Genomic DNA, 238,371 nt, shown 5'->3' with positions numbered 1-238,371 from the left:
ACCCTACAGTCATGAAAGTTTGTACCAAGGCCATGATAAGTCACCCTTTTTATCCTTCCCAACCACTGCTGTGAGCATTGTGTATTTGTGAGTTTCACTGGTAGTAGCGGTCATGGAACACAAAGCTGAGCTCTGAGGAGTCATGAATGTTGAATGGCACAGGTAGGTGGCCAACTGGATCAAGCCACAAATACACATCAGGAAATGGAGCCTTATTTCCTTGGCAAATTAAATTCCACAAACCTGTATGTTTCTAGCATCTGTTCCTACTGGTGGCAATCACAATTCAAGCTTTCGGCTGGTTAAAAAAAAAACAACTGGAACATTAATTCTCTCTATTAACAGTAAGTTTGGAAAAGATGACATTTTGCAACTGACTATCAAATGTATTCTTTTATTTAAACATTAAGATAAAATTACAAAAGCTACTGAAGCAATGGATCTATGCAGGGAAGAGAAAGTAAAAATAACTCAAATTACGCATGCAATCCTGAGCCTAGGCGTGGTAATGCAGGAGTAGGTTCTGTTTAAATTCCATGGCACCTACTCCCAAGGAAGTGTGCAAAGGGCTGCAGCCTGATGGTGTAAATCCTAGACATGTCTACTCGGAAGGAAGCCCCATGGACTTCTGTGGGACTTTCTCCCAGATCAGTGTGTACAGGATTGCAGCCTTGATCATTCACCAATGAAGCAAAACATACTGGAAGCAATAGAAGTTTCCGAAAGGCATGATCCCCAACAAAATACTGATATAGCGATCGGAAACAGCTGGCTTTTAAAAAAAACAAACATATTTTTTCTCTCTCTCTCCCTGTCTTTTATTTATCAGAACATGACATCATTATACAATGCATTCTTTTTTCTCTCGAGAAGACATTCTAAATATGTTCGTATCACCCTAATGGAAATGAATACTAAGTGAATGAACAGTACATTATATCTGGCGTAGTTGGTTCTATTCTACTTTAAAAAATAAAAAAGTAATCTCATGCAATACATGTTCTGATTCTTCAACAATGATAATTAAGTGGTGGGGGTGGGGGGAATGTAGCTTGAATTTGAACAAAAGTATTTATTTCCCTGAAAGGCAAAATTCCTGTCACTTCTAATGAGCACGTAGGTAGTGGCTTTATTGTTCAAGTAATCAGTGAACCAGGCTCTCAGCAAGCGCATATTAAAACTGGTCCGTGGGTTTCAAAATTCCTATGAGAATCTGGGTCAGTGGTATCATCTGTGCAATGAGAGATCTTCCACCAGGATCTTGCTCCTGCATAGGTACCACTGGAATGGGATAATGGAAATGGCTCTTGCACAACTCCTGTTTGTCAAGTTGCAGGTCCATGTGAAAAAGTCCCTGGAGTGACCAGTGTGAGTATATATGGCAAAATCATTGCTCAACGCCTGATTTGTTGTCAACATGCTACTAGACTGGGAAACGGGTGGAATTTTGGGGGCTCAGCATTTCTGTCTACCTATAGGGAGTATGTTTTTGTGTGTGCACATAATAAAAGTCAGAGTTCATCTTTAATTTTAAATAGCCTTTAGGAAGCTGGAATATTGGTAAACCATACTTTTTTTCTGCCCCAAAGCCTTAAGACTAAGTATAAACGTGGGCTGGATCTACACTGACCAGTATAACGTTATTAGAACGATATTAGATATATTGTTCTAAAATGTCACAGGGCATATTTGTAAAATGAAGCACTTCTTACCTTTGTTTTTTGTTTTGCCAAAATGCTGTCCCTCCACTGCTGGTTGCTCTCTTGTCACATTGTAATAACGCATTATGAATGTTAAAAGTTGGACACCATATGGTTATCGAAACCATTCCTTACCCCTTTCTTAACGTTAAAACCCATGAGTGTAAATCCGCCCAGGGTCTTGAGTTTCATTCAGCTGCTGACTACAGTTACATCTGTTCTTATGTTCTGTGCTACTATCATGTTCTTTAAATAGAATACCAGTTTCAAAGTTGCCGAACTGGTTATGGATTGTGGGTTGTTGTGGGGTTTGGGGGAGGCATTTCAGTTTGAGCATTTGCAAGGAAGGGGAGGAGAAAACAAATTTATAAATAAATAGCACAATAAATACGTTGTGGTCCCCAATAGTGCTGGGATCAAAAGTCGAACGAGATATACATTAAGGTAGCTAGCTAATTGAATTAGATTAGGGCTTACTTCCCTGATAAGGGCACTGCTTGATCTTGTTGTAGAATCTGGAATTTCTTGGAATGGTGGCAGGACAGTTCTGGACACACTGTAGGAGTGAAAAAAGGTGAATCTTGCAAGTGGGGGAACCACATTAGAAACTAGAAACCTATGTTTCTCCAGGGCTTGTTGGATTTCAACTCTCATAATCCCCAGCCAACATGGCCTGTGGTCATGGACTAGACATTTGGAAAAGGTAATAACCATAACTCAAAGTTCTTTCTGCCAGGTAGTGATAGGTGAATCTGTCAGTTTCAGTTTTTCTGTTTCTTGCTCCCCCCCAGCCTTAAGTTCCATTCTCCCCCATTTTCACATCAGTTTGAATTAAAATCACCAGCGTTTTAGTGCTTATTTTTCTTAATATACACGTTTTTGAATGCAATTTTGCCTAACATATACATCCTTTGCAAAGCAATTTCCCTAATACAATAATAATAGTAGTAATACTTTTATTTTTTATACCCCACCTGGGTATAAACATGATTAATTTAGGTCCCTTAATTTCACTACGCCTACTCTGAGCAGAACAACCTTCATTTTCACTAATATGTGCAGTTATATGCACATTTTAACTGTTTTATATGCATTTTGGTACACTTTACTTGATTGGAGAATTTAGAGAAGTGTGGGTTTGAAAGCTGGCTGTGTTCTTATTGTGTTTCTGAAAGTGTGAATTGGGTAAATTTGCCTTTAAACATGAACTGAATCAAATTCTTCCCCATCCCCCCTGCAGGCGCCTGTTTACCATGAAAGCGATGGGAAGCCATCTGCTTTAGGTGACACATTCCTGATGGGCACAACTTTCCTCCTTTCAATGAAGAATTAGGTGGTGGCCTTATTTTCACTGAAAAAGTGTATTAAGGCTGCCAAGTCTTCTAAGTCCCAGCCTTTGAAGCTGCCTAAGTCTTCTGAAGCTAGGAGGCAGCCACTAGATCATGGGTAGGCAAGCTAAGGCCCGAGGGCCGCATCTGGCTCAATCGCCTTCTAAATCCAGCACACGGACGGTCCAGGAATCAGCATGTTTTTACATGAGTAGAATGTGTCCTTTTATTTAAAATGCATCTCTGGGTTATTTGTGGGGCCTGCCTGGTGTTTTTACATGAGCAGAATGTGTGCTTTTATTTAAAATGCACCTCTGGGTTATTTGTGGGGCATAGGAATTTGTTCACCCACCCCCCTCAAAATACAGTCCAGCCCCCCACAAGGTCTGAGGGACAGTGGACCGGCCCCCTGCTGAAAAAGTTTGCTGACCCCTGTACTAGATATTTAGTGTGGCCTCATTCTTCCAGATTAGTTTGAAGTCATGGTCATAGGCTATAATCAAGAGGCTAGTACCTATGTATGAAAAGAATCTAGACCTGGGTCTCTAAAACCTCCACTATGTGAGAAAAATGAAGGCCAACTCAAGATGCATTCACTCTTCTCAATAACTAATCATTTCATACAGTGTTTCTCAAACTTGAGTCTCCAGCTGTTGCTGGAGTACAATTCCCATCATCCCTGACCGCTTTTTCTGCTAGCTAGTCATGATGGGAGTTGTAGTCCAATGACAACTGGAGTATGAGAAACACTGATTTAATTACATAATCTAGAACTGGGCTATGGATTGTGCTCACTGCAGGGATCAATATTCCCATAGTTTTCCAGAAGCACCAATAATATTTGGCACTGCTAACCATGAGGTCCAGGCATGGGGAACCTGCGATTCCTCAGATGTTATTGGTGGACACCAACTCCCATCATCTTGACCACTGGTCATGCTGGCTGGGGCTGATGGGAGTTGGAGGATGACAACATCTGCTCTGCTGTTGTTCCCCATCCCTGAGGTAGGCAGAGCAATCACGTCGGGAGCTTCGCTCAAAAAGTACTGTGCTGCATGTCAGGAGTGTTACCTATTATGGCTGGGGTGAGGAGAAGCTTGCCACTGGGATGCCAGTCGCCGAAGCACTCATAATTGAATGTGTGGCCCGTTTCTCAGATTTGCAGCTGAACGTGTGAACTGCTTTTGCTGAAAACGTCTGCCTTACCATGAAGCGATGTGAGGCAAGATGAAGCCTGTGGTCTCTGATCTGTGATAGGTGTCCCACTCAACCATGCACACGCAACCCAAGTGTACATATGTGGATTGCCACTAATCCAAAAACCTGCCAGGAGCACAACACAAGAGATGGTGAACATCCGCTTACATGTGCACAGCCAAGCTATGGGCCTGCAGGGTTCTGGATCCTAGTCAGAATACTCCAGAACTGACAAACTCTGAAATAACTTGTATGAACTTTTCTGCAATGGCAGAATCCACAGTTGCCACCGATATTTACATTCAAAGTATAAAAAACTGCAGATATGCAATATGCCCAAACAATTTTAAAAATATACCCTATTTCATTTGTAAACTATCAATGCAAGTTACTCAGCAGCATAGAAGCCATGTCTCATGTCTTCTGTTGTCCTAGAAAGATTTGTGTCTGCTGCCGTTAATGTAATTGCCAGAAATATCTGAGGTTACATGTAGAAACAATCGAGGCAATAATATTTTTTTCTTTTTTTGTACATATTGTTAAACATGCAAAAACTTCCTGAAGAATATTGCCCAAAGGTAGAAAGTCTTTTGGAACATCGAATTCTCCTTGGTAGAGTTTGTTTTTGCAAGTATGGCTAACACTTGATTCGAAAAGGTCCTTCCATTTATTTTGAAGAAGCATCTTTGATCACGGGCTCCCTGTTCAAATACGTAGCCCAATAGACTAAGTTAAAAGTTCCAAACAGGACCGGAAATACTATCCGGGACATCTTGTCAATCTTACTGATGCTGTTGTAGGTCTTTTTGTTTTCGGCTGGTTTTTCGGCGGGCTTGACTGGAATGGGAGCGGCGTTGGAGATTACTGCAGGGGCGGAGTCCTTTGGTAAGTTTAAGGTGGGGGTCATCCGTCCGGCAGGGTAAGTGTTCATGCCTCTGCTTGCCAACAATTCACGCTCTTTTTTCTGCAAAATGACAGAAAACCAGAAGACTGGTGAAAAAAACAGAAATGTACACTTAGGACATGAAGAAAGATGAGGGCTGTATGCAGAGATTATTTATGTCTTAACGCTGATAAAAGCAATTGAAGTGATTTAAAGAGGACTAAACAGGTTTCTGTTTTGCATTCTTCTAGTGGATTCTTATCCTCGCTAAAACTGCAAGGGCACTTCAGATTCATAAACCAAGCAAAATAAACCCAGATTCTAAGAATGCTTTCACAAATACACATTTGAAAACATGGGGGGGGTAGTGTTTCACCACATCAATCTGATTGTATGGCAAACACAACCGATTAATCTTAATTCAGTTTGAGAATGCATCCTCTGGTTGGGTATGTACAGAATTTATCTTAGCAAGAGGATGCAGAGAAAATAAAAAAGGGTTTTCTCCTTTACCACTCCTTAGGCTTGGAACTAGTGATCTTTCTTTTGCTTTTTTTCAAAAAAAGGAGAAAGAAACCCCACCCAGATATTTTTGGTCCAGGCCAAAAAAGTATAGCAAAAAGCAGTCTTGATCTCAGATATTTAGGGCCTGAGGTAGAGTAGCAAATCTCTCCCCCACCCCCAATCCACTTGGCCATCTCATGCCTGTATAAGCATGCAAGGAAGGTCATGTTATTTTGATAGAAATTCCTATAAGTGCCTTCCCCTCTATAGCTGTAACATACAATAACAGTAAATTACACCAGTAACTGTTTGCTGCCCTTTACTGATGCTCAGAATCAGCTGGTTGAGGCAGTTAGCTTACTCTATCAAACGGTAGAACTGGCCCCATGACATCCATTGTCTCACTAAAGACAAAGGGATAGTTCCTTTGCTTAAGACAAGTAGCATTGTGAAATGTTAGGAGGGCGATCTAGTGGAATGGCACCGTGGAAGATCACAGCAACAAGGACACTTCCTGTAGATTATGTTCACTCGATTTTTAACCAAGTCAGAGAGCTCCCACCTTCCTATTCAGGGTAACTATTCTATCTCTTCAAAGAGATGCATATCATAGAATCGATATTGTTGGAAGGACCCTGAGGATCATATAGTCCAATGCCATCCAATACAGGAATATGCAACTGTCCCATACAGGGATCAAAACTGCAACTTTGGCGTTATCAGCACCATGCTCTAACCAACTGAGCAATCCAGGCTACCTTCTTTTTTGCAGCCTCTAATGCCTTCTTGCCATCCCAGGCCCAGCTTCTTTTTGTGAAATAGTTGACTGTGGCGAATTCAATCAGTGCAGAAAACACAAAGGCGTAGCACACGGCTATGAACCAGTCCATCGCGGTAGCGTAGGCCACTTTTGGTAGGGAGTTGCGGGCGCTGATGCTTAAAGTTGTCATGGTAAGGACCGTAGTGACCCCTTGAAAAGAAAAGAAGGAGCAATTTTTAGAATTACCTGCATGTCTTAGGTCAGCCTTCTCCAGCTGGGTGCCTTCCATATGTTTCAGACTGCCATCAACCCCAGCCAGCATGGTCAACAATCAGAAACAATGGGAGCTGCAATCAGGGGTGGACCTTGGTAATATGGCGCCCTGTGCAAGGCTAAAATTTGATGCCCTCTCCAGCCCTCACCCCACTTTCCCAAAGCTGGGTAAAAGGCGCTGAGTTTTGGGAAGGAGGCAGGAGGGCTCTGGCAGGGTCCTAGAGCCCTCCTTCCTCCTCCTCAAAGCCCAGAAAGTGCTTGCCCCGCTTTGGGAAGGTGGCAGGAGGACTCTGGGACTTGGCCCCTCATCCCCTCCCCTGGTGCTCCTACTCAAGGGAGTCAGGTTGAGGAAGGTTCAATTAGTTGAACAGTGCTGATTTTGACCTATAGGGCCTGGGACGCTGATAGCAAGGAGGAACGGCTTTTCCCAAACATGCCCTCAGATCATCTTGGCAGGTCCTTCTCCAAGTGTCCTCTCAGCATGAAGTAGGGAGAATGGCTCCAAGGGAAAGGACCTTCTCATCAGTAGCTTCCCATTTGCAGAATGCTCTCTGTAAAGAGGTTTGCCTGGTACCTACAGTTTAGACTTTCCATCTTCTCCCAAACCTTTCAACATCTTAAATACTGAACATCTTTTAGCATCTACCAACCTCACCGGCATTTCATATAAACACACCATTGGTTTTAGTTGCTATGGGTTAATGGCAATTGATGAGTTTTTGCCTTGGAGGGGTGTTCTGCTGAAAAGCAAATTGTTGAATTGCAGGAATTGCAGTTTGATTTTGTTTTATCTTCCTTTGTATGCCCAATCCAATAAATATTTATTGCTTGTAGCCGCAGGCAATGGCAAATGCAGTAAAATGCCTATTAGCACAGGCCTAAAAACATGGATAAATGTACACCCTGACTTTGTATGTCACCTAGAGCCACATTTGCAATTAGGGGACGAAGAAATAAAATGAATAATTAATACTCCTAAAGATGGCGCTTGCTATTAAGCATTGATCGGCTCCTTGGAAATTGCAAAGCCTGATGCAGTGCGAGCGCCCCAATATATAAAATCTAGAGACGTGCAATACTGAGGGAGGAAAATAGAAGTCATAACGTGGAATGAAGACCTAAAACTGGATACTAACAGCATGTGGATCAGGGGCAGACATATGCCTGCAGATACCTTCCAGGGTATCCCCAGGGTGACCTCCCCATGCTGAAAGCAGGATTGAAGGAAGCATTCAATTGCAGCCTGTAGAACAGGTTGTGATGTGTGCTTGGCAGCAGGGTGTGTGTGTGTGTGTGGTGTTAACAAGAGTTTCTCCATTTTGCATATATGCCTACAAGTCCAAAGCGGTTGATGATCTACGTCTACATGATCTGGGTAGTTCTGGCAGTGAGGTTCCCCTGGCATGGTCAAAATCCATACAAAGTGAGTGGCCACTACTTCAATCAGGCAGGCTGCTATGATAAATGGGACACATGGTGTTTGGCTTCAGGAATAACTGTGCCCTCTGCCCAAATCAGGCTGCACGCTGGCTGAGATGTAGGAATGCAGCTTCCTGTCCAATGGCAGACTCTAATATTACATTTCCTTGCTTCTGTGATTGAAGCTGCATTTGGGGCTGTGGCCCCCGCTTCCTTCAGACCCTGCTGGTGGGGCTGAGGGGGTGGAGAGAAAAGGCAAGGAACTGCCTGAGACAGAGGCATGCACAGGGGGAAACTGGTTGGCAGGGGAAAACTTAAGCATTGCCCCCTACCCAATGATGGTTAGGTCACCAGGACACCTGATTAGGGTTCTCCTTCCCCTGCCTTAGAGTAAAGGTCACTTAAAAAGAAACACCAGAGAGAAGTGAAATACTTGCCAAAGACTGTTCTAGCAGGGACAGATTCTCTGTTTAACCAAAATGATACTTGGGATAAGATCACCGTCATAATACAAGGAAGGTATGTCTGGATGACGAAATAGCCAATCTTTCTTTTCAGGTGAAAGTGTGCTCTCATTATAGTATATTCACCTAAGGTGGCCGAAGAGGAGAAAACAACACACATAAGTTATCAACAAAAGCCAGAGCACCAGTTCGCAAACAGCTGTCTTCTGTCTAGCACTTCTTCCATATGACAATATTGGATGGTTCAAACAAAAGAAATGAACTGAGGACTTCTTTTTGTACTCATAAGCCACTGGCTGGGAACAAAAGCATACACACCATACATTTAAAAGGCTCCACTCCACAAAGAGTCCTCAGAAATGTTTACCCCTAGGAGAGTTACAATCCCCAGCACCCTTAACTACAGTTCCCAGGTTGTTGGTTTTTTTGTGCTATAAAGTAAGGTGAGGACAGAGTTAGAGCCAAGCAAGACCCATCTGCTTGAAGCTTATTTCTAAGCTGAGATGCTCTCTGGTACTCAAGCTTCGTAGACTTCGTTCATGATGTTTCAACTTGTGCTAGTACCCTGCCTATCTACCCAGTTGTTGGTGAAGAAGAGTGACCTTCCACGGTCCCGCTCAATCCATGTTGTGGCCCCACATGGATGCTGCTGGAAAATGCTTCCCCATAAGAGTTTATTTATGGAGCAGCTATTATGTGGAACATTTATTCTGGAGCACTGCACAACTTATGGGGGAATCCTCATGCCTCTGCCACTCATTTTCAGTGACAATTAGCACTGACAAGGATTCTCTCCCATTGTTGTGGAGAATCAATTAGTCTTTACCCATCTAGTGCCCTCAAGAAGTTTTAATTACAATGCCCATTGGAGGTGCCAATCACAAGATGGCAAATTGTGGGGTAGGGTGGGCTCGACCCCCTCAAATATTTTATTGGGGCTGCTGAAGGGACCTAGGAGTTGGCTCCTATGATTGTGATCCGAAACATCTGGAGGGCACCAGGTTGGCAAAGGCTGCAGTATAGTTATTGTCACATGAAATCATTTCTGTGGCTTCCACTGGAGGACCTGGTCTCAAGGTCTGTATCATTTCCACGGAGAGTTCCTACCCCTTACAATTGTATAGCATGGTGAGCTACAGACTGCAGGCAATTACTGTTTCCCAAATTACTGTCTCCTTGTAGCTTTTGTGATGACATCACCAGGGCTGTACTCTATGCAAATTTACTCTATGCAATCCACTACACACCTTAACACATAATTTTTCTTTGATTTTAATAATCCATAAATATGTGGATCTATGTGCACCAGTAGAAAGGAGATGAGTTTGCATAAAGGACTAATATGCTACCAATTTTTGCACCTGCTGAATACATGAAGAGTTGTTCAACTCTTAAAGAACATAGTAATTCCTACCAAGCACACTTAAGGAGCTCCAGACTGTAGAGAGATTGTATGTGGTACGGATCTTGCAACAGGATTCATTTGAGGCGAGATGTACAGTATATTTTTGCTGTTAGGAGAAACCTAGGCTAAAAGCTGAATATGCTGGATCTATAACATAGTCTGGTTTAAAATAAATAAATCAAGTCACCCACTAAAACTTAGTTAGGGTCTCATTTAGGGGTAAGCAGGCACCAAATCGTTCCAAGTGAGAGCAAGAAATATATATGAAAGTGTCGTCCCTTTTCTCAAAAAACTACGTCTGGCTTCCCAAAACTGGCAAGGCCTTGAAGTTCTGCATCATTTGAGTCCAGGACTTTCCATCTGAGATCCACTGCAGAACCTCTTCTTGAGATTGGTGCTTCCCAAAAGACCTGCAGTGGCTGTCCCAAAGGCTGGTTCCATGGAGCCTGGCACCCTATCGCAAGTAAGGTGACCCACATGCAGAAGCTGCCCTCTGCATCATGCTCACCCCACTGAAAGCAACACATTATTTCTTTATTGCCTCTCCTCCAAGGTGGCATGCATAGTTCTCCCCACCCCCATTTTATCCTCACAACCACCCTGCAATGTAGGTTAAACTGAGAGTGAGCAATCGGCTTAAGATCACCCAACGAACTTCACGGCTATGTGGGGATTCGAATCCCCGTCTCCCGGGTCTTAATCCAACACTCTGACCACCACACCACACTGGCTCCTTTGATTTCCAACAAGCATATTGCAGGCAGTATCCATGCATGATGTGGTCTTGGATTTTGGACCAATTTGATTCCAGTCCCCAGTGAAGAGCAGAAGCAGCCCTCGCTGTGAGCACATCTGCTTCACATCATCCCGAACCTTCCACCTGCTCACCAATTGTTGCATGGTTTAAAATAAAAATGGCATATTATTTATAGGCGGTGTGGTGCTGTGTGTGGGGGGGGAGTGTTGTTGTTTTTTTCTTTTTAAGAAGCAATTGCAAAGGGGGGAAACGAGGCAGGAGCAAAATACGCAAACTGCGAAATTCTTTCACGGGTCTATGCTTGTTATTTTCAGATCCCACAGCTCTGTGGAAGGACAGAACATCTTGGAAATCCGTTCACAAGTAACCCCGATTACAGGCCTCCTGCGAGCTTGATGAAGCCCAGAAAATCCATAGCTGACTGATGCTTCCCCTGTGTAAAATCGGATTTTTGTATTTTGCTAATCCCTGGTTACAATCTGTGTCCTGCTCTTTGTGATCCACCCTGCAATCACAACCCAGCCCGCACAGATGTAACCTGGGACGTTAGCAAGGGGGGAAAGAAAGCGGAAGACGGGGAGGGGGAGAAAGAAAGGGAAAAAAGCAAACCTATTGATGTTGAAAACCAACATTTTATTTGCTTAAACCTTTGCAAACCTTAAGGGAGACGGTGCCCCCGGGCACTAACATTTTGATTTCTGCTACGAATCTTGCTGCTTCCTCGAGGCTGCAGCTGTTCGCCCCCCTTCGCAAGTGCCCTGCAGAGTAGTGGCCGAGTTGAGTCCCCTGGCACCCTGGAGCGCCTACTGCTCGCTTGGGATTGTGGTTTTGCTCCGAGGAGCCGCGCACGACCCTAGGAGATGCCTCGGCACGCGCTCTGGATCTTCCTCCTGGCGATTCTGAAGGCGAGAGGGGAGCTGCCTTTCATCGCAGAGAACAATGCCGCGATGATGGTGAACTGGTAAGAAACTCAGCCGCCTGCTGCTGCTGCTACCTGCCCGCCCTGGTTTCATCGTACAGGTGCTCCTCTAACTTCCACCATCCCTCCTCCCTGCCTCAAACAAAACGAAAGCTTTTTGACTTGTGGATCGGTGCGCGATTCTTTTGTGGAGCCCTGGATGTGAGGTTTGGGGGGAATCGGTGCGATCTTAGCTTTGATCAGACAATTGCCAGGTTTGTGGCGCTCCGTGCAAAGTTCCGTTCCGCCGCCGCCCCTTCCTCCTCGCCCACCCCCCTCCCTTATAGTCGCCCTTTGGGTTTCAAAAGCAGCCCGCTGGGCTCTCGACGGGTCGCCGCTTGCGAAGAGCTGCGGGCGCCTCGGCTGATGCGAACGAGGCAGCTTGGAGCTGTGCTATCTCTTCTCCTTCCCATTAGCCCCGTGTCTGCCTTTGTCTCCATGAAGGGATCCCTTAAAAATAGCCCTTCTCCTGATCGAAGAGGCAGCATCTCCGCCCCACCCCGGATCAGCCCCGGGGGACCCTGCTGGTTTCCCTCCGGAGGTCTGCGCCACCACCCCGGGGACAAGGGACAAAGGAGCTCCGCGTTTCCCTTGGCGGCGTCTCCCCCGATGGGCGCAGCGTGAGGCCCCCTTGCTCCCTCCGCCCCGGGCGAGGTGCTTAGTTTCTAATTACCGCACAACGCCGACCCCGCCTGGTTCCCGAAGGCGAGGCCGTTATGTAACCTGTTGCAGCCCCTCTGTCTGCCGCCCCCATGTGACTCCCGGGCCTCGGTCCGGGGCCGCAGCCCTCCCTCCTCCGCCCCCTCCGAACGCGCTGCAGCCAATCGCCGGCCAGGATTGCCCTGACATAGAACCCCGAGCCAGGCCGGGAGCGGGGGAGGGGGGGGGTCTCACGTGGGTGGCTGGGCGCGGGATTAAAGCTTCTTTAGTTCCCTAATGCTGCCACATCTGGCGCCTCCACTTCCAGTTAGGGAGGAAATGGGAGAATCCTTCGGGTTAGCGCCTCCTTTGCAGCCACGTGGTCCTTCGGACACGCTGCAAAGCCAGGCAACAGCTGCCACTTCCTCCCCCCTTCTCTCTCCCCCGCCCGCCTCCAAATGCGTTTCATCAAACAAATCATTTTAAAGCTCGAGAGAGAGAGAGAGGGAGAGATCAAAACGCGTAGGCGGTTGTTCGCCTCCTGCAGGAGGGGAATAAGCCGGCACGAGCGAAAGCAGCCTCTGCAAAACGCGGGGGAAGCTGCGGGCGCCTCGTCCCCGGTTCCCCTCAAGGGCCTTCCTTTCCTTAGCGACAAAGTGTCGGACTATGCTGCTGCCGCAGAAGATTTGGGCTTTGGTGGAGCAGCTGCACGAAGACAGCCATCCAACAGGCGCAGCTTTCCCCGGGTTGTAGAGATGTGCCTCTTGGATTTGTGCTCATGCAGCTGTTAAAGAGACAGGGTGGAAAATATGGCAAATTCAAGAGGTATTCAAGGATTGATTTATGCTGCTTGCTAGGTGTGTCCTATATTCAGGACATGGACAAAGAATAGCATTTCCTTTGGATTGCTAGGTTGCTGTCACTTTTAGAGCAGGAGTGGGGAACTGTGGGGCCCTTCGGATGTTGCTGAACCCCAGCTCTCATCAGCTTCAGCTGATAGGGCCCATGGGAACTGTAGTTCAACAGGTTCCCCATTGTGTTCCCCCCCTGAACATAGTCCCATAGACTAAGCTCCTTTATCACCACAATACCTATAGCTGCCTTTGGGTACATACCCAAGTTTCTACCTTTTCACTCTGTATTAATTAAATGGGAATCACTACGGTCTCATGCACATGTGTAGCCAGGCATGGACAGTAGATTGGAATCCTCCTCATGCACCTAAAAGAGTGTGATGTAGGCCAAGCGGCACGTGCATCAGCCTAGATGTGTGACAGCCCAAATCAAACACAAGAAAAAGCATGCAAAATCAGGGAGTCTTTGCATGACACACTTGTGTCACACATATATGGTAGAGAAAGACTGAAAATGCATGTGGTATTTTGGATCCTGGACGCTGTCCGAGCATGAATCGGGCATACCACAACCTGACTGCATGTTCACAGCCATTAAAGCCACTGAACTGGTGGCGCACACATGCAGTATTCTCACTTGAGCACTGTAGTATCCAGTGGTGACTTGCATGGGGAACGAGGCATCACAGGTCAAGCATTTCTGTATCAGCTTCTCCTCCTGCAGGGATGGGGAACATGTAGTCCTCTCTAGAGGTTGTTGAACTCTTGACTCTCAGCAGCCCCAGACAACATGGGGCTGGGAGTCTGGGATGATGGAAGCGTCCACCAAAATGGGAAGAGCTGCAGTTCCCCATTCCTGTCACTAGGCTTTTCAGTGGGTTCTGCTCAAGCAAGCAGTATATATGTATTGCCCAAGCAGTATATATGTATTGCTCAAGCAAGCAGTATATAGTATTGCCTCCTTTTCCAACCCACACCCAAACAAGGCAGCAGTGTGCAGTGGTTAGAATGCTGGGTTCTAATGCCCAGTTAGCCATGAAGCTTGCTGAGTGACCTTGGGTGCCCGTCACATCCTCTCAGCCTAACCCACCTCACAGGGTTGTTGTGAGAAATTAATGGAGAGGCGGAGAATGCTTGAGCTCCTTGGAGAAACGCTGGAATACGAATGCAATGATACATAAATATCATGGGAAAGGGAGCACCAATTATTTAATCCACACTCACTGTGAGAACAAAAGAGGGAAGTGAAAATATAATCAACCGGTGGTAAATGACCTTAAAAATGTGCCTGAAATTTCCAGAAGTGAATCTCTCATTTTCCACATTGACGAAAACATCGGAGGTCCAGGTGGCTTCAGTGCTAGGAGTGCTTTCTACCAGCTTTGGCTGAGGTGCCACCCACAACCATTCATATAATTTAGGTACAGTGGTTCATGCCTTGGTATCCTCAATACAGTACTTGATTATTTCAATGCACTTCAGTCTGCCCTTGAGGTTGATCCTGAAGCTGCAGCTGGTGCTGACTGCAGCTGCTAGATTGCTATGTGGAAAAGACTACTATTATCATGTAACACCTTTGTTCGGGGAATTGCAGTGGCTGCCAATATGCTACCAGGCCAAGCTCAATGTTTTGTTGTTGGTACATACAGTAACATCCTCTGCATCTCAAGACCAGGTAACCTGAGAGATCAGCTCTCACTCCACACCACTGCTAGACCACAACAGTCCACAACTGCTGACAGTATCCCATGGCTAAGTGGGTCAGTTGGCTTTCAGTGTTGTTGCGCCGTGTGTTTTTTTAATGGTGCAATACCAAGCTAAGGGAAAAAACTGATTTTTTTCTAGCTTGGTATTGTTTTTGAACTTGTCCACAACCAGCATTTTGAATCTGCCTGACTCTTGTTTCATTCTGATATTCTAATGCTTCTGTGATGTGTTACTTAGATGTTTTGATGTCAGGAATCTAAACCATTTGCAAAATAAACACATGAGTTGCCAAAAACAGCATCCCTTCTCCCTCCTCACCTGTACTGGTACTGATGTTCTCAGAACCGACAGTTTGCCCCATCAAGTGATACTGGTTAAGCCTTGAACCGTCTTCTGCTACTACCACGGATGCTGCCGGGCTGTGAGTCCACACATAGATCACTTCGGAATTGGGATAAGCATCTGAAAAAAATAGCATGTGAGAAACTGAGTCTGGAGATTAATATTCATAGACTTGAAATCTTACACGATAAGCAGGGCTTAATTCCAAAGCTCAGCTCTGGAATCTCTTGCTAGTGTCAGGATTCAGTCCTGCACACATTTTATTCTAACATCAATGGAGACTGAGAGCTTGGTATTTTTTCCCCCCTACCTAGTCCGCACACATTCTAGATCCGTTGCATATTTTTGCTCTGATAAACACTTTTTGAGCAGCTGGTTTCTTTCTGAAAATAAAAGCTCATTGTAGGTTTATTCTAGACAGCCCCTTAGTGTGTCCATTCGAAAACAGGTGAAAACAGATGTAGACAGTCCCAGCAATGGGGGCAGTATCCGCACCTGCCCAGTGACATTGTGAGTGGATGTATACCCAGATAGCAATCACCACTTCATTCACCTGGAACATGTGCAGGGAGGAAAATGTGTGGCTATCGGGGAGGGTTTCTAAATGCATACCAAGTAACTGCCCCCACCTTTGTGGACAGCAGAATTTAGAATCAATCAAATGAAAGCAGCTTATTAAGGACAAACATGAAAGATTCCAGGATGAGGAAAACTACCGTACATATTTGTGCTACAAATGGGTTAGTGTGCATGCATCCAAAGCCTGAGGATATGCATGGTGACCAAAAACGGATCTTGTATATTGGGAGATAGAGGGAGAAGGTTTTCGGGCAGAGTGTTTAGACACAAATCTCTTCTGTTATGAAAATTCAGCACCAGTTTTCAACTGTAATGGAAAATGCTCTTGTAAATGTGTACCCTTTCTTATTCCTAGGCCTCGGGAACTATCATAATGTTTCCATATTTCATTACTCATTTAGCCTGCAAGGTAGTGACTACTATATCTTATAGATGGGAAGCAGGAGACTGGGAAACAGTCAATTTCACAGAGCCATTCATCAGCGAGTGGCTGTGATGCGCCTCCAAGCATTTCAAAATTCCTGCGCAGAAGGCAATTCCATTAACATTCAAATGGTGAGCAGATCAGCACATGTCTTCTCCAAATTGCACAACAGGCTGCAACTTCTGAGCTTGTGTGCACCCTATTTATATGACAAAACAGCGGTGCTTGCAGTTGTCATGTGAGGTTGCCTAAATGAGACTTGAACGCCTGTTACAAAACAGCAGAAGGTCTCAGGCATCTCCAGGTAGGACTAGGAGAGACTCCTGTCTACAATCTTGGGAAGCTGCTGAGATGGAGTAGGCACTGTTATCCCTGACCATTGGCCATGATGGCTGGTTCTCATGAGGGTTGGAGTCCAACAACATCTGCAGGGCCACAAGTCTGGATTCTACTGTACACAATACTGACCTTGATGGACCAATGGTTTGACTCAGTATCAGGTAGCTCAATGAGTTCTATCTCCTGTAGGTTCCTACTCTGCCATATAATAACACAAGCAAATGAGCAGGGTGGCCTCTGAAGAAAGGGACCAGGTGCCTGGGATATCATGTCCCCCCTGCCTGCTGTATGCTATTGACATGCCAACTTGAGATCAGCAGCTGATGAGCTGCAACTAGCTTTCTGTGGGGGGAGAGCAGCTGTGGAGGGCAGGACTTGGAGCCTGGTGCTGATGGGTGACTACTGCTGCTTCAGAACCAGTCAGGTTGGTTGGCCTGGGGATTCTTCTTCTTCTTCTTCTCCTTCTTCTTCTCCTTCTCCTTCTCCTTCTCCTCCTTCTCCTTCTCCTTCTCCTCTTCCTTCCATCACTCTGGTCATGGCACCACTGCTGTGCCCACCTGAGAGTGACTGCATGACTTTCATAGCTTTATCGGAGCTTGTGCACAAGAAAGACCGAAGATGGCAAGCTGGTCCCTACAAACAATGGTGGCCTTATTGAGCCAACCTCACTGTTGATAAGATGCCAGGCTAGCTGCTGCTACCCACCAGTCATATTCAGTAGTCCACCCACAGCCGGTATGCCTCTTGGGTTTTCTGTCTGCCTGGGGTTGCGAAGGCATAGGCATTGTTGGAATATATGGCTGGGGGCTATATTTGGCTTAGGACAGGGTGGAAGCAAACATTGTACAGGCCTGATTTAAATGCTGGAAGGAGGATATATATCAAGAAGAGCCTTATGGAGCAAATTAGGAGAATTAATTGCTACAAGAGCTGTATAAAACTTCAAGCTGTAGGAAGGTAATTGCATCACTCCTAAATAAGCAGCGCAGAATCACTAAGGGGGGGGGGGAAATAGTGCTGCTTTCAGCCTAAGAGTTACTGTTTCATTCTGTGATTTTGAAGTATTTTAACAATGCAGCCTGTTATCTTGCACAATGTAAGGAAAAGAGAGAGGATGTTCAAACTTCACCATAGTCTCTTAGCTGCCTTATGATTTTACGTCCATATAACTAATAATAGTACAACTGTAATTCAGGAAAAGAAGTTTTTGATACTAATTTGATGTTTCTCGAAAGAGTTATTCGTACCAGCTGCCATTTTTATTTTATTTTAAAGGATATTCAAGGGACATAAAGAGGGGGTGCAATGTGTAATAGCCACAATATATAACAGCCAGATCCCTTGGTTTTTGCATTCATGGTATTCTTCCCCTCCCCCCACCCCACAATAATAAACAAGTGAAGTGAAAGCCTTAAGGTGACAGGATTATGTGCTCTGAGGGCTACATGCTAATTCCTACATGGAAGTGTCTTACATGTAGGAATTTTGCAATACTGAAAACAGTCTCAGGATCTCAGCCCAGGTCTTTTAGCCCAACTTCCTAGCTGCTGGTCTACAGTGGGTATGAAGCAAAACGAGGCTATAACAATGTCCCCAAATGTCTAACTTATTCACAAATTAACAATTCCTCTTTTAAACCATCACAGTATAGGGAAACAAACATTGAGGAAGAAGAATACATTATTCCTACTCTTGTAACATGGAACACTTATTGGATGGATATGAAGTTGCCTGCAGGGAGTGGGGGAATAAGCATTTCAAATGGTAATAACACTGCCAAATTGGAACAGTATTCCAATTTGACATATTTTGGCCTGAGTACCACTACTGGTGCGATTCGCACATCCAATGTGACTTTTACAATGCAGACTTGGCTTGCAAGAGTAGCCCCCTCCTCAGTTTTCCTGGATCTCCAGTACTTTCTGTCCCCCTTCCTTCCTTCCTCTTGCTCATTGATGTTAATATTTATAGTGGAATATTTATTTTTGGATGCAACATTTGATCTGGAATGAATCTGAAAATTGATTCTGAACTGCGCGTTGACAGTGGCTGCATAATTATCTCTCTAGGGGAAGCAGCCAGAATCGGTTATTTCGGCTGCTATTGTTTTTTCCTTTGTGCGCTCTCCTGCTATGCTTGCCGACTTATTGTCACTATAAATCTCGCTTTTTAAAAGGGCCCTAATGGCTGAGCATTGAAAGAGGATGATTTTGAAGCCACATCTTTAGAAACTGAAACTATACAGGGCAGTTTTAAATAGACTGGAGCTCTTGTAAGCATGACAACAGAGCAGTGACTTCCAAAGAACAATAAAGTATGGGAGCTCAACTGGGTGGAGTCCAGCATCCAAAATCATGTTACTTTGTTGCAGGTTTAACCACAAGTGTTGGTTCTAAATAAGGTTGCTGTTAAGTTGTGGGTGAACATATCAGACGACACAGCGATTCTTCAGACAGCTCTTGTTTATTCACAGGCTAGAACAGAACTGAACTGAAGGGTTCAGCCAACCTGCTTATATAGAGCTCAACTACAAAACAACAGTAACAACTTTCTGTTACTATCCAATCACTGAACGTCACTTTCAATTCCTTATTTGCATATGTGGACCTGAGTGAAAACTATCTACAGTATCTATCTACAGGGTAAGAACTTCAGTACACAACAGTTGCCACCTTTGGTCAGGCAAAATATGGGACAGGTCAGGGGTAGGAATTGGGGGGCCCACCAAATCCTGCCCCCTTTGTAGAGACGAGTTTCCCAAATTTGGCCTCCCAACTCCCTCACCACCCTGGCCCCACTCTTCCCCTTAACTCACATAGACAGGCAGGGGCCAAGTCCCAGGGAGACTTGAGCTACACCTCTAGCCTCTTGCCCATGCTGGTGTCAGAGGCTCGAGTATGGAGGAGGGAAGAGGAGAGGTCAGATCAGAGTGGCAGAGGGAGTCAAGTGAGAGCGGACTTGCACAGTGTTAAATCAGTAGCTGGCAGCTGAGGAGGTCTCTCCTTTTCCCTTTTTTCTATTGTCGCCAGGCTGGGTTCCTTGTCAGCTGCACCAACAGTGATGCAACCACCATTTTTGGCTGGCCGAACTCAAATACAGGGGGGGGGGGGAGGCGTCCTGTCTGAAGTCCAAAGGGGACAGGAGACATTTTTGTCTCAAAACAGGGCAATCCCGTTTTTTAGGGGCTGGTGTCAACCCTCATTCTTAAAAAAGCTGTAAATCAGAGCTGGGGAGGGAGGGAACTAAAGTTTGCATTCACTTTCTACAAAATATATAAATCTAAGTATCAAATTAAAATATAAGAGATTTATAAAAATAAATGTTATCAGGTTATTTTGTATAGTACTATGATAATGGCTGCCCCTGTTTTTGTGGAACAGCATCCATGTTGAAATATGACAGGCACGCACTATTAATCCTATTCAAAGCTGGAGTTTCCAGCGGTGATAGTAAACCCCGTAAACCAGTATGGCACAGTCAGTGACTGGTGATGAACAAGATAAAGCATAGCATAGCAGACAGCTTCTGATAGTTCAGCTGCATGACCAAGCTCCAGCTTCTAGAAGAAGGCAAAATAAGCAAATCAATCTTATGATCTCCAGCCAAATGCGGGCTGAAGGAAAATGGTGTCGTTACCCAATTATTGTATGCAGTTGGAGCCGTGAAATCAAAGCCATCTCCAAACATTGCCAGTAGAGCATTTCATTTGTGTTATGTAGGGGATAGCCACCCCACCAGCCATTCTGATGTAGATCAATGTTTTTCACTCCCCCCCCCCATTGTGTGCCTTAGGAGGTTTTACATTCAAAGGCACAATATAATTCTCAAATAAATAAATAAGAAACGAAGATTGCTCTCACATGTGCTTACGATGGTGGCATAAGGCCTCATATGTTCAAGGATCGTATGGTAAAAGAATGTCTATAGTCCTTGACTGTTTTCTTTGTTTACAAATTATTGGTTTGCTAGTCACCTACGAAGGGGTTCAGTTTCCCTTTCTAGAAGACAATATCTTCTGCTAGGGACAAAGTGGTGTTTGGAAAACAAATGATTGATTAGTGGAGGCTGATTCATTTGAGTTTAGTGGGGCAGCAATCTACTTGCCCTTTCTGCCCTCAGCTAACTCTCTCTTGGCTGCCTTCTTTCTTACAGCTACAGTGGTACCTCGGGCTACATACGCTTCAGGTTACAGACTCCACTAAGCCAGAAATAGTGCTTCAGGTTAAGAACTTTGCTTCAGGATGAGAACAGAAATTGTGCTCCGGCGGCACGGCAGCAGCAGGAGGCCCCATTAGCTAAAGTGGTGCTTCAGGTTAAGAACAGTTTCAGGTTAATGAACGAATTCAGGTTAACTCCGGAATGAATTAAGTACTTAACCCGAGGTACCACTGTACTCGGGAGATGCTTCTGACTCTGGCTCCAGTTACTTGTTTGTTTGTTTGTTTGTTTGTTTGTTATCCTAGCAGTCCCAATGGGCACATCGCCCCCTGTTTCTTTCAAGGGCAGCACAGTTTATGCTACTGCGGCTTTCACACTGCTAGCGCAACAGTGTTCCTCATATCAAATACATCAAGTGTGAAGAATGTACCTGCATCTTTGAACACCCATGTATGTGTACCCAGTTCAGGTCAAGTTCCCACTACACAGGTGTCTATGCAGTGCATACTTTATGTTTTTGTTGTTGTGGGAAACACTGGTTTACCTGCAGCGGTTGTACCTAAAAGCTGAGCTGAAACTGGGAGGGGAGAGACACATCATTAGTTTTTTCATCCAATGGAAAAAGTGCCTCCCCCTTTACCCAATCATTCAGGTCCCTCAACAGTGACCGAAAACATCTGCAAAGTGCATTTCTGTTGTCAAGGCCCATGCTCTCTGTCTTGCCAATGCAGCATAGTTCCCTTGGCATATGTGCGTTTCCTCCCCACACTAATTCATACCAGGGGCAAAGTGCCAGCTTCAATTGTCCATAGTGTTGTTAACACATAGCCAGATCTGAATGCTGTTATGATGCCATCACATTCCCTGTGTGACCCCTGATTGTCTAGGATCACTCAGGGAAGAAGAGACCCCAGAGGAAAGGGGAAAGCACTAAGCAGAACCAGAAATGGAAACCAATGAATGCGCACCTCAGAAAAGCAGAGGGAAAAGGTACTGCTTGAGGGAAGCATTCTACAGACCCAATTGCCTCACATTCCCCATTGTATGTTTGTGGGGAAAATATGGCACATCTCTTATCAACCATGCTAAAGATGTTCTGGGTAGAGTTGACAGCAGTTCTGTTGTTCTTGCAAGAGTGTTTGACTTCTGCCCCCACTCCTGAAATTCCACAGCAGGATGCTCAACGTTGTGGGCTTTGGAAGTGGCAGATGCTGTGCCATGTCACGCTAACACATCTTGAGAGCTTACTTAATTTGATTTAAAAGCTTTATCTCTGCCCCAAGGCTGAGGGTCAGTAGCTTTCTCCTCTCTGACTATGGTCCTGCACAATACCAAAGAGGCACTAAGGCATTCAAGAAGACAAGGTTTTTAATGGCCTAAATTCTTGTCTGGGTGGAAGTAAAAGCTACTCATTATAGAATGTGGATGACTGCTAAGTAACCAGTAATGCAGCAGCAACAGCTTCTTAGCATATACTGCAGTAGTAGAAGGAAATCGTTTCGAGTCTGCAGGCAAAATGCTGGGGTCACTGTTATCTCAGCATGGAGTACTTGGAATGCATGATACTATAAAATGCTTTTCAGACAGAGGGCTAATGTAATGTTTGGAGTTTGCAAATTCCAAACACTTTGTCGTTAATAATGGAAATATTTTCAATGTAACAAAATGATACTTTTTTAAGAGGAATGAAAGATGGGAATTGGTATAAAACAATACATGTACTGTACTTTAAACTGAGAACAATGCACATACACAAAGTCAAATATTCAAGTTTTGATTTTCAGTTTTTCCCACTGTTAGTTACGTAATAATCACTGTCATTTTACTTCCTGCATCCCTCTGACCTCACTGTTAGCTGTCATTCCAAAGCCACACCTATCTCTTTAACTCAGAATTAACACTTCATGCATCTGATGATCACAAACTTTTATGCCTTAATAACACAGATAGTTTTTAAGCTGACACAAGACACGTTTTTGTCTTCGCTGCAACAGATCAGCTAGGGCTGCCATACACCTGGAATTTTCCAGACATTGCCAGGATTCATCCTTCAAAAATGGCATCTGGGCGGAATTTTCAGAATTCAGTTTAAATGTCTGGTGGCCCATTTTGGAAGTGTTGAATTTTTTGGCAAATTTCCTATAAAAAGTTCAACAACTTTGGCAAAAGGGGGAAAAAAGCTCGATGACTTTTTGTCCAGATTTTCTCTTGTGAAATATGACAGCCCTAGTTCAACATTACTATCCTTACAGAAGCATCAACAATAAAGACTTGTATTTCAAATTCTAATTTCAGTGCATTTTTTATTTCACCCATGGAGATATTCATGTGGAATGAAATATCCATGAGGGTTTTGCGAGAAAGATTCATAAGCAGGAGACAAAACTCCTGTCCAAGGACGTTTTCCTCAAGGCCCATCATGTATTCTCGTGGAAACAAAGCTTTACAAGAGAGCTTTGTGACAGTTTCTTGCTTCGGTGGGCAAGACTTTTATGTGTTCCACAGTTTGGGAGTGGATCATTATAGCGTGCTTTGTGTAGGCCTGTCTTCCAGATGGAAGCTTTAGACCTGTCTCAGCACTTGTTTTCAGAAGCCCGACAACAGCTTACAAGCTTTCTGTGCCCTTTATTGCTTCTTTTCTTCAGTAAGTGTAATTGCAAGTTTATACTAACAGCACACAAAGCCATGTCTTCTATTGTGTCTCCTACTAAAGCAAAGGCATACAGGTCTGTTTCTCGGAAATTTCTGTCATTCCTGTAACTCTAATAGTCATCTCTCAACTAAGATGATGGGCTTTTGATTAAAGGGAAAGTCTTCCATCAATGTGAGCGCATTCAAACTGGAACCCAATACAAACATTTCTGTTGGCTTTTCATTGGCATGAGATTAAATAAGTATATTTTTTGAATCTGAGGCTATTCAGGCAAGCAAACAAGCAGACGAGAGGAGCCACAGAGACAGGATGTGAGATAATACGATAAAACAGATTCATTGTTTAGAATTTCAGAAGATACAGGTACAAGAACAAGCAGGTACCTGATATCTGTTAACAACACAAACAGAAAAATCATCTTCAGGAGTTCAGTCTAAAGATGCAGAGGCAAAAATTGTAGAAGAAGGTCCTTGGACAAAGGCAAGCCTTGCCCCCAACAGCTATGCCAACTTCACATGATGATTTGAAGGGAACTTCTAAGCACATTTGGCTGGATACACTCAGAAGTTTCCTCATGACTGGGAAGCCAGCCACTATCAGGCTCCCTGATTCCAAGAAAGCTGTTACATATGTTCAGCTAAATATGCTCACAAGCCCTCTTCAGACCTTCCCTCTCAATTCTGGAAGACTAAAGCAGGAGGATGTATGCTCAGTACATGTGGGGAGGCGGGGGGGCTGCACAAGTGCCCCTGCCCCAGTTTTTGTCCTCCACATATTCATGCCAAAAGAGGGCTCTTGTCATTTTGTTCTGAATCTAACTTATGATATCATAGGGGAACCTTGGGCCAGTCACCATTTCTCAGCCTAATTTACCTCACAGAGTTGTTGCGAGGATCCAATAGGGAAGGGGAGAACCATAGAAGCAACCCTGAGCTTTTTGGATAAAAGACAGGAAATAAATATAACAACAAGAAAAACAGTAATTGTTCCTTATGCCCTTTGAAAGTCCTTCTCGCTTCTTCCTTGCTGCATTTTCTTTGTGGCTTTCAGCCCAGAAATATAACATTCCCTCTGACTAGTCTTAGGTCGAATCTACACATATATAAAAAACATGAAAATGCTTAAGAAAAAACTTTTTGAAAAATATATTGAATTTGCAGTTTAGTCTGGAAAAGGGTTTCAAGTAAATTATAATGACCATTATTAGTTCTTCCTGTCAAGGTTCATATTTCCATTTAAAAAATTACTTTCTTTTCTGTTTGTTTTTTAGCTTTATATAGTAACTATAGGAAAGAATGGGAGAAATTCAATGTTGCACTAGGTTCTTCAGCAGTTTACCAGTTGTGTTGGTGGAGTGACTTGTGCCAGAAGCCAGCATGGTGCTCGTAGCTGGTTGCACAACAAATTGCTGTAGCACCGACACTTCCAGTTGCACAACCAGCTTCTTCTAGCACAACTTTTGCACTGGATTTTGTACTGCACAACCTTTATCTCACCCTTATGCCAGCACAACAGCCCCTTGCATTGTTGGACAAGGAATGCAGAATCCAGGCCAACAATCCTGTTTTCTTCTGGCTAGATAGTTGAACTCTACACACACACAATTCTTGAAGCATTTTCAAAAAGTTATCAGGAAAAGTTCAAGCTTATTCCAAAAGTTCTCTAAGAATAAAGGTAAAGGTAAAAAGGTAAAGGACCCCTGGATGGTTAAGTTCAGTCAAAGGCGACTATGGGGTTGCGGCGCTCATCTCACTTTCAGGCCGAGGGAGTCAGCATTTGTCCACAGCTTTCCAGGTCATGTGGTCAGCATGACTAAACCGCTTCTGGTGCAACGGGACACCGTGACGGAAACCAGAGCGCACGAAAACACCATTTAGCTTCCCACCGCAGTGGTACCTATTTATCTACTTGCACTGGCGTGCTTTTGAACTGCTAGGTGGGCAGAAGCGGGGATAGAGCAACAGGAGCTCACCCTGTCATGGGGATTCGAACCACCAACCTTCTGATTGGCAAGCCTAAGAGGCTCAGTGCTTTAGACCACAGCACTACCTGCGCCCCTCTTCTAAGAATAAACATCTGCCTCCTTCCAAACACTTCCCTGCCAACACTTTTGTTCCCACTCTTCTTTACAGCTGGTTTCCCTCCATGTGAGGCTCAAATGATAATTGGAGAAGGATACAAAATGGCAGCTGTCCCTTCTAAAATAGCAGAAAATGCAGCTTTAAAAGGGAGGAAAGAATGGATGCCATACCCAGGAGGAGTTTGAAGCACAACACATCTTATAAGCCATGATCATGGAAACTTGGAAGGAAGGAATGGCAGCTCTGGAAGCAAAGGCAAGTGTAACAGCAGAAAAGCTGGATGAAGCCACTGAAACTGCTTCTGTAACCATGGATTTAAGTTTGCAGCCACAACAAAAAATAAATAAAAGGCTGCTTCAGGAAAATAAAGGCATTAAGTCTAAGCCTGAGAAAGCTGAAAACATTTAACAAAATGTTAATTTACATGTGTGCAGGTTTAAAGAAGGGGCAGAATGAGATAATATTACAGAATTTCCTGGGAATTATCCCCAGAAGATATGAAGAGAGTACACAGAGCACTGTCAGCATACTTATGTGATGCAGGCCACCCACAAACAATAAAGTTATGTGCTTCCACAGTTTTAAAAAGAAAGACAAGATCTGTACAGTTTTGAGAAATGTTGAAGGAATAATACACGGCAACAGTCCAGTCATGATCTTGCAGGATTTATTCTCAGATACTTTGAAAAAACGAAGCACAGAGTTGCGTTCCACAACACTCGATAACTGCAAGATGCAGGAATAAGATACTATTGGGCTTTTCACTTTTGTTTACTTAGTCCCTAAAGGAAACGCCAAACTCTCAACCACCAACCACAAGGAAGCCACAGGGCTACTAACAACGCTAGAACTGGACTCTCCCACTTGAGGTTATTGATTTGTTGCAGCAGCAGGATAGTGAACCCATTGGTAAAAATGATCCCATTCAAGAGCCCAGGTGGGAGGGCTGCAGCAAAGCCAAAAAACCATGGAAGAGAAGACCGGGACAAGGAAGAGGTGGCATTGCACATATTTCAGAAAGGTTACAAATGTCTCTAGAAAATAAGCAGGAACTAAGGCAGAACTATTGCAAGGCGAGATTGCGGTTTCAAAGGGGGGGAAATGTTTTTATAGAAGCTGAAGCAATCAGACTGGAATGATCTGAAAACATAAACATCTTAAAAGTACCAGGGTGTTGGGACATGAGATTTAAAAGAAAATGCCCACTTTAAAACATCCTATCATTTACCTGATTAAAATGTTTGATTTTTATGCTTGTGGTTTATTCTATACCCTTAGCAGTACTTGAGAACATTGGGAATTTTATGCAGCTGATGCTGCTAGTGTGATTCGTATAAATCACATGAGATGTCTGAGAAGAGTGTGGGAACGGAAGACTGTCTTATCTCTTCCATCTGAGAGTGTTATTGTACTGTACTTTTACTTTTGCAGGACGCAACAGTTGTTCTGCCAGAGCTTGGAGAACACAGACGTGATTATGGATTGTCTGTATAGAATGTAAAAAAATGTAGTTTAGATCTACGGATGTTTCTTTCTTCTTGCTGTATGCTGCTAGAAGACTTGTGTGCACTTTTCATATGAAAAGTGTCACAGAAAGGCACTCTGGAGATGAAGGAACATGCCATTCCAGAGACATGCCCACCGGGAGACGCTCAGAGGTCCTGAGGCGTCGCCGTTTCCCCAAGAGTGTTTTTCCAACAGAACCCTTTAATATTGCAAGAGGACACATACCATGCTCTATGTTTTAAAGGTTTTTAAGGTAATAATTCAAATGTTTTTTTTGAATATTTCTCAGGGCAACCATGTTGAACAGTTTAAAGATGAAAAGGAATAAAAACTATGTTAGAAATAAAGAGAGAAAGATATAAGGGTGAATTTCATTCTTGAGCTGAACACCAACCCAAAGTTGGTGCACTAACTTAATTAAGACCTACTTAAACTTTCAAGCTCTGATCTATTAGAGGACTTAGTACACACACCCTTGTCCTAAGCTTCCTGCCTGTACGTAGGTCAATATCAACTGAAAAGGTAGGTTAATCACCTAGGATCACTACACTTAAGGCTAATTAGTGTCACTAAGAAAGCAACAGATTTTTTAATTGATTCACAAAATACTGTTGTCAGATTTAGAAGGCCTTTATAAGCAATGGCAGATCTAACATTTATTTATTTGAAAGATTTCCATATAGGAAAATGTCCTCTGGATGGCTTACAAACTTTTTTAAAGATTTCAACACTACTTATTCCTTCTGGCTGACGTAGCAACATGCGTTTCTGCTTCAAAATTGTTTCTTTATCCAGAAAATTTGTCCAGATTATATACACTTTTGAATGAGAATTTTATAGCACAATTATTATTATTATTTAAAAAATGCCCTACTAGAGATTTTCGGTACTCAATCAAGAGTATAGACAACTGAAAAACTTTACAGTAACAACTTTACCACAGCAAGTGTGGAATTATCACACTGTCAAAAGAGCGGCACACATTAGCAAATTCATCTTTGAGTGAGGTGAATGCAATATCATTAACACTATGTGCAAAATGTGATTTAGGAGCTAAGTCAATTGTCTGGGCAGGGGGCTCCTTTGTCTGGATTAGACATTTGCTCAGTAGACCAAAGAACTGTGGTGAAATTCTCATTCTGACATTGCTTTGCTGGCATGACCTTGAAGGAAAGTCAATTAACCTCTTTCTGCTCCAAATATCTTGTTTGTACAAAATCATAATCATATTTACCTGCTTCTATTGAGCTGCTAGGAAGCCTCACTCAATAACTGCAGAATACCTATTGGGCCAGCGAAGGAGCTGAAGATTGCTACAGCAGACTGAAAGATAATTTTGTTGGAATTTCACCAGACTGGCAAAAAAGTATGGCCAAATATTATACGTGGAGGAGACCAGCCCAACTTCTGTTGGTGTAAGGCAGGGATGGAAAACTAGATCCTTATTAGAGCTGGGGAATATATTGCTAGATCACCCAAAACCAGTTTGAAGTCCATATTGTGAATCAGTTTCATAATTTTTGACTTGGCAATCCATGCAAAAATCACAATTTGGAGGAAAATGTGAAGCCAGCCTCTATGTAGCTCCATCTTTCTTTCAGACATCCTGATACATCGGTATATTGCAATGTTTAGCTGATGATTTATTGCAATGTTGAAAACCAGATATTGCCCAGCCCTAAATCTACCCCAATTCCTGTGGACAAAGTTTGACAGGTGTGCATGGCTGACCACTTGTCAGTCACTTGATATCACAATGACATCAGACCACCAGTTTATGCCCACGCCGCAATGTCTTTACCGTTCCACATTTGATGTCATATGTGATAGGATGTGTAGGGCAGGTGGGCATGGCTGGGCCAAAAGGGTCTTGCAGGCAAAATGGGGATGACTTATGAGCATAATTTGGCCCATGGTGCGGAGGTTCCCCACTTATGCTGTAGTCAGTATACAAACTTGCAAGTTGCATATAATTCCTCATGGGGATGGATAGGAAGACAGCTAAATCTGGAATGAGTCTTCTAAATCTTTGGTAGGCAATGTGCAAAGATTATGAAGATGAACCAAGAAAAGATACCATCTTCTTTCTTTTTGCATTGCTTGCTTGCTAACATCAACTTAGTAAAAAAGAAAAGAAAAAGAAAAGAAAAGGTAAAGGACCCCTGGATGGTTAAGTCCAGTCAAAGGTGACTATGGGGTTGCAGCGCTCATTTCACTTCAGGCCTAGGGAGCCGGCCTTTGTCCACGGACAGCTTTCCGGGTCATGTGGGCAGCATGACTAAACCACTTCTGGCACAATGGAACATTGTGATGGAAACCAGAGCATATGGAAATGCTGTTTACCTTCCCGCCACAGCAGTACCTATTTATCTACTTGCACTGGTGTGCTTTCGAACTGCTAGGTTTGCAGAAGCTGGGACAGAGCAACAGGAGCTCACTCCACTGTGGGGATTCAAACCGCCAAACTTCTGATCGGCAAGCCCAAGAGGCTCAGTGGTTTAGACCACAGTGCCACCCGCATCCTGTTCTATCAACTTAGTAGTATCTGCTTGTCCTTCTACTGCTTGTCTGCTATCTAGGACATATGTGTAACTTCAGGGAAAGGTATCCTCAAAAGAGGCGGGTGTTAGTGTTTGTTTCCCTATCCCTGCCCCAGATATTCTAATATGAAAGGCAACATTTGTGGCTATCAAGAGTACACTTTCTAAAGAATACTATGTTCATGGTGACCCACTGGTCTGATGCTGTACACCATGTTTCCATCTAGTCTTCCTTACATATTTTGGGTTATATGCAGTGTTGTTCCTCTTCAGAGCAGACCCATTGAAACTGATGAATATAAATAATTTAGGGTTCTTAATTTCAATAGGTCTACTCTGAGTAAAATTGAGATAGATACAACCCATTACCTTGCATTGTCCTCCTGCTATTTGCCTGCCAATGGACTTTCTAGACTCCATCTCCCCACAAACTACTCTGCTGTTTAACTGTAAACTTGACTTCTACAACATGTCCCTCTGGCACACACACACACAAATACACACACACATGGTAAAAAGACTTTCACTAGGAAAGTCATTGTAAATAAAATGAAGGTGGGGGAGAAAAGGGGCCAAAGAGCAAAGCCTCTGTTTTAGCAAGCTCAGATAAAATATTTTATATGAGAGCATGATACTCTTGAATTGGCTAATTAAATCCAAGTGTATCATGCTGTGGTTGTTTTTGTTTTCAAGCTGCCTGATTAACAAAGCAAAGGTTAAACATTTGCCGGTCCCTTCACGTTAGCATGCAGAGATCCCACTTCTGCTGTTGCACTTTATATTTGATCAACCCAGAAATCTGCAAGGCAGTTGGAGTTTCTGTCATCTGCATTTTTAAGAGCCAAGGTCGCCCAAAGGAAAACAGTCCTACATACAAAGTTGCTCAGTCAGAGCCTAGACGTGTTGAATTTTTTGAATTTATTTTTTTGTGTGAAAGATGGCCTGCACTGGTTGAAAAGGAAACAAATTATACAGCTAAGGCTGAATTCATCAGCAGTTCAGAGTTGGAGGATCACTGAGCACATGAGTAATTTTATTGTCACCTTTGATTTTGTTTGACAAACTGAAAGCTCCTTATGAGCTCTAACCCACACCATTTGATGCTTTCAAAACACCATCCTGCATCCGAATAGGTTCTAAGAAACAGCACTTAGAGTTTATATTGGCTTTCTAAAACTCTTTACTGCAGGGCTATCCAAGGGCACCTCCAGACTGTTAGTGTTTTGTGGAAGGGATTCAAGTGCATGCTGGGAAATTTAGGTTTATGCAATTAAGGTGGCTCCAAGTGCTGTGTCTCCCTAGTGCAACAAACCCACTATGTATTTAAAAAAAGGACTTGTGGGGGTTAAAGAAAGAGATGGTGAAACCCACTGGAAAGTGTGGTATGAATGAATGACTAACGAAAGCTGTAAAAACACGACACAAGCCAATCAGAATAGATGTCTGATGTAGGTCCACTGCTGTATAAGCTCTCTGAATACAAGTCAAAACAGATGCTCAATAAATGCTGGATATAATCAAACCTTCCTGTCTGCTATGTCCAAATACATTAGGATGAAAGTTCAGTAAATAGTACATCTGGAGGACCCCCAAGTATGAGATAGTCTACCAAAAGAATAAGGCTGCTGCACTGGAGTTGAGCCTCTGGCTTTCAAAAGCATAGCCATACCCTGCAAGTGTCCCCATATTCCAGAGACATCCCCAGAATTATGAAAGCCATCCCAGCTTTTGTGTTGATCCCGGAATGTCCCTATTTCCCCACTAGGGCCACTGCCACCGAGTTTGGGGAGGAGGATGAGTTGGCCTGCTTGCTGTGCTGTGTCCCACTGGTGAAGTGGGGAGAGGAGATGGGGGTTTCAGTTGGTGGAAAGTGATAAATGTTCCTATTTTCCTCTGAGGAGTGTTGGAGTGTATGCACAGCTCCTCCACTGTTGTAAAAGTACACGTTGAACTGTTCCTCTGATTTCTTTCTGTGGCAGCCAAGCTAGGAGCCGAGGTCCCTTCACCCCCAAAAAATATATTTTTGAGGGGGCATCCCTCCAAGTTGATGGGGATTGCCATTCAAATGATGTGCGTATGGCACATCTTGTGATTGATTATGTGGGGGAGGGCTTACCTGCCCCCCCACAATATTTTATTCAAGTTTTCACCCCTGCAACCAAGACAGAGGGTTGCTGAAGAAGGGAGGCAATAGATCCCAAGTCTTGCTTTTTGAGCCCCTGTCCCCTCCAGAAGTATTTAGTGGCCTGCTGAAATCTAAACGTAAACAGGTGATATTTGTGCAGTGGACTTTTCTGTAGTTAGCTTTTAAAGGAAGGAGCCCTTGCCGCAGTTGCTACCTTGGATCAAATCTATGCTACCAGGTGCCATGAGAAAGCTGCAGAGATAGCACAGGATAGTACGCACCCCGGAAATGATCTCTTTCAGCTTCTGCCTTCTGGAAGAAGGTACAGGGTTATAAAGACTAGGACTAGTAGTCTGAGAAACAGTTTCTATCCAAATGCAATTTTGGTTTTAAACGCAGTGTAAGGAGTCTCTATGGGAGTATATTGTATTTAAAAATGGGGTATCAGAGTTTTTAAGGGGCTAACCAGGTTGGGATAGCTGGGATAGCAGGCTTGTTGGGTTTAGAATGTTTTATGTAGATTTTTCAATTTCGTTGTTCTGTATGGGACAATGACAATAAAGATCGTATCGTATCGTATCGTAAAAGGGCTGCGATTGTGTTCACACTGCCACCTTTCTGCGTAAAGTACGCCAAGCAGACAGTGGCCGCTGTTGCCTCAAAGTACTTTGCCAAGTTGGCTGCCAATCTGAATGTGGGGCTGCCATTTGCAACTGATGAGAAGGACTTGCCTTTATACTGCAATGTGGAAAGCATAATCAAAAGCAGCCCTTTGTGATGGCCAAAAATCAGTATGTGCTTGGGTAGTTTGCCAAATAATGATCAGTTAAAAGCAGCCTTGTATTTTACCTGGTGGCAGTGAAGTTCTAAAGGGGAAGACCTGGGAAGCATCATGGCACAGGACCCAGGGAATATGGGGTGCTATGACATTAGTTTTTCCTGCTCTTATTCTTATCTGGTCATTTTGCTCTCTCTCTGTTCTTTCTCCCTGCTTTAGCAAGCAAACCTCTTGTTTTACTGTACAACTGGCAGGAAGTGAGGGTGGGTGTAAAGTCTAGGGGAGGAGCAGGTCAGGATAATCTTCAGATATGTCATCTTCTATTGCTGCTATGGAATTGTTCAAGGGCCATGCATTTTCTTCCCATTGTCTCTCCTCTGTCTCTCTCTCTCTCTCGTTTTATTTGTCTGTGGTATCATTCTGGATGCTGTCAAATGAGAACGTATAGACCATATGCCCAAAATATTGTGCTCTGGAACATAATGCAGCATAGATTCTCCTTAACCCCAGTCCTCTCTTTCTGGACCTGTGCATACCATATTGGATGGAAAAGGCGCATTATGGTTCTCCGCAGAGATAATTCTTTGAATGTTTTGTGTGTCTGCTGGAAAAACTATACAGAGCATTCCATAATAGTGCACATGTAAATACTAACACAATTTGAGACTTAATGGAATGATCATTTCCACATAAATATAAAATCCCCAGGCACCTGCCGCACAGTGACTAGCTGCTCTGCTTGCAGCTCCTAATGAATAACTGTGCTACATGGCTGTTCTCTCATTTATGAAATAAAATGCATCCCAGGTCCCCTTTCTCACAGTCGTAACATGCAGTGAGTCGCAAGCCGAAGCACAGATATCATGGCAATGTGTGGCACACTTACCAAAGGCAGTCTATTAACCTATTTTTATAGCACCTACAAAAATTTCCAAATGATGGTGGCTATTTTTTAAATAATTATTTTTATTCACTTTTAGTGGCTATCACCCTCAGCCGACTTTGCTTGTGGCTCATAGCACAACTACTGTTGACTGTGATCACTTTCTGTAAGATAAATTCGCCCCCCCCCCCGACTGCAAATGCCAAAGTTATCACAGTACAGTGGTACCTTGGGTTACATACGCTTCAGGTTACAGACTCCGCTAACCCAGAAATAGTGCTTCAGGTTAAGAACTTTGCTTCAGGGTGAGAACAGAAATTGGGCTCCGGTGGCGCAGCGGCAGCAGGAGGCCACATTAGCTAAAGAGGTGCTTCAGGTTAAGAACAGTTTCAGGTTAAGAACGGACTTCCAGAATGAATTAAGTACTTAACCCGAGGTACCACTGTATATAAAGCGAATGTGGTTTGCCATTGGAATGATTGACTCGGGATTATCGGGAGTTAACTATGGAAGCTGGTCTGAGCCAGAAAAAAGTCCTTGCTAGTTCCAGTGCTTTTTTCCCCCCTGGGGTTACTCAAGAGTACCATCACCCTTTAAAAAAAAATGTTTAAAATGTGGAATAACTTCATGGTGAGTACTAGCCCCCTTTTTTCTTAACCCCCCCCAGCACTGACTAGATCAAATGTACAATGGTAAAGAACAGATGTAGGAAACCAAAGACAATGTCAGATCCTTCACATTTAGCTAAGTTACCCTCATGGTGCACAAAAACCCCATTAAAATAGGCTCCCTTGATCTCACTCAAGGGACACTGAGGTCCACCTCCAGGGGCCTTCTGGCAGTTCCCTCACTGCATGAAGTTAGAGGGAACCAGGAAGAGGGCCTCCTTGGCAGTGGCGCCCCCCTTGTGGAACAACCTCCTATCAGATGTCAAGGAGATAAAGAACTACCCAACTTTTAGAAGACATCTAAAGACAGCCCTGTAACAGGAAGTTTTCAACCTTTGACATTTTATCCTGTTTATATATTTTTCTGGAAGCAGCCCCAAGATGGGTGGGGTATAAATTATTATTATTATTATTAAACACTTACAACTTCCAAATTTTAATGGGCAAGCATGTGCATCCATGGGGAAATCTTCCAGCTGCATGGGGCATTCAGCAGAGATGGTCAATCTGACACAGAGAGAGAGAGAATGAGAATTAAGAGTTTGTTGGTTTGATTCACAGAGAAATATAGTTATGCCAGATAAACATGGGTCCACATGGACCATTACACATTTAATAGATCATGCAGGAGGATTGCCAGGGCCATGTCACCCAACCTCACTCACTGCCATGTGGGCTGTCCCACCCATCACTGCCGTGCTCCTCCGATGTCCATTCATTCATTTGTATGTGGGGAGACCTCCATCTGGTGACCGTTCCATGTGCAGAAGTCAGGGGAGCATGATGTGCTGACATGGGGCAGCACTAGACCGCATGGCCCCTTGACTGCCTCCAATCATTCTTTCGACACATGGGTTGTATGAACCCCTTACAAATGTTGTGTGTGAGAGGTGGTGAAAGCACAGCCATATTTTCCACACCTTCTCATGGGAATCAAATGATTTCTAAGTCACATACAGAAGCTTTAATAATGTATTGATGATGCAATAATTGTTTCCTTACCACCTTAAATTTTAACCAGTTTCTTAAAAACTTGGGGAAATAAAGTGTGGATAGCTCATTCTGTCCCCCCACGCTTTTGCTAAAGGCTTTTCTTTTGGCAAAGCAGCTGTTCTGCTAATCCGTAAGACTCCCTCCATATTTATAGTGGCTGCACCGTTTCCAAGTACAGTAGAGGTAATGTTGATAATGACAACGACAAATGAACACTTGAAGGTATGGAATCGTGAATGCCATTCAAATGCTGCTAAGAGACTTTCAAAATCATAGCTGGGAAGCTATCAGGTAATGGGACTCTGAGAGACAGCCATGCTAGTGGAAGTCCGTGATAACTAGAGAAATATACCCTAAGGAGGATTTCCTAGTGCCGCGTGGGGTGTTGCAATAAAATTTCAAGCTGAATCAGTGTTGGTTGATCAGAAACTCTGGTGGTACTTTAACTAATGGGGAGGGAGAGAAGATATTTTTCATATCATAACAACAGGATGGCTTGTTACTTTTAGACTGATTTATGTGTGTTCAGTTGATATGTGGCCATGTACACATGCATTGTGGTGACCCAGAAGTAGGCAGAAAAGGGGGCGGAATGGGGGAGAACAGGAGCAGGCAGAGGTGGAACAAGCTTATGTGCATGATGATCCAGAATGCAACTCCCATGCAAATCTGGGGTTGCCTGTACATCCAGGTACAAGTGTGAGCAAACCAAAAAAGCCAACAAGTTTAATGTTTCACTGTAACACTAAAACTATTCTCTCTGTTGTTCCCTGTGCTGGTCTAAACCGCACCATAATGACAGCATCTGAACTATAGTCTCGGGTTATTTCCCCCCAAATCTATTATTTGAAGAATTGACTTTCTGACCCAGGCCTGGTTAACAGCTATCCACTACAATCAAAAGAACACCTTCTTGTGGGGCCTATATTAATTAGGTCCCATCATCTCATGGTAGTTCCAAAACAATCAATCAGTTTTCAAGTTGACTGTGAGTCTGTAAAGCAGGCATAGGCAAACTCTGGCCGTCCAGATGTTTGGGACTACAATTCCCATCATCCCTAGCTAACATGACCAGTGGCCAGGGATGATGGGAAACATCTGGAGGGCCGGAGTTTGCCTATGCCTGCTGTAAAGGGTGGAAATAACATTTCTGAAGCCCACTTGCCATTCTACAACCATTTCCTTGCACCCTCTCCCCTCCCTCTTATTCAGTAGCCCATCCATCTATACAGTTGTCCTCATCTCTGTTCCCTCCATCCATCTATTCGGAGACAGCCCAAGACATGTTGCTTCCTGAGGCATAGCAGCAAATCACCCAGCCCTCAAGTCAACATACATAGCACCCAAGGCCACACCCAAGCCCCTCTCCTCCTCCCTGGCAGTAAAAAACGTACTGGTAATAGATTAGATAACTAGCCATTTGCTGCTCTTTCATGGAGCCCAAAATCAGCTTCCTAATGCATCCCCCTCACTCTGCATACTGGTAGATAATCTATCTATTCTAGGTGAACTGGTAGCTTTATCTCACAACTAATCAATATACCATTGGCAGAAACGCCTGTTTCTGAAAAGTGATAAAAGCATAGCCTTGTAAAACAGCATTAATCTGCAGAAAGGAACAGTCGTCCCCTGAGCTTTCACACAAAACATTGTATGCAGCATGAAAACTGTTTTTTTTTTAAAGAATAAAAAATAAATCCATGGAAGAATTCTATATTCCCTAATCCAATCACTTTTCTCCAAATGTGTATAGTACTCTTAAAAAGATGTACAGCTGTAAAATATCTCTGTTAAAAGGAAACATAACCTAGAGAGTAACCAAGAATGTGTTAAAAAGGAGTTCAATGATCAGATTCCCAAAGCACTCAACTAACAAACCTGCATTCTTCTTTCCTCATCAACCCTAAATAGGAATTTAAAGAATACACAGGAGAGTAAAGGTTAGAGGACATAGGAGCCAACTTCTACAGGCCAGGGTCCCTTCGCCCCCCAATCAAATATTTGAGGGGGCCACCAGCCCCAAGTTGATGGACCTTGCCATTCAAATAGTTTGTATGTGCCGTGTCTTGTGATCAATTATGTTGGGTGGGGCTTACCTGCCCCCCAATATTTTATTCAAGTTGGCATCCCTGGTAGAGGAGCTGTATCTGGTGCCTTCACCTCTGACCTTCCTGTGGTGAGCTGTCAGATCTGAAGAAACCTCAATTGTGTGGTGATCTTGTAGAGTATTCTCAGCGTGTTCAGATGACCATGCAAAGAATCCATTGTTGGATCTTTGACCTCATTGCACAAAGCTCAAGTAGGGGATAGGGGCAGCAGAAACAGGGACTTTGGGGACATGGACTAGTGAATGTACTCCCTGCACACTTTATTCCCTCACCTGTTCTGTGAACACCTAAATAGGACTTCTGTCACCTTAACTTCATGTCACTCGGTCATTATCATGACTTAGTATCAAGGTGCAACCACTATACAAGGGAGCTTTCATCTGTGTATATGGTGATGGATGATACTTGTTTCTGCTTGATGTTTTCTAAATTGCTTGAGATGCATATGAACCAGCCATGGAGAAGTGCCAGTCACATCCTTTTCACAGAGTCTCAGCTGATGTTACACACCCACAGCATGCGAGTGAATGAGGTGTTTCTAGCCTTTGGGAAAATTTCATGACAGAGTTTAGTGGTACCTTTTTTTTGTAAGGGTATGTAGTAGGTTATACATTAAAGCCTTGTTCATTTATTTCCTATTCATTTATGCACAATCTAGAGAAACTGTACAGTGGTACCTCTAGTTGTGGACACGATCTGTTCAGGGTGCCTTTTGCACCCTGAAAAGTCTGCAACTATAGTGGTGCTTCTGCACAAGCATGGAGTGTGATAGAGCACTTCTGCACATATGCAAAGCACGCAGAATGCTTCTGTGCATGCACGAAGTGTGCAGAACACTTCTGTGTGTGCGCGCACGGCGAAACCCGGAAGTGTAATTTTGCCGTGTTCGCAAGCTGAAAAGACGTAACATGAACCTAATGCAACACGACGTATGACGTAACATGAACCTAACGCAACACGAGGTATAACACAACACGAGGTATGACATAGAAAAGAAATGCAACAGAATAAACTATGCTCTGTGGCTGTATTATGAGAAACCACGGTTTACTGAAACATGTAAGTTACAACAAGCCTCTCATCTCCTCCTTCTGCACAGCATAAAGAAATTGGGAAGCGTTCCTTTCTGTTTTTAGTCTACCATGGCTTCCCATGTCATCAAAACTGTGAACCATGGTTAACACAAACAACAGTTGATTTCAACCCAGCTTCAGAAACCATGGTTTGATGTTATCTAAAGTTTGTTGGGCCAGGCAACATGTCTGTTGCTAAAGAGAAAGCAGAAGTTTCTGAACTCTTCCCAACCAGGCAAGAAGTTTAGAGGGAGGAAGCAAGCGAGCCCAGGACTTAACACAGCTTGTGAAAGTTATGCAAACCATAGTGCCCCCTACTGCAAGGAAGGGAGTGTTGCATAATTTTTGCTGCCTTTCTGTAGGTCAGGGATTTTCATCACACCTTATCTATCCACGCAAAGGACAGCAAATGATTTAGTACAACAAAGAAGTCTTAAGATGTGACTAAAGATTTGGCTGCCGTACAACTATGTCAAAGAGAAGAAAACCCAAAAGTTGGCAATTGGCCAACAAAGTTGTAGACAATGAAGTTCAGAAACAAATGAGGCTGGGATATTTTAAAAACAACAACAGCAACATTTAACTTTTAAAAAATAAATAAAAATAAAGAGAAAACCATGCACCTTTTTTTAAAGGCAAACGAAAGATTGAACTATTAGTATGTAGCCCAATTGATTTTCATGTATTTTTCTTTTTGTTCACTGTTCAGTTATTTTGGGTGTACCTGAAGTGATTCACTTTCCTCTAATCTTGTTTTTTTAAAAATCCCCCTGGCTTGATCTCTCTCAATGTTAAGTCCTTCTTAAACCTTAGGGGACTTCAGCTGTGCAAACCTTGCAGAGGCCATCTATAAGGAAATGCCTGCCACCCACTGGACTATATTTATCCACCCACACTGTCTGTCTTCTAGTTTTCTGTTTCTCATACTCTGCAGCTCCTTTCTATGCCTTCTGTTGGTGGGCAGGCACAATCGCCGCCCACCAGTGAATTTGTGATTCAGGAAATCTGGAGCCCCTGTTCATTTCCTACTCACGGTCACAGTCTGTGCCAATTTCCATGCTTGGGGGGGGGGGGGAACCCGATCGTTACTATTTTGCTGTTGCAGAGCGGTGATGAAGCTTAATTACTATTTGTATGTTTTTTGTGTGAAGTGCTTTCAAAACTTCAAATGGCAAGGGCTGCGGAAGGGCACAAGTCTTGTCCTTATTATTGCTGGCAGGTGCCTTCTTCAGCACAGTGGGTAATTTAAGCCTTGGCGTTACAGAGAAATTTTATTACTGGCTTTACCTAATCAATGCAGAAGGGGAGCAGAGGCCCCTCTAGGCCTTATCTAAACAACAACAACAACAACAACAACAATTGAATGAAAGAAAAGAAATGTAGAGATCATACTGGATCGCTCACTGTAGATGTTGACCCAGTGTGTGGCAGCTGTGGAAAAGGTGAATCCCATGTTAGGGATCATTAGGAAAGGGGTTACAAATAAAATGGCCAATATCCAAATGCTGTTACAGTGGTACCTCGGGTTACAGATGCTTCAGGTTACAGACACTTCAGGTTACAGACTCCACTAACCCAGAAATAGTACCTTTGGTTAAGAACTTTGCTTCAGGATGAGAACAGAAATCGCATGGCGGCAGCGGCAGGCCCCATTAGCTAAAGTGGTACCTCAGGTTAAGAACAGTTTCAGGTTAAGAACGGACCTCCAGAACGAATTAAGTTCTTAACCAGAGGTACCACTGTATACAAATTCATGGTGAGACCACACTGGGAGACTATACTTCTGGTCTGTTGAAAACAATATTGTTGATCTGGAAAAGGTTCAGAAAAGGATAACCAAAATTATTGGGCTTTGAGTGACTTTCTTATGAGGAAATATGGAGCTTTTTAGTTTGGGGAAAAGGCAAGTAAGAAGGAACGTGATCAAAGTGTTTAAAATTATGCAGAGTTTGGAGAAAATGGATAGGGAGAAGCTTTTCTCCATTTCTCATAACAAGGCCAGGAATTGGTGCTGATAAACGCGGGTGGCGCTGTGGGTAAAAGCCTCAGCGCCTAGGGCTTGCCGATCGAAAGGTCGGCGGTTCGAATCCCCACGGCGGGGTGCGCTCCCGCTGCTCGGTCCCAGCGCCTGCCAACCTAGCAGTTCGAAAGCACCCCTGGGTGCAAGTAGATAAATAGGTACCGCTTACCAGCGGGAAGGTAAACAGCGTTCCGTGTGCTGCGCTGGCTCGCCAGATGCAGCTTTGTCACGCTGGCCACGTGACCCGGAAGTGTCTCCGGACAGCACTGGCCCACGGCCTATAGAGTGAGATGGGCGCACAAACCCCAGAGTCTGTCAAGACTGGCCCGTAACGGGCAGGGGTACCTTTACCTTTTCTCCATTTCTCATAACAAAGCCAGGAATTGGTGCTGATAAACTGAAGATCAATCCAGATAAGACTGAGGAACTGTTAGTGGGTGGTTTCCTAGACTGGATGGATGGAAGGGAGGTTGCCTGCTCTTGATGGGGTTACATGCCCTCTGAAGGAGTATGTACACAGCTTGGACGTAACCTGGAGGTAACTTGGAGGTAACAGCTTGGACCCATTGCTGTCTTGAGGCTCAGGTGGCCCAGGTGGCATGGAGTGCCTTCCATCAGCTTCGGCTGGGGGCCCAGCTGCACCCCATCTGGACAGGCGTAGCCTAACTTCTGGTGTCTATGCTCTGGTAACCTCTAGGGTAGATTACCGCAACACATTATATGTGGGGCTGCCTCTGAAGATGGTTTGGAAACTTCAGCTACAGAATTCAGTGGCCAGGTTGCTCACCGGGGCAAGACGGTTTGAGAATATGACATCGATCCTAGTCCAACTGCACTGGCTACCAGTTATTTTCCAGGCCCAATTCAAAGTGCTGGTTTTGACCTATAAAGCCTTAAATGGTTCATATATCTTTAGGCACCGGACAATAACTTTCCTCTATACCCAGGCCTTTGGCCATCAACTGTCTATGGCCTTTTAGAAGTGGTTGGGATGTTTTTAATGTGCGTATTTCCTCCTTCTCACCCCCTTGGTTTTAATGTATCTATGTGGGGTGTTGCTGTTGTTTGCTTTTTTGTGTTTGGTTGCAAGTTGCTTTGGGTTGCTTGGGCAAGATAAAGGGATTGATTTTTCCCTTTACCACCTAATCAAATATAATTTAAAATCTGTTTTTCCCACCCCATCTTTTAGCTACTGTAAAAACCTTAAAAGCATCTATTATGTTGTGCATTTTGAGCTTTGTTTGTTTTTACTACCTAGAAGTCAATCATACATTTGACATATATTCAATCAAACAATTTAGGACCTTGGAAATTTAATGGAAAAGGCTGAGTGGGAAACATAATGTACCTCATTCCATACAGAAACAATTGGCACTGGATCATTAGCCTGCATGCAAAATACCCTTCCTTCCTTCCCTCCTTTCTCTCTCTCTCTCTCCCCCCCCCTCCACACACACTCATGATCTTAAATTCATGCTACCAGTTTTTAAATCCTTATAAGAAATCAAGCTGATACACAAAACAAGTCACATTGGCTTCTTGTTTTGTTTATGTTTGTGTGTGTGTGACAGCAGAATAAAAAATGGCCGATTTTTACATAATCTCTTAATCCTTTGCTGCAACACAAAATATTAAGCAACATGAGTCAAAAGTCATATTTTGGGGTGAGGGAGATTGGCAGATTCTATCTAGCCCAGCTTTTAGTTCCTGATAGGCTCAAGACCATCTCCCTTACCTCATGAGCCCTGAATATTGTCTCAGAGAGTGAGAGTTCAGTAGCTAACACGTTAATGGGACACCTCTTTATCTCACGCTAGGTTTTTACTGCCTCGCAGGCCTTCTCATGCTTGTGTTTATGCGATTACATCAGGTGTACCAAAACACTAATAACAAAGACGAGAAAAAGAAAAGGCTAACTCACTCCCCATGCATTAAAATGAAAAAGCTTCTCTAGAAGCAGCTATTGATGGGAATAATGTCCGTACTTATTGAAGGGCAGCTGGGGTAGCCGCTGTTATACCCTACAAGGGATTACACAGCCGGGCTGGGAAAACATCTGGCATGCTAGTTTGTCTCTGCAGAGAACCAACCGATTTAAAAATTAAGGTAAGTTTTGTTTTTGTTTTTTTAAAGGAAGGGGGAAAAATCAGTCATGCTGCAGCAGCAGCACTAAAAATAGCTCCTTAATTCCACACTAATTCGTTCTAATACCCAGTAAACATTACGGTGCCTATAAAGTTTCTGTTAAATGTATTTATGGGAGCCTAGAACCGAAGTGCACCTGATTCTGAACATCATACGCACATACATGAATGATGCACATGACGCAAGCCTTGAAAATGTTCTTCTCCATTAATAAGCACAGCTACTGGGCCAGGACTTTGTGAGCAAAGATATGCCTGTGGTGCCATCAAGTGGCCATTATACATATTGCACTCAGTTTCAGCTGCCCGCATTTTATTTTATTTTGGAATGTACAATTAAGGCAGGTCGAATATTCCCATGTGCAAATGGCACGGACTGCTTGGTTATGGTTCATAAATTCAGCTTCCCTACAACCAAATTCAATGGCAAATAAATAACCAGGTAGTTTTGTAAAATGAACATTTAAAGCTCAGCAGAGTATAGGTTTGCATCTTTGTTCTGCAATTCAACAAGCATAGTGGTTTTCTCTGAAAGAAAAGAATCCTGGTTATTTTTTCCCCACTTACATATCAATAGAAAGTCATGTTTGTATTGATATTCCCATGCCCCCCTCACTTTCCTGTTTCATTTCTGATATGCTATGCAAATTAGCAATATCAGACAGAAATATTAATAAAAGCTCATTCCTGGTACTCTTCCTTTCTCTATGTGAAACCTTTAGGATGCCACAAAAACCAGAGCTGTTCCTGTTAGCATTTTGTATAGATTTTCCTCTTTGTGAAAGCCGCTTTTTCCAAATTTAGAAACGGACAATGCTCCCCTCTAGGGGCTGAAAAGAAAGATGCAATCTTAAATTCATGTTGCCAGTTTCCAAACACTTATTAGAAATCAAATTACTCCGCAAGTGACCCTGCTGGTCACATTGTTTTACAATCAGCTTAGTATTTTTACTGTCCATTTGTCCAGCTAAATCAGATGTGTGGCTCAATTCTAAATATATTTACTTATTTCCCAGTAATTAAACTAATACTTAGTAAAATAAATTTTAAAAATGCAATCTATCTCTTGGTTCATAAATGCTGAAGTAATCAAATAATGGGCATCTTAAGCCCATTAAGAACATATCTTAAGCAGTTGCTTGGGTGGATGAACCAGGCATCATCGCTCAAACACAGGCAGGAAGAAAACCTCCAATGTACTAAAAGATGCTTGGGTTAATAACATCTGGAGCATTGCTCTATCAGAACGCCCCACATACCATCAGCAAATAATCAAAGGCATGTAAAAAAATACATTTAACACAATTTGGTCTCCTTTTTTCTCTCTTTTATTGAAGAACAGGATATTTTAATACCATAATCATCACAGAGGTATCTGTGGAGGGGATATATTGATTGTAAATGTCTAGTAAACCAGATCGGTAGTTGGGTTCCTACTGAGAGTATTTGGCAAACCAACATGACAGGGATGAGGGATTGAGGATAGGAGTGATCATTCTGTGGTATTGGGCAAAGCTGAAGTGTAACTTTTTAATAAGTCAAAATAAAAAAATTCCTTCTAGTAGCACCTTAAAGACCAACTAAGTTAGTTCTTGGTATGAACTTTCGTGTGCATGCACACTTCTTCAGATATCTGAAGAAGTGTGCATGCACACGAAAGCTCATACCAAGAACTAACTTAGTTGGTCTTTAAGGTGCTACTAGAAGGAATTTTTTTATTTTGACTATGGCAGACCAACACGGCTACCTATCTGTTTTTAATAACTGTATTTTTAATAATAATAATAATAGGCAGAACTGTCATAACCTCTCACCCAACATTTTCCCATGGAGACAGCTATCATGGGCAACTGTGTGTCTCTAAAGGCAGTGCAGCCCAGTCTGATGCTGAACTCAGAACGGGAAGGATTAGGAAACTTGATATCGATTCGGAGTTGGCACATGTCTTTTCCTGCCCTTTTGTCTGCTCAACACAGCAGATCATCCCAAAGCAACCAAGATGTGTGCCTTTAGCTCTTGTGTGCATGTGTTTTGTTTTGTTTAAAAAAGTGGGGGCACCAGATTGGCACACGAACAGGGAGGAATCCTGTCCTGTCTCAGCTCGATGGAAGCCTGCTGTACAGTCTTTGGGTACAGTCATGTTACATAAAGCAGAGTGGGGTCACAACAGGTGAGGCTGTTGTTGTCAGCACCTTGGACAGCGCCCTGCTAGCTAGAGGATTCTCCCAGAGAGAAAATTCCTTGTCTCAGCAAGGCACAGAAGCCTTCTGAGGTGGCCAGAAGGCTGGCCAACCTGGTCCTGCTGCCAGCCCCCCAGCCCAGTCTGAGCCTTATTATGCAGCCACTAGCAACTAGGCTGTGGTGTTTGTATAGAAACATATGAAGCTGCCTTGTATCCAATCAGGCAGACCATTGGTCCATGTTCCTCAGTGCTGTCTTCACTGCCTGGTAGTGGATCGTTTCAAGACTAGGGACACTTCCAGTGATACCTGAAGATGCCAGGACTGAACCTGGGACCTTCTGCATGGAAAGCAGATGTTCTATCACTGAGCTACAGCCATTCTTTTATTAGTTGTTATTATTATTATTATTCATTCGATTTATATACAGTCCTTCATTGAAAGATCTCAGGGCAGTTCACAGGATAAAAACACAAAAGAACAAATATATAGCTAAACCAGGAGCAACAAAACAATAACATCCCCTCCCACAAGATACATCTAAAAGGCTGCATAATATTAATCAGCTCAAGGCCTGGTTAAAGAGGAACAATATTGCGAGTAATGTAGTACCTTGGTTCTCGAACCTAATCTGTTCCAGAGTCTGTTCGACTCCTGAAAGTGTTCAAAAAGCAAGGCACAGCTTCCGATTGGCTGCAGGAGCTACCTGCACTCAAGCAAAAGCCACGTTGGATGTTTGACTTCTGAAAAATGTTCAAAAACCAGAACACTTACTTCTGGGTTTACAGTATTTGGGAGCCGATTTGTTCGTCAACTAAACCATTCAAGACTGAAGGTACCACTTCTGAGGTACCACTTTTCTGAGTCCAAGGACTACAGCAGGCAATGTCTTCTGACCTGGAAGATCCCACAGCAGTGGAGAGTGACTCCTTGAGCAGCAGTTCCACCTCACCTGAATCGTCCTCTGAGCTTGGGGATGGTTGAAGCCAGCCCAGGAGGGAGACCACGGGCAGATCCACCACACACATTTAAAGCACATGACTTCAAAGGATCCTAGGAAGTATAGTTTCCTCCTATAATTCCCAGTACACTTAGCAAACCACAGTTCCCAGGATTCTTTTGGGAAAACCATTGCTCTAAATGTGCACTGGATGTGCTTAAAATGTATTCTGTAGCAATACCCTTTAAGCCTTTACCTCCACTATGGTCCTAATCGAGATACCCGTACAGTGGTACCTTGGCTGTCAAATGTAATCCATTCCGGGAATCCGTTCAACTTCTGGAACCATTAGAAAACCAAGGTGCGGTTTCCGATTGGCTGCAGGAGCTTCCTGCACTCAAGCAGAAGCTGTGGAAACCACATCGGGCGTTCAGCTTCTGAAAAACATTCGCAAACCGGAACACTCACTTCCGGGTTTGCAGCGTTTGGAAGCCGGATTTGTTCAGGAGCCAAGCCGTTTGACAGCCTGTATTGATCTAGTCCCCCCTGCATTATTTTTTTAAGAGATCAGACACACAAGGGTTAAATATGTGAATAATGTTGTATCTAATTTAGTGCTCACATCCTCCAGCTCAAATTCAATCAAGAAAGGTACTACACAAAGGTACTACACAAACAGTCTATGAAAACTCCAACTTTGTGGATGTGGCTTTCTTTTCTTTTCTCTCTCTCTCTCTCTTTCTAAAAGTGACCATAATGGTTATGCAGAAAATTACAGCAATTGTGCATTATGGAATGGAAAATTTAAGTGCTGACCTTGTTACAAGTCTGCAATACTTGTATATGCTACTGAAATAGATGTTAGAAGAGGAGTGCTGAATTTAATTGAATGAACTCAGTTCAGTTCACTTACATTAAATCTAAATTTTCAGTATCCTTACTGACTGGTGTCCAACATTATCTAGGCTTTAAAATTTATTGAATGATTTTAATACCCCCACTCATATATTTCTATATGCATTTTATTTTTTATGCACATTTTAAAATGAAATGTGTTTGTACTTGCATCCACAGAAGCTAGGATTTCAATTCTGAATTGTAATGATCTCATAGAAATAACCTCCAGGGCTGCTAAACCATGTGGTTGTTCAAGCCCAAAACAGGTTTTGGTGGGTCACACTGAGCTTTATTATTGAACAAAGTCAGCCTGAATTTTAAAACAATGGAACAATTCTCAAGCATAACAAGGGCTTTCTCAATTTGCACCATGGTTACTAAATGTGAGGGAAAGCAACTTGCTAATATACACACAGAGAGAGACATCACACTTTGAAACCTGACATTTTCCAGCTAGCAGCTATTTCTCTAAGGACAAACCGGTGCATGTTATCATTACTTTTTCTGCCAGTGAAAAATATCACAGGAACACTCATGATGAAAGAAGTGATGTTCTAAATGCAGCCCAGCTCTGCAGAGGCATTTTGATATGATTATGTATTACTCAGGGATTTCCCAACCCAAAATGAAAGCAATAACACAAACGGCAGCCTGATACAACTATTTAATTCTCATCTAGCACATAGTGTGTAAACACATTGGGTTGTCCTCAAAACCCAAATCTGCCACATTCATTTCAGCACCCAAGATACCTACTCCCAACATTTCTGCTTTCTCAGGCTATCCTACCTCACAGGGTTGTTGTGAAAATAAGTTAGAAGCGGGGGGAGAGCTCTTTGGATCCCCATCGTCTGGGGATACAAATAAGATAAAGTAAGACTGAAATGAATAGGCTAGACTCTCACTCTCACAGAAGTTCTGTGAATGGCAGAGCCCTTTGTATTCGGGCAATTTTCTGCACTACAAAACTGAATATTTACAACAAATCTATCATTACGTTGAAGGATTTTCAGAAGTTTTCAACAAGCTTTGGGCAATGGTTTAGGTAATGGATGGGAAACCATGTCTTCCCAATTCCCTTGCTGCATCTTCCCTCTGTGGTCTGCTACCACCACTGATGCCTCTTCCTCTACAGAGCTTCAATCACCATGTCCCACAAAGCTACCCAGGAGGACTCACAACAAACCCAGCAACTACAGGTGCCACAGCAGCAGGATGCTGCAAAGGAGCCTCTGCCTACAGCCACTGTCGAAGAGTATCTATGGGAATGGCCAGCAGCATGGACCAGACACAGAGTGCAATGGCTAGAGTGGCCCTCTAGAACTCCTCTCTGGGCCTGCACTCCGTGGCTTAGCGGCACACGCACAGAAATGACTGCCTTCTAATCATGCATGTTTCTTCTTCCAGCGGCATTGTATCTTGCTGCTAAGTGGCGGCCCTTTTTCATCTGACTGCTGCTGTTGCTGCTGCTTACTCTGTGCTCTGTACTGAGTCCTCGCAACTATGACACTTTGTCATAGAACCAGAGTTTAACAAAGCACTTGGAAGTTTCATGGCTGCAGAGCTTCAGCTTTGAGGAGGGATGCCTTTCAAGGCTACATTATGGCAGCAGACAATATCAAAAGAATTTAAACAGAGACGCCAAGTTCTGCCTGACATGGGGTGTGGGGGAAATGCTCATCGCTTGCGCATGACATCACACATGCGACACACACGTGTGAAGTCATGTGTGTTGGGAGGAAGCCATGGGGCCCAGCGAGGCCCTCCACTAATGTGGCGAGGCCCTGCGAGGATTGACACCACTGTGAGCAGGACTGACAGACCCGACACCCACCTTTCAAAGTTGGCCCATGAGGGGAGGGGAGTTAAAGATTTGGCTTGCCAGGTCAAAAAGGTGCCCCACTCCTCGGCTGCTGCTTGATCTGGCAAGGGGCTGTATTTGAGAAAAGACTTTGTCTTCAGCTGCATGCCAAGGAAGAACTCCAGAGTGGGATTTTAATGGCAGAGTGGACATGTAATCTGTGAGTTATTTATAGCCGCAACCTGCATGCAAATGGTGAACAGCGGGAGTTGGAATGTGACTTTGTAAACATTGCAAAGACTGAACAAAGGAACAAAGGAAAATAAGAACTAACTCTCCCAGCACACCGGGTCTGAGACAAAAGCGATTATGAAGGACTATACATTATGCATCTATCCGATTTGGATGTACATTTCCAAAATATAAGATTAAAAACAAATAAAATAAAACCTACATACAACAACAGCAAAATCATTTTACGTTAGAGCTTAATAATTATTTCACTATTAATAGATTTCTTAATTGTATTTGACTATTAATATACTTCTTAATTGTATTTCAGTTCAACAATTACTTTGATAAAATACATATTTTGTTATGTGCAAATGGCTTTAGATACCTATTAGGTCCATAAATTACCATATAGCATATATTCAACACAAAAAGCAGCGACAATTTGTTGTTGACAAAGGACAGCTGGACATATAAAGGGCCCTATTACCTTCAGTAGCTTAGGGCCTCATCAAACCTAAATCCAGCCCTGACTACACACATGAAACACATTTTATATTTTTAAGAAATAACCGAGGTGCTGTCTGTAAGGAGACAATGATGGTCGGCTATAAGAATGGACAACAAGTGAAGGATAAAATGGATATTAATGAAGAGATGATGTGGCTACAGGAGGAAAAGATGGACATATGTTTACAACAGGAGCGGGAAACCTGATTTTTTAAAAAAGAAATTGTATTAAATTAAAGTAATTTGGTTGGATTTGTAAGAATCTGGAAAACCAATAAAAATAATTTGAAAGAAAAGGTGTCCCACCCCTGGCCTAGAGGCTAAGAACAGATTCAAACACAGGGAAAAGAACCTGACAGGAATGCTTCTGATTAAATATGTTCCCTCTGCTTCTGGAGCCAAGTGGAGTCAATCCTCTACTACAGCCTTTCTCAACCTGTGGGTCCCCAGATGTTGTTGGCCTACAACTCCCATCACCCCTAGCTAGCAAGGCCAGAGCTCAGGGATGATGGGAGTTGTAGTCCAACAACATCTGGGGACTCACTAGTTGAGAACCGCTGCTCTACTAGGAAGCAACACCTTTTGGCTTCCTCACTAGGAACCAGGGTTCTGGTGAAGTAGCAATCAGGCTCATAAAGAGTGGGGAAAGTCCTTCCCTGCTGCAAACCATGATAGGAATTGATGAGGTGCTCTTAAACTATAATGGACTCAAAGGGTTCTAGGGCTCTGCTCTCTGAGGCAAGCATTCTCAGGTCACTGCACGATGATACTCTCTAGGATGCAGTGCCACAGCTAGAGTTGCATCAGGTGATCTAAGTGCTCTTACAGATCTATACAGACAGAGATAGACTTTCAGGTAACTTGGTCCAGAGTTGTGAGTTGTCAGATGAGGGAACTGAGAGAGCGGCTTGGTTAAGGCCACCTAGGAGGTTCACTGCAGAAGCTAGATGTGAACTGGGGACTTCCTGAATCATAGCTCAGTCTCTTAGCCACTATTACACCATGCTGTTACTAGCAATGAGAAAACTCTGATAGGTACAGAAACCTCACAGGAAGGTTATTTTTTGTTGCTGCAGCCACTTCCAGATAAGTTTTGCAAAAGGATGTCTGCATCAGTAGAAATGTGATGGTGCTAGCAAAGTCACAATGAGCCGGGATGAAACTTTACTTGAGTTCCCAATGAGTTCAGGAGATGGGAGAAGAACTCATAATAAGTTCACTATTACAAGTCCAGCCAATTCCAGAGTTTGCCACTATCATTTGTCATTAATCATATTTTACAGGCAGCTGTACATGATATGCAATGCATTAATTTTCCTATAGATTTTTGTCTGTGTGACCACACTTCTGATGCAATTGTTGCTCCTAAGTAACTATTACAGAACACTTATTTGCAATTAGAACAACAATAACAACAACAGTCAGGCAACAGAGGGGCTTACATTCCATCCTATTTATTAGCAATGAGAATAAAAAATAATAATAATCAGGCCACAGAGAGGCTTATAATCCATTCCACCACCTTTACAAATTGCAGTGCAAAAGTATGTCTTTCCAATATCACTAGATCAGAAAGGACCAGAGCTATGAAAGATATGGATATTGATCTAACTCACAAAGACTTTTGAAAAGCACTCGCTTGATCTGAAAAAGGGCACCTGCTAAAATGAAGCCTCTCTCATGCGCTCGCCAAAGCTTTAACATCATGGTCTGTTAATTAGGATTAGTAAAAGTCAAGGAAGAAAAGAAAAACCTAGTCTTTGATTGTTCAATAAGTACCAAACCAGTGACAGATTCAACTTTCTGGCTTAGATCAAAATCACAGCTACAAATACAATGGGAAAGGACCAGTCTTTTGGAAAGAAAGAAAGAAAGAAAGAAAGAAAGAAAGAAAGAAAGAAAGAAAGAAAGAAAGAAAGAAAAGTCTGCATCATCTACTTTTCAGATAATTTTTTTAAAAAGATCGGCATTGTTCAGAAGCTGTATGTTAATTGCTAGTTATAAGGCATGATTATGCCTTCTGCTTTCTTTTGATGTTCTCATGCAAGAGACTTTCCCCCCTTGACTCTCCTGTGAAGAACACAGGGCAGCACAAATGGGGACCTATCACAGAACAAGCGTCAAAAGAAACCCACAATCTTCCTCCTCACCTCATTGTGTAGAGGAGGGTCCCGTCATCCTCAAGGCGCAAAAGCTTGTTAGGAGTGGTCATGTTGTGGGCGATAGATTTTTTACCATTGTGGAAAAAGGTGTCTGGAGTCCAGATCTTACTGGCAAGGAGGTTGTTCAGAGGCAGGCGTTGCATGGGACCTTTAAATTGAAGCCTTTCGTCTTTCCAACTTTGCCGGAAGAAAACATCAATAGTATATTCCTGGCGTAAAACAGAGACCATTGTATAAGTGCCATAGCTCATAAGAATGAACCAATCCTCCAGATTATTCTAGCAAATAGCAGCAGGGGACATTTAGACAATCATAGCATGGCAACCTACCATTTCGGTGTCTGACACAGGGCCAAAACTGGTGACAAAGATGTCTGTTTTCACCTCTGTTATTCTCTCTACAACAAAGAAATGTAAACAATTAAGACTGCTCCATCAGCTGGCAATTTGCATTGAGGAGCACCTAATCTTATAGCAATAGCAAAGCAAAGAAAGGTTTTGCCCTTCAGTGGCATCCTGACTCTTCCACTTAATACTACGCGGCTTCTGGGCAATTACCATATTGTTTCTGTGTTGAGGACAGCACTTAGCACTTTGTTGAAGCTAAAGATACATTGCAGGAGTAAGTACAGTGGTACCTCGGGTTAAGAACTTAATTTATTCTTGAGGTCCGTTCTTAACCTGAAACTGTTCTTAACTTGAAGCACCACTTTAGCTAATGAGGCCTCCTGCTGCCGCTGCACCACCAGTGTGCAATTTCTGTTCTCATCCTGAAGCAAAGTTCTTAACCCGAGGTAATATTTCTGGGTTAGTGGAGTCTGTAACCTGAAGCGTATGTAACCTGAGGTACCACTGTAGCAGCAGTAGATCACCTCCGCCTACAAGACAAATGCAAGCAAGGAAGTCTGGCAATTCAGCAGGCCTAAGTACATGTAGGGGGACATGGGTGGCGCTGTGGGTTAAACCACAGAGCCTAGGACTTGCCGATCAGAAGGTCGGCAGTTCGAATCCCTGCGACAGGGTGAACTCCCGTTGCTTGGTCCCAGCTCCTGCCAACCTAGCAGTTTGAAAGCACGTCAAAGTACAAGTAGATATATAGGTACCGCTCTGGTGGGTAGGTAAACGGCATTTCCATGCGCTGCTCTGGTTCACCAGAAGCGGCTTAGTCATGCTGGCCACATGACCCGGAAGCTGTACGCCGGCTCCCTTGGCCAATAAAGTGAGATGAGCGCCGCAACCCCAGAGTTGGCAATGACTGGACCTAATGGTCAGGGGTCCCTTTACCTTTAAGTACATGTAACTAGGCACACAATGTGGAGCTCCTGAATGTGTGGGCTGCTTCAATAGATGTGCAAAGAGGGGTGCGGACACAGAGGTGCCCTTCCATTGAAAGAAAATGGGTCACTGTACATGCCAAGTTTCTACATGCCTGCATTAGCAGCCCAGTCCCCACAACCATCAGAAGAGTGAATGAAAGGAATGGTGTTTAGCTCTGGTACAAAGAGGACATTAATTATGTCTGCCCAGCTTCAAAAACAGCTGGACTGGTAAAATTAAATGATAACATTTAACAATGTCAAATTTCACAAGTGGCTGCATTTGTTAGTATTCACGTGGTTGTACTAAAAACTGATGCTCTGATCTTTTTCAGCACTGCTTAAAGTTCATTTGGGGATTTTTTCCCTCTCCCCTTAAGGGTTCTATTCTATCCTTCCTTGCTTTGTGGAATGATAACGTCATAACAAAGCCTAGGTCATTAAGGCAAACGTGAGTTTTGCCAACTATTCAGATTAGTAATTTAGATATGGTATATTGATTTTACATGACAAATCTTTTCAGAAAATCCCAGAACTCTTGGTGATGTTTTCTTGGTAATGTGATATACATCACAACCTGGGGCTATAGTAACACTATCAGATATTTAGGTTATTGATTTACAAGATAGAGCATTCTGAGATTTGAGAGGCAAATGATTAGCAATTAACCAAAAACAGATATAGTGGTACCTCGGGTTACAGACGCTTCAGGTTACAGACTCCACTAACCCAGAAATAGTACCTCAGGTTAAGAACTTTGCTTCAGGATGAGAACAGAAATTGTGTGGTGGCAGCGTGGCAGCAGTGGGAGGCCCCATTAGCTAAAGTGGTACCTCAGGTTAAGAACAGTTTCAGGTTAAGAACGGCCCTCCAGAACGAATTAAGTTCTTAACCCGAGGTACCACTGTATAGGGAATATTCTATATGACTTCTATCCAGATATTGAAAGGAAGAACCTACTCTATAGGTAAGTGTGATGACCCTGGGGTCAAACTCCACTTTTTCAGTGGATGAGGATCCTCTTCAAATAAAAAGTTATCTCTCACCAAAGGCAGAGCTAGATATTGGGATAGATCAGTGCTTCCTATTTAAGGTTTATTCTGATTATGGTTGCTGCTAAAGAAACATCTGAGCTTTTATGGAGTATCCAGCCTGAGTCTGTATGGAGCTGTCCAGAGTATCTGAGTACTCAAACTATTGAAGGGGTTGTGGGTGGTTGTGAGGGGCATGGCCTTGACAGTGGTGGCACCTTGACAGCTGAACTCACTTCCTGTTCCTGTTCCAATAATGCCTAACGGCCTTTAGGAAGTGACTGAAAGCATTCATCTACTGGGTCATTTTGCAACCTTTGACAAGACATTCTATTACTTGGTCTCCACTACATTGCGGCTGGTGTTGTTTAATTGTTCAGTTTTCATTTTTTTGTTGTTGTATTGCTTTAAATCTATATTGAAGCATCTCTGAAAATGTGGGATTTAAATAATAAACAGTATAGCAAGTGGCATTCATACAGTCTTGCAGCAAAGCCACTATAACTTAAAATCAGTGTTCTCCTCCCACCCTCCCCAAATTACTTGTCTGGTTGCAAGGCTGACGTACACACTGAGGAGGTGATCTGACTTCTCTGGATCTGCTCTGAGAACGATGCAACGGATTACAGACACTATGGGCCAGGGATGCTTTTTCTAACTTGAAAATGGGAAAATCTTTAACATACAACCAGTGAGAAAACAAAAGCACTAGGGGATTTTTGTGGCACTCTTCTGCTGCTTTCAGCACACCTTCTGGAGATCTCTTAACCATCTCCCACTGCTCCCTAAACACATCCTTGGTCATCTCTTACTAGGACACGACTGCATGCTGTTTTAAGCATTTTTCCCTACAATGGCATGCTTGTAGGAACATCTGTTGTACCTCCCAGGCCTGGACGAAGCCTGTTATCATATCCATCCAGCAGGCCGTCCAGAATCCTAGTGAAGATGGTGATGTTATCATTGGTATCATATTTCCCTGAAGCTGTTGGCATCTGTGAGAAGCTGCGAAAAGTGGGGGGGGGGGTGGAGAAGACACATCAATAAAAACTGGGAGAGACAGCTAAAGAGTTAAAGGTTGTGTCATCGATCTCATAAGCATCTGACAATGGATAGCTTAAACAAGGACTGCAGGAAAATCCAATGGCTTGGTTGCTCTTGGACTTTGCTTGCCATGCACACAGGTGCCCCATATCATGCACAACACATGTGCATGCTGCACTGCAAAAAGCGTGATTCACCCTATTGTCAGGGCTTCTAGGTACAATTTGTTTCCTCTTTTCCAGGAGTAAATCAGAATCTTCTGGCAGGTCCGGTGGTGCCTGGTGTCCATTGGAACTGATAGGGTGGAAGGCAGGGAGGCCAACAGTAGGTGGAGCCAGAGCCAATTACAGACAGAGCCATGCCCTGATTGGTTGTAAGTTCAAAGGAAGGCAGGTGGGGGCCAGCTGAGGATGCACTGAGATTGCTGGGGCAGTGTCAGCCTATGATCAAATGGACCAGCCTCTGCTGGATAGATCAAGCAGTAATTTGCAGCAGATAAGCAAGGTTTCTGACACCCAACTGTTTAACAACAGTGACAACAAAGCGTCTTCCCCTTCCTCCTTTTCTAAATTAAGCTGGTGATATCAGGGGTGGAAGTATGGGGGGGGGGAACTGGAGAGGGATTTTGTGTGAAAGGGCTGTGCATTCAGTTTTGGTATTGAAAACAAATTCAGTTTGCTCAGAGGCTCCTTAATTCCAAAAGTGTGTTGCCCCACTCAGCCATTCTTTTCCACCTGGTTAGTAGATCTTGGGGTTCTAGCAAAAAAACAACTAAACACCACGGACCTGAGATTTGTTCACCCTTCTTTATCCCTTTCCTTTTTTGTCACCTTTCTTTGTTTCTCTAGTAGTTCCATAAATGCAGTGCTTTTTTTCTTAAAATATGTTTAGGGGTACTCTCATTTTGACTCAGGAAAATCTCCATTTTATAGTTCAAATCGGGGGAAATAAATACAGTAAATGGACAAAAGTACACAGACTCACAAAATGTTTAGGGGTATGTGTAACCCCATAAAAAAGCACTGCATAAGTGCATATGGTGTGGGAAACTGGCTTCTGGACTGTTCCACTTCTGACTGCTGGTGGGCTCACAGGATTGAATGTTCCATTCACACATAGAGAGAGAACATAGGAAGCTGTGTCAGACCATTAACCTATCTAGCTCAATACTCTGCACTGACTGGTAATGACTTTCCAGGATATAAGGAAAAGAGTCTTTTCCAGCCCTTTCTTGGGATACTAGGGATTGAACCTGGGACCTTCAGCATTCAGAGGCTGGGTTAACAACTTGTTCCTCAACCTGATGAGGCTCATTTGACAAAATGGAGCCTTTGGGGTCATCAGCCCAGTCCTGTGGGATTGCTATGCCAAAGCAATTCAGCAGGTTCTTTCTGTTTAGACCAGTCATGGCCAAACTTGTCCCTCCAGGTGTTTTGGGACTACAATTCCCATCATCACTGACCACTGGTCCTGTTAGCTAGGGATGATGGGAGTTGTAGTCCCAAAACAGTTGGAGGGCCAAGTTTGGCCATGCCTGGTTTAGACCATTAAATTCCACCTGAAAGTGTTTCTATTCCTCCCGGCTTCTGCGGGCAACTAAGAATACATCTTTCCATTAAGGCTGGTTTCTGATTTTATTATATATACAGTCATACCTCTGATTGCAAATGTGATCGTGTGGGAGGCACATTCGCAACCCCCAGCGTTCATAGCCTGAAGCACCGTGTCTGCGCATGACGCAATTTGGCGCTTCTGCGCATGCACATGATATCATTTTGTGCTTCTGCACTTGTGTGAGCGCCAAAACCCGGAAGTAACCCGTTCCAGTACTTCCGGGTTCAGTGAAGTCCGCAACCCAAAAACTCGCAACCCGCAGAGTTTGTAACCCGTGGTATGACTGTACATATATTTACATGGTTTTTATTGTATGGTTTTATGTGTGACTGCTGGAAACTGCTCTGAGTTTTTTTTAATGAATAGTGGTATGTAAATATTTTTTTATAAATAAATAAAATAAACCGCTGGTCTTCAGCTGGTGGGTTGGAACCCACAAGTGGGACACGGCTTGATCTGAGGTGGGTCTCAACCAGAACACTACCACCCTGCAAATGTATGGTAAAAGATTAAGAAATGGATCCCCAAATGCTGGTTAGGATTAGAAGTATGTCCTGGGCCTGAAAATGTGAGGACTACTGGAATAAACCAACACTTCTCCCTGATAAGGAGGTTTTCTGTGTGCTGGGAATATTAGAGATACATTCAATCACATGAGTCCACACACATAGTCTGAAATAGTACAGTCCACAGACAGGTTTATCCCCCACAAATGATATTTGTAAGCACCAGGCCTCAAATTCTAAGCCAGAGGGCAGGAACAGTCTTTCTATAATCTCTGTAAGGTGATGACAAGTCTCTTTCTCACCCCTACTCAGAACAACTTTAAAAACCATCATTTTTTTCTGCTTTAGCGTTACATTTCCCACCAAATTCCTAGACATTCTGTGGCACCCATTGCCTTCCTCTTCTGCTACTGCTGGACAGACTCCAGAATCTGAGATGAGTAAATGGAAAACATTTGCAGACATTTGCAGATAAGTAGCCAATGGGTCAAAGGCCTTCTTCCCGAAGTTGATCATGGTCACCGTCAACGCGCCACTTTAATTAAGTTGCAGCCAGAGGATCAAATTCCGCCATCTGCTACACAGAGTCTTTAGCAACATTTTAATCCTATGAAATTGTTATTGCGAGCAGTGATGGCCACAATGTTGTGTAATGCCGAGCAAAACCATAATGGAAGCTGGATCTTCAGGGATCCAGTCCCATGGCCATTCTCACTTAACATGGACAATAAATGCCACTGGGATTGAGAACGGAACAGGGACTGCCCATAGCTACTGTAGGCTTGGAACTGCCACCCTGTCATAATTAGTGTTCTTAATTACAAATGTTTCGGAATAACAGGATATGAAGCTTATCAGTCACACTCTAGTGTCACACATAATATAATACTGCAGCAATCCTTAGAGGAACCTTAGAGGTGAGCAATCTTAAGCCCAGGGCCAAATACCACCCTCCAGGCCTGTCTGACCCTTGGACTCTCCCAAGGCCACATGCCCCTCCAGCCACACCTCCTACTCTCCCCCAGGCCACACCCCTCACACATAACACCCTCCTGGAGTATTTTTGCCAGGCTGGAATGTGTCCTTGAACTCTGATCATTACTCTTGCTTGTCTACCTGGAGGAGAAAGAGATTTTGAGAAACTGGTCTCTCGGACGCTGCCAGAGCATTGCACCCCCCTCCCTAAGCTGAATGGAAGCTTCACGGGCTTTGGGATGGAGTTGTGGTGGGAATAATAGTAATAATAATAATAATAATAATAATAATAATAATAATAATAATAATAATAATTTATTATTTGTACCCCACCCATCTGGCTGGGTTTCCCCAGCCACTCTGGGCGGCTTCCAACAAAGATTAAAAATACATTAGAATGTCACACATTAAAAACTTCCCTGAACAGAGCTGCCTTCAGATGTCTTCTAAATGTCTGGTCATTTATCTCTTTGACATCTGGTGGGAGGGCGTTCCACAGAGCAGGCGCCATTACCAAGAAGGCCCTCTGCCTGGTTCCCTGTAGTTTTGCTTCTCGCAATGAGGGAACCTCCCAAAGGCCCTTGGATCTAGACCTCAGTGTCTGGGCAGAATGATGGGGGTGGATACGCTCCTGGGCCGAAGCCGTTTAGGGCTTTAAAGGTCAACACCAACACTTTGAATTGCACTCAGAAACGTACTGGGAGCCAGTGTAGGTCTTTCAAGACTGGTGTTATGTGGTCTTGGCGGCCACCCCCAGTCACCAGTTTCGCTGCCGCATTCTGGATTAAGAGATCCTGCAGCCCTCCTCCCTCGTTCCCAAAGCTAGGTAGAGGTGCAAGAAAGAAAGCTACCTGCTGGCACTGCAAGTAGACAACACAAATCCTGCTTGCATACAGGTTCTGCTTGCGGGTTTCACAAAGCCATATGTGTGGTCAGTGTGAGAATATGCTGGTTTGATCCAGCAGAGCTTTTCTTATGTTCTCTCTGGCTCTGGCAATCTTACACCTGTGTATAAGCATTTTTCTCTGCTCCGTTAAAGAACTTTATACATGCCTGGAAATTCACATTCACAGTCTCATTGAATACCAAGAACGATGGATCGTATGGTCATCTTAAATTCTAACTGTTGTCAAAAGTGTCTGCAAGATTTCTTTTGGCCATCATGGTAAAAGCTAGGGGTTTGCTTAGAAATTTAGAAACAGTGAATGCAGACCAGTGACAAAAGCAGCTAATGTACTTACTGTTCTACTGGCCAGGCTGAAACATGGGGAAAGCTGAAACCCTTTGTGTAATTTCTCTTCTCTAAGGGCAGTAAAAGGACGCCATAAAGCATTTCCCCAATGGATTTTTAAAAAACTGAAATTGTGTTTGTCTTCAAGGAGACGTTAAGACTAGCAAAAGCCTATGATTCTTGTCTAATCCAACACTCTCCTGCTCTCGGTATTTCCTGGAAGCAATTACATCCTATGTTATGTAATATAATATAGCACTACATTGAAAAACTATCTAAAAAGAAGGAATCCAATGAGCTTTTTAGAAAGGGAAGTCTGCATTGTTTGGTACCTGGCCGGCTGACACTTCTTGGGAAGTGTGCCGGTGAATTCTCTTTCATTACACAAACTATTTGTGGTTTGTAAAGCTTTGGTGCAATTTTAATTCTGCCTAAAGCTGCTTATAAGGAAACAACTTGGAGAGAGAAACAGAATAGGGAGAAGAACTGGAAGCCTAAAATGGTTTCTAGTGATTTCCAGTGCCCAACTGGACATCATATGCAAGCCTTGACAACAAGTAACCGCAGTCTGTCATTGTCTTCTCTCCCCCTCCCTCCCTCCCTGTCTCTCTCACACCTGTTTGTGTAATCTCATAGTAATAGGGATGGTGATGCTGAAAAATTGTGAATGATTTAGCCTTCCATGTGAGTGATGTGAGCCTCCCTCCCACCCTGACATCAGATTTTATTTTGCTGGGCATCTCACCTGCCATTTTTGATGGTCTCAGTGAAGCTGAACTGATTGGACTATTAAATTGTTTTGGCAAGAGATGCAATTTGCTTGATTCAGCATATGTTTACCTGCATGAAATATGTGCTGTTTGCATTTTTTTTATTTATTTAAAATTCCAAGCTCTAAAGAAGAAAAGAGCTTGGCTCCGTCTAGAATCTGATTGCAATGTTTCATAACTATTATGGGTTTTCTCTGGGGGAAAGCATAGCTCCATTTGTGAGTGAGTCCCTGGAATGTGTTGATTGGTAGTCTGAAATCTCATCTCTTTGTTATGTTGGTTGGCAATAAAATGAAAGAGTACATTTTTTCTTATTGTGCCACTTGAAAAATCCACTCTGGGCCACTTTAACTGTTATCTAATTCTTTTACAGAAAGCCTTATTGCGTAAGACACAAGCTGCAACTCACATGTAGAGCATTACATAAAATGGTGTCTTTTACACAGATGCCCTCCCCCAACTGGCTATGCTTCCCCAAGAATGACGCCCCCTTTTGCACAGGGAGTGAAATGCATGCATGCATGTTATTGAAAAGCAACAACATGAATTTGGGAAACCACTTGCGATGGTGACTGTTGTAGTGAAGCCATCACAGGCTGTGTTTTGACATGTTATTAATCAGGAGGTTACTGTGGTGTGTCAAAAGCTGGCAATTATCTTCAAAGGTCACACTATGGTAGCTTCACCACATTGGTCACCATCCCAATTGGGTGTCTATATCCACACTAAAACATCAACCAAAGTAGAGGTGAATCATTTCATCCAGAGTAGATTACTCGTGGATTAGTGATGGATGTTTGATCTCTAGCAAAATGGGCATACAACTGTTCCCCAAAAAAGTATTAGGCACATATGGTAAAGCAGATTCCAAAACTGTCAAAGCAATCAGATGTCTCCATAATTTGGGAGCACTATGACAACACTGTGTGCCAGAGCTCTCTCCCTGAGCAGGGAAGGCTCATCCAGAGTTGAGAACTCAAGGATCTGGTTAAGGACTTTCTAAGAAGCTTCAGGATTCAGTGCTTAGCACTTCCTCAATACTTCACCATCCTTGGTCCCACTGCCAATAGTTCCAAACAAGAAGAGTGAACCTACCATGGCTCCCAGTCTTGATGGCTATATAATGCCTCTGTGATCAAAGGCACTATGATTCTGAACATGGTGAGCAACAACTGCAGGAGAGGGCTATTGGGCTTGCACCCTGCTTTTGAGCACCCCATCTGACCGACCGATATGGGAGAGTATTCAGTCAAGCAAGAATTTGTGTTTGCCTTTGTCTAACTCATGCTGGCAGCATATTGGCATGCTGAATTTGTGAAACTACAGAAAAGGATATGTATTTTATCTGTATCCTCCAAGAAGCTCAGAGGGGCATTCTGCTGCACTATGACCCTAAAAGGTAGGTTGGGTTGAGACCTCTGGGGCTGATTGGGTATTAAAACCTAGCTTCCCCACATCCAAATCAAACACTCTAGGTACTGCACCAGACTAGTATGTGCCCTAGTTCCTTCTTTCCTTTAATACTTCTCTGTTCCACAACTTCAGAAGTACTGAAATAGAAAGTGATCACCAAAGTTATTGGCGGGCATGATTTATGTGGCTTGATCAGGAACAAAATATTGGGAGTTATTAGCTACTGGGAGAGTGTAGAGCTTTTCATCTGAAATATTAAAAAACAACAACACACTGGTGAATGTTCTGTGGGAAAGAATCTTACGTCAACGAGGGTTGCCCTTAATGAGCTCCTTCCATTTCTGTAATTAAAACCGATGGATTAGTTTTGACATCGAGTGAAATGTAGCTCCTGATACAAATTCTCCTTATCACTGATGGCTCTGGGGTGCATGGATCTCACCCGTGGAAATGGAGATCTCTGAGAGTGTCTCTTCACAACAGGGAGACTGAGTTTTTTATGATTCAGTCCCTTTGTAAATTTATTTCCTGGTCTTGGAAAAGAAGCAAATCTAATGAAGAAGGAGGCAGAGAGAATACTTTACAATATCTTCATAAAGAAAGGGTATGGCATGAGGCAGAGAACCATTTTAAAGAAAGCTGAAAGTGCTTTCAGAGAGAACCATTAGCTGTCATGGTGTACAGACATCTCTTCCATTTGCCCCCGTTGCCTCAGGTCAAATAGTGTTTGCAGGTTTTTAAACAATACAAAACCCTTAATCGGGGCCAAAGAGGAGTGTGCAGTACACACCAAGCACAGCATCACTAACTCTGAAGAAAATGACTGTGGGAAGTCAGTGGGAAGTAGTGGTGCAAGGAGACTCACGATAAAATCCTTCCCTGACCCATGAAGCCAGTCACTGCCTCTCAGTTTAAGCTACCTCACAGGGTTGTTGTAAATATAAAATGGCAGGGGAGAACTGTGTATATTTTCTTCAAACCCTTGAAAGAAAAACACAATAGCATGTAATATATATCCCTATTAACATCAGCAACTGTTCTCTGTCTTCAGCTTGCAAAAGTGACAAAAAAAAGTACGAGTACAGTAAGGAGGGAGGGAGGGACACTTATATGTGAAGTACTTTGAATGACTCACTCAGCTAGTGCCTTCCAGTTAGTTTGGATTACAGTTCCCATAACGCTCGACCACTGGTCATACGCCTGGGGCTTATGGGAGTTGTAGTCCAAAACAGCTGGAAGGCACCAGATTAGGGAAGGCTGTTCACTGATGGAGGAAAATGGCAGAGTATTGGCCTGTTGCAGCATATTGTCTTTGCTAAAGACTGGCAGATGCCTCTCCCATGTTGAAGGCTTTGATCTATCCATCGCAATCGATCTCTTCAGAATGCCAGAAAAATATTTGTTGCGTATCAGTGCAGAAAACACACTTCAGAGCGTCCCCATCTATACAATGTCCAACTCATGTCAGGGTGGAAAGTCCGTGATCTGAGTTGACACATTATAATACATTCACAAAACTGTCTCCTATATTTGAAGTGAGTGAGGGAATATGCAAAGTATCTTACTGGAGCATATCTGGAGCTCTCTGACTTTGGAAAACAGATATTGGGTTTCCTCGAACTTTTCTAGCAGAGATGAATGGTGGGAGGGGGGAGTTCCCCCCCTCTTCCCAATTCTCAAACAATGTAGGTGCAGTTGCCACCACAATTTCATGTGTGTATGGATATTCCCCACTTAAAACATTTATTGAAATGTATCAGTTTAGGTTCATGGGTTTGAGGGGAGAGCAGCTTTGGGTGTACAGAAAAGGGGAGGGGGAATAACCACCACACCTGCTTAAATTTGGATAGTTAGGTGTGGGTTTCAAGTATAGCCAGTGCGTCACCTAGTAAATTTTTCTTCTTCAAAATTAAGAATTTTCAAGATATATATTTAGTAGCATTTTGAGGCTTCTGTCCCGATAACAAGATACATTGCGTATCTTTTGCTACAGTATTAAAACCAAAGCTGAAACTAATTTGGGAGGAACTTTCTCCATTGTTACAGCTTTGGATGGATGTTGCTAATTTTTTTTAAGCTTTTGAAGCATCACTATGCTGCAAATTAACGACGAACTTTGTTTTGGCTATACTTCCTAAACGTTTATTTCCCCCCAGGATTCATATTGTACTTCTTGGCCAAAAATTGCTATCCAAGTGGCTGGCAAATACTTTAGCTGCATAGTATCCTATGAATAAAAGAGGCCTCTCTGAATTCTACAGTGACTAGGAAGGCCATATATTGAATCTCTTATAGTACATTGGATTTTAGTTTACTGCTTTTACAAAATGCACCGTAAAACAAAAAGTAATTACAGAAGTGCCTGGTTGTGACAAACAACAACTCTAGGTGTCAAATGGCTTTGCTGAAAATGCTGCTTTAAATTATGGGACCCAGCCTTATGAAGATCTATAGGGCCTTTCTGAGGAATCCCCAAACATTTCACAAGCTAGTTACAAAACCGCAGCTAAACGAGGACAGAATTTCTGTGCTTTATTATGCACGTTTTCCACACATCCCTGCATTGCTGAGAGAATTGAGCATCAGGACAGTCTACAGCCAACATTGCAGTGAATTAGGAACTTTACCCCTGCAGTTGGTTACAGGGATTTGTTCGGTGAGTTTTACCAGTTTTAAGAACTGCTTTGCTGCAAGGATAAATGGCAGAATGCAGAAAGGCTGCCTATCCCTGCCGGGTTGGTCTTGTACTAAAATGTCTGCTTTTGTTACCGTTCATTGGGAAAGCTTTATCCTGAATCATACAAGATGGCTAATTTTCCTGGTTCTGGCGTCTGCATCTGATTGTGTGTGGGGTTTTGTTTTGTTTTTAATAGAATCAGAGAATGAAAGAAGATACAAGGCCAAATTTCATCTAGAAAATGTTGGCTTGCATTTAAGACTCATAATAGCTGAAAGGATGCAGATAGATAATTTAGTCCACTCTCCTGCTTTAAAATAGGATGAGCTATTCTGAAGGAGGAGGCTCCAAGTGGGAACTTTGCAGATGAGCCACCGAGAGCTTTGCAAATGGGACAGCCTTTCTGGGATCACCTGGGGATTCTGGGTAGTGGTGTTCTCGCTGCCAGCCAGAATCAGGAACCACAGGCAATTCAAGGCGGACAGTCTAGCACCCTTACTGAGCATGCTCCTGGTCTCAGGTGACCTCAGAAAGCCAATAATTTGCCACTGTGTGCTCTAAAACTCCAGATCTGCTGCATTCCTTCTCTTTGGGAAACCTGCTGCTGAGGGCAGCACTCCAGTCCACCCCAGTTCCTTGCCAGATCTTAAGAACTTGAGTGCCTAATGATGCTCATTCTTCAAAAGCACATGGAGAGGTGCAAGCTCCCTATCTCAAGAAAGCTGATTCTATTCCTGAAGTGCCTTTAAAGGGGATTTGAATCAACGGAGCTTGGTCCATTGGGGCAAATGGGGCACTGCACTTCCAGCCTCTGTCTTCCATCAGCTAGTCTCCACCTTCATGGCTTTGCCTGTCATTGACTTAGCTCTACCTGCTCTTGGTCTCTCTGCCTTCTGCCCTGCCAGTCCAAATGGGCACCAGTGACCACTGATTTGCACATGGCCATGATATAAGCAGAGCAGGGTGTGGGAGAGTATTTCACATTTCCCTTTTCTGCACTTTCCCTGCCTTGCAGCAGCAACCTTTTCTCGTGTTCTCCAGTGCAGAGATGCACAGCAGCCTGCATTTCTCTTATATGGGCAAGACGTGGACCTTCTATTCTAAGTGGGATGGAGAAACAAATAAGCAGAGATGTTAACTTTTTCTCATCCCTCTTATTCATCCTTTCCACTTCTTCTTCTTCTTCTTCTTCTTCTTCTTCTTCTTCTTCTTCTTCTTCTTCTTCTTCGTCACCCTCCCCAAAGCTGCTATTTGGCTTAGTGAGATCAGATTTACTTCTCTTTTAAAATATTTTTTTTATCATGAATCTTCCCTTCAGCAACATACTATGGTGGCACCCATTAAAACCACCTCCTAAATCATAAAATAGCAGTTAACAGATACTAAAATGCAACATCCAATGAAGGAAGAATCTTAAACACACACACACAGAGAGAGAGAGAGAGAGAGAGAGAGAGAGAGAACAGATGAAATACTCATCAATTTGCAAAACCTCAAATACCTGGGCAAATAAACCTTAACTTGGCACAGAAATGCTAACAGGGTCAGTGCTTGTTATACGTGTAAGGGCACTTCCACAGACAGGGCACTACCAACTTTATTTCTTAATATCTAATTATATTTGCAGTCCAGCACTTTAACACTAAATGTGTCTGGTCCAAAGTCCAATGGCCAAGGTAAACAACTATTATTCCCTCTACTTTTTGCTGTTCTTTTTTAAGAATTGGAAACTTCCTCCCCCCCCCAGCCCTCTTGGCTAAATAAGCCCCTAGCAATCATTTGTTCAGTACTCTGTTCAATATAATAATGAAGCTAAACAACACAAATACTGACAGACGCATGAACTGCAAAGCAGCAGAACCTGTGTCCTCATGTCTCTGGAACCTTATATAAAAGCAAAGAAAGAGGGCCGATTTACAACTCATGTGACACACACAAATCAGTTTTAGGCTTGTTTTGTTTGGCCTGACTTCCTACCAGGAGTCCTGGGAATTGCACTGCTATGTTCTACCTCCCCAGCTGGAGGCAGTATGACTGACTGCCAATTGCTGGGCATCACCAGTGGAGAAGGGGTTGTTGCTCTTAGGTCCTGCTTGCAAGACTGTAATGGAGGTGCTAAGATGGAAGCCCCTGCTGGAGATCCCTAACCTTCCGCACAGAACTACAACTCCATGAGTGTCCTGGGCAGATAAGCTTACTTGGCCTAGCCTTAGGGTGTTCATGCACCATACTTTACAGAGGATAGTCTCCTTTTAAAGAGCGGTCAGAAGACAAACCTCTATTTGAAGGCATCAAGTTTTTAAAAGCCCTGTCTGGGTCCAAGAACCATAAGCTGGGAGAAGAAGGACCTTGAAATTGCCTGTCCACAATCAGCACCTGGACAGCACCCGGGTCACCTTGTCAGTCACCCTCACAATAGCAATGTGCATTTCTCTTTAAACTATAGGAATCAAATGCTTTTAAACTTTATGCACAAATTTCTGTCCTTTTTATTGATGGCGTATCAATACAAACAACCCCAAGCAAGAGTGCTAGAGGTTGGCTTTAACCTCACCCATTTTTCCTTTTACTCTTGTCTGCTGTGATCTTGGGAGCTATTGGAGAGGGCTTCCTTGGACAGCTCCTATCTTCCTTTCACATTTCTGCTCTGACAACCCTTATTCTTCACCACCCTGCTTCTTAAACTACCAAGTAAGCAGAGATCAGTGTCCCAACTGCCCAGGCAACCAGAACAATATGTCACTTTCCAGTGAAGCCAGTGATTTAGCATAGCTCATCCCAACCCCTCCCAACTGAGATATACCCTACTATGAGTTTCTACTGTGTTCTGGGCAATTGGCTTGTTTTGTCTACTTTTGTTTTCAGTCTCTTTTGTGACTTCATCAAACAAAAATCTGAGGAGACAATCAAATACAAGGAAAACTTTTTTTTGTTCTGGTTCAAGACAAGGTCCTGAGGTCCAAGTATTTGCAACATCTGGCTTGGTTGTTATATAAAACATGAAACTTGACTAACCTATATTACGTTGTTTTTGTAAAATAAGATTTCTACAAAGCTCTGAGGAAAGGACAAGGGTGCATTAAAAAAACAAAAAACACCCCCCCAAAAAAATATCTCAGTACATTTCTGGTTAAGATTGATGTTCCACTGAAATCCACCGGGGTCGCATTGTTAATTGCAAGAACATGAGTTTTCTCCTTTCCCTACAATAATCAAGTAAGAATGTAGCAACTCTGGATTTAACCTCAATGCTTGCCTGTATAGCACATTACTAAAGCATTCCCCCAATGGGCTCACCAAAAGTGTTGATTTGATCCCCCCACCCCCCACCCCAATTTCTCAAATGCAACTTGCAGATTCATTCAGTAGTAATTGTTCAGCATTTATATTGCACTTTTGAGTGGTTTTTCTTTCTTTCTGATCTTTGCAACCATTTTATAGGGTGGGCCAGTGTATTTCAATATTTCAAACAGAGAAGGGGGGGTCAAAACAGATGTGCATTCAGTATGTAGCAGGCAGCTGTGTACCTTGCTTTTCCTTAACTAATCATTGAGGGAGAGGAGTCTGATTCCAGTGATGAAGACAGCGTTCACTCTCCCACCAAGAACTGAACGGAGATCAGGTCTCTTCACTGCCTAAGAAAACAACCCCCCATTGCTTTGCACACCTAGTTTGGCCCTGAGTCTGGAAGAGTGGCTTGCCTAAGGTCACCCTAGCGAATTCATATTTCCAGAAGTACACAGGAAAGAGTTAAGCAAAATATAGATAGGTAGCAAGCCATTGCCCTAACAGTATTCCCACTTCCTTCAGCTAACCAGGAGCTTGCAACCTATGGGCACACTCCCTTTCTGTTGATTTACAGCGATGCTGACTTTTGTGATCCCAGAGCGCTGAAGTGCTGGAACACAAGCCTGGCTCTTCTTATGGAGGAGAGGGCAAGACCCCGGCTGCTCAGCTCATAAATCAGATCGGCTGCTTGGCTATATGAATCAAACAATCCTGAAGCTTGGGTTTCTCTCTTTTTTTACCCTGAACAGGGCCAGCCCTCAGCGTTAGGCAGAAGAAAGTGTCCACTGCAGGCAGCAATTGCTGGGGGGGGGGAGAGGGGGCAGTAGCAGCAGTCCCCACCACCACCTACACAAATAATTAATCTTCATTATCTCTCTCCCCCACCAACCCCACCAAAAATAATAAAAGAATGAAGAGGATAAGGCTACACTAGTAATCCTCTATGGATAAAGGCAACAAAATTATGGGGGAGGGGTGGAATTGTTCATAAACATAGGATATATTGCAACTTATGAAAAAAATACTTATCTCTGCCCCCAGAGGAGGCAGACCTCTGTACCTGCGGGAAGGACAGGCAGCACTAGCTGTTTGCTGCATTTACTGATCTGAAATAAAAAATTCCTTTAAAGCTAATTCTGCATATGTCCAGGACAGGAGCGTGCTATTTTTCTACGAAAAGAGATGCTGGAGCTCACCATGAACTTTGTTCTCTTATAATGGCAATGGCACCCATCTGAGAGGTGCTGGAATTGAGTTGTGGCTGGAAAAAAGCCCTGACCAGGAGTACTGTGGACCTTGACTTGGAAAAGTGCCATTTGCTGCTGCTTTGGGGGGGGGGGATGTCTGGGGCTGCCCTTGATGGTTGTTCAACCTTCTTCTCCCAAGCATCTTACTCTTTCCATCAGCCACCAACCCCAAGGGGAAGTGGAGAAGGTGTTCTCTGGCAGAGGTCAGGAAACCAGGGACCAATGGGTCTTGCAGACAAGGCCCATAACCCAATGAGAAGTGATGCACTGAGAGTGTCATTTGCCAGTGACGAGGGGACTTCCTCTCTGATTCACCATCTTTTGTAGGAAGGGAAGGGAACAGAGGAAGGAGGAAGGCCCAGGGCATTTGAGTCTTGCCCTGCGTGTAGGAGGATTAGACCAAAGTCCAGAAAGGGTGATCCATTCGAGTAGAAGGCTGACATTTTTGCGCTTCCGCCTCCCATACTGTCTACTTGCCACATCCCTGTTCCTAATGCGATCACTGTAGCAGTAAACTCAGGCCACGAAACATGCTCAGAAGAGTTTAAACAATGTGCTTAGGCATGACATAATGGGTCAATAGCTTGGGGAACTGAAGGTTGCTTTGCCCATTTCCAGAAGGGACAGAAAGCAGGTGTGTAAGTGACGCCCCCTTCAAGCCAATGCACGAGGAAGGGACTTGTGCATCTGCCTTGCTGCCTTTCGGTGTGATGCACAAGTTTTGAATACACATGGAGCATGTGCATTTCACTAATGCTTTAATTCCCCTTTCTGGAGGGTACAAGCAGTAACAGGGAAAGCTAATGAGCAAGTTACTCATGCAATTATTTTGCTTGCTTTATCGTGTTTTCAGGCACACAGTGAACTGACTGGCTCACATCCCTGTCCTTTACAACTACATATATTGAAGAAGAAATAACGACGATAGCGGCAGTAAAACACTCTGCATGTTGTGTGTCTGGTATTTTACATGAGCTCAGAAATATCCTTATATATTAGGTCCATATTGTTGCTATTTTACAGATGGGGGAATTGAGGCTGGCAAAACCACAATCCTGATCACTCCAAATCCAGCATTTTGTCATTGTACCACATCCATTTCTTGGTATCAAGTATGCATTAGGATGCTTTCTCTTAACTCCTTGGAACTAATGGTTTCCATTCATTTTAATAATAATAATAATAATAATAATAATAATAATAATAATAATAATAATAATAATGTTACATATGGTAACTTACCCAAAATGACTGGCTAAACTCATAGAAATGCTGAGCAGAAAGCAGTTTTTGATCATGATAAAACCAGAGAACATCCCATTGTCCATTCCCAGTGAAATTATTAATAGAAGCAGCTGATTTTGCAGGGGTATACCTTTCGCCACCTTTGTTCTGAAACTGCAGAGGACAAGAGAGGCAGAAATGCACATAAGTGTTAACTTAAAGACAGTAACTAGGTCAGATATCAAGCAATACACCGCACATCATTTGTCTAACCCATTGGGGAGATATTCGAAACATTCCTCAAAGACCCCAAATTCGTTGAGAAGTGGAATTTACATAAGGTTGTGAGAGCATCTCTCTCTACATGAAGGATGTCCAAGTGTATTCGGTTACCCTGAGCTGGTTGGATAATGAGGACCCCAGCGTATTCGGGATCTTTTGAGGTTGCAACCAGTTCCTATAATTAAGTGCCTTTCCATAGATGTATTGATATAGCGATAGATCTGATCCACGAGTCGCAAATCAGGCAAGGAAGTACTTGTTCCTGACAATGGAACATCCATGGCAAAACAAATGTGTGAAAACTACAAAATAGGCACTTAACCTTTCCTCTTTTTAATTATTATGATATGGTAGCGTGTGTGTGTGCATGTCTACACACAGACACAATTCCCTCAGATGCCCTTTGTCTCACCTGGCTATTTCTTAACCGCAAGAAGCTGGCTGATACACCCTGGAAGTCAGAGTACACACATAAAGAACGGTATATAGAAAGCAAAGGCCTCATTTGCTTTGAAAGCCCCTTAACGACACACTAAGGAGTTGGGGAAATGGGGAGGGGGGCTGGCATGGCAACAAAATACCTGCTTGCAGGATTGACTGGTATTCCTTTATTTGCCTGCCTGCCTGTCTCCCCGTCCTCCCAAATATTAAAAAATCTCCTTATGACTGTATGCGAGGGCAGTATCTCTCCCTTCTCTTCCTGATCTGTCTGATCGGGATGCAGAGGTGACAAAACAAAGCAGCCTTTCAACTCTGGGCTCCTTTCCTCTCCCCCCCCCACCCCCCGCACCTGAGACTAAAATAACCCTGCACTCACTCCACCGAGCCATGCAATGGAAGCAGCGAAGGGAGGTTCTCCTCCGTTTTTCAAAGTGCTGTGGCGACCACCGAGCCCTAAGCAGAATTCAGGTGGCCAGCGAAAGACGCCAGGAGTGGAGATACGACCTGGCCCTAAGTGCAGATTATTTTTTTAAAAAAAAAATATTTTTTGGGATCCTCCTGTGGAAAAGAGGGTTCCTTGCCTCCTCCTTCGAACTGGTCCAGATCTGGACCAGCGGTTGTCTCTCCCGCTTCACCTCCCTCGCTTGGCCAGAGAAAGAGGGCACTGCAGAGCCGCAGCAGTCCCCCTTACCTCTCAGCAAAGCCTCTCTGCCACTGATCTCTTGCCCGGGGATTCACACGCAGACCGGCGCAAACAGCCTCACCCCACTTTCCCCCCCAACACCATCACGGCCACCCCAGATCTCTGGATCCCTCTCTGCCTAGATCTCCCTGCCAAGTGTGCATGCACCCCCCCCCTCCATCTTCTGACCCAAGGAAATGGCTGTGTACCCGTGGCCGGATCCACGCAGGACGGGGTGCCTTGCAGCCCTTGTTGCTGCTGCCGCTGCTGCCGCTGCTGCTACTGCCTCTGCCGCTGCTGCTGCAATGAAGCCGGTGGAGCGCCCGGTTCTCCTCTCGCGCCTCGCCGCGCTCTCCAACTCCCGCAAACTCCGGCGAAAGAGCACAAGTGCGGCTCTCTCTCCGGCTCCATCGCTCTGGCCAGCCGGGACAGAGGCGGGGGAAACCCTCCCCGTCCCGACCCCCCACCTTCAACCGGCGTCCGCTGAGCGATCCAAGCGGACGGGTGGAGCGCAGCTGCGCCAGAAGAGCCAGGCCAGCTAGCAAAGTTTGCCTCCCTTCCCGACCTGCTGGCGGGCTTGAGGAACTGGGGGGTCGCCTCCCCCGAGGAGATCCACCCTCCCTTGCTCCCTTCCCTCGGTTCTCCTCGCCCACCACCCCCGCTCTCCTGCGGATCTCGCCTGCTCCGTGGAGATGCGCTCACCCAACCGCGAGTTCGCCGCGCAGCCAAGAAAAGCTTACCAGCGCTGGTCCACCGCGTGGATTTCGCCTCCCTTGCCGATCTGCTTTTGAGCTGGGGTTGCCGCGGTGATCCAGGCTTCTCTCTTAACAGAGCATCTTCCACCTCGGCGCCAAAAAAGCGTGGTGGTGGTGGTGGTGGTGGTAGCGGCGGGGGGAGTCTTAGAGGGGGAGTCAAAGGTAAAGATCCAAGTAACAACCCCCGTTTCCAAGATTGCGTGGCCGGCTGGGGGGTGTCTCTTTGCTCCCCCTCGATCTCCCCTGGTCCTCTCCGTCACCCCTAGTCTTCCCCTCGTAAAATCCACATGGCTTCTCGCTCGGCTTGTAGTCGAACGGCTGCCAAGCAGACGCGCGCCAGCAGAGGCCGCTGCACGCATGGCAGAAATAGCCCAGATTAATCACCGAGCCCCTTTCCTTACACAGGAGAACTCGAGACTGCTAAGGCAAGCGCTTCCTAAATTGTGCTGTTTCGAAGGAAGGGGATTCCGAAGGCAAGGGATGGCTTCTTGCGTGCTGAACTGGGGCTTTTCGGTTTGGGGAAACTTGAAAGCAGCGTAGAGAGGGAGAGATCTTTCATTTTGTCCATGTGCACAAACACACGCACACACACACACACAAAAGAGAGAGAGAAAGAGGGCATTTTCAGTGCGCAAAATGATCTGCAGCCCTTATTTGTTCTAAAAAGAGTTTGCTTAAGACTAATGACATATTTGTTCTATTTCGTAGTGGTGGATATGTGTTGCCCCTGCTAGGATGGCAACCCTGCTCAATTTACTTCTGAGTAAACATGATTAGGATGAGGCTCCAAATGCATATGCAATTCCACCATAGTTAATCGAGGTTTCTTGGCAACGGGCCTATATAATACATATGTTTACATGTGAACATAAATGTTGTATACATGCGAGCAGTGCAATGGGTGGAAAAACCTTGAGATACAAACACAAGACGATAAAGGTGATTTAAACAGATACTAGTTTAGATCCATACTTAGTCAGGCTTAGAGTGGGCCCACTGAAATCAATGGGTTTTGTGTTAGTCATGGCTAACGTAAGAACCATTTATTTCAGTGAGCCTACTCTAAGCATGATTAAGTTGGGAGCGAAGTAATATTTACTAACAGCAAAAGGATGGTGTTTTCAGAAACCCTGTAAAAGGGGAGAATGTCCTTCACTTCAGTGGATTGAGCTGTAGGTCAGACAGCTGATTCTCACCACCTCACCCCACCTAATAATAATAATAATAATAATAATAATAATAATAATAATAATTTATTTGTACTCCACCCTTCTGGTTGGGTTTCCCAAGCCACTCTGGGTGGCTTCCAACAAAGATTAAAAATACATTAAAGTTGTTGCTACTGTCAAGTTGGGTGAATTCCTGCATTTTACACACCTTTCTTCTTACAACTTCTTTATGCAATTCCTCCCCTGCAAGCATTTTACAGAAGCAGATATCTGGACACCATCATGAGGAAGGGACATGATGAAGGCTGAAAGAAGGAGACAATGGCACACAATGCAGGAAGGAATTGCACCAAGGGAACTCAAACTTTGTATGTCCAGTAACACAAGTAGAAACCACATCAATGGCAGATGCTTCGTTACACGGGGTCTTAACCCTAAAGATGTAAGCCCAACCACATTTAACCAAGTCTCATTCAACCTAGGGAGCATGTTCATGGGTAAACATTGATAGGCTTAGGCTATAAATTACACCTGCACTTTCTGAAAAAGAAATCAGAATTATCTCTCACAAACGTCTGGATTTGTGCACATCTGTTGTTTAGTCATTTAGTTGTGTCCGACTCTTCATGACCCCATGGACCAGAACATGCCAGTGCACATCTAGATCTAAGCAAATTTGCACTTGTTTTTTCCTTAGGTTGCAATGTTTTCACTGCTTCTGCCAACTGTGAGAAGGAGCAGAAAGAGATGGTAGAGACGGAGCTCTGTTCCCTGAATGCATGCACACAAGTAAACACACACACACATTGTGTTTCTGAGATTCCACCTTACATTAGGTTCATGTTTCCCAGTTTGGAATTATGTTGTTGTTGTTGTTTTGCGGTTAATTGAGCCAGATGGTTGCTTTTGACAAGAATACAGTTGAGATTCTCAGAATGCAAAAGTCTGTGCCCAGTATTGAGCATCACATTTTGCAGTTCAGCTGCATGATACACAAAGCAATATCTTTGTCGAGGTTGCCCTTGCCCTCCTATGGACTTCATTCTTGCAGCTGTATGGCTTGGTTTCAGCACAGTGGAGAGAAATGCCTGGCCCTGTTGCTGAGGCCCTTGGACTTTGTAAAAAACAACAACAGCAAGAGTTCCTCTGTACGTGTACAGAGCATATTCCCTTGCTTCAACCACAACCTGCCTTCAACCATCACACATGTGGAATTAGAATACAAGCTAGCCTGGTTTTGCATTTCCCAGTGTCCCCACAGCCCTGGCCTCTGTTTCCTCTCTCAGCAGTCCTAACACAACACCTTCTATCTGCTTCTCCTCCCCATCACTGCTGCTTTGGGCTCTTGTCAACTCTTCCACCCCTTGTTGCTTCTTCCCTTCTGGTCCTCTGCTGGTACCTGATTCCTTCACTGCATCCCTAGACCTGACCTACAGTATCCAGAGGTCCTTCAAATGGGCTTCTGCAGATGAAGCTCATGCTACAGCAAATACTGAATGCTCCCCAGATTTGGCTACCTTGTTGGCATCTCTGGGGCTTCTTCATATGTTCTTCAGCACTTTCCATGTTGCACTCTCTCTCCAGATATGTAAACTATGAACTGGCCTCATTGTGTAGAAGGCCTCTGTGCTAGTGGCCAGGACCATAGCGCCATGTCACAGCATCTTCTTTGCATGGAGAAGGTCCCAGGTTCAATCCCTGACATCTCCAGGTTGGACTTAGACTGTTTCCTGCTGCTTGAGACTATGGAGAGCTGCTGCACTGGCAGACAGTACTGAGTGAAATGCCCTAATGGTATAATTTGGTATGAGGCAGCCTCCATTGTTCCTAGTGATGGAAGAAAGCAGGAAAAGCTCATCCATGCTGGGGAAGTGCTGTAGCTCAGTGGTTGAGTAGATGCTTAAAGAATAATAATAATAATCAGGGCTTTTGTTTAGCTGGAACTCACCAGAATTCAGTTCCAGCATCTCTCAGGTGGGCACCATTGCCATACTAAGAGAACAAGGGAGACATTTATGGTGAGGTCTAGGAAAATATCACTGATGATGATGATAATGGTCTATCCCATCTTTCTTCTAAGGAGCTCAAGGTGGCATATATGGTTCTCCCTTCCCATTTTAACTCAGAACTAACCTGTGAGGTAGGTTGGGCAGAGAGATGGTGACTGGCCCAGTCACCCGGTGAGCTTCATGGCTGAATGGGGACTTGAACCCTAGTCTTCCAGATCCAACACTCTAACCACTACACCACACTGACTCTACTGGTAGAAGTTCTCCACTTCAATTACTGGCCTCACCTCCTAGCGATAGGAAATTGCCCTGTCGGAAACTCTGAAGAGCCACAGCCAATCCGTGGGACAATAGTCAGCTTGATGAACCAATGGTCTGACTCGATATAAGGTTGCTTCTTGGGAAGACCTTCCACGTGGAGAGCTGTTAACGGAACATAGGAAATGGGCCAAATATTCTGAGGCTGAGATAGCAAAGGCCTTTCAGAAATCTGTTCTTGTTTTTGGGGAGAGAACTGCTTGTTCGACAAAAGTCTCCATGCACTGGGAATCATGCCCTATGTCAAAAGTAGCCTCTTGTCTGAAGGTGTATATTTCAAACTCTTAGCAACCTCACAGCAGCAGGAGAAAATGTGTCTTCCTGAAAACCCCAACTTAGGTTGACAGTGTGGGCTGCACGCAAAGCTTTCTGATAGTCTCGTTTTGATATTTATTATGCATTTTGTGTTTTTATATTGTGATTTTACGTTGTGAACCGCCCTGAGACCTGCAGGTACAGGGCAGTACACAAATTTAATTAATTAATTAATTAATTGATGATGATGATGATGATGATGACGAGGCAAGCCTCATAGGGGTGTAAATGTTTCATTCCCAAGAGCGCTTACTAAGGAGCAAGCCCCACTGAGCACAGGGGGAATTACCTTTAAGTAAACATGCATAGGATTACGTTGTACAGTGGTACCTCGGGTTAAAAACGCTTCAGGTTACCTGACGCTTCAAGTTACAGACTCCGCTAACCCAGAAATAGTACCTCGGATTAAGAACTTTGCTTCAGGATGAGAACAGAAATCGCGTAGCAGTGGCGCAGTGGCACCGGGAGGCCCCATTAGCTAAAGTCGTACCTCAGGTTAAGAACAGTTTCAGGTTAAGACAGACCCCCAGAACGAATTAAGTTCTTAACCTGAGGTCCCACTGTATTGTGGAAGGGTGCCTGGAAGCTCTCACACACAAAAAGCCAGACCTCCTATTTGGCAGTCTTATGCACAGTTACTTGAAAGCAAGGTCTGTCGAACTCAGTGGGGCATCTGCAGAAACATGTAGCGTTTCACTGCAGGAGTGGGGAAGGGGAATTTCTGCAGCTGATTTCTTTGTCAGCTCCTACACGACAAATTCCACCTCCTAAAAGAAAACCCCAATTCTATACAATTGTTTAAAAGTACAGGAGGCCTCCACTGTACATTTGCCAATAATGGCTCTATAATCTATGTATATGAAAACGGAAACAACAATAATATGAATTATTACTACTAGCAGGAGTATTAAAAACACCCTGTAATTTGTTGCTCTTTAAAGTGTCACAGGACTAACATGGCTAGTCCTCTGGAAATTGTTACTTTTTCCACAGTAGACACACTACGGCCACTTCTTCATAATGATAAGACAGCCAAGGTCATTTCTATCTGACAGCCTGTCCGTTCGCTCCAAGGAGAGTTGACTGATGAATATTATCCTTTCTGCACTAGCCACAGGATTCAGGCCATGCCAATTTTCTCTTGGGAGTAAATGGGCTTTGCTTTGGTGCCTTCTGCGGCTCACAGATTCAGAAGGAAAACCAATGAATTTTGCCAGGTTAATGCCATGAGAGAGCATGCCTACCTATAACCTGCTAAAATCTCTTTGAGCTCCTAAAAAAATAATACAATAAAACTCTGCATAGTCTTCTATATGGATGAGGATATTATGCAGCAGCCCATATAAGAAAGCGAACCACTTTCTAAACAGCAAGTTTGTGTTACACATGCAGGGAAGATATTACGAAGCACCTCACTAATATACACAGTTCACATTCTTAATATAAAGTGGAACTACGCAAACTGGAACTAAAACGAGGGAAAGAGGCAGATTTATATATTGACATTTCTTTTAAGGTGCTGAGTTGATTTCAGATGCCAAACTCTAAAGACAACTGCAAGATACCTTACCCGGAGAATAGGACAATGAAGAAAGAATGCATTTATAAAGAAAGTGATGCGTTAAAGGTAACGTCAAAAACTTTATAGGATCCAGGAACTAGGTCAGGTATAACTGTGAATGAAAAACCACAAATCAAGCACAGTTTGTGGCCCAATTCCATAGCATTCAGGTAAAGCTCACCCAGGTAGGATGACAGCTAGAGTTAAAATGATGAGTAACAGTCAGTTTAAGTATCCCAGCTATCCTTCCTTCTCCATTCCATTGTGACACAATCTCTTGATGTGGCCCAAGGTGATAGGGCAGTTTCACTTGCACATGGATGCAAGCAAGTGATAGCTGCAATTTCATAGAATCATAGAATTGTAAAGTTGGAAGGGGACACAGGGGGTCATCTAGTCTAACCACCTGCAATGCAGGAATTTTTCACCCAACGTAAGGCTCAAACCTGCAACCCTGAGATTAAGTCCCATGCTCTAATGACTGATTAGATTATCCAGCTAATCCTTATAGTCTAAGCCCAGAGTTAGGCAGGCTTGAACCCCTTAATATCCATTGATTAAGCTCATCTAACTGAGCTGGATTCTAGCTGATATGTGAATGTACCATGCCTGTATCAGATTTCAGGCTATGCAAGCATAGGCTATGCGTGCATGTTTTAGAATTCAGTGGTACCTCGGGTTAAGTACTTAATTCGTTCCGGAGGGCTGTTCTTTACCTGAAACTGTTCTTAACCTGAAGCACCACTTTAACTAATGGGGCCTCCCACTGCTGCCGCGCCGCTGCCATGTGATTTCTGTTCTCACCCTGAAGCAAAGTTCTTAACCCGAGGTACTATTTCTGGGTTAGCGGAGTCTGTAACCTGAAGTGTATGTAACCGGAGGTACCACTGTAATAGAATTGTAGAGTTGGAAGGGGAGACTCATATAGTCCAGCCCCCTGCAACGCAGGAATCTTTAGCCTAACATGGGACTCAAACCCACAACCCTGAAATTGAGAATTTCATGCTCTACCAACTGAACTATAATCTTGACAGGATTGTGGCTTTGGCATCCATACTTTTATTGGGCAAGCTATGTCGATAAGGTGGCAGATATCTGGAGTTACTGGGAACAACTCTTCAGGCATGGCACAGGAAGAAAAGGAAGGCATCACCATCATAGCTGTCAACGTTTCCCATTTTTTAAGGGAAATCCCCTTATTCCGAATAGGATTCCTCGCAAGAAAAGGGAAAAGTTGACAGCTATGATCACCATGGATTCAATCCTCTTTGGAAAACACTTGTTTTATGTTCTACACAGCACCTGCCCAAAACAAACTGAGATAAGAATCTAGTTCTGGCTTTTGAAATTTCTTTCTTTTCAGAGATTTAAATCAGAGCATTTATTTTACCCTAGATTTTTAATGTAGGTTAACTAAGCATAGAGATGAGATAGCAAAAAAAAGGGGGGGGGAGAAAAACCCTCATCATTAAATAAAAATTGCAAATAAGGATGCTGGCCTAGAATTTTTGTTTTTCAACTCTAACGGAGGGCCATTGTATAGTTCCCTGCTCCACTTTCAACTTTGATCTAATCTCACATTCACTTCTTTGAATGTGTCAGATCTTTCCCTCAGAGCGGCGTGGCTTAGAGATGAATATTCATTCAACAAAATCAAGAGAGAAGTCCTAATGAGAAAGGTTCTGGAAATTGGATAGCAGTCTAACGGCAAGGCGGCTGTCGATTTTTTTTCTTTCTTTGTAAACTTCTCAGAAGAAAATGGAAAAGTGCATCCCGCTGCAAAAGGGAACATTTGATAAATATCAATTTAATTTTAGGAGATTGTGCTTGACACGAGAAATACCAGCTTACAGGCGCACGTTGCTAAACCCCATCTGTTCAGTCAGCATTTTCCTCCTGTTCTTTAAGAGGAAGCATGATGCATAAATAGGTGCAGTTGGCCACTGGGCCATTAGAGGGCACCATCGTTCCATAGAATCCTGTGCTAAGCAGTTCTGATCAGCAGGCCTGAGGCGGGCTACCTGTAAGGCCATTTGAACTGATGGTGGAGCAATTGCTCTGCCTGTAGCGATGGCAGACTCTCTATGCAGAGGCTGGCAATTTGAGCCTTTGCATGCATCTCTCTCCCTCTCTCTCTCTCTCTCTCTCTCTCTCTCTCTAATTGTGACAATAAACCAGCAAAAGACAAAAAGCAATTTATCAATGACAAAAACATGACATACATTTCATTGGATTTCATCCAATTATTGTTCCCAACACTGGAGATAAAATAAATATTCTGGTGTGTGTGTGTTTTTATTTGGGCATTTATGGCTTGTTAGTTATTGCTCAGGAGTATATATGCACACACACACACACACACACACCAACAAACAACAAAACGCACACATAAATATATGGCTTAAATCAGAAACACTCCTGCATTAAAAACATGCATTGAAATGAGAGATTACCATACCTTAATGGCTTTGGCCATGGCTTTTTTTTTTCCAACAGGAACTCACTGGAACTCAGGTCCAGCACCTCCCAGGGGGGCACCATTGCCATTCTAAGAGAACAATGGAGGTGTTCAGTTGTGAGTTCCGGCACCTCTTTTTCTAGAAAAATAGCGCTGATTAATAGCATCTTAAATCCTCATCAAGAATTTTATAACCTGGAATTGGTAGTTAGCATCTGTCTGTCTCGAGAGACAATGGAGTGCAGCTGGGGGGGGGGGCGAAGTTAAACCCTTAACCAGTTACAATTCCCAGGATTTTTGGAAAGTGAGAATGTGCTTTAAACACGTAGTGCGTATGCAGCCTAATAACATGTTAACTCAAAGACTGGTCCACCACCATCTTTCCCTAACCTGGTGCAACTCTGCCAGTTGCTGGAAACCACAGAAAAGCTCTGATGCTCGAATCCTGCTTGCTGGTTTCCCACAGACACCTGATCAGCCACTGTGAGAACAGAATGCTAGATGAGATGGGTCATTGGTCTGATCCAGAAGGCCCTTCCCATGTTATTATATTCTCTACCTAAGAAGAGCTGATGCAGGTGGCGCTGTGGGTTAAACCACAGAGCCTAGGACTTGCCGATCAGAAGGTCAGCGGTTTGAATCCCCGCGACAGGGTGAGATCCCATTGCTCGGTCTCTGCTCCTGCCACCCTAGCAGTTTGAAAGCACACCAGTGCAAGTAGATAAATAGGTACCACTCTGGTGGGAAGGTAAATGGCGTTTCCTTGCACTGCTCTGGTTCGCCAGAAGCGGCTTAGTCATGCTGGCCACATGACCTGGAAGCTGTACGCTGGCCAGTAAAGCGAAATGAGCGCTGCAACCCCAGAGTCGGCCACGACTGGACCTAATGGTCAGGGGTCCCTTTACCTTTACCTAAGAAGAGCTAGTAAGTGAGCTGAATAGACCCCACCGCTTGGGAATGGAGACAAACCGCTGTCTGGCTGGAGCCAATTAATCTTTAAGCAACCAGGTACAGTACCTAACATGTCAAAAGCTCCAACCTGGAGGTGCTGACATCTTCTGATTGCTTTACTTGTGCTCTTTTCTAATTGAGACACAAATAGCGACACATTTTCTGCCTTGCAAGGCAGGCACGCCGTACTAGGTTGGTACAAATGCCTACTTTTATCTGTCTCCTCAGACCCCGTAATTTCAGCGGTGGAGAAGATCTAGCAGCCTTCCCAAGCCAAATCATTAAGGGAGATTAGAGTTTGCTTTCAAAGGAAATAGCAGAAGAACTCAGTGGTTGCATCCAGAAATTCTGTTGCCTAAACTTGTCAGCTAGAGGGGACATTTCTGCCTCGCCTTTCTCCCTGCTAAATACAGGCTGTCAGTATTCACAAAGGTTTGGGGGGGGGGAGGGCTAGGATGGCAGGAAGCAAGGTTCACACCTCCAAATCCTAGTCCACCTCAGCAACCACTTGCTTGTGGGGGGAAATGTGTTCCTTGTGCTTTGGGAGGTGCGATGCTGCCAGCTTAGCTAGAAAAAAACACACCTGGCCTCCTCGTGTATCTTTAAATGCTAGCTTGATCTGTAGAAATCAGTAGGGGAACCTTTCATACAATAGACAGAAGCTAACTGAGAGAGCTGCTTTTATATCTTCAGGAGCAATGCTGGTAATGGGGGGGGGGCAGAGGGAGAGAGCGAGCTATACAATATACAGAAAACCAGATCAGAATAATGATCACGATGGATGGGGGAGAAATGCAGCTGAGTTCACATTTACCGTAAATGTCGAGCTCACTTAATTTGCATTTTCCAACACGAAAACACAGCTGTCCTTCAAAGTTTGCGCCTCTACAAATTTCGCAATGAAGTTCTCCAGCCATGTAAAAAACACATATGCTTAAGTAAACAGTTGCATAAAAATGCATATATTCGTGTAAATAACACACAAAACTGCATTGGATTAGGGGAAATTGCTGCGCAAAAATGTGCATATTAGGGTAAATTCATCCTGAAGTGTTGATGAATTTTCTGAATGACTTGTTTTAATTCAAACTGATGTGGACTGAATTTAAGATTGGATAAATCTGAAAGTGAGAAAAATGAAAATTGGCAATTGGGATACCAGAGATGTTTCCTTAAAAGGGAGGGGGATCTGCTATATCAAAAATGTATTCAGCAGGTGGGAATTCAGGCATTTCCTTTTGTAAAAGGTTGCTTCATCACAAGAAATAATTGTTGCTATTGAATTTTACCTATCACAAAATTTGTGCTGGATTTGGAGAGTTCTGCTTCACCCAAACCATGGATTCTGAGGGAAGCAAACAGACTTCTTGATAATATTAGCCCACTTTTCATCGCATTTCTGTTTCTGCACATCTGTAATAGCAAAGTCCACTAAACATACTTTTTGATTCCTGGAGCCTTCAGTTTGATAAGTTCTGTTGCCTCAATGTTTCGACAGCCAAGGGGCCTCCATTAATCTTGGTTGTGTTGTTTTTGATGCTATACGTTTGTTTATTGCATTGCTCTGTGCTGCTCGCTAAAACTTCACGCAGGCTACAATGTAAGGGTTGCTTATTTTCTGCTTCTGATCAGCGCTGCGAGCTAATAATGATTGGTGACCAAAATTATTTGTACAGATGAGATGTTCGGCATAAGCTTTAGTGCTGACCTGCCATACTGTCTTTGGCTTCAACTGGGAAAAATAAGCCTTCAGAAAACTGCAGAGATGTTTATTCTAAAGTCTCTGAGACAGAGCTTCCCTTCTGCATTTATTGGCACGTGTTATGTGTTGAGATGAAATAAAGGCACTCTGCAATTCCAAATTCCACCAAGGCTTCGCAAATCGGACTGCTACAATTAAGGTGATTTTAAGGGGGAAAGAGTTTTCCGACAGATCAATCTATAATTACTTGTATTGAAACTGGCTATCTTCCCACTCACCAGCCCTCCAGAAAAGAAAAGAAAAAACGTGACTAGCTAGGTTGTAGCTTAAGGCAGTGTGACATTTTGGGCTAGTTATTTCTTCAGCAGAAGAAACTGCTGTGGACTAAATATCAACAGAATGGAAATATGTATGTGTTAATCCATACACAAACACACACACACACAAAATGATTAATAATGGAACCTTGCTCTGATACCTCTGTAGATGAAGGAAATCAGACTCTGCTAGCCTAGCCAGCATCAGATGTGGTCTACTTTTATTTTTAATAAAGTGGTTTTGGATTTTAAATCCTGTGAAAGCTTCAAACCCTGGTCAGTTGTTCTACTCGCCAGAGGAGCAGCTCATTCTTGAAGTCAGGATTGGGAAGCTAAAGTAGAGTATCCCATCTCTAGCAGGGCCCCTACTTTTTCATGCTTGGCAACTGGGAGGTCAACAGGAGGTCACAGTGAGCCAGATTTTGACTCTTCCAATTTTGCCAGATATGTAAAATGCACACTCCTCAAAATATAGGCTGAAATATGAGTACAGGCATGCTTCTTCTGCATGACAATGCTATTGTTAACAATACAAAATGCATTTGATATGTGGATGCAAAAATATAACTGGGGGTAGTACTGATGGACTATACACTGTTAAGACTCCTCTAAAGTATTTAGAGTCTGCAGTCAAAGACTTCCCTACTTATTTTTAAGGCATCCCTTCCTTATTTTCAACCCACTGCCTCTCATCTCTGTGGATCTTGGTTCTCCCTATGACCACAACAACATCTATAAATCTTGCGTGCAATTTCACCAGATATCCTGACCCCTTAGCCCCTTCACTTCTTCTGTTTGTTTCTCACAATCAAGTCCTTCTATCTGTAAGCCCCATGTGAAATCTTGCCTCCAATCTAACTTCCCGCCTCCCTCAGAGCACCTGTGTCAATTCCATGTTCCATTTCCTCACCATCAAATGGAACATGGAACATTCCATGACATCACAGCGCCCCAGCCAATAGCTTTGGATGGGGTGAGCTTGTAGGCGATAGGCAGGCAGGCTGCTTTAACTTACTTAACTATTAATAAAATGTATTGTCTTGCAATTGACCGGTAATAAACAGGGATGGACTCTTGCCAAGGTCAAAGGATTCTGCACTGCTACTTATTCTTGTGTGATATAAGGAGGCCTTCAGGCCCTTGCTCTTTTCTACAGAACAAAGTCTCTGTAATTTCATCCTTGCCACAAATCCTCGGATTGTCCAGAATGGCACTTCTAAGCATGTGTATGTGTCATATTTTATCTGTCTCAAACTGAGAAAAGAAATAAAAAACCCTGCTATTTTTGTTTGTGTTGGCAACGCCATCATTCCCTGTCCTCATTTCACACTCCTGTTTGTACCCAGGGCAGCTGACTTGTATGCTCTCATCACCACATAGCAGCCTTATCAGGGTGCACAAATATCCTTATCTTCCTCTCCCCGTTCCCCATAACATCTTTTTGGAACACAGTGGCTTTAACATTAATGCTTGCTTCAAAGCTGCACTTCATTTGGAAGCTATATTAATAGATCAGTTTAGCTGTCAAAGAGATATAAGTAACCTGAGGCACTCAGAACAACAAAAGTGGAGAAGACCACAGCACTGCCCTGACGCTCCAATCAGACATTATCAGTAATAGATGGGCATATTGTTGCATTCTAGAGTTATTTTGCCTCCTTAGGAATAATTTTATTTCAGGAAGCTCACACCACCAAGACTGAAACCCTTGCAATATTCTCATCCTAAATTTTCTTGCAAATTCAAAGTGACAGAATAGAACCTATTGTTATTATTATTATTTGACTGTTGTTGTTGTCATAGATTATTTTAACAGCAATGGCTTCCCCCTCAAAAAATTCTGGGAGTTGTGGTTTGTTAAGGGTGTTGAAACCCACAAGGAGACTCCTATTCCTGTCATAGAGCTGCAATTTCCAGAGAGAAATCAATCAGATGTGTGGAAAAGCAGAAGTGAGATTTTGCTTAACTGAATGTCTAATTCAGAACGTAAGATCGGATTTTCACAAGGCCCAGCCACAGAACAAGGAGAAAACCTCTCAGACCTGACAGAATTAATTGGTGCACAATACAATCAAGATATGGGTCAAGCAAAAATGTGGATGAGCCCCTAGTCTGAAGTCACACAGGCTGTCGGTGAAAAGCAACAGATAAAATTTTGCTCACCAGCTTCACTGCATTTGGGTTACTGAGTTAAAGTTAACCTCTTGTTACTCTTACACCACATTGTAAGTCTGATGTGGATGAGTGCTTTGGAGGAAAACAGAACTGGCGGCCTTTTTTCTCGTTCAAAATGGCATGGGTAAGAATGCTTTATAAGAAAGTGACATTTCCAAGGCCACCAGCATGCTGAGGACCAAAAGAGTGATAACAAACAGTGGCTGCATCATTGCTGCTGTTTCTGTTTAATTTTACATGACTTTAACAGGATTTAAAAGTCAGGTATGAGATGCCTTCTACTGGCCTGTAGCTTCTGAACTATCCCCATTGTGTTGGCTTCCATTCTTTCACGTGCTCCTCCATTCCAGGAAATCATGTTGTGATCATGGCAGCGGTGGTTTTATGGACAGGAGAGTTAGAGCTGTAAAAGAGGGCTGTTGCTGTGTTTGTATTAGGGAGTCAGGTACTGCTCTGATGAGTGACCTTATAAAATTCTATACAAGCGAAAATATCAGCTCTCATATTGCTGAGGGCACCTTCATGAGTGAAGCACTTTGTCCTTTGCTTTAACACACACCAGTCCACCCTTTTCCTGCTTCTGTCCTGTTTCTTAACGTACAAAAAGGTCACAGGCTCACTGAAGAGAAAGAAAGGGCATTTATATAAAAACATAGAGGAGGCCTGCTAGATCAGAGCAAAGGCATATCTGGTCCAGCATTCGGTTCCCATACTGGTCAACCCGATGTCTCTGTGAAGCTCCAAGTAGGACATGAAGGCAATATTGTTGTCATGCTTTTGGCCTCCAGCAAGTGCCATTCATAAGAAGGCTGCTTCTAATAATGAAGCGAAAGAGAGCCATTATGATCACCAGCCATTGAGAGACTTGTCCTCCATTAAGTTGTCTCATGAAGATGCCTGCTTCGTAGTGGCCCAAGCAGGAGAGGCTGCATATCTCTCCCCAATGTGGTGGTGAAAAATGGGCAGGGGGGCATTCACAGGTATGGAGCATTAAAGGAACATCATCAGTCAAACCTCTGATTCATAGCCTGATCATCAACCCCAAAATTCCAAGGGCAGAAATACATAAAATTAAAATTGAAGTCAAACGATAATATCAAACCAGGTCAACATAAATCCCATACAAATGAAACGGCAACAGTGATTTTAAAAATCCAAACAAAACATCTTATAGCCATGTTTAGAGTGCTTGGATAGCATTATGGGCGTGAGACACTGTCCTTGGTGCTGAAATAATACAGCAAGGCATGGCAATGTCACCCTTCTGAATGCACCCTAGTCAACTAAATCCAGCAGCCCATTTTGCACACAGGAGTTCTGGAATTCACATGCATCTCATGCATGCAAGGCTTTCCCCATTCATTTCAATGGAGGGAAAGAATTTCCTCTGAAGTTTGTAAGGAGATGTTTTCTATGTGCCCCAACACAAAGCCAGTAGCTGCATGATTCACTGAAGGTTCATATCAGGCTCTTTTGGTTTTGAGTTGGGATTCCATGTGTAGTTTGTTGGTTTGTTTGATTGCATTTACAGTGGTACCTCGGGTTAAGAACTTAATTCATTCTGGAGGTCTGTTCTTAACCTGAAACTGTTCTTAACCTGAAGCACCACTTTAGCTAATGGGGCCTCCTGCTGCCACTGCGCCGCTGCTGCACAATTTCTGTTCTCATCCTGAAGAAAAGTTCTTAACCCAAGGCAATATTTCTGGGTTAGTGGAGTCTGTAACCTGAAGCATATGTAACCTGAAGCATATGTAACCCGAGGTACCACTGTATATGCAATCCTTTTCTGTAAGGAGCTCAAGACAGCATACATTTAATCCCCTCTTCCCCATCTTATCTCCACAGTAAGCCTTTGAGGTAGGCTAGACTGAGAGAGTGTCCCAAGATCACCCAGTGAACTTCATGGTTGAGTGGGAATTTGAACCCTGGTCTCATAGGTCCCTGTGTGACACTCTAACTATCTAGCCTGCCCTCTTCTGAGGTGGTTGCAAAGTCCATCTGGAGTGCCAGTCCTTTTACTGTAAAGTGGATTAAAGCATTGTGCCATCGCCGCACAGCAAACAAAGGAGGGGGGGGAGCACTTGAAACAGACTTTTTGCAGATTGTAAAGTGATGGAGAAATGTATTGGAAAGTGTGAAGTGCTTGAAAGACTTATGGGAAGACTTGTAAACGCTCCATAAACAAATCAGGATGTATGCCTGATGGATGTCCATTGTCATATAACCTGTAAACAAAGCAGAATGAATGCTCAGTGGAGACTGGATATAGTCTAAAGGTTTGTGAAAGTAAATCAGAATGAATGCTGAAAAAGCATCTCATATGGCAGAGCGCTGGAGCGGCTCCATTAAATGGTGAAAGCACACAGGAGAGGGAGGCAAAACCTACCTAATTTGGGTCCCCCCCACTACTTTTGCTGATCAATATACTGATGTTACCAGCTGTGAAAACTCTCACATATTCAGGATGTCTCTTCCTGATTCTTGAGCTCCTTTGGGAGGGATTAGAATAATAATAAATAATATTTAATAATAAATACGACTGCTCTTGCAGCCCATTTGAAAATTTCCCAGAAGCCTCTGTTTAGAGGAAACAAAATGGAGGATGACATAATTCTTTGGTTCAATCGGGAAGAGCAGTCAGCACAACTGGCCACAGTGATCCATGCGACGGTCATCTCCAGGCTTGACTACTGTAATTTGCTCTACACGGGGCTGCCCTTGAAGCTGACCCAGAAACTCCAGAGGGTGCAGAATGCTGCAGCAAGGCTCCTCACGGGGTCTCTGCCATGGGAGCATATTCACCCAGTGCTTTTCAAACTGCACTGGCTCCCGGTAGAGTACAGGGTCAGATTTAAGGTGCTGCTTTTGACCCTTAAAGTCCTTCATGGTCTAGGACCCTCGTACCTACGGGACCGCCTCTCCTGGTATGCCCCACGGAGAGCCTCAAGGTCCATAAATAGCAACACCCTAGTGGTCCCGGTCCCTAAGGAAGTTAGATTGGCTTCAACCAAAGCCAGGGCCTTTTCAACTCTGGCTCCAGCCTGGTGGAACGCTCTGCCTCATGAAACCAGGGCCCTGCAGGATCTGATTATTTTCCGCAGGGCCTGTAAGACAGAGTTGTTCCGCCTGGCCTTTGGCCTGGAGCCAATTTGATTCCCTCCCTCTCTTTCTTTTTTCCTTTCCTTCTCCTCCTGCGATGAGGCTACATTTTAATATTTTAATATTTTAATGTTGTATTTTAATTTTGTTTTTAAGTTGTAATCATTCAACTTGTTTTTATTATTACTTGTAAGCCGCTCTGAGCCTGGCCTTGGCTGGGGAGGGCGGGGTATAAATAAAAATTAATAATAATAATAATAATAATAATAATAATAATAATAATAATAATAATAATTTGCATCCAGCTCCAAGTCCATTAGACACCTTGGGAATCCCTTGTGGTGTGGATAGGATCCTTCCTGGGGCTGATTTTTGTTTACCTAAAGCATCAGACCCTCTGTTCATTGTTCAGCATCTTTCATCCATCCTTCTGAAGCAGCAAGGGTATGTGCATCAGTGCAGTGATTGGAAGACAAAGTTTGCCCAGGAAACAGGAAATAGCATCCAGGAAAGAAGATTTTATTTATGAGCCCACTTCTCGGCAGTAGCCCAGCTGAACACATCACAACTACGAATGAGTTCACCTCACGCCATGGGCTACAAAGCACCACAAGCTCATTTCACAGCTAGAGAAAGTGAGTCATAGTCTGAAGCTTCGATGAGAAGGTTGAAGGAAGTGAACCAAACTTTCCTAAGCGCTGAGCTGCTGATACGTTAGCCAACAGACAATGTCTCTTTGGGGGCTTGTACATGATAGGATGAAATAAAAGAAGTAGGTTATGCCAGAGCTGAGGTCAGCATTACCACAAAAAGGCCTTGTGCATGCCAGTCTTCTTAGCAGAATATGGAAATTGCACCAGGTTTCTGGGAGTGGGGTGGAATGGCTGCAGCATCAGAATGTCACACTTTTCTCTAGAAAGAGACAAAAAGTTGCTAGCCAGTCTAGCATACTCCAGCCACAGGTTTTCTCTCAGCATTGGGAGAACAGTAACAGCAGCAGCCTGGATGTGACTTCGTGGAGTACTATGGTTGCTGAATCTGAGTTTTCATCTAGGAGAATTATGAATGCAAGAGGTGGTGATGGATGTAGAACTGTGCTGGACTTAATACTGAAATATGACTTGCTTTTTGCTTACCCTTGAATCTGAGTTTCTAGTATACTGGCTGGGGTCCCAAACAAATTTCCACACAGCGGTAATTTAGTGAAGTCTCAAATTAATTTAGAAGTCCCAAATTAAAAGTTTTCACATTGAAAGGTACACTCCTAGTTTGCACTAGTTCTAACACAACGTGTACAGGGAAGCTGTGGCATTCTAGATGTTGCCGGGCTAAAACTCACATCTTCCCTGACCACTGGCCATGCCGAGTCCAACAACATTGTGGCACCAAATCCCCAATCCATGCCCAGAATATTGTGGTTTCCCAAGCCATATAGTGAACATGAGCACTGCCACCAGAGTTACACAGGAACACATTGCAATATTATTTTTTGAAGTAGAAAAATGCATCTCCTTTTTTTCAATACTGGCAAAAAAGCTCTGCTACAGGTAGAAAATCTTTTTGCCCTGTTTTCCATCTTTGAAGGTAAAGCAGATTCTCATTTGGTTCATTTCTCCGAAGGACTCGGGTACTATTTGAAAAGGTGCTAAATGCATCTCTGTGCAGCTAAGAAGTTGTTTTGGGTCTAGGAGAAGTAAATTGAACCTCTTTTTTGGTTTTGTCAAAAAGTTATATCTAAAAGCAACATAATGGTATGCTGAAGAAGAGGAGGAGGAGGAGGAGGAGGAGGAGGAGGAGGAGGAGGAGGAAAGGGGAATGGCCTAACATGCCCCTAATTAAAATAGTACACTGTCAGATTTTCAGAGTCTCAAGGGCTCTGACTAAGTAATCTATCTTAAGAACACTTTTCACTTTTAGCTGGGATGTTTCATGACTGTCAACATACTAACGTATTAAACATATTAAATCACTATCATTAAGGGAAAAAATCCAACTCCATAGGTAATGTGGATGTCATTGCTAATCACTATTGCATGTTTTGCAAATTTCCAAGATTCAAGGCAATCTCAATGACTTTTCTTGCTCTCCTTACAGTAACAGCTTTTTAAAATTTTTGCCTTCTGTTGAAAAATGCAATATGGTTTGCTTGCTCGAAGACATCTAAATGTTAATGATGTTACTGTTCCACAGCCACCTCTTCAACCAGACTTCCCCAACCAGGTATCCTCAAGATGAGGGAAAGTCCTCTGAAACTCTTGTGGTAGGGAGTTCCACAAGCTGGGAGCTGCAAATGAGAAGGCCCTGTCCACATTAAAAAAAAAATCCCCCCTTATTTATAGACTGCATAAATACTTTAAAAACTCCTTTTATGGGTCAGGGAAAGTCCAGGCAAAAAGATAAGTCTTTATAAAACTTCTGAAGCAACTGATGGTTGGCACTTCACATTTTGGAGAGAAGAGGGGCCACAGAACAGGAATGACAGCAGAAAATGCCTGTTCAGTTTCCTTGCTCTGTTACTATACATTTGCAGGCTGGACTAGGAGATAGCTGCTTGTGCAGCAGGAGGGAATCTGAGGACAAACCTTACTGTAGGTAAGGTAAAGGTAAAGGACCCCTGGATGGTTAAGTCCAAGTCCAGTCAAAGGTGACTATGGGGTTGCGGTGCTCATCTCACTTTCAGGCCAAGGGAGCCGGTGTTTGTCCACAGACAGCTTTCTGGGTCATGTGGCCAGCATGACTAAACTGCTTCTGGCACAACAGAACACCGTTTTGGAAACCAGAGCGCACAGAAACACCATTTACCTTCCCACCGCAGCGGTACCTATTTATCTACTTGCACTGGGGTATTTTCAAACTGCTAGGATGGCAGGAGCTGGGACAGAGCAACGGGAGCTCACCCATTTCCAGGGATTCGAACCACCGACCTTCTGATTGGCAAGCCCAAGTGGCTCAATGGTTTAGACCACAGTGCCACCCGCACTGTATACAGTGCCAAATGAACAACATTGCGGTTTAGTGATTTGGTTGTATTCATGGCAATGACAGTGTGCATGGAAACAATGCAGAACCAGGGATTTGACCTATGTGCTAAAACTGGAAGAAACTATAGTTTGCCAAATTAGATATGCAGTGTGATTTTATGACAGACCACTATCTATTTCTGCTGTCAGTCAAAGGATCTCTCTAAGACTAAATGGAAGTGGGTTTCCTCATCAATTTATATTCATGACCCACCAGCATCTCTTTGTGCATCTGCCATTCAAAATCAAGATTCGCCCCCCCCCCAAGTGTTAGAAGTGCTATATAAATGTTTCATGTTAATAAATGGATTATACACACAGGGCTTCTTGGAAGCTGAGGAAGAGAAGCAGAGCATGTAGTTGGAAGTTGTATTTATTATTTACAAGATTGATTAGACAGCTTTCCCGAAAGATCAAGGCAATATATGACAATTCAATAAAACAATCAGATTAGAAACAACCTTTAAAAATTAAAACATGAAAGGTTATGTGCAGCAAATGTCAAAAACATAAGCTTTCAAAGGAAGGACTTGAAAGACTCGAGTATCGTTCGCAGCAAAACAGACACACTGTCAAGTCTTGTTTATTCCTTGCATGCAGGATTAATTATACTGGACGGATAGCAAGTCATTTATGAAGGACTGCCTCTTATCCCAAAATGGTGTGTTAGATTTCTATTTTTTCCCCTCTACAAAACTGTTTGTACTTAAAGAGATACTTACACTGGAAGACGTACTGCAACATTCAGTTCAGCAATTAGATGTGGAACAGACTCCTACGAGACTTTGTGGACTCTCCTTCCTCTGAGGTTTTTAAGCAGAGGTTGGGTGGCCATCTGTCATGGATGCTTTAGCTGAGATCCCAGCATTGCAGAGGGTTGGACTGGATTACCCTTGGGGTCCCTCCCAACTATCCAATTCTATGATTCTAGGTGAGGAAACGACATGTTCAAAGTATGATAGGGAAGGTTTTTAATGTTATATTGTGTTTTTATATATGTTGGAAGCTGGCCAGAGTGGTTGGGAAAACCCAGTCAGATGGATGTGGTACAAATAATAAATTATGGTGATGATAAAATCTCCCACATTAGCATGACTTGAAGAGGCTCTGTCATAACAGAGCTCTACTGTGTGGTTATTCTGAAGGTCCATAGCTCATTGGTAGAACTCATACTTTGCATGCAGAAGGTACCTCTACGCAGGACTGGTAGAAAATCCAAATAGTGTAAGCAATACTAAGCCAGATAGCACAACGGTTTCACTTGACACAAGGCAAGTTCTTGAGAATGTGTAGATCAGATCTAAGATGCCACAAGCATGAGATTGCCCAGAAGCATTTAATGTGCATTGCTAGCTTGCTAGACTTGGAGTCCTGGAAACCAGCAGGAAAGTCCATTTTGTGACCAACACTGCACAATGTTGGTTGCTGTTTCCATGACATGTAAATAGTCAGGCGATAGATTTCCACAAAGACACGCTTAAGGACTCGGCTACATTAGTAAAAATAAAATGTTATAAATATGTTATAACACTGTGACACCTGACGGTGCTGTAGAGCTGACATTGGAACTCGATGTAATTTTTCCATTGTGAGCTTTAAAACCGTTTTTTTTCCAGAGCATTTTTTATAGCTGTGTAGATGCAGCCTAAATCCTCAGTCGGTGTTCTCTTCTCCTAAGCAAGCAGACCCCACAAAGGCTGATAGAATTCCATTCTACTTGAGAAAGGAGAGAAGTGATATTGGGCTGGATTACAAGTCTGTTAGTTGGAATTAGTTCCTATTGAAATCAATCAGAAGAACATGTGATCCAACAACTAACTTACACTGGATGCAGCCCATCAGGGGTGCCAACTTGAATAAAATATGGGGGGGGCAGGTAAGCACTAACTCACATAATTAATCACATGACACAACACACACGATTTGAATGGCATTGCCCGTCAACTTGGGGGAGCCCTCGAATTTTTTTGGGGGGGGGTGAGGACACCTTGGCCCCTAGGAGTTGAATCTTATGCAGACCAATGTTTCCTTACATATATCTTTATAATGATTCAGATCAAAAAAAGTCATCATCCATCTACCTGAACACATGTTTTTCAGCATTTTTTTAAAAAAGATAAAAGTGGAACATCTCCACTCTGCCCATGGAGTTAAATATATTCCATTATATTCAGGCCCATTTAAATGCTCTTCACTCAATTATATATGCATGTGTATTTATATATATGTAAAATATAAATGGTGTTAGTTCTTCTGCATCACTTATCCAACGAAGTGTTTCCTCACTTGTCCACACATTGCCAAAGGTTCACTCTGCAATTTCTCTGTACTCCAACACTTGATGTTAAGTAGAGGGGAGGAGGAGATAAATAATGCTGTTATTGACACAGTGCTGAGCTAGAGGATCTTTAGATCTGAACTTTTCTGATGTTTAAATAAGTGTTACAGACACAGAAGCACACCCCCTGCGGCTGAGATCTGAAGCTTTTAAGAGTTCCCAGAGGAAACAAATTCTAAATAGCTGAACTGCACTTAACTATGAAAAAGAGCATGTCGCTATGGTCATGTAAATGATGCTCTTTGAGTGTAGAGTTTGCTAATGTGGATGCAAACTAATTGTGAGAGGGGACCAATCCACATGCCAAGTTCCCTTGCTCCATTGGACACATGAATACTAAACCCAAGCTATGGTGAAACATGTTGAGAAAAGGCACATCTAACTACACGTCTGTTATCCCTTGTACAACCCAGTAATGACCTTCAAAGGCAGTTGATGCCACAGGTGCATGATGTCCACGGCTGCTGCAGGGAGGACCGACAGAATGGACACAGGATGCTGGTATTGGGTTGAATTAGACCACAACTTTATCAATTACAGGATAGAGTAGTCAAAATAAAAAAATTCCTTGCAGTAGCACCTTAAAGACCAACTAAGTTAGTTCTTGGTATGAGCTTTCGTGTGCATGCACACTTCTTCAGATACACTGAAACAGAAGTTGCCAGATCCTTCTATATAGTGAGAAGGTGGGGAGGGGTGTTACTCAGAAGGGTGGTGGGAATGGGAGATAGGCAGATAGCTGAGAGAGCCTCTTGACGACTCTTAACGACTGTAATAGGTCTTACAGGAAAAGGCAAGGGGTGGGAAGGTGAGAAATGGTTTAGTTATGTATAATGAGATAAGGATAGAGTAGGTTTGGCTAAGACATCGGGCATGTATCCTGCATCAAGCTGCCTAATAGCAGGCATAGGCAAACTCCGGGCCTCCAGATGTTTGGGACTACAATTCCCATCACCCCTGACCACTGGTCCTGTTAGCTAGGGATGGTGGGAATTGTAGTCCCAAACATCTATAGAGCCAGAGTTTGCCTGTGCCTGCTAATAGGAACCAAGTGAGGTAGACCCTGTACTGGGGAGTCATCCCTGACATGGATTGGGTGCCATTGGGAGAGGTGTATTGGCCCATCAGTCCCCATGGAGACTCCCAGACAGTGTTGCCCCTCCTGGCCCCTCTAACATGGTATCCCTGTGACTAAGGATCCAGCCAAATGCCTGCCAAAGTTGTAGTTGCTATGAGGTAGGTGAAAACCTGCAAGACGGCCAATTTGCTTTCTCCCTGGCCACCCCCCACCCCCCCAGTATCGCAGGAAGATGGAATATATCCTAACACTTTGTTTTGTTTTGTTTTGTTTTGTTTTGCAGTTAAATTTTTATTCAGTTTTTCTTTTACTTATATTGGTTACAACCATAATTACAAATTTACAGTTTTTGAACCTCCACCAGCACCTCCCACAATCATCCATTTTTCTTATTTTCCCGCATTTTCTATATAATATTGCTGATTTACCATTAACTTTCACCTCTCTAATTCTGTCTTGCAATATACCTTAAAATATTACAAAGTCTCTTTAAACCCCACTAGCGTTGTTTGTTGATCACATATAGTTTCCAGATATTCCGCAAACTTTCCCCAGTCCTCGATGAATTTTTGATCTTTCTGATATCTTATTCTTCCAGTCATTTTATCCAATTCTGCGTAATCTATGAGTTTCATCCTCCATTCATTCAAAGTCAGCAGTTCCTCCTGTCTCCACCTCTGGGCCATCAGTGTTCTTGCCGCTGTAACAGCGTACTGAAACAGTTTATAATCCCGTCTTTTTATCTCTCTTCCTGTTATTCCTAACAGAAAGGATTCTGGTTTCTTAACAAACGAGTATTTAAACATCTTTTTCAATTCACAATAGATCATTTCCCAGAATCCCCTCACCTTCCTACAATCCCACCACATGTGAAAGAGAGATCCTTCTTTTTCTTTGCATTTCCAGCACCTATTACATGTCTTGTACATTTTTGCCAGTTTTACCAGTGTAATATACCACCTGTATCCTAACACTTTGATGCAATTCTCTGATCAAAGACATGGACAGAAATATGTGCACTAAGCATGCATATATATTTGTGGAAATAACATACAAAAGTATTACGGAGAATTGTGGCTGAACTGTTTGTTAGGAGAAACTGTGTACAAAAGAATGTGTACATTAGGAGAAATGTGCAGTGAAATGCTGACAAATTTTCCACAAGGACTGTTTGGGTTTTTCTAAACTACAAACTGGAAATGTGCTGAACTGAATATTGTTTCATTTATCCCTTGTTGGGAGTCAACTGGCTGTTGAGTTAGCAGATGAACTGAATTTAAAAGTGAAGTGTTTACTAGTTATAATCACATACAAGTTGGAATGGATGCATATAAATCTGTTATATATATCCCACAGCTGCATAAACCAAAAGCAAAAGGCCAACCTTTAGAAGCAGTAAAGAAAGACACGACTATCTGGCTTCTTTTTTCTTTTTTCTTTTTTTGCTGCAGAACAGGCTTTAAATAATATACCAAGCTGTTGGTAACTGCTGTGGAAGTTAACAAGCCCTATTCCGTCTCCAAATACATTGGAGGGCTTTTCTAAATTCATGCAAATGTGAGAGTATATGCTTGAGAGAACATGCACAAATAAATCCACATGCTTAAGTTGAATATGGTGGATGAACTTTTATCCTATCTGGTTGAACCCTGAGGAACCAGATGGCTGGTCGGAATCTTCCAACAGGGCCAGCTGCTTTTAGATGCAGCTGGGCTTCAGCTAATGCCCTGCTGTCCCTGGACGAGGTTTTCCAGGGAGAGTAAAATAATGGTCTCTCAGGAGGGCATCAGCTGAAAAAAGAACAGTTGGCATGAGAGAGGAGGATGAGAGTAGAAGCAGCAGAGGGAGCGACTCATTCACATTATGCCAGTGAGCCAGAACTATCCTTACAAGGCATTTTCAATGTCAACGCAGCAGTGGGAAGTGTCACAAATTGAGAATAGACTTCAGACAGGATGGGGAATAAAGAACTAGCTTTATTTTCATGGCTGTGACTGTGAGCAATGCTAGATCACCCCAGAAAGGAATTATATTGAAAAATAGAATGAACAGGAGCCTCCATAGGCATATTTTTGGCTCTTTCTGCATCACACATTGACCAGATATATTAAAAAGTGACATTATGGTCTATATTTCTGTGGTGGTTGCAGTTGCATGCCCTGCGAAGGCTGAAATAACCAACCAACCAATCTTAAAAGGACTTTTTGTAAAGAATTTATCTGTCTTCTATTTCCGAAGGACAGGGATCAGCAGGTTGAAGAGGGTCTTGCCTATCCAGCAGCCGGAATGGAATAGAATCGTCAAACTGAATTGTATAATTGTAGAGTTGGAAGGGACCCCTGAGGGACATCTAGTCCAACCCCCTGCAATGCATAGCTATCATCACATTAGAACTAGCTTGCAGCAAAACAGCACACACATACACACAAACTAGAATCTCTGTTTCTCGTGACATAAATTATCAATTGTCTAATTGGAAATGTCCAGTTGTTCTGATACAAACCTTCACCGCTTCTTCCCTGAAGCAAGAGGTGTTGAGCGCCTTTATTCAATATGAACTGGCAACCTTTTTAAAATTAAAATAAAAATTGTAATGTTTCTCCCAAATATGTCATACTGATGGTTTTGTGATAGAATGTCAGATTATGTTTACCACTGTATTTATGGGGCTAGAGAATGTGAGTGGGAGAGGCTCTTTAGAAGTGCAATAAAGGACCCATGAACATTATTATATTATAATCCCATATAAGTTAAGCATCAAAATTACTTAAAAGCATACTGAATGCTTTTTGTGTACCCAATAGGGTTTTGTTTTTGTTTTAAAAAATGTTTAGTCAGAACCATAAGCTCCTCATACATAAACATTTCAGGAAACCTGATACACACATATATCCTTTATGCCTTAGAGAAAGAGAACTGTAAATTTGTATTAAATTTAAAACCACTTCAATGTGATTTCAGCAACTTCCAGTGATAATTTAATCAGTGCCAGAGTGTTTTTAATATCCCCAAAGTCTTAAATGTAACTTGAATATTTTGCTTTGGGTATTGCAAAAGCTGATTCTCTGTAATGGGCCTGTGGGCTTCAAGGCTAATCTGCTTCTGTCTGTTTGTAAAAGAAAGGAAATGTTTGTGGTTCGAGGATCCGACCCCCGCAAAGTAAAATGAAGACACAGGGACACGTGATATAAGGTTAATGGGCTAGAAAGGCCACAACTTTATTGATTACAGCAATGAAAAGGTATTGGCTTAGGCATTGGATCGCAAAACAAGTGGGTTTATTCACCAGGGGTTCATCACCTGTTGATGCTAATCCAACTATAGGCTCACCCCTGATGTCACCGCCGGTCGTGCCATGGCCTCCCACCAAGCAGGCTTCGGACGGAATACACGACCGCCAGATTCCTTTACCGGAATACCCCTATAAATTGAAGGGATAGGCGATGGCCACACCTAGCACTTCGACACACCACAACACATTATTCCAATGCCTAACCTACCCACCAATACCACCAGAAAGTTGTGACGATTGCTACGAGGTAGGCGAAAAAACCAAAAAGCCTAATGCCAAATGGAAAAACTCCTACCAGGCCCCCCAGACAACCAGGGCGACCAACCTAAGGTCCATAGCAAGGCCAATGACCTAAGCCCTAACTCTAAGGGAGTGGAGGGTGGGTGACTCGCACAGGACGAGAAGAGAAATGAGGCCGGGGAGAGGCTGGCACTGCAGCATAAAGGCTGCTGGACACGCCCTCCCATGGCACCTGGTTGGGCGGCCACCGGGGGGGCGTGAGTGCCAGCCAGGTGAGCTGGAGGCAGGGGGCAACGCCCCCTGCTAGGAGCGGTGTTCGGGCTCCCGCCCACAACCACTCCCCTCTCTTTCAGGGAGGAGAGTCTTTGTGGTTCGAGGATCCGACCCCCGCAAAGTAAAATGAAGACACAGGGACACGTGATATAAGGTTAATGGGCTAGAAAGGCCACAACTTTATTGATTACAGCAATGAAAAGGTATTGGCTTAGGCATTGGATCGCAAAACAAGTGGGTTTATTCACCAGGGGTTCATCACCTGTTGATGCTAATCCAACTATAGGCTCACCCCTGATGTCACCGCCGGTCGTGCCATGGCCTCCCACCAAGCAGGCTTCGGACGGAATACACGACCGCCAGATTCCTTTACCGGAATACCCCTATAAATTGAAGGGATAGGCGATGGCCACACCTAGCACTTCGACACACCACAACACATTATTCCAATGCCTAACCGCCACCCGAGCTAAAGGCTCGCCGCCAATACCTTCCAAGCTGCAACCAATTCCAGATGCTTTTGCTGACACTAGCTAACCAAATGTCATTCCCCAGATCCGATAAGTGGACGCCGTCATTCCGGTATAAAGCTTGGTCGCCAATCCGGATACGGTCATGATAAATGACTCGGCCATACATAGAGCGCACCCAACGGGCTACCGCCCGAATTACGGGTTTCCTGGTTCTTTCAATGGCCATACAGCTTTGCGCACCTCGCCAAACAGTTCGTTTCGAGAAGGAGGACCTTTGCGCACTGCGCCAAACAGTTCGTATCAGGAAGGAGGACCAGAGTTTCCTGGTTCTTTCAATGGCCATACAGCTTTGCGCACCGCACCAAACAGTTCGTTTCAAGGACCAGAGTTTCCTGGTTCTTTCAATGGCCATACAGCTTTGCGCACCGCGCCAAACAGTTCGTTTCAAGAAGGAGGACCTTTGCGCACCGCGCCAAACAGTTCGTTTCAGGAAGGAGGACCAGAACACCGTTGTTCTGGGACACAAGGCTGCAAATGCATTCAAGTCTCTTTTTATGCTCCACAACAAGTCCACACTCCCTCTGTTAGCGAGGTCATTCTCCCCCAAATGAATTACAAGGATGTCGGGAGAGCCAAACTTGGCTACTTTCTCCCACAGCAATGGCATAAGCTCCTCCCAACGCATGCCTCTTCTCGAAAGCCAGGAAACTCGAACACCATGTGGAAGACCAGGATTGTATGCAAGGCCGCAGCTCACCGCTCATACGCGGGCCCCATGAACTATACTGTGGCCGCAAATCCACACGCTTCTCCTGAGCGTAGCTGGGGGTAAAAGACAGAAAAGAAAAGGCAGATAAGTAGGGTAAAGCTGCAGGTCACGTATTAGACTTATAAGCATTGGATTTCCACCGGCCCATTTCTTTGATTCTGTCCGCCGGTAGCCCCAGGTGCGCGGCCGTGGTTGCGGCACCAATCCCAAATGAGTGCCCGGTGTACTCCTGGTGACCCATCTTCATGGACCAGGAACGGACCCGGGCCGGGCGGTCTGAGGTAGAGGTACCGCCTAGTGTCCTCTACCGGGCATGGGCCCTGCTGTGCTGACGCCGCGAGCTTAACTAGGACACCCTTACCAGCCTGATCAGTCTTGGACTGACGTATATCCACTGTCACATTAGAATCGGACAACTGCACGTCCTTGCACCAGAGGCCGCGTGTTGAACCTCGTGCACTAACTTCAAACACCACCTCACCAACTCTAAGCGCGCAAAAGAGGCGATAGCGTATGCTGCGGAAAAGAGACGTGCTTTGAACCTGGACCAGCAAATTGACCTGAGTTTTATGCGTATCTGTGATAACCCGTAAGAAATCGGCTTACGGCCCTCGGCCCTGTGAGGTTGTAACCTGCCCCAACCCTCAATGGCTCTATGGATCAAGAAGTCGCTAGCCAGGTCATGAGCAAATGTAGCTTTTGAAAAGAAGCTGATGGCGGCCACGTGAATCTTTAAGGTTTTAGGTGCACGTCCCAGATCATCGAGATCGGAAAGGTACTGCAAGACAAGTCAGTGGTAGGAGGTACGTCTTGAGAGCCCAGATAACCCAGACCTGAAACCAAGGAAATCACACCAGGCCTCCTTGTAGGACCTGAGAGTGGAGGGTGCCACGGATGCCAATACTCCCTGTATCACTTTGCGTCTCCCACATTCCACAGGTGCTCCGGAAAGTGTTCGGGCAACAGTTGTGCTCTAGGTGCAAGCAACCGGAAGCGAGGTATCTGAAATCGAGACAAGGCATCGGCAATGTCATTATTGGCTCTGGGTACGAATTTGGCTGAAAATCTTATGTTGTACTCAAGGCACCGGAGGACAAACGCCCGCAGAAGGGAGGAGATCCTCTCAGACCGAGATGACTGCCTGGCTAGAATGTTCATGACCGCCAGGTTATCGGTCCTGAAGCACACGCGGAGATCTCGAAAATCTTCCGTCCAGATGTGAGCGGCCACCACTATTGGAAAGAACTCAAGAGAGGTGAGATCCCACGTGATGGCCTGACCTTGCCATGCCGTCGGCCATCATAGTGCACACCAGCGCCCCTTGAAGTACAAGCCAAAGCCTAAGGACCCAGCCGCGTCCAATTGGACCTGGAAGTCTGATGACAGATTCAAGACATCCTGCCTTGACCTGGGGAGGCGGACCCTGTTGTGCGGGTGTCTAAGACCACTGACAGCCTGGCTAGGCGGGCACGCGCATTGGAGTGGACCTGGAAATCAGAGGCCAAATTAAGGATTTCCAGCCATAGGGGGACTCCGTTGTAGTGTTCCAGAAATCTGATCCCCATCTCAAAACCGCCTTGACCAACTTGATAAGTCTTACTCTATGGCGCAGGTGCTTGAGGCCCGCTTACAACCTGGCTAAGCAGGAGCAAAATGGGCGGCCTGGTGAAACTACTCTACATGCGAAGTTGAAATGATCTAGCAAGGACTGGACCTGTCTAAAAGCGACTTTATTATTATTATTATTATTATTATTATTATTATTATTATTATTATTTCGGGAAGGGTTTGACGAATAGTTTCGTTAAGGGCAACTATTTTCCCCACTGGCAGGCGGGCAGATTGAGCTGCTGCGTCAAGCTCTATACCCAGGCAAGTAAGATGCGTTGAGGGTCCGCCTTATCTGCTGTGAGGGGAACTCCCAGCTCCTGGGCCAAAGCTGAGAAGGCCTCCAGAAGGGAGGCACATTTGCCAGTATTGGGTTTCCCAATGAGTAGAAAGTCACTGAGGTAACGTGTCGCCCCAGGTGAGTTGGTTCTGTAGCGCAAGGCCCAGTCCCAACAAGTGCTAAATGTCTCAAAGGCCGAGCCAGCTGCAGAACAACCAATCGGCATAGCCTTGACAATGTAATATTTCCCTTGAAATTTGAATCCCAGCAAATGAGAGTCATTGGGATGAACTGGCAATAGACAGAAGGCTGACTATGTCACATTTTGTCAAGAGTGCCTCGTAACCAAGATTCCGGATAAGTCTTAGTGTCCGATCAAAGAATTCAATCGAAGAATGCGGAGAGGAGGGAGCTGGTGGGGGGGGCACCCGGATATGAACCAGGGACCTCTTGATGTGCAGTCAAATGCTCTACCACTGAGCTATACCCCCTTATTGTTGTTGTTATCATTCTATTATTATTTATCTGTTATTTATTTATCTATTTATTGTTATTATTATTTATTATTGTTGTTATTTATTAAAATCTAGTCCAGTATTATTTGTTCAATCAATTACCACTGTAAGTAGAATTAATTACTGATACTATCAATTGTCTACCGTAACTGACGATGATATGAAATAATTATTCATTATAGGGGATTGATCGGAAAAACGCTGCTCATAATCATCAATGAACGATCTAAATGCATTTAGGCAGTGTGAAATATGTTTGGGGTTATTATCCCATCCATGTGGCACCCCCGATGAATTATGGCTATTGGCACCCATGCAGCCTGAGGTGTGAGTTGATTCCGTTGCAGAGCGCTTCCTCTTAGGCGCCAAGGATAACATGCTAAAGCTACTGCCACAAACACGTGCCACCGCTTACAAGTGGTTGTACAGGGACGTGTTATTGATTCTGAAACAAATATACTAACTAATGATTGCTTTACTTGAAATAAACAATGATTCTCAAGCATTCAGTTAAATGTTTAATTGTTTATCCCATTAGTATGTGCTTGCGTGTGTTATTTATTACCCTCTCTCTCTATATATTAATATTTATTATTATTATTATTATTTATTCTTTTTTAATTTTTTTTTTAAAAATAAGATGCTTCCTACTTCATATTATAATATCTCATTCAATCCCCTGCAATGCAGAATATACCGGGCTCCCATACGGGGATCAAACCAGCAACCTTAGCATTATCGGCCCCATGCTCTAACCAGTTGAGCTATCCAGGCTCTCTAGAATTGTGTGGGACCCCGAGGGTCATTTAGTCCAACCCCTTGCAAAGCAGGAATATATAATTGTTCCATACAGGGATCAAACCTGCAACCTTGGCGTTATTGTCACCACGCTCTAACCAACTGAGGGTTCCGAAATATATGTAAATTATTTATTATTAATGAATTTTATTTTATTTATTTACCAGGAGGCTGTTATGTTATTTGTTTATTTATATATTTATCTATGGATTTGTTTAATTAATTAATCAATTTAATCTTGGTATGTGACGTCATTCCACTTATTCTCTTTTATTATTATTAATGTATATTTATCATTATTTATTTATTATAATGATTTTTCAAAAAATTAAATAAATAAATTGCATCCACTTATTTTATTTATTATTAGTAGTATTTTATTCTATTATTTATCTATTCATTTTTATTTATTTATTTATTTGTTGTTGTTGTTGTTATTCTATTATTTATTGTTATTGTTATTTATTACAATCTATTCCAGTATTATTTGTTCAAATAATTACCACTGTAAGTAGAATTAATTGATGATGCTATTAATTGTCCACCATAACTAATGATGATATGAAATAATTATTCTTCACTTGACTGTTTGGTTTGTATTTGCCTATAAATTTATTTATTTGCCACCAAGCAAAGGGCCTGGCAGATAGACACAGCTAAATAACACACAAGCATATAGGGATGGAACAATGGGCAGCCCCCACACTGCAATCAAATGGAAATGTCCCTTTAACTAACAATTTGAAAAAGATAAGGTTATGCTGGAGGCCCCAGCAGAAGGAAAATGCTGCCAAAGACAATGTATCCTTGATTGGCCATCCGCCAGGTACCTGAATCAACAATGTACCACGAACTGCCTGTCTTTAAGCGACAATGTATCCTGCCTGGTAGTTATTATTATTAATTTTATTTATTTATTTTGTTAATTATTATTATTATTATTATTATTATTATTTATTATTTTAAATCATTATTATTTTATTTATTTATTTATTTATTTATTTATTTATTTAATCAGTAAATATATTGCTAATCATTGATTCACTAATTCTCAATAAACTATTACAATGTAATTAAAGTTACTATAAAGCCGCTATCAATTTACACTAGCTATTGCTACTGGTTAATTAGCACCCTATTGTGTCCAATAAACTGGTCAAATTCAGACTTTATTCAAGCATCTCAAATCAGTTAAAATAATATAAAAGTAATGTAATCCCCAGTTAGTAAAATCTCAAGCCTCTTAAATTAGTCTCTAATCAATTACTGAATATGTTGGTGCAAAACGAATGGATTGATGAAGTTACCTGATTGATATTTTAAATTAGATGTAAATAATATTTTGCAGATATTAATTAGCAAATTGAGACCACCGCTGACCACTAGATATTAGATAGTAAGGAACCTGCCTCCACCAGGGGGGCCTGCTTCAATTAACCTGCAATATATCTGGCAAACTGAATTTCAAGAGCAATGGGCGGAGACGACTGCAGGTAAAGCAGCCCGCAAGGGAGTGGCAGTAAAGGTGTTACTAGAACAACAAACGAGAACTGGTTCTGCAGCTAAAGCATAAGCTGCCTTCTGTAATACCAGGAGGCTGTTAATTGCCCAGCTATTCGGTGCTTAAGGGAAAACAAAGCAACCCTGGCCGGTGATCAAGGTGATCAAAGGACAATGCGAGGGGAAGGGGAGTGGGGGTGTGACTGCGTCTCCCAAGTAAAACAAATGCCCAAAGCAGCTAGGATAACTGCCAGGCAAATAAAATCGCGTTCAACTAAGTAGTTCTTTGGATAGCATGTTCAACTAACAAAGACTTTGGAGTAAGCTGAACAGAATTACCCTGGGGATGCAGCTGCAGTATAGCTGCACACTCTTAAAACAAGTAGGGGGGGGATTGCAAGTCCGGTGCACAGGAAAAGTTTTAAAACTAAAGGGGATAAAGAAACACCCAGCGATAGCTTTTATTACTATGAGGCAACAGCGGGAAAGAAACACCAGGCCTACCCAGAAATACTATCTGCTTTTAAACCAAGGGGGGTGTGGAGTGAGGGAGCTTGGAGCACCAGGAAGGGTTTATGGTAAAGCAATAAGCAGCAAAATGGGACAATAGCAAAATTGGGGCAATGCAGTCGTCTGAAAGAAGTTTTTAAATGGAGCTGCCTCCCCCTGAAATCGTTAAAAGTGTTCATCCCGCAGTAACAGACTACTGGTCCATCTAGATCAGTATTGTCAGCACTGACTGGCAGCACCACCTGGAGATGGTGAGGATTGAACCTGGGACCTTCCACATGCAAGGCAGAAGCTCTGCCACTGAGCTACGCCCCTAAAGCCAGCTAGCGAAGGGGGAGGGAGGACAATGTCAGCTCAGGAGGGACAATATTCCAGAGTAGGGAGGGGGGTAACGAAGGGGAAAGGGGGGGAGTTGAAATAATAATAAACTGCTGGAAAAGCCCTCACAGGAATTCACAGCAATACGGCAGTTTTAAAATGCACCAGCAAATCTATGCAGTTTTAAAATGCACCAGCAAATCAAACAGAAATAGTAAGCACTCATAGATTTAAAGTCGGAGAAGCACAGCACACACATACACAGTGTAAAGGCTTCGGGATCAGAGTTGAAATTAGGAACAATTAGGAGGTATTTGGAGAAAAGGAAAGAGGGAATTAAAGGTGGAATTAAAGTAAAGGTAAGGTGAAAGCAAAGGAGGGATTACAGGCTTCCCTTTCTCAGAAGTCCTCTTCCAAGTTAGCTCCACGTGGCCGCTTCTCGCTGCAGGAACACTGAAGAGAGAGTATCCTTCTGACTCGCACAGGACGAGAAGAGAAATGAGGCCGGGGAGAGGCTGGCACTGCAGCATAAAGGCTGCTGGACACGCCCTCCCATGGCACCTGGTTGGGCGGCCACCGGGGGGGGGCGTGAGTGCCAGCCAGGTGAGCTGGAGGCAGGGGGCAACGCCCCCTGCTAGGAGCGGTGTTCGGGCTCCCGCCCACAACCACTCCCCTCTCTTTCAGGGAGGAGAGTCTTTGCCTGAAATGCTGTAATCATATAGCTGGCATTGAACCTGTAGACACGAACAGCATTTAGCACATACTTGACTCTCAGTCCAAAGAATTACCAGTCTCTTCCATTTTGAAAGCATTTAAGCCTCCACTGGATTTCAGCCATACTCTACAGACTTTAGGATACTGTGCAGCAATATCGAGCCATTGAAAGTGCCAAGATGGTTTCAGCTTAATTTATTGACTGTGTTCATTTCACCAATTGGAATATTAGGGCCACGTTTATTTATTTCATAAAACCTACACAGCACTTGATTGAAAAGAAACCTCAAAGCAGTTTATAAAAAAGAAAAAAAATTAAAAATCAAGAAAAAAGTACAACAGTACTTTAAAACATACAGAAGTTGAAATATTAATTAAAAGATTAAAATGACCTCAACTTGCTAAGCACCTGGGTAGGTTTGTCTAAATAAGAATGTTTTTAGCAGGCACTTGATCTCAATAGGCAGGGCGTTCCAAAGTGTAGTAGCTGCCACACTAACAATTGAGGTCTTACAAATGCAGATTAATTGGGGTGAATACTATACTGGGCTTGATTAAGGAAAAGACAAGGGCAGACAGCTTTCCTGTGTTCTGATGAAATACCTCTTAGAAATGTCTAAGGGAATAAATGACAAATAGGTTAATCTACAATTTTATTTATTAATTTGGGAAATAAATGTTCAAGTTGTTCTGCAGCACAAGGCTGCTAGGGCAGAGCACACTTAAAAACTGTTAATTTACAGGCCATAACCCAATGAGAAAATCAGAAGGCAGCAGGCTGGCATGCTAGAATGCATGGGCAGCTAAAGCATTGCTCAGTTGGCACCAATATGAATCAGGGTTGGAGCCAAGTGAGCTTCTCTGGGTAGGGCATTCCAGATGCAAGTTACCACAAGTGAGAAATCCCTGCCAACTGACTTCTTGTGCCAGGAGAACTCAGTAAAACCTCTGCTGATGACCATGAGGTTTGGGCAGGAATGTGTGGTAGGAGACAGTGCTTCTGTGTCCCAGACATGAGCAGTAGCGGCCAACCCCCAAAATGACATCACTCTGTGTGCTTGTAAAGCTGACTGCAGAGCAGAGTTGGAAGGGAATGGGAAAGAGTGACCGTAGAAAAGAAAATAATAACCCATTTAGTGCTGGCCCCCTCCTCTACAAGGATACCATGGAAATTGATTGGCAGATAAAGAGGTACCTTGGAAAGCTACCCCTCCTGAGTGATTAGAATAGCTGGGAAATGGTTATCAATGCCCTTTCTAACAAGACCAAATTGCAGATATTTGTCTCTTCATAATGGGGAGATACTACACTAACATGAGGCCACTGTTATCCTTTAATTCAGCTCTATCGTGGACTTTTCTGCAGCTGAAAAAGCTGCACTGTAATTAATGGTTTGCCTGAGGATCAGCCCTGATATAGCCAAAATAATAATAATCACATCTTGTATTTTCTGGAAGGCAACCTGAAAGCATGTTTTGATACCGGTCCCAGACTCCTGGGTGCTCAGTACAGGTTAAACACAGCAGAGTTCTCTGTTTCACATTAGTAGTGTTTCATTTTATTCTCTAAAGTTGAATCTGTATCCTGAGTCATAAGCACAAATATAACCCATTAGCTTTCTCAGCAACACTGATGGCAGCAACAGCAAAACCATATGTTCTCCATTTGATTTACCATCAGCAGCAACTGCCTGGCTGCCCACAGTTATTCTCTGCTTAATAATATTGGCTCATAATAAGTGAATATCTGCTATTAACTAGCATGTGAAGAATTTTTAATAGGAATCATGATGCCTCCGGTTTTGCGCTTCTATAAATCTCTTCCTCCAGTGCTGCACTGTTGGAAAACTAAAAGAATTTCCCCCAGTGTGTCAAAACAGAATGGCTTTGACTTCAAGTGATGTCAATTACCGAGCAAGCTTGAGGGGGGGGGGGGATGAAACAGAGCATCTAACTGCATACACACACTCTTTGATTTTTGTGCAGTGATCAGTGATAGACTTTGCTAAGCTGCTTCTCTGGATTATTATTTTTTTGATGCTGCTACATCAATAAAAACTCCAGCTGTAATTTATCCACTTCATCTGTGTTGTACTGTGGTCAAAATGAATGTGTCATCTATGCCTTAGATTTTACCATCAGTTACTTTATGCTTGTCTTACTGCTATTACAGGCCAGTCTTCTGACTACTTTTCAATCTTTTTGCGTACTCTTCTCCTATCTAGTTCATCTTGTCTCAATACAAGCCTGCATTACCTAAATGTATTGACTGTCCGGGCAAGCAGGGAACTGTGTAGTTCAACAGCATGCCTATGTACCCACAGGAAAGCTAGGCCATATTTTAACTATATATGCATGCGCTTTCTCGTGTTCTCCCCTCTCCCCTCTTTTGGCACAGCTGTGAGATAAAAGGCATTTGCTTCCCGTTTCAACTAACCAAGGTTTGTTGTTGCATCCAAACCTAGACAAACTGTGGTTAGTGTTAAAAATGGTTTCTTGAACAAAGCCAACTTTGAATCATGGCCAGTGAAATACTACTGAATAAACTGACTTGTTAGCGAATGTTTGTTTTGCGGTTCTAGAAAAGGCTTTGGCGATGAAAGGCAGAAACCTTTGCTCAGTGAGTGGCTCCAGGTCTTGAAATGAGATCTGTGTGGGATGTTAGTAGGAAAATGGGGCAAAGAAAAGGCAACAGGAAAAAAAAATGGAAACATAGACTTAATGGATCATTTCTTTCTTATTTTTTAGGAATGCTGTGGAAGAAAACAAAAAACTCTATGCAATTTATGACACAAGGTAAGTCATAAAACTGTGCAAAAACAAAAAAGTGCAAAAAACAAAGCTCAGATATAAAAGTTTGAGATTATTTAATCACTTAAAAAAAATCAATTCACTCATTTAATAATGCCAATGGTTCCAACTATTATCAAATTTTTGGGCTTCTTTTTTTTCAAAATATACCGTAATAAACAGATATTCTGAGGTCTAGAAGAACTGCGTGCATCTTTTCATCAAATATATATAGATATAAAGCTAAATATTGCCTTGAAAATCTGCATGTCTGACTAAATAAAGCATGGAAGAAGGAACTGATTTACCCTACCAAGGAACTTAAAGTATTTTATTCTGAGCTACTCTCCCCCACCCCACACACAGGTGAAATTATGGGTGGAAAAGTTGATGAAGGAAAAAATTTTGAGCAGAAAACTCAGAGAATAGGATTAAATAAATCCTGCCCACTTTGATTTTATTTGATTTACTGTATTTCTCAGTTACTTTTCATTCAAATGAATCTCAAAGTGGCTTACAAACAATGAATAACAATAACAGAATGAACATAATAGAACAAATACAGATAAATCATATAAAATAACTAACAAATCATCAATAAAACAATCACAATCTATTAAACACTATTAACAGCACCGCAATTAAAAATAATCTGAACATCACAATTACAGCAACTCTGATTAAAAAATCAATACAGCATTTATAATCTATCAAACAATATTAACACTAACAAAATAGCAGCTAAAAAAAAAACTATCTAAGCACTGTTTAGTTCATACAGACTGTATTTTGAATTACTCAAGTTATTCTCTCTTCCTCTTCTCCAGCTTACAAACTTTGAAACTTCTTTCTAAGTTTGAACTGGTTTATTGTTTTGTAGTGCCAAATAACAATAAAACCCACCCACTTTCTCCCGCCGCTTTTCCTCTGCCCAAACTTTCAGACTCCCAAGGCAGCTTTTGATTAAAACATAACTGGGGGAAAGAAACACACAACTGTATATCATGTCTAGTTTGGCCCCAGAGAGAGAGGGGGGGAAATCTTGAAAATGATGTATGGTTTTTGTTTTTTAATCAGAGCACATGGCTATTCATAGAAGCTGACATTTGCTTTCCTGAGAACTTGTATCTGTGACTGATAGGTTTTGGGCAACTTACCAAAATGGGGTTTATAACATACTGGCTTATCAGACATAGCAATGTCTTAAGTCTAAAAGAAGGAGAGGCTGGGTATTGTTGCAGGAGTACCACACATGTTCTGATGAAATACGTTCTTTATTTGACCATAAAGTGCACACCTAGGCATAGTTCAGTTCTACAGGCACAGTAATATTCTACGTAATAAAGTTATGACACTGACACCTGTCATACCATATGCTCTAGAGAATATTAAGACTGCAGTGGAAAATTCCATTTATGATCTCAGTGTACAACTGCACTGATTAATTTCCCAGGCCTGAAAAGCAAATGCAGTCTTCATCAACAGCCATGAAATTACCATAATGTAACAGAGCGCAGGGTTGGTGGGTGGGGGGAATCAAACCCAGCAAACTTAATACAAACAAAAAACCTGGTCAGCAACTGTTTTTCTTGGGGGGGGGGGCGAGTTTGAGGTAGGAGTAACTGGGGAGGCAACATCTCTGCTAGCATCTTTTAAAGTAGAGGTGGCAAAATTGACAAAATGTGGCCCTCCAAGTCTTTCCATCTGGCCCTCAGAACTCTCACGATGCCAGGCATAGGCAAACTCTGGCCCTCCAGATGTTTGGGACTACAATTCCCATCATACCTGACCACTGGCCCTGTTAGCTGGGGATGATGATAATTGTAGTCCCAAACATTTGGAGGGCCAGAGTTTGCCTATTCCTGCACTAGGCCATTTCCTCTTCCCAGGCCACACCCTTCACTGGCCCCATTCTGCACTATCCTTGGCCCATGCATTAGCACAGCTCAGTTCATTAGAGCATGGTGCTGATAACGCCGAAGGTTGCAGGTTCAATCCTTGTATGGGACACCTGAATATTCCTGCATTGCAGGGGGTTGGATTAGATGATCCTAAGGATACCTTCCAACTCTGAATGTTTCTAGCTGGTTGGACTATGTCCTTGAATTGTGATACCTTAAGGAACAGACGCCAAAGAAGTCACAATTCCTTTTTTCAATACTTTCTTCACAGCAGTTGCATTTATTCACTACAGTAATATTGCAATGCAGCATTTTTATTTTATTTTATTTTTTAATCCCAATGCAGCTAAAGTAGTACCAGATTTTGCAATTATGCACATAACTGGAAGAAGCCCTAGAGCAGATTAAACAAGTGTTGTCCACTCTCTTCACTATATTAGTCCAGCTTTGATGAGCACAGGTGGTCTTAAAACGATTAACAGAATTCCCTTATTAATAACCTGTATGTATCTTACAAGATAGTATTGCTGTTAAGTTTGGAGCACATCAGAGGAGCAATCCAGCCAAAGTTAAGCTCTTTAACTCACCCTTTGAAACACGTGCTTAGCTCCCACACATTGAAATCATATTTAACCGTGCTTGCTTTGGTTGAATTATGCCCTACATAAAGAAAGTGTGAACACAGATATTACATTTTAAGCAATGAGGCTAGTCCATTTGGGGAAATTGGGCAAGGTCCCATCAATGTTATCCCATTTCCACCTGCCTGCCTTTTTACTGACAAGCAGCCCAGGGGTGGGGGGTGGGGGGCACAGCCTGTCAGTTTGCTTCTCCTTAGATTCAGTGTTGCCCTTATAAAACTCACCTAGGAGCAGAATGGGAACAAAACTATAATTAGTTGATTGTGCCTGTTATTGGCTGTGGCTCTACCTACTGTTCGGCTCCCTCCTTTCCATCCTACCAATACCAATAGTCACCAGTCTCCACTGATTTTAAGTGGAGCAGAAGCAGTCTGGTGGTGACATTGCTCACCTTGAAACCCTTGTCTTGAGATCATGCTCTGGGGGATGGAAAGATTTTGCATGCTTCAGGCCACACTGGAGGAAAACATGCAGTTATGTTATCTAGTATGGCTAGTAGCATGCTAGGACTATACTGACCATTTCTTCTGAATAGAACCAAGGTACGATTGCACTCTTACTGATCCAGTGTGTTTGATTTGCCAATGTCTTTGTAACTCTGATTGCAAAGCCAAAAGTTCATTCCTTGCCCAAGAGTATTCATCTATCGTGACTGCTCTTATTGAGAGTAACATATGCCTTTTTCAAATCCTGATGAACCAGCATACATTGGTTTATGGTATGGCAAGCTCACAATTTTTGTCAAGTTTCATTTTTGTCCTAGAACATCCCCTCCCCACAACACACGGGTGCCAGCAGTGCCATTTAGGAAGGGCACACACCCCTGTACATTTTGAATTTAATGGGAATATTCCACAGAAGCATCTATTCCCCCCCCCCGGCAAACTCACTGTTTTCGTGCACTCAGTTACTATTGTTATGATGCATGAAAACCATGTGGTCCTAGGCACATTTACTCAGAAGCAAATTTCACTGATGTCAGTGGGACTTACTCTCAAATCCTTATAGGACCGCAACCTGAATACAGTCGTACCTTGGTTGCCGAACGACTTGGGACTTGTACGTTTCGGCTCCAGAACAATCAAAAACTGGAAGTGAGTGTTCTAGTTCTCAAATGATTTTGAGAAGCCGAACGTCCGGTGTGGCTTCCACGGCTTCCGATCAGCTGCAGAAGCTTCCTGCAGCCGATCAGAAGCCACGCTTTGGCTTCAAAACATTTTGGAAGTCGAATGTACTTCCGTAACGGATTCCATTTGACTTCCAAGATACAGCTGTATGTGTTTATAAAGCACATTGTTTTCTCCCCTGCAATTTAATGCTTAGTAAGCTTTTTGTTGTTTCTGATAATCCTGTCTTCTCCCACCCACCAATCAGAACCTGATACCTCTTTTCTCTTCACTAGTGAAATCTGTAATGGCACACACAATGTGTACCTCCTCTTTCTCAAATTGTTTTCCATTGTTTCCTTGAAGAGAAAAACACACATGCATGCCAGTTTGCCAAAAGAGGATAGGCAAAGACCTGGAAATGAGAATTAGCCAGCTGAATTGATAAGAGTAACAAGATTCAGTTTCCACCAGAGGAAAACTCCCAAGTCACTGGGTGGCTTCTGGTATTATTCCACATTTTTTAAAATTGCAGTCTAAAAAAACACATGCCATCTTATGTTTAAATAATATCAAATAACACATTATGATCGTTTCAAATTTGTAAAGGATCACACGGAAGTAAGAACCCAGAGAAGCAAACAAATGCTCCATATCCATAATAAATTAAACCTCTCCCCCCCCCCCCCAATAGACTATCAGCAAGCAAACAGAAATTTCACAGCAAAGCTAAATGGGAGAAATAACCTTATAATTATAACAGATTTTACACATCTTACACAAGTGTTGATTTGTTCACACCTCACATTTCCTTCCAATTTGCCTATATAGGGCATTACTCAGAAACACAATGTCCGATGATGATGTATATTCCCTTAATAAGAAACCTCGTTCTTTTTTTAAACAAGAAAAAATATATCTTCCAATGCGTTATAGATTTTAAAGAGAAAGCTGAATATGTATGAGTTGGAAACTATGTAGAAGGCTGGGTAAGTGGAGCCAAGATAGTCACGTCTCAGTTTAGCCTCATTCCAGGTCGGCAAGATAGGGCAGAACAGCTGCATTAGTAGGCATAAGATCCCTGAAGTCAGGCAAATGCATGATTATTTAATGTTATTGTTATATCTCAGAGAGCTGAGGCCCCAGGTCCCTTTTGGGTTGACAGAGGATCTATGGCACAAAACTTGAAGTACCGCAGATTATAGCGACCACAAGGAGAACTATCCAGCCTGTTAAGTATTCTATGGCTCTTTGTGGGCAAATTCATGCAGGCTTATGGCCAAAGCTCAGTGGTGCCAATGGAAGCTTCTCTGCCTTGCCCAAATAGCAACTTGGTGAAGGGCTTTGGGGGGTGGAGGGGGAGGGGACTATGGTGCAGGAGAAAAGAATTAAACCCACCTCCCCATGTGGTACAACCCTAATCCTGCCTGGGGCCACAAGAGTTGCTATTGACACTTCCGGGGGGGGGGAGGCAACTTCAAAGCTGTCTTCACATGTTAAACATGTGAAGGGGTTCCATGTAAGTCAGAGCAGAGCAGAGCAGAGATTCAGGCTTGAGCAGGACCTTGGACAGCTCCAAATAGCATCAAAGCCAAGCCCAGGCCTGGAGAGGAGCATAAAAGCAGGAACCATTGGTTGCTAGAGATGTCTTGTAAAGACAGGTCTTTGGCCCAGCCTTTCCCTGACTGTACCCTGTTATATATGTCTGAATCCCCTGAATCCCTGTTTTATTTGGTTTTATATACTTTTCTATGTTTTTATGCTATCGTTTCATTGGCTTTACGTTGCAGTTTCGTTTTAATGATATTGTTTGTTTTGCATTGTATACAAATAGAGATTTCAAAAAATATTAAGCACCTTATAAATGCTTTAAAATAAATTAAACTGGCTACAGCAAAAAAAAAAAAAAAAAACACACCACACACACACCCAAAGAGGGCTACCGTGACACATTGCTTTGCTCTCAAGGCTGGGAACTAGGGAGTTGTGCCAAGGGCTCCTTGAGGCGGAGAGGGTTTTGAGAGGTGGCACCATCCATAGAAGGAAGTGCCAAGCCTATGGGGCAAGAATGCAGAAAGGACAGAGCAGACAGCCTTTGGAATGCCCTGGTTGGTGGAGCTAGAGAAGCAAAAATATCATTAAAAGGGATGTAGCAGGCTACAAGATCAGAAAGCCCTGCAGGGCAAAGTCATGGGAGGGGGTTGAAGGTAAAGTGAAGGCAGGAGTGCCAACTTGGCCCGGTGACCGTGGGTGCATGGCCCTGGCACTGAAATTTGTGGGTGCCCAGCCCCTTCATGGGGAATTTTGTGAGAGCTCAGGCACCCAGGGAGTTGGCACCTATGAGTGAAGAAGCTTGCACTGCGTACAGGAAGAGGGCTGCTGCAAGGAGGGTTGCTGCTGGACTCACCTTTGGGTTGCCCTCCCATGGCTGCAATCACCTAGTGTTCTGTGGGGCATGTGAACCGACCTTTCATGTGGGGAAACCTGCGCCAAGAAAGGACACCTCTGCAGTCTTCCTGGCCTCAGGAAGGAAGGAAATGAAGGGCACCAGGACTGATGGATGGCGCATGAAGTCTTTGCTCTTTCACCTTGCGGGTTTATTTATTGTGAGCCTGTGGGGAAAGCAGGGTATAAAAGAAAGAAATCTCAGCACACAATCACAGAATGGCAAAGTTGGTCATCTGGTCGTACCCCCTGCAATGCTGGACCCTTTACTGTAGCATCCATTCCCTGGTGGTCTAGTGGTTAGGATTTGTTGCGGCCCGAGTTTGATTCCCAGTCAGGGGAAAGAAAGAAAAACTATAGCATCCATGACAGACAGATGGCCATCCAACCATAGCTGTCAACCTTTCCTTTTTTTTTGGCGGGAAATTCCCTTATTTCAGCGCCGTTTCCCACTGCTATCCCTGATTGTTAGGTATCCCGTAGACTGTCTCCGGGACAGGTGAGGCTGCTGATCCCTTATTTTCAAATCCGAAAGCTGACAGCTATGCATCCAACCTCTGCCCGAAAACCTCCAAGCAAGGAAAGTCCCCAACCTCCCAGCAGATGCATGGGAGGAGCAGTTTATGAGGGGAAACTTCGTAGCCCAGCCCCTGAGGAAGCGGCCTAAACTTGGGCTGCTTTCCTAGGCCCTTCGAGGCCCACTAGCCACTGGCAGCCAGCAAGGCCAAGAGGGGGCGAGTCCTCGGCGCTGAGGGCGGCTCTCCTCGGAGGGCCTAGCCCCTCGGCTCCCGGCCATGCCCTCGCTCCGTCCGCACACGCCCCTCTAGGTGGCCCCGCGCTGCGCCTCGCGCCTCGGAGGAGAAGCTGCACCTGTGGCTGCCGCCGCCTGTCCCACGCCTGCTTTGGCGCGCGAGGCTCCACCCGGCTCGCGCCTGAATGCGCGCCCGGCATTGGCGCTGTCGCCAGCCGCCGCCTGACTGGAGGCAGCACTAAGCGGAGGAGGGCGGGAAGGCGGCTGCTGCTGCTGGTTCCTACTGAGGCCTCAGCTTGGCCCCAGGCGCCCGGCCACAAGGGCTCTCCGGGGGTGCCTGCGTGGCATGGACGGCGCCCAGAGGAGCCGAGCAGAGTCTCCTCGCGGGAGAAGGCGGCGGCGGCGCCCGTCCGAGCTCGGCGCCCGCAGCTCGCCGGTGCCCTGAGCGCCAAGTCTGAGCCGCGGCGCTCCCTCCCTGGGCGAGGCGTGTGGGGAGGTGGGGGGGGAGGACCGGGCGGCGCGGGGTGGGGGTGTTGGGGGGGCAGTTCTCCTCAGCTGCCTCTCTCTCGCTCTCCTCAAGAGCTTCGCCTCAGCCTCCTGCGCTGGGCGGGAGGGGTGGGCGGGGGGAGCGTCGGAGGAGAGAGAGAGGCAGGCGAGGGGACTGTCGCCTCCGCCTCTTCCTCGGCGGCTCTCGGGCAGCCGGAACCGCACGCGGCCGCGGCGGCAGCTGCTGCTGCTGCGGCGGGAAGGGAGCCCGGAGCGGAGGGATGTGGGGCTTGGGACGAGGCAGGATCTTCGGCGTCTTCTCCGCTCCGGTCCTGGTGGCCGTGGTCTGCTGCGCCCAGAGGTAGGAGCGGCGCCTGGCGGGGAGGGGAGGGAGGGGACGCCGCGAGGGGGGGGGAGGGCTGCGGCTCGACCAGCCACCCGAACTGACCAGAGCTTCCTTTTCTGCCCCCCTTGCCGACCTCTCTCTCCTCCTCTGTCCCTGCCTCGCTCCTTCGCCTTTCTTTCTCTCGCCCCTCCTTGTCGCCGATTTGCATCTCTTCCCATTTATCGCTTCACTTTTCCTCACCCCCCCTTTATTTATTTTTTTAAACCCTCCCCATCTTTTCGGACTTTTCTTATCCCTCTCACCCTTTTCAATCTCAACCCCCCCCCCTTTTCAAATTTCTCCTCAAACTCCTCCTTTCCCCCACAGTGTGAGCGATCATGGGAACATGTCCTTCGTGAAAGAAACGGTGGATAAATTGCTGAAAGGCTACGACATTCGCCTCAGACCGGATTTTGGAGGTGAGTCTCTGGTTTGGTGTCTCTTGTTCTTGTCTGTCTCCGATTCTGTGCGGGGTTTTTTTTTCCTTGGGGAGGGGGGAGGAGGAATATTCTTGAGAGAGAGGAGGGGGGACACACATGTTTCTACCAAGTGTGGGGCCAAGTGACGCCGTCTCCTGTTCTCCATTAGGCCCCCCAGTGAACGTCGGGATGAACATAGACATTGCCAGCATCGACATGGTGTCAGAAGTCAACATGGTGAGTAGGTCTCTGGTGACTTCGGCATGGACATGGCTGGCAACTTACTGTGTTGGATGTCAGGCTTTTTCAATGGTCCTGAACCTCGGTTTTGGTGATCACGCTCAGAGGCAGAGGAATCATGGAATTGTAGAGTTGGATGGGACCCCAGGGCCACCTATTCTAGTCTGCGTCTAGTCTCCAGGAAGCTGGAGTGTGTTTAGGAGGGGCAGTAGGTGGAAGGGTGTTGAATAAGAGGCCCTTTCAGCCAGAGAGCACCTGGGCTGAAAGTTTTGACAAGTGCCGGAAACAAGCAGTTGCTAATCTTTGGCATTTTCTGTCGGAGGTGACCCTGGCCCCTGTTATATATACATTGAGCCTCCCCATAATGGTTTGTGATGCTACTCTCTGCTGCTTGGCGAGGACCGCTTGTTGATTTGAGAAGTTGTAATGCAGCAAAAGCCGGTCTAATGGCTGGCTTGGGTGTGTCAGACGCAGTTAGTACTTGCATGTGGGGGTGTTCAGTTGATGGCAGCAGAGTAGACTGCATGCTGAAGGGGATAAAGCAGGATTTCAGAGTGCTGTCTCAGGTGCTGAAAGGGAACTTCTGTTGCCCAGATGCATCTGTTGTTCCTGCTGCTTGCTGGGATTGCAGATGTCACCCTAATCAGAGTTTTAAAACTGCACTGCTTGTATTGTGTGTGAAGGAGGCATTGCACTGTCTAAATCATGACCTGGTTCCACTTAAAAAACCCATGCTGCTTGTCACCGCTGTAGAGCATGGAACATTTCAAATAATAAGTGCAAATAACTTCAAACCAAGTAACAAATGTGTGGCTTTGCCATGCGGCAAATGTTTTTGGCACATGAGAACTTACGCTGCATCCTATTCTCACTTTCCTGGGAGTAAACCACAATGATGTTAATGAGACTTACTTCTCTGTGTACGTTTGCACTGTTAAAAGTAAAAGATATATCACAATAGAGCTGGGATCTCACTAATGACCTGGGTAGGGAAACTTTCCCCCCAATATTAAATGGAATATATGTGCAAGCACTTTATCGTATTTTGCAGTCCTAAATATGCCTTGTTGAAATGCTTCATTTACAAAAAAAAATCTCTAGAAGACTTCTTGTAAGAACTATGGCATTAATATCAAACATATCTAAAAGTCTCAAGTTAGTATTAATATATTATGCTAATGGGTTTTTTTTTACTTCTATTTATATGTTCTTTAGTAATAAACATGTTGGGTGCTATGCTGTTTGAAAATAAATAAAAGAGAATGTATCAAAAGTGTTTTAAAGAATAAACAGAATAGAGGAAATATTAGAGAGAAACTATTTTAAGATGCTTTCTAATCCTCTACAAAACTGGATAAAGTAGTTTTTTTAAATCCCTTTTGTTGTGCTTCATTGTATGTTTAGAATGTGTTGTATAGATTGAATTTATTTGACCCAATAGATTACTGTATTCTTAATACAATTATGAGCAGAATAAATTACTTTTTTGTGTTTGGTTGTTTGGAAAATCTTAAAAGGTGTGCCTTCTGCAGAAGAAACAGATTGATTAAAATATGTTGACATATTACTTGTTACTTAGAAGTTAAAAACATGACGGTTATTTACTATTGAACCCAATACCTTTACAATCGCTAAATGATTTTGATTGTCAGATTTATTAAGCTCAGAAGTTATTTGTGTTTCTATAGTTATTTGGTGATTCATGATGGTCTCAAATAATACAAGAGGCAGGTTTCCTGTTCTCAGATGGCACACTGGTTCTTAACACAATATTGAACACATTACTTATCTGCCCTGGAAAATATCAATTGTGGCTTCTCATTGTTTCCTCTTATGCTGTTTTATATTTAGTACTCCAATCCTAACCAAATTTTCTAGGGAATAAGGTTCCTTTTGGATGTGGTAGAGAAGTGCAGTGAACAGGAAACACAAATTAAGTGTACTTCCTGTCTTTCTGTATATCATCAAATTAGAAACAGCTTCCCATTCCAATGGGTGCTTTCCAGTATTAATCATGCTTAGATAAGACCTAGTGAAATCTCTATCTACTGTGAGTATAACATATTTGGTTATCACCCATTGATTTTAATGGGCCTTGTTTCTAAGTACTTCTGTGTAGGACTGTATCCTAATGCCTTGACAGCTTAACCTATTATCTACACTTCTTTTTGAGTAGGTGTTTACTGTTTTTCAACTTCAGGAAATGCTGGTGGATATTTTCAGAGTATTTTCTTCAAAGGGTGTTGGCCCAAAATAGCTGAGGAAGCCTCAAATGAAATTAGAAGGAAACAGAACACACAAGTCATTGTTTTGTGATATAATGCAAACTTAAAACACGTGTTCTGTACCCTCGGTTACTGTCAACTCAGGGCAGAGATGTGGTCCCAGCTCTGTGTTTTGAGGTAATGAGGATTCTGGAGGAAGACCATCCAGAAGGTTAGCCAGGTTTGTCTTACAGCACCTTGAAGACTAACAATTTGATGATAGCATAAGCTTTTGTGGACTACAGTACATTATCCAGAGTTACAGTATGTTATTCAGAGTTGCAGATACAGGTATACATAGTGGCTAGGAAGAGGATTGTAAACAGTGAGGTCAGAAGGAAATTAAATTCAGGGAAGTTCATTTCCTTGATTCTTAAGGTTTTTTGGTGCTGCAAGTCTCTTTGTTGTTTCTGGAACAAGAAGCCACTTGGAGCAACACCTTCCTAAGTACACCAATTCATAGCTGCAGATGCCTTGTCCATTGTCCTCCCCTTGCCCTCACAACTGGGGAAATAATGGAAAGCTGTTAGGGCCAGGGTAGGATTTTCAGGGAAGACACTAGCTGCTCCTGCTAAATTTGTAAGCAGGATGTGATGAAAACATATATTGTATATCCTCAGCATCTGCTCAATTAGATCTCCAATAAAAATAGTCAGGACTGGAGATTTTTTTCAGGTTGGCAAATTGGTATAGCCATAAGTTGAATTGGCTTTAAGTTGCCTGAACTTTGCTGCTGCAACTAGTTATAATAAAATGTCTATACTGCCTTCCCTGCCTCCAGTATTTGCAGAGAGTGCATGGAAGAAAAGACCTCATTGCTCAATTATGGCCCTTCCCCATAGTAATTGGTAAACAACTCTGGAATCTATTGCTGTTTTATATAGTCTGCCGCAAAGTGCCTATAATTGGAAGAATATATTTAGTTTTAAATCTGTACCTCCGTATGCCCAGTACTTAATCACATTTATTCATCAGTGGGTCCTGAAACATTGCAGGGTTCTGATTTATTAGGCCATGTCACATGATGAATGGGATGTTTAAAATAAACAGCTTAAGTAATGAATACAAGCATGACAGGGACAGAACATATATTCCATCTAGTCTGGTACCCAGTTAATTGATTATCCTAAGAATCCCTTGACAGCTACAGATGTAGGTTGAAACGTCTCGCGCAAATGGCTATCTACTTCATGTTATATGTCCTGATTCTTGAGACACAGATTTGAGCAGGGCTTATGTCCCCCAAGAAGCAATTGGTGACATTTAATTTCTGCAGTTGTGCACTCTGTTCTACATACAAGTGAGGTTAGTAATTTGTTTAGAAAATAGGAAAATGCCAGTCATGGTTGGGAGGTGGTTTATTGTGTAGTCTAAGCTGCTGTTGCTGGGTGAGAAGTGAATCTGAGCAATGCGATACAGGGTGTTCGGGTCTTCAAACCCATTCTGCTGTGAAAACCACCATATTAGGTTGTGGAAAGGGGGTACAGTGAGAGTTCCCCAGCCTATCTCCTGTTAAAGGTGTTTGGGGCCATGGCTTCATAGAGAGAGAATTAAACCATGTGGAAATCTTAACTTACAGCTAGAGGGTGCAAAGAAGGGAGCCAGAAACTGACTTTTATGATAGATAGGATGAATGTGAAAGGGGGGGGCATAACACAAGGACCCCTAGCAATGAGATGTACAGTACTGTACATCCTTGGGGGATTCCTGTTACCCTTTTCATTCCAACCACAATTGTGCTCCCTTCGCAAGTGTAGTACTTCTCTACACTGGAGAAAATGGTAACTAGGGGTGAAATCCAACAGTGCAATAAGTTTCAGCTGTGCAATGGAACTTCCTTGCACTCTCCTCTCCCTGTGTGCCCCCTATGCCCCCTATAAATATGTTCCAGTGGGTTGGGGAAACTTCCAGAATAGATTCAGGGGAAGCACAGGGAGGGGAGAGGGCAGGGAAGTTCTACTGCACAGCTGAAACTCCGTGTGCTAGCTGAACTACTTCCCCATTTGCTTATATGGGAGAAAATAAACAGTACAGATAGTAGCCCATTTCCTTTGTGGCATGGAACTTGATGGAAACTACTGGGAAACAGATCTGCTCCTTTCTTCATGCCCTCTGCCTCTCTGTATAATGCATAAGCCACTTTCATTTACTTACCGGTAAGTAAATGAAACTCCGGGAGCTGCCCTTTTCTATGGCAGGGGTTCCCAAACTTTGGGTTCTGGACCACCAATGGTCTGCAAGCTTCATTCCACCGGTCTGCAGCATATCTGTGTATTCGTGGTTGAAGACGGGAGACAGCACAGCCATTGTATTAAATATTCATATAGATTTTTTTTTTTGCAATTTTATTGCTTCTTTCATTTCTTATATTGTATTTCATTGTATTGCAATTCAAATTCCATGGAATTCAAATTGCGCTGCAATAAAATACACTGTATAAGAAATAAAATAAGATATTAAAATCATACAACATCTAGCACAACACATTACAAATGCTACCACAGACAGAAAAACCATTAAGAGGTCCAACAAGATGATCAGCAATTTTCAGGTGATCTGTGGCAGGAAAAGTTTTTGAACCACTGTTCTGTGGTATCTCTGGTAAATAAAATTTATTAATTACAGGCAATCTGATTTTACCAGAAACCTTGTTAAAATGTGCACCACTTATATTTACTGTGGCTTGTATTTGATGAAATCACGCTCATGTTGGACCCTTTGAAATCATTCGTCTTAAACATGACTAACTTAAATTCGTCAGTTTTAATGTGTCTAGATGAAGCTGTTTTCATAACTACAGTGTGTTTCATCATCCTGTTGGGACTCTCTGCTTGTCAGACTATATTTTCATATAATTAAGCTTCAGGATACTCCAGAATGTAAAGATTAGTGCTTGATTTAAAACAACAACATCTTTTTTTTTACATAACATCATTCTGAAATGAATATATAAGCGGTAGATCAACCATCATATTGGTTGTCCACATTAGAATTATTAATCAGATGCATGTAATACCAAGATGATACTGTGGTTTTTAAATTTTTAACCTCAGTAATTATTAAAGCATTTCAGGCACACTCTTTAAACCTGGTAGTGGTAATGATACTAATTTATTTGATTTAAACCTAGACATTGGAATCAGCTTTTTGCATAATTGGTCTATTAAAACCTGAACTCTACCTTAAAGATAGAGGATTAATGTATTCAAATAAATCAAATTACTAGAACTGTTTTTACCATAGTACCTTAAAGGCAGCACACAATTTGACTGTCAATTATATTATAGGCTTTGTTACAAGTATTGTAGCACAGCATATATAATCAAATCCAATTCTTAGCGCGCGCACGCACACACACACACACACACACACACATATATATATCCCAGCCTATTATAAAGCTGCAAATGTAAACTTCAATTAAGTAAAATGCTAGCTTATGGAGTTCTAGATGCTCAACAGGAGTTTATTTACATTTTAGAATTTTGCCTCCTTATGCTGAAATGGATAAAAATAGGACATTTTCTCTAAGGAATTGTCTGCTGCTAGATATGATTTATGGAGTAAGAGAAGAGTGTTTTGAGTGGGCCTGTACTAAGTGTCTTCACTTGAGGTTTCTTTTCCCCAAAAAGATGTCCAGAGTTATGTTGAACATCTGCTAGGGATCAAAAGGTAGCTTTAAATAGCCTTCCAAGCTCCTCTACAACGTCTCTCAAGTTTTTATACATCCTAGTAATGCTCTAACTACCGTATTTACTCAAGTCTAATGTGCCATCGAATCTAATGTGCACCTCAGTTTTCAGAACCTTGGAACCCTCAAAAGTATTTGCTGGTGAATGTAAATGCACCATCGAGTCTTATGTGCACCTTAATTTTTGCAATGTAATTTGGCCCCAAAAAGGTGAGCATTAGATTTGAGTAAATATGGTATATGTCAATCAGCTGATGGTTAGGGGGTCCAGCAGACTTGGCAGAGCTTTTGTTACATATCTAGCTCCATCATCAAAAAAGAACAGAACAGCACCTTATTACTTGCAGTTCTGTGCCCTGTTTTAACCTCCCCACTGAACCAAAATGATGTTCAGAGATTAGATGGTGTTTTTTAGATGTCTCCTTCCTTTTTTTCCAGATTTGAGGCATTAAAGGATGGCGTTGAGCATGCTAATAATGTATCTATTTCTGAGTAAATGCAGTCTGATTCGTACATTCAATAACCAATGTAAAATTGAACGTAATTAGGGTTTGCAAAAGTAAGGTTGATTTGCAGTTGAGAATCAATTCTTAGTAGCTGGCTTAATTTGTCTTAGAATGTCTGTTCAACTTGCTTAGAATCCTTTGGAGACTGCACTTAGTCTAGAAGATGAATGTGTTTCCTGATCTATACCAGAGCGAGCATATAGGACACACATTTTATACAAGCATCTCTCAGCACACTAAAATGCAATAATAAGGTGGTGCTACTAATCCAGGCAATGGTGAAAATTTAAGATAATTTATATGGGAATTTATCTCCAGGAAATGAGTCTTAATTTGGTGGGTGGGGGAGGCACTATGGGTTTTCCAACATTTGCTAGCTTCTCCCAGGTCAGGTCAACTTGTTACAAAAGCCTGACAGTGAAGACTCAGGGGAGCTGTTCACAGCTATCCGAGTACATTTTTGCTATAAAGTTATTGAAGATGGTGAGGTTAAGTGTGCTTTGCTGCAGAAACAAAATCTGGCAAATCTAGACCAACCAGACTGTTTCGAGACTGGTGTAGCTATGTGTTTCTGAGAAACATATACTGTGTGAGCAGCTTGCTTATGCCTCCCCCATACTGTGCTTGTATTAAAATCAGAAAGAGTGAAGTAGCATAAGCTGTGACCCATGTTATTTATATATTTGTTTTCAGAATTTATATACTGCCCTTCACCTAGAAGTCACAGAGCAGGCCACAACATAATAAAATCCTTTAAAATGAAACATGTGCAGATCCCACTATACAAACCTAATTCGTTCCTGGAAAAATAGTTCATAAGGCAACTGTTTGCAGAGTGACCTGAACATTTCCATCATTTAAGGGGAAAATTCCATTGAGTTTCTGACCCAGAACAGCTTTGCCCCTAAATTAAAAACAAACAAACAAACAAACAAACTAAAAAGCATAGATTGGTGAAGGATGGCAGATTAGATGACAAGCAAACTTCTATTTCTCTCCATGTTGATTCAATTTGCATCCAAGTTCAGCCATGTAATATGAATGTTCTCCTTACAAAGGATCAGTCAAATTGACTTCCTCTTCCTCTTCAGTAGAAGCATAGAATTGTAGAGTTGGAAGGGACCCAGAGGGCAGTGGCATAGCGTGGGGGTGCAGGGGGGGCCAGCCGCACCGGGCGCAACATCTGGGGGTTAGGGTTAGGGGGCGCAAATTACTTGCCTTGCCCCGGGTGCTGACAACCCACGCTACGCCACTGCCAGAGGGTCATCTGGTCCAACCTCCTGAAATGCAGGAATCTCAACTAGATTACACATATACGGATGGCCATCCAGCCTCCGCTTAAAAACCTCCAAGGAAGGAGAGTCTTTAGCCTCTCATGGGAGTCTGTTCCACTGTCAAACATCTCTTACTGTCAGAAAGTTCTTCCCAGTGTTTAGCTGGAATCTCCTTTCTTGAATCCATTGCTTTGGGTCCTAGCCTCTGGGGCAGGAGAAAACAAGCATTTGGCAGGCCACAGATTGCCCGTGTCTGAGTTAAGGAATGCCTTCATTTGGTTACATGGATCCTGGTGTGAATTCACCTCTCTGGCATTTGGCTAGAACCTTAAGAAAAAAGTTATCCACCTTCATTTCCACCCAAAAAACTTAAAGGTGCCCAGGAATTATTGCCCCAGCCTGAACGCAGCTCATTCCCAGGATTAAAGTAAGAGAAGAAAATGTAGGATTAATTCTCGCTCTCACATCCTTTCCAAATGTTTCAGCTTTAAGGCATCTCCAAAACATGTGAACTAAATTGGCAGAAAGTTCCTAGGCACACACAGGCATCATTATCACTAAGTCCAAGATGGTACAGTTTGACAGAGCACCAGTGTATTCTTAACAGAGCATTTGTGTTCCAGAGCTGCACATGTAAGGTAGTTAAATTAATGTGGGGGGGGGGGAATAGGGTTGGGGTTTTTTTGGAATCTGAATACTTTAAATCCAAATTCCACCTTGCAGTTTATTTATTTACTTTATATATAAGAGTAGTTATAAACAGCAAATTCAAGAAAAAATATCAAGATGGTGTACAGTAAAAATAAAGTTCCAAGTTTACCAAGCCCTGGGTGTGTAATTCCAATTCCAAATGCCGTAACACTCATAATGGGATCACTTTGGTTCTGATACTGTATATTTCTCCATACACCTGTATGTTTCCTACCCAGTTTTATTTGGAATGTTAGAAACAGATTTAACCAAAGAAGTTAAACATGGTCTTAACAGAGAAAAGTTCATGTTTGTGAAGTGTGTGGTTGGCTTCAAAAGGGATGGTTGAAAAGACTGCCAGATCCACTACTCATAGAATCATTGAATTGTGGAGTTGGAAGGGACCCTGAGGATCATTTAGTCCAACCCCCTGAAGTGCAGGAATAGGCAGCTGTCCCATACAGGGATCAAACCTGCAACCTTTTCATTATCAGCACCATGCTCTAACCAGCTGATCTATCATTTCTCTGAAGCATGGGAAGGGGAAGGCAAGCATGGTCCCATTATATACCGTACTTTTCTGTGTATAAGACAAAAATTTTTTACCTTAAAACAATGCTTAGAAATTGGGGTCCTCTTATACATGGGCAGTGCAGACGGGGGTTGGTGGAAAGGATTTCTATCTTGAGTAGTAGATTGTCACTGGCGTTATTGCGGGTGATAAGCTGCTACAGCAATGTCTGCTTGCGATTGGTCGCTGTTACTAGAATGTCCGCTGGCGATTGGTTGCTGCTGCAGCAATGGCTGCTGGTGATTGGGCTCTGTTGCGGCAATTGGGCGCGTGATTGGCGGCTACTGGTGTCGATTGGAAATAGGATAGGAGGCTTCTGCATTGCGTCCGATCGCAAGCATTTGGAATTTGGGGGAGCTTTTTTTGGCATTCCTCCCCTTCTGGACAATCTACCCCCATTTTCTTAATATTGAGTCCCCAAAATTAGGGGGCGTCTTATCCACAGGGGCGTCTTATAGACAGAAGAGTATGGTAAATGTAAAGCAAATTTGAGGATTCCTCCTCAAGGAAAATATCTGAGGAACTTTGAGGGAAGGCAACTTGAGTTTGTATAAATCTAGCAACGTTTCCCAGTGCTGTTCCTAACCCTGGCCCCAATGTAGGAGTGTGTGAACTGAAACTTGTTTGCCATGAGTGCAGCCCATTTGTGATTATGTTAGTTACATCATGTCCATAAAGCATCTTCAACAGCATTTATTGTTACCCTAAGCTAGTATATTCATAAATCAATAGATCACCAGCTATTATTGTTTTAATATTTTAGTGCCAACAGTCTGCTAGATTTGGTACTGTATGTACATCATCATCTAATTGATATGTTAACACTCAACCTTGACAGCAACCTTAGCAATATTTTAGGAGCCTGTCTCCCTGTTGGTACAGCTGCTGAGATCTCTGCTCAAGTGTGTTGCCAGCTTAAATGTGTGATGGTGAGAAAATGTTATGCATTTCCCTTTTTAATTTTGTTGTTCCCACAAAGGTTGGTGCTGGATACTGATTCCAGAGGATAGTCTGCTAACAGTTTATGTTTACTGATAATTATGGATTCATTTAATTAAACGCCTACATTCCTGCATTTTCAGAAATAGTAAAGTCATTAAGGTTGAGCCAAATATAGAAGATCTAATAACATAGCTTAATAATTAGTATATTAGATATAGCGTGGTGATACAACTTTAAGAAAGTTGAGAGTTAATCACATCACATTGATAGATTACCCTGAATATTGGAGGGAATTGGGAGTTACATATGGGAATTAATAGGAGGCTGGTTAGTTTTTCACACTGGAGCAAGCTTACATGTCACTTCTCCTTCTGTTATGGTATTGTTGTTGTTGTTTGCTTTTACTGTATTTTGTATCACTTATTACACAACACCGCAGTAGCCTACATGAGAGGAGGAAAACAGAGTGCTTGATCTGAGTGTTTGAGTCTTGTGGCATTTTCCCTTCAGTAGCCTACCAGAACATCTGTGTATTTCTGTACATGAACATTTTTTCCAGTGCTCTCATAAGAGTGCTCCACTTTGGGCCTTGGGGTTGTTGGAAATCCCACCAATGGTAGTTCAGCCTGCTTGAATATTTGGCGAATGGATCGGAGTGGTCTGTGCCAACCATTTCCCCTTTCCATCTCTGCCAAATCCATCTCTCCTTTCCAGTCCAGTGCAAAGGGATTTTATATTGCGCTGCAAATCTTTTAAATGTTGGTGCCCCAGGGTTACTACATTTTAAAATGTTGGCCCAGGGAACATGATAACAGGCACCAGAAGCAGCAATTTAAAACATTCTCCGTGGATAAGGTTCCTTGTTCGTTGACTGCCAGCACCAAATTCCTTAGTACTAATTCTCACCTGCATGACTTAGCCATGCTGATTTGAGATTTGTAACAGGAGTTTCCAACCACCTCATGAGAAGAGAAGACTCCCTGGAAAAGACCCTGATGTTGTGAAAGATGGAGGGCGCAAGTAGAAGGGGACAACAGAGGACGAGATGGTTGGGCAGTGTTCTCAAAGCTACCAGCATGAGTTTACCAAACTGCGGGAGGCAGTGGAAGACAGGAGTGCCTGGCGTGCTCTGGTCCACAGGGTCACGAAGAGTCAGACACGTCTAAACGACTAAACAACAACAGGAGTTTCAGTCAGGTGGCAACAAAAGAATGGACTGTTGAAAGTGCATTCTTGCTCTTGAGATATTTGAGCATTACCTGAGCAGAGTTCTTTTTACAATTGAATGAGAGAGCAAAAGAGAACTCTGGATAACTTTGGATAACTCTGGATATTATCTCAGACACAATCCTCTGTGTAGAATGTACTCCTGTACATTAAGTGAATTTGGGAATATATTTCTTAGTCTTTCAAGAATACCTAAGCTATATAGCTATTGCGCATACAGATGTAGCTTGTGATAATTTGAAGGGCACTACATTTTTGAAGGGCTCTATATTGACGTTTATGTCTGATTGCTGATTTTGGTGTTTCGCGATAGGGTTTTTTGGGAGGAATATTTTATCCTTTGAAAATGTAATGATATTAGGAACCACTTAATGCTGCACATTCTGATTTAGTAAAGAAGATTTCTTTTGCTGCAGCTTTTGTATAGGGTATATTTTATGTAGAATCATAGAATTGTAGAGTTAGAAGGGACTCTGTGGGTCATCTAGCCCAACCCTCTGCAGTACAGGAATCTCAACTAGATCATTCATGCTCATTCAAGTTACGCTTAAAAATCTCCAAGGATCTCCAAGGAAGGAGAGTCCACCGCCTCTCATGGGAGTCTGTTCCACTGTTGAACAGCTCTTACTGCCAGAAAGTTCTTCCAGATGTATTTCACATTCACTATTCAGTGAATACAGCAGCCAGTCTTTGTTGCAAATGAGGGCTGTGTATAGAGAATGGCACATTATTAATTTGCCGCTCTGTGATCTGAACTATTACAGAAAATGATCAGATCTTGTAAGGGTGAAGGAACACTAACAAATTATGCCATCTCTGTTTCACTGCCATGTAGTCTGGCTGTCAGCCTGCCTGTCATTTGCCAGAATTACTGGTATGCAGAAAGGGGGGAAAAAGAGAGAGAGATGAGTTAGGTATCCATATAAGAAGAGACTGTACAGATTATTGCAAGTTGCTGGTTGCTTTTTTGCCTTTAGGTATCAGATGTGGCGGTGATTGCGGAAGACACTAGAATCAAACAGGATTTTCTGAAACTCATAGAATTTGCAACACCAGGCAGTTCCAATGTAATATTTAGAACAGAACCAAGGGGGGTGGGTATCCCTGAAATGGTTGTTATCACTCAAAAAGTTACCACCTCAAAAAGGTTTTGCTAGCACTCTTGGTATTTGAATACCTCAAATAAACCCAAACTGTCTGTTCATCCGTAAAAAGGTAGCAGCACACAGTGTTTAAGCATGGGTAGGCATAAAGAGTTTTAAATCCCTAGCCACATTATGCAATAGATAAAAATAGACTTATCCATTAGGATATTAGAATCACTAGGCATCCAGACGTAAAAGATAATAATGTATTTCTAAAACTGTCGGAGCTGTCTTTCTTTATCCTAGGAAGGTATGAAAAGACAAGGCATACACAGGGTGAGTCCTTTAAAAGAGGCCCTGTGGATACAGAGTACACATGTTCCACGGGGCCTCTTTTAAAAGACTCACCCTGTACTTGCATAGTTACCAATTCTTAGAAGTCCATTTCTTCCAAAGAGGCCTGGGAAGCAAGGAATCTCCATGGGGCCTGTGACTGTGGCAGCCAAAGAGAGCAATAAATTACTTCACGGCAGGAAACTCCATCTCAGTCTGGATTCTGAATCTTCCAGGAAATAGGGATCCCACCACTTGGCCAAAGGGAGTCCATTGGAACATGAACCAATCAACGCTATAGTACAAGGTTCAGGACCTTGTGAAAGGGGAATAGGAGCAGATTAAGGCATGAATGACACTGCATTTTATTAAGGGGTGGGTGGTGGGTGGGGCGGAACAAACTGAGATATGGTCGCAACTTGGAAAGACTTGGTTAGGGTCAAAGATGCAAAAGGTCCTTTCCTGTGTGTGACAAAACACACCCATACTACTTTTCTGACTCCCCCAAATGTTGTACTTGACTTTTTAAAACGGAAGACAGAATATTAAACAGGGCAGTAAATGTTGGTTACATGGGGGAACAGGGTCTAGCTGCTATAGCCAGCGTGTTCTTTCTTCTGTTTGAAATGCCGTTATTCAGGCAGGACAATTTTGTGTGTGCATAGTTGTTTATTTATTTTAAATGAGTTCTGTTTGTAGCTACAAGTCATAGGAGCTGGAAATTTATTTATTATTTAAATACTCCCTTCAGTTTTGCTTTGTGAGCAACAGAGTTCTGTGATTACTGTATTTTTCCATGACTAGGCTTTTTTTTTTTTTTACCCAAAAAAATAGGTTTAAAATTGGGGCTCGTCTTATACACGGGTAGTGCTGAGAGGTGTTTTCTTAATTTGGATTCCCCCCAAAATAGGGGGTGTCTTATACATGGGGCATCTTATACACTGAAAAATACGGTAATTTAAGAACTCAAGTCCTGCTTCGGTTTCCTGTGAAAACAGTTTTACAGAATTTCCAACATTGATAGATTTCTGTTGCTGGCTTCATGCACCCAGTAATGTGGAACTTTTACTTGTCTGGTGCTATGAGAGGTTATATATTAGGGTTACTTGTATCTGACTGCAAGGGGAAGAATCAAACAGCACTCTCCCTCCTTTGAATATCTGACGGTCTCAGTTCTTCTCCTTTCTTGCCCAGGAGTCACTTAAGCTCATCATGCAACATGGGCACGCCTCATATCATCATCCTGTAAGCCAAATACCAGACCCCATTGGCCCAACAACAGGATTTTTAAATTATTCCTCCTTTCCAAACCTGGCTGTGGATACTAAGCCATCTATAAATGGACTTAATGTAAATAGAATAGATAAGGACTTCTGGTTTGCCACTAGCAATGGAGGGAGCCTGTGATTTTGAGGAGCGCGCTGGCTGCAGATTTTGGGGGCTTAAGGGGCATGCATGTGAGCAATGTGCTCCCCAAAGATTCCAGGGTGAACCTGGAGATCCAGAAGGTCTATGGTGCCTGAAAAGAGCCCCACCCCCCGCCCAGCTATACGGTCTCGGAAGAGACAGTGATGTCTTGGTGGGTAGAGCCTCAGCACAAGGAACAATTGTCCCAACAACAAGTTGCTCCAGAATCCCTCGTTGGCTAAGTTGCAGGTTCCCCCCACCAAAAAAAGCCAAAACCAGAAAGAACCAATTTGAGAATATTGGAGAAAGAAAGAAAAAACCTTTGGAGTTAAAAAAGGTAGTCCGCTCCAGAATTGGTCTAAACAAGCTGCATGGGGATAAAATCTGACTGAGGAAGAGAAGGTAAAAAAATAAAGAGCCTGCTATGAAACCAAGTAATAGGGGGAGGTCTGAAAATGGAGACCAAACAGTATAAAGTGAAATCAGGATTTAAAGACCCCTGACTTTAAAGACTGAAAATTCCAGAGATAAGAAAAATAAACAGTAAGAATTTATGGGGGAAAGAAAACTGGCGGTGTGTAAATATCTCTCCTGCTTCTCATCCCTTTCCCTCTGTCCATACTTCTCATTTAGCAGTGGATTAGAATCAGCACACCATGCATAACCACGCACTGGAGAAATAACTTGTCCATTGTAATCTGCATCTCGTGTGCCTCATCACATGCTGAACAAATTTTCCTTTGAAGAGATGATGGTCCAGAAGAGAACCATCATCGGGGAAGTGTCTGTGTTGCCTGCAATAGAAAGAGAAATTAGGGGACCGAACTTTGAGATGAAGGGACGCAGGTGGCGCTGTGGGTAAAACCTCAGTGCCTAGGACTTGCCGATCGCATGGTCAGCGGTTCGAATCCCCGCGGCGGGGTGAGCTCCCATCTTTCGGTCCCAGCTCCTGCCCACCTAGCAGTTCAAAAGCACCCCCAAGTGCAAGTAGATAAATAGGTACCACTTTATAGCGGGAAGATAAACAGCGTTTCCGTGTGCTGCGCTGGTGCCGGCTCACCAGAGCAGCTTCGTCACGCTGGCCACGGGACCCGGAAGTGTCTCCGGACAGTGCTGGCCCCAGGCCTCTTAAGTGAGATGGGCGCACAATCCTAGAGTCGGACACGACTGGCCTGTACAGGCAGGGGTATCTTTACCTTTACCTTTACCTTTACTTTGAGATGGAGGGTCATCAGCAACTGAGGAACAAGGAGGAGCAGGGGAACAGGATGAAGAATTAAAAGTATTTAGCATCATGTAGTTGCTGGCTTCGATAGCATTCCTCCATCCTCGCTTTCTAGCTCCCTGCCTAGCTGCCCGACTGCAACAGAAACTTTGCCTACTGATGGGGCTTGCTCACAGCATCCTTTCCCCAGAACCATGTGGAGACGTTACATGGAGAAGCCAAGAATCGAGTTAACAGCATTCCCTGCAATGAGGCCAGTTAGCAACACTGCTGTTGAAGATGTTTAAAAACATTTAAAAACAAAAAAATGAAGAGGGCAACAAATAGCAGCACTAGGACTCATGCAAATCATCTTAAGGTTAAAATGGTGAGGTGACCCATTATGCTTAACTCTCCAGCAGTGATGATAGTTTGTTTGGGTGAAGTGAGTCCTACATAGTGAAGGACAACGATTTAACATTCTTGTGTCCCAACTATGGAAAACAATGAATAACAATGAATACTCCAGCTGTGTATAGGATTGTCCCAGTCAGTTTCCAACAACATCATTTGCAGAGGTCATAGGCCAAAAGTCAAAAATAACTTCTTTTGTATAAAAAGCAAAATAATGCTCAGTAATTACAAAGTGCATTGAAGTTTGATCAGTTGATCTTTACTTGGGGGGGCCAAGCTCTGAGTTTTGGAATGGAATTTCTAGAAAACAGGCACCAGGTCCTTTGATGTTATTGTAAAGTGGCTCCTTCAAAATCCATTTTTTCCCCCTGGCATGTCTGCCCATGTAGCATTGTAAATTGCTTTTAAAATTACATAAAGGAGCTTATGCTTCAAAATAGAAATCAAGAGCTTGCATAAATAATGTTCTTATCCATTAACAAGAGATGTGTTCTTTATCTTTGCATTTAGAAAAGCTATAGTGCTTCATCTTGAAACTAGAAGACCCATTTGCAGTCACTCGATGATCTTGCCCTCCTATCCATCACAGGAGGAGAGAGGGTTTTTCTGTAGGGTGGGTAGGTGCTGTCGTTTCCCCCCACATTTTAGAATAAAAAAGGGGAGATAAAATGCATTAATTCATGGGAAAGTGGGAATCACACAGGAACAAGCTAGTTTTCTTTAGAAAGGAGAGAGAAAAATAATGTACCTTGTGGTGGTCCCTTTCCAATGCTGTTCTCTTCTCTCCTTGAGCCTACGTAAGGGCTTCCATTCCTTTGCTGTGGGATACGGAACTGTTTAGGGCATAAAGCATTAATGGACAATTACTGCTTTAGCAACTCAAAAAATGATGTGGGCTGGACTGAAATGATGATGAGGAAAATTCTGCCCCTGGAATGGGATTTACCTGCCTCTCTCTTTCCTGCTGCATCACCCACCCCCACTTCCAAATATACCAAGGGTTTAGGAACCTTGGGATATGATGTGGGGTATGGTTTGGGGGCGGGGACTGCAGGCAGAGGGGAAGTTGGTGGAAATCACAGACTCCCCGTTGCCTAAGTGCGATGGAGCTCTAGGCACTGCTGGAGTCACACTCCCTATGTTAGGGAGAACCAGTTGGTATTGCTCATCACCAGTGCAACAGCATTTCATTAGCAAGGACTTGTCCGAGAACAGATGATGCTATTATATTTTTAAAGCTAAGTAAGCCTTGGTTTGGTCAGTGCCTGAATGTGAAAGTTTCTAGGCGCATAAGGTGATGGAGACACACAGTGATGTATAAAACACAGGAAAGATTTTAATGGGGTGAAATAGGCCAGAACTTTTTTGATTACTGATGTAAAGTGGTTTGGCAAAGGCATTGGGTAAGTATATGCCCTCAATCAACCCACTTGCTGTTTGTTTGTTTTTTTATAAAATGTTTATTGGTTTTACAAAATTTTTTAAAGACAAACAAACACATAAAAAGACATACAAACACGTATAATTTCATAACATTTTTTCATAAACCTCTTTTCCGGGACTCCCCCATACCCCCCCTTTCTGCATTCCAATGTCCATAATTTTTTTTTAGCAACTTCTAAATATTCCTTTCAAACCTCTGTCATCTTAATCTTTTCTATAGTCTGTTCTTATGTCACTGTATCCCTTTTTTTCCCTGCAAACCTCAACATTCTAACATTCATCAAGTTTATAATAGTCCTTAAGGTATCTCTTAAATTTTCTCCATTCTTCTTCCGCCGTCTCTTTTCCTTGATCACGGATTCTGCCTGTCATCTCAGCCAGTGTCATATAGTCCATCACTTTCATCTGCCATTCTTCCAGAGTAGGTAAATCTTGTGTCTTCCAATACTTTGCGATGAGTATTCTTGCTGCTGTTGTAGCATACATAAAGAAAGTTCTGTCCTTCTTCGGCACCAATTGGCCGACAATGCCCAAAAGAAAGGCCTCTGGTTTTTTAGGGAAAGTACATTTAAGTACCTTTTTCATTTCATTATAAATCATTTCCCAGAAAGCCTTAATCTTCGGGCATGTCCACCAAAGGTGATAGAAGGTACCTTCAGTCTCTTTACATTTCCAACACTTATTATCAGGCAAATGGTAAATTTTTGCCAGCTTGACTGGGGTCATGTACCACCTGTAAACCATTTTCATAATGTTTTCCTTTAAGGCATTACATGCCGTGAATTTGATACCGGTGTTCCATAACCATTCAACCCACTTGCTGTTTGAACCTGGTGATGGGTCAGTGCTGGTACCCCTTGGCATGGATCAAGTGTGACATACCTGCCAGTGCCACCTCTTGGAAGGGGTGTCATAGCCCATCAGCTCCACATAGATTGTTCAACATCAGTGCCCCTCCCCGAACCCTTTTAATGGGGTACCTTAATGATAAAGGATACCATCCAATGTGCTATCTGCCAAAGTCATGACATTTGCTATGAGGCAGGCAAAAATCTGCAGACAGGCCAATTAGCATCCCGGGGGGAGGGGAATCCTCCCCTGGAAAGCAGTGACTGAGTTTTCCATAGCATTGTCCTCGAGCTGCTCAGCTGAGTCACAACTGGGCTGAACCACACATACAGAAATGGACAGAAGGGTGGGTGATCCAACGACAACTGGCTCCACGTGGGCAAGAGGCCAGACACCAGGCACCACTCCCCTTTAATGGGGGAAGATGGTCCCGTCTGCTGCCTGGCCTCCATCTTCACCTGGACCACCAGTGCTCACCTGATTGGCTGGCCTGGGGAGCCTGCCTCCCTCCAGGAAGTGTGCTTAAAGCCTGTATTGTCTTGAAGGGAGGTCTTGTGCTTCCCACTCCCTGCCCTCTTCTATACCACATCGCACTAAATTCCCACAATAACTGGTCCTTATCTTGCAATTACTGGTAAATACCGTAATGGAGATCCTTCCAGATGTGGTGAGCTTCCAGAAGATGAAATGAAAGAGGCTTCCTATGCATCCATATTATGCTGACAACTTTAGCAGTATGGCTGGGACAGCAGTGGGGAGAAGGGAACAAAATGGGATGGAGTAGAGGCAAGATGGAGTCTTAAGGAGGAAGACCTGGAGCCCAAGAGGTGTGCGGAGGAAAGGTATGGAGCAAACTATAGACTAGAACCCACCCATCTCGCAACACCAGTGCTTTTCTTTCTGGGGTTACTCAAAGATATTCAGTACCATCTGCACTGCCCAACACCACCTTGGGAGATGTGAGGGGAACGAAGTGGGACAGCTGGGCAAAAGTAGATTGGAAAAGAGTGGTGGTGAGTGGATCAGGAGGAGAAATGAGTATGAGGATTATGAGTGGGGAGAGGCTGGGTATACCACATGGGAGAAACAGCAAGAGTTGGAGTTTTCCATCTCTCCCCTCTCTCCCAAAATTATGCCAAGTGCGAAATTTCTCTGGTCGATGACTAGTAATACACAAAACATTGCTTAATAATATATCTAATACGATTGCCCAGTAATGCATATTCATTGTCAGTTATATAGTGCTAGATAGTAATGGAATTAAAATGGAATTGCTTGGTGGAGGGAGGAAATCACATTTTTCCACTGACAAAATAATGCATTTTGATTTCTGAGATAATGTGATATTGTCGCATTAAAACCATATTCTCAGGGAAAGATACCAGGATTCCCCGCTGCAACTAACAGTTGTTCATTTATCATCCAGCTACTACAATAGATTCCCACTTTCTGAAAAGGGACAAAATTGATTCTGAAGCTAGCAATAGACTCGGATCATATTGTCCTTTTTGTCAGTTAAAATATTTTGTCTTATCTCACCTCAGTTTACTTACTCTTAAAGTTTGAAGTCGCTTTAGTAATGGGCTTATATATAAATGCCTGGTTTTGTTTTTTTGTTAACTGTAAAGGAAAAAGTGCAGTTCGGGATGGCTACAATTAATCTTAATTTGACCCTTGTTAGCTGAGCACATCTAGTAATAATTCAGATGCATAACTGCTTACTAGTGCCTTCTTCACAATGCTGAAATGGACTTTTTAAGAGCTTAAGGAAGCACTTGGATATTTTATTTCAACTGAATTTGACAAATGCAATTAATTTTGTCTGTTGACAATCCATTCCTAAATTTTTTTTCCTTTACAGCATGATGCTGGAGAAACAATTTAGAGCCCTGTGTGCATTCCGATGCATGCAGACCTTTTGTCTGACTAGGATTTCTCATTTTATTTAGCAGACTGGGCAGTTCCAGATGGAGAAATTGCTGAAGTGAACAGAGAGGTCACTGTAGCTGGGAGAGCTTGGGTCACTCAGTGGAGCTCCTGCGCTCATAAGAGATTACTGGTGTCTAGTGTGTGAGAGGGTATATGCTGAGTGTTGTGTGGCCTCCCATTACACATATGCCATGAATTGTAAAATGGGCTTATGCATATACATCGGCTACACACCTTCTACTTAAGAAAAGGTGTGTCCATATCGTGCATATTGGACCAGTGTGTAAAGGAATGTGTGTGCATAGCCCAAATTAACATGTTATGCATATATGCAGTGGGGACACATGATTTCACTGCCCATTTACACATTCAGTATACATTGTTCAGCAAAAAATGTAAATAGGCCTTTGGCTTGTCAATATATTCATTTTAGTCATTGTCTGCAGAACAATGTGGTTAAAGAAACCTATTCCTCCTTGCCAGATTTAAAAGTAGAAAATGGTTCATTTTTGCCACAGGCACAGTTCTGTCTGATACATCCACTTTGAACTATTCTGATCTTTGATAGAAATTGCATTTTAATGTCAAGCACTGAAAAGAGTGTGTTTAAAACCCTTCCACTTTTGCTGCATAACCTGTATTTAGTCATTCATCATCTTGGACACTATGCAGAACCCAGAGAAGTGGAACTTTCTGCCAATGAGAGCTTCTTATATATAGATATCATACTGTGTCACCTGAGAAGGTTGTAAGTGTGTGTGTGTTTAGATTGCTGCATTTCCCTTTAGAGTACACAGAAGTGCATTTCAAAGGAATGTGGCAGATCACACATGTGTGCCCTTCATAGTAGTACAGTATGCATGCAGTTTGTTCTTGGGTATCTGCAATGAAATACAAAGTACAGTGGTACCTTGGGTTACAGACGCTTCAGGTTACAGACTCCGTTAACCCAGAAATAGTACCTTGGGTTAAGAACTTTGCTTCAGGATGAGAACAGAAAGTGTGCGGTGGTGGCACGGCGGCAGCAGGAGGCCTCATTAGCTAAAGTGGTACCTCAGGTTAAGAACAGTTTCAGTTTAAGAACGGACCTCCAGAACGAATTAAGTTCTTAACCCAAGGTACCACTGTATAGCATAAGAAGCCACACTTGAAGATTTGTTGTAGCGTACTTTGTCCACTGTTGCCACTGAATTGTGCGCATCCTCAGCACACACATAGCAATGAGTTATCTCCTCCAGCGTAAGATAAATACCGGAACCAAAAATAGAATATTATGATGAAGTATGTAGCTTGTGACAGACCACTTCTGAGGACTACAGTTAATGCTCAGAGACATTATGGTTCCTGTACTGAGAATTTGCAAGATGGATGTTATCAATTAATATTACTGGTACATGCCAACTGAAAAATGGTTTATCTTTCACAAAAGACAAATCATTGGGATGATAAATAATTGGATGTGATGTTGATGAAGGCAATCAAAGTACAGATGAGCTGGCCCAGCAAATAATGATAAAAATGTATAAAAACATTTTGTATCATGTATAATTACATTTTTGACCATGTTTTCACAAGGATTACATCTTTCATGTTCTTCTTCTTTATTTAGTAATACTTTTTGTTAAAAAAATAAAAATAAAAATGTTACTGCTGCTTGCCGTGTGAACTTATTTTTTTAGTTTTGTTTTTATCTTCAACATGCCATTTCAGTTCACACCTCCTTAATTCAGTCAATGTAGCCTTTAGTATATTCGGAATTTATATGTGAGCATGTGTGCGCACAGCAGCCAGATGTGTAGGTTGTACAAGCATCAGGAATTGCTGTGAACAAAACTGAGGCAGTGAAGTACATTATTCAGATGTAAGATGCTACTGCTAATGGAAACAAGGGCCGATTCCTACAGAAAATACTACATTTCTTGTGGCTTTAAGGACGCATGTCGATCATCATATTACAGTTCTGCGGCTACTATGGTTTTGTTTATGTGCATGTTATGTATCGCCTTGCGTTTCCTAGCTCCTCTCTTTGGCAACAGTCCTAGAACCTCCTATACCAGAACAACTGAATATATCCAACTCTATATGAAATATAAACAAATAAATCTATAGGGAGGCTTAGTGCCTAATAGGGCTGCTTACCTGCATTAACACCTTACTGCCCAAGCCGAGCCTTATTTCGAACACGTAAAGTTTAAATAGAACTTTGATTCATTGCTTCCCATCCTCTCCTTTTATATCACTACTAGATCCTTCCCTTAATTTGATACTCTCCAGATGCTGATGGAATCCCATTAGCCATGAGCCCCAGACAACATGGTCGGTGGCCAGGGATGATGGGAGTTATAGCCCCAAACACCAGAAGGGCACAAGGATGGGGAAGGCTTCTCAATTATGTATGCTTTCACCTTGTTGTATATGTATGCTTGTGATTTATGCCTGTGCAGATGTTTAATCTATGTACAGATGTGCACACGGAGGGGGTGAGATTGGATTTGTGCCTGCTGTGGCCTTACCTCTAATCTCCATATGTCTGAGGTCCTGTTTGCAGAAGACCTTACATGCAGATATCCAGGCCTGTGTAAGTTTTGTGCATGTGGCCTTAGCACACTTTATGCAGTCAGAGTGCTGGTGTCAGGATCATCCCATCATGGCTTGGGCAGATGGGAGTTGGAGTCAACAACATCTGGAAGGCAACATATTGGCTGCCTCTGACTTACACATACTGGGATGGATATGTGTTGGGTATATTTGAGTAACAGCTTGTACTCAAGCAGGTTGGTGCAGTAGAACTAGCAAGTGCTGTTCTCATCCCTCTCCCCATGTTCATTTGTCCACTGAGTAATAATAAACTTGTGAACAGGTTTTATTGAATTAAGTTACAAAATCCTTAAGGGGTGTTGCGTGGGCAAAATAATGTCAAAGACAATGCCGATTTCTGGGTTGTTGTTTTTCAGCATTCGCTTTTGGCAAATGACACTAAAATAACTCTCACTGATACACTACTTATTATTCTTGGAAAATGTGGTTTGAGTAAATGAGGATTTTCAGAAACAACAGCAAGAACCAGCCACTTGCTCCACAGCCTATGGACTTTGAAATGTTGAGTGGTAAAAAAAAAAAATCTGCATTTCTCAGACGTGAGGAGAAGACACTGTACAAATGACTTCGGATTATACTTTCCCTTGTTCACGGAGGCAACATTTTATATATAATGGGTCTCCCTTGTACCTTATATTCATTTATATTTTATCACTACTGTGTTCTTGAAACCTACCAAAAGCAAGTCAGTGATCAGGTCTACTACCATCCCCTTTTATTTTTACTTCCACTAATTATTCTTCCTCTCAGCCTTTGGCTTCCATTCATCCCCCCCCCCCCTGATTACTGTATTAGCTTCAATTCCCCCTCCCCAATTAAAAAATTATTCTGCCAAAAGGAGTGTCTAGTCACTTGTTTTGACCACTGGTGCTTATATAAAGATTTCAGATGAATGGTAAGATTACATATTCTTCACCAAGTAGATGTTACTGCTCAGAGTCATTTCTTGTCAATCTCTCTTAATAGTTGCATGTGCTGAAGCTTGAGGATTAAATACTTTCTGATTTGTAGCTTTATGTTTGCAACTTCAAAACCAGCAGATCAGTTTGACTTTATGGAAAGCAGATCTCCCAAGGTTCTTCTGTTCCTTTCCCCAAACTTTCTTGTCATTAAAATTTAAACAATTGTTAAAATGCCTAGAGAAATATGAAAATTTTTGACTTGGCACTAGGAGGCACGAAGCAAAGTTTTCAGCCACGAAAGTGAAGCCTGTTCCAGTTTTATTACCACAATAGAATCATTTGATGTGCAGGGAAGCTCTTGGAGAAGAAAATGCTGCTTGAAGTATTATTTATTCATTAACAGATGTATAACCCTCTTTTCAAGAAAAATTCTTTCCAAAGTGGTTTGCAAAATATATCTCAAGCATTGTGAATCAAATATAAATTAAAACTGTATTTAAAACAACTACTTTAAAATATCCCCAAAAGCCAAGGTGATACAAATATAATAATCCAATGTAACATAAATAAAAATGACCACAGCACCATTATTATGGAAAAGTGAACCACCAAACATTGCAGTCTATAGCTGGAAAAAAACAAACCAGCCTGTAAGGTTCATTGGATTGAATTTTACAATTGAATGCTGACCCTAAGGTATTCAGCATGTTAAAAATGCTCCCCACCGAAAAGCAGCACACTGAAAACCATTTAAATTTCTATTTATTAAATTTATATACCACCCTTCATCTAAAGAGGCCAGGGGGATTCACAAGATAAAAATACAAAAGCAAAAATAAACAATTAAAACCAAAACTTAACAAAATAACTCCCCATCCCACAAACACATTTATAAGGCTGTAGAATCTAAATCAGCCAAAGGCTTGGTGGAAGAACGTTTTTGCCTGGCACCTTACGATGTATAATAAAGACACCAGATGAACCTCCCTGGGGAGAACATTCCACAAATGGGGAGCGGCTACAGAAAAGGCCTGTTCTCGTGTTGCTACCCTGTGGACCTCTCATGTAGTAGGCATATGAAGAAGGACCTCAGATGAGGATTGCAAAGTCTGGGTCAGTTTATATGGGGAGAGGTTTTATATTGTCAAATTTTCAGTTTTAATGCAATAATAGCTGTTACGAGTCATAATTATATCTACAGGTGAGCTGCTATGTGTTTCATGAGTGACAGTTTTCTAACTACTGTCAGTACAGGTGCACATATTGTATGTTACACAGAAATTCAACCTGTCTGTACCAAGGCATGCATTATTTTGTCAAGGTTGTTTTACGTCTCCTGGTAAGAGCACAGTCAGCATATAGGGCAGAACTAAACATCTGTCCGCAGCTGCTAACTGGGTCTCTAGAAATAAAACCAGGGGCAGGTCCCAGGCTGTGAGCAATTTCAAAAGATAGAATCATTTCACCGTTGTTTCAAAGGATAGAATCATTTCACACACACACACAATCACTTGGGCACTGTTTAACCCTGGGGTGGGGAGCCTGTGGACTCTCCCCCCACCCCCGCCATGTTGCTAGACTGCTACTTCCATTATCCATGATTGGAGCTGAAGTCTAACAATGTATGCAGGGCCATTCTCCATCACTGGTTTAGAAAAATGTCTGTCCCCCAAAAGCTGTTCTTTCACCCACTATCCTTGGTCCACCTCAATTGACTTTACACAATGAAGGTTAGTTACCTCACACTTCTTGTCACTTGAGTCCAGCCACAAGAAAAAGAATGGTGTCTACTGGAAAGTATGTCCTATGTTTTCCTCAACGCAGAGCTTCATCAGCTGGCTAAGGCTTGTCTCTTGAGGCGGGAGGTATCTTATTGTTGATAACAGAGCTCTTAACTGCCTCTGGTCTCCTCAGTGAACTTTGTTTAGACTTGGAGACTTATGGTAGGGGTATGGTGTTCAGCGGGTGGATTGGATTGTGTGGCGTTAGATGTGAAGCTGAGAAATGTTGAGATGTAAGCAACATGAGCTATGCGAGAGAAATGGGAGGTGGTCACTGTGCTTTACATAGAGGCTTTCTGTTTCTGGCTTCTGTTTAGAGGTTCAAGAAGGCATAGTTTTCCATTCCACCCTGTTTTAACTGCATGTTTCCGTTCCACTACAGTTTGTCTTCCATCAAAAACTATGCTATTCATCTTGCTGTCCGCTGTGGCAAACTTATGCAATTAAGTTGTGATTATGTTATTCCACCTCGTTCATTTTTTTTATTTTATTTTGTTAAAAGACCAGAAGCCTTTTTTATTAGGTATTTTAGGTCAAGATCTACCAAAAGACAAGAAGAATTTATTTATGTATGTGACAACAGTGGCCAGAGTCTTATTAGCTCAAAGATGGAAAAGTGAAGAAATACCAACAAAAGAACAATGGCAAGAAAAGTTGATGGAATATGCTAAAATGGGGAAGTTAACTGGGAGACTCAAAGATAAGGACAATAATGACTTTAAGAAAGATTGGGAACCTTTCATGATGTATATACAGAAACAATGTACTGAAATGAACTCGCTTGCAGAATTTGACTAAGGCCCTTACAATTGACAAATATAAATAGGAAAAAACAAATATGAGGGCTCACTTTGAGTTTTCTGATCCATTCTTTCTTATTAACATATGAAATTATAGATATATTTAATAATAAAGGAGCTGAAAATAAGGAAGAACCAACCCTGTCCTTAGTTGTCAAAATGAGGGTCTGTTTTAGAGCCTGCTTGCTTGCTTCTTATCCCTGGAAAATTCAACTCTCTTCATTTTAATGCACAGGAAGCACTATGCAAATAGGAGGAAATTCAATCAATTATGTATTGTTTGTGCGTGGAAAACAACAAGAACAGCAAATACCAATCCTGTCCACTAAACTGATTTCCATTCTGGACATGGGATGAAGAGCCAAACATTGGCAGTTTTCCCTCCCGTTTCCATTTTCATCAGGATTCTCTAACATCCTACTTGTGCATCTGTGTCTGCCAGTGGACCCACTGTGTTAGCATCAAAAAGTACATTCTAACATTGGTTAGAAGATGCTAAGGTAAGGCTGCATTGCCCAATGTTCTCAGTTCTCGTGGATGAAATGTGCAGAGCTCTTTTGAAAATATAAGCAAGTGAAATCACCTTTAAAGCAACTGTCAAGGATCCGATGCCATGCTCCTACTCAAGCTCTTTGAAAATCAAGCCACATAAAATTATGATGCATTTTCTTGATGCAACTTTATTTTCCAGCAGGGAGACTGATTTACATTTCTTTAGACTTCTTCTCTGAAACTTGTGGTAGGACTACAATGCAGCCAGGTTCAAACAGCTGCAGCATGCAATTCCTACAGTTGACTTTGTTGCTTGTCCCACTAAGTAACTTTTACTATGCCTGTGGGAGAAGAGCTGGAAAATGCTCCAATAAACACTAACTGTGACAAAATATGGGCTTGTAAAATATGCAGCAACACGGATTTATCAGAAGAGGTGATTTAATACCACATTTAATCTGCAGTGCAGTGCTGTATTTTAACAAAAGAGGAATAGTAGACATTAGGATACCTTGGGTTATAGATAGGTAAGGCTCCCCCCCCCCATCCCCAGTTCTTTCTTCCACTGGCACTCCTTTATAAATTGATGAAACATACATGGCTTCATAACCATTATAAATCTGGAATATGTGCACCTGGGGTTGAAAGAGGAATTGAAGAGGGCATGAATCTTAAACTGGGATTGAAAGCCAATTATTGAACATTTTCAAAGTTAGGTTACAAAATAGTAGGGGTTTTAAGAGGATTTGCGTGGTTGCTTTTTATTGTCTCACGGACACACGTAAATAGTGCTTCTGCTTAAACTTTTTCTGTGTGGAAGAGAATTTAGACATACAACCTTCAGCTGGAGTGCCATTCAAATGTCAGGAAAAAGCCATACCACTTGAATCTCCTGAAATTATGAAGGACATCCTAATTACTACACTGAAATGATTGGTTTGTAGTCCTTGATAGCTTTGAATCCAGCTATGCATATGATCATTTTGGGGACAAGAAAGGAGATTTGGTGCCATACAGTGTCTTCTGACCGCCACCGCCCCCCAATTCATTTTTCTATCGTTGTTTGTAGTTAATATGTGTTCATTCTCCCTGCTGCTCCCCTTAAACCCTTTTTCTTTTACTGCATGATCACCACCAATCCGGAACCTTGTACAGAGGGATATGGCAACATAATGCTATATAGCCACTCAGATCTGGCTACCTAGCACATTCCCTGATAGCAAATGAAACAGTTTCCCCTCTTATTCAGGAAGGCAGAAACACATCTCTGCATTGCAAAGGCAGTGATAATGTTCCTTGTGTTTTTTTGTGTGCTGTGCTCTGGTGCTTTCATTGCCTTCCTCAAAGAGGAATGTGGTAAGGCAGGAGCATCAATAAGTTGGCTTGGAAACGAGGACACATTTCCGAGCTTTTCTCGCACTACACTTCAAATCTGGGCAATTAAACTACTGTAATGCATCATGGGAAGAAACAGAACATTTTCTAGGTGCTTTAGCAACGCAGGGGCATATTCCCTTCCCACACACCCCTGCAAAATGGCTAAATCCATGGGCCTCTGTTTGAACTCCTGTCCCATCACCTTCTGAAAAATGACTTCCCATTCTGTGCCTGAAATTTAAGCTCAAGACATTTTTTCAAAGGTAATTAAAGTTCCAAACATTCCACCGCATTCCCTCTCCCCCAGCCTAAATCTAGCAAATCTTTGCACATATGCTTGCAAAATACGTGATTTAACTGAATGGCTGTAAAAATAAAATTAAAAAATGTCTTAACTTTCCCGCAAGCTAAGACTTTGCTACCTTCCAATATCTCTCTGATAAAGTAGAGGGCCGAGTCTGTTTTGGCAATGGTAGTCGTAATCCACCACAGTGGAAATAATCTGCAAAATGGGAAAGGATTGCAGTGCACTTCTGTAGAAACAGATTGAAAGCCACTTGGGCCTCAGAATGGCAGTCACCTGAGCCCAATGACTCTCATGAAAAATATGTAGTGTTTTTCCCTTATTGTCAAGGAATCCTACTTTCACTGTTATATCCTGTGTGAAGGGTTCTAGGCACAAGTAATACTTTTCGTTGAAGTTTACAAATAGAATAATATCTCATTAGAATGGCATATGTGTCTATTTCCTAGTTTGCTCCCTTCTTTTCATCCAGCTGGAAGAAGTCTGTGCCAGCTTAACCTGAAAGCGTATCCTAATCCTTTTATTGTTGGCTCTCTGCCTGCTTTTTATTCATTTTGAAAATAAAATAAAATAAAATAAATGCTCGTGCTTGATCACCAGGTGATTATATTTCTGTGGTTCGTGATCTGAGTTTCAGAGAAGACATTTTTGGCTTTTGGTTTTCAAGACTCCTCAGATGTATGTTTGGGATATCCTCTTGTTGTTGCTGTAATGTTTTTCTATTGCTAAGTGTTGCTCTGGTGCAGCTACAGTGCAGTTCTGCTTCAGGATATATATGACTAACAACAATATTATGGCATCACTTAAGGACAGAAAACAACATTAGCCCCTGTAGAATAAAGAAGGCCATTGAGCAAGCAATGCAAAGGTCCCAGCAGATACTTTTTCATTATCTATGAAGCAGTGGGGCAAATCCCTACAGTTCCATGGAACTAGACTACACTAAATATAAATAAACAAATCATGAGGGAGGGAGAGGAAATAAACCACAAGATTAACCAGTAGAAAAGAATTACCTGAAAATGTGGGTTTTAATATGCTTGTGGAATACATTAGGAAAAATGTAAATACATTTCTCCTCATCTGCTGAAAATATTACTGTGTCTGAATCTTTTAATATGACAACCCATTCTTTTTTTTTTAAAGATTGCATCTACTTGATGTGTGACTTTTTTTTTTCACCTCCAGAGTACAATAACTGCTCTCATGGAGATCCAATTAACAGTTTGAAAGAGCAAGGCTGCCATTAAGTTTCTAACTTTACATGAGCACAGTAATGATAGCTAAGGTAGCTCTACAGCACTATTTATATACTTGGCTAAATAATTTGTATGTTTGTGCTGACACACAATTAAATTTTAATAGGCTGAAGTGAAAGTTCATATTGAAAAGTCTCTAGTGTAAGTGAAGCAGCCTGTCGTTTACTTGTCTGCTTCCTCCCATCACCGGCAGTGTTTACTTTTGAGCTTTTAATCTGGTCAAACTATATTTTTGCAAAGAATTAAACTTCTTCTTTCACCTCAGCCTTTCAGGTCTCAAGCTTGATATTATTTCACCATTATAATAGATCATACTCGAAAGGAACAGAATTAGCTGAAGCACAGGGATTTTTGTAAGTGCTTTGCACCTATTAGCAACACAAAGTTGAAAAACAAGTGTGTGGCTTTTTTGTTGTTGAAATGCATCAATGTAGTGGGTTTTGCTCTGAAGACCTCCCCACAAATTTTTTAACTGCCTTCTGCTCATGAAAGGACTCAGCTCACTCTAGAGCACTGCCGGAGAATTGCTGCCTTACACAGTTATCTGGAAAGATGCAGGACCTTATACCGTATTTTTCTCTCTATTACACGCAGATTTTTTCTTCTAAAAAGGAAGGGGAAATGTCTGTGCGTGTTATGGAGCGAATGTGGGGGGGGGTCCCTGGAGCCGATTAGGGGAGCGCAGGAACAAAAATCAGCAAAAATCAATCGTGCGTTGTGTCCGAGAGGGAAACCTGAAAAGAGGAAGTTGCAGCTTTCCTGCATTCTGCCTCAGGGTCTTACTGCCCACCCTCCTCTGTTTCGTTGCTGTGTTTGCTCAAACGGAACAAAGAGCAGGCAAATCCCCTCCCCTCCAGGCAAGCAGAGGGGAAAGCAGAGGTCTTTCCTTCTAGTAATTCCTCTCTGTGCTCCTCGCAGGCAGCCAGAAAACATGCAGGAGGAGAGAGAAAGCTGGCTTCGGTTTGTGGAAACTTTTGCCTTTCTTTCCTCCCTCCCGTAAAATCCCTCTCCTGCTTTCTTAGCCAGCTGCTTCTCTGCACAACGCTCTCTTGTCCCTTCTGTGTTTTTCCTTCACTCCCCACTTAAAATGTAGTTACAAAGCATGGATCCACATGGATCCTCAGGATCTTTGCATTGGGCCACCCCAAATTCACCATCAGATCACATAGCAGCCTGCCCCCCAAAAATCACACACCCACTGTTGCCTGGGGCTGCAATGGTGCAAAAACGTGGTTAAAAAGCATGGATCCACATGGATCCTCAGGATCTTTGCATTGGGCCACCCCAAATTCACCATCAGATCACATAGCAGCCTGCCCCCCAAAAATCACACACCCACTGTTGCCTGGGGCTGCAATGGTGCAAAAACGTGGTTAAAAAGCATGGATCCACATGGATCCTCAGGATCTTTGCATTGGGCCACCCCAAATTCACCATCAGATCACATAGCAGCCTGCCCCCCAAAAATCACACACCCACTGTTGCCTGGGGCTGCAATGGTGCAAAAACGTGGTTAAAAAGCATGGATCCACATGGATCCTCAGGATCTTTGCATTGGGCCACCCCAAATTCACCATCAGATCACATAGCAGCCTGCCCCCCAAAAATCACACACCCACTGTTGCCTGGGGCTGCAATGGTGCAAAAATGTGGTTAAAAAGCATGGATCCACATGGATCCTCAGGATCTTTGCATTGGGCCACCCCAAATTCACCATCAGATCACATAGCAGCCTGCCCCCCAAAAATCACACACCCACTGTTGCCTGGGGCTGCAATGGTGCAAAAACGTGGTTAAAAAGCATGGATCCACATGGATCCTCAGGATCTTTGCATTGGGCCACCCCAAATTCACCATCAGATCACATAGCAGCCTGCCCCCCAAAAATCACACACCCACTGTTGCCTGGGGCTGCAATGGTGCAAAAACGTGGTTAAAAAGCATGGATCCACATGGATCCTCAGGATCTTTGCATTGGGCCACCCCAAATTCACCATCAGATCACATAGCAGCCTGCCCCCCAAAAATCACACACCCACTGTTGCCTGGGGCTGCAATGGTGCAAAAATGTGGTTAAAAAGCATGGATCCACATGGATCCTCAGGATCTTTGCATTGGGCCACCCCAAATTCACCATCAGATCACATAGCAGCCTGCCCCCCAAAAATCACACACCCACTGTTGCCTGGGGCTGCAATGGTGCAAAAACGTGGTTAAAAAGCATGGATCCACATGGATCCTCAGGATCTTTGCATTGGGCCACCCCAAATTCACCATCAGATCACATAGCAGCCTGCCCCCCAAAAATCACACACCCACTGTTGCCTGGGGCTGCAATGGTGCAAAAACGTGGTTAAAAAGCATGGATCCACATGGATCCTCAGGATCTTTGCATTGGGCCACCCCAAATTCACCATCAGATCACATAGCAGCCTGCCCCCCCAAAATCACACACCCACTGTTGCCTGGGGCTGCAATGGTGCAAAAATGTGGTTAAAAAGCATGGATCCACATGGATCCTCAGGATCTTTGCATTGGGCCACCCCAAATTCACCATCAGATCACATAGCAGCCTGCCCCCCAAAAATCACACACCCACTGTTGCCTGGGGCTGCAATGGTGCAAAAATGTGGTTAAAAAGCATGGATCCACATGGATCCTCAGGATCTTTGCATTGGGCCACCCCAAATTCACCATCAGATCACATAGCAGCCTGCCCCCCAAAAATCACACACCCACTGTTGCCTGGGGCTGCAATGGTGCAAAAATGTGGTTAAAAAGCATGGATCCACATGGATCCTCAGGATCTTTGCATTGAGCTACCCCAAATTCACCATCAGATCACATGTCTGTGGCCACAGCATGAAGCACAAAAATGATACATCCACTGTTTCATTCAGAATTTTTTTCCTTGTTTTCCTCCTCTAAAAACGATGTGCGTGTTATGGTCAGGTGCGTGTTATAGAGCGAAAAATACGGTAAGTGTTGCCTGTGTGATAGCACAGCATATGTCTGGCAGCAGCTCTATTTGCATGCAAGCACGGTCTGTGTTTTTGGGCCAATGCATACTGTAAGATCCTTTCAAACGCTGTGCCCACAATGTGCTGTGAATCTGCCAGCCCATGACATACTTTTCAGGGCAATTATGTTTTGGCTGCCTCAAATTGAAACTCATCGGCCTGAGAATAGTGAAAATACAGCAGTGTTCTAGCGAATCCTGCCTCGACTTCTTTACTGCTGGCAGGCTCTCTGTTAAAGAAGAATGCTAAGAGACTACATCTGCCTAATATGTAGTCACGATGCCTTCAGAGCAGAGTAAAGCATACAGGATAAGACTCCAAATTATGCCAAAGAAGCAATTATACTGTTGGCCTGCATCGGTAATGCAATATATATTTGTGCTCTAGTCTCATTAAAGTCAAAGTCAGTGATATCTAAGTGCATACCTAAAGTCGGAAATAAGATTTCGATCTGCTCCTCTCAGGCTGGATTTGTGGGTCTGGCTGCAGACTTGATGGCGTTTGTGCCAAGAGAGCCGATGCCTATGTTTAAAATTCTACCACTCCAGATAAAATGTGTTTAGACCTTGGTCAGCGACTGATTGCTGAATTGAACAAGTGCTGAACGACTAGCAGTGTTTACCCTGTCCACTGATTCACTCCTATGCAAGCAGAAAGTCCCTAAATTAAATCCACAACACGGCTACCTCCTCAAAATTTTAATCAAATTGTGCCCCTCTGTATTTGGAATGTAACCTCCACGTAAGTTGCAGGCTTACTGCATAGTAAGCACGTTTATTGTACATAAGGTTGCAATCAGATGTTAAATCATACACATTCTGGAAGGTATGCCCAAGTCTCCCTGTCTTACCTACATGTACAGTAGTTTTAGACTGGCCACAATCCAAATTGGTTCCAGGGGTGTACCTAGGAGGTTAGTGAAACAGGCCACCGCCGGGGGCGCAGACACAGGATGGGTGCAAAAATCACCCCAGATTGCTCCAACCAAGGAGAAAGAGTTAGTTGTGTAAGGTGAGACGCAGATTGCCTGGATGGCAACTGAGCTTGTGGAGTGGGTGGGTTGAAAGGACAGCTGGGGTAACAACCGCCATCTTCTTCGCACTCACTGCCAGCAGGGGATGTTAACGTCTTCCAACTCCTCTGTCTCTCTGTGTATGTGTGTGTTAAACCCCTGCTTCCCTGGGGATCCAACTAGGCCCTGCCTGCCTGCCTGCCTCTTTCCCTGCTTGCCACTCTTGTGCAGAACTCACTTGTCTGGTGGCTATTGTGGTAAAGTGATTTTTTTGGGAGGGGAAGGGGGTTGCTGATACAGCTCCTTGCCAAGGGTGCAAGGTACCCTAGGTACGCCTCCAACTGGTTCTTAAGTTTGGCTTATAAATTTGAATACAGGAGGTCTATATATTCTGTAACATTGAGCCTATGTACTCACCCATGAGAAGTCAATGTATGTTTCTTTGCCACATGATCAGGGTTCCCATAACAGACTCTTTTTGAGATATAGTTGGTTGCACATGACATCACAGATAAGGTGGGATAACATGTATGCCTGGACCCACTGCTTCTCTTGGTGCATGTTCGGTATGTTTATATGACTGATGTAGTAATAGGCCCCATTTCTTGCCCACTGGAACAATCTCCCTCTCCTCCTCCTTCTGCACACAGTTCTGGGGGTTTCTCAGGATTCCCTGCAAGCCGATGCAGGGGGTATGCAGTGGAAAAAGGGGACATTCTCATTGTGCAAGTGGAAGTCCTTCCGCAGGGCTTCCGCTAATAGGTTGCAGTAGGTGAATCCCACTCATTGTAACTTAATCCATATGAAATATAGCCAAAATGGAAAGAAGCAAACATTTAAAATAATACCACCTCTCTTTTTGCTGATGTTTGTAAAGTGAAAAGGGAGAAATCAGGGTGTGTGGGTTTTTTTCAATGGAGTCAGTATTTGAGTTTCAAATTCAAATATTAGGAAATTTCTTACACAAGAAGTTGATAAAATCATATTGTTGTTGGTTAGATAATTTTATTTATTTCAAAAGGATGGCACACAGTAGGAATATAGTACAGTCCAGGGGTGGTTGGAAGATAGATTATTTGCAGGGGTTTCTGACTCCCAGTTGTCTAAAAAAAGGAACAAAAGCAAGATTTCCCCCCGCATCTCAAAGTAGGTCGCTGAAATGTGTGGGGAAGCCAGGAGTGGATTTTTGTGTGAAAATACTCATGAGCTCAGCGCCTACACCATATATTTAAAACACATGGTTCCCACCCCCTACCAAATCCTGGGAACTGCAGCTTCCCCTTTACATAGCAACAATTCCCAGACCCTAACAGTTTTGCATCTGCTAGCAGCTGGCAGACCTCAGTGGTCCTAGTGGGAAAGCAAACCAGATTCCAGAAGCATAAAGCCTGCCCAGCCCTGGGATGGTCAAGATATGTTTAGAGCAAAGTATCTAAAGATTTATTAACGAATGCTGCAGTAGCCTTCCAGATGATAGATCTACGTAGGATTAGAGTAGCAAAGCCCACTAAAATAGAGAAAGAAAAAAACATTATTGGATTACAACAGCTCAGTGCCAGGTATTTTATGTGGAGCACTACATGGAAAAAAAACACGAGATAGTTCACTCAAATAGAGTTATTCCTGACAGTAATTTGTGAGGCAATAATACTTTTGATACCTCATAGATTCCAAAGTGACTCTGTTAGTACAATTCTGGAATTTGTGGCTTGCAGTTTGCAGCTCTCTAAATCATATTCACCTAATATAAATATTCAGTGTCCTCAGAATACTCTATTAATTTTCTGCTTAAACTGTTGCTTTCCCTTAACATTAATCACTTTAGTGGAATATTTACTCACACATTATTCACTGCAAGAGAACAATCAGAGCACAAAAAATAGCATGTGGCATATATGATCATCCATGACCTATCAAACTGGTGAGGTTAAATAAGTAATTAACAACCAGAAAAGTAGATAATACATATAATATGTATAAATACAAATTTCCATATAAATTGGGAAAGTGAAAAATTATTATTATTTTGCATAAAAATGACAAATATAGTAGTGGGACTGTGAAATATTAATGCCCGTTGTTTCCACCTCTAATTTCAGTTTTTGAAATACTGGTATTTGAGGTAATATTGCAATTTGCTCAGGACAAGTATTGAATTGTCATTGTGGTATAGTGGATAGTCTAGCGCTGACCTTAGCCCAACGAGACCATGGTTCAAATCCTTGGGTGATTGTGAAACTCATTGATAGCGTTGTGGAACAGTCGCAGTCTTTCAGTCTGATCTGCCCCACATAGGTTGTTGTGACGATGAAATATTGGTGAACCCAGGGGTGCCAACTTGAACAAAATGTTGGGGGGGGGCAAGTAAGCCCCACCCCCACATAATTGAACACATGACACGGTGCACGTGCACCATTTGAATGGCAATGCCCATGAACTTTGGGGGTCCCAGCCCCCTCAAATATTTTATCGGGGGAGCCGAAGGGACCTCAGTCGCTAGAAATCTGCTCCTGTGAATGAACCACCAACACCCCCTAAGCTCTTTGTGGAGCTGCTGCTACAACTGCTAAAAAGAATAATTGTCATAAACAATTTCCCTTGACGTTACCATCCCTAGAGATGTTTTAGTGATGCACAAGTATATTTTTGTACTTACCCCACTTCCTCTAATACACATTTAGTTTTTTTCTGTAGGTTTCATTGTTGGGAAAATAAAGTTTCCTAGAATATTACAGTTTAAGTACCCAAATTAAGCTGTCAAACCCCTTTCCTGCATGTCCTTGTCTTGGATATGCTGAAATCTTTCTGAACTCTGTGCTTTGCATTTTCCTGCTTAAAAGTATTGCTCATACCTTAGTTCCTTATCTGATGTACCTTATCTGATGTACCTTCTGCTCAACTGAACAGTTCACTGCAAAAGGGTCAGAAACCACGTCTTTAGTATTTTTTATTTAACAACGTATGCTGCCTTCAGTTCTGCTAATCCTGCCTGCATATTACTATGAATTCAATAATATTGTTTAAAAGTGTCACTGAGGAAAGTATTCTAGGAACTACAGTTTTCAAAGAGGAAGTGATTAGTGAGAATGGGTGGAAGAAAGCAGCAGAACCTAAATATGGCTGGGTAACTGTCTGATCACTGAATTAGGCTACCGACAGACTTCAGTGGAATCAGGACTATACAGGTGAACTCATCAAAACTTAGTGGCAAAAGCTATTTAATTTAAAAACATAGTGCCTGCTGAATCAAGCCAGTAGTCAGTCTAGTCCAGCATACTGTTCTCACAGAGGCTAACCACATGCTTATGGGAAACCTGCAGGGCGGGCCTGGGTAAAAAGGTAAAAATAATAAAAAAGGTAAAGGACCCCTGGACAGTTAAGTCCAGTCTAAGGTGACTATGAGGTTGCGACGCTCATCTCACTTTCAGGCCAAGGGAGCCAGCATTCGTCCACAGACAGCTTTCCGGGTTATGTGGCCAGTATGACTGAACTGCTTCTGGCACAACAGAACACTGTGATGGAAACCAGAGCACATGGAAACACCGTTTACCTTGCCACCACCTATTTATCTACTTGCACTGGGGTGCTTTCAAATTGCTAGGTTGGCAGGAGCTAGAACAGCGCAACCGGAGCTCACCCTGTCACAGGGATTTGAACCTCCGACCTTCTGATCAGCAAGCCCAAGAGGCTAAGTAGTTTAGACCACATCGCCATCCTGAGTACAACAGCACTCTCACCTCCAGCCATTTCCAGAAACGTATTCCCAAGCATACTGCCTGTAGGCAGAGTATAACCATGATAGCTAGTAGCCAATGGATAGTCTTATTCTCCATTTACTTGTCTAACTGTCTGTTAAACCAAGTTCCATAGTTCATGCACTGTATGAACTTGGTTTCGTCTGTTCCTTTCTAACATTCGCTGTATGTTCAGTTTCTCCATGCCATTCTTAATTATAATACACTTTATAATACACTATAATTATAATGTTTGTTTGTTTGTTTGTTTGTTTGTTTATTAGATTTATATACCGCCCTTCATCATAAGATTTCGGGGTAGTTCGCAGAATAAAATGCAGGATAAAAACAGGTATAAAATTAAGGGGGGGGACAGCAATACAATAACCCCCTCCCTCCACAGACACATTTAAAAGGCTTTGGAATATTAATCGCCCAAAGGCCTAGTTGAAGAGGAGCGTTTTTGCCTAAAAATATATAATGAAGGTGTCAGGCGAATCTCTCTGGGGAGAGCATTGCACAAATGGGGAGCCACTACAGAGAAGGCCTGTTTTTATGTTGCCACTCACTGAACCTCTTGCAGAGGAGGCACATGAAGAAGGGTCTCAGGTGATGAATGCAGAGTCTGGGACGGTTTATATGGGGAGAGGCGGTCCTTCAGATATTGCAGTCCTGAGCCATTTAAGGCTTTATAGGTCAAAAACGGCACTTTGAATTGGGCCCGAAAGCTAATTGGCTGCCAGTGCAGTCGGGCCAGGATTGGTGTAATAGGCTGCTAAAACTGTATTGTCCCAATGAGCAACCTTGCTGCTGAATTCTGCACCAGCTGAATTCTTCCAAACCATCTTCAGAGGCAGCCTTACATATAAAGCATTGCAGCAATCCCACCTGGAGAAGTTAGGCTGCCCCTTTGCACTAGACTAAAATGCTCCAAATAACCTTTCTTCATAGGGTCTTCGTAGGTCTTCTCCAGACCATTGATCATTTTGGTTGCCCTTGTCTGAACCTATTTCAACTCTATAATCCCTTCTATGAGGTGAGTTGGCTAGAACTGTATGTGGTACTCCAAACATGCTCACAACGTAAATATATATAATATCATTGTTTATATTGGCAGCTTTATTTTCAGTTCCTCTCTTAGCTTGGAATTCGCCTTTTTCACATCTGCTACAAACTGGGCTGATGCTTTCACTATGACCCTACTAAGGTCTTGCTCTTGGTCATTCACTGCCAATTCAGACTCCATGAGCAATCAGGAAATTAAGGTATTGTGCCCTTACATGCACCACTTGTTTACACTCAATTGCTTTTGTCATTTTAACACCCATTTACTGTGTTTGGGGGACGTGGGTGGCGTTGTGGGTTAAACCACAGAGCCTAGGACTTGCCGATCAGAAGGTCGGTGGTTCGAATCCCTGCGACGGGGTGAGCTCCTGTTGCTCGGTCCCTGCTCCTGCCAACCTAGCAGTTCGAAAGCACATCAAAGTGCAAGTAGATAAATAGGTACCGCTCCGGCGGGAAGGTAAACAGCGTTTCCGTCTGCTGCTCTGGTTCACCAGAAGCGGCTTAGTCATGCTGGCCACATGACCCAGAAGCTATACGCCGGCTCCCTCGGCCAATAAAGCGAGATGAGCGCCGCAACCCCAGAGTCGGTCACGACTGGACCTAACAGTCAGTGGACCCTTTACCTTTACCTTTACTCTGATTGAGAGGTCCTTTTGCAGCTCTTTGAAGTGCGTCATCCTTGAGAACAATCACAATTTAACTCATGCTTCTCCTCACAAAACTAAGTTTTTAAAAAGTGCATGTAGTGGATCACATGATTAAAATGCACTCAGTAAAATAGGCATGATCACTTATCAGAAACAACAAACTAGACATAGGATTCACTCAATTTCCTACATGGAAGTGTGAAAATCATCTTGTGTGAAACAGTCCTAAATGATTGTTCCGGGTACAGGGTGAATCTTAGTCTTTAGCTCTTTTTTAGTTATTCAGAAGTTCAGGGATAATGAATGTGCATGGAGGAGGAAGCAGTTGACGTCTGTGACGTTCCAAGGCAATTAGGGACCAATGGAATGTAAGTAAATCTCCAAAGGTTATGCTCATAAGAAAACACACACTTCATCTAAATTTCCTGAACTTCCTGCTATATGAGGAACAGGGCAAAACAGTGTTGTGTGGTTATATGTTGTAGTAAACTCCTACGTATTGCTGGCTATCAGAGCACAAACTCTGTATAAATCAGTAGGTTCATGTTTGATGGGACCATCCTCTGTACACTGACATCGCCACAGCATACTTGGTCAAGAATGAGAAAGTGGCAAGATTGGGGCTGCATGGCTGTGGTGGCAAAGCCAATCTGGTGCTTCGGCTGGTTTGTTCTCATAGTACCACCCTCACTGCTGTTCTCCCCAACCCCAACCCCATCCAGATAAACTGCTCCAATGCTAATGTCAGGAGAATGGTTCTGTGGCTCTGTCCTATCATTCTGGCCGCTATTTGTATGAATCGTGTGAAGAGCTGTCACCACATTCTACCTAGGGCTCAGCTATACAGCTGCAAATCAAATGTTTTAAGTGCAATATACAATGTGACACTAGATGGTAATGGTGAGCCTTATGGGAAATTCAATGTATTTTTTAAAAAATGCTTTTTAAAAAAACATTTTCAGAGCTTTTTTAAATGTGTGTGTAGATTCCACCCTACAGTGAATTGCTAGACCTACCTTTTTCCTAGTGGGTTTTGTTTTTTTAAGAAACATTATGGAAGAGAAGAGACCTTAATTTAGTAAACCTACAAAAAGTAAACCCACCTTCCAAAATCCATATTAGGGCAATACCTGCCAAGGACTGGCTGGACGAAGAGGAGTGGTGGGAGGCAGCACCTCTCTGGGTTGCCAGAAGTGGCTTAGTCATGCTGGCCACATGATCCGGAAGCTGTACGCCGGCTCCCTCGGCCGATAAAGCGAAATGAGTGCCGCAACCCCAGAGTCGGTCATGACTGGAAGGTAAACAGCGTTTCCGTGCGCTGCTCTGGTTCGCCAGAAGCGGCTTAGTCATGCGGGCCACATGACCCGGAAAGCTGTACGCCGGCTCCCTCGGCCGATAAAGCGAAATGAGCGCCGCAACCCCAGAGTCGGTCACGACTGGACCTAATGGTTAGGGTTCTCTTTACCTTTTTATTCTTTGCTGATTCTGCCCATCAGCCTCTGGTGGTAGCTGTGAAACCTGCATAGCACCTAACAAAGCCTCATTTGAATATCTGCTACATACCCCACCCTGCTAATTCCATACAGAGACCAAGTTCCCTTTTCCTTGTTCTCCTCCCTTTCTCTGTTTACCATCTAGCCTGATGGAGCGTTCTGGAGAACTCAAAAATCATATTACTATTTTCTGACATTTTTGTTAGCCTAATATGTTTTGGTGTAGTATTTCCTGGTGCATTTTTTATAGCGAGATTGGCATGCATGAGGTGGAAGAGGGAGTGTGTTAATTTATAGCGAAGTCCTACCTCTCCTCAGGGAAGTATGGAGAAAATTGTCTGTTAACAAGCCTTGCCTGCTAGGACTATTGCTATAGGTGATTCAGTTTAATCATTGTTTCTGGCCCCGGGCATTGCCTAAATGCTCATGCCAGTCCTAGAACAGCTCTGCTAAGAATAACTTGCTTTCAGTCAGAAGTGGGAAATTAAACACAGCGAGGGAAGAAGCATCATGGTAAACAGAGCAGCAGAATGCTAATAGGATAGGTCATGTGATAATTCTTCCTAAAAACAAAAACACAGCACAGTGCCTTCAGCTTAATCAGAGATTAAAATACCAGAAACCTTGAGGGTTCTCTGTGGTAATCTCTGCAGCGCAACTAAAGAAAATGGTTATGTAGCTTCAACAAGCGTTGCATGTAATTGCTGTTTTACTATGCAAGAAATTTTTGCTTATTTTGTGCTGCCTCAACACTTCTCAGAGTAAAGCTTCTATTTAAAATATGAATTGACGTTTTAGAGGATAAACAACATACTAGATACTGTTTAATTAAATGCATTGGCCCAAAGTCATCCTTCATATAGCTTTGCTGACTGACTTCATAGCAATTTTAGCATGAATTAATTGGGGGTCTTGTTTCTATATCATGATATTGTTATGCATGTTGCTGTTTTACTCTGACTGGCAAAAGCTATTAATGGAAAGGAAAAAAGCTTGCCCAGCCCCATACTATAAATGTGTTAGTGGAATAATATTTTTAGCCATTCTGTTGGCACAGCAACTTTCCTAGAATATGCAGCCTGAAGAGGATATAATATACAGTAACACTATTGCCATTTATTTTAGCTCATTTCCATAACCTATTGACCATGCTAATTCTCCCTGTTTTCCCAGAGTCAATTGCTAAGTTTGAAAAATTCTATATTTCTGGAAAATTCAGCTGCCTTCCCTTCAATCTTTTTCCTTTCATGATTGCAAACTTTTACACTTCGCTGGTGCAGAAATGTACCAAAGAATTGCAGGATTCTTACAGTTGTTCACCAAATGTCTTAAGCCAGAATTCATTTCCACTTTAAACTTAAAATAATCACAATCAGGAATGGAATTTGAAGGCAAACATTTACAAGTTGCAAAACCTTAGATTGTGTGGGGTACAGGGCAGAAAGAGGTAACAAATTGTTGGCGATCCTTGTTGTGACTTGATGGTGAGTGGGATTGCCTGTTCATAATAGAACTAACACTCTTCCTAAATTAGCAGGTTTTCAGTCTAAGGTTGCTCTGTACTCTGCTTTTGTTCCTGCCCTATGCCAAGTCCATCTACCTCAGTACTGTCTGCACCAGGGTTTGCCAATGTTTTTGGACTCATGGGCACATTTTGCTGACATCTATGACTTTCTGATTTGAATTTCAAGAGAGTACTTGTGGGTGCCAGTCACCAAATGGCAGCCGGGTACATGTGGCATAAACTGTGGCATAAGCTCTAATGGCTGCTGTGGAAGCATTACATGATACAAAATTAGACAATACAGTGGTACCTCAGGTTACATACGCTTCAGGTTACATACACTTCAGGTTACAGACTCCGCTAACCCAGAAATAGTACCTCGGGTTAAGCACTTTGCTTCTGGATGAGAACAGAAATCGTGCTCCAGCGGTGCAGCAACAGCAGGAGGCCCCATTAGCTAAAGTGGTCCTTCAGGTTAAGAACAGTTTCAGGTTAAGAACGGACCTCCAGAACAAATTAAGTACTTAACCCGAGGTACCATTGTACAGCTAAAGTTAAGCTGTCCCCATAATATTGGGTGGTATTCAGTGAAGCTTTACACAGAGTAGACCTATTGAAATTAATAGACCTAACTTAGGTGGAATCTACACACATATTAAAAAACGCTATGAAAATGCTTTTTTAACAAAATGTTTCGAAAAATACATTGAATATTTCATCGCTCAGTTTCGTCATCTAATGTCACATTTGTATACTGCACTTTACAACACATTTAAAACATTTTATTTGCAGCTGTATAGCTGAGTCCTTAGTCATTGATTTAAACTGGTTTACTCTGAGCAAAAATTACTTGAATGTCACCTTGTATTTCCATGCTAGAGAAGGCTTGTGCTGTTGAATTCCTGCCTGTCATATAGCTGTTGAAGGCACAAGAACCTTGTTTTTCCACAGTGCCAACTCAAAACCAAAGCCTAGGCTGCCCCATAAGACAGGGAGAGACTTACTTCTGAGTGGACATATATGCCATTGTATAAGTTCTCTATGTAATGAATTCTTAATGAGTACTTGGTCTCCAGCTCCTACACAGCATGAGACATACGTAAGCCTCTTTGCAAAAGTTTTCTCATTTGTCTTTGGGGGAGAGGGGTGATTCTTTAACATCCACTCACACTTAACTGTGTAACAGTCTTTACAGAAAATAATTTCTGAGGATTACCTGATCTCAGGCGAACCCAGCACAGGAAAGCTGCATCCTGGTTGCTAGGGAGAAGGGAAGGGAGATTCCGTGGTCTATTAGAAAATAAGACAGAAGCAGGTAAAGTACAACAAAAGGGAGAGCAGCTCTTTAGGACTCCAGGCATTCCTATTGCCTGGTGTCCAGACAACTCATTTATCAATCCCAGCTTTGACTGTACTCATGGGCTAAAAGCACGGACAGGTGGAATCAGCCAGGCTGGCTCATTTCATAGAAACTGTTTAGAAGGGCATATATACATTTTGTTTCACAGCTTTCTTTCTAGGAGGGCTAGAGACTCCTTTAACAAAATGAAAGCTCAGTCTGGAGCTGCTGTCTGGAGGTACCAGTGAAGGCCAGCAGGCACCAGGTTGGTGACCCCCGGTGCTTTGTGCTCAGCAGTCTTTCCCAGGAGTCTTTTCCAGGCTCTGTGGAAATAGCAGGGATTGAACCTGGTACCTTCTTCCAAATATTAATTGCAGGCACTATCCCTAGATCCAGTGCTGTTTTTCTAGAAAAAGAGGTGATAGAACTCACTATGAACATCTCCCATGTTTTCTTAGAATGCCAGTGACACCCACCTGAGAGGTGCCAAAACTGAGTTCTGGCGAGTTCCAGCTCAAGAATTTTTTTGCCCAAATCTAGCTCCCTACACCGATGAATTTTGTTTCTGTGTTATATTCTGCAACAGACTGACGTGACTATCAGATGAGTTACCCACTGGTCTAAAAGCAGAGTGGTAGACTAGCCTCGGGAGAACTAGACTATGCTCTACTGACTTCATTGAAGGTACTCTGGCAACATGGTGTAGTAACAGATTCAAGAACATGGCCTGGAGGCTGTGGAAGGAAGTTTTAGTTCAAAGGAAAGCTTAAGAAGAAATAGTGATATTTTCAGCTAAAGTGAAAGGCTGATGATGGGTTTCTTTAAAGAAAAAAACGTTTTGGGGTAGAGGAGTCGGAATTAGGTGCATCTGCACGACAGCTGAAATACATTTTGTATTTTTCTCAGTCAAACCTACATACCCTTTTGTAACTTCCATGCAATTATTTTATGAGGGTTTATGAGACTTCTTTTTTAAAAAACAGAAAAACAACACTCTGCCTTTACTAATCTAACATTCTGTATTCTGAAGGAAAATTATGTTCCTTTTAGTACAAGCTGCTGTTCTTACGACAGCAGGGGCCAACGAGTTAAAGCCCTTGCTCTCCAAGCCAGGGTATCAGGCACTGTCAGGCGTGGAGAGTCCTTCCCTTCCTTGGGTAACTTCACAGACAAGAATTAACGAGCAGTTTATAGTCTTTTTTTATTCAGTCATCAGGTTGCAAGCAAAAATTCACATCGCTCCACAAGGAGAGCAGTTGGCTACTCTAAATCCTCCCCCTTCCGTCCCCAACAACATCCTGGGTGCCAACAGGAAGTTACTCCTCCTCTCTGCATTCTTTGTTCTCTAATACAGATGGACCTCCTAGTTCTTGGGGAGGGAGGGTCCCCTAAACTCTCTAATGATGTCTCTGCTTGCCGTTCTCTGCTGGCTGTTCCTTCCCTTCTGTTTCTCTTTCCATTATCTCGTAACTAGGTAACTCCTGTCTAAGCTGTTCAGTGTCTGTGTCTCTCTCTGCTCCTGAAACCGCTGGAAATGGGGGGGGGGGGAATCTTCCCCCTCCTCACCCCCTTCAAAGAGGAGCTGATCTGCCTAAGAATGCATTCCCCAATCAGATTCAGACCATTCCCTGACAGGCCCCCTGCACTGGTAATTTGTGAAACGGAAGTCTTGTACTCGAGAGCAAACCACAGAATTGAAGCGATTAACATAGTGTATCCTTTGGCTGTAAGAGAAGATAGCATGGCCTTAGCTTCCAGCTTGGAAAGCACTACCCCGGGAACTCTTAATACTGGCTGCGACTGTTTCCAACTGTGAGCTGGTTCAGATGTTTAACTCTCTTGCATTGGTCTGCTTGCATGATCAGTGTTATTGCAATGGAGAGGTCAGTGGGCAGGGATTTGCGGCTTTGAAGAAATCCTCAGAGTCTGAATTCTAGATGATATAAGTCCCTTTCTCTAGGGCTATTGTGCATGCATGCTTGTTGGTAAGATTTAATGTATTAACTATGTAACAAGCCAGGGGGGGCGTGTGTTTGGCATTAAAAAGGTTTCACAGAATGTGCTAGGCAAACTTTCTTGGGGCAAGGGTGAGGATATATTATTAGGTGTGCTTTCTTGTTGCCCTCCTCTGTGCTTGTGATGGAGGGGTACCCTGAAGAAGTTATCCACAATTTATCTTAAGGTCCAGGTCAACTCACATGGTAGAGGCATTCCTTGAGGCGTTGGGGCCCCAAAGCCATTTTATAGGTTAATACCAGAACCTGAGGGACGCGTGTGGCGCTGTGGGTTAAACCACAGAGCCTAGGACTTGCCAATCAGAAGGTCGGCGGTTCGAATCCCCATGACGGGGTGAGCTCCCGTTGCTCGGTCCCTGCTCCTGCCAAACTAGAGGTTCGAAAGCAAAGTGCAAGTAGATAAATAGGTACTGCTCCGGCGGGAAAGTAAACGGTGTTTCCGTGCACTGCTCTGGTTCACCAGAAACAGCTTAGTCATGCTGGCCACATGACCCGGAAGCTGTACGCCCGGCTACCTCGGTCAATAAAGCGAGATGAGCGCCACAACCGCAGAGTCGGCCACGACTGGACCTAATGGTCAGGGATCCCTTTACCTTTACCTTTTTACCAGAACCTGGAAATGGGGGTTAGACTTGCAGGCAAGCAAGGGCCAGCATAATATGTTAAGAATGCCTGACCCCCTATTAGTAAGCTTGCTGATTTTGCACCATCTTCAAGGGCAGCCCAGTGTGTAATGGAGTGCAGTAGCCTAGATGGGATGTTAACAGAGCGTAGATCACTGATGCGAGGGCAGCAGCTGAGACAGCAGTGTGAGATTCTGAAGCACGCTTTATACCACGGAGGCCACCTTTGCTTTCAGTTACAACAATGGCTCTAGGAGTAATTCCAAGCTCTGGACCTTTCCCTTCTAGTGAAGTGCAACCACTTCAGAATGGGACAAACACCAATCATCCAAGATAAAAAAATTCCTTCCAGTAGCACCTTAAAGACCAACTAAGTTAGTTCTTGGTATGAGCTTTCGTGTGCATGCACACTTCTTCAGATACACCGCCGCTCATGTTGTATCTGAAGAAGTGTGCATGCACACGAAAGCTCATACCAAGAACTAACTTAGTTGGTCTTTAAGGTGCTACTGGAAGGAATTTTTTTATTTTGACTATGGCAGACCAACACGGCTACCTATCTGTAACTGGAACCAATCATCCAGACTGAGCAAACAGCATCCACAAATGGCACCTCTGCCTTGTCTGCATTTAGACTCAGTTTATTGACTCTTAACCAGACTGTTACCACATCTTGTTCACTAACATCTTGTTCACTAACGCGTTTTGTGATGCAAGAAAGCCGAGAAAAAAACAATGTACGGATAATAAATCAAGCAAGCACGAGGCTAGGAAGACCTGATGAAGTCCACACAAACAACTGCTAAAAGGTACACTGCTTCTCAGTACACAACAGAAACTTTGAGTGGGTGAATTTGCTTGCCAAAGACAGCTACCGTTGTGTGAGTCACAAGCAAGCAGGGATAACCTGGTTCTCCTTGTTTGTTCCAATAGGGTAAAAAGTAAGAGTAAATAAACCCTGCAGTAATAAAGCAATCTCACACATGCAAAAGAAGCCTGTCAGCCTTTGACTTTCGTTGTGAAATGTTTTCTGGAGAGGAAGAGTAACCAGCTCAGTGGAGCATTGCATGTGCTTTTAATGAAAGGGCTGGTGCCATGCTGTTTTTATTGTAATTATTTGTATGGGTTTTAATAGATTTTTATATATGTATATAGTTTTACTTCTAACAATGTTTAATTTTTTATTGATTTTTTTCCTATTAAAACCATACAAATAATTACAATAAAAACAGCATGGCACCAGCTCTTAAGCAGCCAGTTTCCAAAAGCCTATTGGAACAAAAAAGCCTTCACTTGTTGGCGGAAAGGTGGCAAGGAGGGAGCCAGTTTAGCTTCTTTAGGGAGGGAGTTCCAGAATCTGGGAGCAGCCACCAAGAAGGCCCTCTCTCACGTCTTTTATATTATTATTTTATGTCAACCAGTTGGAAAGAGTTTTAAAAAGAAAAAAGTTTGTCTGTAAAGCTTGTTAAATAAATAAATAAAATCATGCACCTCAGCTTCATAAAATGGAATTTTCTGGCTCTTCTGACCCAAATTCAGTGTTGTTCTAGAAAACTGCCTAGGTGTGTGTACTAAGTACTAAGCCAGCTAGGCTTTCAAGCTAAGCCAATTATGTGACCCTGCCATCACCTTAATTTACTCTTTGACTACTGCGGTTTGTTTTTAACGTGAGACGTTGCTTAGATCCAATCAAAACTTCATATTCTCTCAGTCAAATACTGAAATGTATAGTCTAGATGATATTAAGTGCTTAATAAAATAGCCTAACATGCTTAATAAAATAGCCTAACATGCTTAATAAAATAGCCCAAAATGACTTTAATTACATGAATTCTGCTGTGATAATTGCACGGGGAACAAACTCAAACATTAAAACTACCTCTTCAGGCTATGCGAACAGCATTTCCTGAATTCTATTAGAACACTACACCACTCTCAGAAGAAATTGCTGTAATTTCACTTTGAACATCAGTTTAATATGATGCTTCTTTTAATCGCTTATTTGCATTCACGCTCCATATCAACCTAAAGGTTTTCAGTAATAAGACAATTTCTTTTAAATTACAGTAAAGTGGTACAGAAATAAAATATAACAAGCTCTGGAGCTGGGACATATATTTTACTAGGAATAGAATTTTTAATTTATTTTTTAAAAAGTCTGGTAAATATTGAGACTTATGCACCTCCTGTCAGTAAGCCGTTCATGTTGTATTAAGTTGTTCAACCATCAGTAATGCCTGAGTATAGTGAAAACTGATGCTTTCCTTGAAACAATTCACTTTTCCTTTTAGAACCTCCCCCTAAAAATAACTTTCCTATTCAGCTCGATTATTCAGGACCACGTCAAGGAAACAATTTGGCTCACCTATTGTACTTCTGTAACTTTCTGAACCCTACTTTCAGGCTAACGAAGGCAAGGATGCCCCAGCTCTGATTCACTGTTGAGACAGGTCAATTTAACGTCCATGTTTGCACAATTAGATAGCCTAGTAAACTGGCATATCCACAAGCTTCAGGCGCCTGGACACAGTTCCTTTACCCCCAACTTTGCTTCTCCCTTTGCAAAAACTGCAGTTAACCATACATCCTGTCATGTCCAAACCAGGAAACTGTAGTTAATGGCTTCCAAACAAGCCAGGATCTGGAAGCCAATTTTAAAGCATGGCTTAGTATCCTGGCTTGAGCAGAAGGCATTAGCCATAGTTTCCTGGTTCAGATGTAACTTCTGTTTCCTGGCTATTCCATTGCTTGCGTGCAAGGAGGAGCACAAGGTGGTTGCCCGAAAAGCTCATGCATATATTTGCTTATCGAGCCAAGATTTGATTGTGCAAATACAGCCGATGTCTGTGATGGTGACCTAGAAGTTCTGAATGTATGAAAGGAGTCGCATATGGGCAGAGGCCTATATTGACTTCTGTAAGAAGGAAGCATGTAAAGGAAAATGTCTGTGTCTTTGTGGAAAGATTAGGAAGCATGGTATGTGATTTACTTATTAAGATATTTCTGTACTGCTCTTTGCCATAAATGGTCACAGGACAGTTTACAACAATATACCTATTTCACTATAATTCATTTTACTATAGAATCATGTTCATGCATGTACAATCGTAGAGCAGGTTCACATAAAACATTTTCATTTACAACAGAGGACTCTCAAATGCCTGCATAATGTGAAACAGGCTTGGTAAGAAGGCAAGGATTTCTTTTTGTGGTCACACTGACAGTTTTCTTTTAGGTTATATGAGCATATGTATGCATTCCAGGGTGTTAAGAAAATATTTAAATTTCTTAAAATAGGTGGTATCTGGTATAATGAGAACTGATTCTACAACCTTTTAAAAAAAATTCAAAGCATAATTTTGACACATTAGTGGATTTTTTTTCTACTTTGCAAAAATATCTGTCCTTATAGAAGTCACCAGCTACTGTATGGTGTCCAGAATGTTTATGTTGAAATGATTTTTATCTAACTGACAGAAAAAGGGATCTCAAATGGAAGGCAGGTTTGGCCTCTAAATATATCTGATTAATGATATCAAACTGGCAAACAGCTCTATGGTGCTATAGCTTTAAGCAACTAGATTTTCTGTGCCACAGCATTTTCTGTTCACCTATTGAGAGGCTGCATGACAATATTGCTCTATATAACTATTAGACTTAATTACAATGGCTTTACTTTGCCTTTTATAATGGCAAAATGTTCGTGGCTAAATATAGAACCATCCGCTTTCTAATGTGGATGCAACATCTGTGAAACCTTAGGTTGTGTGCAGCTAGTTATTTAGAAGTAGATCCAGCTTATTTTTGCAGTTAAGTTCAGTTCCCTGTGCAGCAAGATGCCTGAAGTATCAGAGCAACACGTTTCTTCCTCGTGTTCCTCCCCTGTTTTTATATTATATTCTATCTGCTATTTTTCTTGGAATGATATTTTGGTCCCAAACACAGCCCAGCAATCCTTATTACTAAAGGCAGCTCCCATTGTTTAGTCATGCTATCCTGCCGTACGCTGTGCTTGCCTATCCACCGACAGTTGCTGTGGAGCAATACGCTCAAATTATACTGAAGGCATTCTGATTGATCCAGTGGCGTAGCATGGGTTGTCAGCACCCGGGGCAAGGCAAGTAATTTGCGCCCCCGAACCCGTGGATTTGCGCCCCCTAACCCGTGGATTTGCGCCCCCTAACCCTAACCCCCAGATGTTGTGCCCGGTGTGGCCGGCCCCCCCTGCACCCCCCACGCTACGCCACTGGATTGATCTGATACCTACATCTTACCTTGCTGCATCTTCATACCAAAAAAAGGGACAAATCAAGTTTCTAGTGTTTGTTTTATCATTCATTTTGTCTGAGTTATTTATATCCCGTTTTTCTTTCTCAAAAATCCAAAGCAGCTTTCAGAACAAAATTAAAAACAAAAATATCATGATCACATTAAAAAAAAACCTCCTGTGCAGCCCTACACCTCTTAGCCGCTGGCTGTGGGGGTCAAAAAAGTTTTTCCCTTCTGCTTTCACTGTGCCTTTCCCCCAGACATTTTTCACTCCATCTGGAAAGCCATATGGGCCAACCTTCATAAGCCCAGTGGGAGTTGGATACAACTTCTCAGATGTGCTTCACCTGCCTCCCCTTTTTCTGGCACCAAGATCTTTGGTGAGTAGTTAGAGGACCATCTCACTGAATCCATAGACAAAAGAAAGACTCTGCCTTCAGCCAAGAAGGACTAGAAGAGGTGCAAAACCAGTCTCCCCCCCTCCCCAAATACAGCTTTCTGGGGCCCAGGGCTTCTCTTCTTACCTGCCTTGGTGGGGTAGTCAGGACAGAACTCATGGACATCAACCTGGCGGTTCAGGGGGCAGAACCTTTGACCCTTCAAAGTTCCCCAAGTAGGAGGGAAAGTCCTCTTCTGTCTGGTCTGGATCTGGTATAGCATTGGTATAGCATGGGGGCATGACTTGGATTGCCCCTGGCATGGATATGGCATAAGTGTGCTGTTGCTCTGTGTCACTCATGTCCCACTCATGTCTTTACCCAGTTTTAGGCATTGAACTAGCAGAAAAATATCTGTGGAGGGATCTGGAGTACTCCACCAATGTACTTTTAATGGTAGTCCACTAACATGACAGTGTTCCCACCACATCTCCTTTAACTGTATTCCCCCCCTTTTTTTTAGTATAGGGTTGTGCCCTGAAAGTTGCAATGGTTGTCTCCTTCTCTTAGCTAAAACAATGGTGTACAGAAATGTATGTGTTTTAGGATTCAATGTATAAATAAGTATACTTGTATAAAAGCCTTCTTTTGCTCATTTCCTATTACTTTCAAACTGTCTACCTTTGCAATGGATTCCACAACTGTGCACTGTTTTCATAGCATTATTCTATCCATTCTTTGGGGCATCAGGTACCCCCTTTGACCTCTACCAAAGTGCATTGAGTCCACTTTTAGTAAAGTGTGGGTTGATGTAGAGCACGTTCCCCATGCGCCCCCATACTGAAGAATGCTAAGGGCAAAGCTGAATTTATTACTGGCAAATAGGCTGTTGTCCATTACGATTAATGTACTATTTTTATATCACTGTACTTTAAAAATTCTGCTTTATATATGGTATCAGTTTACTCTTATATGTTGATGGAGGTACTTCAGAGTCTTGTGCATTGTTTATCAGCCTTTTAACACATCACTTACAGCGCTGATGAAACTCCCAAACTGCCCCTCCTGCAATATCATAAACAGGCACAGCATAATTTTTAGCATCAGTACTGTTGATAAAGGCAAGCAGGTTTTGATGAGCCAGATTCCCTTGGAAGCATCATGCGTGCTTCTTTAGTAAATCAAACTCAGGCAGCATAGGAACAAAGGACAGCAGAACTTGCCTCTCATCCCATCCTCATTTGCTAATGAGGTGTGTTTCCCAGCCTACAACTCCTGAACTCCTGAACAAAGGTCTTATTTTTCTAGGCATTTTGTGCTGAAACAAGCAATTTGAGTCAATATCATTTCGCCAAACCAGCAAGCTGTCTACCCACAGTGCCTCCATCTTATCAGGATTCATCTTTAGTTTACTGGCTCTTTCCCAGTCCACAACCATTAATTGTAGCCAATAAATATTGATAAGCATTCTGGACTCCAAATCTTATTTTGCATGGTTCCCAGACTGAACTAGGTTCAACGTTCTCTCTTTCTCTCTCTCTCTCTCTCTCTCTCTCTCTCTCTCTCTCTCTCTCTCTCACACACACACACACACACACACACACATATATATATATATATATGAATGAAAACAACCTGGGTTTTTGGCATCCTTTGGGCAAGCTGAATCTTGAGAACGTGAATCTCAGCTACACTTGAGTCTGCATTTAGCCAAGAGTTGCAATTTTATTATTTTACTGTAATAATAAGGCCCATGTGGATCAGGCTTGTCTTCAGTTCTTTATCTATCGTTGATTGATCTATCTATCTATATTGTATGCATGCATGTATGTATGTATGTATATATTTGTGTATGTATGTATCTGTGTGAACTTAGATTGGGGTTTTATCAACTGCTCTTGTTCATTTACCAAGCATACTAGCTGTACAGATGTGCTGTATATAAGTGGAAAGATGGGAATATTTCTTCCCTCCAGTTTCCTGGGTTAGGATATCGCCTTCATTATAAATGAGCAATCCTGTCCAAACAACAGGTGAGCACTTCCTAGTTCTTCTCACTGTCCATTTGTTTTTCACAGTATACAGCAATTTGTGGTATACAGAGGAACCTTTATTGATACACATGAAGTATTTGCACTGTCTTCAGGTGCCACTGTAATCCTAGTAGCATTATGAAGTATCTAATGAAGTACAAGACATCAAACTCGAATAGGAGCCCTGAAAACAACTCATCTTTCCTCTATTTTGTATGGTAGGGAGAAGAAAATAATTTGATTTCCATAGAAGGACGTTGGGTATTTGTCAGTCATCAGAATTGACTAAGGAAGAGAATGAGGTTGGGTTGCACCAGACTCATTATGCTGCTGCAGGTGAATGCAGAGTTCTTTCTCTTCATTTTGCTCAAATATAACTTTTGCCAAGGCTCCAATACTCTTCTCCCCAACTTTCAGAGAATCTGTTAGTTGCTCAAGCAGCCTTCTTGCACTTGTTTTGACCACACAGGCTGTCAGCACATGATCAAAGAGACATTACTCCTGAAACGCTGATGATATTAGGCATTTCAGGCTTTGAAGCGAGTCTTCAGCCAATTTTGTTTTGTGGTGTTATTATTATTACCATTATTTTATTAAATTAAATTTGTATACCACTCTTCATCTGAAGATCACAGAGCAGTTCACAACATTATTATTATTTTAAATAATTTTTATTAAAGATTTTCTTGGTTTACAAAAGCATTGTCTCTTTTTTCAGGTTGTAGAGTGTTTTCTACAGATCGGTTACATTTGATGTGAGATGTTAGTTTTGTATACAAAATAAGGTTGGGGAAGAAAAAAAAAGGGGAGAGACCTCTCTCACTACCAAGGAAATATAATAGACAAATAGAAAGAGAACCTACCCAAGTGACGCCGACATAAAACCCCCACATATACACTAAGTAAAAGAATATAACCAGAACATTATTGAAATTTTAAGCTGTGTGTTGACAAGGGACACTTAGATTTATATGAAGGGCATGGTGGTTTTAAACTACCTGTTTTGTAAAGTATATTGTTGATGATGATGTGCTGGTAAGACTGATAGGACAATTGATATTTTTAAAAATGCAGCAATATTGGTTTCAGTGTCAGGGACAAGTGTCTGCTTCATCAGGTCAAAAGATCATGTGAAATGTTTACTACAGATACATTTCGAGAATAGGATTCATGGTCATGAATCGTATAAAAAAATTGGTACAGCCTGTGCCTTTGCACATAATAGTTGCTTGAAAACACTAAATCTAATTTATTTATGGACTGATCTAGATTCCACATCCACCCCCAAAAAACCCCATGACTAGTGTCTGTGATGATACAAATAAAGGTTATGACCTGTTTCAAATGGGTATGTGCTGAAGAATAAGTGAGAAATGCAAGTGGAATTCTAGGCCTGTGCTCCTGGCATATACCGGTATATAGTTTCACTTTTCTGTTCCTTTGCTTCTTCAGCAAACATGTGGCTGAAGCCTTCAAGGACCCATTGTATTATTTGGCCACGTGCAAAAATGGGCTTCTCATTTAATCAAAATATTGCACTCTATAGTGCTAGATCCACTTTACGTAAAATGGATACAGTACTTACATAATGTTCACAAAAATAGAATACACATTTTAGGGTCATTAAGCCTTAGAATTCAACTATGTTTGACATACTGTACAGCCTTAAGGCTTTGGTAATTTAGATAGGCAGTATCTGTATAACATAGTTGTCAAAAACTGATGTCACTCTTTTTCTGTAAATATACATAGCATGGACTGCAGAAGCCCTACCTTTCCATACGCACAAAAATATTAGCACAAAAGGTTAAATAACTCGGTTTCTTTTTGGCTCACTCTAATACTTCCTTATTAATAGCTCAGTCTGGTTCTTAGGTTCTCTGTTGTAGAATGGAAGGAAGTCTATCCTACAATGTGAGCTAAAAAGTGGCCTCCAACTCATTAGTTTTTAATGAAGCTTGTGTTTGCACCAGGGCAGCTAAAGCAGCTTTTTAGGATTACAGTGGTACCTCGGGTTAAGTACTTAATTCGTTCTGGAGGTCCGTTCTTAACCTGAAACTGTTCTTAACCTGAAGCACCACTTTAGCTAATGGGGCCTCCTGCTGCCACTGCGCTGCCGGAGCCCGATATCTGTTCTTATCCTGAAGCAAAGTTCCTAACCTGAAGCACTATTTCTGGGTTATCGGAGTCTGTAACCTGAAGCGTATGTAACCCGATGTACCACTGTATTGCTGTACTATCAACATGTGAATGAGGGCTCTTTGAAGTATCATGGTTTCTGACTACAGTAATCCTCAGTCTAGTGCTTTATTTTGAATTTGTGGCATGCATGCTCACACACATACAATGATTTGCTGCCAAGGAAGAGAGAGATGACAGCAAATTATCTATTAATGCTTCCATCAATATATTAGGTAATATCTGCTTTCTCGATATGAACTGTTACATACTTGTATGTTTTTTTAAAAAAGTGTTCCCAAACATGTTTATTAGCCTCTCGTCCAAACTAAGCATTGTTCACATTCAAATTTTTCTTGGCATTTCTTGCAAAAGTAATTGATCACAAACCCATCAGTAATAATAGAGTGTTTGCTTCATACATATAAAGCGAGGGCGTCTTCCTCTTGGTGCAGGGTATTGCCATTATTTATCAGTGGGCTAGAACCAGTGACATGTGAACTGCTTTCTTGATTGCAGCTTTGAAATGTGAGCTTTCAAATTTGTAAGCTTTAAGAAAATGATTCTAATAAAAGTTGTTCGATATCGGTCTTGGTGATGGATGTTCATCTGCCACCATAGTAATGGAGGGTGACATGTTGGTTTACTTGTTTCATCATGAATAGGACAGAGGACTTATCCCCACCTCTGTTTGCCCTGCCGCTTTCCCCAATCTTTAGTGCTGAATCAGAACAAAGGGAATTGGATTTCCTGTGGCTTGCCGTTTGTTCCGATTCAGCACTAGAGAGAGGGTTTTCCAAGGGAAAGTGGCAGGGCGAAGGCAAAACCACTTGAACCCATGCCCAGAAAGCACAAAAGCTGAAGTGTGGATGAGCCCTGAGACAAAACATAAGGCTTAACTTTCACAGGCTGCACGGTTGAATCTCTGCTTTTGTTGATCCTGGGGGTGGGAGGGGCATGAAGATCGGTGATATTTACCCACCTTGTTTACCCAAAAGGCCATACATTAAGGAGTGAATTGTTTACATTTGTACTTGAATAAAATACACATAATGTTTTTCCCTGAATAAAATACACACAAGGTTTGCCTCTTTGGACGAATCATATTTGGCATCTTCACATAATAAATTCCTAATTTTACTTCGCTTGCTTGCTTGTGTTACTGGCCTTTTGGTGTCTCTGATCTTGTAGAATGTTGGAAAAACTTGAGAACAATACAGGTTAATTAAAGAAAGCCATCCAGTTGCCAAAGCCAGCCGCCTCCAACCTGGTGCCCTCCAGGTGTTTTGGACTACAGCTCCCATTAATCCCAGCTAGTCTGGCTTTAGTATAAAACATCTGGAGGGCAGCTTCCCATGCAACTTGCAACACAACAGTTTTGCACCACCCATTTTGGTGATTCAGGCCAGTAGAAATGGGGAATGGGAAATGCCAACCACTGAAGGATACTGTAAACCTAGTAACTAAGTTGCGTACATAGATTGTCCAAGGGATGCATCTAAAGATGGTGTAGTGAGAATGCTTCCCCCCCCCCAACATGGCATTTAATATCCAGATACAGTGGTGCCCCGCAAGACGAATGCCTCGCAAGACGAAAAACCCGCTAGATGAAAGGGTTTTCCGTTTTTCGATGCGCTTCGCAAGACGAATTTCCCTATGGGCTTGCTTCGCAAGACAAAAACGTCTTGCGAGTCTTGCGATTTTTTTCGCTCCCCCCCTTTTTGTAAGCCGCTAAGCCGCTAATAGCCTTTTAGCCGCTAAGCCGCTAAGCCTTTAATAGCCGCTAAACCGCTAATAGCGCTAATCCGCTAATAGGGTTGCTTCGCAAGACGAAAAAACCGCTAGACAAAGAGACTCGCGGAACGGATTATTTTCGTCTTGCGAGGCACCACTGTAAGGGAAGACATGCAAAATCTTTCCTAACCTATTCCTTCTGAAAACGTCCAACATTTTGTGCCCTTAACAAGTGAAATAAAAACCATGTTTTACCTTTCTTTGGGAAATTTACCTTGTTTTTTGTTTTTTGTTTTGTTTTTTGTCCTCACCACTATCTTTTGTGCATCTTCATACATTGAGATTAATTGGAGTCTTCAGAGACTTCCCTCTTGTGTGCCGTGGGAGGGTGATAGAATTTGCCATCCATAGTGATTGATTGATTGATTGATTGATTGATTGAAGGAATAAATGGTATGCTCTGTCCACATACCACAGAAACAGAATATGGCAGGTGTTTCTGTTTAGGAGATCTGTATTTTGCTGTGGAAGGTTGGTCTGTGCTGTATTAATGCTGCTGTCATTTTATTAGCACCAGGCAAAGCCTGTATTTAAATGTAAAACATTTAAAGTGACCTATGTAATGTTTTCTTTTAGAGCTTGTAGTCTTATGCCCATTGTATGGGTGTTTCAATCTTATAAACATACAACCTGATTTTCCTTGATACCATAAACATCATCCTACATGTGTAGGACTTAGGGGCCAATGTACACTTTACAGCTGCTCTGTGTTCTGGCCAGTAAAATTGCGGAACAATAGATTGACCCCATTGCATGAAGAGTTTCCATTCCATTTCCAGTCACCACCAGAATAGCCATAACATATAAATCTGCCAAACAGGTAAAAGAAGAGGAAGAAACCTAAAATGTGTTTCTCTTTAGATGTGAAATGAATAACTATGAGGTCTGCAAGGAGGATATGCTGTTCTCCACCACTCCTAGCTAAGGATAATTTAATCTAGGTTTGGGTGTGGAAAGAAATAAAAGACTGTAACAGCAACTTGAGCCTGCGAGTGAGATAGGCTTTGAGGTACAGATTTTGGCTCTGTAAGCTCTCAAAAAGTGTCTTTTTGGTGTGAGGGGACGAGACTTCCTTTCTCTGGCAATGCGTCAGTGGCAGGAGAACACTGCCATGACTTGGGAAATGATCCCACTACCAAAACAACAGCAGCCAGTAGGAATTCTGCACCAAACTCCCGCTGATATCAGTAATAGCAAATACTCAACTCAAAATATTTGCCACATGATGAGCTATTTTACTGTGACAATAGTGTCATGACCTTGCAGTTGCTGGCAAGACTGTTTTGAGTACAAATGTACAGGAGCATAAAGTCTTCGGACCTCTTTCTTGTGTCAAATAGGTTTCTGGGGAAAAAAATATTTTTTTGGGGGGGGGAATGAATGAATTCCTATGCCCCACAAATAACCCAGAGGTGCATTTTAAATAAAAGCACAGATTCTACTCATGTAAAAACATGCTGATTCCTGGACCATCTACAGGCTGGATTTAGAAGGTGATTGGGCTGGATCCGGCCCCCGGGCCTTAGTTTGTCTACCCATGACATAGCAGAACATGGAAGCACAAGATCTAGTTATCCCCTGCTTTAAGAAACAGGTATAACATTTTAGCACATAAAGGAGGTAACTAACACCCAACCTGTTATACTACCATGGATTATTCATCAGTATTAATTAGCAATGGCAATGCAGAAATGCAGAAGAGAAGACTGCAAGTTCTTGAAGATGTACAATATATATTAAAAACTAATTTTAAAACATAAACGAAATAAATACATGAACAACAGTATTACAAAACCTTTGGTTGTTTCACATACACCTTCCCTGCTCTAACCAAATTGTATCATTGCAGCTAGACAGGAGTGAATTGTGTCATGTGACATTGATTGCTTTCTTCAGCTTGAGATGGTTGTTTCTGATGCCTTAAGAAATAGGTGTTGTCATCTACAACCTACAGCAAATACTATCAGGGCTGGGGAATGTTCTTGTTTCTGTTCAAACAACTGCTGAAGCATTTCATGTTAGCATTTAGAAAGAAGTCAACATTATCCTTGGGAGACTAATTAGTTTCATGTATATTTCACAGCATGAAGTCCTATTTGCACTATCATTATCCTGAGATAGTAACTCCTGAGCTCAGGACATTCTAAGATTTGTTCACATGCTCATATGAAGGGAGAAGAAAGCGGAATGTTTATTTCTATTAGGTGATGGTTTACTGTTTCAATGAGAGAAACAAAGACCTGAAAATGACCCAAGATTTAAAACAGGCATGGGCAAACTCGGCCCTCCAGATGTTTTGGGACTACAACTCCCATCATCCCTGACCACTGGTCCTGTTAGCTAGGGATGATGGGAGTTATAGTCCCAGAACATCTGGAGGCCCGAGTTTGCCTATGCCTGATTTAAAAGGCCTTGAATCAAGCTTGTGTTGCTTGGGTCATCAATGGACTGCTAGTAAGCTGGTACACAGCTGCTGGGTATTGGAGGTCTAGATTGGCTGCAAAATGAATGGATGTGTACAACACCACAAATATGTGTTGGATTTTAATTGGGTGGCACTGCTAACTTCATAAACCATCCCCATAACTTTAAGATGGTGATGATTTAAGCCTTTTGTCATGCGAGTCAATACCAAGAGGTAGGCTGATAGAGTCCACTCCTATAAAAAACACTGGGACTCCATCAGCAGTAGGCAGTGAGACTGGAAACCAAGATGGCTGTAGATTTATTCATCCTCTGGATTTAGCCCATTAAGTCAACAGAGGAACACTGAGCTGGGATGTCTTGATGTTTTTCCTTGAACAGTGGACCGCCTCCAAAAAGTTAGTCATCTCTGCAGATAAGATTGGGAACAACTTTTTTAAAATCCAGCCCACATCCATCTTCAGAAGTTTGGAACATGCTCCTATCTTCTTCATAATGACCATATCTCTCCCAAACACTTTCCTTGACTTCTTAGAGCATATTTTCTAATCTTATGTAGGGACTACAAGATTGGAAAGCATGCCAAGTTCAGTAATTAAGGAATTTAACAGTCACTAGGTACTATCCCATTTATGGCTCTCATTCTGGGACATACTGAATATTTTAGTGACCTTGAAAAATCAAGCCCAGAGTCCTTAGTCTTAAAAAAGAAATAATCACATTAGGCAACCAGTTAATTAGATCTCACTTAATTAGCAGACATACTCCTAATAATTTTTTGTACTTCTAATTAGCTTCTACTGGCTAAGTCTCATTTAATATCTTATTCCAGTTTAATTAGAATTTTTCCATAAATGGGATTGATTTGGTGCTTACTAGGAAAGTTAAGATAATACCTTGCCATAATACTGTCAGTTATGTAACTTTATCCTACTAGTTTAATATTTTTTTCAGTGTTAGCTGCTCTGAATCTTAAAGTTGGAGTGGGTTCAGAATCAGAATATTTTGGATTGTGTTCAGCTAACTTTTAACTTTAACTCAGAATAGATCCATTGAAATTAATGGACTTAACTTAGTCATATTCATTAATTTTAATTGGCATACTCCATGTAAAACTTTGCTGAATTCAAAAGAGATTATTACTGTTGATGCTTAAAGACTCTCTTCCTGCAAAAGAGGGGAGTGGTTGTGGGCGGGAGCTGATCTCCGCCTCAAGCAGGGGGCGTTAGCCCCCTGCCTCCCACTCACCTGGCTGGCACCACACCCACAGGCAGGCACCCAACCAGGTGCCTTCGAGGGGGCGTGGACGGCAGCCTAAATCGCTGCTGTGCCAGCCATGCGGCCTCATTCTTCGTCGTCCCGTCGCGAGTCACCCACCCTCCACTCCCTTAGAGCTCAGGGTCTCAGTTTTCTTTTTGGCCTTGCTATGGACCTTAGGTTGGTCGCCCTGGTTGTCCGGGGGGCCTGGTAGGAATTTTTCCATTTGGCATTAGGCTTTGTGGTTTTTTCGCCTACCTCGTAGCAATCGTCACAACTTTCGTGGTATTGATGAGTAGGTTAGGCATTGGAATAAAGTTTTGTGGTGTGTGGAAGGGCTAGGTGTGGCCATCGCCTACACCTTCATTTTTTGGGTATTCCATTAAAGGAATCCGGCGGTCGTGTATTCTGTCCGATGCCTGCGTGGCGGGGGGCCATGGCACGACCCTCGGTGACATCAGGGGAGAGCTTATAGTTGGATTAGCATCAACAGGCTCCACCTACTGGTGAATAAACCCCCCTTTCAGGCTCACCCCTCTCCGAGTGGGTGGAGTCAACTGACGTAATCCAATGCCTAAACCAATACCTTTTCACTTGCTATAATCATTGTGGCCTTTTCTTGCCCATTAACCTTATATCACATGTCCGCGTGTTTTCATTCCACTATGCGGGGATCGGGTCCTCAAACCACAAGTAACAGTAATTTAAACAAGACTTCAGCAAAGAAGAAATGAATGTTTTGTGTATGATATACAAGATGTGAATCAGAAAGTCTAAAACGTGATATTAATATAAGTGAATGCCAGCTGCTGGAGAATGTAACAAGTGCAACAAAACAGCAGCATAAACATACTGTTTGCAAGCCCTCTTGATTTTAATTGTGTTCTCCAGCAAGAATACACTTGCTTCTTAGCAGATTTTGTCTTACTATAAAAAATAATCTGACTAAAATTGGTCATTTCTTAAATTCTATTTAAAAGCCTATGGAATAAACAAAAGTTTCAGAAACTTGGCTAGTTTATTTTCTGTGTTATTAAATGTCCTTTTAAAATGAATGGAATAAAAACAGTGCAGACATGCATAATGCATAGTAAACCCCACAGTTAACTGGAGCTGACACTGAAAAGGCTTTGGCTATAAGAGTCTGTCTATGTTATTGTTTTTATTGTGCAGTAATTGTGTCATTCCTACTCAATTACTGTGGGCGTTCTAACCATCTCTCCGACTGCTAGTACATCAGCTTCAGGGCAATGACATTTTTCCAGCACTCAGGCAGCAGCCTATTCCACACCCACCCAGGTACTCTTGCCTACTACAATAGCAAGTAATAAGTGACATCACTTCAGCTTCCACCATCACCACATGCAGGATTGTATAGCCAATTCATGAACCTTTTTAATTTAATTTTTCCTGTTCAGTTAGTTGGTGGCTGCCTGCTTCCCCATATCCCAAGCACACATCTCAACTTTAGAAAAGCACCCTAAGCAATTATCCTACTGCTGCAATGCTATACAGTTATACAAGTACCAAAAAATACAAGGACCATTGGAGGAGAGAGACTGTAGGCAAGCGTTTATATGTTAATGCTAGAAACCTCTGAGCCTGATGGGTGAATTGGAGCACTTGGGTCTTAGAGGATGGCATTGTCCTATAGCGGGCACAAAGAAAATCTGGTGGGATGGAGATACCCAATGGGACACAATTTTCCCTGGATAAAAACTCTGTAGGAAGGGCAGAAGTGGTATCTGTTAAGAGTTGTTCAGCGGAATCCCTGATCTGGACCTTGTGTAGAAATAAATAAGCTTTCTATCCCCAAGAAGGAGTTTCAAAGCTTTACTGCCGAACAGTCTTATATACTAACTACAAAGGATAAGTGTTACAAAGAAACAAAGTTAACATATTGCTCTCAAGTCGCAGGCAGTGCGGTTCAGTCCTTTATGCAGTGCAGTAAACTTTCCTCTCTCTGGTCCCAGAGAGAGATCCTAAGCTTGTTCATCATTGCAGAGCTTAGCTTCATCTGCCACTGCTGCTGCTGGCCATCACTGACTTTTCAAGTTTCCTCTCTTGCTGTGAAAGATGTGCAGCTGGGTTTCTGGAGATGAGTCATCAGGTAGCCTAAGCCTGTGAAATGGAAAAACGCCAGCCTTTTGCTTTCACCTAAAGTAGAACCTCTCGCTTAATGTAAACCTCTGTTTTCCAAATGCTAACCTCTACAGATGTTTTAACCTCAGCACGTACAAACATTTTATGCACATTAAACTTTTAGCTTTAACAGTGTCACTCTGCAGGTCAAAGAGAGCACTGAGTCCAACAAGCTAGAAATCCCAAAAGGGCAGACTTCCCCACAGAATCATTGTGGGTGATGATATTGGCCCCCAAGTGTTATTTTGTCCTAGGGATGTCCTATTGTCCCCCTGATCAAAATGTTCAGGGAGATCGTGAGATGATGAATGAAATCAAGGAAACATTCAAAAGAAGAGATGTTGTCGGGATAGTCAATTTTTTTTTGAAGAAGTCTCTTAAGATTAATAAGGAACCAATTCAATTCACACAACTAGTTCTCCTTTACTGATTTTTTTAAAATTATTGGCCGCATGCCTCTCAGTTGTACAAAAATAGAAAACTTTTTCTGACCTCCATGTTTCTTCTTGGTTGTATAATGTTTGGAATATTGCTCTTCTAGAAAAAATAACATGACATGTGGGAGCCTCATGCAAATCCAGATTCTTATTTTTCTTTCTTTCTAAATATATTAAAATAAATTTTAATATTATACAATACTGTCAGGGGTTCAGGGAGAGAGGCACAGAGCAGGCAGGAGATGGACAACGATTCAGAAGAGTCCGAGGACAGCGAGGAGGAGGATGACAATGACTCGAGGGATTCCATGAGTCTCTCCAGCGAATCAGAGGATTCCCAGAAGGGGGCGCCTGTGGTCAAGACAAGGGGAGTCCCAGGGGGGACGCATCAGGGGCAAGGGGCCAGCAGGGGATCCCAAAGCGGCAGCTGGAAATCAGGACCAGCTTCCCCTCCAGAGCACAGCGAAGGGGGGGAAGGTTCCAGTGTGTCAGGAGAAGCAGCTTCGGCAGCAGAAATGGAGGGGAGGTCAGAACAACCCATCCTCCCGGAAGGGGAGGGGAGCAGTGAAGGGAGTAGTGTAACTGTCAAGAGGAAGGTTAGAAGTTGGGCAGGTTAGAAGAAGAAGGTTAGAAGTTCAAATGTGCAGGCGCGCGGAAGAACAGGGAGCCCGGAGGAGGAGCCAGGTCCCAAAGCCCGCAGGAGGGAGGGAGAGCAGTCTGGGGATTCAGCGTCAGGGGAATCCAGGAGGGGCGAAACCCCAGCGGGCAGGAAGACCCTGCGGAAAAGGAGAGAAAGGAAGAGGTGGAGTAGCACAAGCATCTTAAACTGGTGCAGGGGAGGAACTGACTCAGAGGGGACTTCGGCGGTCTAGCGTTACGGACGTGAGGCTGCGCGCCTCGGCTGTGAAACGGAGAATGAACTACAATAAACGTTTCTGTATATAAAGAGACACTGGCGTTGGTCCTTTGTGAGCTGGGACCTGAGGCAGCCTTGACAAATACAGTTGCAACAAAGAAAAGATTAAGATAATGGTGTCATTCTGCATAGTCTTAAAACATTGGCAGTCTGTATAGGTCCTCCACAAACAGGTTTGTGAGGTTGTTGGAAGAGCTTTACTTTCTTTTTCCTTTACATATGAAAAGAAGGGACACCAGGTTTCAGCAAATGTATTTTCCACTTGAGACTCTCCTAAGGCCAGTTAGCCATTCTGAACCAGCTATATCCCAAATATTATTGAACCATGTCTCAAGAGTTAACTCCACCTGGGATTTCCGGTAATACACTATCATCACTAGATGTGCGGCTACCAGTAGGAAAATAATTAAATCTTTATGCTGGGTAGTAGGGTTGGAATCTGGGTTTAGTTAAAGCAGGGCTAAGGCTGGGTTTGGCAAGAGAGGTTGTTTAACCATCTTTGAGATAATATAAAAGACCCTGGTCCAAAATATATACCGTAAATAATTTTGCATTCCCACTAAGCATGAAAATACGTTCCAAGGTTCCCATAGCCCCTCCAGCAAAGGGTGTGTATGTGTAGAGATTTATCGATTTGGGCTAGATGCACCAGAGTCCAATACACCTTCAGATAAGCTTCTTGAAGGTGAGATGAGATAGTTCTTAAGGGTGGTGTCCTCCATGTGCCATCCCATTCAGTTTCTTTGCCTATATCTGTCTCCCATACTGAACATAGGCCCTTTACATTCCCCATATAGTGTTCTACAAGCATACTATAAATCAATGAAACCATGCCTTTCATATCACAATGGAGTTCAACACACCTTGATTCAAATATTGCGAGGGAACGAAATCCTTCCCCTCTTTCTCCTACATGTTTTGCAAAGGAGCAGCACTGGAAAAGTTGAAGCCAATTAGGGTGCAGATCTTTTTGCCTTCCCTTTAGCCTTTCTTTTGTTATTGCTTTGTATATGAATGTAATGGTTCTAGGGGTTGCTCATGCATAAGCTTGTCCCAACACCTGGCTGGGTTGCCTGAGTGAACCTTTCCTGTCTGAGCAGCCACTCACCCGTGGCTGTCTCAATCGCTGGCAGAATCCGTCAGTGGGCGTTTCTTAAACTTCTTCCAGCAAAGAAGCTCTTTGACGCCCAGTCTCCTCCTACTCTCCCTGCGCGGAAGCCTTCTGTGCAAGGAGGGCGTAGGCAGCGGAGGACACTTCCTCTCCCCGCTGGTCACCGGCAAGGAGTCATGGGACCACCTCGCCGATTCCCGCATCTGCCCCCCATTTTCCCATTCTTTATATGCCAATATTGTATCTGCCACAAACAATGATAAAACTTGAAAGTCTTAATATTACTTCATTCACTTGCCCATGCAAGGAAAAACCCCTTCATCCCTGACTGCTAGCTATGCAGCCTAAGGTTCACAAGTTCCCATCCCTTATTTAGAATAAGAATAAGTGATGAGGGGGATAGCATTTGTTTATAAGATTAATATGCTATGCTATATTATAGTTCATGTTTCAATATTTTCTGAAATTTAAATTTGTCAGTCATACTGGTATACTATACACCTGCATATAAGCACGCCTATAAACTTGCTGAACCTCTTAATGAGGGTGAAAGAGGAGAGCGCAAAATATGGTCTGAAGCTCAACATAAAAAAAAAACTAAGATCATGGCCACTGGTCCCATCACCTCCTGGCAAATAGAAGGGGAAGAAATGGAGGCAGCGAGAGATTTTACTTTCTTGGGTTCCATGATCACTGCAGATGGTGACAGCAGTCACAAAATTAAAAGACGCCTGCTTCTTGGGAGAAAAGCAATGACAAACCTAGACAGCATCTTAAAAAGCAGAGACATCACCTTGCCGACAAAGGTCCGTATAGTTAAAGCTATGGTTTTCCCAGTAGTGATGTATGGAAGTGAGAGCTGGACCATAAAGAAGGCTGATCACCAAAGAATTGATGCTTTTGAATTATGGTGCTGGAGGAGACTCTTGAGAGTCCCATGGACTGCAAGAAGATCAAACCTATCCATTCTTAAGGAAATCAGCCCTGAGTGCTCACTGGAAGGGCAGATTGTGAAGCTGAGGCTCCAATACTTTGGCCACCTCATGAGAAGAGAAGACTCCTTGGAAAAGAACCTGATGTTGGGAAAGATTGAGGGCACAAGGAGAAGGGGACAACAGAGGACGAGATGGTTGGACAGTGTTCTCGAAGCCACCAACATGAATTTGACCAAGCTGCGGGAGGCAGTGGAAGACAGGAGTGCCTGGCGTGCTCTGGTCCATGGGGTCACAAAGAGTCGGACACGACTAAACGACTAAACAACAACAAATAACAAATAAACTTGCTGTCATTTAGACAAATATGCAGCTATTTGGTCAGTATTTTTCTACTCTGTGTCTTTATCCATGGATAGAGAAATCAAAAGGAAGAAATCCAAGAGGATGGGCTGGATGTTTAGAACATAGCAGATGCTTAAATCAGATTCATGCCAGTTGCTTGGATGAGTCCAAAGTAAGCAGCTTGTGCTGTGGAGCCAGATTGCACGACATTGTTTATGTTGAAGCTGTAGCAACTAAGGCCAGAGCGGTTCTGGAGCACTGCTGTCAGTTTCAGTGCTTCACTGACAGTAGACCAAAGGAAGTGGCTTGACAACTGGAGTCTTAGTCATAAAAAGATACGGTGCTCGGGCTAGATTTTTAAATGTGAACAGCATAGCAAACGGAACTCGAAATGCGATAGAAATCTTCCTCCCCACACCAGAATCTTAAACAAGATGTCTCACCATTTTTTCTTTCAAAGGGGGAGGGAAAAAACCTTAAAAGTTGCTTGGCACACAGTGTGAACTATTAGAGTCTAAAAATCTCGCAGCATAGGAATAAAGTGCTTATGAGAGTAAAGCCTTCAAATAATGTAAAGGCTTGACTGACTCACACAAAACTTCAGCATTTAAGCCTTGATCCGAAATGTATTTATGTGGATCAAAACAGCGTCTCTTTCCCCACTCCTTGTGGCCTGGGAGTAGGGAGGCGGGGAATGCTTCATGAAATGTAAATTAAAACCTAATACTGGCATAGTCAATTTGACTCCAGGCACAGCTGCCCAGAACAATAATAACTAAAAGGACAAACTTTAGGGAGTAGATAAATGGGAAGATACCAGTACAAGAGGAATTCCCCAGCCTTCCATTCTGCATACAGTCTGTTGTACTGGGATTTGGGCATGGCTAAAGAGGAAGAAGGAGAGAAGTGTGGTGGTACAAATGGAAGGAACTGAAATTGAGCCCAATCTCAATCCCTTTTCATGTGTACCCACCTATCAACACTCGCAACGTAGGTGTAGCACACACTACATCTAATTTGCCACATGTAATTTGCCATCTAACGTTCTTTTGAACGAAAAGCCACCATGTCACAAAAGCCACCATCGAAGAGGATTGGCAACATTAAATTGCGATGGATGGAGAAGAGGGCAAGGTTTTAAAATACAACAAATATATCAAATTGTGTTTTGGGTGGTCTAATTCCCCAGCAAATGAAAGCATCTGCCTCGTTTGTATGATTAAAATAGCGGCATTTGTTATGGTTTGTTAATCTAGCTTTCAAATGTAAGCATGGGCATTTTAATTAGCTGTATACTGTTTGTGTGTTAACTCATTTCGCATTCGTTTCATGCAAGTCTAATTTATCATATGTGTGTTCATATTCTGCATACATAGGCACCGAAAGATAATAATTAGGAACATCTGTTAACATTTACCACAAGCAGATGTTAAACAAATTACATTGTTTATATACTCAGCATCAATTCGGAATAAGGCATATAAGTATTCCTCAGTGTTCAATGAATTACATGTTATTCACTAGTACAGTTGTACTCTTTCTTTTTTTAAAGATGTATATAATTACTTACAAAACATTTAATATGCTGTTATGATAAAAATGAAAACAGCAAGAGTTTCAGCTGAAATTTCCACATTCTTGAGCCTTCTATAATTAAAAATTAGGTGCAAACTTGGATTATGCTCCTAGACTGCAATCATGAGTTTATAGAGAGACAGAGAGATGATTTAGCAGTCTATCTCTCCCAAGACCCCAGGTACAGCCCAGCTCCCAAACTTCACAGCAGGGAATTGAGGTTGACCAGGCTGGCCAGTTGTCCTATGTGTGGTGTGAAAAGCACCCCTGCTTGTGGGAAATTTGTTGCAATGGTTCATTCAGTGCAGTGGTGGTATGTAGAGGTGGAGATGGCACCACTTGGCTCCTATGGGGGGCACTCTGCAACCTGAAACTCTTCACATAGGATTGCAGCAGGATTGTTATTATTAATACTTATTAACCCCTCTTTGCCATGAGGTCCCCAGGCACTCTCTTCAACTGCCAATGTCCAAAGGCTGTGAAAGTGCCGAGAGAACCTTCTTTGCTAATCTTAACACCCAGCAGGGTCTTGAAGGGAAGGAGACAGTCTCTTTGGGGCCTAAGTCATTTAGGACTTCAAACACTAATGTGAGCACCTTGAAAGGCCCTGGAGATGAACTGGCGACCAATGCAGCTGTTTTAAAACAGAGGTTATATGAATCTAGATGGACTGCTAGCTAGCGTTCTGGCCACTGCAGTTTGAAGTTTTGATACAGGATTCTTTCCCTGAAACTGCAGCATTCAGAGATTGGCTGAGAAATGTCTGTCTTCTTTTGAAGTTTATTTGGATGGCAGTGGAAAGCTTGAAAAAAATATGGTTTGAGTTTACTTCAAAGATGAGATGACAGCTTCAAGGAATCCTTTCCCCCTGCCTCCTCTTGCTAAAGCAAATGTGAGGCCCTCATCTGGCCACTGCTACTTCAGGTTCAGTCACAACTGTCTTTGAACATTTTGTTCCTTTCTTTAAAGTGGTTACAATGATTCTAAATAATCTATCCCCTCGAGAGTGTTAGCTTAAAAAGGAAATAAACTTTGTGCTGCATAAAGCAATTTCAGTGCTTTGCTGAGCCTAAGGTTATTTGTCTTTTGAATGGTAGTTTTCTTGGGTATTTAGCTTTCTGGTCCTTTTTGAAAAAAGAGCTGTCGTCAACAGTCTCAATCTACTAGTTGTGTCTTTCTCCTGATGCTTCCAACCTGGAATGGCTGGATCCTGATAAATGCCACCTACACATCTCAGCTCTTTTAGGTTGCATTGCAATACAAAGTATTTAAATGCAATATTTGAGTACCTTTGAGATATCTTTGAGTATCTGTTTTATGTGGGAATCTTGCTTGCGCAAAGCTTCCTGCAGCAAACATGTAAAGGGTAAATGACAGAGGTGCATCTTTAAATGCTCTGTGATTAGTTGAGAGTAGACCATTCTACTCTTCATTGGCTATCCTTTGCTTGCCATTTCCAGTACAGTATCATGCCCCCTTTTGCTATACACTTCAGTGTGTAAGAGAAAGAAAGAGGAAAGGAAATGGACATATCCCTTCAGTCACTGAGTTTGCGGTCATGTGCACAATTATCTGGAAGTAAGCTCCATCAACCGTAGTAGATCTTTCATCTGAGTAAACATGTATACGAATGCACTATGAATCTTTTGAGATTCATTTGGACCATTTTAATCAGGAAGGAAATGTTGGTGTCCTATCACTATGTTCATAGAGGTAGTGGCTAGGGTGCTGCACTCAGACTAGGACTGCAATCTTGCATCAATTAGGAGGAAGCCCCATTGAACTCATTGGGACTGACTTCTGAGTAGACATGTAAAGCATTGTGTTGTGAGAATGAAGTGACTTCTTTTTTCATTTCTTGTTTATTTTAAAATATTTATACTGCTTCCCCAGGCAAAGGGCATCCAAAACAACTTACAACAATAAAAGCTGCAATGATGGGGGGGGGGAGAATCTGAACTGCATAAGACCTAAGAAATTACCCCATAGGAATCAATGGAAATCATTTACTTGTTATGTGACTGCTTGCCTAACAGATGATTTCCTGAGTACACAATGTGTTCAGATCGTGAGAACTGGTGTATTGTCTTCTGTGTGATATCTTCTGAGCTCCAGGTGTATGACCTTAATTTCCTAAGTTGAAGGCCACTGACATTGCCTGGCATCAACTAAGGAAGGGAAATCTATGTATTTATTCCATAAATAAATCCATTGCTCAGGAATTTTCACCTCAATTTACAATTTTGTAAATTGTAAAAAGAAACTACTTTTAAAATAATATAAACTGTATTATAAGTAAATAAATTTCTAAAATTCCTTACTTATAAGCCTACCTTAAGAACATTCCTTTGAACATGGATTGTTTTTATATATTTGTTTCCAATAGCTTTTCACAAAACATTTTACACAGCAATCAATAAACATAAAGAACAACTTATTTAGAATGCCTGCTGAAATTGAAAGGATTATTTTTAGATTATTCAGTCATTAGAGCTGCACTGGAAGCCCCAATAAGCCAAATTATTTATTAGAAATAGTAGGCATTTCTTAATTTTTTTATGACCAATTTACATTTTCTCGCTAAAGCAATATTCCAGAATGCAATTTATAACTGCAGGAATAGCTCCTTCAGGGGTCAAGCTTTTATATCATTTGGGCAACAGGAGACTGTGGCACAACAAAAACAATCTCATGGTATTGCTCTGTCCTTTCTCTTTCCATGCCTGAAAGCCTAACCACTTTGTGGTTAGTTTTTCTCCCCATGCCAAAATGAAGATATTGTGCCTTTTGTTGCTATGCCAACCAACCTTCTATTGCGTGCAGTATCTCTTAACACTGGTTGATATGGCAACCTTTCTCATTACACTTATACTCACCAAAGAGGTTGTTGGCATACTTATTCGCACCAAAAGGCATGCACTTTGGGAGGCAGCTTTCATTGTGCTAGAGACCTGCAAAAATGTTAGCGTGCCACTTGGCCTTCATTTGGAGCCAACACATTTTCCAACACTAGCTAAAAATATGCTCTGAGGTGGGTAAAAGAAGTCAAAATTAACTGTCCTGCTCCTTTACTTAAAGAAGCACAACAGAGATAAGAAACTGATTTAGCACTGACCTGTTACTATTCATAAGAAGCCCTTAACTATTATAAACTTTCTTTTCTTAAAGGACCTGCAAACCCACACACACACACACACAGAGAGAGAGAGAGAGCGCCTCCTGCCCACTATAAAGGGTAAAGGGACTCCTGACCATTAGGTCCAGTCGTGACCAACTCTGGGGTTGCGGCGCTCATCTCGCTTTATTTATCTACTTGCACTTTGATGTGCTTTCAAACTGCTAGGTGGGCAGGAGCTGGGACCGAGCAATGGGAGCTCACCCCGTTGCAGGGATTCAAACCGCCGACCTTCCGATCAGCAAGTCCTAGGCTCTGTGGTTTAACCCACAGCGCCACCCGCGTTACTATTCATAAGAAGCCTTTAACTGTTATAAACTTTCTTTTCTTAAAGGACCTGCAAACACACACAGAACCTCCTGCCCACTATATAGGTAGCAAGGCAATAATCTGGGAAACTATGATGGTCATGTCCTGCAACACAGAGACTTTCAAAGTCTTGGGATAAAAAAGCTAATGGGAACATTTCCTCTTTAAAAAGGTGTATTCAGTTCAAGAAAGTTGAAAGGAAATATCCTTGTTCCAAAGAGAACAAACCTTGTTTCCACTCATGTTTATGTATAAGATATCCTGTTACATATGAATAAATGCACAGGCACCTTCAGAATAGAAACATGAACCAAACTTTATTTAATAGACTTAACACTGTAACTCCCTGCTCTCTCCCCCACCCAATTTCTTGTAAGAACTTTTCTTTGTGAAGCCAGTTGCTAAATTAAAAAAACAGAATATTGGGGCCATCTGTACTTCCTCATCTAAATAAATGTAATTTTATTCCAAATTGGAAATTGCTTTAATAAGTTGATAGGAGTTCCTTTCCAGTTTTTACAATGCTGATTGTAAAATTATTGAGGTTGTAGGATTTTTTATTTTTCTATAATGGGAGAGCCATGTTTTCTCCACCAGCTTTGTTATATAATTTTATTACACTGCGATCAATGATAAAACAAATATTTTATGGGTGGCATTGTGTGAGAAAAATACAGTGTGGGAAAGTTTGGAGAGGTAAGCTCAAGTGTTTCAGTATTTTATGTATTTAACTATTTGTTCACGGAGTTGTATGGTTTTGAAGGCTACTAGTTTATGAAGTCAGCATGAAAGCAGCTTCATCTTCAGTTACTGAGCAGGAAGCTCTTCTTTCCTCTTTCTCAAAAATGGGAATATGATGGAACTTTTGGGAGAGTACAAGATAGCTGTGGCGTGCCTTTCCTGCTATTTATTCTTTTTCCCAGTGACACAGAGTTCTTTTAGACTGCTTCTAGTTTAATCAAATTACTAATATTGCACTATAATGTGGTTTTGGTGCTACACATATACCTGTGGGTTTTAGTAATCTAGTTTTTGGTTCCAAATTACTTATTAGAGGCCAATAAAAAATACTTTGCAATTTTATTACTACTAAAACCAAGCTTTAATTAAGCTATAACTGGTAGAGAATGCATTTGTTCCTATCCTCTACATCAGAAATTGCAGAAAACACCAGGGGGTATATTGTCCTTCTGATGGTGCACTAATAGAAATTGTTCATGAGCACTGAGAGCGGAATATAACTGCTATTTCTCTGAACAGTAGTGACAATCATTCTCCACCAAAGATAGTTTTTCATCTTGCAGTATTGTATCGTATCCCCTGAGAAATTCATGTCTGATTTGGGATTCTGAAAAATTCAGATGGATGCCCAATTCTAGTGTAGCTTCTTTCCCATTCTTCCTTCCACGCAAGTAATTCCAAAAGTGTTCCCATAGAGGCAAATGTTACACCACACAAGGCAGCAGCCCTCACACACAAAAATTAGTAATTTACCGGTGCACATTTGAGGAAGAAAATAAAAAGTTGAATCTTTCCCTACACATTTTCTTTTTTAAAAAGCAACAACCCAGTGACATTTCAATTACACAGAATCGCACGGTGATATGCAACAGAACTCAAATGTTGAACACAAGCTAGGCTTAGAATGAAGTGTATCAGACAAAGAAAATGTACAAAATTGATTTCAGAAGTGTGATATATATGACTTAAGTTTCTTCTCTTCTCTCCACCAGGACTACACACTAACTATGTATTTTCAACAATACTGGAGAGATAAAAGACTAGCCTATGCTGGGATTCCTCTCAACCTTACGCTTGATAACCGAGTAGCGGATCAACTATGGGTGCCTGATACTTACTTCCTAAACGACAAGAAATCATTCGTGCACGGTGTTACTGTTAAGAATCGAATGATTCGCCTTCATCCAGATGGTACAGTGTTGTATGGCCTCAGGTATGTAGCAGCGTGATCGAGATTTTTCCAGTATTGGTTTTGTGCTGTTGACCTTTGTTCCCTTGGTGTTAAGTTATCATAGACCCTCTGCTGCCTATTGTGCATCCTCTAGCGTTTCTCTAAAAGATTCCCCCAGACAATAAATGACGCTGCTAATACAGTGGTACCTTGTCACTCGAATGGCTTGGCTCCTGAACAAATTGAAGAAGAGAAGAAGAAGAAGAGTTTGGATTTGATATCCCGCTTTATCACTACCCGAAGGAGTCTCAAAGCAGCTAACATTCTCCTTTCCCTTCCTCCCCCACAACAAACACTCGGTGAGGTGAGTGGGGCTGAGAGACTTCAGAGAAGTGTGACTAGCCCAAGGTCACCCAGCAGCTGCATGTGGAGGAGCGGAGACGCGAACCTGGTTCCCCAGATTACGAGTCTACCGCTCTTAACCACTACACCACACTGGCTCTCAACGCGGCTCCCAACGCAGCTTCCAATTGAGTGCAGGAAGCTCCTGCAGCCAATCAGAAGCTGCGCCTTGGTTTTCAAACAGTTTCAGGAGTCAAACGGACTCCCGGAACAGATTAAGTTCGAGAACCAAGGTACCACTGTATTTCCTAATTTTGCCAGGTTTTCTTTGCTTCAAAATTTAAGCTACCAACTCATATCCAAGTATCTATCAAACATTCATTTAAAAGCATGTGGTCTGTTGAGACTTGCACTCCAAGGTCTAGTCATGTGTGAAACTTAACTCCTCATCCTTCCTGCTCTTTTACCTCCCACCCCAACAGAGCATACATTCCCTCCTATCTCTGGAGTTCTACATGGCAGTTCCCTCAGACAAACATGCCTTTCTGGTACCTTAATGCCATTGTGTTAGTGGGACGAGGAAAAGGGTGTAATATATTTAATGTGGAATATCCAAAGCACTGATAATGAATCACAAGGTAGAGCGAAACTCCTATTGAAGTCACCATGTGGGAGGCTGCTAGTTAGGGCTGCTATCTCATGAATCAGTTCAGTCATATAGAGAGTCTCCATATCAGTGCCAGCAGGGAAGCTTTCAGTTGATCACACTGATTCATATGATAAGCAGCAGTACCCAGGAAAGCACATGCCTGTGGCTTGTGAGTATGGTGGAAATAATTCAAACTGGGCACCAGTGTTGGGTGAAATCAGGGCACAAATTTATTGACTAAGCAGCATGTCAGAATCTGCCCTTACTCACCTCCCAAGTCAGATCAGAGTTGTTTGTACTAAATGTTCATTGATTCAGTTCACATCAAATGCTTCATTTTCAAAACATTTCCACACTCCACACTCTCCCAAAAACCCCTGGACTTGACAGATTGAATTCATGCTGGAGGGTCTCCTCTGTAAACTTCACTCACTTTGGCCAAAGAGGATGGAAATTACACAGGGAAACACAGAGCTTCATTGTGTACAGAGTGGCTCAGAATTCAAAACACAGAGTGGACAGAGCACAGAACGACTCAGAAACAGATTGGAATTTGTTTTTAAAGTCACGGATACTGATATGGGGGGGCATGCACACCTTTATTTGAGATTATGAGGCCCAACAGCTCCCTAGCCTTGAAGCAATAAAATCCATGACTTCTCTAACATTGAAAAAGGTAGCTGTACAATTCCTGAGCTCCCCCCCCCCAAAAAAAAATAGAACTATGCAAACTCTGAATTAGTCCAAAAGCATCAACCCTGAGAAACTACCCAGTCTCAGAAATAAGAAGCTGTGTTGTTTGCTACGGACTTGTTCGTGAAAGGAGCAAGATATATGAAAAACACATTCCATTTTAGCAAAAGCAGGATTTGTTATGTTTTCATTCCTGCTCATTTCCCAGAAAAATATGAGCGACCCAGAGCCTCTCTACTACTGCCTCAGTAGCCAGTGCTGTAATACCACGGTGTTGCATGCCACCCCAATATCCAAGCATTGCAAGATTCCAGGGGTTCCAGGTTCTTACCCAGGATTTGTGTTTCCTTTTGGCAATGAGGCACAGCAGAAACTATGGTGTCTTTAAGAGCTTATGCTGGAGGGGTTCACAGCATGAACACCCCAAAATGGGTCTTGTTTCTTTCATAGCCACAGCCTTAAATTCAAACAGAAAGCAAATATTGCTCTCAAATGTTGCTCTGGTTCTCTCTCCAGCTTGCTGCTTTACTTCTAGGCCACATCACTGCTCCCCAAACTCTACTTTCAATTATGGCTTTATCCATTGAGAGAAGGGGCCCCACCCATTTGCCATCTTGTACCAAGCCCCTTAATCTCCATTAACACCCTAAATTCCCCTTAATGTCTCGTCACCCAGGTTTATCACCTCACCAGGAGGGTAGCCTGGCTATTCCAAGAATCTGAAGCTTGGATTAAATTCTAACATTTGTTAGATCCAAGGAGAAGAGGGGTCTGGCACTCAGTTTAACAATGCCATACAATAGCAACAGTTTGTATATAGACCAAAGCCCAACAGCAGCAGTAAATAATGACTCAATGTTAAGTTGCTCATGTCATGCCAACCTTTAATTCAGTTCAACAAATAAACAGAAGCTCTGAAGAATAATTGCTGAAAGCAGCAAATCTCTTAAAGAAAACAAATGCTTACATTATCTCTTCAGATTGTAAGAGCTAATTCCATTCTATCCGCAATTTAGTCTTGGAATTTTATTAAACACGTTGAGTAGATGTAAATTACAAAGACTTCTGTGAAAATTAAATCAGCTCAAGGGTATTTACTTCAAACTATTTTCAAGCACTAGTTTGTTGTATATGTCTAATTATATAACTAATAATATTAATCTAATTGATATGAAACTGTGACATGTTGTACAGAGTTTAAAATAATAATATAAACCTTACCAACAGCAGCTTTGAGCGTTGCTGCTATCTGCAAATTCAGCCAGTACACTACTTGTATGCATGTTGTTCTTCAAACATGGCAAGTCTTGCTACTTGAGTGTGGAAATTCCACTCATTGTGCTGGTGTAAGACAGTTGTGGCACTTCACAGCTTGCTGCTGGTGCCAGACTGATTCAGAGCCTCCCAATGGCTGATGGGAGACATTCCCCTCAGCCATGGGGAAATGAAATCTTACCCCTCTCACAATGTCAGCCCAATTGTGGGCAGGCTTTAGGAGGTACCAGCAGAGGGAGTGGGCAGAGCCAGGTGGAAACTTGGTGTTGTTTCTGCTTGGGTCCGCTTCTTTGGGATTTAAAGAGGCCTGCCTCCTCTCCCGGCAGCGCAGTCTGCATTGTGAAATAACAATGCATTCAGATGCCTGCACTTCTTTAGCAATTTCTGAAGACAGTCACAACAATTGCAGTTAATGGAGATTACCTACTTCTAGGTGCATGCAAGGCAAGAGATTTGTTGTTGTTTAGTCGTTTAGTCGTGTCCGACTCTTCGTGACCCCATGGACCAGAGCATACCAGGCACTCCTGTTTTCCACTGCCTCCCGCAGTTTGGTCAGACTCATGCTGGTAGCTTCGAGAACACTGTCCAACCATCCCGTCCTCTGTCGTCCCCTTCTCTTTGTGCCCTCCATCTTTCCCAACATCAGGGTCTTGACTATGCTGCTCCTTCCAAGTGTGCAAGCTGTGCAATATTTTATATAAACAATATAGGAGTATAAGGAATACAGGCATATAACTCAAAACCACAGAGAAAAGCATTGTACCACAAGTATTTAAAGTGTGTTTGCCCACATATATTCATTTTAAAATGCATGCAAATGCACGATAAAGGCTAGGAGCTCCCTTGATTTATTGAAGCAAATCATTTTATATTTGTTTGCTTAAAGAACTTGATGCAAGCAGAAAAGCTCAGGTCTTTTATTTGTCCGATGCACTAAACTGGAACTGCTTGCAAAACGATTCCACTTCTTTAACAAATAAATAGGATTATATAATTACCAGAATGGTGCATTTTAAAACAAGCTTGATTGCCCCTTAGCTTAAGGTAGCATGCTTTTCAAAAGGGGGATCATTTGGTGTTACTTGTACATGTTAAGTCACAGCTGCTGCTGTCATACTGGAGAAATACAGTCTCCCTGTAGTAAATAGTCTTGAGCACCTTGCCTGGGGAATTAGCTGGGTGCTAGCAGATGTTTGGTAAAAAGGAATTCATCCCTGAAGCCACAGACCAGCTGCAAAGGCACTCTTCAGAAGCTGTTTCAGTCCTGAAGAGTTTTGTTAATTTTTTTATCCTGCATGCTATAATGTGAACCCTTGAGAAATCTTTTGCAGCTTTTCCTCCATCACCCCAATTCATCTTCCATTTGGCCACACATATATGATCAGTCTGTTTTCCCTCATTCAATGAAATGGTTTGCTTTGAACTTCATTGGACAAGTTTGCTGACAGACTCCATAGCAAGCTCACATGATCAAGCAAAATTTCTAAGTCAATGCATAAAGCATTATGTTGAAACACTTGTTTAAAAACCACACGTTAAGGTTGCAACTGTGCACCCACTTACCTGGGAGGATGCCCCATTGAATTCAGTGGGATTTGCCTCTGAGTAGGCATGCTAGCTGAACTTCCGCATGATTGTTGGTTATAGTCTTCTGTGTCAAATCGGTTTGATCCTCAACCTGCATGTGTTATATTAACAAATAATGCCTTTGGTTCTAAGTAGCACTGTGTTGTGATGGAGATAGCATGGAATGTAGAAGTTTTCTAATCCAACCGAGTTTTGCCCACATTGGACCACCTCTTGCAGCAAGTGTCAGCCAGTGTGGTGTAGTGGTTAAGAGCGATAGTCTCGTAATCTGGGGAACCGGGTTCGCGTCTCCGCTCCTCCACATGCAGCTGCTGGGTGACCTTGGGCCAGTCACACTTCTTTGAAGTCGCTCAGCCTCACTCACCTCACAGAGTGTTTGTTGTGGGGGAGGAAGGGAAAGGAGAATGTTAGCCGCTTTGAGACTCCTTCAGGTAGTGATAAAGCGGGATATCAAATCCAAACTCTTCTTCTTCTTCTATATCTCGGCCATCTGCGTATTATTTTAAAAGCTCAATTATATGCAAAATTATACACAACCCCACCATATATAGTAGGTTTAAGAGTCATGCCCCATATGGTACTCTATTCCTGCACCATTATTTTATAAATAACAACACAGAAGTAATTTGTATAGAGTTATATACATTGTTGCATGTATCTGTTTATGTATCTGTTTATTTACTTTAGGAAACCTGGAGCGTATACGTGTATGATATACATGTGATATGCAAAAAGGAAAAAAAATCATGTTTTTTTGTGGAACTGGTAAAAAAATAATTTGTTTCTCATTGAGATTAAGGAGTAGGGAGTAAGGGATTAGAAAAGGAAAACAGTGGTAGATAAGCCACATCAAGGTTTGCAGAAAATTCCAGGCCTAGTACTTTGTTCAAATCTGTGTTCCAATTTTTCAAAACTGTTCTTCCCCTGAAAAAGAGGTTTCCATTTTTTCTGCCCCACATTTTAGAATTTCAGTGGGTGCATCGTTTTGAGCTTACCTCATCGTTTTGAGGGGCGAGGTTCCTAAACTAACAAGGATAGTCTTTTATTAGCATTGTACCTTGTCCTTTGAAAATTACCGTTAACGTTTTGGATATGGCAGAATAAAGAAATATTTAATGAATAAGTAAAAACAGAGTTGCCATGTATCTGTCTGTGCTGCATTTGGCTGTGCAGAAATAGAGGAATTAAACTGGGGTACAGTACTGGATCCGACCAGTGAGCCGGATCCTTATCTTCTCCACCCCTCATGGTCCAACTGTGACAGGTGGGTGCAACCACCCCTTATCTAACTCCTGAAGTCACAGTGATGTCAGAAGATTGACACTTGTTAAAAATTAAAGGGGGTGGGGTGCTCCTCTGCAGAGAAAGTAGCTTGTGTTCAAAGTGCATCCTCCAGTTCTTTGAATATGGGTAGCTTTCTGTGAAAAGAAACGAGAAACACTTTTCAATAGAAGGAAATTGGGTTCAAAGTCCTGGAGGAAGCGCTTTGAATCCTAGCTGCTGCTTCTGGTCCCCTCAACTGCACCAATGAGTTTCTGAAGGGGAGCTCCCTTGTGTAATTGATAACTTGCTGATTATCGAGGCTTCAGCTGTGCAGGGTCCTCTTCAAGCCAAGAAAAGCAATTCGCTGTTGGCGCTTTCAAGGAGCCCTGCTCTGTGCTTTGAAGTCCCAGGAACCGGCTGATAGGTGCCCACAAACTCCTCTTTGTCCCAACCACATCTTACCCGCCCCTCATAGGATGAAAGGTGCAGGACAGGTGAGCATGGCTTTGCCCAAATAGCCTGGTGAGACAAATGGGGAGCCCAGTGGGCCACAGGCTGCCCACCCATGAGCTTAGTCCTAGTGAAGGAACAGCAAACAATTCAGTACCTCTCTCGCATTACTTATCAGTTCCTGTTTTTCTTTTCTTTTTAGTGTTATATTTATTTAAGGGACTGTTGATTTATTGCTCTTATAAAGTTCCTATTGTTGCATTTTGTTTCAGAATTACAACCACTGCAGCTTGCATGATGGACTTGCGAAGATACCCATTAGATGAGCAGAATTGTACACTGGAAATAGAAAGCTGTACGTACACATAAAAGTACTTGCTTTACTAGATTCAGTTGTGTGGAGTATTTTAGCACAAATTATAATAATTTTAATTTTGCTGCTCAGTTATTTATTTGGTTACCCGTTCACATTCATGCCACATACTGAAGACTCAGGATGGTACCAGGGCTGGCATAAAGGGTTGATATTGTTAGGCATTTATTGAAGGCTGCACCTTAGCAGGGGTCCGCTGGCAAAATTCAGATCCCTATGCCCTTTTCTATGTCACTGCCTCATCAGCTGCCCTCTCCAAGCAAGTGAACAGTGATGGGGCACTCACTTGACTTCTCTCTTTCTCTCTGGTTGGTGGTATGGATTGGGCCCAGAAGGGCAAAGCAAATGAAAGGGCAACAGCATCAGAGATGAAGAGGAACAGTTACTGTGAAAGGGAGGCCCCCTGAACACACACACACAGCAGCTGACACTGATAGGACAACCTAGGACAAAATATGAGTTTCTTAATATTAAATCTGTTGCATATGATGCAGGCAAAACTAGGTACTTTCAGCTTCTGTTTATGCAAATCAGAAGGTTAATCGGGTGCTTAAGTTCCCCCCATTGAAATCACTGCAACTTAAAAAGTGTTTGGTTTTTGTTTGGATCATGGCCACTGTATTCCCTCGATTTTTTTTTTTTTTTGCAGGGATCTTTTTCATTTTCATATGTAGAAAAATAAATAAGTACATAAATACAGAAACTAAGTTGCTATTATTTGTGGGCATTAAAAAAAATAAACCAACCCCAAAGGCATGGAAAATATAATGCCGTTCTGATTAGGCAAGAGCAATGACTGGATGCTTATCTACAACACAAGAGAACTAGTGTTCATGTTTTAATCAGATTCAGTTTGAGAAAAGCAAGCACCGAGATTCAATTTGCTTTCAGTGTGCTTTATTATGGATGAGTGATCTTGCTATGCCCCCTCCCCCCTCTTGGGCTGTCAGATAGACCTACTTATGATTAGAAGTTCAGCTTCATGTAAGAAGTAGAACCTCTCTCTCCCCCATCCAGTTGTTTTCCGTAATTGGAGTGCTCATATCATTTAAATTTGTATTTCAAGAGCCATCGCTTTCTTCTACAATGCAAAGAGTATAGGGAATTTCTACACGCCTAAAATATCAATACACGCTAATGAACACTTTTGTGTAAATTACGCTTGGCCTGCTACCACTTTCCTGTTGAAGTTACGGGAGTTTTGCTATGGATTTCAAAGGAAGAATTAGGCCATCTGCCTCAAATTTGTCTCACAGCACTTCTAAATCTCTTTCTCAACATTTTTCAGTACAGTACAACTCTAGCATTTTTCCAAAAAAACAAAAAACAAAATTTTAGTTCTTCAAATAGTAGTGTTTCAGGATACATCTATGTCATTGTTATTTAAAGGATTGAATATTCTTTTTTTAGTGCATCCAATCACTTCAGTACATGCATGCCAGGGTGCTTCTAATTTCCCTGGCCCTGGCAGTGGTTACATTGCTGACATTATAAGGCTGGCATGAAGATTGGGTTATTTTCATCTTGCTTTCAGTGCAGATTGTGCTAATGAAGGGGGAAAACCCTGTTTTTTAATGGTCCATTTCCAGTGCTCCTGGTTGTGCTTCAACACAGAACCACAAGTATAAAAATCTGAAGCACAGACCCTCTGGGCTCACCATTCGAAGGAGACTGGTCTTGATAGAAAGAACATCTCTATATCTAGGGTTGTGCTCAATACTTACGGGGGGGGGGCTGCAAAAGTAGTCCCTCAAATCATAGACATTTGTTGTCATCCACTCTTGTTCGTGGCTTCTTCATTGTTCGGTCTTTAGTCCTGTAGGTCCCATTTTTATAGCGTCTTCTTCACATATGTAGCATATATGCCATTTATTTAAATCACATTCGCCTGCCCTCCAAAAATAATCCTGGGAATATTAATTTTCTGCAAATTGTATTTCAGTGACAGGTGAGGAACAGTTCCCATGATTATTGGGGGGGGAGTGATTTAAATGTGCTTTAAATGTATGGTGTAGATGTGGTCACAGGCCACATGATCCCAGCCAGTCAAGGATTGCATGATGACGTAATGTCCCTATTTAACCAATAAGATTGACCATAGGTATGACAACATCACATGGCTAATTCAGAGTTCTTACTCTGAAGTGTTCCTAAAAAGAACCTCCAGTTTTAAGTCTTTTTTTTTTTACTATCTGTAACTTTAAACTTATTACATAAGACATATTATTTTTGGAGGTAAGTTCTTCAGGTTGTGCAGGAGCTACCATATAATAAACATGTATTACTATGGCATCAGTTCTTAGCAGGAAGCCAAGAATGGGATTTATTTATTTTTGTCCCTTTAAATATAAACAAGAAAATAAGGATAGATGACACATCTGATGGGCAGTTGTTCTCATCCTGGCAGCTGACAGATGTTTCAATTGGATCTAACGAAAAGAGACAGAAGTAGTGTTTAATAGGCCCATGGGCAGCTTATTGGTTTCTGAGGGATTGACGTCTGTAGTAGCCAGATAGTTGCATCACATTTATTAGTCAACAAAACTTGGTAAGAAATACACACATGGCTGCCCCTGCTCTACTTCTTGAGAGGGAGTGAATTCGTTGCTCTTCTGGACTCAAGACTCAAACAAAATTGTGCCTTGGAGGAATGCTGTTTTATTTTTTGAAGTTGTTGTTGATGGTTGTTATCTTGTAGTCCTGTATTGTTTGTCCTCTAACGATGGTCAGTTTTACATTTAAGCACCCATGATTCTAAAGCATTTGTGCTTTGTTGACAGATGGATACACAACAGATGACATAGAATTTTACTGGCGAGGTGGGAATAATGCAGTCTCTGGAGTGGAAAGAATTGAACTTCCTCAGTTCTCTATTGTGGAACACAAACTTGTGTCCAGGAATGTTGTCTTTGCCACAGGCAAGTATTTCCCATGCTTTGAATGCTCAGCATCGTTAGCTCTCTTGCACATGCCCATTTTTGTCTCTATATGGCCACAGAGGTGACAAAAACTGGGTGGCCAGATCATAGTTTTGAAAAAAAAGGACACTGGTGTTATAATGACTGGAATAAAAGACAACCGAGACATTCCATGTTTTTGTGATGGTCTAGAATAAAGGATATAAGTATGAACATCCCAAACTACTGTAGGGCTTGCAGGGGTGGGGGTGGGATGCCTTGGCAAAGCAAGACTGCCAACCAAGCACTTTAGAGGCAAAGTCCTTTTACTTGGTGATTTCAGGGATTCAATATGAAAACATTTTGCAACATCCTACCTACCATTAATGCTGCAAAATATGAAGCATACAGAACAGACAGTTGGGCATAGTAGTACTGAAAGTAAGAATAATAAGGGTCTGTAAACAAGAACAGGGGCAACACTTAAAGGTAAGAAACTGACTGAAATGGGACAGCAAAAATAATTCACTCAGAAACAGCTTCATGAACCAAGCCACTAGTCTGAATTTTCCTGATTAAATTATTTTAGGAGCATTGCCTGTATAGTGTTAACCAAGCTAATGGATAAACATAGTAATGGAGAAATAAGTATTGATCCCACCCCCCATAAAAAAACATTTCTTTTTTTTTAATTATTAGGTTTTTATCTCAGGTTTTTGTTCTAATTATGAGCACTGTAACAAGTCCTGACAGAATTCACTATTTTGATAAGTGTTTTTAAGATTTAGGGTTATCTAATTTAAACATCCATGAGCTGGGATCAAGGGGAAGAAGGCTATTCCACCATCTTGTGGAGATGATGTCACACACACACACACATTTACAGTAATATGTGAAAATTATTTTGTAAATGTAAATTAACTATATCTCTGTTCTTCACAAAATTTCAAAAGGTAACCAGATAGGTGTTCAAGAATCATGACATATTTTCTCTAATATGCATTAGTTTTAATGTGAACTCACAAAGTGATTTTTATTCAAGGTTTTATAGGTAACAAAACAGCCCATCAAATGTGTTTTTGCATATATATATATATATATATATATATATATATATATACTAACTGTAATTCCCCTCGTTTTCTAATAGGTGCCTATCCAAGACTGTCACTGAGCTTTAAGTTGAAGAGGAATATTGGATACTTCATTCTTCAGACCTACATGCCCTCAATACTGATTACCATTTTATCGTGGGTGTCCTTCTGGATCAATTATGATGCATCTGCAGCAAGAGTTGCTCTCGGTATGGAATGAGGATGAATGGGGCATTACCCTGTCATATCCATGTAGGAGGTTGTTACAACAGCCACATATTTAAGCACAGGTGACAAAGGATTGCATGCAGATGGGTGAGTGGGCTGGCACAGGAGGGGGGGAGCACTTTCCAGAAAATAAACAAGCTGTCAGATGAGGGAAGTCCCCATTTCCACAAGCAGTGAAGAAATGCAGTAAGTTGCTACAGTCCCCAGCAGGCGAATAAAGACTTTTCGCAGGCTGGGCTTTTTTGCAGTCCTGTGTTAGAGCTTGCCTCAGATCAGAAGTGGTTTGCCCAGTGGGGTTGGAGCCACAGCAGTAGCCTCCCAGCAGCAAAGCAATGCTGATTACTGGTAGCAGGACGTAAAAGACAGTGACAAAGTTGGGGCTGCATAACCAACAGAGCCAATCCATTCATCACACCACTGTATGTACACAGCCTCAATCTTGCCACTGCTTCACTCGTCCTGGTAAGCAGTAGTGGCTCCGTTCCCTTTGCTGCTGAAGCAGTTGGGTGATGCAAACAGAACCGAGCCGAGAGAAGGTTTCTGAAGTCCAAGACCTTCTCTGATTATCAAGCTGGCTTTGTGGGGGAGGATGAGGAGGGCAAAGGAATATATAGGCCGCTTTGCTTCCTCTTCTTCCTCCCAGTTCCTCATGGATTCTCCTTTGTTACATACGTTTACAGACATGGGGTAACCCAGAATAAGATCAGCACTGAATTGCATGCAGTCCCATTGTCCACTCTCAAGAGCAAAACGCCTGCTGTTGAAACATCAGTAGTTTTCCAGCTATTATCTGTTCAAGGAACTGTTTCCATATGACCTGCAACAGAACACCTGTGCTTTTAAGTGGGTTCTCAACAACAGCAACAGTTTTATTATTTATACCCTGTCCATCTGGTTCTAAAGCACACATGCCATTCACACAGGACACTTGCTAGAGCTTTTGAGTTTCACCGTTGCTCTATGTGCATCCCAGAGCACTCTTGTTAGGGTACACATTTCAGATAGAATTGGTGGGCCAGCCAACTTTCGCCATTACCATCCTTTGTATAGAGATACCCATGATCCACCCTTTGAGGAGCACTGGGTTACATCAGTTCCCTAAGCTCAATTAATTTCAGTGAAAATCCCCTTTCTAGCTCTCCTTTATATCTCCTTTCATCCTTTTTAAGGAATTTCTCATATCACAATTTTCTTTTAGGTCCGGAGAAAGTAGTTATATAACAAATCATTTATAGGTATTTCAGAAGCAAACTCTTCAGTAAAGAAACTGTCTTACTCCAAACCACTTTGGTTGTAATAGGTCAGGCATCCAATAAATGTTGTATAAGATCTCTTTGTGGAATTCACAGAGCTATGAAACAAAATACGAGGTCCTTGAAGGGAAAGGCAGAATATAAATGTAATAAACAAACAAATAAAACAATAGCGTTCCCTCTCTTTATTTTGCTGACTCTTCCACAATATCAACAAGCTCCTGGAAATGGCTTTTAAGGGGAAATGCATGAAAGATCTTAATATTCTTACCTTTCTTCCCGTTTTTAGGCATTACAACTGTGCTTACTATGACAACGATCAACACTCATCTCAGAGAGACTTTGCCTAAGATTCCCTATGTCAAAGCCATTGACATGTATCTCATGGGCTGCTTTGTATTTGTCTTCTTGGCCTTACTTGAATATGCTTTCGTCAACTACATCTTCTTTGGAAAAGGCCCTCAAAGGCAGAAGAAACTTGCAGAAAAGACGGCCAAAGCAAACAACGATCGCGCTAAGTTCGAAAGCAACCGGGTAGGATTATTCACATCATCTACTAGCCTGTGTTGTTTTCAGTTCCAAAACACCACTATGGATCAGTAGGATTAAGTGTACTTACCCTCCACGCTAAGCTGTATCATTGGCATCTGTAGAAACCGCAGCCACCTCCCTCCCTCCCTCCCTCAGTATGAATAGACCCTTAGTCACATAAAACACTCCCAGTACGCAGAGAGTGCAGAAAGGGAAAGAGTGAGCAAAGCATGGTTCTGGTAGGCTACAGGTTCACATACTTTATTACCATAAGTGAAATCGCTAGTTCAAGATTCACAGGCCTGGGAACTTCTCTTCCCATCACTAACACTTAATGCAATGTAAAGGTAAAGGGTAAAGGGACCCTTGAACATTAGGTCCAGTCGCGGACGACTCTGGGGTTGCGGCGCTCATCTCGCTTTATTGGCCAAGGGAGCCGGTGTACAGCTTCCAGTTCATGTGGCCAGCATGACTAAGCTGCTTCTGGCAAACCAGAGTAGCGCACGGAAACGCCGTTTACCTTCCTGCTGGAGCTCTACCTATTTATCTACTTGCACTTTGACGTACTTTCGAACTGCTAGGTTGGCAGGAGCTGGGACCAAGCAACGGGAGCTCACCCCATCATGGGGATTTGAACCGCCAACATTCTGATCGGCAAGTCCTAGGCTCTGTGGTTTAACCCACAGCACCACCTGCGTCCCTTAATTCAATGTAGATTGCCCCAGTTACCCTTGCCGTGCCTCCAGGATAAGGGAACTGGCCAACTGAATGTGTTTTGTTACATAGAAAAACTACCTCCTCCACTGCTTATTATTTCTTTTTAGTTCTTATACAGAATAAGAAATAAGTCATGGAGCCCAGACTTAAATGCTGTCAGCTCCCACCCACCCACCCGCCGGACTAGGGAAGATGCAGAGTTTTTTTGTTTGGCAGTTGTTTTTAAGTGTATCAAAAACAAAATGCACATTTATTCAGTAGCAAAACCTCCGCTCATTTCCTGCTGTATGCATTTGTACAGGAAATGGTGAAAGGAGTGCAAGAAGACAGCTTTTCTTCACGAGGTTTGCCTCTGAATTCAAAGGGCCGTTCACAATGTGATATTAATGGAGTTATATTTGGTTGATGCAGATCATGGCAACTGGTGTAGTAAGAGATCGAGAATCACATATTTCGATGTGGTTCTGCAAGCGCATAGCTAGAGCAGTGCCTCCTTTTGTGTTGTGCAGGAGAGAAAGCTAACTTTGAGATCAATGTTTAGACATTTAAGAAAGGCTTTATGTGCGGTGTTTATATTCCTCAGTGTACTGATTTGTTATTTTACTAGTTCTATTGTTACAAGTCACCACACTGAGAATTTTTAATTGATGTTTATCTAAGGGCAGTGTGTGTGAAAGAGAGAGAGGAGACATGTGCCTCAAGGCACATGCAACATTATACAGTTGTATAGGTCCCCTCAAGCCAATATTATAAATGGTGTCCCAGCATATTTTGTTGCTATGTCCAGGGAGGAAAGTGGTATTCTTGTCACCCACTTTTCTTAAATGGCTAAATGTGTTATTATTGTGCGATCAGGAGAGCGCATCCAGGCTTACATAATTTCTTCTCACTACGTAATTTTTTTTGACCCAATCTGAAACTAGTTTAACTGTCCCAATGACTTCTACGAATTGTTTTGTTTTTGTGAGTTGTGTGTGGGGTTAAATACCAATGTGCTCTAATACAACAAATACTAGTAGGGATTAAATCAAGCAAAATAAAAAGAGAGATACCATATTTTTCGGTAAATGGTCTATGTAGACCTAGCAGGTAAGAACAACTGACTTATTCCATAGGCTGTCACACAAAGAATTCTGTGACTAATTCTGCAATCTCTGGTTTTCCGTCTTCTAGAAGTGAACCGAGCAGCTCCAAACTAGGACTTCTGGGCATTCTTCTAAGCAATGGGGCAACAATCTTTGTATGAGCATCTTGATCATAGGGGCAGTGTAAAAGGACATGGTCTATGGACTCTCTCTCTCCACCATTACAAGGGCAGAGCCTTTTGACAAAGGGGATTTTTCTGTAGCCCCCCATTTAAAACCACAAAGACAGCACACCTTGCAAGTGAAAAGGCCCTCATAGGACTGTACATCTATTGTGAGGTTCATTATCTCCTCCACCCCCTGCCACATTATATCTGTATTGCCCTTTACAACTCACAAGGTTCCTTGGCTGAGAAGCACAACACTTAAATTGTGATATAACCAGGGATATTTATAGATTTTTTTTTATATGAAGCCCCTGAAATTCTGCTGGAACCTATAATAATTCACCAAAAAACTTCTCTGAAACTGTGTGCTGCTGTACCCCACCCCACTCCTGTGCACTTCCACCCAAATGTGTGCATGCTTTGTTGCCAGAGTTGTGTTTAGAAACGTATGCAAACCTTTACAGCAGTAATTCAGGGAAGTGTTTTATTGAAGCTTTGCACCTGTTCTTTATCAACATGAAGGCTGGTTTGCACATTCCACTATTTTGGTGATGTAATAACTTTCCACTCAGTAACTATCAGGGTGTAAATCTTTTTCCCCATTGCTGGTCTGCTTATGTTATTCCCATGCAAGCATCACTATAGAATAAGGTGTTGGATGAGCAATGCTTAGAAAATACCTACCGTATGTTTCGCTCTATAACACGCACCCGACCATAACACACACGTAGTTTTTAGAGGAGGAAAATCCGTAGGCATGCCACCCGTAGGCATTCCCTCCATAACACGCACAGACATTTCCCCTTACTTTTTAGGAGGAAAAAAGTGAGTGTTATGGTGCAAAAAATACGGTATCTCCCAGTTATTAAAGAATTGAAAGAGAAATGTGGTTTCCAGTCTTTCTCTGTTAAGTACGTCCTGCATGGTTAGCTGAAAATCCTGTCCCTGGAAACAGAGTGTTCCAACCAGGAACATTCATTGTACCAATTATTACTAAAAAGAATTGCTCACTTTCTCCAACCTCGGATCTTGGGAGTTAGGGAGATATGATGGTGCAGGCTGTGTGATGCTAGGTCCTCAAGTTAGTTTGAATTTGGCCTGTTGAATGACCACCTGCCATTCTTGTACTTGGGAAAATATTAAATATAATTAAATAATTACAGGCTTTCTTCTGGACTGAGAATATATACTACAGAACAATGTTGGTGAGCTCTAAAATTGAGTGGTAAAGGAAAACCTGCACATGTTTCATACCGACCCCTTAATAAGAGCCATTTACTGAAAACATGTCACCAGTTTTAATAATTCAGTATGCGCCTTTCTAAATTGGCAATGAGCCCATCTAAAATTTTACAAGTAGAATTCTTAATATTCACAGTGGCAAGGAGGAACTAACAGTGCAATTTCTGTAGCATGTGGAAATGAAATACAAAACTTCCCCCTTTTAATTTTCTGATACACTTCACTATGATCTTTAGCAGTATTTGTTACACTGTTTCCAGGATGTTTATTTGGACTTTAGTGTTTTTAAAAATATGTGCTAGAGCTAAAGATGTCCATTAAAGTTAGGTTAAGTTAGGTTTGGGATGCGGGTGGCGCTGTGGTCTAAACCACAGAGCCTAGGGCTTCCTGATCAGAAGGTCGGCGGTTTGAATCCCCGTGACAGGGTGAGCTCCCGTTGCTCAGTCCCAGCTCCTGCCCACCAACAATTCGAAAGATGTCAAAGTGCAAGTAGATAAATAGGTAACCACTCTGGCGGGAAGGTGAATGGCATTTCCGTGTGCTGCTCTGGTTTCGTCAGAAGCAGCTTAGTCATGCTGGTCACATGACCCGGAAGCTGTCTGCAGACAAACGCCAGCTCCCTCAGCCTATAGAGTGAGATGAGCGCCGTAACCCCAGAGTCGTCCGCGACTGGACCTAATCGTCACAGGTACCTTTACCTTTAAGTTAGGTTTATTGAATTTATGAATTGCTTCCAGCAGCAAAAGTCCCAAAGCAATTTACAATAAAACAAACAATTATTTAAAAGGCAAGAATTTCTAATCAAGAAAATTAAGTAACTGGACATTTAAAAGCAGCTTTCGTGTAAATTCTAGTTTCCCTCTTTTTGGCATTCAGGCGGTCTGGTTATTCTTCACTGAAAATAAAACGTAGACAGTGTCTGTGGATTGTAAAGTAGTTTTCAAATGTTCTCATTAATATAGCCAAAACAGGAGGGGAATCCATTCGAGACAATATTAAAAGTGGCCAAGTGACAGAGAGCCCACAATATTAGCACACACTGGAACTGGCATAGATTGACTTTTGGTGCACAATCCTGCTCAAGGAGTAATACAACTGAATGTCTAAGGCCAATCTATACAAAGTTCAAAACACACAGAGCCCAGACCGTAACAACATAGCACAAGGTTAAAATAGTCTGGTTGAAAAATCCCGGCTGCCATGGGCTAACATTGTCTTAATATAAAGTGTTTTGGTCTGATTCTAAAACCGCCTGCTTCCATAAGGAAGCGTTTAGAGAAGGTATATTGACTGTTGCATAAGTACAGTGTCAAAACTCATATTATCCCAAGCCTTGTGGGGATGTTATATCTGCATGAAAAAGCTAACGTGCAAAGACAAGAGAACCTGCAAATGGAATATTATGTCTGCTAGTGACTTGGCTGTTTGTCTTATTCCCTGGCCAGGAAATTAGTCAGTTTCTTCTATATTGCTCTCAATCCAAGCAGAAGGATCCCACAGCTAATTTGTGGGATCTGACCTTTTTGTGGATCACTATATTATAACATCTTCTGATGATAAAGCCAAATCAGATAAAGGGTGCTACACATTCTCATTTTACTACTGCAGAGCCCTTGTTTTAAGTTCATGTGCCACTTCAAGGGGGGGGGGAAGGGAGAATGGTAAAATGTAAAGTAAATAACACTGTGCAATTGTGAACGGTATCAAATACGCTTCAGTTCCAGGACCCTTAAAATTAATATCATATTAAACAATTAAATTGGATTGAAATGATTCAGGGAACATGAATTGCCTGTCATTAAATTCTCTTTCAGAAATTCCGCACAATAAAAAATATGTCGAAATTGGCATTAAGAATGAATTGAGAAGCCTGCACATTTTGATACAAGGTTTCTAATTTTTTTTTTTAAAAAAATTGATCTAGACCCATAAAATAAATGGGAGTTTTTCCATGAAATGACACTTCCCAGACAGTACAGTGACATACTTGCTTTCCAAAGCAGAACAAAATAAATTTCTAGTAAATACGTTGCACTAGAGTGAATAGTATCTTCAGGAACCTCTGGTTATCATTACGTTTTAGGAATAAAAAAGAGCAAGTAGATTGTTCTGCCTAGTTGAACTTGCACACTCAGTAATGCTAAAGCCAGGCAAATGTGATCTGAGGGGCTCTTAGGCGTGGTATGCTCTGCCACCAAAGAGGCCAGCTGCTAGGACTTTTACACACACTCACACAAACACGTACAACCATGTTCTTCTGGCAATGGGTATGGGGAATGGGGTTTTCCAGGGGAATGTTGGGGGCAGCCAAGCACCAGCAGGATCCTAAGTCTCCTCACTCCCCTCACATGCCTTCAGCTATGCTGCAAATGTAATAACCAATTTCTTTCCCTTGACCACAATTGAGGGGGGGGGATAATAATAGAATAAAAACCACCAAAGAGGAAGACCTCCCTACCCTAGGGACTTAGGAAGCCCTTGGGAAGTAGTGGTATGTCTGCTATGTAATCTCACCATCATCCCAGGATTGTGAACTATACATTTGATCCAGTTTAAGTAGGCCCAAAGTTTCATATTTACATGTCCGGTGCTTGAGTAACTTTTACCTAAGGCAGAGGGAGGGCTGCATTGGGAGATAAAAGGTGGGGTGAAAGTCCTGTTTCTGGCAATGAGTCAGTGTATTGTGGTTCACTACATTTGCACCCATATGTGTGCCAGGGAGAGGAGAAAGTGATATTTTGAGTGTTGTACCAGCCATTCCTTGCATGAGCAGCAATACTCACTTGGGACCGGAATTTGCCCATAGTGTTAATGACTTTTCTGAAGGATCATTATGTAGGTAAAGCGACTTTGTGAGTTCTACAGCAGATGAGTAGCCTGCATCTGTATCAAATGCAATTTTGAATATTGATCAGAACTTACAATACAATTCAGTAGTGAAAGTGGATTTGCTCTTTCGCCTTTTTATATACTGTTGTGCTCACAGGAGCTTGCAAAGGTCTAGGGGGAATTCTCATCCCACCAACAGAGACCCATCTGTGTTAAATGCCCTCAGGAGAGAACCCTCTCGAGAGAACCCTCTCTGATCTGCATCATCTGAGGTCCTGAGGTGTGACTACCTGGCTGACTGGCTAAAGCCCTGGAAAATAGCACTCCAGTTACAGAACGAGTCTACATTGCAACATGTTGTTTCAGGCCCTACTTGTTTTATATTTATGTTATTGGCACGATTCCTAATCCTTACCACTTAATATGGTAATTCTGTCCATTTTCATGGGGAATAGTTAAACCTTACATGCTAATTATTTTATTTATTTGTGTGTTTGTGTGTTTGTTTTAAAAACATTTGTATACTGCTATTAATTAAAAAACCCAAAGTGGTTTATAAGTGGTTTATAACAATAGAACAAAAAAAACCCCCATACAATAAAAAATATTAAAAAGTTAAAATCAGATGTCAGTTAACTATTATGGAAAGATGCATTGTTAATTTCCTGCATAGGCCTGATGGAATAGAAGAGTTTTCAGCAGGCATTTAAAACTTTGAAGAGAAGGTGCCCTCTATTCTGAAATAGAATTAAATATTTTTATTTACTGGAAACAATTATGAACCTCCATCATTATGAATTTGTTTCCAACTAGGTGGACATGCATGGGAATATTCTGCTAACATCCCTCGAAATTCACAATGAAGTTGCAAGCAATGAGGTCACCACAAGCGTCACCGATCCTCAGAATTCAACAATATCCTTTGACAGCTCAGGTATCCAGTACAGAAAACAGAGTTCGCATCGAGAAAACCTTGGAAGGCGTACATTGGACAGAACTGGCGCCCACACAAAGAAGAGTCATTTACGGAGAAGGTCTTCACAGCTAAAGATAAAAATTCCTGACCTAACGGATGTGAACGCCATAGACAGATGGTCAAGAATGGTGTTTCCATTCACATTTTCTCTTTTCAACTTAATCTACTGGCTATACTATGTCAACTAAATTGACTTTACTTCTTCTTCTTTTTTAAAAAAAGACTTCAAAAAGTTAAATATTAATTTGCCTGTTATTTTGTATGTGTACATAAGAACTTTTACACTATATATATATATAAATATAATATATATATAAATATATTTAAAATCCTGTTTATGTGTGTACATATATTGTGAAAGAATGTGTATTATACCCATTGTGCATACACATATGTACTATATATATACACACACACTCTGTACTTTCGGAAGATAACGGACAGTTTAGCAGAATGCGCATTAAGTAATTTTTAAAAAATAAAAAGTATGGAGAGGCAAGTGCTCTGAAAACTGTAGGTTTTGATAAATCTAAAAGTCATTTAAGACCACCCAAATATTTTTCAGACCTCTGCAATTCCATATTTATCAGAATTATGTGATATTGTTTGTGGAAACTTGATTGCTCATTAACTGGTAGAATTAACACTGGTACGCTTTCTCTAAGTTATATTTCCTAATCATTGAACCAATGAACCTAATCAATATTTTTTATTTTTTGTTTTTGCTAATGGTTTGTGTTTTATATTCTAGCAAAGATCAGTTTCCCTATCAAAAATGGGCATCATCCTTTTAGCGATCACTTGTTTATTCTCATGTAGCAAGTTAAATCTTGATCAAGAGATCAGTTTGCTTCGCGTTCATAGGATTTACGATCCTTAAGAAGCTATTGGATGTTGCAAAGCAGCCTCTTCTTATGTGATACAGTGCATTATATAATGTTTTAATTTAATATTCCAATTACAGTATAGGATTTTGAGGAGAGAATCCCTACAGCATAATGTTACTGGAATGTTGTTTGAAATGCAACTGCTGCTAACATATTTAGGATCTATTCTGATCTATACAGGGTTATCAGATATTCTCCTTTGCAGGGGTACTATAATCTGAGGAGATTATTTATGAGGAAAAATTTAGCACAAACATTGCTCCACGTTCTGCTGTACCTGCTTCCCCTTTGCAAATCTTCTCCATGTTACAGTGGAGCAGCCAGGCAGAACAAATCAGTTCCACAAAAGAATAGATGAGGTTTTTATATATTTATATAAAAGCTTCTCTGTGCCACAGAGCTTTTCAAATTTCCAGAATGCCAGGCAATGGAGGATATGATAATCTTAGCCCATTGTTTCTTTAATTATTAGTATTCCAATGATAAACTAGAAGACACCTCAGGTTAAAAACAAAAAGGGAAAACCATGCATTTACATTACCAAACATTCTTAGTACATGATTAATGTAAGATATATTTGCATAATATGCATATATATGAATAATTTACCCAATTTTCTTTCTAGTGCTTGCTACTGTGACTGCATGCTATATCATACTTTTGTTTCTGTGATGTTACAGCTTTCTCTTCTCTAGAATTAAACCAATATAGCACTTCTAATGTATAAATTCAATAACAGAACATTTTCACATCTATTTTGTAGATATATATGTATATACACACTAAAACTGCTAGTATAGCTGATATGCTACATTCACAAACCATAAATAATGGAGAACAAATGTCTTGCTTCAGCATTAAATGCATTCAGTCATTTTCCTTATGCAAAATGTTCCACTTTTGTTTTCCTGTAGTTAGAATGCATTCATATCAGTGCTGTTAACTTAGCATACATGAGATGAATGAATATCAAGAGGAGTTTAGAGAAAACTGGATGAGCAGGAATTTGGAAGGTAAAGTTGTAGGTGCAATTCACCAGTTGTATTCCCCATTCATTTCATTATGGCAACTTCCACTAGTTGGGTTGCACTGGAAACATTTTGTAGCTTTCATTATATGGAAGCAACCTCTGATTCACCTGCCATACCACTAAAGGGCCACTTTCCATGTTACAGGAATGCCTTTTGCATGTCACTCCCACATAAAATAATATACTATAGAAAAGGGTTTTATGTTGAGACTGAGCTAAAACCAGTCATACCTGGTTTCATTTTCACATGTTGGAGAACACCGTATATGGGAGGGGAGAAATAGTATTTCATATAACTGGCCTAGTGATTTGGAAAAAAAAGTTTTACTTTGATATGAAAACAGAAACCTGCAGAATTATATTTAGTCTCAGCTGATGCCACACCTGCTATTGAGACAACATGCAGTGCTATTTTTCTAGAAAAAGATGTGTCGGAACTCACCGTGAATGTCTCCCTTGTTCTCTTAGAATGGCAATGGTGCCCACCTGAGAGGTGCTGGAATTGACTTCCGGTGAGTTCTGGCTGGAAAAAAGCCTTGGATATATGCCAGGAATCCAGGGCAGCTTGCTAGAGACCATGGCTTTCTTGGAAGAATACGTATTAACTAAAATCATGCCAAAATTATTTTTAGTGGACTGGTTCATTTTATTGCCTAACGGAAGCTACCATTGAAATTATAACATGAGCCTTTAAATCAAAATAGGAATCAAAATTTCAGTACAGCCGTAGTGTTAAAATAATAATAATAATAATAATAGAATGTGGAGGCTTATACTGAAGTTCATAAACTTATGAAAGATGGGAAGGGTTGTCTTGTTCGTTTTTTCGTTTTTTGCTATGAATGTAAATAAAGATAATTTTGTGTGAGGGTATCTCGATTGGTCTATAACGCTGAGATCAAAAGTAACAAGCAAGGAATGACAGCAACCCGTAATGACTTCAGGCTTCAACAACAATTTAGACAATGTTATTCACAAACTAATTGAGATGAACTATATATCTGTAACATTTAATCTGAATCCTAAACATATTAAGCCGAAACAGATCTATAGAACCTACCGTATTTTTCCATGTATAAGATGATGTTTTTGTAGTATTTTAAAATGTTAAAAATTTGGGGTCCTCTTATACAAGGATAGTGCTGAGGGGGAATGGGCAATTGGTGGCATCCACGAGCAGGAGATTGTCAGCGGTGATTGGGTGGGTGATTGGTGGCTGAGGCAAGGCCTTCTGTCGATTTGCTGCTGCTGTGTCAATTAGGTGGGTGCAGCAAGGCTTGCTGGCGATTGGCTGCTGCTGCAGCAATTGGGCGGGTGATTGGTTGCTGGGCAATCTCCCCCTATTTCCTTAATTTGGGGTCCCAAAAAGTAGGGGTCGTCTTATACACGGGGGCATGTTATACACGAAAAAATACGGTACTTTGTTTGTGTGTGTTAGGATTACAGTGGTACCTCGTGTTAAGAACTTAATTCGTTCCGGAGGTCCATTCTTAACCTGAAACTGTTCTTAACCTGAGGTACCACTTTAGCTAATGGGGCCTCCCGCTGCCGCCACACCGCTGGTGTGCAATTTCTGTTCTCATCCTGAGGTAAAGTTCTTAACCCAAGGTACTACTTCTGGGTTAGTGGAGTCTGTAACCTGAAGCGTTTGTAACCCAAAGCATTTGTAACCCGAGGTACCACTATACAGCCTTACTAAGCAATCCAACCCTGCCTTTGCACCAAGCAGGGGCAGGGGCACTTATATTAGATGGAGTTACCCCTCTGCTCAACCCTGGTGGCCTCTGCCTGCAGAGTGACAACCACCTTCCTCCACTGGTGTGGAGCTCTACTTCCACCTGCTAGACAGTAAGTAGGAACCCTCAAAATGGGGCGTTCCGGAGACAGGGGAGGCAGAACCAGCCTGGGATCTGCTGGATCCTAAGCCAATCCTACTGCTATCACATGGGCCCAAATTGGACCTGATTGTTATGCCAGCTCCAGGCTGGTGCAGCTACATGCCTCTCTTGCTCTTCTACCCTAGCCATTATGGGCTGTACATGCTGTGGTGTCTCCACCTAGCTATGGCTGGAATTAGCAGCCTTAGCAACTCTAGTGTGATCAAGAAAATTGAAATACAGCTGCAACAGCTCTGGTGGGTGAGGAACTGCTACCAGAATGAGCCTGCCGAGGAAGCAAGAGTGCAATCCCAAGGCTCATACAATGCTACAGAGCTTCACATGTAGCAAAACATTTGATGGTTTTCTAGGGAAGCCCAGCGGAGAATTTGGATGGGACTAGTGAAATTTCTTGAAAGGTTTTCCCGTTCCTGAACTCAGGCTGCTACTCGAGCAAATTTAGCCATGTCTTTTATAGTTTTTTACATAAAATTGTTATAAATTATTTGCAGGCCAACAAAACATGTTTGTTATGAAAGGCACTGGAAAGAACATAATAAACATCATGCTGGATCCGGCCAAACACCCATCTAGTCCATCATTTTGCTCTCATGTTGGCAAGCCACATGCCTCTGAAAAGCCCTAAAGTAGGAGCTGAATGCAGCAGGGCTCTACCCATTCGTGATTCCCAGCAGCTGGTATTCAAAAGCATTACTTCCTCCAATAGTGGAGAGAGAATGTAGCCATGATGACTGGTAGCCATTGATAGCCTTATTCTCCACGAATTTCTCTAATCCTCTTTCAGAGCCATTCAAGTTGGTCCTTATCATTGCCATTGAAACAGTGTGCATAGTAAACAAAACAAAAAAACAACAACCCAAAATCAAACACAGGGACACTAGCTCTAGGAACAATAGCATCAAATCAACAAACCCTAAAACAACAAAACAGTGCAAACTCTTAAAAACAATGGAACAGTCTGGTCAGAAAATTGATGGGTATCATCAGCATTTAGCACTTTCTCTAAGTGCTCAAAGCTATGCATCACCCCACTAATTTTTCTAATGTCACTTTGTAATAAAGGCCAGGATTACAGATTACATTTTTAGTGCTGTGCTGAATGATCACCTAGTTTAATTTTCAATGTCATAAGTGGTCTTTCAAGGGACCACTTTAAAAATAAGTCTTTAAAAATAAAAATCCATGTAGTACTGATCTATCACATATTTGGTATAAGAGCAATGTTGGATCACCCAAAAGCCTATCTAGTACAGTGGTACCTCTGGTTACATTCTTAACCTGAAACTGTTCTTAACCTGAAGCACCACTTTAACTAATGGGGCCTCCCGCTGCTGCCATGCCGCCGCCGCACGATTTCTGTCCTCATCCTGAAGCAAAGTTCTTTCCCCGAGGTACTATTTCTGGGTTAGCAGAATCTGTAACCTGAAGCGTCTGTAACCTGAAGCGTATGTAACCTGAGGTACCACTGTATAGCATGGTGTTTCCACAGTGACCAACCATATGCCTATGGGAAGCCTAGCTCAATGGTACTCTCCTGCTTGTGAATACCAACAATTCGCATTGATATTGGAAATTAGTCACTGATAGCAGTATCCTCCATAAATCCCCTTTAAAGCTATCTAAATAGGTCCTTCACCAACCAGAAGATTTGGATCAGACCCTGGTTCAGTACTTTTGAGTAACAGCTCACCTCTGTCCAATATACCATTCACATTGGATTTTTGTTTTTTGTTTTGTTTTGTTTAAAAAAGGAAGAGGAACATTTTTATTAGGGGACAGAATTGGATGAAATTTGCAGGCAGAATAAACCATTCTGAAGGCCTGATTCCTGACACATTTCAGAATGATAACTGCAGTAGTCTTCTTGTAAAGGCAACTGCTACTTAATAACTTAATCTCCCCTGCTGATTTGTAGTCAACTGATCTGAAAATTGGAGAAATGAAAGTGGTGCCCCAGGTTAAGAAAGAGTTCAAGGGACTCTTGTGCTAGGCACAACTGAAGTTGTTTTGGAGTACAAAGAGCTAAATGGCATTCACTTTCTATGTAAAATAATTCCCTCTGATTACAAGCTTGACCAGCCAGTCACAGTGGAGCTCTCTGCCCCCTCTTCTTCATACTGTATCCTGATTTATTCCTTAAACATCAAGATATAAGTTGCGCTTGCAAAGCTGATCCTTTCTCCCAAAAAACCTGGCTGGGCCAGCCCACCCATGAGGCAACATGAGGCAACCACCTCAGGCAGCAGATACACAGGGTCAACAGATCCTGATGTAGATCTTTATCCCGCTATTGTTCCTGGTCTAGCTCTTTCTCTCCCCTTCTTTCCTGGTGGGGAGTGAGCTGCCATTTTATGGTTCGGCTCAGGTGCCAAAATGTCTTGGGATGGCCCTGAAAGCTGGGATTGGGGAGCATTGATAAAACCATTTCTCTGATTGCAAGCTAGAAGTGTCAGTAAAAAGCTTTCCTGCCCTCTCCTGATCCTGGTGTTTGCTAGTCATAAGTTTTGATTTGGCAAAGCTGCTCCCTCTTCCCCCTTGCATTTTCCTTCTTCAGGAAGCTTAGAGACATAACTTAGAGACATTTGGTGGAAGCTGGCCTGCACCATTTCTTTAGTGTATGGATCACTGCAGCACCTCAAAATTCTTCTCTCCAGTCTTGAACAGATCCTACTTTGCCTCAGATTGGTTGAGACTGAATCCATTCAAAGCATCGCATCTCTGTTTGGGGTTCATCCAGATCTGGCATGCACCAGATCTGGCAGAGAATTCTCTCTCGTGACTCTTCTAGCATACAGCTTCATTGGACAGCCTAACTATAATGAGATGAGGAGAAAATCTTATTTCTATGCACTTCTTACACACCATGCATCATTTTATATACTCTATCATGTTCCCACTTACTTGCCTTTTTTAAAAAAACACACTAAAATTACCTTTCCTCCTAGGGGAATTCCTCCAGCTGCTTAATTATTCTATACCTATTTGCAGCCACTGAGCTCTGCAGCTTCAGTGTCGTTTTTGTCTTTCCCCTTTACACCGTGATCTCAACCAATTGGGGATTACACAGTGAATCTGTTAACATGACAGTGACACATAACTAATCAGATTAAATTGATGCCATTGAGGGCATCAAACGAAGCCCTTCTGTTGCCTGTGCTCTGAACAGGAGAAGCAGGGAATGGAATGTGTCTCCATTGCCCAGGATAATGGGGACACACTTCCTGTCTTGCTACATCATATTCCCCCCTCACTTTCTGCCACTACTGCATGGTAAATCCCTCTTCAGTTCGAGTTGTGTGTGGCTGTCTGGGCCAGGATGTAGGTGGAGAGGCAGCTTAGGATGTACAAGCAAAGTAAGGCAGTGTGGGTGGGCAATTTTCTTACTCAGCTGTGCATACAGATAAATATGTCCTCCATATGTACTCCACTACTTTTATTGTATCAGGATGCACATGTATTTTAATTCATATTCTTCTCCAGCTAGTCAGCTGTGCATGACAGAACTGAAGGTGGGTGAAGTACGTAAAACTTTGTTGCCTTGTCCCCAATTCTCCTTGACACCCCTTTTGGTCCTTCCTTGCTTTTTTCTAAGGGGAGTGAAAACTCAGCAAATATGTCATGCTTTGCAGGAGGAGTGGAAACGTTATGAATATTTTCCAAACCGCCCCACTGTCCCCAGATTAAGCAGAAGATTAGATGGAGGCTGGAGTACGGGCAACAGATTTGAATCAACGGTTTTTCTTTTCTAAGATACTGTAATGGAGGAGTTGCTCTTATGGGCAATTTGGGAATTGGTTAAATGAAGCCAATAGAAACAGAGGTATTTCTTCAGCTTGGACAGGTGGGGCTGCAGCACCCTGTCCCTCCCAAACTGCAGAACCAGAGTCCCCCCCCCCCCAAAAAAAAATCCCAACCCACTAGTCATAACAATCAGATCACTCACTCACCTTTTCCAGGCTTCATCTTCAATCTGTGTCTAGGCTGGCCAATCAAGTGTAAACTTACCGGTACATGCATTTAAATCAGCAACCACTGTGTGTTGCTCACTGCTGTCGGAGCCAGCTCTTAGGGGCCGAGATCCCTCCAGCCCTCCCAATAAAATATTTGAGGGGGGCAGACATTGATGGCCATTCAAATTGTGTGCGTGCACTGCCTTGTGATTATGTGGGGCAGAGCTTACTTGCCCCCCCCGCAATATTTTATTCAAATTGGCACCCCTGCTTGGTATCATCCCTGTCTGTAGAGGGAAAACCCACCCACCCCCATTTTTCATTCAGTTCCTTTCCTCATAGAGAATTTTTTTACCAATTCCCACTGAAAATTGCCTGGCAGGACTGCGAGTCCCAACAATACGCCAATCCCCCACTTCCCCTTGCAATGGCTTTGGTGATAGCACAGCAGATGCCGGGAAGTACTTTAGCCCTTGTGAACTTTGGCATGTCTTCTTAGGAAAAGATCTATATTAAGGCAAGTTGCAGTGTTACGTTACTTGTCTTTGAAAAATCCTCAACACGGCAAGGCTGGCTGAGCAAACAATACGGACGGGGACTGTTTTTGTTATGAATAATTAATAAACTTTTTTATAAAAAAATGACATTGCAGAACTGAATAATTACAAAGATGCTGCTTTTCGGAAACTTATTAGATAATACCTGCATGTAAGCAGTTGTAGAACGGTTTCCCATACTTGGGCCTCCAGCAGTTCCCATCATGCCTGATCACTGGTCCTGCTAGCTAGGGATGATGGGAGCTGTAGTCCAAAAACAGCTGGAGACCCGAATTTGGGAAACGCTGATTTATAGGATTGCAATCTTAGGAAGGGAGTTGTGATGGATCAAAGCAGGAATTGCTATGTGAATGAGAGGGGGAAGGAGGCACATCAGGTGAAAATAAGGACAGGAGTCCTACCAGCTGTGTCTACTGAAATGTCCTCTTCTACGTTATTAAGGTATAGGATCTCTGCCATCTTTTGCCTGTGACTACCAGAGAAAGCAGTGTGATCTGCAGAGCAATCCTCTGTAGACCAGTTTAGTGGGATTTATTCCCATGCATGGACTTGCAGCCTTGTGCTTATTTTCTTCCTCCGCTGATAGGCTCTGGGCACCCCTGGCTCCACCTACCATTAACTGCCTGCTTTTTGCCCAAGGTTGGTGCAATGCATAAGGGGCAACCCACAGGCAAAGTGCACCCAGTGGGCTCCACCACACTAGCATGTCCATGACCCAGCTCTCAGACAACCTATCGTTTTGACATTCCCACAATGTTCCTTGTAAAAGAAGCTGACGGCACTCTGCAGCCATTGTGTGGACAGTACTAGGCCTCGTGTGATACTTAGGATTTCATAACCGTGTGGTGGCTGAGGCTGAAAGCTAACAGCTTGCTTCAAGCCAGGAAGAACGATCATGGCCTAATGCAGGGATGGGGAGCCTGGGGTCCTTCAGACATTCTTGGACTCCAACTCCCATCAGCCCCCACCAGCATGGACAATTGTTAAGCATGATGGGAGTTTTGGTCCAGCATTATATGAAGTGCTGGAGCTTCCCCATCCTTGATCCAATTGGAGTTTTGAATCTGGACTCCCTGGCCCACAGCTTCCTCTCTTAGCATTTGTCCTACACCACCTCTCTGTGCCCCCCTATTTACAGTGTACGCAGACAGGTCAGGAAATGAGTGTGTGCTCAGTTTAAGACACATGTGATTTGCAAAGATTGGATGCTCTGAATAAGTACCCTGCTGTTCCTCTCCACTTCATGCAGAAGCCGTGTGTGTGTGTGTGTGTGTGTATACTGCTTCATAGGGATTGTTAGCATTACCCTTAGTTATAACTGCCGTATGATAGAGAGAAATGTGGTAAGGTCCTGATGCCATTTCTTCCATTATTACATCAGTATCAGGAGAAGGCATGTTTACTGAATTTCTTCCTTCCTATAGTGGTTAAAGGAGCACCTGTAGATAGGCAACTGTGATTCATGTAATTGGAATTGTCATGTCTCTCTCATATACAGTGGTACCTCGGACTAAGTACTTAATTCGTTCCGGAGGTCCATTCTTAACCTGAAACTGTTCTTAACCTGAAGCACCACTTTAGCTAATGGGGCCTCCTGCTGCTGCCACGCCAATAGAGCACTATTTCTGTTCTCATCCTGAAGCAAAGTTCTTAATCTGAAGCACTATTTCTGGGTAAGCGGAGTCTGTAACCCGAAGTGTATGTAACCCAAGGTACCACTGTGTGTGTGTGTGTGTGTGTGTGTGTGTGTGTGTGTGTGTGTGTGTACACACTATTATTTGGCATTTTCAGGAGTGCAGTGGAATATTACCCAACCAACACATGAACAAATTGGGACCCTTCACCAATAACGAAAAGACAAATATTTAACAACATGCATGAAACAAAGTGGTGGAAAAACATCACTGTGAATTTTCATTCTTTCTTTTTTTCTAGAAATAATTGTAAAGGGGCAGAGAGGAGGAGGAGGAAATGATGGTATGGAATGAGTTTATTGTTTTGAAAAAATTACAATAAAATATATTTTAAGAAGGAAAGAGAGTATTATGGATTTGCATAGAATTGGATATATTGTTTCTTTTTTAAAAGGAAAAAAGGCATTAGCATCATGCAAGTAAAACCTTGTTTTAAATGATTGACTAATCTGCTTTCACCAGTCGCTTAATCAACAGCTTTTTTCTCCAAGTCATTCCTAATGTTAAGCAAAAGTAGAGGATATGAATTTCAACCTACAGATGCAATATTCTTTTTGTTAGGTATTCAAAACAAATTCCATATTGCCTGAAGAAGAATAACCAATGCCATCAAGAGAATTAAAGGAAAACAACAGGAGACTCAAAAAGACTGTTGCCTTCGGGCACCAAGCAAAACTCAGTAAATAAAATGTTGTTTGCTCCCCCCCCCCCCAGGCCTTTCATATATATAAAAAAATTAATGTACGGTAACTTTATTTCACATAGCAAAATAAAGAGGGTTGTGTGTTACTTGTTTTTCTTCTCAATTTGATGCTGCTTCTTTCTGCCCTCAAACCCTGCACAGCACTTAAGGAAGAGAGTAGCTTGACTAAAATCCAAGGGGACTACTATGAACATAAGGACCTAAAAAGATCCCGGCTTGATCAGACCAAAGGCCCATGTAGCTCAACATCCTGTTTTCCAAGAGGCCAGTCAGATGCCCATGGGAAGTCTGCTGGCAGACGCTGAGCCCAGCAGCATTCTCCCCACATGCAGATCACAGAAACTGGCATTCAGGACTTGTCCACATTCCCACTTGTTCAGCGCCCAGAAAGCATGGCTCTGAGTGGTTTTCCCATGCTTTTTAGACATTGGTCCAAGCACGGATGGATCTATTATGAAACTAACGCAGCTTAAGATTCAGGCCCCTCATCCTGCAGGGGCCCCAGAAGTGAACTTTGGGTTTAGAAGACCGAATTTGAGTTGCACAACTCCAATTGAATAGTTTTTTGTTGTTGTCTACAGTTCAAGGGGCGTGGTTTAACCTACAGCGGGTGGCACTGTGGGTTAAACCACAGAGCCTAGGACTTGCTGATCAGAAGGTCAGCAGTTCAAATCCCTACGACAGGGTGAGCTCCCGTTGCTCGGTCCCTGCTCCTGCCAACCTAGCAGTTCGAAAGCACGTCAAAGCGCAAGTAGATAAATAGGTACTGCTCCAGCGGGAAGGTAAACAGCATTTCAGTGCGCTGCTTTGGTTCACCAGAAGTGGCTTAGCCAATAAAGCGAGATGAGCGCCACAACCCCAGAGTCGGCCACGACTGGACCTAATGGTCAGGGGTCCCTTTACCTTTTACAGTTCAACAAACCCCAAAGTTTGAGAGTCAGTAGCACAGATCTGTCAGTATTTTCATTCTCTCCCGTTGCTGGATGTGTGATTGTTACATCACATGTCTATGTTTACATTCCATGCTTGGAAAGTGTGGGAAACGGAAGCTAGTCCTATCTCTTCCGTTGTGAGGGTTTGGTGATCTGTCATGGAACAGCCTCACTGAGTAGACAACAGTGGTTACCCAGATATTGTTGCTGGACGAGAATGGGGCCCCATAACAGTTTGCACTTCAGGACCTCAAAATGTAGGTTTTCCACTGGGTCCAAGTGGTTTCCTCCTCGCCCCACCCCATTCCCAAGGAAAACCTGCTCTTTAGGAGCAAATGCCAATCCGGAGAAAACCAGAATTGCTGTTTGATCTGATTGAACACTAAAGAGCGGTTTTCTGCTGGTGAAAGCAGCAGGGTGAGAAAAAGTGTGGATGAGCCCTCAGAGACACACTGTTTCTGATGGTGAAGGCAAATGACTACTAGCCATTAATAGTCTTATCTTCCATGAATTTCTCTAATCCTGTTTCAAAGGCATCCAGGTTAGTGGCCATCGCCACACCTTATGTATGTGTGGGTATGTGTGCTTGTCATCTGAGGCCCTTCTCTACATCCCAGAGAGGTTTGGACAGTGGTAACAAGACAACAGGCCTTTTCTGTGGTGGCTCCCCAATTGTGGAATGTTCTCCTCAGAGAGGCCCGCTTGGTGCCATCACTACAAGTCTTTAGGCACCAGGCAAAAACATTCCTCTTTACCCAGGCCTATGGCTATTAAATAATCTACAGCCTGTGAAAGTGTGGGGGGAGTGGACTGTTACCATGATGATTATTTTACTATTAGGCTGTCTGTCATTATGTTTTTTTAAATTATGTTTTTACCATTGATGTTCTGTGATGCATTTTTAGTGTTGTACACCACCCTGGGATCTTCTGTTAAAGGGTTGTATATAAATTGAAATAATAATAATAATAATAATAATAATAATAATAATAATAATAATATAGTTGTGGGCCAAAGAGGGAACTTTGTTCATTTGCAGCAACATGTCTACTCATGTTGGTGCTGACCTTTAAAGCTCTAAATGGCCTCGGCCCAGTATACCTAAAGGAGCGTATCCACCCCCATCGCTCAGCCCGGACACTGAGATCCAGTGCCGAGGGCCTTCTGGCGGTTCCCTCATTGCGAGAAGTAAGGTTACAGGGAACCAGACAGAGGGCCTTCTCGGTAGTGGTGCCTGCCCTGTGGAACACCCTCCCTTCAGATGTGAAGGAAATAAGCAGCTATCTTCTCTTTAAAAGACATCTGAAGACAGCCCTGTTTAGGGAAGTTTTTAATATTTAATTCTGTATTGTTTTTAACACTTGATTGGAAGCCACCCAGAGTGGCCGGGGAAACTCAGCCAGATGGGCGGGGTATAAATAATAAATTAGTAGTAGTAGTAGTAGTGGTAGTAGTAGTAAGTCCCATTTGCATGTATGTCCACATATTTAATGTTGGTTGGTATAATACAGCAGCAGAGGATGATGATGATTATTCTGTCAGGATGATCATCACCCAACCATCTGCTTTTACATGTGCAAAGTTGGCCGTCAAAGTCTGATAGAGCCTAATGCACATGACATCATGGGGGCAGGAAATGGCTTGGATGAAGTAGAATCTGAATGCAGGCCCAGCTGTTACAATGTCTGAACAATGGCAGCTTGGTGACTTAAACATCCAAATATTTGACTTTTATATGCAGATTTGGAATTTGCTTACTAAAAAATCAATTTAAAGAAGGAGTAACTTTATTGAACAATCAGAAGGTCTTGATCCTTTATGCTGTTTCTCTTTTGGCCAGAAATGATAAATTATTAAATGGCTTAATATGCCAATTCTTCCAGCCCATTATACTGAATTTAATTCTTCGTTACTGTCATCTTTCAAATTGTTTTCTGAGAGAATTGCCTAGTAGAAATGTATTGGACCAAATCCTCATGCCCAGTGACAGATTTCCTTACGCATAGAAGTCACAGAGTATTCAACAGGAGGATTGAGCAGGAGCAAAGTCCTCCTGCACACACACAGGAGGAAGCTGCCACTCATTCGTACAGGTAATGAAGTAAACACAATTCGTATTATGCAATTAGGGCAACATCTATTGCCAGAAGCACTTTAAAGTATATTTGCAAGCAGTGCAAACAAAGGCTATGCGAGGACAATGGGCTTTGGGTTCACAAATAGGACAGGAATCAATGAGGGGATCCCCCTGCCCAAAATATTGCAGTCTCTATGAGATGAACGGCTACCCTCTTGCCACCATGTCCCCCCCCCCGCCATCACCATATTTATGCATGCACAAGGCAGGATGCAGGAGCAGCCATAGCAACAAAGTCAGATTGGCCCGATTTGAAAACTCTTGTTTCTCAGCATCTGTGGGTCAGCCGGAGGCTGCATTGCCACTGTTTCTGACAAAGCCATTTCCGAGTCTAGGGAGGAGAGGGTGTTGCGGGCTGGCCCCTCCCACAAGCGCGGGGCTGGAGTTTAGCCCCGCGAGAGCCAGGGAATCCCCGGGGGCGTGCCTCCCCGCCTTCCCCCTGCCCGCAAATAGGCGGGTTGGGGAGGCGTGGCCTGGGCTATTTAAGGCCAGGCACGCCCCGGGATCTCCCTCTTTCCCCTCAGCAGCAGAGAAGTTTTTCACCTCTTCGTGCATCGTCCTGGCAGTTGCTTTGAACGCTTCCTCGGCTAGCGCAAGATAGCGGATAGTTTGGGGGGGTTCTTTCGCAGGGGGGCTTATTCTCCTAGGATTCGTGGCCACGCTCTCACCGCTCGGCATCGGAAGGGGCTGAGAGCTTCCTCTTCGTGTTAACTGGGACGGAGCGCCTCCAGCCGCTCACCGCTTCACAGCTGATTGCTCCCCTGCGCCCTCCGGAACGCCTCCAGCAGCTTACCGCTTCACAGCTGATCGCTCCCCTGCGCCCTCCTCCGCAGTCGTTCCTTGTCACCCATCTGAGCAGGTCGTATTGGTGCTTTGATTTGGGGATCCTCTGTCTATTTTCGCGTTAGTCTAGGGGAGTGTGGAGCCTGCCTAGTGGGAGCCCGCGCAAAACTACCCTACAAAACCCCCTCCACCCCCTGCTTGGTGCCTTCTTTTCCCTGCCACTCCACCTATTGGTCTTTACTTCCCTATCCCGGTGCTTGCTTCTCACAGAGTGTTCCGCGGAGTTGTTCTACACTTCGTTCCGTCCCCCTTATCCAGTCTGTATTTCTAGCTCTACAGCGTGCTATTCCCTTGGGTATTGAGTCAGCAGTGGCCATTTTTACTTTGGGCTAATACAAAGGGTTAGCCGGCGCCATCTGAAGTAGCCGGCCGCGTGGTGGTCGCTTTAATTGTTGGGGGACGGGTGTTTATTTTCGTCAGCCGTGTTTGCTTGTTTGTGGGTTGTTCGTGACTGTTGCAAGTTGCGGTTGCTCCTCGGACGATTGGTGTCCTATTGATGCAGGTATTGAGGCAGCAGCGGCCATTTTTACTTGGGGCTCTTAAATAGTGTTAGCCGGCGCCATCTTGTATAACCACGTGGTGGACGCCATTTTAACTGTGGGCATCTCCCTCCCGGTCGCCATCTTGGGAAGGTCCCTGTGGTGCGTCCAGGCAGCCACTTTGAGCGGGGATATTTAACTTTATCCCCGCTTTTCCTTCTGTTAGGGGTTATTTCTGTTAGGGGTTATTTAATGGTTTCTTCCTTTCTGTTATTACCTGTTTTTCTGTAGTTTCTGCCGCCTTTTATTCTTGTGCTCGAGCTGCCTTTTCTGTCGGCAGCCGTGGGTCGCTTCAGCTACTTCCTAGGTGACACTGCCACCTAGCGGCAGGATTTGTTACTGCAGCCCGTGATTCAGTGACTTATTTCTGCAGTGTTCTATCTCCTTTAACAGCAAGGCTATTCACACAACAGTTGATGTTTGCTATATAATAGGGGTATTTAGTTAAATATTTGTCTTTAGGAAAATAGAATAAATAAATAAAAATAAAACTTTCTTTCATTGTTACAAAATTTCCCTGCGTATTAGTTGAGGAGCAGTTAAGCTATACCTTCCCATATAGACAGAATAGCATCGCTTAATATAAGCAGGAGGCCTGCAATTTAACAACGTGGTCTCAAAACAACCCTTCTATTTGGAGTGCCCGGCTTTGAGGGCCGGCCTGTGAGGAAAGCAGTGGTTTGAAGGGATTCATTTTACAGTTAATCAGAGTCACCCTACTCGCAGTTTATTCATTCATTAGCAACGCAGAGCCATTTTGGCTATTCAATTTGCTTTGGCAACACGTGATAATAACTCTACCTGTGAGAATTGATACATAATTAAATAAAAAAAAAAACATACATACATATATACATACATACATACATACATTAAAAAAAAAAAATAATAGTAAATAAATAAATAATTACACACACACATACATACATACATTCATAAATAAATAAATAAAATTAAATAAATAAATAATAAATAAATAAATAAAATAAAAATAAATAAAAAATAAATAAATAAATAAATAAATAAAAGGAAAAAAAAAAAGGAAAGAAAGATTTGAAAAGCAGTTGCGATTGCAATGGCTTCTGGTGGCGAGCAACAACCTTCCACCTCCGGCAGTCAGTCAGCGGGTGCTGCAGGTGGTGAGGGCGCACGCATGGTGTCAATTTCTTGCAATCCTCAAACTTTTGATCAGCTTTTCAGGGCATTTGAATCTTTCTATAGACAATGCAGACCTGTGCCCGGGGCTCTTCCGGCCCCAGAGCCCTCACAGAACTTTATACCTGACACGCCACCAGCCGACCAAGGTCAGGTTTGTGCACCTCTCCTAGCAGCAGCCAATACCCGGCCTGGGACATCAACAGCTAGCCGCCCCAATACACGCGCACAGTCCGCGCTAACCAGAAAGGCAGCGCAGGGTGGCAGCAAGGGCAAGGCACCTGCGAAGCGTGTGGACAAAGGGAAGGCTCCGGCTAAGGGTGCCAACGTCATACCCCTTTCACAAACATCAGGTATTCCGAGTGTTTTTCAGGAGGAAGAGCCTCAACATAGTTCCACCGAGGACAGCGCAGGTTCTGGGTCCGATGACGACCGAGCGGAACCGCAACCACCTCAGTCGGCCGTTGAAACCAACGCAGCCGACGCAGGCGCGCAAGGGGGTAAGAGGAAGTCAAAGAAGAAACACACCTCCGCAAAAAAGAAGAGGAGCAGCAAATTGGACACGGATGAGGATTCAGGTACGTCCTCCTCAGATTCTGATAGCGAAGGCCCCATGGATAGCTACTGGGGTCAGGGAGAAGGCCTTCATGGGATTCCTTTGTGGGCTCATCAACGGAGGGCCAATTCCCATAGGAAGACCTTTAATGGGGTGCTTGATTGGAAAGATGGGGCTCTAGTAGAGGAGGTAAAGGTTGCCACCAACCAGCCCACTGATTTCGTTTTGGGGAACCATCTAACCCAGAAAAAGAGGAATAAAATCCTTAATGGGGAGTACGTGGATATATTCACCCTCCTTCCTCCTGCCAAATTAGTGGGCAGAGGTGAAAAGAGGCGCTCTTATGGTAAGAGAAGGTATAGAACGCCTAGAGCGGAGCGCACTTTCGAGAACTGGTTAGATGGCTACCAGGTTCTCATGGGGGTCGTGTGCGCTGCTTATCCCAGGCGCGCCATGGATCTCGTGGCCTATATGGCTCACGTAAGGAGGGCCCGCGCACTCGCGGGAGAAAATGCTGCACTGATTTATGATGAGGATTTTCGCAGAAACGCGTCTCTGCACCCTACCACACGATGGGACCTTACTGATCCAAACTACTGGGGAGAGGATGTAAACCCTTACATTGATAAGAAAAATCTGGATTCGGCTAAAGTGGGTAAGACCGAGGTAAAACGGCGGCGCCAGTGTTGGGAGTTCAACAGGGGTGTGTGCTCACGCCCCTTCTGTAAGTACCTCCACGAGTGTGAACGTTGCTGGGGTAACCATCCCGCCTCTGCCTGCTTCAAGGGTAAACAACAGCCCTTTCGGGGTGGCAGGGGGTACTCCCACGGCAACGCCAGGGGCGCCCCCGGATCCGCGCAATTGGGAGCAGGTAACCGCCAGTAATATCTGCACAGCTTCACCAGCTTTACCTGAGACATCAGCAGATCCCTCCACTAGGTTTCAGGTATCCGTCAATAATTTCGATCTTGGCATGGCTCTTTCACCTATCCGCTTACAGCCTTTAAATACCCTGCTGAAAATATACCCCGATCGTGAAGCCGCACACTATTTATGGGAGGGTTTCTCCAAAGGTTTCAGAATCCCGGTCGCTGTTCCCCCCAATTCCGGCGTACCTCAAAATCAAAAATCAGTTAGGGAGAGGCCCGATATAGCTAGGAAAAAGATAGAGAAGGAGATCAGGGCAGGAAGAGTGGCCGGTCCCTTCGATGAGCCACCCTTGGCAGGACTTCATCTATCTCCCCTAGGCATCGTCCCAAAAAAGGTTCCTGGTGAATTTCGGATGATTCATAACCTCTCATACCCTAGGGGGGGCTCAGTCAACGATGCAATTCCCCAGGAGCTCTGTTCGGTTAAATACGCCTCCTTCGATCAGGCAGTAAAAATGATTCGGAGATTTGGGCAAGGGGCATTCTTAGCAAAGTGTGACATCGAGTCGGCCTTCCGCCTTCTCCCAGTGCGTCCAGAGGACTTCCGATGGTTAGGCTTTAAATTTGAAGGGGCTTATTTTATTGACAAGGCGATGCCCATGGGCTGCTCCGTGGCTTGCGCGGCCTTTGAATCCTTTAGCACATTTCTGGATTGGGCATTACAACACAAAACTGGGTCGCTGGGCGTGTCGCATTACCTTGATGATTTTATTTTGGCGGCTGACAGTAAAGCCCGTTGTTCAGCACTCCTCGAGGCCTTTACAGCCTTGGCGAAGGAATTGGGGGTACCTCTAGCCGCCGACAAAACGGAGGGCCCGGCCACCTGTTTAGTGTATCTGGGTATCGAGCTGGATACTGTGGCCCAGACCTCACGGTTGCCAGTAGATAAGCTCATGGCACTCAAGGCATTGATCCAACAGCTGTTGCCCCTAAAGAAAATTACCCTGAAACAGATTCAATCATTGCTGGGTCATTTAAATTTCGCCTGTAGGGTGGTGGCGCCGGGGCGCCCCTTTTGTAACCGCTTGGCCAGATTATCGGCGGGCCTTAAGGCACCACAGCATAGGGTACGCCTATCCAAAGGAGTCAAGGCTGACCTGGGCGTCTGGCTGCAATTTTTGGAAAGGTACAACGGTATATCTCTATGGCAGGACTCCATGGCACTGAGCACGGACTTCCAGGTTCAGTCAGATGCGGCAGGGTCTCTGGGTTTTGGGGTCTACTTTAAAGGCCAATGGTGCGCCAGACAGTGGCCCCAGGAATGGCGAGGTCAGCCCATTACCCGCGACCTTACATTTTTGGAATTTTTCCCGATAGTAGTAGCGGTACATCTCTGGGCGGAGCAGTTTAGCAATCATAGGGTTTGTTTCAATACAGACAATCAGGCAGTGGTTTCGGTCCTGGCAAGACAATCCGCGCGCTCCACCAGAGTAGGAAACCTCCTACGATCCTTTGTACTTCTGTGTCTGGAACGGAACATATACTTTTCGGCCAAATTCGTACCTGGCGTTAATAATGACATCGCGGATGCTCTGTCTCGTTTTCAGATGGAGCGCTTTCGCTCTTTAGCGCCGGACGCGGAGCAATCATCGATGCCTTTCCCGGAGCATCTCTGGAATCTTGGGAGAGAGAAGTAATGAAGGGAGTATTCGGTGCTGTGGCTCCGTCCACAATGCGTTCATACAGGAAGGCTTGGGCGGATTTCCTAAAATTCCGTAGTAATACACAGGGCGCCAGGCCCTTCGCTACACCTTCAACGAGAGAGGTCCTCCACTACTTGGCTCACCTGAAGGAGTTAGGCAGGGCACCCAAAACCCTTAATATTCAGTCAGCAGGGATTTCTTACTTTTGTAAAGCCTTTTTTGCGACCGACCCGTGCGCGGCTTTTATCGTACGCAAGACACTGGAAGGATGGCGCAGACAGCACCCCCCTAGTGCAGATAGGAGGCGGCCTATAACGTATGACATCTTGTCACAGATGCACAAAGCTTTACGCTCAGTGTGCTGGTCTAAGTACGAAGCGCGCCTATTCTCGGCTGCGTTCTCTATATCATTTTTTGGTGCACTACGTATTGGGGAGGTCGTCTGCGAAGGGGGGGTCAACCATACACAGAGGGGCATCCTGTTAAGCGATCTGACCCTGTCACAGTCAGATCTAATAGTTAGGGTGCGGAGCTCAAAGACAGACCAACAGGGTAGAGGGACACTTCTCCGCCTTCCAGCAGCCCAGGACAAGGGCCCTTGTCCGGTAAGGGACACGAGACGCTTTCTATACCTCAGGCCAAAAAACCCGGGTCCCCTGCTGATCCACGCAGACGGGTCACGATTGGCCAGGCAGCAATTCACCAGGGTGATGCGTATGGCTTTGACGGCATGTGGGCTACCAGCGGCTGAGTTCGCGGCACATTCTTTCCGCATTGGGGCGGCCACCACTGCTGTGCATCTGGGGCTCTCCACCAACAGGATTAAAGAAATGGGGAGATGGAGATCCAATGCTTATAAAACATATGTCAGAAATAGCGTATGACTAAGGGGTATGCCGCTAAACCCCTTTTCCCTGTCTGCTTGCTTTCCAGGATCTAAAAAGGTGCGCATCTGGTTGGTGGGCCACAGTATAGTTCATTGGGCCAGGACTCGGGCCATGAATACAGGGCTAGGGCAAAATCTGAAGTTGCCTGCGAAGGTGGAGCTGGCGTGGCTAGCGCGGAGAGGGATGCGCTGGAGTGAGTTCAAGCCAGCAGTGATGGCGAAGGCTGCCTCTGAAGGGCCTCCTGATGCACTAGTGATTCAGTTGGGCGAGAACGACCTCGCATACCGCAAGGCGATAGATCTCAGATGGAACATTTTTGATGACCTGTCCGAGCTGGTGACAGTGTACCCAAACATCAAAATACTGTGGTCCTCGTTGCTTGAGAGGAGGACATGGAGGGACTGTGCGAGCCCAGTGGGTGTGAATAGAGCAAGGAAAGTTTTAGAGCGGGCTGTTGAACGTAGAGTGGTGGCCTTCGGCGGGTGCATCATCCGACACCCAAACATACAGTTCAGCAACGAGGCCCTCTACAGGCGGGATGGCGTGCATTTGTCCGATGCTGGGAATGATATATGGCTGGGAGATATCATAGCAGGGATTAGGGGTTGGTTACAGGCCTGAAGGTATTGGCGGCGAGCTTTGCTCGAGTGGCGGTTAGGCATTGGCAGGGGTCTATTGTGATGCAAATGGATGGGGGGGAAGGACACGCCATCACCTTCCCCCGAGAAAAGGGTAGTCCGGTAGAGGACTCCGGGGGCGTTTGCCTTGTCCGAGACCTAGTAAGGTGAGGGCCGCCGGCACGCCCACGAGCGGTGACACCCGTGGGGGTCCTAGCTGGCGTACTCCAGCAGGGCACCCCCACGGTTAGTGTTCAACCCTTCCCGGTTCCCATGCCGGGTAGTCATAGGAACCAATGCCTAAGGCCAATACCTTCAATTCTGTAATCAATAAAGTTGTGGCCATTTTCGCCCATTAACCTTAACTAACGTGTCCTGTGTCTTCATTTCTTTGGGGGAGGGAACTTGCCACGCAAAGCCATTTCCGAGTCTAGGGAGGAGAGGGTGTTGCGGGCTGGCCCCTCCCACAAGCGCGGGGCTGGAGTTTAGCCCCGCGAGAGCCAGGGAATCCCCGGGGGCGTGCCTCTCCGCCTTCCCCCTGCCCGCAAATAGGCGGGTTGGGGAGGCGTGGCCTGGGCTATTTAAGGCCAGGCACGCCCCGGGATCTCCCTCTTTCCCCTCAGCAGCAGAGAAGTTTTTCCCAGCCCACCCACCCTTAGGTTAGGCAGTCTTGACCTTGCTATGGACTTCGGTTGGTCGCCGCAAGGGGCCTGGTAGGAATTTTTCCAAGTTGGCGACTTTGCAGCCTTTTGGTTTTTTCGCCTACCTCGTAGCAAATCGTCACAACTTTCACAGTTTTGGCGGTTAGGCATTGGCAGGGGTCTATTGTGATGCAAATGGATGGGGGGGAAGGACACGCCATCACCTTCCCCCGAGAAAAGGGTAGTCCGGTAGAGGACTCCGGGGGCGTTTGCCTTGTCCGAGACCTAGTAAGGTGAGGGCCGCCGGCACGCCCACGAGCGGTGACACCCGTGGGGGTCCTAGCTGGCGTACTCCAGCAGGGCACCCCCACGGTTAGTGTTCAACCCTTCCCGGTTCCCATGCCGGGTAGTCATAGGAACCAATGCCTAAGGCCAATACCTTCAATTCTGTAATCAATAAAGTTGTGGCCATTTTCGCCCATTAACCTTAACTAACGTGTCCTGTGTCTTCATTTCTTTGGGGGAGGGAACTTGCCACGCAACATACCTTTCTAGGATCCGATCATCTTCAATGAAGGTGGGAGATATTTCAGCACCTACACCATCATTTTAAATAAAGACCATCTATGGCCTTTTGGGACGTGGGGGGTGCTGTGGGTTAAACCACAGAGCCTAGGACTTGCTGAGCAGAAGGTCAGCGGTTCTAATTCCCACGACGGGGTGAGTTCCCGTTGCTCGGTCCCTGCTCCTGCCAACCTAGGAGTTCGAAAGCACCTCAAAGTGCAAGTAGATAACTAGGTACCGCTCCGGTGGGAAGGTAAACAGCATTTCCGTGCGCTGCTCTGGTTCGCCAGAAGCAGCTTAGTCATGCTGACCACATGACCTGGAAGCTGTACGCTGGCTCCCTTGGCCGATAAAGCGAGATGAGCACTGCAACCCCAGAGTCGTCCGCGACTGGACTTAGTGGTCAGGGGTCCCTTTACCTTTACCTTTATGGCCTTTTAAACTTTGCAGGGGGTATTGATTTTGTTTGTTATTATGTTTTGTGTGTTTTGTGTTTTTATGTTGTAAACTGCCCTGTGATCTAGGGATGAAGGGCACTCTAGAAATTTAATAAAGGAGAAGGAGAAGGAGAAACCCTGGGTGAGGAGGTACTGGTGTGAGACCTCCTCCCAGTTTGCTTTTAGGCCCTCCAAGAAAATAATGGCTAGGATACAGTAAATCCAACAGTTGGTGGATAAAAGTTGTCTGACTTCTGAAACTTGTCAGATTATAAACTCTTATTTTCCTTTTTGTCTACCCTGAGTGCTCAACAAGCACAAGCGTTCGTGGTAATCTGCCTTGTGGCTGCCTTTAGCACTTTGTGTTTTACCAGCTCAGCTAAACAGTAGAAAATTGCTCATAAAATGTTATGTTTATTGTTACCAGAGGGAGGTGAGAAGAGAAAGGGAGCAATGCGCTCTACCACATTTATGACAAAGCCTTGTTGTTATACTACATGCCCTCTGAGAAAAATTGGCAAAACAAACATCTTAACATAGTTGGCGCAAGGGAACGTGGCTTGTCCAGGCATGCTTTGGGTAAGAACAAACCCGTCTTTTCCTTGCTCTGAGAGTTCTCTGGTCTGTTGGTTTGAAGAGAATGTCAGCATGATCTCCCCAGATCCCACTCACATCCCAAGCAAGAACTAATTTTCATGTGTGCCTGTAGAGGCGGCTCACACCTTCTGAAGTCAAGTAGTTGTGGTGGGAACAGCAGTAGCAGCATGTAGGAGGAATTAGAAGGACATGAGAAGAGTCCTGCTAGAAAGATCTAGTCCAGCATTCTGTTCTCACAGTGGCCAGCCACTTATGCTTATGGCTAGCCTACAAGCAGGATTTGAGTGCAACAACCTTCAGCCCAATTGTGATACCCAGAAACTGGCATTCAGAAACGTACAGCAACCAAGAGTGGAAATAGTATGCAGTCATCATGACTATTAGCGCAGAGGCCCAATTCTGCTGTCCACCTAACTGGAAGAGTGTATGCAGTGTGACAATAAAAACGAGGCATATCAAAGCCAGTTATTCGTTTCTGTGCCCATGCTAAAGTAGACCCACTGACCGTAGGCACACCCTTTCTTCGATGCGGCATTTTTAGAAATTTGATTTTTCCACAGGCAGGAACTTCTACAGAGTGGCACTCTTCATGGCATCATATCAGGAACACACCAGATTACAAAAGAGAAGAAATATTAACAGTATGTCAGAGTGAGTGATCAGCCTATTGGTCCAAGCCTGTAAGATCACTGATGGTGCAAGCATTCTCCCACCTGCCCCTTTCTTCCAGCTTATACCTTTACAGGAAAACTTAAGGGCAGCTCTCAGAAAAGTGGCCATTGCCCAGTTTGCTTTTTCTGGACCTGCTGTGCTGTTTTATTAATGAAGGAATGACTCAGTTCCTTTCTGCATAAGCCAGAGGTGTAAATAACAATCAGTTAGAAGAACTTCTTAATCTATCCTGAGAATGTTTGCTTGGAACAACTCGTGTTATTTTTAATGAGCGACATGTGGTAACTGGAGAAATCTCCAGGGGGATGTTAAATGCTTGAAGTGTTGTAATGATGAGGACAAGACTTGCTCATTAAGTTGCGATGATAGCGCTGTGATTCATTATACATGAGCCTCCACGCAACATTTCTAGCAGGGAGTCCCAAAAGGAAGTAGAAGGAAAGAGGAGAACTAGAAAATGGAAGCTGGAAGAGTTCGCCAGCTTCCTTGAAGTCTCCCAGCAAAGAGCCAGGAGATCCTGCTGCAAGTTCAAGGCTGTTGAACATTTGTTGTCAGTGGCACAGATCATATCACAGAATCATAGCTGGAAGGGACCCTGAGGGACATCTAGTCCAACCCCCTGGAATGCAGAATCCTGCCCACAGCCATCCCTGGGTAGGCTCAAACCACAAACCTTCTGGTTAACAGCCAGACACACTGACCCATTGATGCCTCAGCAGAAGGAGCAATAGGGTCCCAAGTGCAACAGAACTGTCTTACACATTTTGAAGTAAGTAAAGTAATGTGCATTACAATTTAAAGAGGGGTCCCTCCATTTGAAGTAAGTAATGTAACGTACTGTTAAACACCACCCCAATCTCCAAATGGGGAGAGACTCCACAGGTTCCAAGTGTTTCCGTTTCCTTGGAATGAAGGTCATTGGAGATTGTGGACTCCTTTAGCATATATGGTTTTATATACAACCTGAGTATAGGATGGAGGTGCTCACAGCACCAACACACCAAAAGGTCTTGCTTCTTCATCACCAGTATGGATCCAGCACAGAGTAAGTATGTCTCTGTGTCCAGCTTCCAGCTTGCTTCCAGCTGCTCAGCTCTCACACTGCCCAATGTTCTACTTGCCAGTTAGGTGAAGGTGGGAGAAGGCCCACCCATTTCCTCAGATGATGCCATCGCTTGGTGGTAGCTCTTGCAATCTGACTTGTTCTTTTGGGATGCTGATGAGGACAAGTAAGTGGCCAGCTATTGTGTTACATAGAAACCTGTCTGACCAGTTCAGCAACCTCCTCTTGCCAGATTCCAACCTCACTGGATATAGGGCTCCAATAATTGGGAGGGACTCGGGGCATTATCCAGACAAGACACACCCTCACACCCCCTGTAACCTACAACAATGCATTGACATCAAAAGAAGGAAGGTGCAGTGTGTTTGTGTAAGATCATGAAGTCCAGAGTCGGAAATGAACTAGCTGTACCCCTATTTACTGTGATCTAGGACAAGTCACAAATTCTCATCTTCACTTCCCTTTATGTAAAACAATAACACTGGTGACCTAATTGCATTGTGTGACATATAATGGCCACAGCTCAGCAAAGCACCAGGCACCCTTGATCTCACTGCTTATTTCATCTGTCTCAAGGATGACTAACCACTGTGGTGCCATGAAACAAAAAATTTCCAAACTGAAATGTCGTCTCTGACATGCTCCATGGTAGGTTGTCATAGGTACATCACAGTGCTCCCCAACCCCTTTCCCCCATCTGAAGGATGAGCATAATAGGACAGGGTTCATGTAAAGATTACTTAAATCATGTGTGTGATGTGCTTTGGAAGCCCTGGAAAAAACTATGTAAACGATGATGATTCTTATTAACTTTGTGTGACGCTGTTATCAATATTGTTTCCATGTAGATAGACTCCAGAAATACCCTGGAATTGAAAGAATTCTTCGTTGCATTAAAAACCTCTCTATAATACTATATCTATTTGTGTGCGAATGTGAGTGTGTGTGTCTTGCTGTTTATTTAATGGAGGGAAAAGCAAAACATTTTAGAATCACGTACACAGCACTATTCCTTGAGGGTTGGGCTAAATTATAGGTAACTGAGTTTAAGTGCTTCATTTTCCTTAGAGACACTGTCTTTTATGTACTTTGACAGAGGCCAGTCAGGGCTAAGCAAAACATTCAGAGAAGTTTATGGTCAGGGCAATAGGATGCTCAAGTCGTTTCTCAGCAAATTTTAGCGTGCAGTGAGCTGTCTGAGAATAGGGATAGAGCAAAAGATTGCTGTGATGTATTTATATTTAAAGTCAAATGCATCTTCACCCATCCCTTTGAGGTTTCTTTTCATTAATGATATATTGCTGAGTTCCCATTCATAGATAAAAGTGGGATTTCCCCCCCCCCCCTTCTAAAAGACAAACTTGTTTGAGAATGAAACATTTGAACCATTGGTGGCACAGGAGAACTGCGAACACTGCTATCTTATACGAGCAGAAAGGCCATAGCTCAGTGGTAGAGTCCTTGATTGGCATGCAGAAGGTCCCAGGTTCGTTCCTCTGCATCTCCAGGTAGGACTGGCAGAGACTCCACTCAAATCCGGAACAGCCACTGCCAGTCAGTGAGCTTGATTGACCAATAGACTGACTCTACATAAAGTAGCTTCCAATGTTCTTATGTTTATATTCCTATGTTGACGCTGCCCCGGGCTGTTTTGGGAGGGAGGGCTGGATATAAATGGAATAAATAATCATCAGAAGTAAGCCTCACTGCTTAGAGTGGAACTTACTCCCAGGAATGTGTGTGGAAGAGAGTGATTAAGATAGCAATGGACCTGGAAACCAAGCTTTATTGAGGAATGGTTGACGGCATTAGGTATATTTAGCCTGGAGAGCAGAAGACTGAGACGTGATAGGATAGCCATCTTCAAAAATCTAAAGGGCTGTCACGTTGAAGATGGAGCAAGCTCCAGAGGATAGGACCTGATCCAATGGGTTCGGGTTACAAGAAAGGAGATTCTAACTCAAGGTTAGGATGAACAATAAGAGTTGTTTGACAGTGGAATGGACCACCTCAGAAGATGGTGGACTCTCCTTCCTTGGAGGTTTTAAAAAAAAAATGTTGGATAGTAATCTGTCAGGGATTCTTTAGTTATGATTCCTGCAATGGAGGAAGTTGGGCTAGATGACCCTTGGTGTACCTTCCAACATGATTATTCTATGATAGGTTGGTGTGTTCACTATAGTATAGGACTGTAGCCTTGATGTTACAGTTTCCTATTTGGATAAACATGTTGCAAAATAGTTCTGTTGTTGTTGTTGTTGTTTAGTCATTTAGTCGTGTCCAACTCTTCGTGACCCCATGGACCAGAGCACGCCAGGCACTCCTGTCTTCCACTGCCTCCCGCAGTTTGGTCAAACTCATGCTGGTAGCTTCGAGAACACTGTCCAACCATCCCGTCCTCTGTCGTCCCCTTCTCCTTGTGCCCTCAATCTTTCCCAACATCAGGGTCTTTTCCAGGGAGTCTTCTCTTCTCATGAGGTGGCCAAAGTATTGGAGCCTCAGCTTCACGATCTGTCCTATAGTTCTACTCAGCAGCAAAACTCCGACAAAAGTCCTGTTGACATGACCACCATTCAATTACTACCATTCATGGGGAAGGATAAGTTTCTGGTGGGTCAGTGTACCTGATCTGCTATTCTAAAGTGGAGACAGGCCAAAAGTTATCTAAGATTTCATGGAGGCAGCACAGCTTGCAAACAGCAGGTGTATAAGAAACAACAGCACAAAGTCAGGAGTTAATTGATTCCCCCCCCCCAGTGCTGAGCCCCAGCAGAGTGCAGCCTGCCACCATGTGGCACCTCCAGGGGGGGAAAACCCACCCCCAAACCCATATGCTTAAGGAAAAGCTGGCTGCATTCTGGCTCAAGGAAGCAGTTCTGAACCCCAAAGAAGCAAATCATGGTTTGGGTCATAATGCATACACTTTTGTCTTTTCCTTAGTCAACTTGTTTTCTATGCATTGCCCCAACAGCTCCTGTTGGCTGAGGGACAAACCAGAGGACAGGAATCAGGCAGATAATCGATTCAGTTCACATTTTAAGACAGACCTACCTCATCTGTACTTTCTGAAACAACACATGAACTGGAACACAACCATCATTTGAAATGCACACTTCTCTGAATTTTGCAATGGAGTTCTCTACCCACCCAAACTTTCAGGATGGTGCTATAAGTGCATCTAAATATGTGCCAATAACTTAATTGGATTAGAAATGTCCCATGCAAAGAGCACACAGTCAAGTGAAGCCAAATATGAGTCTGATGGTATTATCTTTGGCTGGAGGCCATACTTGAGTGGTAGTGTTCATGCTGTGTACCCAAAAACTTCCAGGCAACCAGTTTATTGATCATTCATTCTGAATTATTTGCAGGGAGATTAGATGATGTTGCATCATCATCATCATCACCATCTAGTTGTATGCCACCTCATCTGACTGGGTTGCCCCAGTCACTGGGCAGCATCAAAACAAGCAGTATCCCTCACTTTCCAGTGCATCTTCTCATCATTTTCCTTATTGCAAAAAGGCATGGGGGTTGTTGCGCAAGACCTCCCAATCCACTATAATTGGATTTGCCAGCATGAGATGGAATCCTTGCCACCCACCCAAAAATAGTGACAACCTGGAAGCAGTCCAGGATCCATCCTTCACATCTCCAGGTAAGGCTGGGAATGATCCCTGCCTCCAACCCTGACCAATCACTGCCAGTCTCTGAACTAGATGGAACCACGGTCTGACCTGGTCTAAGGCAACTTCCTCCCTTCCTATGTCTTGACTTTGTGTCCATTGAGAACACACCATAGAGTCAAGGGGACACCTATCCAATCCACAAGGAAAGCGGAAAGAAACAGAGGGTGTTAAAGCTCGAGGGGATTCCGTAAGACACATCACCTCTTCAAAACGTTGTTTTGCTTGCCAAACAGTGATAGACAAAACAGCTGTGCAGCCACCAAAAAGTCAGATTTCTCCAGCTGCGGCCTCCTCAGCTGCATATAATCAGCTGCTAAGAATGTCTTGCGCCGCCAGAGGCAAGAAGGAGCTTTTAAATTGCAGGAGGGGAAAGTTCAATATTAGAATAAATTCTCCTAACGCTAAGGGTAGTTGGGCAATGAAATAAGTTGCCTACAGGAAATCTGCAGGATGTGTTCCGATCATGCCTTTAAGCAGCTAGTAAGCAGAAGAAGTGTATGCAGGGAAAAGCTTCAGGTACAACAAACTGGGCTTCGTTGCCGAGATTGAACAGAGGTCCCAGGAACCCTGAGGTGCTTCCTAGTCCCTTACAGTGAAATGTCTTCCTTTCATTTCTTTCTTGCCAGCTGCTGTTACCGATGGTTGCCTGCCCAAGAATGACCCAGCCACTAAAGGAGAA

The 238,371-nt window shown here is 43.0% G+C and overlaps 2 protein-coding genes and 1 long non-coding RNA gene across 6 annotated transcripts; 1 reads left to right on the top strand and 2 right to left on the bottom strand.

Moving 5' to 3' along the window:
- Positions 1-302: 302 nt before the first annotated feature.
- On the bottom strand, positions 303-71,933 carry GABRA5 (gamma-aminobutyric acid type A receptor subunit alpha5). 2 transcript variants are annotated; one of them, XM_081197576.1, is made up of 10 exons: positions 71,464-71,933; positions 69,337-69,492; positions 54,213-54,334; positions 51,313-51,380; positions 50,972-51,192; positions 34,349-34,431; positions 15,167-15,310; positions 8,502-8,654; positions 6,371-6,582; positions 303-5,189 (listed from the first exon to the last, which is right to left on the bottom strand). In XM_081197576.1, the coding sequence occupies exons 1-10, from the start codon at positions 71,835-71,837 to the stop codon at positions 4,893-4,895; spliced, it is 1,830 nt and encodes a 609-aa protein (XP_081053702.1). In that variant the 5' UTR covers positions 71,838-71,933; the 3' UTR covers positions 303-4,892. The 2 variants fall into 2 exon arrangements, with proteins under 2 accessions (XP_081053702.1, XP_081053703.1); XM_081197577.1 differs by lacking the exon at positions 71,464-71,933 and adding an exon at positions 70,933-71,329.
- Positions 11,318-211,862, top strand: GABRB3 (gamma-aminobutyric acid type A receptor subunit beta3). Of its 3 annotated transcripts, XM_081197581.1 has the most exons (10): positions 11,318-11,651; positions 108,026-108,073; positions 116,110-116,201; positions 116,371-116,438; positions 189,243-189,463; positions 195,953-196,035; positions 198,834-198,971; positions 200,101-200,253; positions 201,815-202,059; positions 208,910-211,862. In XM_081197581.1, the coding sequence occupies exons 1-10, from the start codon at positions 11,551-11,553 to the stop codon at positions 209,258-209,260; spliced, it is 1,500 nt and encodes a 499-aa protein (XP_081053707.1). In that variant the 5' UTR covers positions 11,318-11,550; the 3' UTR covers positions 209,261-211,862. The 3 variants fall into 3 exon arrangements, with proteins under 3 accessions (XP_081053707.1, XP_081053708.1, XP_081053709.1); XM_081197582.1 differs by lacking the exons at positions 11,318-11,651; positions 108,026-108,073 and adding an exon at positions 115,499-115,758; XM_081197583.1 differs by lacking the exons at positions 11,318-11,651; positions 108,026-108,073; positions 116,110-116,201; positions 116,371-116,438 and adding an exon at positions 186,893-187,056.
- A 2,738-nt stretch (positions 211,863-214,600) lies between these two features.
- On the bottom strand, positions 214,601-219,154 carry LOC308589829. The gene is made up of 2 exons (XR_014009501.1): positions 217,372-219,154; positions 214,601-217,331 (listed from the first exon to the last, which is right to left on the bottom strand). It is a non-coding gene; the product is annotated as an uncharacterized lncRNA (long non-coding RNA).
- Between the last annotated feature and the right edge of the window lie 19,217 nt (positions 219,155-238,371).

The sequence above is a fragment of the Podarcis bocagei genome (assembly GCF_964188305.1).
Source record: "Podarcis bocagei genome assembly, chromosome: 6".
NCBI lineage: Eukaryota > Metazoa > Chordata > Lepidosauria > Squamata > Lacertidae > Podarcis > Podarcis bocagei.
This window is presented reverse-complemented; position numbering and strand designations above follow the sequence as displayed.

Bases quoted from the DNA above. Each gene is read 5' to 3' on its own strand.
- GABRA5 (XM_081197576.1), bottom strand. From the start codon at position 71,837: ATGCGTGCAGCGGCCTCTGCTGGCGCGCGTCTGCTTGGCAGCCGTTCG. The intron at 51,193-51,312 runs GTAGGTTGCCAT...GTTTTACGCCAG, and splicing joins CTGTGTCAGACACCGAAATG to GAATATACTATTGATGTTTT. The intron at 6,583-8,501 runs GCAAGTATTTCA...TTTCTTTTCAAG, and splicing joins CCCTGCTAGAACAGTCTTTG to GGGTCACTACGGTCCTTACC.
- GABRB3 (XM_081197581.1), top strand. From the start codon at position 11,551: ATGCCTCGGCACGCGCTCTGGATCTTCCTCCTGGCGATTCTGAAGGCG. The intron at 11,652-108,025 runs GTAAGAAACTCA...CTTATTTTTTAG, and splicing joins GCCGCGATGATGGTGAACTG to GAATGCTGTGGAAGAAAACA. The intron at 200,254-201,814 runs GTATGGAATGAG...TCCCGTTTTTAG, and splicing joins TGCAGCAAGAGTTGCTCTCG to GCATTACAACTGTGCTTACT.